The sequence below is a fragment of the Hirundo rustica genome, chromosome 1 (assembly GCF_015227805.2).
Source record: "Hirundo rustica isolate bHirRus1 chromosome 1, bHirRus1.pri.v3, whole genome shotgun sequence".
NCBI classification, from domain to species: domain Eukaryota; kingdom Metazoa; phylum Chordata; class Aves; order Passeriformes; family Hirundinidae; genus Hirundo; species Hirundo rustica.
In genome coordinates, this window is record NC_053450.1 from 31,956,548 (window position 1) to 32,244,905 (window position 288,358).

The following is a 288,358-nucleotide window of genomic DNA, read 5'->3' on the forward strand; positions in this document are numbered from 1 at the left end:
CCATGTAATGAGGAGGAGTTGCAGAGTGAGAACTTTCCAACATAAAATAGTGCAGAGAAACCCAGTCTAGGCAGCAGCTCACAACTTCAAGAACCATCAGCTCCATGGAAGGTCCAAGAACCATGGAAGCTCCTCTGGAAAAGAAAGCCTGCCACAAAACAAAACTGGCACGCTGTAAAGCAGCCTTGGTAAGTACTGAGCCTCTCTGGGAAGGCAGGAAACAAAAGCGTACAAAGTTGTAGAACAGTGGGCAGAGAACGGGTGGCCAAAGTGAGCTAAAAAGGCTGTTGTGTAAGAGTGACCTTTTTTCATGTGGGATATTTTCAAAGATTTGACACACTTTTCAAAGGCACGTATTTCTCTAGAATGCACTGGTAGTGAACATGCTATGCCATTCAGCATTTGAGTAGCTTTCTTCCAAATTTCTGGAGCTTAATTCAGCCAGATTTTTCTGAAATCTCCCTAATTGTATGACAAGGCTTTTATAGTGAAAGTGAGGTCTTTAAAAATATTCATTGCTTGCAAAATAGGCACCTCCTATGGTGTTCTTGGACCAGAAGAAAGAAATGAGATATCCACTGGTAAACATGCATATGTTTTATTTAATCTAAGAAAATACAGAAAAGCTGATATTTTATAAAGTATCTTGAGAATTTTAAGTTTTCACTACAATTACCCCAAGGCCCTATCTAAAGAGTAAGAAAGGGATTATTATTTTGTCTTGTCAGATTTTAAACTGGTGTGATTAAAATGTGACTTGAAGAGAAATGTGGGGTTTTTTTCTTATTTCTGACACCATAAGCCTCTAATTCAGCAAATTTCATAAGCATGTACTTTCTTTGAGGTATATCACTAGTCCCACTACTCACAGGCTTAAAAATAAAGATACATTTAAATTTTATTTTGGCTGAGACATTAAATTAAAGCTGATTCCATTTAAGTGATTGAAATCACACTGAGCTACTAAGAGCAGAGACAGACTCCTGTTTAAGCTTCCTGAGCCCTGCTGAACTGACACTCTGAAGTGTCAGTATTAGATTCAAAGCTGGCATAGAAAATCTAATTTAGTTTTGCTCCTAGCTTCCAGTTCAAAGGCATCATTCTTCTGTCTCTTTTTAAATACTTCAAAAACATGCAGACTCCTCCTAATCAAATTAAAATACAGCTGTGTCACTTAAAGGATATTTTCTGAGAATTGCTCCTGTCATCAAATGTAGCTAACATTACAACACTAGTATTTTAGTCAGTGTTACACAGAGAAATGTGAGTCCTGAAGGGCCAAATTCTATTTACAATCACATTTAACATGGGGCCTGAAGAAAAGTAGTGTTCTGGGATGCCACCAAACAGCTGGATGAAAGAACATTTAGGTTTTATTTTGTCACAGTTTGATATTTAGTGCAACCGGATATTTGGTTCCTGCTGCTAAATTCTGATGGTTCAGGCTCTTCTAACATTAATATTCAAGTTAATTTAATATTAAAGTTTATCTCTGAAGAAGTATAACATAGGAAGCTATAACCGTGTTTAAACAACTAGGTTTTGATGCACGTGAACAACCATGGCGGCCCAACTACATCACTACACACACAAATTCCCGCTTTCCAGATGAAAGCAGAGTAAACACTACGTGCAAATGAACAAAGTGTAATGCAGAGACCACCCACCCAAATTTTTCAAAACATGGCCTCAGAAGACAAATGAAGAAAAATGCAGAAGACAAATGCAGGGAAAAGCTTTCTGTGTGTCTTTTCCAAGTTAAGGGTTCCGTTTACCCAGATTAAGAAAAAGCAGCTAAAAAACCCACAATCCCCAGCATCTTAGTTTATCTGTTTGTCAGGGAATTCCATGTTTGCTTTACAAAAGTTGACAATATTCACAATATTCAACTTGTAACTTTGGGGGAGAAAAAAAAAGCAGTAAAGAAAATCATTTGGTCTGATGGATAAATCCAAGATCCTCACTGGTCTGAACAATATCTCGGTGTTCCTGCAAAACTTTAATGCTTTTCCTCAGTCAGTGTCTACTCAATTCCAAACATTTAAAGACCAGAACTTAAATGTTGTCATCTCAGACCAAGATAAAAGGTGAAATACCAAATTTCTATCAAGCAAAGATTCCCAAGATTTTGTTTAAAAAATTTCTCTATGGCTTATTTTTTTGGCACTGGATTGGTTTAAAAATTTAATTACTACATTTTTGAAATTACCTGATACATTAAATCAGTTTCACAGTGAGCAAATGTCTGGTTTATGATAAATATAGATTTATGATAAATATAGATTTATGATAAATATAAATACCAATCCAGAATCAAGATTCCATCACATTGAACCAATACAGTAATAGCATCTTCCCATCAGAACTTACAGTCAGTATTAAACTGTTAGGTGAAATACACACATAAAAGGAAGCTGGGGCAAGAGAGTGAGGTTGTGGAGGGAAAAAGTGATATAATATAAATTTTTAAAAAGTTCACAAGCCTTGGCCTGTCACATTAGACCCCTCTCCTACACTGAAACCTTTAAAGTGCAAATCTTGTAGTTAATAAGCCTGCAATAAAAGGAGGAGGTTTGGGGGTTTTTAAAAGCAAAAGCAAACATCACCAAACCTCAGTATTTTTACACTGTGGAAAACAAGCTAAAAAACTCCATAGGTTGCAGAAACAGTGCCACTATGTAAACATATTGTTTCACAGCTTTCCTACCCAAAATAAAAAGAAAAAAAAAGGAGATGAACACATAAAGACTTATATAGTAATTGAATACCCTTGCTTACATACTGTGATTGGACTAATTATCCTTTTGTCCCACCTTGTCAACTTGGGTTGTAAGAAGGCACCTCAAAGTCTGCCTCACGGTCAGCTACAAGACCGTTCTTGGTGAAGTGGAGCAACAATATCATTTAGTAAAGATAGATATAGAAAAACTAGATATAGTAGACTAGATATTGTAAAACTATCCAAGATAAGCGAAACCTGAGGTGCTTTACACACCAGCCCCAACATGGTGGTTCAACGCTGCCTACATGTGTGGCCTATGCCAAGAGAAAGTGAGCTGGTATACATCAGTGTTGTAGTATTTTATAATCACATTAGGCTATGGAACAAAATCTTCCTGAATACCCTCTGACAGCACAAAAGAACCATGTTAAGGAAAGGCAATTCCAAGGAGAGGGTAGATGGGGAAAAAAAAAAAAAAAGGTGAAAATTACACCGAGAAATATTAAAATGCTGCCACGGATATGGAGACTTTTCTGAGTAATGCCAGGAAGTCTGGATATGTTCCCATACAGAGTTCCTCAGAGCTGCAAATATTTTAAGTACAACTCCCTAAGGAATAAAACTTGTAAGATAACTGGTAGAATAACAGTGAGAAAAAGAAAAAGAACAATATATTCGTAAGTACTGGGAATGGAATTGACGTTAACATTTGCCATTCTTTTATTGTGTCAAGTTTACACTTTGTTCCCTAATCTTACTAAGAATTTCACGAACAAGTGTGAGACTTGAGTGCAGAATGGTTGTATTGGATCTGTTGACTGCTGCGTAAGACTAAGATAAACAACAGATTATTCAATATGTCCTATTCCTCCTTTAACTTTTGCATGTCTACCCTCTGTGGTGCCCATATAATCTGCACTACAAAGCAACAAATTCAAGATAGGTTACTAAAGGGGGGGGGGGGGGGGAACCAAAACAAAACAAAAACCAAACCAAACCAAACCCAAAACAAAAATAAAGACAAACAAAAAAAACCCACCAATAAAAAGTAGAGCTGAGTTGACTCTTAATTCCAGCAACAGAATGTCAAGGCTTGCCATGAAGGCACAGGTTACCACTAAAGCTGCAACACTCCAGACATATAGGAAATCCTTACAGCTGAAATCAATGCAGTGTGTTCTCCCAAATCCTGTGGGATTAATGTCTTGCCAGGAATTCCCCAGCTGCAGTGAGGCTGAAGGAGTCGATCTGATAATATGAACTCTACCTCCATCAGAACACCAGTGGTCCTGTTCTCAACCATTTGAGATTTGGAAGGAAAATGAGAGCAGAGTAGGAGGGGGAGGATGCTTTACTATTCTATTCTAGTTCTTCCTTTCTTGCTCTTTTTTTCTCTGCTTTTCTCCTTGCAACTTTTGTAACTGTGGTGTAAAACCAACAAGAGAAGCTGAAAATAGGTTCCCAAATCAGTGCTGGCTCTACATTCTTAGCTGTCTTATTAGAACATAGACTGAGCTTGAGGTCTTTTTCTCATGAACATCTGAGTCAGCACCTCAGGCAGATGTTCCATTTTCTGACTTGTTTCTCTTTCCTGACCTCTTCTTTGAACCTTTCCTCCTGTGGTCCACCACGAAACATGATAAGAGTGAATAGCAACAGAAAATCTAGGAAGTCCAAACCAGCTCAATTATCTTCTCTTTTTATCCCAGAAGAACTATTGCTGTTTTTCATATAATCTAACACAGTTGGAGAAGGGAATTTCCCTATAAAAACTCACAACAGATAAAAGAGAGAGGGATAATGGTTAACTGCAAGTTTTACTCAACATTGTAAGCAATTTAACCATTTTCCCTTGGGTCTGTAATCAAAAGATAGATTTCTAATGGCAGTTATAACAATGGGAGTTTGCCAGCAATAACTTGAAACAAAATCCAGACCATGCCTCACTGTTTATGTTGTAACTCTTAACATGAGTTATGTTAACATCTTATCTTTTCTAGGGCCCCAGACACCCTACCTTCAACACAACACTTAGGTGACTAATGCTAAATAAGAGTAGAGCTAGTCTTTGCTTTCTATGGTTAAGTATCACCATATAAGAGCACATCCTGAACTGCTTGTAGGTTTGCTAAGTTTTAACCATTTGCACATTTAAAACATTCTCTGCTGTGTATACCTCAGAGGCTTTTGATGGGGAAAACATCAGCTAAGGCGCTTCAGACACTTCCAAGAAATGGATTTCTAAGAATTTTGATTAAAAAGTGTTGAGACAAGGAGTGAGGCAAGATGTGATACTGAGATGACTGGACAAGAGCCCAAAGGGCATGGATCCCATGCAAAGAAGGGTAAGCGATTACATTATTTATCATAATGCACACTCATAAGGAGATTGAATTAAGGTGGCAAATGGAACTTGCAATTCTTGGACTTCATAATTTATGAATGCTTGACTTGGAATGTTAATATTGTTATTTTAATGTGCTGTTTTGATATATATTATTTTCTAAGACATCGCTGTTACAGAAAGAAACAAAACACTTCTCTTCATTGTGAAAAAGGGCCATTTAGGAGTTCGTGAATCTTGTATATAGAGTTCAATTTTTATCTGAAAATGCCATGTCCACATACCGTGACACATGTTCACTGTATTGAGAATGCATACATGGTTAACAACCTACTGAGGAGTGTAGTGCCACTTGCAAGCAACCGCAGAAGTACAATATTTCTGATATTCTCTCTCCAGAACAGGGGATAACTCTTGGAAACATTTTTAATATATAAAACAATTTGTAAATTATGTCCCTACTTAAGTAAACTTTTGACAGATCTAGGCAATTTGGCATGTCTTTTGTTTATAAAGTAGAATCTTGAAAAGCTCCCCATGTTTTCGGAATTACATGGTTAAACAAAAAGACAATTCCTTTTCCCAGAATGTTTTCTCTCTCATTTATTTCATAATGTACTTACGCTATAGAGAACAAAAAGGGCACGACATTTATGTGTCAAAAACCAAATGGGAACACAGTCCTCATGACTGAGCTTCTCCAATTTCCACTCATTGCAGAGGACTTAGCACCTAAAAAGAATTAACAAAAAAAGAATGTCATGGCATTTTCAAGAACAAAAAATGAAAGCAACATCTTTATTCCCATTCTCCTAAATGGTTCATTTTCACTAGGGACAGAATTTTGCCTCTATACCAGTATGCTTTGTTATTAAAGACAGAAAGATGCAAGTTGTTATTTAATAAATAAAATCAAACTTTTGAGGAAATAGTATTCAATATGTGGATTATCAGTGTAAGGGAGATGGAAAAATCTAGGGCAGTATTTTGTGACAGGAACACTAATGCAAATGCATTTTCCATTCATCCTCATGTCAGTTCCACTGACTTCTATGGGTGATAATTATCACATCTCTGAGATTTTTTTTTTTTTTTTAATCATTTCCACTCAGTAGATATGTTTAACACTCTCAGGCACAGGAGTGCATTATTAAGTAGTTGACCAGGAAGAGGATAAATTAACTTTTAGTGTTTTGGCAAAAAGCAGAGTTAAAAACAGGAAGCCCACCACTGATAAATAACTGGATAGTTGATTTTCACTCTACTACATGCTTTGAGGAGGCTAACGAATAATGAATTTAGTTCAGTATATACACCCTGGAACAGGCACCTGAAATAAATAATATTTGCAGAAATACAGACACAGTGTAGCTATGCTAAGCTTCTGTGTCTGTCCGGAAAGAAATTCTGAAGGTCTGATGTATCTTTTTTCCATATTCCACAGTTTTGTGCATGTCTTTGTCAGAACACAGAAGCTGCTGTCCTGTTGAGCCAACAGCAGCAGCTGCAAGTGTTCTTCGATACATGCATTGGTGAACTGAACAGGAGTCTGGTGTACATCGTACAGGACAGATCCTATTTGTCTTGACTATGTAAGTATTTATTACTCCTTGTGCTACTCTTTTCTCTCTTCTGTCTCCAGGATAAAATAAATCAGAGAAATGCACCCTTGCCAGTCGTCAAAGAAATGAGTCCACAACCAGGTCACATAAATGGGTTTGCCTCACATGCCAGAAAAAGAAAGAGTGTAAGGCTCTCAAGAGTGCCAGGTTCAGGAACTCCTCCGAACTTCCCATGCATGAGTTAAAGCAGTAATGGCCAAAGGAGCACTGGGTGATGAACAACCAGTGAGCCAAATGCAATAAACAGCTGCCAGTAGCATAAGAAATTGTGAAATGAGTAAAAAGAAAACCAAAGAGAAGTAAAGCTTCTGTGGTTTCCAGTGATCACAGTTCATAGTGCTACTGCAAGGAGGAAGTGCTTGCTGTTCTCTTATCTTCTTAAGGACCTTGAGGCCTCACAATTATGCCTTCCACAAAATCTACCTGAACAGGCACCGTTTGCCACTACTTTGGCTAAAGTAGAAATACCATAAACTTCATTATTTTTCCCAAAGTACTTTGGTTTTCAGACCATTAGGATCCTTGCTAGACAGATAGGAACACCAAACCACTGTCTGCTCATGGAAGTTACATTACTGCCACATTTAACACAACACATTATTTCACGGTATATGTGTATAGAAAATCTAAGTGCCATCATGCCTGTAACTCCCTTGCTACACTGAGTGTTTTTTGTTATTCCATGGTATTGAAGAGTGATGTTGTACATGGACTTCATAGAGCCTTTAGTGTTAAATCTATCTCAAAGGCAGATGGTAGTATTTTCCTGTGACCAGTGAAAGATGAAAGATAATTTATGTAGTTCACTCTCAGGTCTCTAGTGTTATCTGAGCTGCTCAGTTCACCCCAGCTTCAGCAGGAAAAGGGTGCATCTCTCCTGTAGGTCCCCTATAGTATCAACCGGTGTCATTTGGATGTCTGAGACACATAGGGAAACTCAAATGTTACACAGGTAGCTAAATTGATTCTTAAATGACTCTTAGAAGTATAACACTGAAATGTTTGTTATTAATTAGATTTTTTTTTTCATTCATTTTGGCCTTACTCCTGTGTTCCACTCTCCCATTAGTCACATCTCTTCAAATGGCTTTTCCCTCATATCTAGATCCTCACCTCCAGCAACTGGCCACCAGCTCAAGTTAATGCGAGCTACTGCTCCTGATCATACAACTGACGTGTGTGTGTCTCTGTTTGGGTACCAGTGAAATGCTGTGAATGTCTGCGGGAGAGTTACACGTTCATGATGCCTTCTGGAGGGCAATGCAGCAGACATGAGCCCAGGGTCTCTGCCCACTCTGTCTGATGGAGTATGACATGAGAACAGGGTGAAGTATAGGTCATACTGGGTACAGCTCACAGATACTGACCCAAAGCCAGCCAGACCTCTGTTGTCTTGATTATGAGCCCTTTTTGCTTTTGATAGTACACTGGAAAGGGCCAACAACTCAAATTTATTGCCTAGTACCACTAGAATAGTTTTTCGGGGTTTTTTTAACGCAGCTTTTATTTTTGTGATATTTTTCTTTCAAAACGAAAAATCTTTTCATTCTTTAATTACATAGTGATCTGTATATTTTAAGGAATGACTGACTGACTTTCAAAAATAAAATGCATCAATTTGGCTAGCTACCTACCCTTATTTTATAGTGTTCATCAGTAAGTTATCCAGCAGACTGACGCAAAGTAGTAGTCTTAAATATGCAGTAAAATAAATGGGAGCAGTATCTTCAGTTGATGAGGGAACGGAAGTGATTTCAAAAGATGTAATTGATGCAACATCTTAGAGCTTCCTGAATTAGCATGTTTTTAGATCTGATTTTTGAGGACTGTATTTAAGAGGTGTTTTCAAGGCACTTGGCTACAAAGCTGTTCCAGATGTTGTCAGTTACACAGTGTGTTTATTAAGTCTTTTTGTAATTTCCATTTCAGTGTGTGCTAAACTGCTGGTTTGTTTTATCTTCTTATTCTGATGTCAAAAGGGTTCAATAGCAACAGAGACAATGGAAATAAAAACAGATTATAAAGACAACCACACATCCAAAAGAGCCTTCAATTTTATTGCAGAAATTTCATCCATTCAGTCAACAAGTCGTAAAGCCTACTGGATCAGATCTTTATAAGATGTACTAGGTATAATGCACTTGCAGATATACCAATTTGGAACAGCAGATAGTCAATTTTCTGTGTTTGCAAAGGGTGTTCACTCAAAAATGTCTATCCCCACAGTCCAGGATATAGGTAGATCTCTTAATAAACTTGGATTTCACAGACAGAGAGCATGCAAGCTGTGAATGTGCAGTTGTGCAGACAGTATAAATTTGGGTTGCCTCTCTGAAGTCACAAAAACATGATGCAGAAGATTGGATGCAGTGTATCTCATTTATATGTGTCACATATGCTCTACAGGTGCAAGTGATTATCCCTACAAAATCATGACTGAATACTCAATGACTGCATTTTGAAATTATAAAGGCTGAATAAATAAAGATGTATTAGTTCTAGTAATATTTAGATGCAAAGAAAGGGGAGCATGATATATCCCTCCTCTAAAAACAAAAATCCCTGAACTTCCATGACTTGGTGAAACAGTGTCCCTTATGGAGCAGCGGCTCCATCCACCCGAGCTAGCCCAACACCACGATCACGCGGGAGACACTCCTCCAGATCCTGGGAACCAGAGGGGCAGCTAAGGGGACTTTCCCCTTGTCACAGGAGAGGACCACGCTGATGGCAGAGGAAGGAGTCTGACTCAACTGGAGGGCAAAGTCCAAGGTCTTTATCAGGTTCCAGCCAGGACATTCGAGTCTCAGGGGCACAGCTCCAGCAGAGCCTCTCAGGCAAGGAGACATGGGCTTAAATGCAGGGGAGGGACTAAGGGAGGGGACAAACCATTGTCCAATGAAAGACAAGGTGGGAGTGGAACAGGGTTGGAGAGACATTCAAAGAAACCAGTGAGAATATCAAGGGAGGAAGTTCCTCTGCTCTTGCCCTATCACTCGATGCCCTTACCCGAACTCTCTAGAAGCTGGGAGGAACAATCAAATGACAGGCAGGGCTCGAAGGAGGGGACTGGGAGGAATAGGGGAGGATTGACAGGGAAGAGGGGTAAGGAAAAACCTTGGAACATAACATTTCTTCAGGAGAAAAGGGAGGTGTGGAACAAACCATTATAATGAAAATAAATAACATAAAATACAATACAAAAATAAATAACATAGAACACAATGCAACAACTTGGGGAATTGCTAGTCTTTTTAGCAGCAGACAGCACCAGTCAATACTTTTTTTTTCTCTCTCTCTCAAAAAAACAAAACAAAACAAAACAAAACAAAAAAACCCTGAAATTTGCAATTTAAAAATTTCATAAATGTTCATAGCCCAGACCACTAAAAGTCAGGATGCTGAACATAGTATCTTCAAACACAGGGAAGGAGTGTGATTATGACCTTTTTTTAAGACCCTCCAGTGACTAAATCAAGTCTGCTGATACTCATGTGCAAATTTCAGGCAACACATACACCATATTACATCATTTTAATATCTTGCATCATTTTTTTCTGTGATGGATTAGGATTCAAACAGTAAAATCCATTTACGGAATTTTCATGTGTGGGAAAGTTGACTTTCTGGATTTCATCCTTTCTGAAGAGATGAGGTAAAGTTTACTCTGGTTTTAATTTCAGAATAATTCAGTTTGAACTCTTTGGACCAAAGTTTTGGCTTAATTTTCATATATTCTGCCCAGCTTTAATCATAGTTTACCAGTGGAAGCAAATCACATGGATATTTTAGGCACTTGATTCCCTTTGAAATTCTGTTATCCTGCACTTCTAAAAAACTATTTTTCTACTCACCCCCAATGACAGAAAATTAGGTGAATAGTTCATGCAAAGTTTGGTGATGGAACATTGTTCTTGAATTTGTTCTTTGTTCTAAAAAATTGAACATTTCCGGAACCTAAAAATAACATAGTCAATTGAATGCACACTGATTGTTGTATAGTTTTACCTATTCTGTCCAAGAAGTTTTGTAGTGTATTTACAATTGATACATGAAGAAATAGGCCTCATATTCATTTTTTGCCTATCATCCAGAGAAAATTATCCATTTTAAATTTTGTTATGAATAATAGAATCTCATAAGTGGATTAAGAGAGAAGACAGCAAAGAGAAATTATTGACTGCAAATATTGTATTGCTTACAGGGGTTAATGAACCATAAAACAGAGAAATACATGCAAATGTGGAGAAAACAAAAATGTGATTGCACAATAGCCACAAGTAAATGTGCCATGTAAAGGAGCCTAGAGCAAAATAACAGAATTGTAATAAACTGTAGGAGTAAGAGAATTTCAGAGCAAAAGTAAATCTTTTTTGCAGGTCACTTTGAGGTTTCTCTATGTTATTTCATTCTTCTACTTATTCTGCGCTACTCTGGGACATGAACCTGTTAAATGTTATGTCAATTTGGCACTGGGAATTACCTGTGTCTAATATTTGGTTTCAAAACATTCTCCATCTGACAGTCACATCTGTAGTAGGTGAACATGTTTGGCATTTTCAATTTTGGTCTGTTGAACAATCCAACTATGTTCTTGCATATTTGTATCACTTTGTGGAATCTGGATTTGTGATGATTATGCAGTTCTCATGCTAGAACTCCCAGCAGCTTAGTTTCCTTCAACAAAGAATCCTTGCAGCATTGCAAATATAAAGCCTTCACTGAAGCATACCTAAATATTTTTCAAAGCCCGCATAAATTCTCTATGAAGAGCAGAACTCATTTCATCCCTGTTGCCTTTGATGCTTCCCACCCAAGTTTTGAAATCTTAGCATTGAAATCTTAGAAAATCTTAGAAATCTTAGAAAAATACATCTGAATGAGAAGTGAAGGACTCATCTAGTACATACCATAGATCTCCTCTCTTTCTTCCATGTACAACTCAGGAGACTACAGCAAAATCACCCCACTGGTTACACATATGAGAAGAATCTGTTCTGTAAAGATCACAAGCCCTGCAATGGGCAGCCTTTAGGAAAAAAGTAGGCACATGACCTGCCCATATGTAGGATTTCAGAAAGTCTCAGCAAACTGTTAGATAGTCACATTTGTCTCTAGCAAGAAGCTACTGACAAAGGGTGCGAATGCCACAGTGAAACAGTGAGTTGACCCATGAGGATGAAGCCTTTAGAGAAGATTGCTTCTCTGCCTGGAAACTGCCCACAGGGAACTTATATAACTGAAGGGAAAGGTAGCCTTAGCATCAGCAAATGTGTGTTTCTTCAAAATATCTCATAGATAAAACTGCTTACAGGAATTTGGAAAAAGCACTTCACGATATTTTCCTATTCAACATTTCCCTCCCTCAGATTTCTCACCAAGAAGTGACTTGGCTTGTTACTCTGAAGCCAAAGGTTTTGACTGCCATTTAAACTGCTTACTGCTCTTAGTCATAAAAATAGTCTTTAAAAGCCTTCTTCAAACGCATACTTCTTCCTCTCCAAACAAAATCCCTGCAAACTGTTGTAACAGTCTCATTATTATTTCCCAGGTCTTCACAGCCAAACTCTTTAATCATATTAGGCATTCACGGAAATAAAGTATTTTAAAGCCCACTTTTAAATATTCTACACCATGATGTTGCTAAATTTCTCCTTCATCACTCTCCCAACACTCTTGTTGCACTGTTACTTAGTTTCTTCTTTACTTGGCCTGCATTTGGACTAAAATCAAACGCTCAGTTATCGCCATATCTGTGGCATCTTACACAAACAATAACAACTGACCCACAAAAGCCTTATTCCTAACTAAAAAATTGTAAAACATAGATGTTATACTCTGTAATTATTTTTTCTTTTTGGAAATATTGCACTTTGAATTTAGTCTTCTGCCTTCTCCCAAATAATTATTCTGTAAACAGAGAAGCAAAGCATCAAAGCATCAAAGTCAGGAACAGCATATCTGCCTTTGTGACCTAAAATCTCCTTACCATTTGTAACCCTTCTACCAACTCTTTCATTTCAAAAAATCTGAGAAAGGCAGGTGTAAAGAACAATATTCTCTTTCTTATTCTCTTAATAGATCAGGATGTTTGAAAGGGGAATCCCATAATTTGCTAAAGGAATATTGAGCTGCATTTATTGCCAGTATAAATTGGAAAATAATCTCTATTGTTAACTAATATAATGAGATAAATGGAACGTTATTACATAATTCAAGCTAGGTTGAACAACTTGGCTATAAATAGTTAGCATTACAGTTTTACTGGCATACTCATACTCCATGACTTCACTATAAATGATTAGAAGGTCATACTGAGTTAAAACCCAGCTCTGGTGTCTCCTTTATTTTTATACTTTTGCAAAGTTTAACCTTGTTTTGGAACCTATCAAAACTTCTCTGTTTATTCCTCATTCAGAAAGAAACATGCCCATCATGATGATTTTACTGTACTGCATGCCATTAATGAGAGAATGTGGATGTGCTGCAAGCAAAAAATGGATTTTACCTTGAAGAAGGCATCACAGATCGGTTGAAGGTTGGAAGAACTGTGTGTAAGCACCCTTCCTCTGTTCACAGACATAAACTTGCTCACATCTCACTAATTTCTGATCTGGGAGACCAGCACATAAGGGGTTTTTTAAGATTCACCCTCAGCTGACAAGTGAAGTGCTAGGGGGCTCTCAAGCTCTCACCTCTGTTAAGAAACCAAAATTCTGAGTCCCTTGTCATGAAGTGTTTAGATTACTAGTATTTTTAAGAAGAGAAAAGGTAACAGCTTGTCAACAAAATATGTTCTCTCTTTTCTACACTTTTTATGGGACTTTTTGCACTTCAAAATGTGGATCCTTAATTACCAAGACACCTTTTTTGTGTATCTTCCTTCTGAAGTGAGAGAGAAACAAAATCGTCTGTAAATATGAAGAAGGAAAAAAAAGCACAAGGAACAATATAGTGTAAGGGAAAAAAACCAGTCATTGGAACTTCCAAGCGCTTTATTCATACTTTATTACAGATTTTCAGCATATCCTTTCCCCTGATTCAATCCTGGACTTATTTTTAAAAATATAACTGAAATGCATTCACCAAACATGAGCATAAATATAGACCATAACAGTGACTAGACTTAGGACCCAGATAAAATTTCATTTGGCTGCTTCCCAAGTTAGTAAGACGAAGATATTTCAAGACTTTAGTACATACAGCCATTTTTACCATATACAGCAGCAAATAATTAAAACTACACATGGATTTGCCTTTAATGATTCCTGTTTTGTGGGTGCATTTGCAAGATGTGCTCAAATGCCCTTTTGAACACACTCAGTAGCCTGTAAGGAAAACAGGAGAAAAAAAATAGAGACAAATACACAAATTTCCCCTTTCTGAATTTTGGAATAAGAGGTTCTGGATTTTGGTTCTGTGTCAGCAACATTTACAAGATGCTTTGGTTTTATGGTACCTCAGTAAAGATTAGTGAAAACCATCTGTTGGAATAACTACTATAATCAGTCTTTAACAACAGCAAGGCTTGCAAATACTAGAATGAGGAGGCTGTGAAGTGAAGCAAAGAAACACATCCCTTCCCCAGACAGACTGCTGACCCCAAATTACCCTAATAACAGTTTCATTGAACTAGATTGTTCCAGAGGGTTTTTATCCTTAGAGTCTCTAACTCTTCTACGTTTCATCTACAATAAATCATAGGGTGGTGTCTTACTAGCTACAGACAGAGAAATGCTCTTAATAGTTTCCAAACAGATGAAAAATTTACTGGCATTCGTGGGTCACAAAATCCAAGCACAAAAAGTAAAATTATTATGATGGGTTTGATTAGTACTCTCACATCACTGATAAACTTTGATGGTCCATACAGACTTATTTGGTTGCATCAACAGAACCACCTTCTTCAGTAAAAGCAGACCATGTGTGACCTTCATTTTAATTTGTATTTGGAGAATTAATTTGCCTTTTCTTATTTCAAAAGCTTTCAACAAATGTTTAGTTTTCAAAAGCTCTGCTTCCAGAATTTCAGAATTCAGGTAGTTTGTGCAAGGGACTAGCATACTGTTTTCTACCAGCATAAACTCAAGCATAGAAATACCACCAGCAACAAAGCTCTTAGTGTGCCATCAGGATCCTTGGTGGGTCTTGGCTGTGTACTATTTGGGCAAGTTTTATCCAAAAATTCTTTGTTTTGTCTCAACAGCACTAGTATAAGAGCAACATCATCAACAAATAAATAGGAGTCCTATTTTTTAATCAACTACATTGGGGTTTGAATAAATTATTATATAACTCTAAGAATGTGTCTTTTCACAAATATTTTTTCTTCTTTAACCACACATATGGCTTGTGCCTTTCCATTTCATAATATTGATTTCACTCTTTCATAATTGAGTACAATTATGGCCCTACCACTATGCCAGAAAGGCAACAACAGCAACAAAAACATATAAAAATCACCCTGTGAAAGAATGTGATTGCAAGCTGTTTCCCTTGGAAATAGATACAACTTTGGGATTTTTTCCAGTTTTCTGTAAAAAGTTCATCTACTAGTAATCTTAGATGAAATATATTTAAAAAGAGAGCTTTCTATACACAAAGACGGACTACTTGTGATGACAAAATTTCTACACAGTGTAATCCATTGTGAGAATATCACATTTGCAAGAGTTTGTCGTCTAAACAATATTTTGCTGAAGGTTTTCCAATATTTTCAATGTGATCCCAGGTGCTTTGCTAATTTTAAACTTATTAATGGAATTTTTAGCCCCTCGTATATTTTTTATTGAAAGGCAATTGATTCCAGTTCTTTTTCTGAAATAAATACATTTTTTTTCCTTTTATTTTCTTTTAAGTTCATTCAGATAACTCTTGTATGAAATCCTATTTCCAGTGCAACATTCATAATTCCAAGGGGTGTCCCTAAGGTTTTGATGATCTCAAGGCCTAAGGCGGAGCCCAAACACCCAATTCTTCATGTTGCATAGCTCCATGCTAGCATTGAGCCCAGCCCATTTACATGATTTTGACTCATGGCAGTACTCTCTCAACCAAGGCTGAAGAATGGTTTGTGGAATACTGCAAAAACCTGTTCCAGTAGGCAGCAGGGGTGAGGGTGTCTTGCTTTCTGGAGGAAGAGTGCACTATGATCTGATGACAGCTTGTGCTATCTCTTGTGCTTCTGGGGTTTTCCCCAATTTATTTACCAAAATATAGCCACTGAATCACCTGAGTTTCTAAACATAGGCAAGCATAGTTATATTTACTGCAGAGGGTACTACGGTCTTGCTCATCTTCTGGAAAATTTGCATAAAGTGAAAAGAAACCTCCAGTCTCTGAAAAGAAATATCTCCCTGGGCAAACGCTAAGTTCCACCATCAAGGAGATGCCTTAGAATATCTCAGCCAATTCTAAACAAGCTGAAGCCACACTCCACTTATGTACTTAAATATACCATCTCCTGTGAAATGTGATTTTCATCCCCATGGGTAGGTATTACTTTGGCCCATACTCTGAAAAGTGCTGGATTCCCAGAGCGATGCACCAGCAGGGGTACAGGAGCCCACGCCACTGTGATTCCCCAGTTCAGACCCACTCAGGGGTGGCTCAGCATACATGATGGAGCTCTCACTTTGGAAGGGCTCTAGAGTTTCTCATGGTGCCTACATCCAAGTAAATATTCCTGCTTGTAACAAAATGCCTGAAAAGGGTCAATGCAGGAGCAAGTTACAAGATGTTTAAAAGATGTGGTTCACACAGTCTAAAAAGCTATGTGCATGCTTTCCCTCCTTAATCTTGTTCCAGACCCTCTGAAACAGAAAATATAGTAAATTAATCCTCTAGAACTAAAATCATGAGCCTCTACACCAAGGTCCACACATTACACAGTAACTTCTAAAAGGCAGAGCAATGTCTCTAGGCTGTTGGGGAAATATGAGTGGTCATCTGGGACAAAACTAAAAGCTTTTTTTTTTTTTTTTTTTTCAAAAGAACAGCAAGTTGGATGGGAATGAAACTCCCACCAAAAGTCAGTGGGAGTTGAGCCTTGAAGTAATTCGGAACCCTTTGAAAATCTCAGTTCAGTTCAGCAACCCAAAACCACCTAATAAATCTCAAGACCAGAGAAGGAAAGGGGAAAAAAGGGAAAACCTATCCCACATAAATCTGTAATTTCTACTAATTTCTGTGTAGGGATATTTACTAATAGTCGTTTCTTCTGTGAAAATAAAAAATCCTTTTATTAGAACAAAAAGAAATCACACCTTTTTGTTTGGTTGTGGGGTTTTTTTGGTTTTTTGGTGGTTTTTTTGGGTTTTTTGTGTTTTTTTTTGTTGTTGTTGTTTTGTTTTGTTTTGTTTGTTTTTTCATTTATAGTTTAAAAAATTGGTAATTCAGTCTCCACATTCTAGTTACAAACAGCATTGCCACTCCTGAAAACAAAGCAGGGAACCAGATTCTCACCAAATGTATTAGGGTTAAAAGTATTCATGCTGGAGCAATGGCAACATGGAAGAGAACAACTAATTCATCTGAGGATTATATTTAGTATTCATTTCTCACTAGCAAGGTAGAAATAAAAGCTACACCACTTTAGAGAGTTGCTTGATTCATTTTATATCATTTTCAAGTGCCAAGCCCTGAGAAGTTACAACCAGCCCTTTTACCACTATCTTTTGTGGCTGACACAAGGAGTCTACTCAAGAAAAAGAATTGTCAGTCTCAAATGTCTTATAAAACAGCCTCTGCTCCAGAAAACTTCATCTAGACATAGAATTGCACTCCTTTTATTGCTGGCATCATAAGAAACCAGGCAGTCACCTAAAAACTAATTGTGGCCTAAGCAGCTGGCCCAGGCAACTAAAAAGACATTCAGAGCAGGGTAAGTTTTGGTATTTCTCCTGCTTGTTGGATGACTCACAGGACAGAGTCATGATGTGACAGGATATTTGAGGGCAATCATGATAAGGTAGAAAGAAAACAATGTCTTCCTTTGCTCCTCTGAACTTAGCAAGATGACTGCTGCTGACTTTTGCTTCTTCTGTCCTAAAGAGAGATGCATACAATATCACATGCAGGTTCTAATGAGATACAAACCTCTTTCTCTGGCCTTTTACCCATCCATGATCAAACTACTTGTCCTCCTCCCTTATATTTCTTTTTCCAGAGGTTTTCCTGTCTGACTCTAACAGCTGTTTGTCCTTTACAGGCTCTGCCTTCCCACATCTCACAGCTGCACTAACAGACTTTTCCAGCTATCTGCCCAGTGTCTGAGTCTTTCTTTTGGCTCTCCAGCAAATCCAGATTCTCCACCTGCATCTCTGGGTTATCCCCAACACTCAGAGTGGGATCTTGCTTTAATTTTACTGGCACCAATTTTTAACAGAAATGCTCACTCTTTTATTTTAGTTTTTTTTCTTCATTGGAACAAATGAAAAGCTAACACAAATATAAGAGGAAACAAGGATGTTTTACTACCAAGCACATGATAAGTCATAGAATCCCAAAAACTGAAGCTGGAAAAGACTGGCTATTTGGTCATCTTGTCTGTCCCTGCCAGTGTAGGAGTGTTCCCCACGGTACTTTTAAAGGCAATAAAGCATATAGAATTAACGATTATTTGACCTTTTACTGTGGTGCACAATGACGTTACTGTATTGCTTTCCAGTCTATTTTTTCCTGTGTAGCTTCAAACTAGCTTCAGCACTTCCCTTTTCACTACCACCCAGAAAGGTTGCCTCCCTCTGTAAAAAAACTGATCTGTAACACCTAAGCCCAGATCTTCTGGAGTGGGAAATTACGATCTTGACTAAATCTGCCTACTAAAAGAAAAGCACATACTTCAAATTCTTGAATCTGAAACATTTTTAAAGAATAGGCGCAACAATGCTAAATCAAAGGAGAACTCCTTGTTCTACTCTTGCTTATCTCTTTGCCCTCTTAGAACCGAGGAGTCAGAGAACAACCGTGGCTGGAAAGGACCTCTGTACATCAACTGACCCAAACTCCCAACCAAGGTAAGCCCAGACATCAAGTTGTTTCAAACTTTGTCCATTTGAGTTCCAAGGACAGAAAGTCAATGAGCCGCTTTAGCAATCTGTTCCATCAAACCACCACCCTCACTGGGGAGAATCGTTTCTTTCTCTCTGACTGCAGTTTCCCACCTAGCAGCTGCAAGACTAGGGCTGTTCCCCAAGAGGCAGAACAGTTTCAGACAAAATAGTCTCTTGTAGGGTCAACAGAAGAATCAACATAAGGTAAAACAAGAGGCAAATTTACCCACAGGGTAGGTCTGGAGCCCATCGTAGCTTCTGGAGAAGCTACCAATAAACTGGGACAGCAGAAGGCAGTGCAGGACCTGCAACCTAGCTCAGGCATAGCCTGACATGTCATTTCCCTTGCTGTTACTAATATCCACTGGTTCTCTTCCAGTCACTATGAATAGCTCAAGGAGCCTGCCTTCACCTTCTCTACAAACGATCGCTCACTAGGTAGGCAAGGGCACTCATTAGTCTTCTTTTGTTAGGAAAAATACATTTCCCTCAGGATTTTGTACCACATCTTCTTCAGACCTCAGCCATCCTGGTGGTCCTCCACTGGGCTTTCTTCTGCGTGTCAGTATCTTTCTCATCTTGTCTTTGTCCAGTTCGAAACTGGACAGAGTACTTCAAGTGTGATCTTCCAAGTACAGCAAAGAAGAAGAATCCCAATTCCTGCTGGATATCCTCTTCCTAATACATTCCAGTATGCACCTGTCCTTCACTCCTGCAAAAACATGTTTTGACTCATCCTTCTCTGCCCAAACCTCCCTTTAACATTTTCCGCAAAGCCATTTTCTACCCAGTCATAACCGAGCCCTTTTTGCGTGAGTTTATCATATTTCAGGATGTTGTTCTTGGCTTTGTTGAACTTCATAAGGTTTTAACACATTTAAACCTTAACACATTTATTGAGCCTCTCAAGATCCATCTGAATGACAATCATGCATTATATTGGTTGCATATACAGCCTCCAGTATATTGGTTACAACACAGTATTGTCAGCAAAGTTGATGAGGATGTATTCCATCCCAGCACCCAGACATTAATGAAGACATTGATCAGTACTGACCCCAGTATTGCACCTTGAAGAATGGCACTTATAACCAGTCCTCAGCCTGATTTCCACTCTACTTTAGGACCAGTGATCCTCTAGCCCCGTAGTCCAACTGTCATGACCACATTTTTCAATTCTGGCTACAAAGATGCTATGAAAGTCAGCAGTGAAGGATTCAGTGAAGTCAAGGAGAAAAATAACCTCTAGTCTTCTTTCATTTTCCAAGTCAGTCATCTCCTTATGAAAGATGACTTCATTGGTCAGGCATGATCCGCTCCTAGGTAATCCATCTGGGCAGTTCCCAAACGGCTCTTGTCCTTCATAGGGCTGGAATCGGCATTGAGGAGACTACAGCCTGTTGTTGGGATGGTCACGACACTCAGAGTGACACCATAAAAGTTCAGAAGGCTCCTTTATTATGGCCACATGCATTTTACAACACGAGTTTTTACAAACCTCGAAGGCAACTTCTAACTGGTTAATAGCTTTCTTGTTAATTATTCTATTGGTTAGTAAAAGACATTTTACTCATCTATCAAATCTATCTACTCTCAGATTGTTTAGGTATTTTCTTTACTGATTCTCATGGACAAATCCCTTGTTATTACAGGTGCACCTTTTTTTTTTAGCTTCAGAATAGATTGTTGTGTTAAAGGAACTTCTCATTCTCAAAACAGCTTCATATGGGAACATACCAATTATTCGTTATAGCTGCACTTAGAAGAAATGACAAGCTAGCTTTTTATCCTATTCCTACAACAGCCCATAACCTTTCCAGGGTCTGAGACACAGCTGACAAGACCCTTCTTGCTCTTCTAAAATGTGTGCATGACATTGCTGTTTTATAGTTGTCAGGAAACTTCTACAATTCCATGACTTTTCAAAGATGATAGGTGAACTTCATTATTTCTGCAAGAAATCAGAATTTAGAACAAAAAGAGATATGTGAATACCAAAATTTAAAAGTCATAGAAGTACAATTTTAAGGGCATCTGTTGGAAGGGACAACATGATCAAGATAATATATATAAAATTCAGGGAAGTTTCAATCTGCAGACTACTACTATAGTGAAAGTATAAAGTCTGAAAAGTAGTTTTTATAAACATCAAGGCTTTTCCCTCAAAAATGGTGAGAAACTACACTGAGAGCTGTCACCCTAGTAAGCTATATGAACATCACAAAAATTAACCTTGGGATTGTTTGCTAAATTGGGTAAATATTGATTTTATGATGTTAACTTTGGAAAAAAATTCTGCCTTCAAAAATAGATGGATTTGTTAACTAATCAAAATAATGAAACAGCAAAGAAAATAAACAAGAAAACACACACTCGCACACACCCCCCCCCAATTTAAACTTTTCAAATCTAAAGGATTTGATAGGCAGGGATATCCCTCAAGGACTTTCAGGTGGCATTTTCATTCAGAAATTGTTGAGACATCTTTTTTTCCAACATTTTGTTTGTGTACAAACTAAATAGAAACTCAACCAGGACCTTAAAATTGGGCTCTGCTGTTTTGGTTTTTTGTGATCCTTTGGAAACATGACATTTTTCCACTGGTTTTGCCAGCAGTGGGAATTCTGTTTCAAGCTCAAACAGTGAAAAATTCTTCCTATTCCAGTTAGGCAAAGTGAGCCTCAAAATTTCAGCAAGTAAATCAAAACTTCTCATTCTAGGCAGTGAACTCAAAGCCTTTCATTGATTTATCCTGGAGCATTTTATTACAACTATTTGCAACCTTTGAAAGGTGCTTAATGCATATTTTTGCCTTGCTAATGCTTTTTTTTTTTTTTTTTTTAACATAGTTTATTAAAAAGAGACATATAGTAGATTTTTATGTTCTACATTTATGTGGGTAAAAAAGGCTGAAAAAATGATTAGTTAAAAATGCTGAATCAAAACACTCACTTTCAAAAACAAAACAAAACAAAAAATTTTTAAAAACAGCACATCTAATGCCAGACATAAATTCATTAGTGCTTCCAAACTATAGTCTTAAAGTCTTTCAATATGTCATTTGTGTGGTAATTTTTTCCACGTTTTTACCTTTCATGTAAAAAAATTCTTGTCCAGTACATATTTTTTCTCTCTTTCTTCTGTTGCTAAAGTGCAGCTTGTAGTATGGCTTCTTTTCATAGCTACTGAGACTTGAGTAGAGCCCTTTTTTACAGTTTTGTAAAAATAGCAAGAAATCCCAGACAGGGTCTTCAGATGGTTCTAATCAGCATCACTCCAAAGAGTTCAAGAAACTGTATTAATATAGACCAGCTGAGAATCTGGCCCCTATATGTTAGAAGAGAAGGAAACCAATTTTCTTTGGTCTTTCCTTGGCTCTTTATTATGTAAAAAAAAAAAAGGATGATATTCACTCTGCGTGAAAATCATCCCCCTGAAAAGCAGATCCTGCCAACCTGTGCACCAGTGGAGCATGTCTTAAAGAATTTATCTTCTTGTATGCAAAGGTTGTTTTATTCTATATCCTAGTGAATCCCCCCACAAGTGTAGAAAGCTGATCTCAAAAGGAAAGACAATATTCCTATGAGTTTTGACAGGGAGTTACAAAAACAATGGCCACTGCCTGTTCTAAATCCGCTCTCTGGCACCACGCTACTAAATAATGTAGAGTGGAGGAAAGTACCTGAATTTAAGCTTTGCACCTGACTGTAAAGCTACCACAGGGGAGATGTCAGTCAGCAGATCGCATCTGGGGCAGGCAGCTGGAAGCTTTGTCCTTGCTTGGAGCAGGTCAAGAATGTGATAGCAGTAGCATGTCCATGTACCTAAACCTCACAGTGAGGTACAGTGTATTCAGCATTACATTAATGAGAGTCACCTTTTCTGGATCAGAGCAAGTTCCTGTCACACCCCTTTGGAGTTCAGGCAAATAAAACTGCTTTTGCCCAAAACATACAAGGACACCTACCCAGTTATCCATGATCCTACCATGTTTTCATGGAACAGGGATGTAAGGCTCCAGCCCAATAAAACATTCAAGCCCTAATTTTCAGAATATGAGAAGTCAGTAAGAACGTGCCTGCTTTCAGCATAATTAAGCATTTTGCTGGCCCATGGTCTCAAATAATCGTGTGTTAGCCATATTCCAGACTGAATCACATTCCGCCTATGTAAAATTCTATTGCCATTCCGTATTTCCCTTACTCTGAACCAGTTGTGGGTTAAGTGATTGGGGCAGAGCAGTTCTGCTGCACAGCTGACTCCATTCTGGTAATTGTAAAAGAATGTCTATGCATCTCAGCTGGAAATCTTCGCATGCATATGTTGCTATATTCAACTGGTAACGTAATGTAGTGAACATATGTGTGAGAAAAGGAAAGTGGGTCTCACAGATGGTAGAACAGATTTGTTTCTTTTTAAGGAACTCGAAGAAGGGTTGCCAAGTTCCAGCCGCAGAGCTGAAGTATCTTCGTTCATTGCAAGAGCAAAAAAAATATTGCACAGCTGAATGTACAGTGGTTGCTTTCTCTGTCCTATTCTGCCCTTCCCTCCCTGTCCACAACTGCTTTGTGACTCGTGCTGAATGAGCAGCAATAACTAGGGAGTAATGCCTTTACAGCCTAATTCCAGTATGATGTACATGGGCAAGGCTGTTGTATATTGAACACAGGCCCCTGATCCACGTTTGTTTTTTTTTTTTACTCATGTCTACCCTGTCATTGGGGTATCCCTTTCCCATTACTGTTTATTTGACAGTAACTGTCAAAGAAGAAACTTTCTCCACTGACAGCAAGAGAAAAATGACCACCTCCTTCTTCTGGTATTGAAATCTCATTATGGTCTACAAATGGAAAAGATTGGGAAGGCTGGTGTAACTATTATTCCTGCAACAGGAACAAATTTGTCCAACACAGAACAGAGCTGGCTGCGAGTCTCACAAATCAGCCTTCCTGGTGGTAGCTGAGTACTAGTCCCATCTGAAAAAAGGACTAAAGAGGCATATGAACAGGAAAAGAAACAAACCAAAAGTTTAACTAAACAATCCAGTACATTTAAAAAAAAAAAAAAAAAAAAAAAAGGACGAAGAGAGTCTTGGTTTGAGTTCAGGGTAAAAGAAGAGAGTCTTGGTTTGAGTTCAGGGTAAAAGTTCATGTAGTTCTTGCTGTAACTGAGCCATTTCACACAGAACATCTGCAACTGTTCTAATGGTCCCTTTACACTTTGTCATTAAAATACCTCCAAGTGAATAAAAATGTGATTTTTCTTTTTTTTTCTTCAGGTAAATTGCACCATTTTGTACAAAAATCTCTTAAATCTTTTCCCACCCAATCATTCCCATTTTTATATCCAAGACACCAAAGCCCCTGGATGGATGTTCAAGAGTTGGACTGACAAAGTAACCTAAGCACTACTAAAGCTCTATAACATAAATCCCTGCTGGTTTCAACCGCAAGCTAAAAGTCTAAGCTTCTTACATAATGACTTGAGTCCTTCCAGATAGTAATGAACAGGCAGCACATGAAGGAAAATATCTCATGCAGCCAGCAATAAATGCCAACATGGTATTGTAGATCAGGAAGAGAAAGGAAGTATATCTATGCCTTCCAGAGCCTAGGGTAAAAAAAAAAAAAAAAAAGAAAAAAAAAGTATTGTATTAAAAAACAAAACAAAAATTGGAAGCAATACTCACTGAATCACTACCACCACCACTGCCTATTTGATGGAGAACCCAATAGCATTTAGTCTGTTTACACTGCACCCAAAATTCTGGTTTTCTTAGGCTACACAGGCAGAAGAACATCTGATCCTTGGATTCTCAAAATGCTTGACTATGAGACAGGCACGCCACTACAGAGGACACTTAAAGTTAAGGCCTTGCTGAGTATGATTCATAAAAAACCATAAATGTATAGGTAATGTAGAAGTTGAAGACAGAGGTGTCTGCAGACTTCAGCTGCCTACAAGATGGAAACTGCCCAAAAGGAAGTTGAGGATCAGGAATTTTCACTTGGGCATCTACTGTTGAGGTGAGTTAAACTCCAGATCTTTGAGCGATTTAGATCTGAGAGCTCTTTCCAGAGGCTTTCAGTCAAGCAGAAGTGTGTAAATACTCTTTCATATCCACACTATCCACTTATTTTTCATCTTCTTTGTTAGCTGTCTGCTTTCTCCATTGTATTTCTCAGGAGATGTAACTATGCACAGTCATTTCTACCCTGTGGTAGAAATGCTGTCAGATTCCACACGGAGCTTATGCCTGCTGTGATTGGCTGCACCAGAGCTGTGCATGGAAATGGTATGTTTTCCAAAGCTGGAAACAGATTTTGCATGCAGATTATTACCCCACAGTTACATTTTTGTGCAAATATTATCGGAAGAGAATTTATTTCATTGGTTTCATTGCCTGGAATCATCATGAAAGTCCCATGTCTAATCCCATTTAATCTGATAATTAGTAAATTAGGCAGATAGTTTGCTATAAGGGAAACAATGTGATTCTGGATATCCCAGCATTAGAATCAATCCAGTCCCCTTGCACTGAAGGCCTTCAACTCCTACTGAAGTAGAGTGTGAAGAATCAAATTAAGTCTTCTCTTTCTTGGAGACATTCTTTGTTTTGCCACTTTTCTTCTAGTTGTGCATAGGTTCAATCAGAAACTTCAAAGGACATGTTTATAATGGCATATTGAAGGTAACACAGTGACTCAAATGGGAAAAAAAAAAAAGAAAAAAAAGTATAGACTATCAAAGGAAGTAAAGAACAGCCAGTTACAGAAAAGAGACAGAAAAGAAACCCAGACAATGGAAGCATGTGCAGTCTCAACATCTTGGTGTTGCCATGAGTACAAGATGATAGACAGAAGGGACTGAATCTATGGGTAGCTCTGAAAGCAAGGGGTGTTCCTCCTCTTTTTAAATCACCATCAACACTAATAAAGCCAGAGAGCTACACATACCTAAAACTGATGTGACAAAAAAAAAGGATCAGCCCTCAGGAATGTAATTTACATTTTAATTTGATGATGGAAGAGAAGCCAGTGAAAGTTGCATGGGACAAAATGATAAAATTCCTGAAGAAAAGGGTAGTCTAGTGACACCATTCTGGATGTCCTGCCCTTAAGATAACAGACATGTAAATGAAGAGATGAAAAATGAAACTATAATAATCAAGAGTGTAAGTGATTAAAGCTTCAATAAAAATTTCAGCTGAGGAATCTGGTACAATCTAGTACAAGTTAGAAGATTATAATGAGTACAATGTGGCAGATTTCCTTTCCTGCACCAAATTATGGTGTCAGTTCGATGCTACTTTTTTTTGCACAACTTTGCGCAGCAGATGAGCAGTTGTCTTCTGGTGGTGGTCATGGCTACAGTTCCAATACAGCTTATGCCTTTAGTAGAAGATTTGCTCCTTTGCCTCCTTCTCCACTTCTCCCTCATGCTCCAAAGACCTTGTCACACCTCAAGCCAATCTGTACAGTCTCTATGGGAACTCCTGTGGCAGAGGTAACTTGCATGCTCCCCCTGTGATCTGCTGTCCTTTGCCAGGACCAGTGGAGAAAGGAAAAGCCATAGGTCTCATATGCATTTGCACTATACTACAGACCTGAGGTCCTGTCAGAAGACACGCTCAATTCAACTCCAAACTTATGCTGTGGCTCATTCTATTAAGTCAGAGAAAGCTTACCAAATATCCAATCCTCCCTCTTATACTGAGTTTCCTATAGTTGCATCTCAAACGACCTTCCAAGTGAGTGTATATAAATACTTTTCTCTGAGCCTATAATAATTTTGGTCCTTATGTACCCCATGTGACACAGCCTTAACTGCTGTCACACCGGTAGCTTCCTTTTTACACTCTTCTGTATTCTGTGTCAACCTATTTTTCTTGAAAGGCTGCAGATCATACATGACACCCTGCAGCATGACATTGCAGAAGTTCCAGTACGAGATATCACAGCCAGCTTTTAACCGTGAGTACTCAGCTGAGTGAATTAGGCCTTTCCTCTTATCCTGCCATCATTGGTACCAGTTTTCCAGTCCAATTAACCCAAATTCCCATTCTTGCCTCCCACTATAAATGTTATTTATTTTTCAAGGGCAGTGACCAAAGAAGCTCCAGCTATCTGCTAAGATGGATCTGTGAGATCTTCACATCTGCCATTATCTGCCACCAGCAGCAACACGCTGATGTGATGTATTTTGGAGGAAGCTTTGTGGATGCTGGCAGACATCATTCAGTGAAGAAAGATGTGAAGTTCTTACTGAAGTTCAGAACACCAAACTGTGGGAGCCACCACATAAATGCAGCCCACTTGCAAGATCCATGACACAATAATCTAATGAATCATAGGATGTTTCAGTGGGTGTTTCTTAATGAAGTACATGAAATACAGAAACAGATGGAAACCATTGTGAGAGACCAACAAAAAGGTCAAGCAAACAGCAAGAAAATTACTTTAAAAATTGGCCCTGGGAAAAAATGAGAAATAGCGTGAGCACTTCTTGGGCAGGATACTCTCAGGAAAGGGTGTTTGAAATTGCACTGCAAGAATTTGATTCTATTGTTTAACTTAAATAAGGTTCCATCTTCAAGGTGGTCATGTACTTATGCCCCTGAAGAACTAGAATAGCAACAAAACATGATGAAGCCTAACTCTTCTTAGGCCTGAGGGTATTCTCTTTTCTGTGGATAAATGTATCACAGAAATTACCTTTACTTTTGCAAGCAGGAATTAAATATCCATTTTGTCAGAATCTGTTCAAAATATCCCCATTTTTAAGGAGGGGCAGTTTGAGTGGTTTTCTGAGTGACTTCTTCCAGTGAAAATCTTTCAGCAGGAAAGAAGATTTACCACAAATCTGACTTTTCCCAAGATATTTTGGATTTTGTCACTCTTTTAAAACAAAAAAATATAATCTGTGCTTTTCAGCTACCAGAAATTAAGTTCTGTAAGATGAAACTCTTTTCCTTAAGAAATTGAAAATGGTGTGACAAGCCACATATACTTCTGACTGTAACCATTCCATTTGAAAGACAAAAGAAAAAAATAGAGGTTGGCTCACCTATTGACATAATTCAAAATACTGCCAGGAGCAGGCTGGCGGTTTCCACTAGCATGATTTTCCATTCCTTTTACCTATCTCTGTATTTAATAGAAAATTTATTTGAATGATAAACTCTACAAACAAGCCAAGTTCTTGTCTCTCCTAAGACACAGTAAATCTGAATTAATTTGTTCAAATTATCACGTATTCCATATTTGAACCAGTAAAAATCTGAGCAGAATTTGGCTGCATGTCTCAGGTATGGTGTGATTATGACTGGTAACACATTCATAACGAAAAAAAAGCCTAATGAAGAATTTCTAGATATGAATTGTGCTGCCCAGCCAGAAAGGGACAAAATGACCTATTTTTTCTCTCATATTTGGCAGTGATAGAATTAGTGATGATGACAAAATATGTTGTTGACTGGAGCAGGGTAGGCTGGGAAAGATTAGCATAATGCCATTTGGAGCAAGGCAGAGGACACCGGTGACACAGAGGGGCTGGGAGATATCTGCAAGGAACTAGACAGAGGTCAAGGCTCTCCCTCTGCACCATTTGCTTCTCCAGCACCCACTGATTTCACTTCATTTCTGCAGTCTGTTGAGGTCCCTGTAAATGACAACCTGATGCTCTGGCATATCAGCTACTCCTCACAGGCCATCTGCAAACTTGCTGAAGAGCACGCTGCTCCATCATCTAGATGATTGATGAAGTTGTTAAACAATCTTGGACCCAGTATTGGCCTCTTGGATAAACTGCTATTTCATGGCCATTGGTAGAGTACACTACTATTTACCCATTTTTTAAAGAGCCTCCCAATCCCAGTAACATGAAAGAAAATAAAATAATGTGGAGAGAGTATATGTATGCACCCTCTTTCCCACCTACACCCTGATCTCAGCACCAACAGAAGGGAAGTGAAATCTGTGCAAACAGAAGAACCAAAGCAGCTAGGGCTGGTCTCAGCTCTAAATGAAACATGAAGTACTCTTAAGCAAATATTCCTATTGGTTTTGCTGATGTTTGGCCATGCTGTCACATTATGCAGTGACGTGAGTAAGAAGTATCTAGCACACTAAACCACAATTGCACTCTTCATCATGCAACTTCATTACATAATCTCTGAGAAATAACTGTTGTCTGCAGCTGTTCTCACACCATTCAAAAACATAACCCCTTGACTGCTGCTGAATGTACTCATATTCCCATGTCAAGCCAAGATGACACATACTGAACACCACAATGACGCATGGAAAGGTCTGGTACAGTGCTTCCTGTCTTTATGGCCATAACAGAGGATTACCAAATGGATTATGTCCATTCCGCTCCAAAACACTGACCTCCAGTGGCCAAACCAGATGTGAAATACAGCCTCTGATTTAGGACAGATGTGTAATCCATACAGGGGTTTCTTTTCCTAGTACTCCAAGCTGTGTGATGCAAGTATTTTCATATATGGGTTGAGAACAGCAAATTTATTCACAGAAATCTTACCTTACACCCAGGGCACCTCAAAGCCCAGTCCTGGCTGGATCACATCTTATAAAATGGCATGGAGGATCCTTTTGTTTACACAGTGAATGCTCATAACCAACAGCTGGACAAAACTGTTCAGAGATCTTGCAGAATGGGCTGCAGTTAAAAGGGGTAGATTTTCAAAGGCACTGATGGTCTGAATTCACACTAGCATTTCTTTTTCTGTCCTGAAGGCACTTGTCCATGGGTTTGAACTGCTTTGCCTCTAGAGCCTTTGATGTTTACCAGAAAAATAACACTGGGACGGTACTGATTTTCAGTGATCTGTCCTACTGGCCCAGTAAAAAAACCAGGGGCCCCTTATAATAGCAAGATTCCAGAAGAAACTGTGATGTTTTTCTCTGTGTGACAACATTTTACAAATAATTCCTACAGCTAGGGGTAGGAATTGAACAAAACCCCAGAAGTGCACCTGTGTCTTCAAACAAACCCAGCTTTGGTTCACTGTACGCTTCTATGATAATTCCACATCAATACTCAGCCAGCACAGGAAAAATCTAGTGGGCTTCTCCCATCACTTCATGTGCCAACAAAAGAACTCACACTCAGCCTTTCAAAAAGACATGTAATGATTAAAGTCCACTTTGCATTCCTGCATTCCTAGTGCTTCCAGGGCTCAAGCTGGGACAGCTTGCAGTGACTTGGTGTGTGTTTCCTACAGACATGTGGCAAACCCAGGGCTGGAGTTCTAGTCTCGAAAGTAATTGTGTAATTTAAATGTCTAACCCCGACCTCCTCTAGGCATCTGTATTTAACTGAAAAACAATTAACTTTAAGCTTTTCTGTGTTTCGGAACTTTCAAAAATGCAGTCTAGACACATTAAAGATTATAAAAATGTTAGTCTTTTCTGATCACAAATAGTCAGCTTGAGGAGAAGTGGCAAAAACCCCAGGAGGCTGTGTTACTGTTCAACTCTTTTTACACACTTTTCATTTAAACATCATAGGTTAGATGGGAAGTTATGGTTCCCAAAAAAACCCCAAAGAATATGATTTTACTTCACCCTAAATTTAAATATTCTGTTCTTCATGTTGAAGAATAGTTCCAAGACACAAAATTCTCCATTTATTCTGTGGTATATGTACACCAAGCAGTTGCACCCAGTGCATAGGCACCTGAGTTAAACAGCCCTCTGTGAAGAGAGGCACCTGTGTCAGAAGCGGTAGAGTAGTACTGGTACTCAGCATCCCCAAAGGTGCCAACCTTGTTTCCAGCTCATGGAAGGCTCAGCAGCCATCCTGTTCTGAGATGTACTCCAAGACTAGGTAGGCTGGAAGGCTCATTGCCCTGCAGGGCTATGTTTGTACACACCAAGGAGAAGACAGAATATGCTGCTAGATGGGTAAAAGTGCAGTTGAAACACTCTCTTCCACACATGCAAACCCCAGGCATGAGAGACTAAGTATATCCTCAGTGATAGTGTGTGCTGTGTGTCTGTCTGTCTGTGTGTGCATGCGTGCAATTACAGGCAAGGATCCCACTTTGGTCATTGCTTCTTCTCCACCTAAAGCCTTTGCATGATGATGTCAGGGATGCCGCTGCATTTGTAGTTGCAAAGGGCAGGTATGGCTGCAGTACTGGAGGAGGCTGCCTACAAGATCTCATTCTGGGATGAGGGATAACTGATTGCGTCAGAGTAGAAATGTCAGATTTTCAAAGGGAACACATGCAGAGGCATGTGCTCTCTCTCCTTCTGTATGGATACATAGATGAGATAGTCACTAAATTTAGTAGTTGCTATAATAGAAAGGGTATTATTGTTTTAAAATCAGGAACTAACACATTCTCTCCATTTCTCAGTATTTACTTTAAGCGTTCTAATGTACATTCAGAAACCAGGTTTCAGACACTAGCATTGTCAATGATTAGAGAGTTTTTCCCCTTTTTCCTAGAATTGTCTTTCATGTAATGTCTTCCAGACCAGCTCAGCTTTTCACAAACAGTGTAGTGAAACTATAATAACATTGCTGCAGGTTTGTTGAGAGTAAAGCCATATTAACTCAGATTGGCTGTTGGCTTGACAAAATTTGCCAGCAGTATGATGCAAGGTTACTCTTTTACTTTCTTTTTTTTCTTTTTCCCCCAGCACCTTCCAATTTTCTTTCTCTTTTCCAGGGCATTATATGATTTGCCAGTGTTTTTTTCCAGTGCACTTAGCATAATGTATCCCTTAAGCAGAGAAACAGCTGTATTTTGACATTCGGAAAAGATGAAGCACAGAAAATAATGACTCAAAATCAGTGTAAGACAATCAGAGTTGTCTTCTGAAAGGTGAACAAAGAATGCATACTTATGACTGTAGGCCAAGCTTTTCAGATCTGGAGGCCTAAAATTAAGCACTGAATGAAGAGTGGGCTTGGTCTGCATCACCATACCGAGCATTTTAAAAGTAAGACAACATTCATGAGGAAGAACTAGAAAGGAGGCATTCAGCTTTACTCTGTGTTTTGTATTTTTTTTTAATAATTCAGTCAAAAGTAAATGGTCTCTTTAGAGGAGGGAATGGATTGCTAGCTGAAGAGTTATTCTTCAAATGTCATATATAATCTCACAAGAAAATGAACTCCTTGGAATTCTTACAGTTTCTTAATACATTCCAAGTGCCATCATAGCCAACAGTAAGGAAAGGTAGAAAGAATCTCAAATAGATTCTGGAAACAAAACCAGAGGGGCAACGCTAAAGCACAGACTTCCAATACAATTAAAGGCTAGGAAATTTTTTGCTGGTAGATGAGGACTTGAATTAATGAGTTCGTAAACAGAGCTGGCCAAGGAGATGAATTTCCATTCTGTGATCAAGAATACTTTTTATCCTACTTTGGGAGGAAAAGCCAAACACTGGAAATTTTTCACAAAACTGAAGTCCAGCCATATTTAGTTTCAGAAAATCTTAAACACAAGGTGTTTCCAAAATGAAATGTGTTTCCTAAGATCGCTGGCAGTCACCGACTGAATTGAACACAATTATCGTTAATAGTAACAGTAACAGCTGTGCATTACTGATTGTTAGTCTAAAATGTATTAGTGTAGGGCTTCTACATAACCACCATGATATTACTGGGCCAATTGCAGTCTGCACAGGATGGAGTTCTTCCAACACCAGCTCCAGCGTAGCTCAAACCAAGCTGTGGAACTTAAACAGCTTGCGACCTTCAACCTGAGGTCATTCGTGCAGTAGAAATGGTTCAAAGACATGACACTTGGAAACTCACCACAGACTTCCCATCCTGAAGCATGGAGATCCCTGCATCCAGGATGGACAGTCTCTCTAGCTAATTGGAAACCTTGGAGCTCCCCAGTCCTCAATTTATCTTTTAGATGTCTTCCAAGGAGGTGGGAAAGGGACTGACTAGGAAAGCTGGCGACTTTCTAACTGAAGCCTGCCCAGCATTTAAAGTTCAACTCCTACCAGTCATCCACCAGCGTGTAAAACAGGTTTGCCCAGCTGCTTCCCCACACTCTGCCACCCTCCCTACATAGGAAGCACTGTACTGAGGCCGTGTACAGTTCACTTGCTCTGGCAGCCTGCTCTGGCTACGTTGGAAAGGATTCTTCCTTGGAGCACCCGCCTGTGCAACCCCGCTCTACAGAAATAAAACCTTAAGTGACCCAGACACTTTGAATTCTACAGCCTGAAACCAGAAACGTCATACATCTTACTTTACAAAATAAGCAGCAGCAAATTCTGTTCTTACCAAAAAGCCTATTCTGTTTCCTTTATTTTAAACTTACCCTACCAATGGGTCAGCTGACATCTACACCATTAGACTCTTCATGCTCTGCCAAGATGATAGTCTCACCACTGCCTGTAAAACCTCATAAAGAAATAAAATCCAAAACCACCGAATTGCTTACAGATCCTTTATCACCCATTTGATACCTGTGGCTCAATCTATTCCAGCCTGCTCGCTTTTTCTCACTCTGTGAAAAGGACGGACTCACTGCTGAATCTCAAATCTGAGCAACTGGTCATCTCTAACAAGATCAGTTTCTGTGAAAGACAGAAGAGGTAATGTGTCAGCTCCATCACAATCTGTGGGGATAAGATGGATGTTTCCTAGGCAGACTCACACAGCATCATTAAAAGGGCTTTCCATATTAGAAGCCTTGAGTTACCCCACAACACCTCTGTCTGTTGATTTGTGATGGATTGACCCTGTCTGGCTGCCAAGTGCCCACCAAAGCTGCTCTATCACTCCCCTCAGCTGGACAGAGGAGAGAAAATAGAAAAAAACCCTCACAGGTCAAGATAAGGACAGGGAAAGATCATTCACCAATTACAGTCTTGGGCAAAGCAGACACCACTTGGAGAAATTCTTCAATCAGTTACCAATCAACTTGGAGTAGGATAATGAAAAAACAAACAAACAAACAAACAAACAAACAAAAACCTTAAAAACATCTCCCTTCCTGCTTTCTGGGCCTAATCTTTCATCATGCTTTAACCCCAGTTGCTAAATAACCACCACAGCCACTCTCACTCCCTCTTGGTGAATGGGGGAGAGAATTGGAAGAGTAAAAGTGAGAAAAATTGACTGTTGACATAAAGACAGTTTAATGGGAAGTCAAAAGCTATGCACACAAGCAAAACAAAACAAGGAATTCATTCACCATTTCCCAAAGAGAAGCAGGTGTTCAGACCTCTCCAGGAAAGCAGCACACATAATGGTTATTTGGAAAGATAAATGGCATCACCCCAATGTGTTCCACTGTGCACCTCCGTGGGTTGCAGCGGTACAGCTGCCTCCCCGTGGTCCTCACCACATGTTGCAGAGGAATCTCAGCTCTGGCGCCTGGAGCATGTCCTCCTTCACCTTCCCCACTGACCAGGGAGTTTTCATGAAGTTGTTTCTGACTAAAGCCACCCCTGCAGCCCCCACTACCTAAACCTTTCCATGCAAAATCAATCCATGACTCTCTATTTTTCCAATAGAGGCACATGGCCTCTCTACCAAAGTGCTGCTTTCCTGGCTCCCTCAAAACGTCTGCATCCTCTTTCAGGCAGAAATTACATTCCCTTAGTGTTTCTTGTACAGCTCTCACTAGGTTGTGCTTAACTTTTGGCAAAGTCGTTTCTTACTTTCTCTTCTATCCAGACCACAAACAATTTAAATATTCTTCCTAGAGACTCCTCCAGCATCACAAAGCTGCAGAAAGATGGCAGAAAGCTCCCTCTCCAGCTATCTTTAAAAATTAAGTATATAACTTTGACTATGGACCACCCTGACAAGGCTTTGTTGCCAGAAGAGCCACACAGTCAGGCATGACTTAGAAGCTTAGGACAAAAGACTGGGAGGAGCATCAAATGCAGTTTCCTTTTACTTAAGGAAACAATTTACTCTAATTCCAGTACTGCAATTATCATATAATTCAATTTCTCCTCAGATTTTATTTTGGTAGGCTAAACAAACAAAACTATCTGGAGTTTGTCTACATCTGAGTCACAGTGCCAGCCTGGGCAGCCACAAGCCAGGCCTGACCCAGGAGCCCTGTCAAACCTTCACACGCACTGTACTGGAGTTAATACGCCCTGCTGAGAGGCTGGGCAGGTGGTCTTGGGTAAAACTCTGGTCTAATGCTGCTCTATGGCTCTGATGAATGTTCCTTGGAAGATTTTTTTATGAGACTAACCCATGAGATGATGCCCTGCCAGGAGCTTCAGATCTGCTAAACACATATCCATTGATGGGCAGGAGAGGAGCCAGCATATCCCAGTGAGATTGAAGATGGCTTCTGCTTCCACTGAAAAACTATGCAATGCCTGTCCTGCATGTGCCGGACTCTTCTTGGGAAAAGCAGTCCCTCAAGACCTGGATGCAAGCCAGATTGGTTCTCCTGAAAGACAATGTGTGGCCCACAAGCATGGAGAACCAAAATTCCAGGTCAACAACAGGTGCTCTTAAAACAATGCTATCTTTCTTAGTCAATGATTTCTACTGAAAATATTAAGTAAGATTGGCCCACATAGATCCTTTATGACTGCCTCCAGTACTTCCTCTTAGCCTCAGAGCTCCCTTTTAAGCAAAACACATGAAATTTTCCTTTTAGCCAGCTCCTTACTCACCTTGCAATTTTTCCTCTAATTCCCATTTATTTCAGTTTAACTAGTAATTTCCTATGTGGCAGCATATCAAACACTTTACTGAAATCCAGATAGATCTACTGTATTTCTCTAGTCTAAAAATCCATTTTTATTAAAGAAAAATATTGGGCTGAACTTCAAGATCAGTCTCTGGTAACCTAATATTGGATTTTATCCTATTTTCCTTTTACCTCCATGTGCTTAATTATTTTTTCTTTAAAATTATTCCTCAGTCTTTTAATATACTTCAGGCTATGCTAATATGTTTGACATTACCCAGGACCTTTTCCCCTTCTTCTCTCCATTTCTACCAATTAGCTCAAACTATTGAATACCATTGTTATTTGGTTTTGAAATGCCAGTGCCTTCACAGTTTAGGTGAAAATTTAAGCTCAGTGAGTTTTGCTTCCAACTTAAGTGCCTTATTTTTGCTTGAGGCCTTACAGACATTAGCTGTGCTGTGTTTGGACCCTTGTGCTGCATCACTGTCTTTATTAAAAGCTGAGGCTCCATGTTTCACAAATTGTGCAAGGGTCTAGCCCCAGGTCTGTGCAACCAGAAAGGCATCTTATGATGTCTCTAATTCAGAGTGGTTTTGTTCTGTGAGGTGACACAGCTTGCTACATGAATGTGCTGTTTATACATGTGTTACTGGGGTCATTCATTCAGATCACTGTACACCTCTGATGTGTAACATATACTGGCTTGGTTGAGAGCATTACATTTCTCACTGCTTTAAAATCTCAAATAATACAGCGTTGTCTGCACTCGTAGAAGTACATAGCATGTAGGAAAAGTTGACATCTTCTGTAGTTGTGTGTAGATCTTGGAATAATCTGCAAAAACATGGTGTTCATTTTGATGTTTCAGATATGACTGATAACAGAGCTCTTAAGAAAGCACAGAACCACAACGTTATGACAGCTATATGACTAAATCACATGTGAACTTGTTGTTCTTGAAAAGGCCAAGGAGCTCTTAAATTCTGGATTTTTTTCAGATTAAGGAACAAAACCAAAACAAATGTTCTTGTTCTTTGTTCCTTATTGACTAGATAATAGGAGGTTACTTTGAAATTACTTCGTATAGTTATTATTGGATGGCTGTTTTCTACAGCACAGACTACGGAGTCTGCAAAACAGCCTAGTAGTCTTCAGTCTTTTATATTGAAAATAGGTTTCCTTGTAAAAGAAACCAAAATGAATGCCAAGATCAAAGAAGCCTTCAGTAACCTTTTGGCTCTTATCTTTCGAAAGCACCTGCAGTGATACAGGAAGAAAAAAAATAAAAATCAACTCCTTACTGAATTCTCAACACAGGCTGTTAGTGAACCTTTGTGGAAAAGTGCAGACACACACAAACCCGTACACAGACACACAGCGAGCAAGAGTGGCCAAAGGAGCAGGTTACCCTGACAATAAAGTTATGTTAGCCAAATGTGACCTAATTTCTCCACAGAACTATCCAGGCAGCATTGCTTCCAAGGGATTTGCTTACACAGAGAAAAATCCTCTTTTTGGTATCTTCATGCTGATTTTTTCAGGGGGAGAGGATGTGTTTGTTTGTTTTAGTTGTTTTTTTTAAAATTAGCACCCCAAATATTAACCCCTTCTTCAGTAAGTTATAATGTAGTTGTCTACTCACTTTTCCAAAGTGCATTAGTTTGACCATAAAAGTCCATATTTAGTCAGCAAAAATGCCCCAAGGCTCTGGTCACATTTAAAGTTCTGTTGTTCTAGGAACCATGCAAGCATATGTGAAGGCATGGACTTTCCCCTAAATCACTTGCAATAAGTAAAGCATCCAGTCAAGATAAATCCAGATTAGAGCATGCAAAGAAACAGTAGAGAACAGGATGTAGTCTTAGCCACATCTGTGTACATTAGAATGATTTATTGGCCTGTTTTCCATTCTAAAATGTTGAAATAAATTAAATATGCAGGACATAGCTAGGAATATATATGGCAAGTTGACAGCCTCCTCAAGCTGTCATTTTATTAGCTTGGCAAATAAGGAAAGTAAAATTCTGGAAAAATTCTTAACTTGTAAGAGGTTGTTTGGATTACTCTAAAGGTGGAAATGTCCCAGCAGTATCTATTTTTTAGATAAAATAGCTGCTGCACTACACCAATGCAAGTGGTGTCCTTTGGTTATAATATTAAAAACATGGATTTCTTTTACATAAGATGATTTTATAAGGGCAAGATAGCAAGGATCTGGGAAACTGTTATCCACTCCTCAGAGTGACCTTCCCTTACCACTCGACAGTGAAACTGTGTATATTTTAAGAGTTTTTGGTAAGCTTTCTTTTCCATCTTAAATTCACTTTGAATTGTTAGATAATTCCATGACAAATATAGCTATTACCATATTCTGAGTGAATTTTGTCCAGTAGAGAGCAAAAATATATCTAAGTCTTCCTAGTATAGATATGTATACATGTGTGCATGCATGCATATAAACAAAGTGGTATAATTCTCTTCAGGGAAAACTCAAATATATAGTTTATAAAACTCTGAAAAAACCCTAATCTCTGCAGGGTTTTTTGTGTATGCCCATGCATGATTTGTCATCATCCTCGACTGCTGATAAGGGAGATTCCATAATCTGAAAGTTGCTTTACTTCTTGAGAACCCATTATCTGCACGGCTTGTTGAGCAGCAGCATCCAAACCCATACAATTACCACGCATGATTTGTTTCAGAAGGGAGTAGAAACAGAGTGCCACAAACCACCTCAGCAACATGCTGGGTTAGGGACAGGTTACTTAGGGGCACCTTCACCTGTGGACTCTGTGGAAAAAGCACGTTTGTGGTTGGACGCTGATGATGAACATGCAGTTCTCTATAAAGTGAGAGGATTTCCAAGTGAAGCAGGATAAAAAAAAACAAGATTAAAAGAAGAAGAAAAAAAAATTTAAAATTTTGAAGACATTTAAGAATGTAATATAAGATTGAGGGTTGGGAGAAATGAGTTCTGAAATTCATAGTTGCTAAACCATGGCAACATGGAGGAGAATGCCACAGAGAGACCAAAATGGGTGTAATAGAGGAAAATAATTCAATTACTTTGCTTAAATAGTTATTTACAACCATTTGTGAATCCCTAAACTATCTGGGACATCCTCAAAAAATGCACCAATTATAACGCATAGAAGAACCAGGAGATATAAACCAACATCTGAGTGCCAGAAAACGTACTCTAAGAGCACTCGATGATTCTGATTGGACAAAAAGCTCAGCCCAAATTTTTTCATAGACTGGAAGTAGAATATGGTTTTGAAGAGCTGCAAGGGTCTTGAGAATTTAACTTGCCTTATTGAGTCTTCTTACTGAAAAAAGTTAGAGTTGATAAAATGAAGAAGGATATATAAAACTGCACTAAAATGAATGTTACGTAATCCTGGGGATGAATAATTTCTCTTCCCAAGGCTATCCACAAATGAGCAAAAATGATCTTTGGTGGAACTGCTCTGTGATGTAGTCACTCAACACCGTTACTCTTCATATATTCCATGCCTTTTTCCCACTCTCTTAGCCCTAGTTCCTCACTAGCAGTGATTCAACCTAGCCTTACCTCACTTTACATTTCAGCATTTTGTCCCTTCCTTTCCTTTCAAAATAAAATATTTGCTTCTACGTATTTTAACTCATCTTGTTAACTGAACTATTTACTTTTCATTCTTTGGTAAATTTTCTTGTCAGTCACTGTCTATTTCACATTTTTTCAAACATTTTAATATGCATTGTGAAGGTGGGTTTTCAAGAGCTTAAATTTGCTTTAAACACTGCTTGTTGTCAGGCTTTCCTTCTCTAGGTTAAGGATTGCCTGTTTGCTGTCTGGCTTTTAGGATCACGGAGAAAGTTCAAGATGATAATCTGTTGTATTACCCCACGAGACTAGACGGCCACCGATGGCAAAAGTAAAAGAGTCTGCTCTCTGGCTTTGGGTGGGATATTACAGCTTTTATTCTCAAGTCCTGCCCTTCTTGGTTGGAGCCCATCCCGATGATTCGCCGATGCCAGGGAGAGCTCGCCACTCCCGTGTCGTGGCTTTTTCCCCAGGGGGCAGGACCCAGAGGCAGGGAAAAGACACCACCCAATAAGGGATACCTGGGAGGGGAAGAGGGCTGGGTTACATTTCAGTGTGGGGGTGGGCACTGCTGGGCAAGGACAGATCATAGGACAGATACGTAGAAAAAACGTTACAAATCCAATGAAATATAAACCCAGTTAATGCATGACAACATTAATCCTTCCTCAAACAGTCCTCCATCATTCAGCACTTGCTTGGGTCTTCAGCCTTCATCTTCTTTCTCATGTCCAGCCAAGCTGTTCAGTTCAATGTCCAAGACACACAGATGCACATCACCTTTGCAGCACTTCAGCTCTGTTACGTGTCAGGAGCTGACTGTGACCCAATTATGTGAGCAGAGGTTTATCCAAACTCTGCTACTTCAAAATCCAAAAAAAAAAAAATTAACAGAACAAGTGTAGCCATGGAGATATTTCCTTCCTTTTTCCATGCTGTCTGACACCAGGAAATCCGTAAAGCTCAGTAGCACTGAAAGATTCTGTCTGTACTGATAAAACTAACAGGGAGTACGATGGATGACAGTGGAGGCCATCGATATCAGTACCTGCTGATATTGGGCCAGATCTCCTACTGTGTTAAGGGCAAAAGACCACACTTTAAATGTTAGACAGACAGGTCATTGATCCATTTTTTTCCTGTGATTTTCTCAGGCTTGATGCCTTCTCCACCCATTTTCTGTTCCAGCAAATGACCTACCACACAGGATGAATTTTTTGCGATATAAGCCTTTAGTGTATCAGACATTTTCCCATAAACATTCAGTTTTCCAATCAAGAATTTCTTATGGGAAATGATTGTTACAAAGCAGAAAAACAGTGAAATTATTATGGGCTCCACATTTCACAATGACTAAGCATTTGCTTGTAAATATTTGAGTTTTACAGAATGAAACTGAGTCTCTTTTGTTTGCCTATTCCTCACTTGCTTGAAATGAGATCTCCTTTTCACAACAAGTCTCAAAAAATGATACTTGTTTCATGCATCTTGCTTCATTTTGGAATACTGGCACTCACCTCTGGTTTATTTGAGAATTTTTGTCTAATTTTGGCATCTATAAAGCAGCATATTGCATCTAACTGCAGATGGCCTAGCTCCAATACATTTCAAGAGCTGTTGTCTTATTTCCAGGTATTTCTGTTAAAATCCCTTTTTGCTCCCTTCTAACACACATAATTCCATATTTTAATATGGAAACAGATATTTTTGCTTCATAAGAATTTTAAACACTGATAGACAAAAGAGGAAAAAACTGACAAGCAACTGGCTTCCTAATAATGAATGTGAGATTCAACTGAACTTTGCATATATTTCAGAGTGATGGTTTCAAATGTTGTATTTTGCCCCTCTTTCCGAATCTATATTCTGCCATCTTCCTTATGTGGCTGTTTCTAAGGTTTTGACCAGACACAAATAGAATTTAAAAGAATTCAGTAATTAACTGACTTTTCATTAGGAATTATTAGAAACCTGGCAGTTTTGGCCAAGACCGAGGGCAGCATTTAGTAGTCTCAGGAGGCTTTGTTTTTTCACAAACAAAGCAGGTCTACAGATATCTGGCCACAGATCAGAAATGAATAGATGAGAACGAAAGCTCAAAGCAACTGCTACTTAAATATTTATTTATAGCACTCTCACGGCAATTGTCAAAGAGGAGAAAGTGCTTAGCCCTCCATTTAGCAAATGCCATGAAACCATCTGCTATAAGCATTCCCTCAAGAAGGGCTATCACACAGACACCTTGGCTGAACTGCCTCGCCTTGAATGCTGTAACAGGCACAGCAGGCTGCAGGGAAGTGCTCTGAGGGGATATCCTATCACACCCATTAGCAATTTTTCTTAAATTGAAAACCTCGTGGAATCCTTGTTGGTCATGGTCAATATAAGTTGACAGGGCTAGTTTGTTTGAAGTTATTTAATATACTAAGCAAGAAGGATCAGCTTTATGGATAAGATCGAGCCCATGAAACTTCATGGGCTTAGGAAGAATTCTCACCACCTCGTTGACCTTTTGCTCAGAAGCTATGGTTACATTTCAAGTATCTCACTCCAAATTATTTCCAGTTTTCTGAATTTATTTATTGAAGCATTGCATTCCAGAAATTCTAGTTCCTTGGCATTTAAGCCATGGGATAACTGGCTTAAAGTGCCTTAATTTGCTTTAGAGAAAAGGTTCCTATAGATTGTATACACCTTTGTCTACAGAATCTCACATTAAAATCAGGGAGAGTGGAAAGAAGCAAAAATATTTTTTCAGATTTAAAGCCCACAGAGTTGACGAAGCTCTTTCATTTCCCAGTTCTGTGGAAATTCCTCTGTCTTACTTGTGCTTATGGAAGGATTTATGTGATAGTGTTTTCTGTGGTAACAAGTGACAACTACAGGCTCAGGGGAGCCCTTGGTATAATCTTCATTACTGGGAGTCCCTATTTCTGTACTTCTTAGCCCTGAAAGAGTGGGACAGTTACAGATATGGAATGACTTTTCGATCACTTTGCTAAGGCTCCTTCTCACTTCCAGCTTTTGACTCGTTCCCTCCTGCACAATTGTGCATGAATAATACGTGCATAGTGAGGGTGTGTTTCAAGGGAAATGCACCACTTGGCAATCAAGAAGGAAGCACACACAGTGCTTAATGATTAGTTGGCATTTCAACACACATAAATCTATTATGGGATTAAAAATCTATCACAACATAAATCCGCTATGGGAATAAAAGTCTATCACAATGCCAGCTGGAGGAAATGAAATGCACAGCTGCAGGGACTATTTGGTGAGTGTTCACAGCCCCATCCACCCGTGTTGAGATTATAAGTACACGATTGATTTCCTGAGGCATTCTCTGGGAAAATGAGTTACAAATGTTTAATTTTGGATTATATTTAAAAACACAGGTTAAGGAAACCCCAAACGTAAAATCTGAAGATAAGTAACAATAAATAGCTTTGTCAATTAGCAGATCAATTGACATCTTACACACACAGAAAAGTGGCTGATGGTTTGTTAGTCTGAGAAACCGAACCACCCTCACTGACTATCTCTTTTATCCTCACTTAAATGTCTTCCTTAGCTTTTATTTCATTTATAAGTTTTCACTTTAGAAATTTACAGTTTCTTTTTAAAACTGACATCTAGGTCACTGTGGAAAGAATCAGAATTATACTTTCTTTTTGGAGTCTTTATTTGGGAGGGGGCAATATTTTATGATATAATAGTTTTTCTCCTGTTCATAAATAATTTCCTGAAGTAAATCTGACCAGCTTGTATGCATCTGTTTGATTATTTATTCATTCACATACATACAGATATATAATTTCGCCATTGTTTGCATTTGTGCTTAAAGGCGCATGAAATATATAAAACGTTACTGTTACAGATGATCTGAATGAATCACAGAATCATTGAGGTTGGCAGGGTTGTTGGCTTTCTTTGCTGCAGAGGCACTTGCAACAAGAAGTGAAAATGTCCCTTGTGCCACTACTTTCCTTCCCTGCAAAAGAAAATAATAACTTCCAGCAACCTTTCTCCAGTCCTTCTTGCTGACTGAGCACTAGAGAAATCAGCTGTAGTACCTGGAATATCATCCCAAGGTGTTCTGCATGCATCATTATCATGGGAATTTCCATCACCACCACCAATACTTTGGAAAAAAAAAAAAACAAACACAAGACAAAAAACCAACATCAGTTATTAATCAATTGCCATTGATATATAATGACATCTTGATGAAAAAACAGGCTACATACATATGTTTTACAGAATTTTTTCTACATTCTTCCACTGGATTCTAGACTATGCAACAGGTAAGCATCAAGACTGACAAGGTCAGAAAGAGAAGAACCCACAGAAAATCCAGTTTTACATGCTTAAGATACCGAGAAGAGAGATGGATTCTCATGTTCTAGGCCCTGCTTACAAATATAACATTTGTAAGCAAGGTTAGGAACACCAGTGGGGAGCAAAGCTATTCCAAAGAAGCAAAATTCCAGTTTCTTTAAATTCTGAATAGTAGGACAGAGAATATATGGTGCACAACAATGAAAACTTTTCCTTAAACAAATGTCACTATACAAACTGCATGCCACTTTTTAAAAAATGCAAATTACCTAAGAGAAATAGGAATGAGATGAAGACATACAACTGAAATATTGATAAAAGTCTCAGCTAAAACTGAATTTACTAAGCCCTAAAGTATTTCTGTATGTATTTGCATTGCTAATTTTTACATTATACAAAAATGTATATTATTTAATGTAACTTTCAACAAAGTACAAGGGAACAAAGCGTTTGAAAGCACCAGCATGCTCATCTTACCTAAAAGAAAGATCTGAAATCGGTCAGAGGAGTCACCAAAAATGATGACTTCTCCCTGTTGTGTGAAAATAAAATGGGAAATCTTACAGGTAACAGGAAGGAGAACAAGCTTTAGCAGAACAAGCTTGTAAAGCTGCAAGACAAGGTAGCATATTCTGTGACAGATGATGCCATTAATTTCTTGAAACTCAACCACTTTCTTGTCACCACGTCCCATAAAGCCAGTCCAATTTCAATTATAATTCTAACTTTTCAGCCCCATCTGCTAAAGATAGATGACTTTACAGAAGATCTTGCAACAGAAACATCTTACAGCCAAAAAAGAATGCATTAGTCCTCAAAAGGAAGCACTATTCAATTATTTTCTTAACATTTTCCACAATGAAGTTTATCATTGTCTCAGCTTTTGCTTTACAGATACAGAAGATCTAAAACACTGTTGCTTGCCTGTGGTAGGCATAAAACCTTAGGGGTGAGAGAAGTATTTCATGACTATAACTACTGAATATAATTCAAATGTCAGCTTGAAAAGTTACTGCAAGTCAGACTTGCCTTAATTAGCAATTTGTATTGTAGCAACTTTGCAACCTGTGAAACAGAAATCTCTAAGGAGATCACAAGCACAAAATCCTGCATATAAAGAAAATGACTGGCCAGTTCATGGATGGATTTTCAATCTGATCATTCTCAAATACTGCATCTGTGTTCTGCACTTTACTGGATAAAACTGCTATTCTGCCAGGAGTAAAATATTTATTTCTCAAGTCCCAGCTAAGACTCCTCAGAAACATCCAACTTCAGCCTCAACCCCAATGTCTATGCCTCCCTCCCAGAGCAGGATTATGCCCCCTCCAGCTCTAGCAGCAGGGCTCAAGATTCCTGCCAGCTTTCATTTCAAGGCATGTTCTTTTTTTTCCTCTCTAGTAGGAAGAGTTTTTCCTCTCTAGTAGGAGCTCTTTCAGGTGAAGGTTTAGGGGGTTGGGGGATTCTATTTTGTTTGAGTTCTTTTTCCACACCTGTGTTATTCTTTGACTTCCTTGTTCAGCTGGCAAGACAGAAAAACAGAAGTCCACTTCCAACCAGCAACGGAAGCCTACAAGTAAAGGTCCTGTTGTGGCTCTGAAAAAAGATTGCAAATTGTCTGTTCAGTGAGCTGCAAGCCTCTCTGAGGGGACTGGCAGATTTATGTCTCAGCAATGAAGACCGAGCAAAATGACTGCAAAGACGAGAGGTTTTGTCCTTCTCACAGCCATTCTGATAGAGTAGAACCAGCATGGGAGGCAGAACACAGAAGTTACCCCGTCTCCTGTGATAAGTTCAGTACAATCTCTTGCCTCATACCAGTATATATTAGAAAAGATTTTATATGGGTACTTTGTTAAAATTCAATGTTATCAAAAATGTATTATTTCCTCAATAATAACGTGACTTACAGCAAGAGTTTCTCCTGTGATATTATAGGGCAAGATTACATTGCAAATGCAATAGACTTACACTGCATTTGGCTTAGCATTCACAATAAATCACGCTGCAGAAAGTTATCTCTCAAGAGACCATTGCTTATTTAACTGAAGTTTTGTAGGTGGGTTCCAAACATATGGTTGGCACACCGAAAGCTGTTGTTGAGGTCCAGAGGATTTGACAGGCTGAATGGGGTGCCCATATGGGGACGCTGGCAGAAATATCTACAGGTTCAAGCTGACAAGAGAATAATAAAATGCAAGCTGAATTGCCAAAAGCATCATTCTCACTCCTTTTTTTGTTTCTTTTTTTTTTTTTACTTTTTTTTTTTTCTGCCTGCAGGTTTCACTATTCTTCCCCAAAATTCTAGAATGTTTGCAGAAAGAATTTTCTGGTTCAGATTCCTGGATAGCAATTCACTTTGATAAAAACTATTTACCTTGGCAAGAGGTTTTCAATTTTCCAACTATCACTAACATATGTAGCCAACATATAAACCAACAGATAATTTATGTTTTAACAGTGGGAAAGAAAAAAAAAAAAAAAAAAAAAAAAGGTACAAATTAGCTTTGCTCCAAATATCAGTTCACGGTCCCATTGATTTTCATCAACAGATACCAGCATAATGTGTCCCATAAGGAGAAGCAAATTCTCTTTTCATCCATCAAATTGAAGCATATTTGGCTGTAATTATTGCAATTTATTTTTCTTTATTTAACATTGCACAGGAGGAACTGGACAGTTTCAAAAAGACAAAAAGTAAAGAGTAAGCAAGCTGCTGCAGTCTTCATAGAAGCCTGTCTTGTCTGTTAATGAAGTCAAATGATTGAATAAAAATAATGTTTCATGAAGAAAAATAAAAGACATCTTAATTGCTAACTCAGGAGCAATAGAGCTCAGATTAGTGCAATAAAAAATGTCTTTGTTAGAGTACTCAGACTTTCTACAATGTGTTCTGCTTACAGAAGACAGTTTTGCACTCACTCCATGGCCATTAACATCAAAAAAGAGCCCTTTAATGTTCAGCAGTTTTGTAGAGTCAGTGAAGTAAAAAAATATTACAAAGAGAAGAAACCATGAAATTAGAGCAAAACAACTCCAGTAATTTATTTTAAATATTTCTTATATTAATCATAGCATTGTTAGGCCGGAAGAGACCTCTGAGATCATCAAGTCCAACTGTTCATCCAGGACTCTGGATCCATCACTAAAACATGTCCCTAAGTGCCATATCTACACTTCTTTTAAATACCTCCCAGGATAATGACTCAATCACCTCGCTGCTCAGCCTGTTCCAATACTTGACCACTCTTTCCATAGAGAAGTATTTCCTAATATCCAATCTAAAACTCCCCTGGCAGAACCTGAGGCCATTTTCTCTTGTCCTATGACTTGTTACTCAGAAAAAAGACCAATCCCATCCTGCTACATCCTCCCTTCAGTCAGTTTTAGAAAGCAATAAGGTCCTCCCTGAGACTCCTTTTCTCCAGGCTAAACAACTCAGGATCCCTCAGCAGCTCCTCATAAGAGTTGTGCTCCAGAGTCTTCACCAGATTCATTGACCTTTTTTGGATGTGCTCCAGCATTTCAAAGCCTTTCTTGTCATGAAGGCCCCCAAATGAAGCATAGATGGAAAGATGAATGTGGATCTTCAGCACCATAATTGTGAGATAACGGTTTATTACAACTTCGGTTACTAATACTACATTTTGAGATGAAAATGTTTCAATTTTTTTTTTTTTCCTACCTGAAAGTAACAGACAGTTGTCAAGCAAATGAAAAAAGACTTTTTTTTTTTTTTTTTTTTAATGCTTTTTAATGTAAGAAGTTGTAGAATCATAGAATCATAGAATCACAGAAACTTAAAATAGTTTGTGTTGGAAGGAACCTTAAAATGTCATTTACCCTGCGATGAGCAGGGACACCTTCAACTAGATCCTGTTGCTCAGAGTGTCATCCAACCTAACCTGAGGATTTCCAGGGCAGGGCATCCACCATCTCTCTGAGCAACCTCTCTGGGTTCCAGCATTACACCAGACTCATTGTAAAAACTACTTCTGTGTATCTAATCTAAGTCCACTCTCCCTCAGGTATAATACTTTAAATCAGAGGATGCGAAGACTTCTTGTTGCAGTTACCTCTGTTTAATGAGACTCATTTCAAAACAGCCCTTTTTTCTTGCGGACATCTGTCCTGGCTTGAATTCTTCGTTGCACTGGAGCAGTGAAGCACCAGAGGGAGCTCCGAGACAGGAGCTCTAAGCCAGAACTCCCCAAAAAGCAGAGGTTCAGGTGGGACATAACTGAGCACGAACTGCTGTGGTTGTGAGGCTTGTGTTTTCCTTCAGTGCTGTCTTTCACTGTTATTAGTGGTGTAATCTTCTGATGTTGATAATACTGCAATTTGCAGGAGCCACTAGATTTCCTAGTGATAACACAACTGTGCTGTGCTGCTCTCCAGTTCTTTGTCAGAAGAGAGCTAAGAGCTGCTGTAGAACCAGGACAGGGCCTCCTGGTTGGGACTTCAGAAAACTCAATTAAAGATTATTTGTGCATATGCACAAGAGGCAAATTAAGGCTGAACAGTGTTTTAATTCATGGGGGGTTGCTGGGGCTTTTTAGCTTGTTTATTTCTTTTTTTGCTTCGAAAGACTTGACTATGTGATATTAATGCTATCATACCCCAAAGAGTCTAAGAGATGTATTTCATTTTAGGAAATGAGCAGATATTTTGTCGGCCAAAACTGATGTTGAATGCCCAGAGAGATATTGCAAAATGTTAGCGACAACTAGACTGTTTCAGCAATATACCACCTGACAAAAGTAAGCATATAAACAGAGAGGCTTGGTTTGGTTGTTCTGAAAATTATGAGGTGCAATGCATGTGTGGAAAGTCCCGTTCTTGGAATTCAGTCTCTCTGGAGGTGTTCCTAGGACCTTTCAGGAAAAAGAACCAGGATTCTTTCCTTTTTTGCTATGCTTTGTGAGGTTCTTTGTATGAAGACTTTGTCTCATTTGTACTGCAAATAAAAATGTAATAGCAGTTGGAGCCCATGGGGAGATGCTCTACAGCAAAGTGAAAGAAATAATTCATCTGCAGATGTAATAGCTGCAGAAATGTATCCTTAGAGACTACTGCATCTAGTAATATGATTCTGCAGGAAAGTAGCAACTAGCAAACTTTTCAGGCAAAGAGAATTACTGCAAGCAGTCTTGAAAACCTTGGGGTGAGATTGACACCATTCACAGAAGGAACTACTTTAGTCCAGTTTATCTCTGTTGGTTGCCAGTGCTACATACTACAATGTAAAGGATCCTAAAAAACATTCATGACATAGAACCTCCCCTAGAGAATTCTTTCCACAGGTTAACAGTTGCTTCCCTATACCATGAGAATTTATAGCATTTAGCCTATAGAATTTTAGCTCAGCAATAAGCATGGAAGCTAACGTCAGCAAATCCTGAATTCTTTTCAGGTCTTTTATGTAAATAGAATTTTATCAATAACATCGGGGGGATCGGAGAGAGACATTTATCATTATTTTCAATTTTCAACCAATCACCTTTCAATTCTGTTAGATCATATTAGGGGGAAAGAACTTAACAAAAAGACTAGAGAAGAAACTCAACAGTTCACCATTCTGCCTTCTAATGGTTCCCCGCATAAACTTAACAGTTCTGAATTTACTCTTGCAGCCTTCAGAGACAAATATCGAACAACATTTTAATCCCTGCCCCTTTTGTCTTTGTCCAGGTTTTTAGACCCTTCCTCAGAAAATAAACTCCCCTTTCAAATTTCCTTCTGATCTTTTCACTATACATTTTGCCTGAGAAGTTCCTCCTCACCTAAACTTCTGTGTAAAAGTTTCTTGCTCTGTAATAGCCATTCATTGGATAATGGCACCCTCCCAGTTTTATGAATAACACTTTCAACCAAGCTCTTGGCACAAAATCAACATTCCATATTCAAAGTTTCCATTTGCAATCAAATCTTTAAAATAAAATGACATTCACATCTAGACAGACCTCCAAGCTAAACAAGCAGTTGTCCCCTTCTTATAATCTCTCCCAGGTGGTTTTGCCTTTTTTCCACTCTCTACCCCTCTCCAGGAGTACCACAATGTTCTCCTACACTTCTTCATCTTATTTGGCATTCTCTGTAGGCAGTGCGGTGTGACCCTATCAGCCCTGCCTCCATCCAGGTTTTTCTGGAGATGACTGCTCAACTACAGGGCTGTACAGGCATACCTAACACAGTGGATACATAATGTGAATTCCAACAGCCTTTTCTTCAGGAAATTCACATGAAACTCATAAAAGCACTGAGTTCTGTAGACACTAGAATACTAGCATTATCATAATAATAATCATCATAAAAAATCTTATTTTTGCTCAGATTGGCTATCTCAGAGTTTCAATTAAGTTTGAGAGCATCACCTCATTCCTTCAGACACAATCAATACTCAAAAAATACATTATCAATCTATATTTAATTTTGGGGTCCTTTCCAAGTGCCATTTTGAGGTTTCTACTCCCAAATGACTGCTGATGCTACCGCATGCTATTTGAATATTACTAGTCCTTGCAAGAACTAAGAATAAAAATTAAATATCTTACATAACAAAAGTGTTCTCAGTAGTAAGACCCAGGATTTCATTACCTACAAAATTTAAAAAATTATAAAGAAATATTTCAGGATGAGTTAAAATTTTGAAACAAATTCTGATCAGTTGACTTCCCAGGCATACAGCAAACACTCCAGACAGGGCATATTGTTATTATGATTACTGCATGCCTCTAAAACTTAGTCAGTTTCAAACTTGAACTACTCAAGGAGAATTACTCCATCAGCATTGCCTGGGAAGTCAGCATGATTTTGTGGAGAAACTAAAACATACCTATTGTATGCATTCAGTTATAAGCAGCTTAGGAAACATGACTCTTTTTTTTTTTTTTTTTTTTTTTTTTGTGAAGGGATGTCATAAACCCCACATTTTTGTAAAACTAGACATCGGTAAAGCATGGTGGTTTGAAATTGCCTGTTTAAAGAAATAAAGAATAAATCAGGAGGACATTGAATGTCTAGGAGGGGACTTCACTAATGTACTCCAACTGTGAGCTAATTGCAATCTCCGACTGAACAAGCCTGAGCTGTTGTCAGTTCAGGAAAGGAGAGCTCTCGCACAAGTGTACCTGAACTCCTGCTTAGTCTTGTGTCACAAGTGTACCTGAATTCCTGCTTAGTCTTGTGTAGAAAAACAGGTCTCCAATCTTTCCAAGAATAAAATTTAAAGCTCTGTTACCCGACAGGATTTCAAATGGCAATAAATATTTGTGTTTGTGGTATTAGGCCGTAGTTGCCTTCAGAGCCTTTACTCTCAACACTTTAAAGTTTAGATTTGAGATTTGTATCCATATTCATTCTCCCTTTGATCTTAGGATACAAAATTAACGGGTATATCAGAGAATAGGCAGCAACTTGAATTAACCAGCAACATACAAAAGAATTAAATTCAAAGCTGTCACAAATACGCCAATTACGATAAAATATCACACAACGAGTTAAGGTCAAGCACAAATAAATAAGGAACCATCCTCAACTGTCCACAAGCATTATCATCTGGGAAAGGACAACAGCCATGTTATGGATGAGTTCAAATGAATATTTATATGTGTGCCCTGTAAAACCATGTTCTTTAGAGGCATTCACATGCATGAACCACAAAAAGACTGATGTAAGTGCAGTGGTGGTGTATCCAAATTGCATTTCCTCCTGGGAGACTGCAATCTGATGATCTGTTGAGAAAATCTGCCATCACCAGCATGGTAGTTTCATCAGAGGACAGGACACAAAGGGACATGCATTGCATGTATTGCAGAACACTGCATTACATGAGAAGAAAATAACAGCAGTTCCAAGGTGTTCTTGAAAAGGATAAATAAGTGGAAATTCTGATGCAAACAATGTGTGGATTGACAAATGCACTAGTCAAAAACATCCTCAGCCCACCCCTCATCATATTAGGTACTCTGGTTTGACAAGTAAGAAAGCCAGTTGGAGAAACAGCTGGTCTGTTCTTATTCCATCTGACTCTCACTTTCTTTATCATAAGACTCCAACACCAGGTTCAGTTACCACATTTCAGTGAAATACAGTGCTTCAGATAAGCTGCAGGAACAGGCCAGGAGCAACTTTCAAACTCCATCTTTCAGCAGTTAATTTTGTTCACTTGAACATCTTTCACAGACTCAAAGAACATTCTGAGTTGGAAGGGACCCATGAGATCCATCTCTCAAGTGAATGGTCCATATGGGGATTGAATTCACAGCCTTGGCACTATTAACACCATGCTCTGACCAGCTGTGTAGACCTCCATCACAGTTTGAGAGCATTTTTCAGTTTTCATTTACGATGGGCTGGGAACACCCCAAAATGGGTACTACCGTTCAGTTGATGTGATAAGCAAGCACTGTAACGCCATTCATCTTGAGTCCTGGAAGCTCTAGGACATGACCATCACTCAGCTGGTTGCAAAAACCCCAGCAATTAGTGACTAATGAACTCAAAGGTTACAGGAAAAGATTATAAATGGAAAACAAAAACAGTGGACATCTCAATGTATATGTAAAGTAAGTACTACAAGTAAAAAGAAGTGTATTCAGACCATATAGATTTCACCAGCAGCATCCCAAGGAGATTCCCACTTCCACATCTCAGATTAAGGACACTGCACTTGTTGCAATGCCAGCAAAATAGAGAATAAAGAGAAGAGTGCTTTTCTCAGGGGTAAAGCAAACCTTTTGTGCAGTAGATATATATTTTAAATGAAACAATGAGGTCTTAGACAGGATTATAGTGGCCTAGGTGTTAAAAAAGCTGAGTTACACATTGGTTCTTCTAGGGAGAGATTTTAGGAAAGTGCTATCTCCAGCACATAGTCCCCTAGTCGGTATGCATGCAGGTACAAACCGTAAACATGTCAACAATTAATTAAGGAACTGACTGAGAAAATCCCTCAGCTGTTGTTTCTTTTTTCTTCACCATTGTTTCCTTACATGCTGCAAGATTATAAAGTTGCAAGTCTTTTGCCATAAGGAATTTAATTAAAATGCTGTTTTGAAATAATTTAGCTGCACTATCATCATCTTGCAATTACTTTGTTTAATCCGTACTATGTTAACTAACCACAGATGTTTCCCTTGGCTCATCAGTGATTCTTTCTGAACTTATGTTCCTCTTCAGAGGAGCTGAACCCTTCCTGGAAGGCAGTGCAGAATTTTCATTTATCATGTTTCCCTCCAAGAAAGTGTTGCTGTTGATAAGTATCAGAAAACTTGACTGCTTTCAAACACCACATGTTCCTGCTCTTTGCTCTGAAATTATGTGTTTTTCTAAACCAAAGCTTGGTTTCATTGATGATAACTTCAACTCAAAAAGATGATCTAAACTGGCAAAGATTGCATGGCAAAGATAAGTATTTTATAGCTTCTCTTGGCATCTTTCAGGTCAGGATCTCAGACCTTAGAACATTTACTCTTACTTAAACTTTACCCTTCTGTGAGGGAACAAACATCTTAAAGATGAATAAGTGAAGAAAGAAAAGAATTACTATCCATGGAATATGTGAAGCTTGAAAAGAAAACAAGTGAGGTTTTGAAAACTTGGGGAAAAATATCTCTTTTTAAATGTGTAATCCTGACCTTGCAGCATTTAGCAAGACAATTTAATTCCTGACATTTTTTTTTTTTTAATCACACACTGGTTTCAACCCATAAATAGTCAATGCCCAGCTTGAGAAAAAGATTCCTTAAAAAGCATTATTAAAAAATTGTACCACTTGCAGTCTCACTTTTTTGCCTCATTCTTTGGTTAATCAGAGTGAGACAAAGTATTCTTCATAGTAAAAAGGAACAAAATGGAAGACAATAGGTTGAAGAATTCTTTGCAGTCACCCACATCAATTCCAAACTGGCTTTTTCCCATGTCACCTTAAACTTTTGAGATAATTGATATATATATTGATATACTGCTTATAAATTTACATATCCCCACAAAAGGAACAGAAAGTACAGGTGAAGTAATTTTTCAATTCAACAGCAACATACGATCATTAATGAGCCTCACTCTCAGGAGCAGTCAAGTCTATCATTAACTATCCCCAAGGAAATAGAAATACTCTGTTGCCAGCTGTTGGTATTACTTGCTATCAAGTTGACTAATGAGAACCAATTGCAAATAAATTCACCCCAGTATTGGAAAAGAACAAGAACTATACCTTTCTTTTCCTTTAAATAAGATATGTCTATGAGGGAAAAAAAAAAAAAAATCCATATCATCCATTTGAGAAAAGGAGAAAAGTTTGAAGTATAAGCAAAGGTTATTCTCACATATCATTAAATAATTACTACAGCACTACAATTATATTTTCTTATACCAGAATACAGTGGGAGAGCATGTCAGTAATTAGTGATAGGGTATGCATTCTTAAATTTCTACTTAAAATCAGAATGTCATTCCATTCATAAACACTGGTGGGAAAATGGTATAAAGGCATACATGCTGACAAAAAAAGTCATGCCACACTAGTGTATTTTCCAAAGGAGAGAGGGAGTTGTACTTTATAATAAAGTATATCTTGTTTTTTATTAGTTATTTGTTAGTTATAATGTTAACATTCAGACATGGAGAAATACAATGCAGTGAAATTATTATGGGTTACATTTGCTTGTTGAAGCTGTCATAGGAAAAGAGAACATGTATAGGATTTTTTGAAAGGACTTTAGGTGTCACCTTAAGTATCACCACAAAATAAAGAAGGAACCATTTTCTTATAAATAACATAGGACTTGATTGCTTCAGCTGGCAGCTGCAGGTGGGATTAGAGAGAATTTTTCCTCAAACTAGCGTAGAGGGATGTCAGATCTTTACTGAGAACAGAACTTGTAACTACTGTTTGAACACCGGATTAATCAGCCTGTTAAATGATTCTAAAATTTGCAAAAAGCTCTTAGAAAATTCTGTCTCTAATGAAAGAGTAAGATGAGGTGATGCCTTGACACTAGAGTAAAAGAATGTGAGTGAATTCAACTGGCCATATCAATTCAGTTTTCCTAGTGAAAATCTGGGCTAACTTCACTGAGCTTTGGAAAGTGATAGTCACATAACCAAGAGATTCTGGCTGCCTACCTATGACTTAGGAGGTGTGTCATAAGAAGGAAAGCAGTCCATTATTTTTATCGGTCACTGACATCACAAACCATTGGCTTCAACTTTCAGCAGAGACTAGTTTAAAATTGTACCTTATTAATAGAAACAAATGACAAATACTCTACTGCCAATATTAATGTGGATTTTATTTTTATCTACAAGTGATGATCTCAAAATAGGGATTCACTAAAGAACCCATTTTCAGGTTTCTCCAGTCCAAATGTTTCTTAGAAGAATGGTCCTCAGAGCTTCTGTTTCTTCAGGGTCTCTCAAGGGGTATGTATTCATGTACCATGTACCAGGTTTTTACTGCTTCTGAAAAAAGAATTTTCAGTTTTGTGATAAGTAGCCCAAGATTCCATTCTTATCTATATATATTTATCGATTAAGGCCTACCTATGAGTAGGACTCACTTGATATGAAACTTGCAGATCCATCTTTTGGCTGAGTACCTGCTTAGACCCTGAAGGCCCTCAAAAGGACAGAAATACTTCTTTGAAGAAATTTTCAGCGTTTGAAGTTGCTGTCAACAGATGTTGAAGTACTTTTTTCACTGCTTTTTCCCTGGCAAGTGTGAAGGGCCTTAAAGCCATCAAGTGGAAGACTCAAAACAAACAAAAAGAGAGTGTTTTTACACAAAATGTGTTAGTTACAAAACTCCTTGACACAGGATCGTGACAGCCAGAAGTGCACATAGGTATAAGAAGATACTGACATGTACATTGACAAGAAATTCACAAGGGGTATTCAATGAAATTAATTAAAAGAAACCATTTCTGCCTCAGGAAGTCCCTGTGCCACAAGCTGTTGTCAGCTGGGACTTTTCTCAGAGCAATTTTCATTGTATCATTCCTCTAATCTTATCTTTTTTTCCTAGACATTTGTTTGAGACCATTGTTCAAGACAAGAGTGTGACCTAATACAGCCTCAGTTCTCTGATATCTATTGGCTTGCTTTCATATACAAAGCATAAAATGGCCTTTAAAACAACAAATACTGCAGCAGATGCTCATGTCATGGCCTGGTTCTTCTCTCTTCCCAAGACTTATCTGTTCTGTAGATCAAGTGAGGTACCTTCTAAGTCCAGATTTTTTTCAGTTTCTGGCATTTCTTTCCTTAGAAGGAGTTAAGAGGGAGGACAAGCCCTCTTTTCTCTTGGTTGTGTAACTGTCTTTAAATGTTTACCAAGATATAGCTTATCTCTGGCAGTTTTTCTCTTCATTTGCTTTTCTTACAGCCCAGTGTTTAACTAAACAAACAGCCCAACAGTCATCCCAACGGTCATGTCAACACAGTGTATTCATTAACTACTTTTGCAGCTCCTCATCCATCACTGTGGATATTAGAGCTTGACCTGGACATGGAAGTCATTGTCTTTAAGGACAAGCATCTGTGTGCTTTCACGCTCATTCAGCTGAGTGGGTTTGAAGTGATGATAAGCGCAGCTGGGTTTATTTAAATGTGGGAGATTATAATCTAAAACACACTTCAAATACATAGATTCAGATCTTCATTTTTAAGAAGTGCAATTAACTACTGAAAATGAGCTAGCAAAGGGAGTAGGGGACTGTCTGTTTCCTGGAAAATTTATGGCTAGTTAGATGGGAATGCTTTAGTCAAACACGTGAGATACAAGTATCGCTTTTATCACAGGAGGAAAGGGATGAAGGGGGTAAGAAGATTGACGTTTTATGCTTTACCACAAGTGACATTAAAATAATTTATTCTGGCCTATATAAGATATCTCAATTTCAAAATCATGTTCTAGTGGTGCAATCATCCCTTTAGTGTTACACTTTAAGCCTGATGACTTGGATCATTTGCAGAACTTGTTAAATCTTCCATCAGATTACCAATTTATATTGGTAAGACCAAATATGAAATAAGAGAGAAGGGAGGATAGTCTTTTCATTTTGCTTTTATTTATCTCTTCTATAGTTCTTTTTACCCCCTGTTAAATCACTCACCAGATAATAAATTTATCATTTAAAAAGTAGTATCTGGTTTACCTTTTATACCTAAGTCCAAGGATTTGTCTTTTTGAGCTGCCACAATATAATTTTAAAATATTTTCTAGTGATTTGTTATTTGCTTGCCCTACTGTTCTTTATTCAAACACTGCAGTGTTTATGAATTTTCAAGCAACAGCTGTAACCATACTTGACATCAGAAAAATACATGTAATTACAGATGTATTTTTACCAATAAATCCCTCTTCACTTCCTGGTAAGTTCAATAAAATAACAGCAATTCTGAAGATAATTCGGCATGTAACAATGTGAGGTTTCTACCTGTGTTTTTCTTGCGTTTTGGAGTTGTGTAGGATGAAACAGAATGAAAAAGCACATTTTTAAAAAATTCTGCTGTAAGAGAAAAGTGCCTGCACCTGCAACACTGCTCAATACTTGTCCTTTAAACCTTCACATGAGGAGGGAGATCATCCTTCTTCAGCTGAGTGCTCCAGGTATAACCCAGCTGGAACTAACTCCACTGGATTGAGCAGGAGCAGGGACACAGCTCCATATCCCAGTGTCTGGTGTCTCCCAGGCACCCAGGAATGGGGAAGTGGCAAGTCATGTGCCAATTAGCAGAAAAATTTGATGAGAAAGAGTTAGAAATCCACAGAAACTGAAAATAGCACCATGTACACAATAAATAAGGCACATGGAAATAGAGGTGTAAGTTAGGTTTTAATAGCAGGTTATGAGATTTATTAATATTTCCCTAGAATGAAATATTTTTTCGTTTGGAGAGACGGATTATATGTATGTTTGTTTGACAAACCAAAAAGGGAACGCAATTTACACACTTGTCAAAGCATGGTATCCAAAGGAATCCCAACCCAAATACTGTTTTCTTCCTTTCTACTGTAAAATATATTGTATTTTTTCTAAAACTGTGAAAAAACAAATATTTCATAATGTCCATAATGGAAAATACTTAATGCGAATAGGTCCTTGAAGTGTAATTCAATTACATGGCAGATATTCCAAAACAGTCACATACTGAAAAATACATATTTACTTACTCTGTAATGATGTACAGATAATAAATGTGCTTTACTTCTGTATTTTATTAAATCTTAAGTATTCATAGATGAAGCCATGCTGTGCAGATTTCTCATTACAAAAATACCTTTTGGGGAAAAGCATTTTTCCTTTGTACAGCCAAGAGGGAACGGCTTGGCACAGCAAAAGAACTGGAGAAGCTATAGTTTGCTCTTCGTCCATACACTTAACGGTGATAACTGTTTTCTGACAATGAGCTCCTTGCCAGACGTGCAAGGACTCTTCTTGTGAGTCTGACCAGTGCTTTCTAACCCAATGCACTAAATTCAATCCTGAGCAAAGCTCAGCGCATTGACATGTTGAGGTTTGGTTTGCTTGCTCTAAGGGCAGAATTTCTGATCCATTGGCCAAAACAGTGTTCTCCCCTGAAGTGAGAAACTCAGCCTGGTGTGCTCTGGCCAGTTCCCAGTCAGCACACATGACACCAGGGCAATGGAGACTGGGACAAGGTGTTGGATCCTTGGCTAGTGTGTCACTGCATCTGCTGTGCCACTGACTGCAGGGATCCAGCACATGAGTCTCCAGACAGTGTCTGCAAGGCTGTGGAAAGACAAAGCCCTGGCCAGAAACACATCTATAGCCTTCTCCTGTAGAGCTCTGTTGCGCTGATGGCAGTCACTCAGGAGTGTCCCTGCCCCAGCATTGGTGGCCTGCTGCCACAGTCCTTTAGGGGTGCACATGGGCTCCCCCACAACAGCACTCCAGTCTGATTCCAAAATACACCTACTGGGGGGCCCATGGGCTCCTCCAACTCCTCAAAGTTGTGGCACATGCCAGGCTGTTCATGCCAGTCCCAGAACCACCTCTGGCTGACACAGGGCAGTTCATGGTCCCCACAGCCTCCTGCTGCCCACACCCTGCCACACATGGCCAGCAAAGCATCTGTGAAGTGGCCAAATTGAAGAGCAAAAGGAAAATGGCACTTTCTTAATGGCAGGATCAAGCAAAGGAATGTGGTTTTCCCATGATCACCCAGCTCAGGGACATGGTTCTCCCATGGTCACCCAGCTCCTGCTGTGTTTTTGGAGGAACTCTCCATAGCCTGTGCTTCAACACTCTTGAGCAGTTCAGGCTTATTCAGTGGTCCCAGCTGATGCCTCATGGCCTCAGGAGGGGTTACTGAGAAGAAGTATTAATGGTTTTTGATAATCTGGAAATTAATTACATAGTAGTATAATTTATTGCTAAACTAGGACTGAAACTATTTTGTCATGGCTGGTGTACAGTACTTCGAAGCTGCCAATGTCACTGACACATGATGTCATCTTCTGGGCCGGAGAGAAGCTTTCAAAAGTAGACTCTGAAATTACAATTTTTATTTTAATAATTCATCACAGTTTTCTTCATGGTCAAGAATGCCTTTTGTGAATGATCACATCATGGGGATAATTAGAACAATATGAAATAGATGGGATGAGTAAATGTGTTTTTCTAACAAAAAATCAGAATTGAACAAGGAACACTCTTTTGTGACTGAGTTTCTATATACAGCAAGGGTGTTTATAGCAGTGCGGATGGATTGTGATTCAACCTTAATTTAAGTTTCTGGTTGGATTACACTCTGTATCAACAGGAATTATAACTTTAATACCAGTCCTGTATTTAATTCCAAAACTGGTGGAGCTGTGTGTTTGTTTACATATTTTGATCCAAGACAAAATCTCAATGACAGTAAATAAACAGTGTCATGAAATCACTATTTATTTACCACTGCTAAGAGAATTCATTTGTGTTGAACTGTTTTTCTAAAAGGGTTTTTAAGGGTTTTGTGGGTTGGTTTTAGTTTGTTTTCTGGGGTTTTTTTTGTTTTTTTTTACAAGTATTTTAACTTTATTACCATGTTACTGAAAATACTGGCTTTGCACTGAATACTGCTCCTCTCATTTGTGTCCTCCTGTGTAACAGATTTTTAGTTAGTAAACACACTTTGAAAATAAGGGTTCCAAGTACTGCTATTTGCTTACAATCTCACCTTTGGGGAAAATATTTATTGAGGTAGGGCATCCTGTGGAAATTTTTTTTTCTCCTTCTGTAAAATATATCAGTTTAATAGTCTTACTCTACTATTTAGTTCTGCTATTTTTATAGGGCAATTATTACATATAGATACATATTGAGAATACATACCAGGAAGAAGGAAAGCTTGCTTAAACTGTAACATTAGTGGTACCCAAGGACAACTGGGTATGATTGAGCTATGAAATTTGGAAATAACGTTAGTTTCAAAATTTTAACCATCAGAAAACCAAGATAGTGCTTATTTTTGCAATAAATGATGGGGGGCAAAAAGCCAAACTTATTTTAAGACACAAACTGGCAGAAAATTTTGACAACAGATGAGTTTTTCTTGGAGGAGGAGGAGACAGGATTTCATGTGATAAATGAAATGGGTTTCTTCCATGGTAGCAGTTTTCAAACTAACCTGTGCAAAGAGCCAAAACTTTTCTGAGTATGAACTAGGAGTCTATGTTTTCAAACCCTTTGATCTCCACAACTAAATAAGGACTTGGATATGAACGGCCATAGAGTCTGGGCTCATCTACCTCCACACTTGGGTACAGCATGAAATGGACTTTTACAAAGGTTTGTGAAAAGGAGGGTGGAAGATGGAAGTTTCACAAGGACACAAAGATGGGAATTTAAGGAAGGACATTTCAGTATTTTCATAGTCTATGCTATGTCTTCCCTGGATATGAATGTGGGAAAAAGAGGAGCTCAGAAGAGCTGACAATGTCCTAAGCAGTCTGTGCTAAGGATGTAAACTATTGTATTGAGGAAGGAGAAAAAAAAATGTGTCAAGGCAGATTAAAAGCTCTCTAGCATCTTCAAAATACAAGGAAGCATCCAAATAAGGCCAAATTGCAACAAATATTAACTAATAGCTTAAGGATTTAGGCCCAATTCACCAAATAAAATATCTCTTGCTCTTGTTAGTTATGCCAAAGGTTATCAGAAGATAGTTTTAGTTTAAATTATCAAGCAGAGACTATTCATTCATCCTTCTCTGTTGTGTGTTTCTGTTAAAGGTCTGGAAAAAAGGTTTTTCAGGAATCATACCTTTTCTTCTTCCATGTATGCCAAATCATTCAGACTCCAGAGATTAAAGGAAAAATAGTTTATCATATACAAAAACTCCCTGTTTTAAATATGGCCATTAAGGTTCATATTCAAACAGAGAGACTACAAATTTGAAAATCATCTAGTGTTTTCTTAAAGCTACTTAGGGAAACAGTGTGGAGTCACTGACACTTAAGAAAATTATGCCAATGACTTACCCAAACACTGTTGACCATAAGCCATGTACTTGTACTGAGCTCCTTTCGATGCAGAACAGTGACCACATTTCATCAGCAAAAGTTCAAGTGTAGGCAAGTAAACTCCCTAAAAATTTGGCGCATCTGAGCTAGAAAGGAAAATTCCACCCCTTGCACTTATCTGAAATTTAGCTGTCTCACATGAAACACAAAGAAAAATAAATAGTACATGTAGGAGCTTGAGGAAGGAGTCAATTTATGTTATAAAACAGCTAACTAGCTCTTCTGGTGTTTCAGATTTTTTTAATCCATTGTTTATTCAATATTTCTTTGCAAGTGCAGAATCGTAAATTTTTTACAGTACAAACTAGAGAAGTAAGCATTTGCACTTCTGTAGAGACTTCCACCAGGTGATGTTCTGGAAGACAAGAGAAAATGGCCTCAAGTTGTACCAGGGGAGCTTCAGATTGGCTGTTGGGAAAAACTTCATGGAAAGAGTGGTCAAGCACTGGAACAGACTGCCCAGGGAAGCAATTAAGCCACCAGCCCTGGGAATATTTAAAGATGTGTAGATGTGACACTAGGGGACATGGCCTAGTGGTGGACTTGCCCGTGCTGGCTTAACAGTTGGACTTGATGATCTTAAAAGTCTTTTCCAATCTAAACGATTCTAGGATTCCAAGATGAAACATTACACAAAGTGCCCACAGCCAGCAGGAGCCTGGGGAGCTGCAGGTTATACAGCAAACATCCCAGGTTAAAACCAGTCCTGTACAAACAAACATGAGATGAAGGACTGCAGTGTAGGAGAACAAAACTACTTTTGAGGCAAGGTCATGTGGTAAGATTAATTATGATACATGCAAAACCATAAAATTTGGTAATACCTAATAAATTGTTAATGGAGGCAAGCAGGGAAATTACTGCTATCTTGAATTAGTGTTTTCAGCTGTGACAGAAGTACAGAATCTCTCGTTAAACAGAATCATTATTGAATAAGTCAATGAACTATGTAATAACAATGCTTGTCCCTTCACATATTTCATCCCCAGCAGAGGTGTTCAGATAAACTCTCATGCATAGAAAGCAAAGGCTCTACTCTTTCATCAACAAACAACATCTTTGTGATGCGGCTGCATTTCCCTCTTGACAGCAGTGTATACATCACAGTGTAGCACTTTCACAGGTGTAGGTTTTTTCTTATTAAAAGGCCAACAAACTTACAAAACCAAACTAAGCATAAACCTTAGATATCAGTCTGTCAATATGACTTATATTTCAGATTCTCTTTCTGAGTCTCCATTACTATCTTCCCTGCCCCCCTTCTCTCCCATAACGTCATGGTGCTGAAGATTGTCAGTGTAAAGTGTGAGGCTAAAGACCACATTTCAGAACAAATCCTTGCTGAGAGCAGGGTATGAATATGCTTTTCTTCACAAATACATCTTCAGTTCATTTTCTATACAAATTTAAGCAAAATTTTTCCTGATTCCAGAACTCCATGTGTAAGTTTTCTCAATATATTACCCCTGGACTGACAACTGGTACAGTCATTGACAATGTGTAAACACCAAGGTAATTCATTCCAAGCTAGACAGAGATGCTAGGAACACATTTTACATCCATCTGCAACCAGCTTGAGGGACTACTGACTTCAAGCACAGCCACTTCTCACGTTGGGTTTGAAGCTTGGTTTGCTTCTCCTCCCACTTGTCACAAAAGGCCATTGGGTTGCAATGAGCCTCTTTCAGTTGCTGCTGGAGTTCCATTTCTGTGGGTTGCTATGGGTGTGGAAGTGCAGCTTCAGCCAGTGTTGCCAATGTTGCTGTTCTGCCAGCCATTTCAGAGATATTTCCTCTCTTACTTTGCACAAAAAAAGATGCTGTTAATTTCTTATAACACACAAGAGGCAGAACTCTTATCCAATATGCTTTACCTAAGAAAATTAAGTAAGCACTGTTGTTTTTTGTATATTATATATATATATATATATATATATATATATATATATATATACACACACATTAAAAAGAAATCTGTTGTCTTTTTATTTGCTGGAGCTTCCTTGTATCACAGTTACAATTGGCAGTTAACAACAGAAAAATTAAGTCAGCTATAGATTTTTGGTTCTTTTTCAAATCCAAAGAACAAAAAATTTATGATGCTGTTCTGGAATCAGTCCTAAACATACATTCTTGGACTTGTTTTAAAAGAATTCTTCATTCCAAAAATAACTTCATATTCCAAAAGTTTTGACTCAGTTTGTACTGCCCATATTAAAAGCTTACACAGCTTTTAAAAACTTAAGTTATGCATATTTCCTTTGTTTCAGAAAGATACTGTACAGCTTTCATTGTCTCTGTAACAAATAGGTTGATTAAAATAAAACTTGTCAAGGCAAAGTTGTGAAATGTGATTCATGGCATAATGACTTTAAAATCAAATTCAGACCCCTTGTAAGTAGATGCACCACTACGTTTTTCGTAGCAATGACTCATACCAGATCTGAATTTGGCTCTCTGTTAGAAACTGAAATCTTGATACCTCCATTACTGCAACATCAGCCAATTTTGTTTCCTCTGTAAATTTTAGTGGATTCCATGTTTTAGAGCTGTCTTTAATTCAGCACAATAGGAGGGTGCACAAATTCTTAAGGCACAAAATTTGGACAAAGAGCATCTGGCACAGACTTCCTGTAAGATGTCTGGAAGTATTTCTGTTTGAAGACCTAAAAATTCAAACAATAGGTCTTTCTATTTTTACTGCCTCTGACTCTGGGGTGCAATCCAGACCTCTAATTGGAATTTTTCTAGTTTGGTGTCTAGGCTTGTGTAAAGGTGTTTGAGGAGAGTTACACAGTTCAAAATATATGTCTTCACAGTACCTGTCTGAACAGTGATCCAACTTAAATATCTGTATCAGGAAACTGGCTTCACTGTGTATTCAACAGAGACAGATATTTCTTCTTCCTTTCATTGACTTCAGTTAAATAGTTGAAGTGAGTTACAAGAAATTGGTCAGAAGCAGCAATCCAAAAGCCTCTCTTCACCTGCAGAAAAGCCACACAGAGCTAGACCACAAGTTACAGTGATGGAACTTCTCTGGACAGTTTTTCCTTGGTTTCATTTAGGCTCCAGAATCTGGAATTCCTTCCCTTTCCTCAAATCTGTTATGTACTTAAAGACGTCCTTACCAAGAGCTTTGCCAACTGCTGCTGGCTTTTAAACATAGCTAGCAGAGGAAGCTGTGTGGCAGGCCCTGCTCTCCATCAAGATGCTGAGTGACTGACAGTCTCAGCATCCACATGTCTGAACTACCTTTTGTCAAAGGAATGGCCTCTGATTTCTGTAGACAGATGTGTGTTGTGCTGAGAAAGCAGGGAGGAAGGAGCCTGACCCTACTGCATAGGGCCTGTATCTATGAGGGAGGAGGTTTTGTCTCTACGGCTGAGTTCTACCTATTTCAATACAAAGTGGGGAAGAACTCCCCTTTCTGTAAGATGAATGCCTCAGTCAGCAAGTGACAGAACCAGAGGTCCCCTCACATCTGGCCTGGCCCTATGAATGCTCTGTTTTCTGCTGCCTGCAGAAACACAGGCATCGTCTGCTTAAATACCTGGAGTTAGGTAACCTCTCCGAAACAAGACTTAAATGAGTAATTTTCAGGATGGTAACTGTTTCTCAATAGCTAAAGCTTTCTATTCAGTCCAAATGCAGTAGCTTTCAGATTCTGATCTGGATGATCAGTTAAACATGAAGCACTAAATATGTTAGTCCCTACAGTCATGATGCAACCAATGTTTTCAAATACTGTTATAATGCTATCAGAGTATATAAGGAAAGAGAAACACATCTCCCCATGGCAGGGGAGTTGGAACTAGATACTCTTTAAAGTTCCTTCCAACCCAAAACTTTGTATGATTCTGCAATTACATTAAATTTTCATAATTTTACCTTTAAAAATGCAAATTTATTTTATAAAGGCAAGCAATACAGTAAAATACGTGATTGTCAATTAGCAATATTTAGCAAATGAAATATGAAAGGGATAAATGGGATACTATAGTGTATATGTATATAGAATATCAATATATTTTAGGCATATATATGAAGTATATTAATACTGATTTATGCTATTATGTGTTAGTTTACACAATACACTTTTATATAATTATTTATGAGTATTTAAAACTCTAATAAATACTAATGCTGATGTAAAGCACAGAAATTGTTAGGCCTTCAGCTCTGCAAATTCCAACAGATTCTTCCCACAACACTAAGCTTATCCACAGCCTAACTATTTTACGGTGCAAAATTTTTAACTTCACATTAAATTAAATACCATGATTGTAACTTAGAAATAAAAACAGAAATAAAAAAGATATTGAAGTATTGTATGAGTGAGTTAACAGTGTTATAAGAACTCTGGCTTCTGGAATTTCCTGAGTTTTGAGTGCCTGACTTTATGACTTGGTACTGCACCAAAAATAAAATTTCTTCATAAAGAAAAGAGGGAACAAAACACAGCATATTTTCTTTGGGATTTTTCTACATGCTTTTGACTTCCTCAGTACATCATAGAAATTGCCGAAGCACAACCTTACACCTCTTTGTCTAACATTGGCTAAACAGAGAGATAATAAGGAGGCCTCAGCTAACAATTACGTCATTCACCATATTGCAGAGCACAGTGTGCTCCAGCTAGCTAGACCCACTACTTTTCACCTACTTTCCATCTGCTTCTCTCTCTAATCCTCATGCATTAGGGCATGCCAATCTGTTCTCTAAATCTTAGTAGCTCCTTGCTCCCATAGAATTCAGATTTAAGTAAAAAATGCCTTTAAGAATGTGATGTGGATGCATGGCTTTGTGAATTTGGACACAGCAATTTATACTTGCCATACTTACCTTTGCATTCACTCTTGCCTCTTGTCTGTTTAGACATAAGCTTTCCACTGCAAGAGCTCTGTGCACACTTCTGACTAATGCTAAAGCATCAAAGCTACCTCAAAGTTGGTGCACAGACTACAGGTGTCATAATCTCCAGAAGCTCAAACTCTACCAGCTGTCTACCTGATCCTAGCAACTTCAAAGGTACTGAGAGGCAATGCACGAGAGCCTCACATACTGTTACTTCCTCCTCTGTTTAACAAGGAAGGAGGCCCAATACAGATTCCTACACTGCAAGAAAAAAAAAAAAAAAAAAGAGGGGGCTTAGTTTATGGGCAGACTAACACTCATTTAATGGGGCACACCATTTAGTCTTCCCAAGAACAATGTCACTGTGGACACATTATGTGCTTGTCATGCACCTTACAGAAAGGAGTCCCAGCTGCTGTACATCAACAAGGAATCAGGAACACACTCAGAAGTGAAGTGGGGTTGGATTTTTTGGTTTTTTTAATGGATTAATTGAATGTACAAAACCCGCTTGCTCTCCTTTTCTTCTTCTTCTTTTTTTTTTTTTTTTTTTTTACTTTATCAAATAGCTTCTGTTGGACCTCATACATATACAGCTCAGACAGATGACCAAAGTAAACATCACTGTTACTGCTGTTTCCATATACATGCAAGACAGTCTTTAGTGGTTTAAAGTGGTTTAAAATCTGTTCAAGGGCTTCTCTCCTTGAATAGCATCAGAGTCCTTACAGCAATACTGTGTAATCCTCAAATATGCTTTGTTTTACTGACACAGAAGATATAAACCAGACTAAAAAATGGTCTTAGAATTTATGTTTATTGTGTGGGCCCCACATAAAGATATGAAATATATCTGATGCATGATATGAGAGCAAATAGTAAATGAAAGCTAGAAGTTTGCTTTTCCACCCAATCGAGATAGTATACAGAGCTACCAGAAAGAAAATAAGCCAGGCTGAAAAGAAACTTTACAAGCACAATGCTGTCCTGCACAAAGAGCCAAATGCAGCATATGTTCTTCTAAATCTCATCCTATTTTGGGGAATTTAAGCATGGATTAGCCTTTTGCTGCCACCTGTACAGAAATCAATGTACAGAGGTACTTCAGGGCAGTGAAAATAAGTAGGATACTGAATAGTTGAACTAACAGACATGAATCAAACCAGTGATCCAAACTTTTCCACAGTAAAATTTTATCCACGCTCATCCTTGCAGATGGCAAGTTTAATTTTTGTTCAGTAACATTCGTTTTCATGTGAAGTATTATTTCAACTTTGGCCTCTCATTTACGCAGTATAGAAACCACACAAGCATAAGTAGCAGGTGTCAGAGAACAAACCTGTGGTAGAACCATGGAGTTATTTCCAGAGCTCTGGAGAGACTGGTGGTGTGATGAGAGTGCTCACAACCCTCTTATGCTGAGATCACAAACTTTTTCTCTGAAAAGTACTGTTTTCCTGCCTCAGAGGCACGCCAGAGCAGTGTCCTGGAGGACCACTGACATCTGGTGGTCACTTCACTCCAAAGAAGGTTAAGTCCTATATATTCAATTTTACTCTGACTTGATCAAATTACACTTCACAGGTGGTCTGACAGAAATACATGCCTTGGAAGCATTAAGTTAAAGGTCTTACCCTATGTTTATTAACTTAGTGGAATTTGATAGCTACAAGTAAATGCAGACGAACTCCAACACAAACAACAAACTCAGTTGAAGCTGCCAGTACATTAATAGTATTGTTGGATTAAACCCACTCTAGAGATAATAAAGGCTTTCTAAATAGAGCATATTTAAGTCAACAAGTTCTTGAGACCCACTGGATCATGAAATAGAATTATATAAAACTGTTTTTTTGACAAATAAAAATGTGCATTGTTTCCTATGCAAGATGTTTCTAATTACTGAAAATGAGTAAAGAGATTTAGGTCTACTTTTGCTACACAACTAGCACAATATTAAATAATGAGCAGGCTTATTAAATAATTTTATCCATATTGATATGTGTTAGATGATGAGACTGTCCAAACAGAAACTGCCTCAGTTCTCTCCTCCAAACTTGAGATGACCTTGGCACCTAAATGCAATTGCACAGAGAGACCACATCCACCAGCACTAGATCTAAAATGTACTTAGGCCTGTTAGCGCTGATTGTGGATAGGCAAACAATTAAAGCTATGTTTTGTTTGTTGCGGCTATGTGCAACTTGTAAACAAAACTCTGAGGCTTTCAAAGATTCATCAAGCATACAAAATTCTTACTAAACTCCCATGAGAATTCTCAGCCCTTCCCAAATGCTTTTTTTTGCTGCAAAATGATTTAAAGTCTACTTTCAGGTAAATGTACATTTCTTGTTGAAACAGGAGCTAATTATTAATTAGCTAAAACTAATAAAACTCACAGCATCTGTTGAATTGTAGGAAGTAATCAAAATGTTTTTCTACACCTGTCCTCCATGCTACAAGAGTGAAGTTTTGCAAAAAATCAGCAGCACAAACCATCTCCAAACTTACTGTATTTTTCACTTACCATCAACACTATCCCTTATCCATAAGTAAACACAGGCATCATCAGCTGAATGATTGCTAAATTTCAGCTTTACCTTCAATCTAGGCTACCTAACCAGACTGATAGATAGTGACCTCTTTTTAATTACTTATACTAAAAGGCATTGATCTGCATGTGTTTCCTAGTCAGCTGTGGCACGTTGTGAGCAAGCATTTTACAGAGACATGTGCCAAGTGTGCAAAAACTAGCCAGCACTGAGAGTGAAACACCATAGGGTACACGGGACACTCATAGGGAGGCAACTGTATCAAGCCACCCCAAAGAAAGCAGCAAATGTGCACGAAGATAGTTTGATTTGATTCCTCCAGAGTTTGTGGCTGTCGAAAGACAAGTGTCCGGTGTTTCGCCCCCATTTGTATTTCAGCAAAATTCTGTTATCTGTTGTCCAGTGGATGCCTCTGGAGAATTTCACTTGTGTGGTACACAAGTGTTCTTACCTGTTTCAGGTCTTGTTCCTGTACTGCTGCATGAGCATACACTGACAGAAGTGGCTTCACAAGACTACTTTTTAACACATTTTTAAAGGTCCAACTGCAAATCAACAGACAATGATCAGTACAGAGAAACTCGCTCCTGTACACAACAGGCACAATGTTCCAAATAAATCTTACTCTGAGCATTTAATGTAAGAGCTATTTTCCATGTTTTAACAATGCTGGTTTCTGCACAATAATTAATTTAATCTACAGTGAAAAGCTGCCACATTGCTGCATATCTAATAAATAAAAGCATTTTAGTTAGGTCAGCTACTGAGTAAAGGAGACAATAATCATGTTTTAACAAAGCACTATCACAGTTATAGGCCCTTGGCTGAAAAGAAAGGATCTTCCTTCGTCATCCCCCCAATACATATTTTTGAAAAATATCTCAGCATTGCCAACCCAACTCTACAGCAGCAGGAGACGATTACTCTGTGAAAATGTTCTAATTCACAGACATAATCATTCTTCAACGTTTATATTTTATTGGAGATATTTTCCTGGGGGGTAGAGATGCCCTTCACTCACCACCAGGGATAGACAAGGTCTAAAAATAGTTTTGCCTGGTTCTAATCGATAGCACCATGTTGGCAAATCTCTTCCGAAGACACAGGAAAGCAAGATAGCCCACCCCTGCCAGCATGCTGACCAGCAGGGTGGTGCCAAGAACCCTGGGAGCCCTTTTCTTGGCCACACGGAATGCTGTTGGCAGGACAGCCGAGATTAATATATTGTTGACATGTCCCAAAACTTTGTAAAATGCTTTTCTCTTCACAACACGCTCATAATAAGCTTCCAAGTTGGGCCGCTTTCCATTTCCCCAGTTTCTTCTTGCTAATCCCAGGAACTTCAGGCGATGTAATGTGACAGCAAGTGACACATCTGCCAGACTGAAGAAATCACCACAGAGCCAAGGCTGATTTCCATCTTCTAAGCAGAGATAAAACATAAAGTGTTAGGAACTAATGGAACATAAGCACATTTAGTTTAGTGCTACTTCAAAGTACCGTCTAATAAAGAGCAACAACACTTCAGCTGAAATATGACTTTAATCAATGAACGTTTTACTAATCCCTGTCCACTCTTTGCACAATATTGTAGTTTTAGGCTCAGCAGCCTGGCCTACATTAGTTAAGGAAAAAAGATCCACATTCCAGGTTCATAAATTAAAACCCACAGTAAACACTCATTTTCCTCAAGTACATTTCTGAAATCTGGATTAAATTAAAAGGACTGGAAAGGAGGAAGGCAGTTTAGCTTTTACTGAAAAGCTTTCACTTGTCTGAAGAATTTATCATCTTGCCTGTGTCACTCAGCTCTATGGCATTCACTCAAGAACTAACTCTAGCTAATTGTTGGAGGCTTTCAAGTCAAAAAGAAATGGATCACATTACTGACTTGCACCAAACATATCAGCCCAGTGAGATGAGAGAATTCGTCTACCTGTCCCTCTTTTGTGTCTCTCAGACCCCAAATCATGAGGGTTTTACACAGAGATGTTTGAGAAGTGACAAATATTCACACTGCTTACCACTAGTCAGGAGCACAGATGGAGACTCCAGGTACCCTCTCCAGTTAAAAGAAAGAGGTGAATCTTCCTGGGATGGCTCAGAGAAGGCACTGGCAGGCAGAGTCACACTTAGCTGTCAGGGATCTGAACCACCACCACCTGAAAGGGCTGACATGTACTGACTATACCAAGAGCTTTTGAAACCCAGGATATGAAACTTGATAGCCAGTACAGCTATCACAGCTGCCAGCATAAGAACTCTGTTGCAGCCTAGATCTCAAACAGGGAGGACTATGCTGTTCCCATCTCATTTGTAACTTTTGCAGTTCATCCCACACAGCAGGCAGGCAAAAGTGCTGGCACGAACACTCAGCAGCACCCCTCTGGAAACAGAAATTTTGCTATCTCCTTTCCTACACATTTTCCACCAGAGAAAAGCAACAGCAAAGCTGGTACCAGCCCATTTCAACTGGTTACACAGGTCTGGAAAAAAAGGCTTCTGTAGAAAAGGAGTGTATCCTAGGCTGCTGGAAGGATACCTGGGAATTCATCCAGTGGATTAAATAAGATGATGGAAAAGACCAAAGAATCTATCCTGTGCGAAAGAAAGATGCCTGCAGTGGCAGCAGTAGTAGTTGAGGGATTCAAGCAGTTGCAAAAGAAGCAGGAGCTCTGACTTTGACCAGGACTTGGAGAAGCACAGATCACAAACCTCCAAAGGGGGAATACCTCAGATAAAATTTCAAGAGGCAATAGCCCCATGTTTTACAAAATCCTGTAAATTGTGATCCCAGCAGTTTTCATAAGCTCATCAATACTGTATCCTTGGAAAGCCTACTTAGCAGAGAGAAGAAAGGGGCTGCTGCAAATGGTGGCAGATGTAGTTTGCTGAACAAAATCCTTCTGTCCTTTATTGAGTTAAAATATTTTCTGTGACTCTTCCACTGTTGAGTCAGTAGAAAATTTAATCTAGAATTTCAACTGCTGGTTCAAACCTACAGTCGTGATAGTAACCAGTAATTATTACAACAGCTATTTATAGAGATAAATGCAAAAAGTTATTGATTTGAGCAGATGCAGTTGATATTGACTGGTGCCTCACACTGCTCCCAGTGAAATCAGGGAAAGGACTCCTATTAGCACCACTGGGAGTTGAACCACTCAGTGAATAAGCAGAAGGCTAATCCCATTTAAACAGAATTTAGGATGCTGACATGGTTAAATGGCTGTGGGTATGGATTGGGGGAAGGTCAGCATTGCAGATGTCCTTTAGGAATGTGTTGCAGACCTGCTAGCTACCATGAAGAGGGAGATGATGCATTCTACAGAAGGCTAGCAGAAGTCTCTCAATTTCCAGACCTTGTACTTGTGGGGGACTTCAGCCTCCCAGATGTCTGCTGAAAATACAACACAGTGGAGAGGAGACAGTCTAGAAGATTCCTGGAGTGTGTAGAAGAAAACTTACTCCCAGCTGGAGAAGGAGTCATGGGTAATGTGGTGGGAAGTGGCCACTTTGGGCACAGCAACCATGAAATTATGGAGTTTTCAGTTCTGGGTGCAGTAAGGAGAGGCACCAGTAGAACTGCCACCTTGGACCTCTGCCAGACAGACTTTGGACTGCTTAGGAGGTTGACTGACAGAATTCCTTGGGAGTCAGTCCTTTGAATCCTAGCGAAGTAGTACAGGAAAGACAGGCAAAATTTAAGGAGGAGTTCTTAAAGGTACAGGAACAGGTTGTTCCCATATGCTGTCAGGGAAAAAGACCAGGCTGGTTAAACAGGGAACTTAGGCTGGCACTCAAGATAAAAAAGAGTGTGTCTCACCTCTGGAAGGAGGGGGGTAACTACAAGGAAATCATGAGGTCATGCAGGAGAAAATCAGAAAGAAAGCCAAACTGGAAGTTAATTTGGGCACTGCAGTTAAGGCCAACAAAAATAATTTCAGTAAATACATTGGCAGTAAAAGGAGGGCTAAGGAGTCTTGATCCTCTGCTGGATGAAGGGGGAAACATAGTGGGGGATGAGGAAGAGGCTGAAGTACTTAACGCCTTCTTTGTCTCAGTCTTTAACATCCAAAACCTGTGGTCCTCAGGATATTCTTCTCCCAGAGCTGAAAGTTGCTGATGGGGAGCTGAGTGAAGCCCCTGCTACCCAGGAGAAAATGGTTATTGACCTATCAAGCCAGTTAGACACCCACAAGTCTATGGGTCAAGATGGGACGTGCCCCAGAGTAAGAAGGGAGCTGCCAAAAACTTGCCAATTATTTCAATCATTTACCAGCAATCCTGTTTAATCACACAAGTCTCTTGCCTGGAAATTAACTAATATAATACCATCTACTTGAAGGGTCAGAAGGAAGATCCAGGAATCTACAGAGGTGTCATCCTGACCTTGACTGGGAAACATCATGGAGCAGATTGTCCTGAGCGCAGGACTACATGGCATGTGCAGGACAACCAGGGGAGAAGGCCCAGCCAGCATGAGTTTACAAAGGCAGGTCTTGTTTGGCCAACCTGACCTCCTTCCATGACCAGTGACCCACTTACTGGATGAGGGAAAGGCTGTGGATATTTCCTAGACATCTGTAAAGATTTTGACCTGTCTCCCAGAGCATTCTCCTGGGTAAACTGGCTTGGGTGGGTACATTCTTCATTGAGTGAAAAACTGGCTGGATGTCCAGGCCCAGGCAGTGGTGGTGAATGGAGTTATATCCAGTTGGTGGCTGATCACAAGTGGGGTTCCCCAGGGCTCAGTATTTGGGCCAGTCCTTTCTAACAGGATGAGAGGAAACGGCCTTAAGTTGCACCAGTCAGGGTTCAGATTAGCTATTAGAAATGTTTTTCACTGAAAGAGTGGTCAGGCATTGGAATAAGCTGCCCAGGGCAGCAGACAGCAGGATATGGTTTAGGTATGGTTATGATGGTGCTGGGTTGACAGGCAGACTAGATCACCCTGAGAGTCTCTTTCAACATTGATGATTCTGTGATTCTGCGAAAAAATTGACTTTCATTTGGGTGGAGGCAGGTAAGCAGGACTGCTTTCCAAGAGGGTGAGGGAAGGGGGTTGTTTAATGATTGGAGCAATTATTCAGATTGCTTATTCTGCATATACCACAAATATCAGCAGAGTATCTGCACAAGATTATAATAAACCTGTGTTATACATTAAGGTTATGATCATTATAGTGAACTGAAGCCTCTGCCTACATCAACATTCTTGTAGTTACTTTTTTTTCTGATTTTGTTGATAAAAATACTAAAAAATTGTGCAGCTAAGTATACTCATTTTGCTGAAAATGTGATCAAGCACTCTCATAAGACAGTGAGAACTCACTGACTGGAACAGTAAAGTAAGCTAGTATTTAAAACAGTATTGATCCCTTCTCTGATGTAGTGATCAATATATAGTAAAAGAATCAAATCTGACACAGTAAAAATTGTTTTATAATGGTGTTGCCAACAAGTTTACTCAGTACCCTCAAACAGAAATATAAACAGGATTTAACAAGAAAAATTCCTTACCTGGTGTTTCCTCATTTCGCCGCTGCAATTCAGTCTCAACCTGATCCAAAACTTTTTCCAGTTCATCCAATATTTTCTTTAGATATTTTATATTATCATGATCCAGCAGTTTAGACTAAATAGACATACAGGTTAGTGTTTTAATAATTGTACAGTTTATACTTTTATCAGAGAAGCTTATACTTAGGATACTACAGTGTTTATTCATAAAATGTGATCATTTTCTCCACACAGTCAGCTGGATACTACATGGATGCTGGTGGCAATTCAGAAAACAGAAGAAAACTTTAGAGATCCAGATACTAAGGTATGCCTACCCCTGCAGAGTGCTCAACATCCCAACATCGGCACTGATGCGTATTTACCTTTGAGGTCAGTGGGACCAGTCCAGTACTTCAGCACACACTTGAAATGTGTAGCTGATCTGAAGACAGACTGTTTCATGCCTTGAAGGGTTAAACCACTGCATGACATTACTGGTAATGACAAGTGAAACAAATGATTATATTGTGACCAAAAAGTCTAACACTGACAAGCTCATAATAAAGGGTCCACACAAAGGGCTTTCTTACCTTAAGGCGCTTCTGTTTTGCTATATAGGCATCTTGAAGGTCTGGATTTTCTTCTGCAAGCTTCTTCAGTTCAGATTCTGTGTTACTTATTTGGCCTGATTAAAAAAACCAAACAAGCAAAACAAAAACAAACAAACAAAAAAGGCAAACGAAAAAAAGAATGACAAATATTAGATATCCAAACATACTCATAATGCAATCCACAGAACTGATCAATCGCCTGTGTACGAATATCACACCGAAGAAATTGGAAGTGCTGCTTCAATACAGCATCTGCACCAGGTTAAGATTTAAATACATCACGTTTTGGAAAACTTAAATGCTTTTGAAATTGACCCACCATACCTTCAGCTCATCAGTTTGCAATGTGAAAGTGCTGGTAGGCCTGCACTAAGATTTTGTCACTGTACGTCATAAGCACAATTTTACAGCAAAAGCCTAAATTCCACTGAATATGGAGCCAAGGTGTTTTCATTTAGCTAAAATGAGATGCCAAAGTCTGTGATCCTTTTGGAAATGTTCTTTAGGAACTGTGTGCATGTCCTAGAAAAACATTCATTATATTATTTAAAGAAGGAATGATGTGAACAGTTTAAGTTGATTTTACTGATTTCTACCAACATGTACAGCCTTTTCCTTAAAATTGGGCTTTGCTTTAAAATGCCATACTTACAAATCTAGAATACCAAAAGACAGATTTATAAATCTTCTAAAAATAAGTATTTCTAATCATAAATCGAGAACAAAAGAATAATTATAGAGCATGAATCACCTCTCACTTGTACTTGATAATAAAAATTAGTTACAATTAAGTCTGATAAATTAAACTGATAAAATTTTTTTCTAGAGAATAATAAACTCACTTTTTTATATATTCATTTCAACATGACTTCAATATAGTGCATGAATAAATTGAAGGATGTACTCATACAACTAAAATCTTACATATGCAATTAATTACTTACTTGGATTTTGTATCTATAAACATGATACACAACTGGTGCATGACTTATCATATCTAGCACTCTGAAAAAAAAGCGTTTCAAGCTGAAAACTAAACCATCCAGGAGAAGTTTGAACATGCAAAAGAATTGTTAAAAAACATCCACAGCCTTTAAAAAAAAAAATGCTTCAAATAAAAAAAAGTAGGCTATGCTTTAAACATAAAAAAGATAAGAAAACATCCAAATTTACATGAGCAATAATGTTAGCTCTACCAGTATGAACATGTGCAAACTGAGAACAATTTATACCAACTACAACCTAGAGTGGAAGAATACATACAGCAAGAAAAGCAGAAGACAATATTGTAAAGTAAACTATAACAAAAGCACTGATTATTACCATGTGAAAACAGAAGAACTATCCACAATGCCTATGAGCAAAGTAGAATTGTTCAATAAACATTTAGCACCCACATTTGGGAAGAAAAAACAAAACAAAATGAAACAAAAAAAAATTAAAAAAAAAAAAAAAAATAAAAAAAAATTTAAAAAAAAAAAAAAAAAAAAAAAAAAAAAAAAAAAAAAACACAACAACCACACACCAGACAACACACTTCTGTAAGAGAATAATTCATGTTCTTGGACAAGGAGGAGTGGCTTTAAACTGAAGGAGGTAGATTTAGATTGGATATGAAGAAGAAATTCTTTCCTGTGAGGGTAGTGAGGCACTGGAACAGATTGCCCAGAGAAGCTATCTGGGAGGGAGTGGACTTCCCTATCCCTGGAAGTCCCCAAGGCCAGGCTGGATGGGGCTTGGCACAGCCTTATCTAGAAGAAGTTGTCCTGCAGGGACATTGAAACTAGATGATCTTTAAGGTCCCTTCTAACCTAGGACATTCTATGACCTTATGATCCTATGATTCTATGTTATTTCAGTAACATCAATCATGCAACTGTATGGAAAATTAACTGCCTGCCTTCACTTGTGGCTAGTGAGAGAACTGATTTACCAAAAATTTTAAGGAGGAGGATAAGACACTTTGTTGGCAATATGATTTCTCAAACTAACACAATATCACCTTTTATGGTATCATGGACTTACTAAGAGTATAGTTGTATTACATTTCAAAGAATCTACTGTATCTGAGTTTGTTCTACAGAGCATTCTAAAACATAACACACACACACAAAAAAAATCAGCACTATATAAATCACTGACATTGACAAAAAAATCAGAGATCTCAGAATTTAATTGTAAACAGGGAATCAGCATCCAGCCATGCTGTCAGGAGTTGATACTCGTCCTAGAACTACTTAGTTCTTTTGTAATGCACAGAAGGAAACATAAAGGCATCAGTTAAAAGATTGCCTTTTAAATGGTACAAAAATTATCACCAAAGACACCTCAAAAATAACACTTCCTCTTTCCCATTTTCAAATCACAACAAAATACACAAGCAATAAAAGTATATGCACAAATCATCAAGGACTGCAACTAAAATTCATAAGCTATGCTCGGTATTTTGTGTTTAAGGTGGACTTAAGAAAGAAGATGAATGTAATGCAGCAACCTACTAAGTTATAGACATTCAGAGCTACACCAGTACATACTGCGGATTCTGCTGGTAGCATAGGCTGGAATCATGGAGTCCACTGTTAACTCGGGGTGCAGGATGCAGCCATGTGTGTAGGCATCCATAGGCAAGGAGTCTAAAAGCTCTCTGTAGTGTTGCACCCTTGGATAATACATGCTCCCCTCCTCCGGCATTAATCTTGGTACTTCCTCTGCAAAACAAAGTTAAAAATTAAGTTATGAAAAGAATCTTCTAATTGACAAAAGCTCATTCAGTTATGTCCAGCTGACAGGGGCAGGTGACACAGCCACAGGTAAGAAAGCTTCACTTGTTCCCCAGCATAACTCAGTGGTGTGACTGCAGCACAGAGAAATGTATATTTGTAGTTAATTTTAAAATGTTTTATAATTCCAATTCCTATGCAGCAGCCCACCACATAAACACATATTTAGGAGGCTTTCAAATCAGAAAACCACACTCAGCTCTGTTACATCTAGAAATGAGCGACTGTGACATACAACCCTGGGCACAGCTGAGACTCCAGGAAATTGTTATGGCTGAAAAGTAACTGCTCCTGCAATGATGTAAAAATTACAGTGCAGGAATCCTGCACAAAGCATGATTAGAAGTATTCCTGCACATCAATGAGTATTACCCTACCCTCGATGTACCTGGGCCCCAACTCCCCAACAGCACAAATTATGTTCACTCAACAATGAAGTTTTGTTCATGCCTCAGAAATTGCAGCACTAAATCCCTGAAATACAAAATGTTGCCATCTTCACACCTATACAGAATACAGATCTGCATTTCTTTCAAAAATTGAGGCAGTTTTTTTGGTGGTGTTTGGTTGGTTTTTTAAACAGTACAAGCACAAAGAACTTCAAAACCCTGCAAGTGATTACTTCCAAGGCTTCTCTTCCTGCTCTTTTACCTCTTCATTCCATTTTGGATCCAAAAATAATTTGCTCATTCTACTTCCATTGTTCTACAGAGGATTATTCTGAAATTAAGCACGTTTCTTCTTATCTCACAGGGAATCTGGACCTGCTTGACAAAGGCAGTCATGCAGGCAGTCATGCAGTCAAGAGTCAGGCAGCTCTGTTCAGTGTTATTTTTCATGGCAGTGTCACACCAGGGTTAGTGCAGCACAGTGCTGCTGCCGTTCCAGGCCTCTCCATCCTTCCTGAAGCGCTAAGGAGGATAGTGGTAGGTTTTACTTATAAAGGTTTACTCATGGAAAGCCTTCAGTTCATTTTAGAGGAATATGTTTTCAACCCAAACTGCTAACTATTAGAAAAGCCTGCTCACTTGTGAGACTATAAACATTTTCTGCCCTGAAGGACGAGTCCTGCAGCGACACTGCTGCCTGCGGCATTGCTGTAGGCCTACAGGGCGAGGGGGAGAACCACATATTGAAATGTCTGTGGGATTACCATCTACAAACGTCGCTTCAAGGTAATCAATAATCTGCGTTGCCTCACAAATGATGTTTTCCCCATGGATCAGGACGGGTACTTCTCCAGAGGAGCTCAAGCGCATGAACCACGGCTCGTTGTGCTCGCTCAGCGGCAGGTTCACATCGTGCTCCTCGCACTTCAGCGCCTTCTCGGCGATTGCCAACCGCACCTGGAACGGCACCGCTGGGGTCACCCGGGAGGCATTCCCGCCCGGCCGCTCTCCCGGCCCCGCCTCGGCGCACCCACGGCCGCTCCCCTCCATCCCCATCCCTCCACCCCTCCATCCCTCCATCCCCCATTCCTCCACCCCTCCATCCCCCATTCCTCCACCCCTCCATCCCTCCATCCCCCATTCCTCCATCCCTCCATCCCTCCATCCCCACCCCTCCATCCCCGTCCCTCCATCCGCCCTGCCGCGGGCGCGCAGGGGCTGTGGGCACGGCGGGAGGCGGCGATCCGGGGCCCCGCGCCCCCGCCCACCCCTCACCTTCTGCGAGGAGAAGGACTGCGTCCAGTGGTACAGCACCAGCGGCGCCATGCCCGGCTCGGCTCGGCTCGGCTCGGCTCGGCTCGGCCCGGCTCGGCTCGGCCCGGCTCGGCTCGGCTCGGCTCGGCTCGGCTCGGCTCGGCTCGGCTGGGCCCGGCCCGGCTCGGCTCGGCTCGGCTGAGCCCGGCTCGGCTCGGCTCGGCTCGGCCCGACTCGGCTCGGCTCGGCTCGGCTGGGCCCGGCCCGCGGCGCCGGGCGCGGAGCGGCGGCCGTGCCGGCCCCGCGCCGATCCGCTCTTGGAAATTACCCGAAGGGGATGCCCGGGGGATGCGGGGGACACCCCCGTCTTCTCCCCAGCCTCACTGCTCCGAGGACAGCCCTTCGGAAGGGGAGAGCGCCTGCAAAGCCGTCTGCAGCATCCCCCAAGAAAGCGCAGGAAGATGGATGCGCAAGTAGGGAAGGTCACATGGCAGGATTTAGCCTTTTATATTTATTTGAGGTTGCTTTGGTTTTGTTTTTGTGGGGGTTTTTTTGTTTGTTTGTTTGTTTGTCTTTTTTTTTTTTTTTTTTTTTTTTTTTTAAACCACCGCTTCCAGTATGAATTTCAGAGACATCGGCAACACGCACTTGGGGGGGGGGGGGGGGGGGGGGGGGAATAAAAAAAAATTACCATAAGTCTTCCAAATTGGATCTTGTGGGAATAGATCCTCTATTGCCGAATGAGTCAGCAAGAAGGAACAAAGCTTTAAAATAACTTCCTTTGCCTCCAGATGTGTTCTTTCAGTCTCAAGAGAGAAAGTTTCTTCTTAATTATTTTTTTTTTCTAGACAAAATTAGAAAATCTAACAGTTTTGCAGGGCTTTTTTTTTTTTTTTTCATTTTCCCTGTGTGAAACAAGGTCCTTTCTGAAAAGCATTTGATACAAACAATGGCTTACATCATCAGGAAATGCCTCTTCTGTATCTTACACTGGAGGTAGTTTAGAAGATGTGATTGCTGACAGTACATTAGACACTCAGCAACAGCAGGCAGATTTTAGCAAAGTAAAAAAAAAAAACACAGTGAGATTACAGAGCCCAGAGTATTGCTCCCTTCATTCTGACTGCTCAATTCCCAGTAAAGGCTACTACTTCAGGTAAGCCTGATAACTCAGTCCTACGTGCCATTTTTATGTAACAGATGAAGCCCACAATCAGTATCTGAAAGACCTGAACGCAGTATGTTGAGAGCTGTATCCCAATTACAAGAACATTTGAGGGAAATTTTGACTAATGTTAAGCAAAGGAATGGATTTAAGTCACTGAGACAAGGTAATGGACAAATCTCATAAATAAAAAAGGAAGAAACAAAAAAAGCCAGCTTCCAGCCCTGTATTGGTCATGGGAGTGGGCACAAGGGCAGTGCCATGCCTTCCTCAGAGACCACTCCCTGCTAGAGTCACAAGCCAAAATAATCTCTTCAGAAGGTCATGCATGATGAGAGGCTTCTCACAAATCCCAGCTGAGAGCCATCAGTGTTAGTGATGGTAAATCCCACATTTAGGGGAATGTAATTGTTATGCTTCAAAAAGTTGGAGAATGTGCTTAGAACTGACAAGAAGGATGCAGTTGATGGCATTACAGCTGGATTTACTTCTCTTTAAGATACATGTCTTAGGTTAGAGTGCCGGAATATCCTCTCATGCACAAGGGCTTTAATCTGTGACTCACCAATACATGGATATTCTCACAGGTCCCTGCCTAGGCTGCTGTACAGCTGTTTCTCACACCTAGATCTTACAGTAGTTCAAGGAAAAGAACTGGGAACTGGTGGGGTTTTTGTTTATTTTTTGGTGCTTGTGTTTTTTTTTTTTTTTTAATTTACACAAATTAAGCACTCTTTCAGATTTCTGTTTTGCTTTTTTTTCCTTCATTTTGCCTTTAAATCAAAATGTTGTCATTTTGTCAATTACCACATAGATCACTACTCTGTTTCTCTTGGTACAGCTAGTTAATTTAATATCACACACGGACTTCTGTGTTTGAGTTATATTTTGTTACCTGGTTTAGTTGTCTCAAAAGGCAAGGAAATGTATCTATCGTATAACACATTAAAGAAAGAAGGACCAGCAAGAACAGTATTCCAGGCTTGTTCAGACAGAGCAGCTGCAATCATATACAAGTGTTTCTTCTTCCTAACCTAGTCATCCATATTGCTATGAAATACAGAAAAGACACTGACTTGTTGGAGCAGGCCTGGAGGACCAAGTGATTAGGGGGATGGAGCACCTCTCCTCTGAGGAAAGGCTGGGAGGATTGGGATTGCTCACCCTGGAATAAAGAAGGCTTACAGGTTACCAAATTGTGGCTTTCAGTACCTCAATGGAGCCTACAGGAAAGACTAAGAGGGACTTTTTACAAGAGCATATAGTGACAGGACAAGGGGGAATGGCTACAGACTGAAAGACAGTAGGCTTAAATTAGAGATTAGGAAGAGATTCTTTACTGTGAGGGTGGCAAGGCACTGAAACATGTTGCCCAGAGGAGCTGTGGACTCCCCACCCCAAGAAATGTCCACGGCCAGATTGGAAGTGGCTCTGGACCAACCTCGTCTGGTGGAAGGTGTCCCTGCCCATGGCAGAGGTGTTGGAAGTGGATGTTCTTTAAGGTCCCTTCCCCCCTAGGCCGTTCTATGATTCTCTGATAAATACCACGCCCGTGTCCGTGTTTACAGTCCGGTTCCGCTGAAGAGGGAGTGCCCGCGGCCGGGATCCCTCCGGCCCGACAGGGCTGCTCCCACGCCTGACCACACGAGGCCTCCCTTCTCCAAAACACCGTGCATGGGACCTGCCTTCTTCCAGAGAGGACGACACAGAGACGATGCCTTTCTCTTCGGAAAAAAAAAAAGGAATCCATCCGTCCTATGTTTGGCCCTCTACCTTCTCATACCCACAGAAATGCAAGCAAAAGGGCCAGATTATGAAAAAGCTCACCACATCCTGGAACACCTTGTTCCACAAGCATTTGCACAACCGAAATAAAAGTCTCTTTAAAGGCATGTTTAATGTGTAGGTGCCATGAAAACACAAGCAGCACAAATGGGAATCTGACTGGCATCTTGCCATCTTCAAGCACACCCCTAGCTCTGTGTGATAAATCATTTTTCCTACCACACTGATGTTCTTGCCCTGTTTCTCTACATGGCCTCTCTTGGGCCTTTTTTAGCATCCTATACGCATTTAAAAATATATATGTATATATGCACACCCCTCAACAAGTTTTTTTTTAATGCACATATTTTTACATAATGGAAAGAAAATAACATTTACAGCTAATGCTAAAAATAATAATAAAAATTGATAAACAGTTATATAAATTGGGTCAAAGATCTGGAAATCAGTATTCTGGTAATCAATTTTCTTCTTTACTTCACCTTTCACTCCATGTTATTAACAAGAAACACATAGGTCAGATGTGTCATTAAAGTAACTGATGCAAGTTAAAAAAACCTAATTTTTTTCCTTATCAGATCAATTCATTGTGCATACTGAAACCCAAATTTATTAGACTACAGGAGCCTTTTTTTTTTTTTTCTATGCAGCCAGAGCCATTATAGCTGAAAATTAGCTGGATTCTGTGTATGAATCATTAACAGATGCATTGGTTCAATTCCAAGTGCAGAAGTGGCCTAATTGACAGTGCTGCAGAAGTTAATACTCATTATAAAAGTAAAATTCTGTTCTGGACCTTCTGTCATCAACGGTTATTGACTAAATTCCACTGGCAGATGCTGCTTTACTGGTGATGATATGAGCCAAAACAACATAGCATTGAACTCAGGTACATGGCTGAGATTTAACAGTGTCACAAGAACTTTAATATGACTGAAAAATTAGATATGCAGCTATACAGAAAGTGTGAGAGCAGCGTTATGACTTGATAGTCACAGCTGAGACTATCTGTGCCCTAATTTAACTGCATATAAAACCATGCAGTGATGGCAATTCTAGATAGCTGATTCATGTTCTCAGGAAGTATAATTAGTCAGTTACCATTTTACATCCAACAAAATCAACCTAGAATTTATTTAGTCCCTTTCAAAGTTACTTAATATATCATACTAGGCTTTCTTCAGGGATTTCACCACAGAATTCTGCCAAATTTTCACTAAATACTATAGTATTCCTGTTAGATACAAGAGTTTCATACGTAAATACTTCAGCAGTACTGCTTAATAACTAATTTTTATATAAAATTCTTAGTTTTATAGTAAGCCCATTTCAAAATAGTTATTAATAATTTTGATGGAACAAAAAATATTAGTTGTTCTAATGATATATAAATCTCAACAGTTTTGATGATTTGGATTAATTTTCCTGAAATATTAGGCTTTTAAGGCACTCACAGAAAGAGATTTAATATATTTTCATCAGGTGAAAAAAGTGCAATTTCTCAGCTGTAAAGCTTAAAATCTGGGTATTAACATTAAAGCATTATCGAGTCTATCCCTCCTCAAGCTTTTATGTAAACAGCTTCTTTACTATAAAATCTAATATATCAGCCGAATTCAAAAGATTTAAAACTGTTTTTATACTTGCCCATGTTTGTTGTGTCTGTGCACATGTGTAATATGCTGGCTCACAAGCTTGGACCATTACCAAGCTTTTCGGAACAATTCTCTATCGTCACTTCACATGCCTCATCTTCCCTCACATTAACTTAGATGAGTAAGCCACAACAGTGAAAACTTTGTACCTCTGTGCAGAGCATCCAGGTGTTGATTTTCATACCGGTTTTAATCTGACAGTGATCCCACTTTGTTTGCACAGCACTCTCTGGCACACTGGCTTTTGGCTGCCCATTAAAACTCAAGTATTATCAAAACACAAACAATGATTGTAAGAAATAGTACCTCCCAGCTATTGCCTGTGGCCAAAACCAGAGTGCACAACTTTGACCTTGTAAAACAGATGGGACAGATACTGAAACAAAGTCCACCAAAGTTAGGGGGGTGATCTGTACTGACTTCAGTGGGTCCTGTACCAGCTCTTAGGCCAGTTCAAACTTTATTACAATCACAATGCAAAATATAAATATCCAGTAACGGGATGACACCCAAACACAGAAAGCCTTAAAACAATCTAAGGAGTTAAATACAATTTTGTAAAATGTCCTTTGAAGTCTCCTGTGGTATTTTCTTCGACTGGAAAACAGTTTTAAAAATCTTTCCTGAAAAGTTATAGATATCAGATTCTTTCCATCCCAGAAACAAAGCCAAAGTTTAACAATTTTCAAAATTTTTGTTCTAAAAATCTTGTTACACTTTCTATTGGAAACATCAACATTTTGAAAAGTAAATTTGTAAATAAGTTTAAGCATTTTATCGTTTTCTGAGTAGCAAACTGCTCAGAAAAACAGCTTTAAGATGCTTTAAAGCATAATTGTGTACTTCCACACCTTGTTATTAACGAGTAAAAAATACAGGCCACTAAGGAAGATCCATTTCTTTTAACAACATTAATCACTGGGACAACGTAGAAATACAGCTCTTATTTAAATAAGGAAATTCTTGTTTCCTCAGCCTTAGTTCTTGCTGTTTGCTCACTACATTTGTGCAAGCTTGACTAAAACAGTAACAGGCAAAGTATTTGACTCCTTGAAATCTCATTTCACAAGATAGTCATACATCCATGTTAGACAAAAGTTAAAATAGATATATATATAGATATATATATAGATATATATAAAAATTTTGAAAAGCTTAGGTCATCACTTGTCCCAGAGCATGCTGCACCAGCACAGCAGCAGTGATGGAAGCTGTTCTGTCCTGGGCCACGATGGGCTCCACACCACCACAGGACAATCATGGTTGCTGTCTGGGCAACACAGCTCACATGTGCTCATGGCGAGATGGGAGACATAGGTAGAATATTTTCTCTTGCTAAGGCTTTTTTTCCCCCAGTCTAAATCACATTATTTATACATCACTATTGCATTGTCTTTTCAAATTATAGAACAGCAGAAACAACAAGAAAATTGTAGTGGTCAATTATGATACATCAATTAACTGTATATTTACTGAATTTTGAAAACTAATTAATTCTTATTGCTTGAAATAAAAGAACAGCAGACTATAAAACAGCTGATTAAATTCACTATCAGATAGCATGCAAACATAACATTCACCTAACTCCTCTCAATGAGACCCTCATTTGTGAAAGTAAAAATAGGACAAGATACAGTTTTGGGCAGCAATAGATCTGGGCACCGAATCACTGCCTATGTTCTTTTGGCACTGACTGAAACATGCTGGCATGATTTTTTTTCTCAACTGCATAACGTCACTCACAAATAGAGAACAAATACCAGAGCTACTGCTCTGAAAACACACTTCCCCTATCACATTTAAAGAAATCCCAACGAGATTTTCTTAAGAAAAACAGAGGTAGGATATTAGTGCCAGCTGAAGGCAGGAATATTTGCTATTTAGCATTCACTTAGTTATCTGGAGAGAGGGGGGGAAAAAAAAAAAAGCACTATACAGAGAGAGGGATGAATTTAAATCCTGTGTGTGTAACTGATACAAATGAAAGTATGAAGTTGTCTCTGTGCCCTGTGCGAGCTCAGGGGAGAAGTGAGGGCAGCAGGCGATGGTATGTGTCTGAAATAACAAACCCTCTCCACTAACGCCCGAGCTAATGCACCGGTGCGGGGGCAAAGCCAGAGGAGACAAGCTGCAGGAGCTGAAACAAGCTTTTCAAACTTTACAGAGATGTGCAAACTGATGGGGGGGAGGAGGAAGACGTGGTGCCTTGGCTAAATTTCTGTAGTGTCCTGTCAAGTCCATCGGGCAGAACACAAAGGCAGAAGTTGACCTGTACATTATGGTCCTCAGAGCAAAATACAAACATTATATTAACAGAGCTTTGGGACAAGGAAATAAGAATATTCTTTTGGCCCAGGGGGATAATCTATCTTTTCAACATGAATAAATTGACATGGCTAATTCTTGCCCTTGAATAATTAAAACTTCCCCTCTAACGTGCTAGACAGGCCACTGCCACAGACCTTCATGGCTATCTTACTTCATTTCAGTATATTGCACAAAGTGAGAAATAACTGAAACTGGAAAAAAATAATAAATCTCAGCTTCTCTCTGATTTCACTTTACAATATATTTTAAGTTTTGACATTGTGTGTGACCCAAGACAGTTGAACAAAGAGCTATTTTTTAGTTCACCTTTCCTCCTCTTCAAAAGCTTCATGCGTTAGCATTTCTAAGTCAGTGGAAAACATAAACTAACATAAAACAGGAGTCTAACAAGTACAGGATTTATATCTTGGAGCAGGTCTTAATACTGTGATTAAATTTGTATTCCCCCTAAACTGCATTTTGTTTGAACTCCACGGCTTGTGATCCCGTTTCCTCCCGTTTTCTTGATGTCAGCTACTTCAGCGCTGGCAGAAGATCCCTCTGAACTGCAGCTGCATTTGTAAATGTTTCATCAAAGGCCTGAACGTCTGGTAAGCAGCAGACCCGGTGGGTGCTACGAATGTGATCCGGGTCTATCTCGGGGAGGAACAGCATGACCGTATTTACTGCCGATGCTATTCTGGGGGCTGGATGACGTGCTTCTCCCCTCTGGCTGTGCAACACTTGCCCGTTCATCTTTCAACACTCACTCCCAGTGTGACAGGATGAAATGAAACAAAATTTACTGGTAGCAAGCGTACTTGCATATTGAAGACTTCCATTCTAACAACTTCATGCACACACGCACACACAGTTTTATTTCAATAATCATGTCAAACATTTTGTACTCTAGGTAGATATGATTTTAGGTTCCATTTGAAAAGAATAAAACCATAGGATAAAGAAAAGTATTACCTCATAAAATAATTCAAATTATAATGGGGGCACAAGCTTATTTGTCCCCATAAATGAACTCTTAACTCAGGACAGTGGCAACAAAGTAGGTCCAGCTCTGCACAACACTTCCAAATGTGGACAGCAGCTGCGTCTCCCAAAAACTGTGAAAGCAGGGAGAAAATACTGTATTTGTTAAAGCAATTGTGCACGTAGAATCACCTCTTCCAAAATTAGGCAAGTAGTTTGCAAACTGAAACTCACCCAAAAGCCAGCAGAATGAGCCAGGCACTTCCAGTCATTGATTAAACCCAACCTAGTGCAAGATCTGTGCTAGACTTTCCAAGAGAAAGGAGGAAAAAATTTTGAAAACCAGAACAAATGAAAAACTGAACAAAGTTTCAGATTCAAAGAACATGCTCATTTTTCACACTTCAGAGGTAATAAATTTTGCCTTTTTTTTTTTTTTTTTTTTTTTTAATCTAGAAATATGCCACTGACACGAAATGGCTCAGAAAAGATCACTTTTGTTTTGTTTTTGTCTCTTAAGACTATACAAATAACATTCAGCACTAGAACTGGAGAATCATAAAGCTGCATAATGCCCGATTCATTCCCTTTCTGGATACTGAAATTTAAGGTAGGAACATCCTGACATCATACATTTTCAGAATCGGCTGACATTTTTTAAATATTTCATTTGGCTCAATTTTGTAAATATGCAACCAGCTGGTAAAAATAAAATCTAATTTAAAGTTTCATTAGACAAAAACTACAGTCTCAAACATACATAAAACCAAAACTATATCCCTTTACATTTGAAGACAACACTGCAACCCCCAGCTTCTAACTTTAGCGTGTTTTATCACAGAAACAGTCCTCCAGCTCTATTAAAGTTTTGTTTTCATAGCAGAACATCTCACAAGCAAAAATAGCAGATAGATAACTGTGGGTGAATTAACAAAATTTTTGCAATGTTGTCACACTAAATAAGGGAACTTCAAACCCAATTTTACTTCTCAAATCGGCTGGAAAAAATACTTTGTATCTAACATAACAAGATACTTTGTACCTAACATAACCAAATACCACGCAGGCTAATGACAAATTTTCAAATAAATAACCTAAAACAGAAGCTAAGGTGATCTCCACAATGGACTTACCAGCACAGGTGATTTTAGGCATACATACAAGTGAACAATTTAGTGATAAATACATGCCAAACCAAACACAAATTATTATTCTGTAAGACAATTACATTTATTATGCATTCAGGCATAAGAAAATATCATATAATTGTTTTTCAAATACATTATTATTAGGAAGACATGCATTCCATGGTTAGAGCAGACACTGTCAGAGAAGAGATATTTTTATATTCTGCAGAAATCTTAGATTAAATTCCACCATTACATACTTAATAAAAAGTATAGGTGGTTTAGAAAAACTCAAATAATGGATAATTTTTCATAAGGTTATGATCTTTTGTAAAAGATCATAAACTTCTACATAAAATTATTTTATTTAATATGACTACTGCAGTTTCTAGAGGATGATACTTTGATAAAAAGCACTACAAAACCAAACAAAAGGCTTAAAACTCTCCAAATCATAGTTTGTTTTTAGGAAAAAAATAGTGCAAATACTAATTTATCAATGTCTATCTTGTACTTGCCAGAAACACTTAACACAGATACGCATAACTTATTCACATGCAGAGCTGCAAACACAAACTCATGTGAATTCACCAAAACGAGCGTAAAAACCGTTCTGCACCTGCATAACACAGAGACAGACATTCTAAATTCTGCATTGTTGGTTGTGTCTTCCAAAGTGCAGAATCTAAGCTTTAAGTGAAATTTCAGTGGACAAATGGAAAACCATTTTGCAGCAATGTGGTATTACAGTAAGTGCATTTGCTAAGAAAACCAGTTTTCAAGATGCAGAGCGGGCTGGATACTGTAATCCACACAGTGAAGCAGTTTCTCCAGCATATAAAAACATCATGAAAATTTGTTACGAGCATTGAAAAGGCCAACAGAAGAGAAGTAAATGAAGAATGAATGAAATCTCATACCAGCTGGGTGGTTTAATTCATTGGTTAGGCTGATTATGATGCACTAACCCTGCTATAGTCTTTTATATAAATTTAAATATCAAAATACATTAAGGTGTTTGACTTGCATGTTAGCTGTGGTGAGAAAAATTTACTTCCTCGGGACAAATATTCCTGAATAAACTTATCAATAGGGTGCACTTCTCAACTCAGTCATAACCAGCATCTGTTTGTCTTTTACTGTTTTATCAAAAATCAGTTAGAGTAAGCCGCATTATCCTCACCAAAGTTTAAGCAGATTGAGGGAGTGGCTTTCTATTAATGGTCTTTGGAGCACAGCCTGCTTAGCCCTATGGTAATGTCCTCTATAGCTCAATTCCTCTATTGCAGACTTTGTTAATGGAAACATATCTCAAAAGTTACTATACCGTGCATAAAATACATATTTACATTCAGTATCAAACAGCAAAACCCTCAGCTTTTGCATCTCTGGCAGCGTTTGCCTTGTTTTCTCCATCATAAACTGAAAAAAAAAAAAAAAAAAAAAAAAAAAACCACACCAAAACCACCAAAAAACCAGTAATATTTAGAATGACAGTGATTTTCAATTAATTTCACAAATGGATTCACTCAGAAAAAACAATTATCTGAGGTATAAGAAGCACCAACACTAATTCATTGGTGAAATGCAACAGTTTGTTCAGATCTAATACAGCAAAACAGGAGTGTAACATTAGCCAAGGCCCTCCAAATGTACTTCAAATTAGAAATATTAGATATAATTGCTATGTTAACATTAATTATCACCACTCAATTAAAAAAAATATATATATATTTCCATTTTTACCAGAAAAAACCCAAAGAAATTCATAAGACATCCCGTATTAAGACAAAATTAGGTATGAATGCAGACAGACATATGGCCTTATCCCTATGTCTGATAAAATCAAGGTAGATCATAAAGAAGCTTCAGAGAGTAGCTGAAGATCTGTGATCCCTATGGAAGTTGGGATGGGTGCCTTCTTTGAGGTGCACTCACCATTGCAAAGGTCTCCTGGTGTGACCTGCAGAGCTCTGGTCTCCTTCACTGGAGTCACATGAGACAGAAACACTGCAGAGCTGTCTGTCTGATGAAGGAATTCTCGTTACCAGAGCTCTGTGAAGGTCTGTAATCACTGGTGATGAAAATGCTAACTAATAAAGGAGGATTTTCAATTAATAAGTGGCCTAAAGCATGGCAAAAAGCCTAGATTTCTAGGAAGATAAAAGTGGTACATACCTCTCAATAGAAGCATTCTGAAAAGTAGCACCATGGTGAGCAGGAAGGCCATTGAACTCTTTTTTTCCTATGGTATTAAAGCAGCATGTATGAAAATTATTTCATTCACTTGCTAATTTACATGAAAATTACTAGAGAAATTAAGATCTCAAAAGAATGTTCTTCATACAACTTAAAAATAGCAAAGCCACAAGGTACACAACCAAGCAGAAGAGATACACTTTGCACATCACTAACAAATAAATATTAAACAACCTCAATCCTTACCCGATGTGAGAATTAATATGAATCCTCCAAACAATTTGAAAAGCTTCAAACAGGTTTTGGTCTTCCCCAGGAAAACCTGTAGGGCGTGGCAATGCAGGACTTAAGAGCTTTGGGTGCTGCTGCTAGTTCTTCAAAGCACAGAACAGGCTGAACACGGGGGACTTGCTTTAGTACCTTCCTAAGGGACCTGTTGGGAATATTCTAAAGGATCATTACAGTACAGAGTCATAGAATGGCCTGGGTTGGAAGGGTCCTTAAAAGACTGTCCAGTTCCAACCTCCCTGCCATGAGCAGGGACAACTTCCATTAGACCAGGTTGCCCAGAGCCACTTCCAACCTGGCCTTGAACATTTCTCAGGGTGGGGAGTCCACAGCTCCTCTGAGCAACCTGTTTCAGTGCCTCACCAACCTCACAGTAAAGATTTTTTTCCTTGATCTAATCTAAACCTGCTTCCTTCCAATTTGAAGCCATTCCCCCTTGTCCTGTCACTACATTCTCTTTTAGAGTCTGTGTGTTTCTTGTAGTCTTCCCTCAGGTACTAGAAGGCTGTTGTACAGGGAAAAGTTTTGCTATTGAGCAGATAAGTGACTACATCAAATCTGGAATATCTCTTCTTTTTTAATCAACAGTGGGCAAACTGACTGAAAGTGCAAGACTGAGGGCAACTTGGGTGAAAGATTATGGGGAAAATGTTATTTTTAATTCCTAGAAAAAGAGAATGGAATTACAAACAAACAAAGAGAACAGTAAAGCTGACAGCTTTCCTGTACGCTCTCAATTGCATTAGGGCAATTGTTTGCATAGATGTTCTGCAAACAGAGCAAAAGGATTCAGCTTTAAGAGCAAAACAAAAATAAATCTTTTTGCTGGATTATTTTTAAGCTGGATTGGTTTCCTGATCCAAATCACAGCTCACTGAAGAAACAGTTGTGTTGGCAGCACAGAGGGTTGGGGACATGAGAATATCTCAAGCTAGTGTCTGCCAAGACTGCCCTGTAAAAACCACAAACTTAAGATTTGCTCTCTACTAGGTTTTATTTCATTATAAAGTCCAAAGACAGAAATCTGTAAATATAATGTGAATATAGTGTGAAGGGCATAAATTAACTACCTCGATGAAAAGGGAAAATAACATGAATATCATGAGATAAACTTGACTAAATTGAGAGCTCTTCAAGGATCCTGAAACACTAGAAGGAAGCATACGCAAGTAAAAAGTAGGTCAGATTACTAAAGGATGAATTTTAGGGAAGAGTGCAAGTGTGTAGGGGCAAAATCAGAAAGGCCAAATCACAGAATGAGTCTTAGTTAGGAACAGACAAGGAAACTGAGACAGCCCTAGAGGTGGAAGAGAATGGCAAAGGGAAGGGCTGTGCCGCTGCTATAGGGAGAAAAAGCTTTCAGCCACACCAGTGAGATAAACCAAAGTGCTAAAAGCTTTTCTGTTTCAGCCTTCAGCCTCAAAGAGATATGCATTTCAGCAAAGCTGCCGATGTTTATTAAATGTGATCTAAGTAAAGTTGTAAAATACTACACAATGTGTACAGCTTTTAAGTAATGGTTATTAAGTCCCAAGCCTGAAGGATGTATGAAATGCTAAATCTGTACCAAATGCTTTAATATTCAATAAGTTCATGAATAACTTTAATCTTGGAAGAGTTCAGTTATTGCACATGCAAATGTGGAAACTCTTAAAAACCTGTGAGGAACGGCAATGTGGAATTAAAACTGAAGATTAACTTAACTTGGGATAATAATCCCAAAGTGGGGGGGAAAGAGTGTGCTAGTGAAAGCCTGCTAAGTGAAACTTACCTTCATTAATACAAAGTGGGAAGCAACTAGTTAACAGTATTCTACGGGAAAAGATTAGGACAACAGCAAATCACAACCTGAAGATGAGTTTTAACACATCATCTTGTGTGGAGGAGAACAGAATCATCATACTTCCAATTCCTGGTGCCAGTGTAAAAAGTATAATGTCATTTGGGAGTCGCACAGAATTATGCCACTTTAATACAACACAATATTAGCCAAAGAACGTGGTTTGTATTTGAAATCAGACTTTAGCAACCAATAACATAATTAGATAAAGTCCAGAAACAGCAACTGTGACAATCATGAGGTCGACAAGAAAATAATGCATCACAGAGGCTCCTTAGGTTAAAGAAAAATGCTCAAGCAAGACTATGCAAGCCATCTTTGGAAGTGGGAATTTGCTCCAAAGACGAAATCCATAAACTTTTCCCATCTTCCCCAAGGAAGCAAGACTTGAACTACAGCAGTTGCACAATTCCTATCACCATTTAGGAAAAAATTACTGGGGATAAATTTGATTTTCTAGATATCTTCCACCTATATAATCTGAATGCTAATTTAGGGTAATCACTGATATGACAATTTTATTCAAATCAAGTGTTATAAAATAAACCACATTTGTGGTTAGTTCTTTTTTCTTTGTAAATGGATTAAGGTATAGTGATCCACTCAGTTTTGTTATATATTTATATATATATATAAAAAAACCCAAAACAATCAATGACACAATGCCAAATGTTGACAAGACCCAGGAACAATTTATCATATTTTTTCCACTATTATAAAATATTGTAATATCTTTTGACATTTTAAAAATCATTTCAACACACTGTATCTTATTTGTATAGAGAGTTCTTATAGTCTTAAAATCACTTCAGAGACAAAAGTGTTCAACATAAATGCTGCATTTCCTTAAAAAAAATAAATTGCATTTTTATTTCAAATCTAATTCAGTTGCTTGGAACAATTCTGAAAATAGAAGTCTGGGTACAGAACATACTCATCTTGTTTTCAAGTTAGAAGAGGATCTGTATTTTTGTTTTTTATAAGCTTTATCAGCACTTTTGCAAAGAAAATAATAACTGTACTCACTGAGTAAGCACAATATCTTTGGAATTAAATATACTGTCTTACTGGCTAGGTCCCAGCTTCAGCTGTGAGGTAGAACTGACACTGATACACCTACGAGAGCAGATTCATAACACAACATTGTTCAAATATTAAGCAGATTTTTTTGAAAAAAAAAAAAATCCTCTAGAATTACTGCTTCAGTATTTACTCTAACTTACATGGATTTACAGTGTATAAGGAAAAAGTGTTATGTTCCTGTTCTAGAAGTCAGACAAAATTATTTGTGTTAAAGTTTTATGTTATTATGTTTAAAAACTTTAACACAGACTCCGGACACAAAACTTGGCATAAAAGTTGTGGCTGTTCTACAGAGCCAGAAAAGACCTATTTGCCTTTGAAATTTCTACACCGTGTGATTTTTGCTACCTTTATATCTGTATTTCTGCCTCCTGCAGTCCTGTGTGTGAACTCCTCCAATACAACGTGTGAGGCGTGGAGCTCATCAGTGAAACATCCTGCCTCCATTCTGCAAAACACTTGAGAACAGTCTTCGGAGCTTTGCTGTATTTGAGCACAGATATCTTGCAGATGTTTAATTTAAAGCTCATGTGTAGTCCCACTGAAGTAAATGGGATTACTAAAGTACTTAAAGTAATTCCCTTCTGAATTAGGCTTTTAAGAGTAAGAATAAATGTGCCTAATTTTTATTCACGCATCAGATATCTATAGACTAATAGTTTAAACTCAGCAGTTTTGTATCCAGTTAATATTAAATGTCTGGAGTTAGTGTATCTTCACCTGCTACATCTACCATCCCTATAGCAATGACCTTTTTAAATATAACCCTGCAGTGCAGTTTTTGCATATATAGTGTGTCATCAGGCACTCATGTTTTGCATACATATAGTGTCATCAGACCTAGTGCTGTGATGACTTTTTTGTAAATAATAAATAAACTGCACCTGGCCCTTGTTATTTTCTGAGCGTTGCATGAAAGGTTTCAGAAAAGAACTCTTGTAATATAGATTTTAAAAGCAGTGGAAGTAATTCCATTTACTCTGGACAAAAGAGAAACTCATTCATATACCTGTAACTGCTTATTGCATCTATGGAATTGTAGATAATTTTTAATTTAATTGTGGGAAGAAGAAAAGAAAAGAAGAAGAAAAAAAATATCTGTGAATCTAAGGTATTTAACACAGACATTCTAAATGTTGAATATAAGCATTACTTACACTGTGGTCAGAAGCAATTATGATGTGGCTTGAACGCAAGCAGAGACTTGTCAATACAAAATATGTCAGCAAAAAAGAAAACACAACCAAAAATCCAAATAATAAATCTACAACTTGATCAGCAATGAGACACCTGTGGCTTCTTACATCAAGACCTGGCTAAGTGATGCTGAGAGTTCTCTGCAAAGCACTTCTATTCTCACATCTATTAAAATTTATCCCCTGCTGAAAATATAAGAGAAGGCTGGCAGTGATGAACTCATCTTCTCATCAAGTTCATTAAAACTGATTTCCTCATTTAAATGACTACACCTGGAAATATCAACCACATGCAAAATTACCACTGATTTTAGCATCATTTGCAGGTCACTAAAAAAGGACCCGCTGACACACATGTGATAACAAAAGAAAAATAAAATTATTCCTTCCTGAATTTTTTACTGTTCATCTCTGGCCCACCTGATCTTATTCGTTCAGCTAATCTAGTATTAAAACCTGGAAAATTTAAATCAAGGGGGTAAAACAAAGGACTAATAGACAGATGCCTATTTAATTTTTGCAATGGTACAACATCATCTACTGTGCAGATGTAAGAACTTGAGGCAGCCCCAATTAGCTATAGGTTTGGGATACCGTAAGAGACAGTACATCAACAGCTTTAGGGATAAACAATTCATCACTAAATAACAGTACAGTAACACATCAGGGGTGCAATTGCCCAAGTCTTCACAACAACAAATCCAATTATTCACCAATACCGAGCCAAAAGCAATATCCAGCTTGGCAAAGGACTTTCAGCCATTGGGCAGAGGGACACACCTGGTCCGTCAAAGAAACAGCTCAGATCCACAGAGGAGCTGGATGAATTTCCCATTCCCTCATCAGACCCACCTCTTCCCTGCCGAGTCGCAGCAGCACCGTCTGGATTTGCTAACCCGTTTTCACAGCCCACCTCTGCTCCACTCCGTGCTGGTTGTGTTGTGCTGTGCACAGAAGTGTTGTCCAAGGCAATTCTGGCTTTACACCTCATTTCTGCACACAGCACCTAGAAACACCATGCAAAGCAACAGTAGCCCCATAACAGGTTCACCCAATGCTCAGCAGCTCCAGCTCAATCGTGACAACTTCAAAAAAGTCTGCTCATATAACAGCATGCAGTTATGAACAGGCGACGTCAATGACTAGTTAATTGTACACCAGTATCAGCTATTATGCATGCTGTCTTCCATAACCATATAAAGTGTTTCAACCTTCTGTAACTGTTCAAACACGACAGAGCTTTTAGCTTCCATCAGAAGAAAGAAAACAGGAAAAAGTTTAACAGAGTGAAAACAGTAAACTCCTCGAAGCACATGTGTTGTCACCATGATTGTTTCCAGTCTTTGTCTTGAGGAAGAAATGCAAGACATGTAGGGCACAAAACCCAGTAAGCTCAAGCAATACTCAGAGAATACTGCACTGTATCTTCTTCAGCAATCCCACCCACTACAAATTTTCAGACTTCCCCTCCATTCTCAATAACAGCTTTCCAAAAATACCATATTGCAGTGAAGATCTCAGTCCTTTAACTTCAGCACACTTCGTAGTCTTGTCCAATGATGCATGGAAGACTGCATGTCTGTGCTACAGAAACAACATTTTTGCCTACACTCCAAAACAATGGAACAAAATTTTCTGCGTTCAAAGAGGCATTGAAAGCTTCTTCATCTTCTTATGAAAAGCCACAAGTCTTTGACTGTGTCTTTTTTGTCTTACTCTCTTTGTAAGTCTGTGTCCAAATGTGTGTGCTTTCTTCTATCTCCACATGTTCAAGCAGAACTAGAAATTCTCTTACTGGCACAGAAAGAAGGCTTTGAAGCACACACTTCTTATGATAACAGGAGACAACAGTATCAGCTATGGCGCCCAACTCACCCCTAGAAAGAGCAGAAATACTTTGGCACTAAACTGTATAAGCATGGCATAAAAATGTACACAGAAGAGTGTGTTGTGAAGCACAAAGTTTGAAAATTTATTCAAGTTACATGGGTATGTTTAATATGTGCAATCCTTTAATTTCGTTTAGGTTTAAGTCAAAACTGCTTACATTTGGGCTGAATTTGACAGATTTCTGAAGTTTAACTGTTTCAATTTCCAATATTTTGAATTCAAGTCTTCCACTTGCAATTATATTTCTGTTTTTATTCATCACTACTAACATAGCCACTGTTACTTCTCCACTTTTCCAAATCATCTGCGTCCAGATAGTACCACAAGCCATGATTAACAAATACGACTCATGCTTCTAACGAAATCCCAATTGAAGAAAACCCTTTTTTTTTTTTTTTTTTTTTTTTTTTTTTTTTTAACCCCCCAGTTCTGGTCTGTAACTGTGAAAGAACAAAAAGTTAGGATACCATGACAGGAGCTTTCAATCCCTTCCCTGCTATTCTCTCTGCAGTTTCTATGCTTACGTATTTCTCCTGTCATTTGTCCTTAAAAATTTTTATCTGATTATCAAATATCTGGCAAAGAAGTACTTGGCAGGATTTAGAGCTCTTCAGTTGCCTGATGACCGCAGAGCTGATGGCATAATGAGAGGCTCCTAATGAAGTTCCCAGCAGTGCTGTCCCCGAAAACCCTCGATGCGGCTCACTTTTTGCCCCGTATTTCTCCACCCGTGGAACCTGGTGGGCTCCACACAAGATTTGGAAAAGGCGCAAAACACAGCTAGGCTGTGCTCTTCAAGCACAGTTTCGGCGTACACCTCGTCTTCTAGCTCAGGACAAGTAAGAAATTTAAATAAAAATAAAACCAAAACCAAAACTAAGAACCACAAGTAGCACTCGGAAGCCTTCTCTTTTCGCCTACTTGTTGCAGGTGCTAGCAGGTGCAGCACCAACCTGCTCCGGCGCCGAGGGGCGGGCAGCGCCGAGCCGGGGCAGGGCACGGACGGACGCACCGCCGCCCCCCGGGCATCGCGGGGGCCCCGGCCCGGCTTGCGCGCTCCCGGCTCGGGCCGCCCCAGGCCGCGCGCGCCCCCGACCAGCGGGGGGCACCTTTTCCCGGGAGCAAAAGGCGCACGGGAGCGAGCGGGCGAAGGCGGCCGCTCCCGGAGAACGAGCCCGCCCCAGGGGCGCGCACCTGCCCCGCGGCAGCGGCGCGGCCACAGCGGGGGCGGGCCCGGGCGGGAGCGGAGGGGCGGGCGGGGAGGAGCGGGGGGCGGGCGCCGCTCGCCGCCGCGGGGCTGCGGCTGGGCTGGGCGCGGGCTGCCGGCCGGCGGAGCGCTCGCAGTCGCGGGGAGCGCCGGGGCTCTCGGTCGGGCGGCGGGCGGGAAGGGAAAGGCGAGGCAGGCGGAGCAGGGAAGGGAGCGGAAGGCGGGCGGGAGGCGGCGGCGGCGCCGCGCTCGCACCGCTGCCCTGGATGACGGGCGGCCGGTTCGACTTCGACGATGGCGGCACCTACTGCGGCGGCTGGGAGGACGGGAAAGCCCACGGGCACGGCATTTGCACCGGGCCCAAGGGGCAGGGCGAGTATGCCGGCTCCTGGTCCCACGGCTTCGAGGTGGCGGGCGGCTACACCTGGCCCAGCGGCAATACCTACCTGGGCTACTGGGCGCAGGGCAAGCGCCACGGGCTGGGCGTGGAGACGAAGGGCAGGTGGATGTACCGCGGCGAGTGGTCCCACGGTTTCAAGGGGCGCTACGGGGTGCGGCAGAGCCTCAGCACGCCGGCCCGCTACGAGGGCACCTGGAGCAACGGGCTGCAGGACGGATACGGCGTGGAGACCTACGGGGACGGAGGTGGGCGCCGGCGGGGGGCGCCCCGCGCGCGGCGGCGCCGGGGGGCGGGCGGGAATGGGGGCGGGGGGGCGCGCCTGCGTGGGCGCGCCGCGGGAAGGGCCCCTCCTTCCGCCCCCGCGCCCTCACCGCCCTCCGCGCCGGGGTCTCTGCTCCTTCCCCTGCCCGCGGCCCTGCGCCTTTCCCCGGCCCTCGGCGCCCCCGAGGCCCCGCTGGCGGCAGGGGAGCGCCACAGGTGCCTGGCGCCCGCCCCGCCCCGCTCTGTGAGGAGCCGCCTGGCCCCGGCTGTGCTCCGAGCGCGCTGAGCTGTCCGGGCTCAGCGCTTTCTCCCGGCCGGCTGGTAGAAATCCGCATTACGGCCGCCTGCAGACGGCTTTCCTTTCTCTCCGCCGAGGCGGCTCACGGGCTCCCTGCCCGGGGCAGCGATGGCCAGGTGGCCGCGCCTGGCTCGGGGAGCGAGCGGGGCGGGCGAGCCCCGGCGCCTCGCCCCTTGCGCCCCGCGTTGGTGCGGGAACGGCAAGAACTTGTTGTAATAGAGCCTGTGTGTCGCGCTGATGTGCAGGCAGGATTGGCTTTGTGCGCTCGGCTTGTAAACAGAAGGCTGGAGCTAATGGAGTGGGGACGCAGCTTGCACCGTAAAATCAATGAAACTTGGGTCCACCCTCATGTAATAGCTCCTGTATTTACCGGGATACGGGATAGTTTCAAGCATCCTGACCGAAGCACGGGCAGTGCAGTGCGGTGGCACAGACCTGCCTCTCGCACTCTTCCCCACGACAGAGCCCGCGTCCCAGGGCTGAGCTCGCGGTGGGCGTGCGGAGGGGCCGCCGCCATCCGCCCTCTGCTGAAGGCGGGAGCGGTCGAGAAGTCGGGGTTCGCTGAGGTCAGTGAGGACTGGAGCGTACTTGAGTCCTCACTTACAGTTCTTGTACTTCTGTCACTTCATGCTCTGCACGATAAATAAGCCTGATACACTAATTCAGCCTTTGCTGCTGTAATGGCCTTGGCCTCGGTGGGAGTGCCACCTGCAACTTCGGCGGAGTTGCTCTTCAACTAGGAACAAGGGAACAGGTTTGTTCTGTTGTAACAGGAGGCAAAACGGGTCTCAGTTTTAGGACTAGAGGGTTGCTGGGATTTATTCTACAGAAATACAGCTTCAGCGTTCAGCAGCGTGTTCAGTTAAGAGGCAGGTAATGAAATTTACCGAAATCAGAGGTGCTGTTCACGTGATGTGACTATAGGACTAATCTATGTATCAGCTCTCAACTGATACTTTTACTATTTTTTTCAAGGAATTTTGTCCGATCGTCTCTGGTCAAACTTTCAGGAGAATGAGTATTTTTGTATTAAGCAGAAGATGAGGTATTTGCAGCCGAGTTCCTATTTTTTTCTTTTCCGAAATACAAAATGTAGCAAGTTGGTAAGATTCAGTTCCTTGAGACAATGAAATGTGCAGGGGTTTGTACCTTTCTATCCCCTTGTTTGGAGATATTTGTAGCTGTCCAAAAATTGTTTCCTGGTGTGGAAAGTTTTGATATTCAAAGGAAGCTATGTGTTTGTGGATTAAAAAAAAAAGAAGAGACAGCACCACCAAAATCTAAGTATGAAAGAGAACAGAATTTCAAATTCACTTTCACCACACAATGTACTTTTCAAATTTTTTTTTTTTTTTTTTTTTTTTTTTTTTTTTTTTTTTTTTAGGCTTCTTGAGGCTTTTTTTTTGAAAAACCCTCAATATAAGGTAAATTCTCTTAATATTTAGACTTGGAACAACATGAAGGATCCAGGTCACACTGTTAGCTGAAATCTGTTGTCATGACTCCAGTCTTTTGCATCTTGCAGTTCATATGAACAGAGGGTGTGAAGTCCCATTGATTTTAATGAAAGTACTCATGAATGAAGCAGAGCAGTACGTCATAGATGTTTGCAGATGTGTTTTTATGCTCTGGGAACAACAGATGTATTTGCACACCAGAACAACATCTGAAATGGGTTTATAAGGAAACCAGATTTACACATGTATCTCTAACATAATTTGAAACAGTTGCAGGAAAGCTCTCTCTTGATGAATACTGGAGAGTACCAGTGTATATAAAGAACTCTTTAGACTATGCCAATTGCTAGTTTATTTTCAAACTCACTGTAATCAAGGCCTCTTTCTGCTAGCTAGCTCTTTGGTTTTGTTTTTTTTCTTTAGTATATCCCCAGTACATTTCTTTACAGTGTATTGGTGGTATTACGGGATATCATTGAAGGATGGAAAAGGAAAATAAGCATTGACAGTGTTCCTCAGTTTCTGCACACAAAACTTTTCATTATGTGAGTAATGTATGTCATGCTGTGTTTAGATGCTTAAAACTGTCATTCAGTCAAATCTCTGAGGAAAACACTGTGAATTATAAACCATGATACTTCATACATTGCATGTGATTACAGTGGGCCTTCATGTAGCCCATCAATCTGTCCCCTGCAGCAATCTGGATTTTTGTGCCTCCTTTAAACTCTCTAGGTTTTGTTAATCTGTGTGAAGATGCAAAACATACTGGTGGAGGGACTGTGGCCTAATTTGAAACTTCAATATGTCTAAATTAGTTATTTATGGTCCTTCCAACAACAGCAAAAAACAACTGCATGTTGTCATTCCACAGAGAGATCAGCAAAGCACCCTGAGTAAAGGTTGCATATATTCATTGATTTCTGAGAGATCTTCTTTCTAGGTCTACACTTATTTGACATTTGAGTCAGAAAAGCATGCAAAAATCTTGATGTAACAACAAATTTTTTAAACCACAGAATATCTAAGTAAAAGATAGGAGCAAGTAGAGTGGTTAAATGCATCCTTGGCCTCTCTGTTTTTTTCACAGTGTAGTTTTAAATTTTAGCTGCAAGTGGGCAATGACATTTGCAGCTGTAAGATGCACCAAGGATGTTTTAGAAGGGATGGCACGCTGTAACTAAGGAAACGGATTATGAAATTATATCTTACAGCAACTTGCCAACAAAAAGAAAAGGAAAATAATATACTTTCTAATAGCTCTCAGGCTCAAAATACTAGCACCTTTTCAAGAGAACCAATTAAACAACACATGGATGGTCAGTAGTTGTGGCTGAATGTTTCTTCAGTTACAAAGGATAGGAAGCCTAACTTTTGACAAATTAGTGCTAAAAAAATACTATTTTATGGTCAAACACAATTTTAAATTATGATGGTAATTACAACATTAATTAAAATGTTAATAGTTGTACTTTACAGGAACTGCTTTGAACAGTCACCTCTGGTATAAGTTGAAACAGAATATAATGTGTTTGTTGATATGTTGTTCATATTTATCTCCATCTAGAGAGATAGGTAAATACTGCATATGTTTTCATCTTCATATATGGGAAAAGCTTTTTCATCATATCTTATATCGCACGTTGTATTTAATTATAGTGCAATATTGACATACCTTGTCTTGCTTGTTTAAAGATTTCTAAAATTTGTTGAATAAGATGATGCAGTTAAAGTATGATATGGTCTGTCAAATAGACTGATATAGTAGGTCAAATTACTGTACAAGGTTCTCATATCTGCATTCTGGACACTGCTCTATGTATGTCATCAACATACTTTTCCTTTAAAATGTGAGGTGAAAAACCAAGGAAAATTAGTTGGCTTTTTAGCATTAGTATCAGAAGCCTTTCCATTGATGGATTTGTAATGATAGGAGTGATAGTAGTTACCTAATACACTGCATAAAATTCAACCTAAATATCTCATACTTTTTAAGGATGAAATGTGTATGACTCTTCCATTTTCTCTTTTTACTGTTTTCTCTTTAGAAGAAGCTGGCATTGATTTTATTTCCCAAATAGGAAGGAAAATTGGACTAGTGGTTAGCAGCACATTAATTGTTCTTGTTTTAATGCCCTTAGGGGCAGCAGCAACCGCTTCTCTTCTTTCTAGAGTAGTGAAAAATACAAGTCCTAAATTAATTAAGTATTTTTGAGCTTTCCATTAAACACTTGTTTATTAATTAAAGTATTAGTAAGAAAAAAAGGCTGACCTTTTATACTTCTTTAAAATTCTGCACTGAAATAAGTTGATTGTGCTTTAAGTGTCTGACATTGTAAGCAGCATGGAGAGCAATAATTATTAGATGCTGCTCTAATGTAATATTGTGGTATAATCAAAATTAGACTTAAATTTATTATTTCAAAGTTAAATTAACTGGTGGAGAACACTAAAGGGGTTATAATACGTAGCAATAAGTGCATGTAGCCAGATTCTTAGTTCCAGCATATCATTACAGATCCCAGAAATAATTAGGGACAAAATGAAGTAATTTATGCTTATAAAATATTAATGTATTTCCAGGAAATTTCTGTTTAATAAAACAACAACAACAACAAAAAAACCCTAGAATCTGGCTGTATATTTGCAGTATTTACAGAACATGTCATACCAGTGCTTTGTGCTCATGTTTCTATTTGTTCTTCCCCATATGCTGAGTTTTTTAAAATAATCATGTTCCTAGATTCAGCACCCTTAAAACCAGTACAGCAGTAGGTATCCAGGATACAGAGAACGAGAAAGAAACTAAGAAAGTTGTTTGTTTGTGTCAGCAGCCATCTGTTAAAACCTTCCACTTGGTAGAATTTTCTACCAACACAAAACAGTTACATTTCAGAACCTATCTAGTATTATATAATGAAGAAAACAGACTTAGCAAATTTGATTGCGTGTTAACACTGAAATATGTTACCAGAAGAGGTAAAGAGTAAGGCAGCACTTGATAGATGGTGGACACATACACAACCAAAACAGTATGCATATGTGGAAGAGATTGAATCCCAAAGCAAATGAATCTTGGAGCTACATCTTCATCTGCAGATACTTTGCAAATATTTTCACAAAAATTTTATCAATCACTGAATTTGACATTTGATACTTACTTCTCTGAATAGTTAATGGGTGTTCCAATTGAAGTAGAATAAAATTTTAAAAAAATTTGCTTTTTAATCCTTCTGTGAAAATATTCAAAGTACCTTAAAAAAAATAGCACTAAGTGGGTGAGCAACTTCATTCTGAGTAGCTTAAAGTAGTTTAATGGGAATTAGAGTGAAATTACATCAGAAAACAGGTTATCTTCTATTTGCTAGTGATGGCATTCATGCCACCTTCCTTTGGAGCCTCTGTTAGAAATGGCCTTCAGAGAGCAGACCCTGGCAAGTGTCAAAAGGAAAATGCCTTTCAAGAATACAAGAAAAAAAAATTCAGCTACTACTGCTGTAGTAATCTGATGAAGGTGGGGTTTGGCTCGAGTGCAGCTTTGCATGGACATCCATGACTTTTTGTATTGCATACGATACTCCCTCCTTACATTGCTGTTTAAATTTTTTTACAAGAGTAGTTGTGATTAAACATTTACTAGAATGTTGTGCAATATTGTATTACTGGCTTGCCTTTCTTACGTACTGCAGAACAAATGAAAGGCAAAAAAAGGGCTAAAGAAATCATGCTTTTGATTCCTCTGTCACAACATAATGCAGAATGCAGTGCATGTTTATGTACTGGGGATACCAGAAAGTGTTAGTATGAAGAGTTCATAAAGAGAAGGGAGTCCTAAGGTCTTGTTCTTTAATTCAAATCCACACAAAAATTTTAAAATTCTATTGTAAAATCAATTCTTTTATGACAGTGGATCCAAAAGCCTATCTGAAAGCAATCTAGTGCCTTGTCAAATAGCTCCTGACAAGGAGAGGTCTGTAGTCACCATAAACGCCCAGTAACAGAATGGTTACTTCTGCTGGCTCTTTCAGTGAGCAGCTGGGCACAAGAGCTTAAGTGTCCTGCTCTCTCCCTTCTCTCCAGCCCTCTCTCCCTCCTCAGCTGACTGCATATTATAATATATCTCTGTTTCTGCTGGCCCCCTTCCTATCAGTCCACCTTAAAAAATGTTGAGGGAGACTTGCTTTAAAAATTCTCTCATTTCTTTTTCCCCCGGACAGATCCATTAAGAAAGTCTTTATGTGATTATAGTTACTATGTCTTAGTTGCCAAAATAAATCAGCTGTGAAAGTGAAGTATTTTCTAAGTGGAAAAATAATTTATAAGAAAAATAAGTAACAAAAGTAGTTTATCTATCTGTATCATGTGCATCTCACCAAAATCAGAGTTGACAGCGTATTGTTGCCTGTAACATACATATTGGATGGAAAGGGCTAGGTCTTCTACAGCTTCCTAAATTTAATTTCTTATTACTTTAAAAGGTACTTACCAGGGGCAGTGGACAGGAGGGATGAGGCATGGATATGGTGTACGTCAGAGTGTACCCTACGGCATGGCCACTGTGATCCGTTCACCTCTCCGAACATCTCTGGCGTCCCTTCGAAGTGAGCAGAGCAATGGCACTGTTCTGCATGACGTCACTTCAGACAGTCCGGCTGGAACAAGAGGAGGATTTGTGCTCAATTTTCACAGTGATGTAGAAGCCATGGGCATTAAGAAAAAAGGAGGCTTATTCAGAAGAGGATCCCTTCTTGGTAGTATAAAACTTAGAAAATCGGAATCTAGGTCATCGATATCTAGCAAACGGAGCTCTGTCAGGAGCGATGCTACTATGAGCAGAATTAGTTCTAGTGACGCCAACTCTACGATTAGTTTTGGAGATGGTGACTGTGATTATAGCCCTCTGGAAGACCATGTTGATGCTACCACTACAGAAGCCTATATGGGTGAATGGAAGAATGACAAGCGCAGCGGTTTTGGTATCAGTGAGCGTTCAAACGGTATGAAATACGAAGGAGAGTGGTTGAATAACAGGAGGCATGGATATGGATGTACCATGTTTCCAGATGGCACCAAAGAAGAGGGAAAGTACAAAAATAACATTTTGGTCCGTGGAATAAGAAAGCAACTTATACCAATACGAAACACAAAAACGAGAGAAAAGGTGGATAGAGCAATAGAGGGTGCGCAGCGAGCAGCTGCCATGGCAAGAACCAAAGTGGAAATTGCAACCTCAAGGTAAGTTATCAAATGGAAAGTTGTAAACCTTTGTGTTAGTGAGCACTTGCTCACCTTTCAGTTTCATGTGTGTAGCTCCATTGACTTTAGTAGCATTACGCATGTGAAACTTAGAACTTCAACTCATTTGTGTAAAGAGTTTGTGTGTTCCATAATATACTGTAAAAGTACATTTTTGTTCTTGATACATTTCTGTTTTCTCTCAAGCGCTGTTGCATTATGCCTTTAAACCTGTTTGGAAAATAAAACTGGTGAGGAAAGAAGTGAATGATTTGGGGGATATGAAGTGAAGTTTGAATATTTTTCCATAAGCATACTCAGTTGTGCTTACTGTATTGCTGAATTTTTTTGGTAGCATCTGAAACTCACTGAAGTTGCCCATTTGACCATAGGCATCTTAAGATGCATCTCTTTTTCTGAGAAACTATGGTATGAACAGCGTAAGAATAATGGTTGAGGATGTGCTTGGAGGATGTTGATTTGATTGCCAGGGCAGTATCTGCCGGAAGAGTTCTGTATGAGGACTCTTCCGTTTGGGAGCATGCTTCTCCTCAGCTCATCTGATCACATAACCACCACATCAAATAGTGGTGGTCATCTTCTCCCTGTGCCTCTGTCAAGTATTTGAGATGGGAGAAGTGTATAGGTATTGATAGTGGAGAAAAGTGTCATTTTCACTTCAAACTCCTAACCAACAACCAAGCAAAGTTTCTTGAAATGGAATTGTTACAAATTAAATCAATATAGACAATTTAACCGTCTATAAAATAACTGGCTTTATTTTAAGTTTGAGAACTCTTTAAAAAGCTATTTAATTTTTATTTCCGTCCAATGAATTTCTGTGGCAGTTTCTCTATTGATGGCCTTAGTTTGTTTCCTCAGGCAGGTTTTTCTTGAAATATGCTTTGAATAAAAAAAAAAAGAATCCAGAATGTGCGTGAAAGAAAATCTTCATGCTATTTTAGAAAGAGAATGTCACATTACTCTTAGAGCTGATCAACTGATTCCTAGTTTAGTGTGGTTTCTAGTGTGTCCCCAGTGACTACCCTTTTCCTGGCAGTCCTAAGAAATAAAGAAAATAGGAAAACCTGTATAAGTGGTAGAGCTTGAATATATAAAATGTCATAGCAAGAAGTCGTTGAGACACTAAGATGAAGAACGTAGCATACTGTTAAATGACTTTTCAGAGAACTGGTCACGTAGGTAACTAAAGGGTAGCATATACTCGGTTACTTCTATAAATATATGTAAGGCATTGTATGACAGCATACCATATTAGTAAAGCAGATCAGTAATACCTAACTTTAAGAAAGTACTGGATCCCATTCATGTTCTCTCAGTACATAATTTTAAAAAACAGGGTGGTGGGATGTATGGAAAGAGGGAGTCACCACTTTGAATATATATAAAGCTTTTACAAAGCTGTCATCTGAGCCCATTATGTTCCAAGGCATGGTGCTTGCACTTCCTCTTCAAGAAGTGTCTCTGAAGTGTTTTGTTTGCTTTTCCTTCCCTTGGATTTTTAGGTAGAGGACAGAGTTCAAATTGCTTCTTTTGGAACAATTCATCAAAACAATGTTTATTCCTTGAAAATATGTTTTTGAAAGTGCATCAGAAAGACTCAGTTATAGTGCAGCTGTTACCAGGGGCAATCTTTCCATTTAGTTTCTCAGCTAAAAATCTCTCTGGAGTACTCCCATAACTACCAGGATAGACAGCAAGATTGCAGAATCAGGTCTTCTCTCTTTTTAATAGCCACTGCACCAACTGTACTGGCACCGATTCAAAGGCCAAGAGACCTGACACCAAGCTGGGCAACATCAGGCATGACATGACGATAATATTAACTTCACTTCTGAGGGCATGCTGGCCTCCCCTAGTAAGATCGGCAAGACCTTTCCTGTCTCTCAAGTTTTCAGAGTTGTTTTGAGTATCAACCGGTAGGAGCAAGGTGATGGGCACTAGTGAACTAAGGAACTGTCATACTTGCAGGGTCAGCAGCCATATCATCTGGAATAGATTGTAGAGCAGCATTGAGTGAAAAAAACTTCCATTTCAAATAGTTGTTAAAATCTAGGCTGACCGGATCGGTATGGTTTCAAGATGGAAGTGTTTCTATCTCACAGAAGGCTGATGACTAGTATTGGTTTGTGAGTCTATTTTTTACCAAACTGATATAGTAATAATGCAATAATTCTTTAGACGGTAGCATTCTTGCAGTGTCTTCCTAGATGAATATGAAGATGGTGCTCTTGTCTGTTTCCCAACAATTACTAGTGCACAAAAAAGTCTAGGAGAGGTGCCTTCTATAATTTCTCTAATATTTAATACAAAGGTCGTTCTGCCCATATGGCATAACCTCACTGCACAATGGCCTTCTGTGTTTCAGACTGATGTCACCAGCACTGTGTGCTTGCTGTAGATTTCCATTCCATTAGGTGAAGAACTCATTAGATAGACCTTTTCTCACCCCAAAAAGCATTGAAGCAAAGAGCTAGAAATCCTTACTCATATCCAGGTATCTTCCTTTTCAATGCAGCTTGGAGTTGTATGTTATTCTTCCTGCCCTGTTTATTCCTAAAATGTTTGTTCAGCCAAATGGAAACAGACCATACTCCTCATCATAGCTCCCTGCTGGTCATGACAGGTTTGGCTGGTAGTTTGACCTGTGACAGATGTCCAAACAGTCTTCAATGAGACCAACCACTGTTTTGCTCTATATTCCTGAGGTCTTTTTATGTCTACAAGTCCGCTTTAGTAATCTGTGTAAATCTTCCTTTGTCTAAAGTAGCAGTTCTGTGGCTACAGAAGAATATAAAAATTGGGATAAATAGTGCTTCTCTGAACCTGAATTTGCATTGGCTCTCCTGATTTAGCTCTTGTGTTTTCGAGGCATTTGTACTAAGGTGTTTTGACGATGACGGCAGCATTTCTCAAGAGATAGCAGATTGCAACATTGTGTCATGTATAAAAAAGCTGCTGTATCAGGGAAGTAATTACTAGCTTCTGCTACACAGATGTGTATTGCAAACAGATTAGAAATTAGCAATGAATAAAAATTCTTTTAAAATTACAGTGCAGCTTAATAGATTTGATTGTGTGGTAGAGTTTTACTAGCTGTAATTAAGGAAAAATATTTTGGCAAAAATATAAAATTCCCAGAATTTGAGAAACTTGTTCAAAAGTTATGTCCAATACATTCCCTTTTCAAAACTTTATAAGATGTATTTTTAAAAATATCATTATTGTGGGGATTAATTAATTCAAATTCATTTACAGAGTTTGAACATAAATTTTTCTTATAATACTCAATGTCACTGGGTGTTTTTAAAATACATGAGTCCTGTAAGTAAACATGAAGCAGCGGAAGTGGAAGGAATGATGTTTATTTACTAATAACCATTCACATTCTATATTCTTTCAGAAAAGTAAATTTTATACATTCAGAATTGAGAGTTCAGAGCCAGGCCTTTTTCTTTTTATTCTCCTTTCAAATATTTTCTAGGTAATTGTCCCCTTAAAAGGTCTTCTCCTTTAAGCATCAACTCTCTGAGGAAAAACAAACTTTGCAAGGACACAGAGGGACACGATAAAAATACAGTAAGGGTAAGAAATATGAACCAGAAGACAGTGTATGAAGGAAAAGGGAGAAAGAAACCAAAAGAGAAAAATACTCCTTGTTGATACTTTCCATACATTTCATTGATCTTTCAGGTCATAAAACAAGCAGATTAAAGAATTAAAACTTTTTTATTTTCTTTTTCACAGAAGCTAAATACTTTTAATTAAGTTAAAGTTTTGAGCAAGTTTTAAGTGAAGTGTATGTATTGTCATAATATGCCATGACCACCTTAAAAGCAATATTGTAATGGGCTCTCATTACATGAGCACCTGAAATTTGGTGAAGCATAATGGTTCCTTTGTGTTAGGCACTGCACAAACAAATTATGCTGTCTGGGGACCTTGCAGTCTGGGAAAACGGCAGTGTCCAACAGATGAAAAGAAGCTGGCAAAAGACTGGATCAGAGAACAAGATAACAGTAAAATCAATATCTTGCTACTAATAATATGGAGCAGTTCCTCCTTGTTAATTAGCTGTCTATGCTCAGACAGCCGTGACTAGCAAGCCTCCAGTCAGGAAGACCTTTTAAGTGGAGTACTGAAGGGGGATTAACTGGCATCTTCTGCAGTGATTTCTTTTTCAGAGCAGCTTTTTTAGACAGCTCGATTTTATTTTTAACATGTTTGTGTCCAAGTCCACAGATGCTAGAGCTCAATTTCAGCTTTTATTTTTTAATAGAAACTACTGGAACTCTGGTTTTGATCCAGTCTCACAAGCAGGCTGCTTTGTTCTGCATGGCTCCAAAGGAGTTTTGGGTTGTTAGAAGTGGATATAGGAGGACAGTGCAGCAGGATTGACTTGGTAGTGGAGACCCAGAATAACAATTTTGTTTGGGAGTGAACCCACCTTCACAACATGGACTTTCTTGGGTCCCTTCTCTCCCCTGCAGTCATTGTGGCCTGGAGCCAGTAGCTTGTGTAATGTCCAGTGCTGAGGATAAGTCAGAGAACTCCAGTTTACCCTGAGTCCTGGCGGGGTGCTGCACCAGCCTCGGCTTGGGCACTTAGCATTGGCTTCAAGTTGCTGGGCAGCACCTCTAGCGCAGTTGGCCACCCCAGAGCACCCATGTCCGCAGTACAGCACCTAAGAACCCACTGCTTATATTTTTCGTAACCTTGATTCAGAGTCAGTAACCTTGTGGTGCATGATGGGGTCATACGAAGCATGTGAAGTCTCTGGAAGCAGTACTAGATGGTTTATTAGGCAGCTCCTTTGCTGTGTTCATTGCCTTGTGTAACGAGTGTGCTCAGCCTGACCTGAACAAACTGTGATTTCTAGGGAGAGCTGAAGTTACATGCATGTGATAGTACGGTTTGTGTCCACACTAGAAGGCAGCTGCTAATCGTTCCAAACAGCATTGAATTATTTGTGCCACACACAGCTTTCCGTGATGGATTTAGCTGACTCTACCACTCTCACTTTACTCAAGGAACTAAACTGGACACTTGCAAGCCTGGTGCCTCACACGCCTTGGAGATGCTTTACTTATTATAGCTGAAATATGAACATTGTGTTTAGGAATAGGATCCAACAAATACCAAAGGTATTTATCTAAGACTGCTTGCTTCGGTGCAGAAAGCTGCCTGAGGTTCAAGATGAAATCATTCTTAATCATTTTGCTACATATTTTATTTGAAGATAACAAATGCTGTGGTAAAACTTAAAATAGGTCTTGAGCTACTATAGATAGTAATTTTAAAGTTAATTCTGCATTCTCTGTAGAAAACCATATTCTTTGAATCCTGTGGGAGTTTTACCACTAACTTCATTGGGGCACATATTCCTTCAGATTTCACAAACAACTTGTTGGTAAAAGAATATAATCTTGGTCTGTTCCTCAGTTATTTCCTGGGGAATTAATAGTACACCTGTTTGAAACAAACAAATCTTATAAACATTGCTACACAGATTTTTTTACTTTCTTAGTGTTTAATGCACCAAGATTACATGGCTGAAAATATGCAAAATTAGTCCTATGTCATCCCTCAGCTTGAAATTTTAAAAAGCCTCAAGTATGTAATTTTTTATCAAATCGCCTATGTCCAAATATACCTACCTACAGCCATAAGCTTGATAGGGATTTTGGTTTTTTTAAAGCAGTTCTGATGTGTATCCAGTCTTACCATGTGTTTGTATTAGACATGGAATTGTTACTTAAGAGTTGCTTTTCTAAATTGTTTAAAATCAGGAGATTGCTAGTAAAAGATGGGAAATATTCAGTGCTTTCATAACATAAATGAAACAATGCTGCCCCATTACTTCTAAAATAATTTTCTAAGAATGCCTTTTTCTACTGTAAAAACATTCTTGAAATATTTCTTTATTCAGATGATAAGGATTTTTTTTTCCCAATTTCCAGAACATTTAATTCAGAAGCAGAGAGGATTTTTGCAGTAGTGGCCCAGCAGATGCATGTGACAACATTAAGGCTTTTTTTTTTAAATGATACTGGGATACACAAAGAGACTAATATTTTTTGTGGCCATAGAAGATGAGCTGTTATGCAGATTCTCCCCTTAGTTTTCACACAGCATGTCAGTTTGGCCTGTATTACAACAATTGTTCAAATGCTAAGCTGCAAATAGCATCTGTCTCTACTGACTTGCAGGAGTGTTTCTGTGATGGAAATAAATCCCATTTAAAAAACAAAATCTGGATCGTTTGAACTGGTTAGTCATGTATGAATTGTAGAGTTAAGTAATTTGATTTGTGTTATTGATTGCTATAAAAATACTCTCAAAACTAAAAAGATATTTTGTATTTCCACTGTATCTAGTACAACTGCATACATATGTCTAGTAGTATTAGTTGGAGCATGAGTAATTTACTCAATGTTTTGCTTAAAGACGAAATCAACTCATGTAGAACATTCACAGCTTATTTCTTCAAAGAGATAAGAAAACTTGCTATCATCTAACTGTAACTTTGTCACTCAGTATTCTATAGAGTAAGATGTTTCTCACTGAACAACTACAGCAGAAAAATATCCATTAAAATTATTAATTCATGCCCCCTATGTTGATCTTATTCTCTATTTCCCAAATAACAATTGATTCATTTTCTCAAAACTGGTGTAGTTCAGTGAGTAGTACTGTTTGAGTATTAATGGTCAGTGATACATATTATGACTTCCTTTCATGTATCTGGCGATTAATAGATTTTTCTGCTTTATGTATTCAACAGATTTCGGTGTATACTTGAGTACACTGACCTGCATTCTTTTGCCTATCTCACTATGATCTTTCTCTTTCAATACTCCTCTATTTGCACTTTGTTTTCTGCTTTTTCATTCTTCTGCAGTTCTTTGCTCCCATTGTCTGTGGTGGTAGAGGCACAATCTCTTTGTGGCTAGTGTCCAGGAATAAATTTCTCCATAAAAGTTTGCCTCCCTCAAGCCTGTTTAAGTGTTTAACATCTGAAGCAACCTATTGATTATTCCTGTTGTCCTCTCAGGATTTAGTATTCCCAGATCTGCTGAGTAGAGGTAGTCTCCCAAGAGCTCATATCCAAGGTCATCTTAAAGCCACTTATAAATAAAGTTAGGGTTATTCTTCTTTGCACATCACTCTTACACTTAAATTGAACTTTATTCGCCATTAAGAGTGATCAGTGAGTTTTGTGCAGCCCTTCATTGCAGTTGCGCCTCAGACTTTTCTGACACTGCCATTCACAAATTCACTCAGCTGTTAAAGCTTTTCCTCGTCATTTAAGAACGGCATGGGTTCTCAGCCCTGAGCCCTATGAGTATCCAGCGTTAAACCCCAGTTCAAGAACCAGTCATTTAGTCTGTCCCATTATGTTCAGTTTCTGAATTAATTTTTTATTCGCTTTAGCACTTCTTCTTTTTTTTTTAATCTTTATTTCCAGACTTTTCAGTGACAAATGCTATACTTTGGTCCTACTAAATTAAAAGTAGGGATTGAAGAGAAATGATGATATTACTGTTTTGTATTTAAAAGCCAGAAACTTCATTCTAGCGTCCGACTAAAATGAAATCAGTTAAATGTGAATTTTCAGGCTTTTTGTCCTAGGAGGTTAAGAAGACAAGTATCTACACCTCTCTTTTCTTACCACTCTGAATCAGGTGGGTAAGGCTTGTTTAGTTACCTTACTGCTATAATGCGACATCTCCACTTTGTGCTTGCCTCAGTTGTTATTGGCACATATGAGAAGAGGGAGAGGTCATTTTGCTGCTGCTTTAGCTTTCTTTTATGGCTTTGGGGTGAATAATTTCAAAGATATTTCTTCTCTGAATTTTCAGATTAGTTCATAAATAAAGGTATTGGATCATCTCACTCTTAGTTTTGCAAAAGAACTTAAAATACAAATGTGGGAACAAGCAAGACTCCAAAGTTGAGGTGGCCTGTGGGTAGATGCAGGCATGCATCACAGCCCTATTATGTTCTTATCTGGAGCTAGGGTTTCATACCTGTTGCTGGTTAAAAACTTGACATTATGGGAAAAAGAAGAGGAAGAAATGTTGGTGATAACTGAAGTGACTTCCTAGGATCTGGCTCTGTTTGTGCACTTATGTGTGCCTGTTCAGCCCAAGTTCACTTTTTAAGCTCTTTCACTTGCAGGAATTTGTGATGTCAGTTGTATAAGCATCTTAGGAATATCCTAAAAACAAATAATATACTGCCAAGCACTAAGATACAAAATGTATTTCAGGAAAAATAAGGGAACCATCCATGAAGAGATGGTTCCCTTATTTTTCCTGGCATACATTTTCAGGACATGTAGATGTGATAACATAGGGACTTGGTTTAGTGGTGGACTTGGCAGGGGTGGATTAACTGTTAGAGTGGATGATCTTAAAGGTCTTTTGCCTCCTGAATAATTCTGTGGTTCTATAAACAAAAGTTGACTGTAACCAGACAGGTGGCAGTTGTCAGAATGCTTTGTGAAGATGCAGTGGTGAACCACGTTAAGCACAGGAGTGTATTTTCCATGTGTCCATGTAGGGAGTCCTTCCTTTACTTTCATGTATCTTGATGAGGGACTTATTTTCAGTTTTACTGAAAATCTAATGATTTTTCATATTTTAAATAATTTTCTAAACTTATTACCATTCATAACATAATTTTCTGCTTCAGAGAAGAGTTCCATTTTGGTAGTCGCAGATTACCAATAAAGGTGGGAACGGTATTTATAATTTCCATAAGAATCAATGGAGCAGATAAGTTGGTGACTTATTGTGATATTCAGAAATGTTTAATTTGTACAGATGTGTTGAAGTATTAGTGGTTTCTGGTGAAGAGACTTTTATCTTTCTACCGGTGGTGACTAGATTCCTTGAGCAAAACTCAATTCATCTTGGGAGGTCGAATGTTGCCCAGCATTCACAATTTCTTAATGGTGCAATGTACAGGTATAAATATTGGTTTATATACTCAGTGGATAATGAAATATGAGGAAAAAAATCATAATACTGTGTTACAATCCCAAGTACTGTTTGATAGTATATGCCATATCGGTGAAGAGTGTGTAGTTTTATTTCTTAATGCAGAGTTTATACCTGTTCCAGAAATTGATTTTAATACAGAAATGGGACAGATAAAAATGAGCGTATATTTTGTATGCTTAAAATTTAGACCACCTGCATGAGATGTAGTTACATTACTTGCTCATAATTGAGCTTTATACAGCTACTTGTTATCAGGAAAAGACACTAAGTATTTTCACCTCAAAGTCTGTGTCTGTGACGTGCACAGATACAATGCATTTCTGATGGAAAAATTGTTGATGGAGCTCTGGGGGTTAACCTTTTTTAGCAGAAGGATTTAAGTACATAGCATTTAGCTTTGAGCTTTGCTGGATTGGTGAACAATAAATGCAGAGATCAATTAGTCAGAATTACAGTTCTGAATAAATTTGCCAAGGAGTTTAGGCTAAATCTGATTTGATGTTTTCTTCACATTTTAGTTGATCAGGATATGTTTTAAGTGGCTTTTAACAGTTCACTTGTTAGTTCCATCTTTGTAATGTGACAGATACTTGATTGGAATTCACTTGCTTCTTACCACTTGTGGTTAGATCATTATAAAAGTGACCATGAAGTCTGTATAGCAGTTAAGTTGTGAGTTACCTGCTGAGAGATGACATGCTGCATACATAACATGGTGAACTTTGGCTGTGGACCTTCATGGTGAGTGAGCAATATGAAGGAGCTGGTGTCTCTTTCAGGAAGGTCTCCATACAGTACAGGTAGACCATCAGAGGTCTCACACACTTGTTTGCACACCTAGATTTTTGCTGTTTCCAGCAAGCATGAAGCCAGACTGGAATCTTTTCAGTACAGAATACTATTAAATTTTGGATCATTATTAAAAGTCCGCAGAAATGTTGAATTGTGCCCTGGTATTTGAGTACGGGTTGCACAAGACTTGGGTCTGTGAAATGTGTGAGCTCATTTCCTCATAACAAAAGTTGTCCCATTTATTTGCTATTTCACAACATATTTAATCAGCTCTTTGTAATAATAACGTAATAATTAAGGCATTTTTGGTTGATGGTTCAAAGAACACAGTGCCTGTGTCTTCATAGGTCAGTCTGAGAAAACTCAGCTTAAACTATCTTCAGAAACTCTGCCTGCTTTTTCAAGGTCCCTGAAATTTTAAGAAACGCTGTTCTGCTTTTAGTGTAGCTAATGTGATACTTTAAAAGATACTTTTCTTTAAAAAGATGACTAATTTCTCTGGAATTTGCTGGTACATGAAAATGTGATTTTGGACAGATGTATAACCTAGGACTGCTTAATCTATTCAAGAAAATAGTTCCGATTTTGCATAGAAATTCACTTTGCAGAATTAGGGTGACAGTTTCCTCTTGGATTTTCTGCTTTTATGTGCTCACTGTTAAACTTAAAACTATTTCCTCTCTGTCTGACTCTGAAACCATTTATTGTCTTTTCATTAGTAAAACTAATTCACACCTTTCAATATTTTTCTCTGTTCTTTGACACTGAGTTGTCTCATTTTGCAAGTAGAGGTTTCAAGGGACGCAGAACTTGAGCCTGCTGAGGTGCAAGTCAGCTGAGGAAACATTTTGTACATAACTTTGATACTTCCATCTATTAATAAATGAAACTTTAAAGTAGATTGAGACCTTTTAACATTAGGTCCACTGTAGTTTGTTTCAGATTACACTAAGAAGTGGTTTAACTCATCCTTTTCCAAGAATATTTACTGTTTATAAAAATATTTTCATTGTCCTTTGGTGGTCCTATTCCCATACTTTCAGTTTAAATATGCTCTGTTCTTCTCGAGATTAATATGAAATAGAATGTAAGAGGATATGGTTTCTTTACTGTAATTTTTGAAAAAAATACTCTTTCAGAAAAAGTAGAAGTTGCTTCAGGCTTCCCAAATAGCATAAACTGTGTGCCACTCAGAATTTGCCTACACACCTTTCTATAGTTTTCTATTTGTTTGATTCTCTTGAGGTGTTACCAGCTTGTTTTGCACTATGAGATTCCTATTTGAAGTGTTTCTGTGAAAGTTTTCCATCTTTGTTTTGGTTCTTCTCTTCGCATTCTACATTGCTTATGTGTAAGTGTCACCCATTCCCAATCCCTGATAAACCTTCCTTAGGAAAGGATGCTGTTAAAAATAATTTGAGATATTTTTGTTTATTTTCTCGAAGATATAAGGTCCTTGTCAATATCCTCATGTTTTGACCCTGTTATTGCTATCAGTGTAATCCATTTTCTTCTCTCAGAAAGAAATGCATTAGATGGATTAGCAAAGTACTAAAAATATCTTTGCTTAACCACCAAATTATATAACTCTCCGATTTCTGTTGTCTGCTGGTCTCATGCTGTAGTACAATTTAGAAATATACATTTTACAATCCATATCAAGTGAAAAAAGTTTTTTATTAACATCAGATCTTCTTTCAGACTATCAAATATATTTTCTTTTTAGACATCATTCTTTATTCCAAAGGTTAAAAGTAGGGTTTACTGAAAGCTTTCGATAACTCTGCTCACTTCAAAATTTGACAATGATGCTACTTTTTATACCATATAATTCTTCTATTTTTTCATCACTCTGGGGTGTATGTTTGATACTTGCTTTGGGTCTGTTGCTTGTTTTGGCAGAGGGGTATTTTTAAATGAATAGTAATTTAGATCAGATGCTTTGCAGAGGGCCATGGTACTCTGAAATAGGATGTGTAGCTTTTCTAGAAAGTTCTTTATGTATGTGATAGAAGATTTGATCACCATGACACAGTTTAAAACTAAACGTCACCTTTTTCTGCGCTTGCTGTATCGTGTGTAATAAAGGGTTTTCCAGAGCTAATCTATCCCATAAACTCCTGTAAGGAGAGAACAAGACTGAAATTATTAATCTTCCCTTACATTAATTAATTTTTTGTGATATTTCCAGTATTATCCTCTAAATTTAGTGTGGGGACCTAAAGTGATTTGTCTCCTACTTTGCTATTGCAGTATTTGACTGTACAAGTAGGACTAGTAGTAAGTTAACACTGTAACTCAGATTGCAGCAGTGAAGAAAAAAGAGGCTCAATTTAAGCATGTAGATAACTGACTGAAATGCTCATCATAAATATTTGTGATGAGATAACTTTGTTTGATGGCAGTATTTTATATTTCTGTGTCCGAAAGATCATGTTGTATTGTAGTGGAGCTGTTGCCTGTGATTGGGTTCCCTGCCAAAGGAATGTGACAAGACGAGTCCGCTTGTATCCTAAGGTCAACCAAGTGTCACCTTGGTCTGCAGTTACATCCTTTCCTGCTGTTTGTTTTTCTATTGTGTAGCTTTAATTGAAAAGAAAAAGAAAAAAACTTGAATGCATAAAAAAAGGAAATGATGCCATCAGAGCAATCCCTTTGGATCTAAGAGAAAAGTCCCCACATATAATCAGCTGGCTAAAGGGCATGAGAACATCCTGAAAGGTAATTGGGCATCTTTTGTTGAAATACTCTGATATATCCCATTAACTTCTTCAGTGTTGCTCAGAAACAATGCCTCTAGACAGAGGCACAGTACTGGCCCTTTGTTCAGTGCCAAAAGCTGCAGTTATCACATTGTACAGCATCATCTTAAAGCTGGTACTGTTCGTGTACTGCTTCTGGAGGAGTATGTACACAACAGATTCAAACTTTTCATGACCTGTTTTTTTGTGCTCTCACCCATGATGTTCTTTACAAGTGAATAGGAGAAAGGTATGGCTTTTTCAGATCCTTCTCTGAATGACTTCCTATCTGCAGTAATTTTTCTTGCAGTGTATGAGTAGAGACCTGAAGATGGTACCAATTGTTTCTGATGGGACAGCTTCATAGTGCTTTTCTATTTGCTTTTGCTTCATTCTGTCTGGAATATTTGTCTCCACATGTTTTATCTCATCTTTTGAGTTGCATAGACTCTTGGGCCTTTTCATCATGCATGTTTCAAATCACTGAAATGATGGAAATTACTTTATGTGTGATCATGCAATTATTAGCAAAATGTGTTCACTAATAATATAAGGAGCAATGAAAAGATGATTTCTTGTAGAGGTTTTTTGGAATACTGTTGTTCTGTTTCACTTCAGTAATACTGTCTTTATAAGAATTGTGCTGGTAAGAACAAACAAGGTGAGGATTTTTTTTCTCCCACTTCCCTCCCCCCACTCTACCAGGAAAGAAATTACAGATTTCTAGTCTTCACGTCTCTAGTTTCTTCTCAAAAGGAAATTAGCCATAGCCCATGGATGTTGTGATGTATGCAATTGCTTCTAGCCGCCGGAGAGAATGGTATGGAGGCATTGTTTTGGTCTCTTCTGTCTTTTTGCTGCTGAAATATGGTTTAATATTTATGCCAAAGAAATTAGGCACAGATTTTATAAACTCCCCACCTAAATTTAGATGAGAGCATTATGTTGAATGTAGTGAATAAAGCAGGGTCTTCAAGAGTGAGCATATTACAGTGAAAGCTCTACATTCTTCAGTAGCAAGAACATGGAAAGACTGACATGATTCACATTATGGTATCTCTAAGTGAAAGCAGGAGGGTTTTAATAGGGGGATCCTTGCAAACATAGGAGTGTATTCGTAACATTGATATGATAAAATAATTTTGTTATTAAATTGACCTGAAATAGACAACCAGTAGGGCGATAATAGTGTGGGATTTTAATATGAAAATATGCAAATGCTTTCATATTATAATTTGAAATCATCCACCCTTTCATGACCCGGAAGGATACTTTAAAGTGTACTTTATTAATCTTAGAAGGTAGTTATGAAATAAAATTCTAGTGAGACTATAGCAGTAATGTAAGGTGTTTGTTTTTTATTGCGCCTGTCATTCTCAAGGAATGAGGTGACATTTCATGCTCTGATCAGCAACTCCTCACAGCTGTTACTTGGCAGATTCTGAAATGAAGCTGGCAAGGAGCATGCAGCTTGCTGCTCAGTAGATAGATGGAGAAAACTGGTCAAGACTTGAAAACATTCAACTTACTACTAAAATACTTCCTGTGATGTTTCTTTAGAACCAGAGAAAACATCTCTTTCTGATCAAAGAGAAGACAAATGGCATGTAGTCCATTTGCTTTGGACTTTTACTTCTGTTACTTTACTTACTCCTGTTGCTTTGGAGGATGAAAGTGTGAGCTGATCGTGGCTTTTAATGTATCCTTTACACAGGCTGCTGATGAAATAGGAAAGGTTTGCCATGCTGACAACAGAACTGGTTGCAGTGATAGCAGGATATCACTGATGGAACAGTGCTCTTTGTGAGCTGTGTTTCGTGGGAGTCACAGGCAGTTGTGAGGCCTAAGTCAAGATACTAGAAGTTCCCAGCTGGATCAGGAAGGGATAATCAAATACAGAGACACTTCAGTTACCACTGAATGGAACTTTTAGGTTTTTAGTGTGCTGTCCACTTCTCCTACTATCCAGAAAAACTAAAATTCAATTCTTTTATGAATTCTAGAGGAATTAATGGTATCTTCTTAGATTCAGTCTTTTTCCTTTGCAAATAATGAAGCTTCTGTAATGAATCCGTAGGTCACACATTCCGTCTGCTGTTACTCCTGCTGAATGCTATGCTGTTCTCCATACTGTCCTCAAAATCTGAGATTAGAGTATGGTACAGCTCAATATGAATAGGGGTGACAGAATTTATTTTAGAAAGACATGTCAGCTCACTTGCTGAGGAAATCCATATTTCTGGAAAGCAGTTATTTTGCTCTAAAAAGTAACTGGAAATATAGCTTTGTGCTTTATTGCTCTACTAGTGAATCTGGTTTCTGCATTTACATACATGTAAGAATTACCACTTGCAGATTACATGGTTTGCAATGGAAACAGCTGATTATAGAGATTCTTCTTGCAGTATGGCTTCTTGTGTGTTGTAAAGATCCTCAGTGTACTAGCTAACCAGGGTAAAAGCATCTTATGTGAGTGAGGTTTAACAGAGTTTTAATCATGATTTGTTTTCCTCAGCTTTATTTGTTCAGCCCCCTTTCTGGAAGGTCATTTAGGCACAGGTGCCGAACTTCCCTGGCTAGATGCATGTGTCATTTACCTAGTGGCAGGGAAAGCTGGGTGGCTTATTGCATGTGCAGTACATCAGAGGCTTCCAAGGAGAAGAGGGTGTTGAAGCCATTCAGACAGCTGGCTCCCGGCTGTGCTTTTCCCCAAAGGATCTTTAGAAGCGGGTGTGGAATGTGCTGTGAAATTCTGATAGAGGCAGCCAGACAGCCTTGTGGTAGAGGCAGCAGCTCTGGGAAGGATAATGATCAGGAGTGGGCTGCTATTACTTCCAGAGTAATTTAGCTGGCAGTCCACCTGTGCTGCTCCTCCTCAGGTGTTTGTGCAGTCAAAACCCAGCCCTGGCTTTGGTCAATTGGCCGAGTGAGCTGCATATGCTCCCAGGCCACAGGCAGGGTGTTCATCCAGTGGGTCTGATGCACAACAGGACTTGGTTATGTAGGTTTGCTTTCCAAGCATGACATAACCTTTAGTGAGACCTTTCAGCAAGAGTCACAGTGGGATGCCATGTTAGAAATACCTGGGAACAAGTACTCCTTTAGGTCTGTATGAAAGAGAGCGAGAGAGATGTGGTGAGTGTATAAGCACAGTTTTTTGTTGTATGTCAAGCTTGTGCACCAACTCTCTGTGTGTACCAAGAAAAGTGCAGCCTAGTCTAGATGACCTTCTCTAAGGATAAAATCTGATGAAGACTGGTGTTCATCTGCAGCATTGAAAGCCATATTGCCTTCTCTAAACAAAGCAAGGTATTAACTGAGTGCTTTAGCTAACATGGCATTGTACAATACAGAGTGAGTTTTAATAAAATATATTGTCATTGTTCCAAAGGAAGTTAAATATGTGACATTGACTGGATCTCCTGTATTCAAGAGCTGATACCTTTTGGCAGTAGCAGTGAAATAATATACAGCAGAATCTTGTTAATTCACGCTAATGACTTAAAAGACCTATCACAGATTACTTGATTTTACAACTTAGCAAGTAAGTGAAACATGATGACAAAACTTCAGGGATGCACACTTTAACAGTATGTGCTCTGCTAATTTACCTCTATAGTAGCAGTTATGCTGTAAATATATTTGTAATAGATGAGTTAATGGACAGTAGTATAATAACTTAAAGCAGTGATGATTTCCTGAAGTGACACTGTAGTACAGCAGCCTATTATTAAATAGTTTCAGTGAAACATGACTAATCTACTAGTTCTGTGAGTGTGGGGACACTGACATCCTTCTGAAAGTAACAGATGTTGGCTTTTAATATTAATAAAAATGTTCTCTCATCATGTTTTTTATCTTCAGGTGAATTACTTCTAGAGACCTAAGCCTATGCTAGCCTATGCTCATTCTTAAAACAGTAATTCCCAAACGACAAGCTCATGGAACATCACATATGTTCCAGTAAATTTCTTAGTCTTCAAAATAGAGAGTAACTGTCTCCATTATGAAAAAGTCTGCAATTTTTTCTGACTATTCTATATCAGTCTCAATCGTGTTCCACATTAAGTACTATTAAGAATGCAGTTTTGTTACTGGCATGTATTCTCAAATGAGAAAATTAGACTTCTCCAGTATGCCTTAGAAAACTACACTAAACCATTTAATATTTGTTATGCTTGGAGTAAAAGAAGGAGCTGAAGTCTGTACTGGAATCATCATATGCACTTGTTACTGTGCAGTGGTGTCAGCAGAGAAGTCTGACTAAATAAGGCAATGCATGAGTAGAGCTTATCAGCCTTTGACAGGAATATAGTCCACTAACAGCTGATACAGTAGCCCATCTTTTCTGTGCTATCATCGTCTTTCTACATGGCACACAGAGGTACATTTATCATCTGCTCGGTTGCTGATAGTGCTCAAAACAGCCCTCCACCTTTTCTTTTTAGTGTATGCTCAAAGTAATACAAGTGATCTGAAACCCTTAGAAAGCCAAATATTTTTTATTTACATAAAAGTATATGTGAAGTTGTCAGCTTTCAAACTTTAGAGTAAAGTACACTGTGCCTTCTGCTTCTTCTCCCACCAGATTGTGTATTGTGAATATTGTTTGATAATATAAATAAAAAATAGGAAACTTCATGCATTTTTGTGCCCTTATGGTATGACTGTGCACTAAGCAATGTTTGTATAAAGTATCCATAACTCCATGAAAGCAAGTCCTGACCTATGGTGCCTTCTTCACTCTGAGGGTCTGATACTGCTCAAATGAGTGTCTAAGATCCCAGTGATCTTTCCAGGAATAGTACTGCACACCGAATGTTCATAGGTGCTTTTAAAAAATATCCAGAGTAAAATATCCTTGAGATTGTTTCAAGATCATTTTTTCTGTTAAGCTGAGCTTGGTTGTCTGACTTTGTCCCTGTGTTGTGCAAGAGTTTGGGATCTGACAATTTAATCCATAAAGTTATTAGGCCAATACATACATTCTAAGATTTGTCAGCACCTGGCCTGCTGCAGAACGTCCCAGAACAGTCAAACTGGTGACGTGAAAAAGTGTTTTGATACTGGGAGTGGATGTAAATGTGTTTGCATGTGTGGCCTTTTTCTAAGGGATTTCTGAAAATTATCACACATTAAATTCTTATTCCTTACTATGAAGACAGGTCAGTGATTTGAGTATTCCTCCTTTTCTTGCAAATTCAAGTCATTAAACTGCAAGGCCAAAGCTGTTGAATTTCTGGGAAAAGTTTGTTAAAAAGGTGATCCATACCTTTTTTATCAAGCATGAATTTAAGGCAATAGTGAAAAACTCTCTTGATTTCTCTATAGCACACTTTTTATTTTGTGTTCCCACTGACAGTCATTCTGTTCTATCTTCTCAAGTCAAGCAAAAAGGTAGAAAGGCATGGATGGATGGACTCTCATCTTTATTTGTGGCCCTGAGTCTTTTCACATTAATCTTTTTACACCTGCCTATCAAATTGCTTTTTTGCACATTCAGCTACAAGTAGTCTTGATAAATTATAGTTATTCTGATTTTACTGTAAATGCCAGACAGGATTTATAAATTTCTCCATATAAAATCAGATCCAGTGTACTTCTACCTTTTTACCATATATTTGTATATTCTGTCACACAGTACTCTACTTTGGCAACTGAGTGTCTTGCTTATTTGTTCTTCCATATTCCTCCATGACTGTTTTCCTGTTTTCACAACAGCATCACCATTGTTCACCCCCTCCTTGTCCTCCTCTGTATAGGAGGCTTGCTGAGGAGTGGAGAGTGCTTGGCATCATTCTGAGAGCATACTGAAGGCTCCAGGTTTGTTTTGTGGGAACCTCACATTCTGTTTAAGTGTTCAACATACTGTATGAAAAATGATCAGAGAAAGACTAAAATTCCCACAACAGTTTAGGGAAGAGTTTTCTGGTAACAGTCCTGGGAAAGCATAACAGATAAATCTGAAAAGAAAAACTGTGAGGCTTTTTGTTTTGGTTTGTTCTTCCTGCTATCTCTTCCCTAAGCTTGGAATGAAGAATTGGGTTTATTTCCTTCAAAATTTACTTTCCAGTCATGACAAAGAAAGGACTTGCAACTCTGCTGTGGGAAGAATTCTTACCTCTTGTACTCTCTAGCAGGGTGTGTGCTCAAAGTATTAGTTTCTTGCACACCACTTAGTGCCACAAAAATAAAACACGCCATTTCCTAATCAGGAGCTGTGCTTGTAAATCCTACTGGCACAGCGAGCACTCTTCCAAAGCTGGTTGTTTTCAAAGTGTCTTTTCTTCTTGCCCAATGCGATGCTTTAAAAAACCAAACGCTGCAGTTTTAGCTGAGATCCATCTTCTTCAGTTCAGTAAGCTGCCTTAAATGCCCTGATGCGAGTTCACACATCAGTAGCATTGTTGTATGCAATATGTGTAACAGAGATGTCCTTCTGTGCTCTGAGTCCATCTCTGATAATGGTCCTGAGAGAATAAGCAGTTCACTGGGATGTTTGCCATTAGAGCACGTTGGATGGTTCACGGGAGATGCACAGTGTAATGGACTGTTTGCCATGTGTGTAATAGCTCCCTTCCAAAATAAGAGTACTTCTACAGTGCAAGTAAGGACACTTTTAGGCTGCCTTTTTGACACTTCCCTGCTGTGCCCAAAATACTCCATTAGTTTTCTGGAGTGTGTCTATCATACACCTGTGTGATCTGCATGGAAAGAAATATGATGTGTCCAGAGAAACAGATGCTGTACAGCCCTGAATTTAAGTGCCATGACTATGCAGACAGGCATAATAAAGCGATTAAAATTCTTTAGTCATTCAGGGCTACTTCATGTTGAGGAATTTTATTAATCACTGTTCATCTTTTTCATTTCTGAAAATACATTTTAATTGTTGTAATCGTACTAATTACACAGACTTAAAAATTCATGTTTTCTAGTTCTTTTAAACATACTCTACTCTTTATAAATATTTTGTTATGGTTCCATAGCACACAAATTTAATGAAGTATGTGTCAGTTAAAAAAAGCTTGAAGCAGTCCAGGGCTCTACAAAATGGACCTTGTAGCACCTGAATATGCTTCTATATAACAGCAAGTGTTTGGCAAGCTATACTACTGTATCATGTATTATTAATTATACATTATTGTGGAAACAAAAGTTGATAAATAATGAACTTAAACTTTTAAGGAATAACCCATTCAATAGCAGCCTTTTAAATTGCTAAAGAAAACAACATGGTCAGCCTTTGTAGAAGTTTAGTTAATGTCTACACTGAAGTTAAGAAATGCATCAGCTTGGGCTATGGGCTGGTTACAGATTTTTAGCCTGTGTCAACTTCCAGTGCATTTCATGGTAGGTGTGTTTGGCATACATCAAGAACTCTTTATGAAGGGTTTAAATTTTGTGTATTTTAGAGATGTATTCTCTCTAGTTTTATGTTGAACAGTTACTCAAAAAAAAAGTGCCCCTGAGAAGGGAGTTTAGTCATCAGAGATGGTCAACCAGACCCCACCCACACTATCATATTTTTATTGTAATAATTGCTTAAGGTTTAAATTTAAATATTTTGATTAAAAAGCCAAATGCATATATTGGAAAATAACCATGAATTATTTAATCTTTAAAAAAAACCCAAACTTTCAGGCCTTCTGCTGGGCAGTTTAGAATTTGAAAGTTAGTAGCAGAGAATGATATCCATAAAATTACAGTTTTTAACTGTGGAAAGACATATTTATGCTGAGATGATACACTTAACTTTGCTATAATGAGACTCTATTTTCAACATCCCATTAAAGTTTATTCTCTACTTTTATATGGTTACTGTATAACTATGTAACTTGCAGTGAGCTATAAATTTCAGCTTTCTTAGGAGATATTAATGTTATTGTTCATTAACTATGATTTATCTTTTGGATCGCATTATATGTTAACAAAGTGAAGTCCCACATGTGTAATAGATAATCCATTCAGAATTTCCGTCATTACGTTGTAGTGTTTACTGCTTATCCTGCAATTCCAGAAGCAGAGAGTCTGTGATATATAGATGTGACTTCATCTTCTTAAAATGAGAGTTTTGAAGGCTTTCATTCTGAAATCTTCTTTAAAAAATCGATTTGAAACTTTTGAAACATTAGTTCACATTCCTTTATGGTTTTGGATAGAACAAATAAAGAAGTTTTATGGGAAATAAATCTCTTTCAATACACTTTCCCAGCTGCTCATGGACAATATTAGAATCATAGAATGTTTTGTAGTTCTCTGTAGTTCCAACTCACCTGCCATAGGCAGGGAGACCCTCCACTAGACCAGGTTGCTCAGAGCCCCCTTCAGCCTGTTCTTGAACACTTTCAGGGATTGGGGCATCGACAGCTTCCCTGGGCAACCTGTTCAGTGCTTCGCTGAACACTGAATTCTCTGAGTAGGGAATGTCTTCTTGGTAGCTAATCTAAATCTGCCCTCTTTCTATTCAAAGCCATTCCTCCTTGTCCTGTTTCTATCTGCCAGTATATAAAGTCCCTCTTTCTCCTTGTTATAAGCCTCCTTAAAGGTACTGGGAGGCCACAGTGAGGTCTCCTCAAAGCCTTCTCCTGGCTGAACAGCCACAGCTCTCTCAGCCTGTCTTTGTAGGAAAGGTGCTCCAGCCCTCTGATGGTCTTTGTGGACCATTATTGTCTCTAATGAAACTTCTGAGCTTTTGATGGAAGTTTTCAGGTTGTAAGCACAAATTCTTTTTTGGGGCACCAAAGGATTTCTCGCAGGTGCCCCAAGTGCTACTTTGTCTAACTAGACCTGGGACCTGACATGTCCTGTTTCATGTACTGAAAGCTATAGTAAAGGAGAGGGACGGGTCCTGAGTGTATAGTGTAGGAGAGAGTGGGGGCGACGATGAGAGATCTCTGGAGTGTAGGACAGCTCTTGAAACATGTAGTTTGATGCATAGTTCATTGTTGCAAGAGCTTTGCTTAAGCTGCCAGCCACAGCTAAAAGTGTGCCCAAACAAAGAGGCCTCAGTTCTTGTTACAATACATTATATCTCCTTCCTTTACACTAACCAACCAGTACAAGACACAAATGCTACAGAATTTACATACAGCCTATAGGAACTACTACATTACCATACTGCGCCACATTCCAAACCCTAAAAGCTAGTTTCTAGACTCCTTTTCCCCTGCCACCTTGGCAGGACCCCTCCCCCTTGGACCCTTGCATCCTTTTGTCTGTTAGGGATGTTGCTCAATCAACAGGGATCTTGCCTTCAGCTAATTCAAGCACTATATTCTGGCTTGGCACCCTACATCTCAAAGCTTGCTTTCATTTCTATTTCACTCATAGGTTTCATGCTGTTAGAATCTTTTGCCAAGCAATCATATTTGTAAGGTTTTCCTGTTTCATCCTCTCCAGCATATAGTCTGTGTAATAAGGAGGCTGAGGTCTGTTGTCTCTGTGTAAATGTGTACTTTCCTAAACATGCAATTACTCCAAATTTATGGTGACTTGTTACTATTTTCTCCTACAAACTTGCTTAATTTGAAATATTTAGTCTCTTTCTGCTAAAGCTGAAATTACCAGAAGAAATCCTATTGCTTTTGTGATAAAAATATCAAACTTCTGTAATTATTTGTCTTCCTTTGTATAGTTTATACTGAGGGGTGAACATTCCAGTATTTTCTGTAAGGACTTTAAAGGAAGTTTATTAATAAACTTGGGTGGTTCTTTGAAATGTATGTGGGAGAGGTAATCTCTGTGAAGAGCCTACTCCTCCTAAGAGAAAGGGCAACCTTCTCCTGTATGTATGTGAGGTTTGTAAGGGCTGTCTGTAGTGTGCTAATATGAACTTTTTCTTTCCTATGCTCAAGTTACAATATGCTAAGCAAATATTTATTAACAGACCTTTCAGAGGCTGTGCAATGTCAGCAACTGCACATCCTGGGTAACTAGGAAGCTCAGTTGCTTCCTGCCTCTCACAAATACCACCTTAGTTGCCTCATTGTATCCTGACACCGTACGTTAGCTGTTTGCCTCTACTCACAACAAATAACCATAATTACAGATACTGATATTCATAATCTGCTCCTTGTCTTAATTTCTTTCTGTGTGTCTCTGGGAATTTTTTTAGCACTTTAACAGCCACAGCACCATCTTGTAGTTAGGCTTCACAGAAGCGCAGAACACGCTGGGTTGGAAGACACCCAGAAAGATCATCGAGTCCAACTCCTGGCCCTGCACTGGGCAGCCCCAAGAGTCCTGCCAGCATTTTCCAAACACTTCTTGAACTCTTGTCTAGTTCAGTGCTAAATCACTTCCATGGGGAGCCTGTTCCAGTGCCCAGGCCCCCTCTGGGGGAGGAAAGTTTTTTCTAACATCCAACCTAAAACTTCCCTTACACAGCTTCAGGCCATTCCCTTGGGTCCTGTCCCTGGTCACCACAGAGAAGAGATCAGTGCCTGCCCCTTCTCTTCCCCTCACAAGGAACTTGTAGTCTGCAGTGAGGTCTCTCCCTCATTCTCCTCTTCACCAGGCTGAACAGACCAAGTGACTTGTGACTGTGTTAGTTGCTGCTGGGTTTTGGCTAATCATATAACAACTTATTGCAGGGTTTTTGCTTCTCTGCCCTGGCATTTCACACAAATGCAACAGTTTATTTATTTCTTTTCCATGGTTTAATGCAATGCTTTTTCTATGATGTAGCATGTTTGAGAATGACCTTTCCTTTCTGGAGCCTTATTGCCTTACCTGTCTTTTGTAGTCCCTTCAAGTCTTGGTGTGTTGTGGTTGGTTATTTTGCAAGCTGTCTTCAGTTGCAGAGGTTTTAAATAACCAGGGTAACTGGGGAGATGATTGTTTGTGTTTTCCTGAATATTTTAATTTTTAGGGATTCATTGCATTGTCATTCTAAGTTTCTGTCACTATTTCTGTTAGCTTATTTGTAGACCTTGGTAAGATGGGTACTGCAGTGTGCACCTGTTCCTCTAAATCTTTCTCCTCTTTTGCATCTTGTCCTTTCTTGAAAATGCAGGGTGAGAAGGGGTGAGGGAAAGAAGATCTGCCAAAGGAATTTCTCTTTCAGTGTTGTATTTCACTTTCAAGTTTTTACCTTTGTCGCTGTAAGATCATGTGCCAAAGTCCTGGCGATGCAAAAGCTAGAAGTTGTTAAGAATATACTTGGGAGCAGGGGTGACCATTCAGCTTGTCTGCAGCTGCCTCCTCAGTGTCCTTGAACAAGAGGGCTTAGGTGTAGGCTGAAGGGATTTTCTTGCTGATAGCAGCCCACTCCTGACTTCCAAGGGTTCTCAAACACAGCTGATAGTGGGTAGGGACTTACTGGGTGGAAATAATGTAGATGGGAAACATCAGCTGGATGATATATATATTTTGCAGTGACAATCTCTGTCTAATGAGGAGGTGCCAGCTGCCTTGGTGACATGGTCCCTGCCCTGCCACGGTGGGGCACTTAGATGCCGTTACTCCATGGCAGACACAGTTATTTAGCAACAACAGGAGAGCAGGGAAAAGCATTTTTCTCCACTTTTCCATTCTCTGATTTCCTGAGTATCAAGTGGTGGGCAGCAGGTTGTTGCCAAGCAGGAAGGAGTTGCATCTGCACACCCAGAGGAAGCCCTGCTGTGTCCTTAGGCCAGTGCCATGTCATGCCTGAACTGTGCCTACCTATGCTGATCTTCCCAAAACCAATAATGGGCGTCAGGTATAAGTAATGTGGCTGTGTTTATTCTGGAAGATCTCAGCTATTATTCTGCAGCCATATCTATAGCTGCAGTTCTGAATATTTGAGTGCTGTGGCAGATAATGAATTATTTGCATGAGGTTTTTGTGTGACAGTGTGAGCACTGTTATCCCTTTTCCCTGGGGGTGCTTTTATGCAGCCATGCTACTGACACTCATCAGTGCTTTACGTTGACTCTTTTATGTGGTGTTTTACGTGGTGTTTTCTTTAGCTTTTGAAAGTGATTAAACCCTTTGTACATTAATATCTCCTTTATGTTTCTGCTAGCTAGCTTTTTTTTTCTGCTTTCTCTTAAGGCACTTTGATCATCAGGACTAGTCTGGCACCTCCTTCTTGTAGGGAGAGCGCTTTAAGATATCCTTTACAATTTTTGCCATTCTTGGCTGCGTCATTTCTGACTCCTCTGTGCTGCCTTCAGAGTAATTAACCAACTCTGCACAGATTTGCATTCTTCCATAACTGAATTTAGACTTCTACATCCTGTGTTGTAGGTAAAGTTTAAAGACCTGTTTTTCCACTTTTGGATCGTTTCTAGGTAGAGCTTTTTCTGTCAAAAGTTTTAGTGTCCTGCACACACACTCTGGTATGTAGGTAGTACAGATACTGGAAGCAGGCACCCACAATTAATGTTTTACACTTCCTGAGTTGCTGTCCTAATTATCAGCAGAGACACAAAGGATGTGCGGGACTACAAACTCTGCCTTTGGCAATGTTTTCTGAATGCTGACCATAAGCCATTCATCTGTATTTAAATGCATGAATTTAGAGCTTAAATTCTTGAAAATTTTTATGGCCTGAAACTCGTTATCACAGAGCTGCATAAGTGCAGATGAGAGAATGTATTTTGAAAATGTCTCTGAGAATTTCCTTTAGGCGAGTTGAATTTTCCTATTGTTTAAAGTGCTGCCCAGCTCCTAATCTGTACGTCAGATTCTCCTCCACTGTGAGAGGATATAAGTATTATTTCTAAGCATTAGGATTTTTACTCCTCATATCTAAAGACAGCGTTGTTGAGCTTCATAATGCTTTGCTTCTGATCCCCGTGCAGTGTAAAATGAGAGCAGTTGAAATATCCGTTTTACCAAGGCACTCTGAGGATAAAGTGTGCATGCTGCGGAGACGGGGTAAAAGTACCCAGTTAAAATAATGAGTGGGTGAATGAATTTAGTGCCTGCTTCAAAGGCTGAGTACTCAACACAGCTAATGAAGACTCCAGTGTCATTCAGTTTGCTTCAGTGGCTGCTGAAAAGTTCATTGCTCGCTGTGCTGTTTCTGAACAGTATGGACAATACTGAAGATCACTGAGGTAAACTTCAAGGTGATGCAAGTTACAGGTGTGGAGGGATTCTTGTGTACATGGAGTGGAGTGGTGGAGCAGACACAGGAAACACAGTTAAAGTGTATTTCATTTATACACATTCTTTCTATAGCACATGACAAATAACTCCAGAGAAGGCTAGGAAAGCACATTTAAATCATATTTTTAAAGTTATCCAGAGCAGCATTAGATAATGTTATGCTGGTACATATGCATTCTGTATTTCTTTTACCCAAAATATTTATTTTAGAATAAATTGATAATACAATTCAGGTTTTCTTTTAATACAGGAATGACATTGCTAAAATCAAGCAATTTATATTTTTGATTCACTGCTTCACTGGAATGTTTTATTCCTCAGTGAAACAAGCTTTTCTATGACAGCTTATGTTACTAAGGAGAATTTTTAATTAAAACCATCATTATATTTTTTACTGGTACTGAATTTCTTGTCTTTGCCAATAGGATTGACATATGATGTTGAATGTAATGCTGTAGGACTATATAATGCAATTTTCATTGCATTTTTTACTGAAAGAACAGAATAAGTCACTGAACTTGAGAATTCTGAACGAATCCTGTTTACATGTGCAAGTAGGAAGAAATGATGCACCCTTCCCCCTTCATTGTTAAGTGGTAAATTGTTGCTATGGTGATCATTCTTTCCATCTCATCAGCTATAACCTGGTTTTCCACATCAACTGAATAGCTTCAAGCAACGCATGATCTTTATTTTTTATATATGTATCAGTTAATATTGTTTTGCTACATAGTTACTGTCTTGGGACTTACTGTCAGCATCAAGATGCAGTGAATGTAAGCAAGATAGTCCTAATTTTGTTGTATATAAATCTGTGTACTCATTAAAACAATCTTCATGTAGCTGCCAAGAACTTTTAACTAGATTTATTAAGGGAAGCTTATTTTTGGTGTGTACAGTTGATTGTTTTCCTTTCATTATTTCAGACTCTATAAGCTTCTATAGTAAGTATGTGGAAAATTTGGTAAATCTGAATAGTGTCTCAGTTAAGCAATATCTTGTTTGTTATCGAAGGTGATGGAAACAGCATAGTTGTAGTAAAATTTCACAGAGCAGTTTTATTTTCTTGCAGTGAGAGCTGGTACATATGGGTTAAATGCAGAGAGATGCCAGCACTGTGGTGAGAGTAAGCCAGGTGACCTGTTGCAGGTCACCAAAGGTAAAAATGGATTAATATGGCCTGTATGGGGTCTTGTGTCAAGAGAAAGGGCAGGATGAACATGTGAGCCATCACAATATTGCCTTGAAGCCAGATATGCCTTCCCTTATCACCAGCACCAGGTTTTTTTTGAGAAATGGGCAAGCTTTATGTTATGGCAAGCTTTGAAGCCATAAGTTGGGCACTAGTGTATAGAATGATAAATGTGGATCTTGGAATAACCTCTTTGAACTTAGGTTAATGCTTCTAAAAGACTGTCTAAACTTACTCATTTATTGTTCATTACAGTCATTCTTTCCTTTTATTCTAAGATATCAAGCTCTTAAAAATGTAACCGTATTGTGTCCTGCATTGGTGTATGAACAACTCTTGTGTTTCTGATTTTACTCAAGTTTCAGTTTCTGGTGGGGTGTTTTTTGGTTTTGTTTTGGGGTTTTTTTGGGTTTTTTTGGTGCAGATCTTTTCCTCTGCTTTTCATCTGCTTCTCTTGTGCCTGTTTTAAGTTGTGTGTCATGATCAATAAAGCAGGAAGATCATATCTTGTCTCAGATGAAATTTTACATTTATAACTGGGTTTAAGGTCCACAAGAGGACCTGAATAACAGAGAAGTATTTGAGTATGTAATAACATCTAAAATTATTATTAATTATCTTATATGAAAATGCAAGTAGAATCTTAGTTTCTGTCCTAGTGTTCTTTTTGGATTCTCTATAGGAAAGAGTGTTTTTCATGTCTCAAAATATTGTGCTGCTATACGCAAACTTCTATTGGATGTTCCTGACCTATATTTGCAGTGAGGGGTGTTTTGCTAAAGCATGTCAAAGATCATCTCTCAGTAGATCAGTCTCATGGTAAGAGTTACAGTTTAAACATAAATGCACTACCTATTGAGGCAAACTAGGAACTGGATTGATATTTCAAGTAAACAGGGTATCTGTGCACACTCTAAGTCTAGAGGACAGTGTCTTGAATTACTGAATTGCTTAGATCTTTTGGAAATATTTACTGCGTAACTCCCAAAGAATGAAACCTTACGGCCAAAACGCAGTTCACTAAGTAGCCTGAGAGAAAATGTGCCATGGAAGTGAGGAATGCCGTATTTCCTTCCAGCTGCAGAGGGTGAGAACTAAGTTACTGAGAAAGCATATTGTACAGTTGCCTGAGCCAAAACAGCCATTACAGGGTTCTTGCAGTTATTGTTTTGCTTTGCTGATTCTATTAAGTAGTATCATATTTTTGTTTGTGAATCTGCTCATCTTCGTTTCATGAGCTACCTCATTCCTTTATTTTCCCCCACCAAATCTGTATAATAGTACAGACTGAACACCTGCAAAAGAATATACCCTGTGAGGTACAAAGTCCTTTCACATATTTCACAATCACACAGATAGACCAGAGAAAGTCTTTGTTGTCGTGTACTGATCCTTTTTTGTTGTTGTTGACAGAGAGATACAAACAAATCTAGCACTTGGAGCAGAAGCTGGTGAAAGAGAAGCAGCTGCTTTATGTTTTGTTGTTGCATTTTCCAGGGTAGTGTCTCCTACAAAACCAGAAATAATTCTTTTCTAAACAGGAGCTGAACGACCCAAGACTCAGTAGCTCCCAGAGCCAAAAAAATAGCTGAGTATTCTTTATACCAAGCCCTTTTATTTGCTTAAGCTTCTCACTTCCTTCTTTCTTTCTTGAAGCCTGTGGTTTCAAGTATGTTTTAGCCTGCAGTACCAGAAACCAGTACCAGGAATCAGCTGCAGACATGAGACACGGACTGATCCGAGTTCAGGAGTGACTGTCTGAGACTGGGGGAAGAGAAGATGGTTCCTTTCAGCTGTGCTTTTCCTTAGATTTATGCGTACATGCAAACTGGAGCCTTGTTTTACCCGATGTTTTTTCCTACACAGTCCCTTAAAGGGATCTAGTGTGTTCCTTTGTTGTATGAGTGTAATCTGGAATTTGATGACCTGGAAAAAATGTATTCAGGCAAAATGCCAGCCAGAGAAGAGAATCCTCTGAACAGTAGGACCATGCACATGGGACCTCGTATTTCTTTCTGTATTATTTCTGTTAAAGTAATAGCAAGGGGTGTTTTAATGCTTCAGTTGCAATTGTTTCTGAAACCATGTACGCATTTTTGTAGCAAAAGATTTGTTCAATAAAAGACAAATACAATTTAAAATCAAAATAAACTCATATTTCCCACATCAAAGGCCATAAGATAACTGTACGTCATTCCACTCAAATTGTGAAAGTGAGCACAGATTGCCCTGTTTAATCTTGGTAAATTCTATTTATTTTCTGTAGCCAATATTCTGCTTAACTTGCCTTTTATTAATTCAAATTCAGAGTCTCATGGATATAGTGGTAAATAGACTTTGTGACTATGATATGTAAAGATGATTTCTAACCTATTTCTTGGCGGTATTGAAATAGATGTGAGAATGCAGCTACAATAGTAAATAAGTTCCATATTAATTTATTATCCATATAATCATATAATATATGTAATCCATATATTAATTTAATATCCATGTAAAAAAAAGTACAAATTTTAAAAATTACCAATTTTATCATCTTAAGGATAAATGTGCTCACAAGGAGAAAGTGTTCTCTCATTGCCACTCGTAAGTAAAGACAGAGAAGCTGTTGATACTTGACAGAGAAGTCTATTTCTATAGGTTGAAATGTATAGCTTCAAACAGTTTAAGCTAGAAATTTTGGTGCTTAAAAACAAAGGTGAACAGCAACACAAAGAACAACCACCACTACCACCCAAAAAACCCCCAAACATATACCCCAAAAACCTCTTTCCCTCTGGAGCCTTGTCAAGAATTGAATTTTTTCTTTTGCCCCAAGTGTCAAGGACACAGTGTTCTGTTCGGGTGGATGTAGCTCAACTCCAGAATTCAGAGACTGTCCTTAATGCTTTTCTTGCCTCCATAATTCACAAGGATAAATACAAGAATGGCCCATATCAAAGATCATATGTGTACCAAGGAATTTTCTAAGCTCTATTACTTATTTTTTAGATTTATTGGTAAAATTTATCTATGGCTACATTTCTCTGATTTGAAGATTTTATTTGCTTCATGTTGACACAGTTTCTTTCTCAAATACTTTAATGCTGTTTGCCCCCATGAGTAGCAGTTGGCTGCTTTCACAGTTTAATTGTTGCTGGGAATGTTTTGTTTCCTTACTAACCTGTTTGTCTTCTTGCCTTTTAACATTTCTGATCTCTGACACAAGCCTGACACTGTTAAGAGTCAATACCATTGTTCAGGGAACTTGCTTAAACAATGTATGCTTTGTTCCTTTTAAGCGCTCTAAAAAAATGTTGTCTGAGGGATAACAGAGAGAAAAATTGTCAGATCATTCATAAATATTTTTATCTGAAATGAGTGGTACTGCTTCTGTATTCCACAGCCTTTCATCCCAGCAAATTATAAGAGAAACATGATTTTCTCCATGCAAAAATCATTATTATAAAGGAAAGAAAAAAAGTGTTTTAATTTTAAAAAAAAGTTATTTGGAGTAGGTAAATCAGCAGACAACACCAATGCAGATATTGTTTTCCTTAGCTATATTTTTTTTTGGCTGTGTAAATTTCCCATATATAAAATATTCTGGATTAACTATGTATAGTTCATTCACGCACTTTCAGAATAACAGTGCCTTTTCCTTTTCCTAGTGTGTTTTGAATATACTTGATGCAGAGATGATGCTTGATGCAGCTGGCTTCATGATTTACTCAAACTAATTGTTGCATTTTTCAGTGAAAACAAACCCTATTCTGAAATAATTTTCAGATATAGGAAAGAAGGCCACTGAAGAGAATAGAAGGATAGCATTAGTGCTGATTATTAGGCATTATGTCAAGTTAATTCACCCAAATAACATACCTTTTTATTCAGTTTAATTCAAGGACAGACGGATACCAAATATCTCTTAAAAAAAAAAATTAAAGAAGAAAAAAAAAAAAAAAGAAAATAAGTAAGGATATTTAGGTTTCTGGATTCCAAAGTTCACTTTGTCGAAGTTTCTAAAGCTTGTGTTAGGTGTAATTCATACTCTTTAATTCAGATATATTGTAGGAGGAAAAAAAATAGCTGGAGGTGGACTCTTCTTTGCTTAATTATCCTATCTCCAACTGGGCTAAATTCAGCTCTGACATACGCTGGCAAAAATCTCATTCACACAGCAGCAACACTGCAGTACATCATGCTCCAGTCTCACCAGATGGCACTTCTTCTTCAGGTGTGTGTCACTGTAGGCAAATATGCACCTCAGGCAGGTTTGACAATGGGAGCTGTTCAGTTAGGTTTTTTAGTAACATATTTTCTGGACCTACACCCAGCTTAGCCCTTTCATATTTCCATGTAGAATAGCAAAGTACAAGATGTGTAAAGCTTCCAAGTAGAAGGATAGCACAGAAGGGACCTTATTTCCCCTCTCACTGAGAGAGAATGTGTTGAATATTGAAAATACTTGTTATCAACCAAACATTCCCAAAGTCTTCCAGAACATACAGAATCATGACTCTGCCCTGATCCCTGGTTCAGATGCCCCTAGCTAGATAATCACAAACTTTAAATTTAGTCTACCTTTCAATTAACATATACTTCCTGCACAAGATAAAGAATTCAACAGTTCTTCTGCTAGGGAAACTGCATGTTCAAATGTTTTCTGTGTCTGCCCTTATCTGCTGTAATTCACAGAGTGTTAGATGACTGAAACTGTCTTCTGCAGCAGCTCATAGCCTCATCAAACCTTAAGCAAGCTCCAGCATTTCAATTGCAAGCAATTACTGTCCATTAAGTACACCACTGAGAGGACTAATACCCTACTGCCAGAGCAAAATGTCACAGAATAATGAAGAGTTAGCAACATACTGATGCTCTTACACCCTGCTGAGGTATAAAAATTTCAGAATGACAGCACCACTGATTCTCCCAACATGGACATCAGTAGCCATGGTTACTGCAGCATGGATCTCATCATTGATCCCAGTTATAGAGAGATAGATCCACTTAACCTGGTCCATCACTGAATTTGAGACAGCAGCTAGTCCAAATAAAAATTGTAGTACCAAATGCACTTTATAGCTATACAATATTCCTGGAAGGGATTTGGTTCTCTGGTCTTTGCCCTTCCCACTGAACAGGAAGCTGTTCCTCTGTGCTGAGTTTTCTACCCAATCCCAGCTTATTTGGCATCTTATGAGACTGTCTTGTGAGTGTTTCTCAGGATTGATTGAAAGTGGTCAATTCAGCCGTCAACTGCTGTTTTACCTTTTTCAGGCACTGTCTTTTGAGAACTGGTTTGCACAAGTGAGAGACAATAGTCTTACCCTCTGAGGGTTTTACCATTGAGGAATGTGTATGCAGAGGAATTGAGTCTCATGACATATCATTAATGAGTGTGGAGATTCAGAAGTCTGAGGCACATAATGGTGGTTAGCATCAGGGAAGTCATGTCAACTTCTTATTCATGCACGGTTATCTTCCATATTAATGGGTGACTGCTAGATTCAGCAAAAATAGTGTTGTAAGCACGAGCCAAAGAGATGAGATTTGTAGAGCAAGGCAAAAAACAAAACAACAAAAAAAAAAAGCTTGAATATTTTTAGGGTGACTCTGGTTGAGCCTCTTAAGTGGTGTTGGAGGCATTCTGACAAGCAGAAGCATCTAAGGACAAGGACCCCAAATAACTTGACCTTTCTGTGTAGAAACTGTACTTCATCTTTGCTCTTTGGCTGACTCCTAAGTCTTGCAGGCAAGAAATCATTTCATGTAGGATGGGAAGACACCTTGTTCACATGACGGCAAAGAGCTCAGTTTTGGTGAAACAAAAGGGTCCAGCATTAGCCAAGTAGCTTTGCAGGAAGAAATGGACACATTTGATATCCTGACCATTTATCATATAACTGTGTAGCTTCAGGTGCTCTGGAGTAAGTGGGACCCTTTTAGAGCATGGAGATTTGGTAACACAGACTCACTAAAAGAGCTGGGATCCCTTAGATGGGGCAGTGGGGTAGCAACGCACATGCTACCTAACATAGACTGTATAATTACCAAAACAATTGTCTCAGGATTGCAGAGTCTTACTACAAATGTTTCTGCATTGCTCCTGTGGGAGTCAGCCTTCCTTGTTCTTTGGCACTATTCTTGTTTCTGGGGTAACCTGATAGATATAATAAAAAAATCAGGTAATTATTTAACCAACACTAGAAAATACAGTCTCTCAGACCCCATCTTTTCCTGTTCCCTCCTGTTCCTTCAAGACTAATTGTTAGGATCTCAGATGGCTGGGTCTTTAAATGCCATTTTTCCTGACTAGTCCATTCCATTTCAATTTTCCATGCCAGAGACAGTTTTATTTCTTTTCCTTCTCCAGACTTTTTTTTCCTCTGTGAAGTCTTTTTCAAACAAAATTGACCCTCTTGTTTCATATAAGATCTTTAGATGAGGGTCCTGCTTTCTTGACACTGGAATCTGTATGTTTTCCCAAGGTAGATGAGAAAGGCAATTTCTCTCCTCTCAAAAAAAAAAAAAAAAAAAAAAAAAATTCTCCCCATGCTGTATCACATGTAGGCTGGTATAACTTAATTTTATCATACTGTGTTTAAAGTGTAAGATCCATGCATTGTTTCTGGCATTTTTACAGAGATAGTGCTGGATATATCTGAAATTATCAATAAAGGATGCTGCGCCTGGAGCTTTCCCATGATGCTCTCACACTCTATAAAACATATGATGTATTTAAAATAAGGAACTCATGTGTGGTTTTGCCCAGTCAGCTAGGTGATAAAAGAGAAATACAGTGCAGTGATACATGATACAGTGTGACCTGTATGCTTTCTTTCCAGATATTACGGAGTGGCACTGCCATTTGAATCGTTACTCAAATCTATTCAACATGAATAAAAGATACTGTTTTTCTCTGCAGTGGGGGCTTTCCTAACAAACTTACAGAGAGGTTGAGTTTCTGCACATGTAAACTCTGATCAAAGTACATGAAGATCCTACACCTAAGAACTCCTAAAAGCTTTCTTTGTATGTCTGCCCATTCTGTGGAATGCCAAGCTTGATTGTAAGGTAGAAATCTAGCTCCCATGCTGACCCTTCAAAAAGAGATCATTTGTATCTTATTTTCTCAGGATTTGAATACCCAAAACAGGGCTCTGCTACTAAATCGGTCAATCATTAAAGCAAAAGTTGTTTGCAGGATTTTGTAGCTGGACTCACTTGCATAAGAGGTAGAAAAAGAAACTGCCGAAAGTAAATTTCAACCTCTGCTGAAGGATGTCTTCATAATTGCTGGCCAATTAACCCCTTGCAGTAGTTCAGCAGGTCTTCTAAGCACTGGAGTTTGTAGCAGAAGTTTGGTTCATTTCAGGAGGACTTCCACTGCACATCTATCTCACGGAGAGTGAAAATGTTATTTATTTGATAAGATTGCAGAGTAAGCCTCTACTTGTTACAAAATTATTTCACCTTTCCGATGAGAAATCATATTCCATGCGCACCCACTTGCTGCTGGCGCACGCTCGTGCCCGAGCAGCAAGACTGCTCCATGGAACAGACCCTTGCATTTTATTAAATAGTGTCAGCTGAGTATAGTATGAGGTCATATTCCATGTTCAGTAGACATGCACTGCATCAGTAGATCTAGCTGGAATTCTGTCATTTGTTCAGGGACAGATTTTTATTACTGTTCTTATTTTGCTCATTACATAAAAGGGATTAATCTTTGAATTGCCTCGTACTGGTCATATTGAATTATCAAATTCCCAAGAAAGCGTATGTTCACTTTCCCTACCCTTCCAGTGGCTCTTCAAGTATGTCCTCCATTCCTCCTTCAAGGCCCCAGCAATGCAGGCTTCAGGAGAAGAACTGAGGCATGACTGAAGCCTTCCCAGTTGATGACCTTCATATTTCCCTGTGGGATTCATAAAATAAGATATATATATATTCAGATGAAGGTGGACCAGTACAGACTCTAGAAAGGACCCTCTTGGTATACAACCTGACAAAATAAGTTGTTGTTTGGTGATTTAGCCCAGGAAAAACAAGGGTTCAGGAAAATCTTAAAGCAGGTTTCCAGTACCCAGAAGGGGCCTACAGGTCAGGTGGGGAAGAACTCTTTTATCAGTGAGTATAGTGGTAAGGCAGAGGGTTTCAAACAGAAGATTGATACAGGGTATTTTTAGGGTAGATTTAGATTACATATTAAAAAGAAATTCTTTACTATGAGTCTGGTCAGATGATGGAACAGGTGGTTCAGAGAAATTATGGATGCCCCATCCCTGGAAGTGTCCAAGGCCAGGCTGGATGGGGCTTTGAGCAAACTGGTCTGGTGGAAGGTGACCCTGGCCATGGCAGGGGAGTTGAAGCTGGATGATTTTTAAGGTCTCTTCCAATGCAAACCACTCCACGATTCTGTGATCGTGGGATAATTCATCCGGCCCGCAGGGTTATTCCAGGACACTGGTTTCCCAGGATTTATCAGCCCTTTCCCTGCCAAGATGCATGCCCTTGACGTGGTGAGGCTTCTTTAATGTCCTCAAGAAAAGTAGCAGGTGCAAATATTTTCCTGTCACTCCCTGGTGTTCAGACCCTTGCAGTTACCACTGGCTGTCAGCAGCATGAATTGCTGTAGTGGCAGCACTTACTCCCGTAGTGTTACTTATTGAAGCCACGACAAGTGCAGGACTTAGCTGGGTGTGTAGTCATGCCCAGCACTTCTGGAAAACACTGCCGTGTGCATGAAGCACCGTTATTCAGTGCAGATAGAGCAGATCCAGTGCTTCTGGCAAGCATTGGTAGCCCTGCTGTGCAAAAGAGAGCAACGTGTGGCCCTTCTCTGATATTCTTATAAAAGCTCAAATACCTGCAATTTGGAGAGGTAACTTTACTAGGAGACTCATTTTTGAGGCTCAGGAATTGCTTGCCGCCAGTCCTGATCTCAAGCACCATATCTCAAGATGGGGCCTCAGTAGGAACAGCTTTTTGGTGGGGAAGGGAACGCACAGTATCACCTAATAGAAGATTCTTGTCTTACCAGCTGCTCCAGTGTCACATTGTGTCAGTAAAACCCCTCAACCTTTAGTTGGAAAGTCTGATAAATCCCTGTTTGTGTGGAGAGAGGGCGAGGAGACATTGGGACGGATTATTTGGGGATTTGCTTTCTTTTTCATGGTATGCGGTAGTGTTTACACTAAAGTTCTGCTATTAGTGACTCAGAAAAAAAAGTGCTTGCTTTTTAGAGGAGACTGGGAGAGAATGTCAGGACTCCAGACAAGGCCTGTAGTGAGAAGACAAAAAAAAAAAAGGAAGCAAATAGACCATGACCAGCTCTGTTCAGAGAGTCCAAAACAGACTTTCATGAGTCTGCAGTAAGTTGTTGCTCTCATGAATGGTTACTGCTAAATATGTAATACAAGAACAATTCCTCAACTTTACTCTGCAGATCTGCACGGCTTCAGCTGAACAAAGCAGTCAAGGACTGCCCTAAGCAGGGACAAATAAGTTGCTGTGAACTCTCTCTCAGCAGTCTCTGGATGCCACAAAAGCCTTCTGGGCAACGAGGCAAGATCATCAGTCCTATGTGAACCAGAACAGAGCAACATTCCTGGGTTTTCATTTTTCCTGGTAGCTGATAGGACATGGTGGATGTTTTTTCAAAGCTATATTGGCAGCATTACAGATAACTACAGAGCGTAAACATATGCATAGATGTTTGTTGGAGGGGAGTATGTATATGAGAGAAGATTATTTTAAAGCTGTTAACTTCATTTGTCATAAACTCAGGTTTTGCATTTCCTCCATGCTGGAGATAGCAAAACCTGTGAAATAGCTGTCAGCTGCCCTATGTCTGAAATGATCTGGTGTTATTTTCAATCCGCAGTGCTCTTTAGTTAAGAGGAGTTACATGTTTACAGATGGAAGGATCATCAAAGTCTTTCCTCTGCTTGTTTAACCTGTTTGGTTTCTTGATGTTTAATATATAATGTGAACAGCCTGATTCATATCTGTCAGCCTGGAGAAAAGGCAAATTACTTACAACCATCACTACACTTGAGTCCTTGTCTTTCATGGAGAGCTTAGGCCCTTTTTAATTAAGCTGCTCAATTCTAATATGTGTTTTCTGTTATTCACATATTCCTGTGAATTTTGTAACAGTTACCTTTAAATAGCCGAAAAAGGAAGAATTTATTCCAGAGTGGTCTGCTAGACATTTTTCTGTCAATACTTCTTTTCTGGACATCTGGCACCTAATCAGGGAACAGAAATGAACCATGCAAAGAAAGATAAGCCAATTTAGTTTTGGCTCTTAGATTGCTAAGGACACAAAAAGTAAATTTAAACAAGTTAATGCCTTTAAAAGGCTAAGAGTATTGCACTAGATTTTAATTCCCAAAGATTTTAAAAGGCTGTTAGGAAAACCCTGTAACATTGCTACAGATTATTTGAATTCATGGCAATATGTTTGTAATTTAAATAGTTTAATTACTCCACTTTTTTTATTTTTCAGTTACAAGTGCATAAATGCCACTGTTATATCTCATAAAAATTTATTTTGTTCATCACTATGTTCTAGGCATTATTTTCATTTAGTATTATTTTGTAGACAATTTTGCACAATGCACAAAGCCCTTCTATGTTTATTCTGTGATTGGTGTATCCTTTCTCTTCTCATTTGTTATGAAAATTTTAATATCATGATACTACTTTATTTTGAGAAAATATAAGCAGATGTGTGTGCTAAAGCTGTTGTAATAGATAAAACCAAATAAGCACCAAGACACTAAGCATGTACTGAAACTGCAATATAGTAAGTACAGACTGCCAAAGTCGCTTAGAAAAAGCATGAAATGTGCTCCTAGAAGTACTCATGATTGGGGAATTTATCCTGAACTTTTTGAAGCCAGAAAAACCCACAGAATTTTAACTAATTTTTCACATTTATGGGAATGTAGTTTTCATTCAACCAGTATGTTGCGAGTTACATATATTTTGATTTTCAGAGAGATCTGATGTTGGTCTTATATTACACATAATACTCTCCAAAAGCTTTGGTATTCTTTGCTAAAATAGCTCTAACACTACGGACTTCTTTTTCCTCGATTTTTTTTTTAAAAATGTTAAAAGAAACACATCAACTCTGTATGAGGGAGAGATTAAGGAATACAGACATTGTCATGGATGACATTTGACATGGTTTTTCTGAATTAGTTTACTGATTAATAGAGCTCCCAAAAGTTTTCTAACTAGAACTATTCTAACAAAAACATAAACAAAAAACAAAACAAAACACTTCTAAATAATGACATTTCATATTATATTTTCTGTTACTTTTAAAGTAATTTAAAGTGGTAAAAAATAGTAGAACACTGAAGAAGATAATGTTTTGAATAATAATAAAAAAAAACAAACAGTCCATTTGGATGAAAAAAAAAAAAAAAAAAAAAAAAAAAAAAGACCTGATCTCTTCTTATAAGCTTTTCTTATTTTTAATCTAGCTGTATCCCTGGAACAGTGTTACGGCTTTAAGAGTCTAGAATAGCTTCCAGATATTAGTGCTGATGATAGCAGTCATCAAACCTACCATTTTATTTTATTTGTCCCAGATGGAGAACAGTTTTGTAAAAAAAAAAAATCTGTGGTGGGGGGAGGTGCAATGTGCTTAAACATACCTTACAAATTATCTAAGCAAATGATCACAGTGGTCCATGCAGTCCTATTTCCTTGAGTAGGATTGCCTTCACTGTGCAGAATCATTATTACAGTAAGTTCTTCTTTTCATGAAGCTTGTATGCTATGATGAAGGGAGGAGAAACATATTTATCTCCTTTTTGTTTTTCTTCACTTAACTATGTCATCAGGAGAAGCTGAAGCTCAAGTGTGCATCTTTTTTCATGCTTCCAGCTAGATTCAGAAGCTCTCTTCAGCCCAACAATATAATTTGCTTTAGTGATTGGAAACAACAAATTGTGTGCAGCTATTCCCTTATCCTTTTCAAAAAAAGTCCCTTCCTGTCTGCAGGAATTAATATTATGGGGTCAGGGAACTGGAAGAAAATACTGCTCACTAAGGAGTCTTGGAAATAAAATAGAATAGACTACAGTCTGTCTATAAAGTAGGATAGAGAAATACACATCAATATTTATGTGACAGAAAAAATACTGTGAGTGACTCACCATTGGCAAAAATGGGGGAAAACCCCCAATGAGCATAGTATACAAAAGTGTATTTTGTCCAAAGTGTAAATTTTCCCACAGGAAGACTTGCATTCTGCTTGAAATGATGGTGCTGATCTTGATGAAATTGATGACTGTGCCATCTTTTAACACATAGTGAGGTGAGTGTTGATCTTTTCTTACAGGCAACCAACAAGACAAGAGGAAGACAACCTCAGGATGTGACAGGGGAGATTTAGATTGGATATTAGGAAAAATTTCCTTATCTAGAAGTTGCCAATCATTGGAACAGGCTGCTCAGGGAAGTGGTTGAGTCACCATCCCTGGTGGTATTTAAGAGACTTGTGGATGTGTGGCACTCAGAGATGTGGTTTAGTGGCAGACTTGGAAGTCCTTGGTCAGTGGTTGGAGTTGATGATCTTAAGTGTCTTTTCCAGCCCAAATGATTCTATGATTTCTGTGCCAGTGCTACAGTCAAGTAAATCAATATGAAAGCAGAACTCATTCATTCAAACTACTGACAGAGTGTTAGTTAATAAAATTGAGTACCATCACATGAAGAGCCAGCTCCTTTATACAGGGGTAGAGTATCTGGCATGTGTATAAGTAATGCTAGGCTAGTGGGACACCTAAAGTTAAGGAGTTGCCATGTAAAGCAGCCTCTCTGGTGATGCTAACACGAATTAAAAAAAAACTTTGTAAATTTAGACATCTGCGTGTGAGTCTTTTTCCAGACACATGAGCAAGAGTGAGGGCCAGAAAGACTGACTAGGGAGATTGAACTAATTTATGTCAATTGTTGAAAGTGGATTTTCAGAAATATAATCTTTTGAGGTTGATGTCCTTTGTTCAGCTAAAATCTTTCTGAATCTTTCTTTCTGTGTGTATGTGGCTGGTATTACAGAAATGAGTACCTTGGCACTCCTGAGTTGCTGAGGTGTTCTGGGTTTATTGATGTGGACCCTAGAGGTCTGAAGGAGAATACAAACATCCTCTCAGTCTTGACATAAGAAGGCAGCTGATTCCTCAACAAGCACATAGGTTGGTGTTTGCCATATTCGTAGGCACAGCAGGGCAGGTTTCATGCTGCCCACTGCACGAGTCTGACATTTGTACAGTTCAGAGCTCCAAACTGAAAAAAGGTTCTTATTTTAATGGAGTAAGATGGGCATCTCCAATGAGATGATCAGAGCCCTTATATCATCTCTCTGAAATACCTAATGTAAACAGTCCCAAAATCAACCAGTCTCACTTCCTGTAAACAAAAGACTATGTAATTCTTTTCTCAGAAAATGGATTAAAGAGCACTTTTATTACAATGCCTAATATCATTGCAAAGGCTTAGAAATATCCACCTTTTTCTCTCTAAAATGCACCCATAAGATTTCAAGGTCGATTGTGCCCAAGTACACCTTTTAGTAGTTGGAGCAGTTATGTCTTTATCTGGAACACTTCTCTTCCCCGTTATGTCTTCCTTCTATTCCACTGTCAGATACCTGTGTGTACACATTGATAAGTGGCTTCTCAGAGTTGGTTTTTTTCAATAACAAGTAGATAGAAGGCATAAGAAGTATAAGTCAAAAAGCTTGTCTTTTTAGATCCACAGTTATTCTGTGGTTCTGATATTACTTTTTCCTTCTTGGGATGTGGTTGAGCTGGGCATTTTTCCTTTAGTGGTTTTATGGGTGCTGGATTATGTAGTACAGCAAAAACAAATTCCTTAGTTTATACTTGATTTTTGTCTCTAAGTATATCAAGAACACATTAACCCTTCTTTTTGTGGCAGCTTGTGGGACTAGCCAGCAGGGAGTCATCTGCCTTTGTGCTGCTTTCCATGACCATCTCCAATACTGGCTAGATTTTGGTTTCCCAGTGTTTTGTTTTAGTACACTTAAACACAGTGGGGTTTGGATTGCTGTGATTGAACTTCATGTTGCAGTAAACTGTAGATTACAGCAACTTTAGGTTACAGTAAATTGTCCTTGGGGTTTTTCAGAATACAGAAGTTGTGTAACTTGCCATCTCTACCACAGTGTTTTAGCTTGTATTGAGACATTCTAAAAGTGAAATATTAGACAACTCTGGGACAAAAAGCTAACTCCTAAGGTAAAATGCTCATGTCAACCGTTTTCTTTGATGTCTTCTTCATTAAGCTTTGAAATGTGTCAGTGTTAGCTTTGAATCCATTTTTATGTACTTTATTAATTCCATGTAAATTATGCTATTGTTTAAATACATTGCCATAGGGTACAAAATCAGAAACCTTTTAAAAAATAGTCCAAGTATGTTAAATAAAGGCACACAAGATAAGGTACAGGACCCATAATCTTTACATGTCTGTGAAGTGTTTGGCAAATACTTTGTTAAAGTATGATGTCTGGCACAGTACACTGTTATCCTATAAATCTCTGCATAAATTTATTTATGCTGTTATTTATGCCTAAAACTGACATCTGGTTTACCAGTCATTAGCCCCAGGTTATGTTTTCAAGTACTGAAACCAGATTGGCTCTTTGCCAAGTGTAAGGAATTTCCTCAGTTTTTCAGGTGTTATTAACTAAAGATTGGTATTTTTTAAGTTCCCTTAATATGAGTAAGGACTGAAAAATATGAGAAATTAATTTAGGCTGGGAAGGAGGAGTTTTCAGAAGCAAAATCCATTAGGTAAGATGATACAGATTGATGTGCCAGCAGTGTTTGCATAATAGACCTGCTCGTGCTTTACGACATCAGACTTCACTGCTGGTACCAAACCAGTCCAGTTACTGAGTGAAGTTAGTTCTTAAAGAAGGAGTGTCTGATTGAGATTAAAATTTAGTAAAGCACAATTGATAAAGTTTGGCTGTGGGCATATATCTCATTTTGTTAATTCAACCTGGAGTTTAGGATTGCTTTAAGTTTCTTATTGATGTGAAGCTCTTGTATTGCATTATCTATTAGTCAGTCTTTTTTCTCTTTCTGTTTCTCTCAGAGACCCCTGTTTCTTGCTGGTATTCAATGACCTACCCTCACTTCTAAGCTATTACAGCAATGAGTTGCTGAGAGTTATGAAGCCAAAGAGTTCTTAGTTAGCTCAGGCAAGTATGTATTCTTAATTCTTCTTTGGCAGAATACTGGTTTTCACCCAGTATTATCACTGAAAGAAGATGAGAAGAATGACTAGCACACTTGATAAATGCCAGTCTCTCACTTGCAGTGTTAAAAAATGCATGGATGTTCTATATATATTAAGCATTCATTACTGATATATAATATCAGGAGAATATAGAAATAAAATGAGGGCAAGGAAAAAAATTGTCTATCAGAGAACTTCCCTTAAAGCTTTTCTCTCCAGCTCATTTTACCTGGAAATGCTACGGGTCTCTGTACCAATTTTACCAGAACTTTGTTTTACAGATTGCCAAGTTTTTCTCTGACAGATAGAAACAAATGTGAAAATGTTGGAAAGTTTTATGCCTGAAAAAAAGCCTCAGCACAATACTCGCTGCTTCCTTGAACAATCACTGTATTTGAGAATTTAGGAAGGAAGGGTTGTTTTTAGAGAATTCCAGTTTCAAGAAGCATGGTAATGGGTAACATTATATACACAATATATAATGGTCCACAGATAAACCTGATAGCTGTGATTAATAAAAATATCTCTTGAGAACTTCATGTAGGTTTGGCCATTGCTGATATTTTTGTTCTTACAGTACAGAAATCTGTTAATTTAACATTGTAAATATTAATAGTTTAGGATAATGTGATAAGAGCATAATTTTGTGTCATATATATGGCAAATGGAAAGCAAAATTATTTTTATAATTTTAAGAAATAGAAAGCAAGCTCCTGGAAAGCTTTATGCTGGATTCACTGTGTTTAATAAAATCTGAAAAATTAAACAAAGTAAACATACGCTGCTTACATTTTTAGTTGACTCTGAGTGAGGCAGCATTACAAATGTGTTGAAGGATACCATGGAAATCCAAAATAATCTGGAGGGTAATGGATAGTTCTAAATAGGTTTTAAATTTAGATAAACGTTACATAATGCATTCCAGGCACACGGCATTATATGTAAGCATTGTTGCTGCAGAAAGGGAGATAATATTGTTAAAGCTCTTCAAGCCTCAGAGCTCCTCCTTCAAGTTATTTTTCATACATAAATAGATAGAAATCTGACCACAGTATTGCTGAAAGAAAGAGGAGCTGCTTGTAAGAAGCCTCCGGCTCTGTGTTTATAATTTTTGAGTGTAGTTAATATGATGTGTTCCTGTTTACCTACCCAGTGAAACACACACACACACACACACACAAAACCAAAAAAAAAAAAAAAAAAAAAAAAAAAAAAAAAATCAGTAGTGATACCAGATGTCCCACAGTCTAGAAAACAACTTAGGCTGTTCTAAATACCAGACCCTGGTATGCAGTTTCTCAGGTTTTCAGTCGGGCATTGGTCCCCCAGCCCTCACTCACTGCTCACAAAGACTGGTGTCTACCAGGTATCTATAGGGATTCCATATGCTGCCATGTGGTACCAGGGCTCCCCATGACCTATAGCTACAAATTCCTTTTTAATGTGAGTACAGTTTGATTCCTGCCACAGATACAACCTAATCTGAAGCCCCTGCCTTCATTGAATGTACCACCTCTGTATTCATTGGTGAAATGGTAGATTTTCCCTCTAAATAAGAATTGATTTTGGTAAATACTTTAATTTTTATATTCATTTGAATGCTTTCAAGGGTGTGTTTTACACATCATATGGATTATTAATGGTAGTCCTGATACTTTCCAGGAGAAATACATAATTAACCACACAGTAATTCAAAAGTTACTAGTGTGTATTAGGTATTACAATTGCTGAGAAATAATTTTTACAAAGAACTGCCTATTAACTGAAAATAAATCATTAAAGGTCCTTTGCTATGGATTAGAACATTAATGCAGCATTGCAGAGCTGGTCACTTATCTTTCTGTACTGTTTTGCAGTCTGTGGATTGCTGCTTTCTTTCCCATATAATTTCTATTTTGCTGCTGAAACATGAGATTGATCCTTCCTGGAAAAAACCTACCACAGTCTTTTTCTTGGCTGAGGAGAGGAAAGGAGACTTTTTTTCTAGTTTTGCTTTCAAGAGTTCTCATAAAGATCTCTTGTCATAGCAAGAACATAAAGTTCCCTGGAGAAAAAAAAAAAACAGCTCTCAAGTAGATGGTGGTCATTCAGATGTGGGTCATTTTGACGTGATATATCATAGACTTAAATTTCTATGAATATTTGCTGATAGCAAACAAAACTTGGAGACCTTACAGTGACAAATGTACCACTGAAATGAAAGGTAAGAAAAGCTTTTCAAAACTCTGTGAAGCATAAACGGAGCAAATGGATTCTATTTCTGTTTGGATAATTCTCCTTTACAAACATTGTCATTCAAAACGAAAATATTTCTCCATAGTTTCTGATAATATTAGTCTGATAGTGTGTGGGTCCGTTCAAGGCAGAATAAAACAAGTACAGACAAAATGTAGTATCAAGCAGCCGTAATTGTAAGCAAGTCATCTGGAAAACATACAGGCATATCAAATGTCGAAGTCAGAATAAAAAAAAAAAAAAACAGGAAAATAAATAGCAACAGAAAAATTATTTGAGTCCGACACTTAGAATTAAGTGTGCAAGAAATTAAAAAATTATCTAAGTATGCAGTTGCAAATGGAGATGATAAAATACACATTGCTGAAGTTAGCCAGTGAAGCATCCAAATGCCAAGGTGATGTAGCAAACGATTGCACATAGCGAAGAGCCTGCGTTCCCAGGCAGGGCACAGAGCTGCTGTTCTGTACAGAAGGATCAGCTCTACCACTTTCTCTTATCCTTGTCACTTTTGTCATCGCTCGTCGGCAGTGAAGAGGCTGTCAGGAAAGTGTCTCAGCACACGCCTCGGTCTGGCTGTCGAAGGCCTGCTCAGGAGCATAAACATCTTCTTGTGCCTTGCCCTCCGGGGCTGGTGAGCTCCTCTTGCTGCATCGCCTCTCAGCACTGAGGCTCTGCTCCTTTGTGTCACTGCTAGGACATGCCTTGGCAGCACTCGCTCCTGTTCTGGTCTGCTGGAACTCCTCACCGAGAGTGCAAAAGGGGCAGAATAGCAGGAAGTATGAGTTGAAAAAAGAGGTATGAGCTAAGGCAGCCAAGGAAAGCTGTGCTCATTTACCTTCTGTTCCTTTGGCTTCTTCCTGTTGTGACCTGCTCTGCCCAGCTTCATGTGACAAAGTTACATGGCTTCTTACTCATATCACCATTTAATTCCTTAACTAATTGATACTGTACTTTTCAACAGAATGTCTGTTTTGCTTCTTGTATATAATAACACAGAAAATTCATTGGCCTCAATAAATAAATGTATTATCCTGGCAGTATGTTTTTCTGGTGCTGGTTATTTAGTATACTAGCTTTTAAAATGTATGTCGTAGCAGAAGCAATAGCATTAGACTATTTTTATGTGGGAATAGTCTGGTTGTTCTTTCATCACAAAAAGATGACCAGTGTCTAGTTTATCTATGAGCAGACTACATTATTGTCTCACAAAACAATGTCCCAGTGCTAGGATTGCTTCATTAAGTTTATGCTACATAGACATAATTATGCAGGAGCTAAGAATAGCTCATCTGATTGAAAATAATGATTATAGAGAAAGAACGGGTTTGATTACTGTTACTAAGCAAACACACACCATCCACCCATTCATGAACTGCACAGAACACATATGGGATTATACGGTGTATTTGTTTTTATTAACAGTTTCTTTCCTCCATCCTGAGTGAAGGTGTTGCAACTCATTCGCTCATTATCTTTTTTCTCACAGACCTAGGACGACCTGCAAGAAGGCAGCATAAGCTAATATTTATCCAGTAAATTATGACAAGCTAAGCTTTGAAAGAACATTCAACATTTATCCCCACACGCATTTTAGGGAGGATGTAACTTAAATAAATCTTCTCCAGGCACCACAGATGAAACTGTCTATGTGGGTTTTTTTATGTCTGTGTTTATACTAGTACCCTACGGGATTAAACATCCTTTTTAGAAATGCAAAGTCTGCCATACTGTTAATCTCTTGATGCTCATTCTGTTTAATAGTAACATTTAATTCTTTTGTCTAAAACACGTAGAACCCTTCTTCACGTCTTGAAGATAAAACTGAATTTTTACAGTGAAGTTGTTAGAAATTTTCATTTATTTAATTGCTATTCATTACTATTACCAGGCACATGGGATAAAATTTGGTGTTACTGTTGTCCATCAGCAGTTGTCCTGTTAATTAATTCTTTTCTTATTTCTTTGTCAGTTTTCCACTAGAATGTTATGAGCAAAGTATTGTATTTGGTTTAGAAATGTTAGTAATGTCTTTAGAGTCTCAAAATATTCTGCTGGTTTGCCATGTTTAGCTTCCCCTCTATTCTAACGAGCCATTTCATAGCTCTAGGCTATGTGCTAATGCTGTAGAGGCACAGAGAGATCACTGCCATCAGGAATTTTCAAATAGATGACTGTTTGGAAAATGAAGTGGTGAGGGAAGATGGGACAAGCAGTGATGCAAACCTGCAGTAATACAACTATCAGTTTGCAGTCTGGAATCAGAGGCCTTTGCACAAGCTGTTCTTGGGGGTTTTTGAGAAATAGCAAGAGGAAAAAATGTGGAAGCAGAGTGCAGATTACCAAAGTATTGTTGTCTTGACTTCAGAAAAGTTGCTTTTTCAGATTGTTTTTGGATTTGAAATTCAGTGAGTTATAAGAATTTAGGACAGTTAAATCCCCATTTCTGCAAATGCCTATTGAAGTGTTAAACACATTTTCCAGGCTATTCCTTACCAACATGATCTGATTGTGGAAGGAAATTTCCTATTTATTGGGCCAATATATTTGAATTTTGCCCTTCATAAATTTTTACATGGCACCCAGCATTGACCCAGTATTAACTTTGAAATGTGGTAAAGGTAGTAACATTCCTCAGTCCCTTTGAGCACCATGTGTCCTGAAATCCCAGAACCCTATATAGGAGTCAGTGTGGTGGCAAAATCTGACCTTCTGTACACTTTCTGGTAACATGTAAATAAATCCTAAGCCTGTGTTTCCATCAGATAATATTCTTTCCTTCTATTTAGAAATTCTAATTACAAGCTTGGGCTGTAAATTGTGTTCCTGCAAGTAAATATGATCGAAGGATGAACAGGACTGAAGAGCTGAGAGGAATAGTGATTTGATCCTGAAATACTTTGCTGATTTGCAGTTCCTCACAATTTGTCCTAGGAGTGCACTGTAGAGGATAGTGTATGATGGCCGAGGTCCTTTGCTCTCACATGCTTGATGCAACTGATAAAAGACTCCTCTGCATATAAACTGTTTTCTGCTTTGCACAGAACCGCACACGCAAGAGCTAAAGCTGATGCTGCGGATCAGGCTGCTCAGGCTGCTCGCCAGGAATGTGATATTGCAAGAGCAGTTGCCAGAGAACTTTCACCAAATTTCTACCAACCAGGTAATTGTAGATTGGGGTTTTATGTGGCTATTTGCTTTATTGCAGTGAAAAGATTTTGTGTTAAGAGTGTTGATTCCATCCTGAATGTTGTCTTTTATACAGAAATAAGTTGTGTGTGTGTCATGAAGAGTGAACATTGCTCAAGGAGATTTCATTTTCCATTTTTAATCATTTGGTGACTATTTCTTTGTATGAAAACAGTTGAGTGTTGAAAAGTCAGTGTCAAGCATATAACTTTGCCTCAGATTAAGTTTATTCAGGATAGAATCAAAGACAGACTTTGGCAATCATAAATCAGAAATTTGGATTAATTCTATAACATGTTTATTAGTGGGAAGATCTATACCTTTTTTACTGTCCAATGGAATTCCTTACAGTCTTGGTTAGCTAAGGTCTGAATTTTGGAGAATGCTTTACCATTAGACATATATAACCTGTAAGGGAATCTTCCTCTGTTACGCCTGGGGTGCTCTGCAGAACATTGGTCCCATATTCACAATGGCATAGAATTAAATCTGTCTCACATCAGCATTGCAGCCCATTTTTGTCTGTCACAGCGTTTGGAAAGTTTCTATAGGAAGAAGCAAAATTGGTTTTGCTTTGTTTTTCTGCTGTCTTTGTTTTTCTGCTGAAATATGAGGTTTATATTTCTGTGTACTGCTCTTTTGCTTAAAATTGGATAGATAAAATGGAGCTCCATTTGCCAATTTAATGTCTTTTCATTCTGCCCCTTCTTTCACCTTTCTTTCTTTCAAATTGAGTTGAGTCATATCTTGTTATTACTTTTCAAGGATCTGCCTGTACTCGCATGCTAATACAGATTATAATTCTGAGATTCATTTTCACTTACAGTCATTTTCTGCTCATCCTTGTTTCAGACACAAACTTATCTTAAATGCAACCAACTTATAATGATCCACAAAAACAAAGAACAACACTCTGCAACATTTTCTAAAAACACAACTATTTACTTCAATTTTTAGTTCAAGTGGTCACTGTATATAACTAGTTACTAAATCTCCACTGTCAGTTACCTTATAGAATACTTGTGTTTTTCTTTATTCCTAAGTATTCAGTTGTAAAGAGAGAATGTGTTTGGGGGTTGGGGGAATCGGGGATCTCTTTTTGCCTTCATTTAGTGCCTAAGTCAAAGATTGTTCATCTGATTGGAATTTTTATTCCCTTTACCAGTCTTGAAGACTTTCTTTGTACACAGCCTGATATAAATCTGTTTTGAACATGGCAGTCCAGAGCTACTGGTAAAACTCAACAGAATTATTTCAAGTAGTAAGACTGTACTAACTTTAAGACAGTATAAATATGTACTTTCACTGTTGGGAATTACCTCAGTGCTACCTCTCCTGTGGATTTATATTATTGGCCCATACTTACTGCTATTGTACTCAAGTATTTTTCATTATTTCATTATTTCATTCTCCACCAGATGAAGAAATCCCAGTTTACAGCAGCAGACCATCTTGCCGTTCATGAGTTAACAAGTGATAACCTTAGCCATGCAAAGGATTGCTGCATTTGGAAAGATACTATTTGAAAGCTGCCAAACCCTTCAAATAAAGAAATTACTAGAGTACTCGAGTGAAAATGCCAACATCTGACAGTGTGACATTTGACACCAAGAAATCACCCAGATCAAAAATTTCTCAGGTGTCTTTTTACTCCCTGCCGCAGGAACTGAAGTAGCACTGCTGACAAATCAGTTGAGACATGGGAGAGGTGTGGGATCTTATTATCCTCTCATTTGAAACTTTTTTTCTATTTGCAGAAGAGGAGAGTTTGTATCGCTTCACCAAGTGCAGCTGGTTATGTGTGGAATGACACAGCAAAGCGTTTCTCAAAGTTTACTTACTCTGTTCTCTGTGTGGAAATATCTCTCAGTTAGCTAGTTCCTCGCAAAAGATAAATACCTTTTCTGGACTCTAAATTTTGAATTCTCTAATTGTTTACAAGATAGTCAAATACAGCATATTTGTATGCATTGGAAAAAAAAAAAATCTGTTCCCATTACATAAACAGCTTCTAAATGCCAAGATGTTAACCAAATAAACTCCTGCAAACCACAAGGTTCACACATCACTGTGATGATTTCAAGTACTATCATGTCTAAGATGCTTTCCAGGCTCGGTGTATGTGATGCCTTCTTCAGATACAGTTTTTCTGTGTGGTACCAGTTAACCCACTCACTTGTACACATACTTGTTTGTTTAAGCATTTCCCAAGAGTCATGCCAAGAGTAACTGGACAGTGTTACTGCTAGCTTTTGTCATTTATGGTAATAAAATAGATCAATATTTCTAAGTATTTACATTCAGTCACACAAACAGAAGTAAATACCTGCTTTTCAAATAGTTTTTTTCATGTATTTGGATGAAAAGAAGGTAACTGTTACTGCTTCCTTATAGCAAATTCTTAATTTTCTTCTGTTGCTTGAGCTTTTTATTTTTACAGTATCTGTAAGTGCTGCTAAAAGGTATCAGTAAGTGTTCTGTCTCATTCTCTGAAACTATAGTTAAGTGAAAGCTTTCCATTGTACTAAATTGTCTTGAAAATAGGTTGTGATGAGAAAGTGTAATTTTTCTCTTATTTCCTTAACTGCTTAGTACGGTAGGCAAGCATGCTGTCAGCAGTAAATGTATGTAGCATATCAACAAGCCTCTTGAAACAGAGGCAATAAGAAGTGAAATACCTCTCTCTAAATAACAAGCATTCTCTTCTGTCTTAATAAGTGATCTCTGAATTACTTGTAGCCTAAAATAATCTCAATATTTGAAAACGTTTTGATAAAGCTCTTAAATTTCAGGTTCCTAAAAAAGCAACTTTCTGGGCCATATAGCTTGGTATTACACACAAATTATAATTACAGTGAATATTCATTGTTCATTGTACCATGGCAGTTCATACCCCAAGTACTGTCATGTTTCACCTTTATGTTCATTAGGGCATTTATCAGAAACCGCCAAGAGGTTCTGCCTTTGGTAATGTAGTTTAAAAGGAGACTAAAAGGAGAGCAAAGTAGTAGTAAGTAAAGTAGCATTCAGCAGGTAAGAATAATAATGAGGTACCATAGAAATCTTGAGATTCAGGTCTCCCAGTGACTGATTGCCTTAGTATTTGCATATATGAAAAGCCAAGTATGATTGAAAAGGTCAGAGCCATAGTGTAAGGACGTAAAAGGTTGCAGAGAGCTGTTTTCCCTGAGTTTGCCCTATTCTCAGGTAAGACCCTGCTTCTACTTTTCCTGTAGCAGATATTTGGCTAGTAATTAATAATTATGAGGATGTGTGTCTTTGCAGAGCCCTACCCACAAAGCTCTACATTTTGTAGATTTAACAAATGTTGTACTCTTAGTGCCCTTTTTATCAATGAATAAAACAAATTTTGAGAAATCCCAGCTCTGACCTGTTTGTTTCCTCCAGGCATCACTAAACTTGCGGATGTGTCAAAAGAGAGCACACCAGGACAGGAAACAAATGAAATCTGAGTCATAGCCTCATTCAAGGGAGTCATCCAGGGACAGTTTGAGATTTGTCTTTGCTTAGAGAAAAAAATAAGAGCTGTTTTATGTCTCTTGTTAAAACCTAGAGAAGAACAAATTACTGATGGGAGTACTGTATCAAAGGTGTAACAGAAAAGAAAGGTTTTTGACACTCAGTAAAAAGGGGAATATTGTTCTAGTCTTGCACAAGGTTAGTGAATGCTTTGACTGACACATTCATTCTAAATTCACAGACCATCTTTAGGATGTGGTCATGTAAACACACTATCAGGAGGTAAATTGAAGTATGGACTTGCACAGACTGGACAGCTAAGCCATAATTGTCTGTGTGCATACATATCCTGCAGCAAATGGATACTGCTCTTTCATTCAGTTTGAATGAATTACATTTGATTAAATGAAAAAGTACAACTACTTTGCTTCAGGGTAAGAGCAGTCTGGGCAGTTTAATATAAGCAGTTAAGGTCTGGAAATTCAGATCTGAATTGTTTTCTGGCAGATTATTGTCAGGCCAACCAGCTGCCAGATGAACATATATGGATTACCAAAACAATTCATCCAGCCTTTGACCTAAACAAGGCGTGAGAGAAACCAAGGAGCAGTTTATAAATTAAAGCTGTTCAAGTTTGGAGATGGACAGTATTTCTTTAGGTGAAATATATGAGAAAAGACTTTCTAAGGATAGGAGTAAGAATTTGGCAGGGTTTATTAGTATTTTTTACTATAATATTTGGTTACTCTTGAAGCTTCAGTATTAACATGCTGAACATTTCTGAACTTTGGAAATAAGCATTTTAAACTTACTACAAGGCAATTTGTAATGGCCTCTAATGCCTTAAAGAGGAACTGTGGTTTACATTCTCATTTGACCACTGGTAGATGTCTGTAGCTTAAGAAAAAAAAAAAAAAACCATCCTTCCCATCTTCCTCTTCTCTGGCATCACCACCTCCTCGAGTTCTCAAAATGCAAACTCCATATGGACAGGAAAGAGAGCTCTCTGGCTGATGCTAATTAACTGGAATGTCCTGGCTAAATGCATGTGGGCCAGACCAGATAGTTTTATTTAAAAAGCCAATTACAATGAGCATTTCTCCTGATTAAAGTTACCAGCCATGCCATCACTTTGTGCCTTAAAGCATATGGAAGCTAGCTCATTATTCTTAGTCATACAAGAGCCTGTTCATTTTCTGAATTTATTCTACATATGGCTTCATCATCCTCACAGATTTGTTATTGGGGTTTTTGCTATGCCATTTTTTCTCTACAGTTTATTGCTTCTATCCTCTTCCTACAGAACTCTGGAGAAGCCAGAGCCTATAGACATATCCTAATGCACTTCTGTTGTATCCAGTAATCAAAGAAATAAGGTGCATTAAAAGAAAATGTGTCCGTTTCAAGCTTTATTCTTGTTCTCCCCTTTATTTTTATAAGTCATGTCATACCAATCTTCACAACATGACTTCCAGATTTACCACCTGTCTTCACCAAGCCCTAGGTACAGCTGCCCCCGCCCTTCCGCATCTTTCCTCTTGCCCGGTGTGAGAGCATCCAGCTTTCTGGGAGTCTGCATCCATCCTGCTGCACTGCCTAACACACCTGCTGTCTCAACCCACTCCTCAGTGTTCCTGCAGTGCATCTGGGACAGGAGAGCATGCTTGGGAGAAGGCAAAGCAAAGAGAGTTTGCAAAGGCATAGCCTTAACTCACCAGGATTCTTTCTCAATCTCTTCAAGATACTTTTGAGTCACATAATCGAATTATTTGCCTAGGATAAAATATGCCTAATTAGTTTTGAGCAAATTAACTTTTAAAACTAATAACAGAGAACCAGTTTCCTATAGAGAGATAAAGCTGTTACAATCACTGTAATTTTCACAGACTTGCATAAGTAGTGAGCTAGTTAATTTGCATCCAGATGAAATATGTGGTTGGTTAGTAAAGGCTGTAGGATCTGGCCATGAAACTTGTTAGAAGCCTGGAATAACTTCAGTGCTATCTTGCTCAGCAGTGTTGCTATCTTGAAGTAACTTTTCAAATTCTAGCCTAGGTGTACATATCTAATCTGTCACTATGAGAGTGCTAATTGCAGCTGTGGTCTGAGAGAAAGAGGTCAGTGTTTCCTCTCTCCTCTTAAAAACTATTCATTTGCTCTGAAAAAGTTCCATTCCTTCCAGGACACTGTTGGCTTGCTCCAGTGGATTTCTATATTGGTCTGTCATGGTGTCCAGCCAAGGACAAGATGAAGTAGGGTCTATCACATGGGAGTATTATCACAGTGTCAAAATTTCCATTATAAATCCTATTTATAACCGCATCATAAATATTTGTTCCATGTTGAAATTCAGCTAACAAAGAACTGAGAACTTTCCTTACAGTGCTACTTTTCAGTCAAATGTGGTGAACTATTTTGAAAGGATTTTATTATACTAGTGGAGATTTAAATTATGTTTAAAAGGTTAGGTTTCTCCTGTTACACTTTTAACATGTGATGTGGACCATTAGAGAAAAATAATCTTTGCAGCTGCATTCGGTGTTTGTCAAGGCCACAGAAATAGATGGCTAATATACATGACCTTTTATTCCAAGAAAGTGTGCAAAGTTTAAGACTTACTTAAAATTAGAGAGACTCTAGGGAGATACCGAAAAGAGAAAATTCTAATTCATATTACGGACCTGAGTAATGTAAAGTAATGTTCAGTGTGATGTGGAAGGCCATGTTGAGAATTTGGAGAAGATGAAGATTTCTGCCTGTTAAATCAGTAATAGTTATTAATTCAGATCATTTTCTGATCAGGAGTAAAACCTGGAACTTAAACACAGCCAGCATAGAATTGGTCATTTTTGTATGGTGAAATTAAACAGGATGAAGATTGTAAAAGAAAGGTAGAGAGTCCAAGAACAGAGTAATTGGAGTTATTTTCCTTGAAAGCCTATTTAAAGGTGAAAAAAATTATGGGTAAATTAAAAGGATAAATCATAGATGTTAACAGTTGAGAATTGTTCCAGAAGAGAATGGCCATCTGTGTCAAAGGAGGGTAAGACTGGAGTACTGATACTGAAATGTGACTACGAAAATCGAAGCGGCTCCTCAAAAAGTATCAGATGAAGAGCAGAAAGTATTTTGTCAGAGGCAGTTGCCAAACTGAAGAGTGTGGGATAGATTTGGAGGAGAAGAGCAGTAAATGGATGTTGCAAACTTAGACTTTAGAAATGAAAACTTAGAGCACTGATGTGAAAGGGAAGAAATGACACTGTGTGAGGTCAGAATGGTAAGTGGCATTGTGAGTGGGGTTTCTCTTAAAATACGACAGAGCAAGAACCTATTGGAAAGAGGCCAGATTTGGGTGGAAGACTAAGCAGCTCACATACCCTAGTTTTACCAGAATTAAATTGATTGTCGTATTTCTCCAGTTCTGGCATTTGCAGTACAGCAGTCACTTCAGGCTCTTATGCTTTATAATTAATTTCAATGCTAGGTACAGTAAATTAATTTTGCTGGAAGTGTGGTAGAGCTTAATGAGTACTGTTTTTGAAAAATATTGGATTAACCCTCAACCCTCTGAGAAAATTCATAAAGCCATATATTTCAAAAGCAGTAAATTTCAAGTCTCTTTATTTTTCTCCTCCTTTTGCATCTTTCAAGTTCACAATTTCAAGTGCATTTTCTATAAACAGAAGGCAACAAAAGAGACTTCTGAAAAAATGAAGTCTGACATCGTATCATGTAATCATTAATCCCTTAGAAATATCTGGAATTTTAATTAAAGGCAGTATCTGTAGAATTCTAAATCTGTAGAATCACTGGAGTCTGAAACTGTCTCGTTATTTCCATGTTATTTTGCCTGCCTGTACCTACGCCTATATATTCAAAAGTAATGTTGGTTGTTTGCTGACATGCATGTATTTACTCTCTTCCTGGTTTTGAGCCTTTTTGGAACATATCCACAGGCATAAGAAGTGCTGACATCTACAACCCAAGCCCTGAGTGCATATCCTAGGATCTGCTTTTTTCTGTAGTGGAAGAACAGAAGGGTGTTCTCAGAAAAACACGCTCTGTCTCTTTATGTAATAAGGATTTTAAAAGAGGCAAAAGTTGGAAGGGTTTTGGCAAAAAAAATCACTTGGTTATTGAATTTACTAAAAATCACTTCTTAAGACAGGCTGACAGACTTGGCCAGTTGGAGAGCAGATATGAACCTGCTTCTGTGGAGGTCAGTTGTCAAACTCCCATGGAGCAGGATGATAGCCATGCACTTGAAACGTGATAAGGGAAGTAAGAGAAGTAGCTAATACCCTTCCAGGCTGTATATACAGAAGCACGTCATGGGGAATGGTCCCTCCTCTGCATGATCCCAGTGCCACTGAGTCTGGAATACTCTGTAGAACTTTGGGGATCATCACTTCAGAAAGATCAGGACACACTGGGAGAAATATAAAGAAGTGTGAATTCTAATGAGTAAAGACAGCTATTATGTCACATTTACAGTCTCTTGCTATATTTAAAATTCATCTTCTCAGAGAATATTTTAGTTGCAGTGAGAATAGTATTACAGCCTTTCACTTCTGCCCATCCTTTAGGAGCTTAGAAAACACTACTTTTGCAGTTAATAGCTGTCCCACTGCAGTTCAGATGAAGTAGTCTCTAGGTTATCTCTGAAAAAGCTAAAAATTTACCTTCTCAGTTATCGCCTCTTAAGCAGCCTGCAGGCTTAGAAGCATTCAAGTAGATTATAGTGCATGTGTTATTTAGCTGGGATAATTCACATTAAATACAATGTGTGTGTGTTATCTACCCTGGAAAAATGAAGCTTGTCCTAGATACAGGAGTCATATGCATCACCATGTAATCTTGACAGATATTTTTTGAAGTTCTGTCAGTATTCATCAACAGAAAGGTAGGGTAAGCAAAGCAAGCCATGATTAAGGTTGCTGGTCACAAGCAATTTTTATGTCCATAAGTTGATGTGCCAGTGAGGTGTTAGAGATAGCTGTGCACAGCTCATAGTGCCCTCTACCAGGTAAGAGAAATTTGTTAGATTTTTCTGATGGTATTGAATCCAGAAGTATAAAGGCTTACATACTGCTATGCAGATACAGTTAGGAAATGTTGCCATGTTTTGCAAATACCACAGCTACTTCAGTCACCTGCTAAAGCATTTACAGGAATGGAGCAGAGATTGGATACATAGTTAGAATAAATTCATTGTTCTTGGTGCTGACCCCAGGAATTTTTTGAAATTCATTAGTGTAGTCTTTCCTGACTTCAGATCGTTCTATATGTCTGCACTTTAATGATGCATTTATAAAACTTTAGAGGAAGAAAATCTTATTTTTAGGGATTCTTTTATACTTAATGACTCTTTAGTTGTTAGACAATACAAAAATGCAAATTACAAAAATACTGTTTAGGTTTTGTATGCAGGTGTGTTAATGGTAGGGTAACTCAAATTAATTTCAGATTTGGAGGAACTGACAGGAAGAGAAGAGGCAGTCTGGTTTTTGTACCAGTAGAAATTGCATTAAAATATGTTTCATCATCCTACTGCTAGACTCACACATTGGTGATGTTACCTATGATGTGAATTGTTTGGCTGAAGTCCATTTCCTTTTCTGTTGCCATTGCTGTTGCTGGCAGCTCAAGTGTGCTTGAGTAGACGTTTTGACATTTTCCAAAAGCATTGTGAGATAACATGGTGTCATATGCTTTTCAACAAATACCTGTCGAAATGCAGAGACGCTAGCGGTAGTGAGGTCACGCCAAGAATTGTATTGTGCTGTGTAAATATCACAATAGAGTAAACACAGTGGCATAAAAACTAGCCTTGGATTTGACCAAAGTGTGTGTGTGAGTGTCTGTGTGTGGGGTTAGTAAATAAGTAACTAACTCAAGGCTTTTGATCCCAGTCAAGTCCGTGTCAGTAAGCATTTGATGGGGGTTTTAAGAAGGCTGCGTTGCTTTCATTGATGTCAAGGTCAGAAAAATAAAGCATTGACAGATGTTTTAAATATGGTAGATACATATCTGAGCAAAACTATGCAGGAGTTGTTTAGGATACTGCACAAAACTGTTTCCTGAGCAGGTATAAAATAGCAACCTTGATATGCAAGAATTCATGTGTTTAGGGTTCTTATGAACAAGACACATTTTAATAAGCAATTTCTACCAGTGAATACTTTCTGTAGGTCCTTATCTTTCCTTAGCAATAACGGAAGGTTGCATTTCAAGTTGCTTTGAAGCCTGCTTGTATTCAGTGATGCTACCTTTTAAAGTTCGTCCTAGGTGGACTAGGACTCCTTGGGGAGATACGTGTATTCCGACTTTTACATCGCTGAATGATGATGTGGCTTGGTCAGGTTGTGGCAATAGTAAAATATCGTCTTATATTCATTCTGTCTCTCTGTCGTATTTTCCAGTCATGCTGGTAGTATACGGTTTCAAAGACAACGGGCTGCCAGATCAAAGCAGAACAGTTCCGTAAACGAAACACATGTAGGCATCAATCTCCACGACACTCATGGATTTAGTGAGCAGCACATGCTAGTTTCAGTCTTGCCTCCAGTCCAGCGTGAGAAATAAGACTACCAGGAGTACTGCTTAAGGTAGCAGCAATGCTAACAACAGATTGAGAAGCCCTGAAAGTGTAAGCTGGAGAAAACCTCTGCCAAGGGAAGATATCTTCAAAGAGGGAGGAGTAGGAAATGAGAATTTGCAATTAAAAGTGAATTGAGAAAGATTCTAAATAATAAACATTATATTTTGGAGTATTTTTTTGATTGTTAAAAAAAAAAAAAAAAATTTACTCCTCCCCCTCTTGTTTACTCTGTAGTTTGCTTTCATGGGCAGCCATGGTACTCCCATGCTGCTGGTATTAAATTCAGAGGGTAAAAAAAAAAGGCATTTTAAGGCAGCCAAATGGAATTTTAAAATTGATCCAGGAAAGATGTTTTATTTGCCCTTAACTAGGGAAGCTGCTTAATAGCGTTTAAATGCTGATCATACCTCACCAAAATGCAGTTGCCATCAGAGGCTAAATCAGCCATCCAGACTTGAGTTTCTTCTACCTCTCACAAGACAGTGTCAACAATCCCTTCCATTTCAATTTTTTTTTTCTCTTTGGTGGCATGCTTTATTTTTAAGCCGTAGCTAAGGTGGTTTTTAAATCTCTAAAGCATTCTCAAGTACAGTAAAAGGAAGCCAGTATTCCAGGTGGCATAACCAACTTCAGATGCAGCTGAAACATGGCAGCCAGGCCTACATATGTGTTTTTGAAGTAAGACATTTCTTACTTCACATTGATCTAACCATGAAGGAGCTGCACTATTTCATGCCCTATTGCTAGATATCTGCATCTGTCAGAGGGTTCTGCAGACACCTGAGGTGATAACCTCTTAAAATATCGTTAGGAAGTCTTTCTCTACCAGGAGGGTGGTCAAATACTGGAACATGGCTTTCTAGAGAGGTGATTGATGCCTCAGGATTGTCAGTGTTCTAGAGGCATTTGGACAATGCCCTTAATAACAGGCTTTAACTTCTGCTCAGCTCTGAATTAGTCAGTGACTTGGACAAGATGTCTGCTGGACAAGAGGTTTGTTCTAAGTCCCTTTCGACTGAAATGTCTTGTTCTATTCTACTCATACCTAACTCAGGCAGAAGCGTTCTCTCAGAGCCCTTTGGCTCTTTAGGCACCTTGCCTTATATCCTTTTCTTTTCCCTGTGGCAATGATCTTTAGCCTTAATTTCCTAACCCATTCATTCCCAGTTCAGTCTGCCAAACATTACTAAAACCGTAACCATATCTCTGTTTCAGTGAGTTCATCAACACATTTTGCACATGGCATTGCACATTGCACATCCATTCAGTTGAGCTGAATTCAAGCCAGCAGCTTAGCGCTTAAGAGGGGGGTTTTTTTTGTTACCAGTATAACCGTCAGAAAATTAAGAACAAAGCAGAGGAAGTACTAATGCTATTAATTATAGTTCTTCCCCCTCCCTTCATATCTCCACAATGAAGAAATAATAATAAACCCTATCTTTCTGAAATTTACTGAATATAGTTATTTGCACTTCCATAATGACTCACTGAATCACTTCTTTTAAGAGACTGATAATTGATTATTTATATTTCTTCACCTACAGTTACCGTCCTGAGGAATTATTCTATACTGGATGTTCTATCCTGAGAAATCCTAACATAAGGAAGAAAGATCCTATATTAATTGCTCCTCTGATCAATCACTTGACTTTTCAAAGTTTTTTTTAGTTCACCAGAATAGCAAAGAAATCTTATTGTTGAGAGCGTACATATTGGTCCCACAGGGACACATTAGAAAACCATCAAAAACATCAGAAGATAAACCAGATTGTTTTCACAGGCTTATTTTATTAACAGTATATATCAACCTGCAGTACCAACACTAAAGTATACATTTTCCTTTTTAGTACAGTTTGTTTAAATACAAAAGTCTTAAGCTTGTGCTTCAACCATATCATGTTCTGGATTTGTATCAAGGTATAATCTGCAGTAAGAAACTTACTCATCATTTACTATTTCCTTCTCTCTTTGAATTCAGGGTTGGTAGATCAGCTCTTGCGTTTTTTTGCAAGAAGACATTTATGGTAGGCAACAAACTTATGCCCAAAGTGCTGTGTGGAGTTTTGATTACTCAAGAGACTTACACTCTATTGCTCATTTTGACAAAGTCTTTCTCTGCGTCTCTAGGTTTGTCAAAGATTATCAAAGCTTTGAGCATGTTGCTACTTTATTCACAGCTGAGCACTAAATTCAGAAAGGTTATTCAGATGAAACATGTGCTTTGGGTCATTATTTCCTTTGGGGTTAGCTTCCCCATCACTAAAATGGGCAATTGGTATAAGCTTTAGTTTTTTACTTACAGATTCTGAACTTTTCAGGATTGGGAATTCTCCCTTTTTTTTTTTTTTTTTTTTGTAGAAGTGTTGAGTAATTCAGTACAGAGAAGCCTCTAATTTTGGAAGGTTTGCATATAGACTGCAGTGTTGTGCTTGAGCAAGTAACTTTGATTGTGTCACCTTTACCCCACAGACAGTTGTTAAACATTACAGTGAAAATGGAGCATCCTTCCACTAACAGTTCATATATGTAAGCAAAATTAGGAAGTGAAGTATGTGATTCACTTTGGAATTTATCTATGAGCACAACATAAATTTTCTCATAATGATAAAATCATAATGCTGTTTCTTATTTTCTGTTTATAGCCCTGTCGTTTTGTTAACTCTCAATGTAGCACTAAAGATAGGTTACATCACATAATGTGTACTTTAGTTTAAAAAGCAGAAATAAGCATATGTTTATCTAATAAGTACTTCTAATATACCTTGAAATTGAAGCACATCAGCATCAATAGTACTTTAAATATTATATTCTTAAAAGATTATGTTCTGGAGCCTGCATTAGTGGCATTACAATCTTTTTTTGCTTTCAGACAAAAAATTTGTAAGATGAAATGCTTATTTTTCCTGAATTGTAAAAATGGTAAGATGTTTATAAAATCACTGATGCAATTGCATGTGTGCCTTTTCCCTCACTATCCTAGATGTATTCTACCAGCCCTCTCAAGCTTCAAATTTCATTCTGATCTGATGAGGCGTGAGGTCTCTTCTTAGCCTTCTTGGGAAACAGTGGCTACATTTACAGTGTCTTGCAAGACGACATTTTCAGATGCTCCTTGAGCCGCAGTCCTGCAGCAGCTCTATGCTGCCAGTACGTGTGCCTCACTAGGACATGGGGGAAAGCGTGTGGCTGTCACCTCTTTAAAAATGGTGTGGCAGAACCAGGGCATCCTTCTCTTCTCATTTACAGGGCTGGCCGTGCTGTCACATCGCTTACTGGAGCCCTTCCAGGAGGAAGGACATATTACACAAGAACTTCACAAGAAAATCTAGATTTATAGCAACTGTGAGTGTGTCTTCAACCAAATCAAAGCTTCCTTCACCCCACAGCCATCAATGAAATGCTGTTCAAGCTGACCATCAGACTTTTTGAGACTCTGTGTGCATATCTTGCACACATTCACACAGTCCTTTGGCTTTCAGAGGCTATTCTCCCTGAATACTGGCCAACTCACACTTCAATGGTGCCATCCAGTTGCTGGCATCACAACAGGTGTGTGAGCCAAAACCACCCCATGGCTGACCTTTATCAAGTAAAGATGCATCACTCTTGATCCAGTGGTAGCACAGCCAGCACGTCACCATAAGAAAACACACAGGTTCATCTAAGATAAAATTTCTTGGTACTACTTTCTCGACCAGGTTCTCCTTAGGCCCTCAGATGTACCATGTCTAGATCTACTGCTTGCTTGAACTGCAAACTGAAGAAGCAGAGCGCTGTTTATTTCCTGGTCAGATAATCCCACTTCACCCTCTCCCCACCCTCAAATTCTATTCTCTTACTCATTACGATCAGCCAGCTGAGAAATGTTACAGGAAAGAAAGTTAATGACTCTTTGCAAATTCCCTTGGCCTTTGTTTCTTTAAACTTGTGCTGTAGATTGCTCTTAGGATGAAGGACTTCCTTTACCATGTCTTCATGTCTTTAACAAAGGGGTCATGGTAAAATCCTGACAGCTCCTGGTCCTTAGATGGGAGTGGGAGCTGAGTTCTTGCTGCTTGTAGTCAGTGGTTTGGATAGGTGCATAATCTGATTGTATTGGATACAGTGAACAGACATTTAAAAAGCATTTGGACAATCTCCAAAGCTAATTTAGGCATAAGGCCTAGAATTTCAGTGTTGGAAAGATTTGCCTGACAAGATTGGAGGCAAGGGATGTATCTCTAATATCCATATGTGATGTACTGGGGCTGGGAGGGAGGGCTGCTGTGCTGTATTAAGGCAAAGGCTGAATGCCTGGTCAGACACCCTCAGATGTTACTTGGATGCAGCATTCTCTGGTGGAGCTCAGTGTCACATAGCATCAAATATTGCCAAGTATCCAGTAAAAGCATGGCTTTGTTAGCCTGTTGAAACTTAACTTCTTCAGGAAGCTCCAGATTATATTTTTTACTTTCCACTCTACCAGTCTCTTGGGGAGACATGGGCAGCTGAGATCATGGGTTCCCTTCTATTTTCAGAAATTCCAACAGCTTGGATGTCTCTTGATGAGAGGGATTTTCCCTGGCCAACTTTAGGAGGCTTTTAGTTGATTGTAGGAAAGGGTGGAGAGGGATGACATTTCTGAGGTCATTTCTGAGGTAATTTTCTGACGTTTTCCTTATGAAAGTGTCTTCAGTTTGTCAAGTGCTGTCAGATATTAGTAAAAGTCAAATCTTTACATACGTAAGGCAGTCCAGAGCTGTCACGGTAAGTGAATTTTCAGAATTTGGGCAGCATTGTGAGACTGAAGAGATAGTGTTCCAATTGGATGCTTTAACCACAGCAGTCATAAAGAGCAAGCTAATGTGAATATGGATCTGTCCGTGATAAATAATCACAGCAATTTGACAGCTCTGTGGCTTGGGCTTAAAGATTAGTCAGAGCTCTTTAATCTATCCTTTTCTCTTTACACCCCTAATTATATCTAATGTGAAAAGATATGAAAAAGAAAGTTTATGCATGTTAAACCCCTCAGCATTACCTTATGTATCTCAGCAAAGGTGGAAGAAAATCCCCGACATGACTGTGAATTTTTTGAATGGCGATCATACCTGTAACTTTATATATGGAAACTCTTAATTTGCATCGTACTGCCTTTCCCTTCTACCAGGACTGTGAATCAAGCCTCTAGATCTCTCCTTCTGTGCAGGCTTAACTCCTCAAAGCTTCCTCCTCAATGTCATTTGAGAACAAATCCTGGCTTGTCTGTGTCTAGCCTTCTTTCTTAACAGCTCCCTATTTCCACCCATGGTTTTCCGAGATGCCAAAAATGTTGTGATTTTCCTGCTCAAAAGACCTTGCATGCCGAGTAATTCTTCTTCTCAGCAATGCTTCCTTACCAGATGACTCAATAACTTCCAAAAGCTTCATGCTGCTCTTCCTTCCTCTCATCTTCTCACTGTGTAGAGATGCATATGCTTCTGGCATCTGTAGAAACACTGTATCTCCCTAGCACAGTTAGAGCCTCCTTTAAACTCAAAAGCAGAAAAGTGTGTGCAGACATTCTTCTTTGGGCACAGAATTTCTCTAGGACTTAGAGCACAGATAGGCCTCACTTAGAGAAGGGTAAAAAAATCTCAAAGGAAAGTTGTGGTGCTAGCAAGGATGGAAGTGGAGAAACAGTTGCAATGTATTTTTCATAAGCCATTTTAGAATATACAGGAAGATTGTTGGCAGTTTTTTGTTCAGAGAGCTCCCCAACTTCTGACTTCTTAGGGAAACTGATCCTGGAATCTGAGATGTGATCTCTAGGAAGTAAAACAGAAAATATTGCCTACAATGCATACAGATTTAGAGCAATTTTGTTTCTTCAGCAGTGTTTGTTCAAGTATTACCATTAAAAAATTTAATCTGAGAACCAAAACTTGGAGCAGAGCATGTCAGCCAGCTTCTGTTTATGTTAACAGCTGTATAGACATGTAGTTTGATAAGTGAATCCTAGTAGTGAGTGTGCAGGTGGGTGCTTAACTAGAATTTGGGGAGAGGATATTTTTCACACTTGCTGTTCTCTAAGTATTTTCCTGGTGAATGTAAGAGATTTTGTGTTCCTGCTTTCTAAGCAGTAATTGTATTAGCAACTAGAATGGTTAACCGGGGTCTTTAGATGGGAGTGGCTGGTTCTGGCAGACAAAGCCAGCATGTGATAGTTCAAGGCATATATATGTGTATATAAGACAAGGTGACATTCACCCAAAGGGGAGAAAAAGTGATTCAAGCCCTTTTTCCTGTAGCTTATAAGAAGAGAAGAGACATTTCGTTCTGATGGTTAGCTATCTACACATCAAACAGGTACTCTGATCATTAGAAGGTAAATCTCTTAGGGTACTCAAAAGCAAAACATACCTCAAAGATGCCTCTCACTAAAGGAATGATAGGTGATGTAAGGTTAGTCAATCTTCAGTCGCTCAGACTTCACTCAGGAGCAATTTATATACCATGGGCCTTTGAAAAGCTGAAGATGTAGAGTAACTGAGCCAAGATAATAAGTAGTTCCAACAATTATTAAAAAAACTACAATAACTCTAGTGCCTGAGCAATTTGGATCAAATCACTATGGATGTCAATGAATTGTTGCGTTTTAGCAAGGCAGTGCAGTCTGACATCCCAATGCAATAGTTTTACTGTGAACTTTGTTTTGATCTTAATATTTCTATTACACTATTTTTTCAGGCCCTGATTATATCAAACAAAAATTTCAAGAAGGAATGGATGCAAAAGAAAAATCTGAAGAAAAAGGTCAGGAGAAACCACCCACCCCAAAAGAGTCACCTCACTTTTATCGAAAAGGTACTACACCCCCTCGGACCCCAGAAGCGAGCCCAAGAAATAGTCCTCCTCTTTCTTCTGAGACTTCTCCTTCAAAACAACTGAAAAGGCAAAGCTCCACTTCTGGGGCAAGACTCAGTCAAGAAAAAAAGCTTTTAGCCGCTGAGAATATAACACCCACAACTAACAAGCCTTTATATTCAAAAGCGCCAGCGAAGGAGGAAGTAGCTGGGAAACACCAGCCAAAGTTTTCAGCCCAGCACAATCCCAGCAGCACAGAGAATGGGGAGCTGCATGGTCACTACCATGGCTATTATGTAAAAATGAATCCAACAGTGCTTCCACAGGAGCTCAGGGAAGAAGATGAATATTCCAACCCTTCACCATCAACACTTGCACGGATCCCGCCCTCTCAGAAGCCAAGTCCTGCTAGATCTGGGGGTAAGCCAGATGCCAAAGAAAACAAGCCTGACATAAAAATTAAGAAACCAGAATTTGCTGCACCAAAGAACCCAGCTAATAATGAGTCACATTCAACAATGGAGAAAGAAGTAGGAAACAGCTCGGTAAGTACTGCAAGAAACATTTTCACTTTCACTGCCTTTTTGCCTCCGATTGCTGAGCTTTGAAACCTAAACACAGGCAAAGCTCACTTCTGTCAAATCTTCATCTGGATACAGTCCGCTAGCTAAAAGCCTCTACTCTTGGAGTGAAGAAGAATTTCAGTCTGGCATGAGCAAAGGAGTTTTAAAACTCCCTTTTCAGATCAGTGTGAATCTTAATTTCATTATTATTTAAAAATAATAAAATTATCAATACCTATGCAGAAAAGGAGTGATGACTAGTAGCATTTCTATTTCATGTTAGAAGAAAAAGCCAGGGTATGAAATTCAAAATCTCTGATGATGATTCTCTGACTTTTGGGCCAAGAGAAACTCAGGAAAGCATTAGTTTTACATCCTAAAGTTAACCTTCAGTGAATGAAGAGTTCTAGATAATTGTCATAATGTTTCTCTTTTATAAGCATTGTTTCTTTGAGTCATTTTTGGTGGTACTCTACAAAACAAACAGTGTGTCATTATTGACGGGATAAACAGAATGGCCCATTTAAAGAGATCCAATTAGCCTTGTACTGATTGCAGGCAAAACACTTGAATAATCGACAGCAGACTTTGTTAATAAAGAACTTAGCAATAAAGAGGGGGAGTAATTTCCAACCAACATGAATTGTAAGGAGTCTTGACAAACAAGTTTAACATCTTCAGTTGTGACAGAAGAATCATAATCTCATTCAAGAAGATCACTTGATTTGCTTTTACATGGTCATGTATTCTGGCAAGGAAACAAGAGTAATGCAAAGGCTAAATGTCACATTAAAAGAATTTTTAAAAAAACTGACTGACGGTTCTCAAAAAGTAATTAAAAAACCATCAGTTATTTGATATTATTCTGGTGAGGTCATTCTTACATTAATTGTTATTCTAATCACATTCTTGTTAAAGACATACAAGAGGACATGAGAATATTGTCCCTGAGGTTTATAGAAGACACAGAGACCAGGAGAGTGGTCTATAATAAAGGCAAATACAAGCTCATGCAAATCAACTGCTAAGAAGGCTGAAAGTATAATTATCCATGGCAGCACAGCAAAATATAATATTGTGTATGAAAGACAATTCATAGAGCCTGGCCATGCAGGATCAGAACTGGAAAAGGTTGGTGGATCAGGAGCAAGAGAGGCAGCTGAACATGAGCTCCCAGTCTGCTGCTGTTGTTGAGAGATGTTAATATAATCCTTAGATTTATCAACAGAAAAGATTAAGCAAGAGTACATGGGAGTCTGTTCTGTCTGCTTTTGGCACGGGTGCAACCACTTCTGGGATAAAATAATGTCTGTAAATCGGGGATTTAAAATGAAAAAAAAAAACCTTGAGGGGGAGTCACACAAAGAGCTGCAAGAATAATTGAAATATATCTTACAATGAAAGATTCAAGGTATTAAAACCCCTGACATACTAAATCACTTTCTGTAAGTGTGCTTTATAGAACAGTTTCCCAGGCTAACAAGCAAATGTGCAAGAAGATCCAAGAGCTAGAAAGATTCAGATAAAAATCTTATTTTAAGTTGATTATAATGATCTTAATTAAATGTGCCATCAGTTTTCAGATGCCAGGGTTTTGGAGCCATCACTGAGTAGTTTGATAATGAGCATTTTGCCAAGATGATATTCTCTAGTGCTGCAGGAAGCTTTTATTCTGTTTTGTGCAGATCAAAGTAGACGTTCACAGAGGTTTTATAATCTGCAAATCTGTATTACAGCTGATATCAGCCCTTTACCGTTTCAAATCTCACAGATATTACTCCTATGTAGGGTAACACAAAGCTGACAGGCTTGTAAATGTTGAGTGAGCGTGTACAAATTTTAGGCTGAATTGGAATTGGTTTTTAGCTCTGGTGAAAATAAGTCACTAGAAATAGTCCTTATTTTTCCTTCATTCCAAATGATATTTTGGAGCTGAGGGAGGTTTCATCTTAACAAGTAGGGTACCTGAGCAGCAGTTTATTGACCTTCTAGAATAATCATGATAAGAACCGTGAACCTAGAGCCTGTTACCACAAAAGGTGTAAAAATGATGAGTTATTGTGCATTAGCTACTGTTTGTTCACTGATACTGCAGTGATATCTGGGAGCTCTACTCTAGGTCCCTCTACTTAATTTGAAGCATTCCAATCATATTACCAGCATTCCAATACGAAATGAGGAAGGTAGATTTTGGGAATTCATTTTTACTATAACATTATCTTAAGATGCATGTGGATAGACGTGGGTGTTTTTCAAAGATTCTAGTCTTCTATATGTGTCAGTAAATTTGCCCTTACAGACTAAATTTCCTACACGCTTATTTCTTCAAAGTGCTGAAAGTAAAAAGCTAAACTAATTAAAGCAAAAAAGAGTAGCCTACTGGCCTAGCAGTCTGAGGGAGAAACAGTACAGAATGGCTCTTAGCTTTGTTGGAGACTTCTAATTTTCAGTATCACCTTTCAGCTTCAGAAAAGCAGTAGCACCTTCTGCAGTGCTCCTGGGCTGAGCTCAGCAATGTGTTGGAATTAAGCAGTGGCTAAAGCTTAAGCTAAGACAGCACAATTACCGAGGAGAAGCCAGATTCACGGAATCATAGAATAGTTTGGGTTGGAAGGGACCTTAGAAGATCATCTAGTTACAACTCTCCTGCCATGGGCAGGGGCACCTTCCACTAGACCAGGTTGCCCAGAGCCCCATCCAGCCTGGTCTTGCACATTTTCAGGGATGAGGCATCCACAGCTTCTCTGGGCAGCCTGTGCCAATGCCTCACCACTGTCACAGTAAACAAATTCTTCATAATATTTAAACTTAATCTCTTCTAGTTTAAATCCATTTTCCCTTTTCCTAATTAATGTACTTCTCCTTATCCCAGATGTTATTCTGCATGTTAGACTTCAGAATTCTATAGTTGCATTGGGGAATTATTTTATTTCAGTAAGAAACAGCAATTGCTTTTTAGTCATTATGACAAATGGTTTTGTAATGCTTTAAGCGTGCCTTAGATCCTCCATAACAGTTCTAAAATATATTTGTTAAGGAATATAAAGAGAAAAGAACTTGCACTCTCATGAAAAGAAAATGATAAAACATGGTTTTGGAATGCAAAATAATGAATCTATTAACCTTTATTGAGCACTTTTGTTAGATTATCTGAAAGTGCTGTATAAAATTGTGCTGTGCTTTTTCCAGGTTTCCAGTCATAATGCATTAAGAACACAGATACAGAGAGGAAGATTTTAAGTTCTTCCTTCTATGTGTCTAAAGCAAAGCCATTTCTCATACCTGAATGAAACATCAGCTTTAATTTGGATTAATAATTTTAAATTACTTTATTTGCAACAAAGCTTGTAGCAGCTGTTTTAGTTATCACACTAATGTTTCATATTTTCTGTGAATGTTACGTCCTTAAGAACGTCTTCCGAGTATCATCTGTGTGATGTTAGTTGTAAGAACAATCTTGATTCTCTAAATATCCCCATTTCTGGCATTATACTTGAAAAATATCAGCACATACTTCTTATGCCACACATATAAGTGTGCTTCTCTGTGAACTTACTCCCTGATGTTCAAAAATCAAAATTCAAAATCACTGCAGAACTCATAAGGAAGAGTCACAGTTTTATCTAACTGGTCATTAGCAGCCTCTAGCCCCAGTTTCAGCTTGCACGCTGCTGTCCCACCTTGAATATGATCTGATTGGAGATTCTTTTGGATTTGAGTGAAAAATAGGATTGAATTTCACAAAACACTATAGTAGTGTATATTCGTGAATACCCTTTTTTTTTTTTTTGCCCGGTATGTGTCCATGTGTGCCCAGATAACAAGCCCAGGCACAAGTGTTTTACTAAATTGTAATTTTTTTTTTTTTTCATTTGGCAGGCAAAGATTTTTAAACACACATTGTTTAGCCTGGTTTTTACCTGAATGTAGCACAGTGATTCTACTCCCATCATTTTGTACAATTTTCATCTTTTTGTTCACCTAACATCTGTTTCGTAAGGGCCGTAAATACCATGATGTTTGAAAAATAGATTAGAATTTGCTGGATCCTAAAAAAAAACCTCTGAGCAAGAACTTTAGGATAAATTTAATGGACATTCCTAATTCAATGGAATTACAAGCTTACTCTTTTATTTCCTGGCACCACATTTTAGGAAAATAACTCTTTATTCCCCAAATGGAAACTAATCATATGGCTGTATTTTGAACTACATAAATGTCTTACTTATAAGAAGCTGAAAGGGTAAATTTAAGCAGGACTGAAGGTTTTCTACCACAGCTTCTTTAGTGCACCTGTTCTAGTCACTCTAGGACTGTTCAAACTAATTTTGGCTTTTGCTATTTTAAGCCCTTGCGGGACGCTGAAGCCTTACTTGTGGCATTTGTCTTAAAGCATTAAATGCTTATTTTATAGGTGTCTACAAAACAGTAGGTGGTAGTTCATTGCATAATAACTGTGTGCTCCATAAATGTTGTTTTATCATTTTTCACTGTATCAGGAAATCCTGCTTTGGGCTGAAAGGTATAGTTATCAGAAGGTAAAACACAATACACATAGCAGGCCAAAGAATATGAGCTTTACTTCTTTTGTATAAAGAGGTATCTTTATGATATTTCATTATCATAAAGAGATAACATATTTTTCTGTGATCTTCATGTGAAGTCAACAGCCCAGTTCTTAAGGTGTCACTTGCTTCTGTCTTTGTAGATGAGACTTCTTGATTCAGAGCATAGCCCCTGGGGTTTTTAGCCTAATTTATCTAATGTTACTGTGGTGAGATTTTTATACCTAACCTGACTGACAGATGCATCCAAAGAGAAGTCCCCTTTCCCTCCAACAAGCTTAATTACCTGAGGCTGTGCACTAATGATACCGAGCTGCCATTAGTGCTGCAGTCCCAATTTGGCAATCAGAAAAACTCTGTCTTGCAGCTACCAGGATGCTGTTCCATGATGTATTTCAGGTAATTAACAAGTTCTTGGCTCCTGTGAAGACACCATAGGTTCAATTTTTTTTTTTTTTTTCAGTTGCAATAAATCAATGTGATTTTCATAGATATTCTTTTCAAATGTGCAAAGTACTAGATGGCCAACTCCCGAAAAATTTTAATGGTACTTGGCAAGGATCTTCACAGTTCCTTGCAATTCCTGGTGCAGTATAAATATATAGTGTGGCATAACTGTAAAATCTTCAGGTGGGATTCCAGCCTTTAAAGGAACTATTGACCTGGTTTGAATCATATGAGTAGTCCCTATTGGAATCATAGGATTATGGAAGTCATAGAGTGTTTGGGTTGGAAAGGAAGTTTAAAGACCATCTGGTTCCAACCCCTGTGCCACGAGCAGAGACACCTTCCACTAGACCAGGTTGCTCAAAACCCCATCCAACACTTCCAGTCATGGGGCATCCACAGCTTCTCTAGGCAACCTGTTCCAGTGCCTAACACCAGAAAGAAAGACGTTGAACCCACATCTGACTGGAAATTAATAGTGTAATCAAATCACACTTCTGCAGAGAGCAAGGCTGCTCACAGTGCTGTGGTACCCATATCTGGAGCTGTGCTTTCCTCTTATGCCTGTTCTCTGCCTCCAAGTGTCTCATATGCTTTGGCACATGGTGAGTCACTTCCACTAAGGAGGAAAGAACATGGTTCCACTTCTGTTCTGTGATCTGATGGTTGAAGCATACCACTGGTAAGTGGGAGCTTGTTACTCGAAATCACTTTGACTAAGGTGTCATTAAACCTGGTCTTCAGTTTCCTAGTGAATATTTTAGACATTCCGCCGTTAAGCAAAATGTGGGTGCTACTGCCACTACCATTACCCTACAGCATCATTTAATTGGCATTGTGATAATCTCAATCATTGTTTGAACTTGAACACATGCTTCTCAGCAGAGGTGAGCCGACACCTCTGAGTTGGTGCAAAGGGAACTTGATGGCTGTTATGGATAGAGGTGCTGATGAGGTTTAGACTCACCAGAGATTTAAGCAGTACCTGATATAATGTATTTTGTAACTTACTGAAAAACTTAGCAGCCCACATCTGGCCTGCCATCTGAACTACTGTGTGAGGATGTGGTCTGATGAAGGTGTTTAATGAGACTGTTTCAGGAGAGCATGTGATGATAATAATAAAGACACAAGTACTATTCCATAGCTTCGCAGTTACACTGTTGCTACCAATTACTAATAGCAAGTTCTTACACCTTAGTGTTCCAGAAATTATATAGCTGATAGTATTATGTTGTCATGAAGCATAACGAACTTCTCCAAGGCATGCCTCATGTGAAAAGTAAAAACACTGTATTGTTTCTCCTTCAATATATACTTTCTTATGCAAGCCAGTGGTTCTTGTGTAGCTCAGAAGATAGTTTTCTGAACAGGTTTTCTGGTGGGCTTTCTGATTTGTTTTAGCTTACAGTGCAACTGTAAAGAGTATAAAAATCATTGTAAAATTATGTTGTAATAAACCAAATATGTTAACAGTGGAAGAGAACTGAGAATTTTCATCTGTTGGGACATTTTTTCAAGGTGATTTTTGGAAAACATCCATTAAAAAAAAAATCTAAAGTTGCTAAAAAGAAATAAAAACTGTTCTCTGGCTTCACAGAAATACTAAAATTTTCTAACAAACTTTAAATTTTCTAACAAACTTTAGCTCTAGCTAGGAATGGAAGGATTTTTTTGACTTTTCTTCAATGCGTAGGTCTTTAAGATAAGTGTCTGAGTAAATCAAAACAGGATTAATTTTGCAGCTGTAAAATGCACTTTAATCTGTAATGGAAACAGGTTTGTTAGTGCAAGGGTAAGTAAATTTTCTTCTCTATTTGGATTATCAAAAAAGTGTATTCTTTTCATAAAGCATCTTTGTTATGTCTGTTTTGAAATGGGTTGGAACTGGAAGAGGAACCCTCTGTAAGGATAAGGAGCAGCACCCTGACTTCCGTAAAGTAGTTTACATTCTTTGTTTGGCTTTATTTTAAGCTGACATTGTTTTTGTGTTGATGGGTTTGTTTTCATTTGTTGACGCAGTTGTATTTGTCAGGTGGCTTAATCTCTCTGTGATTAAGAACAGTGGACTAATATACTCTCACCTGTATTTATCTAGTTCGTTTTCACATAGATGATATTTATCTCACCTGAATATCAAGGGTAGTGGCTGTGTTCCAGCAGCAGGGTCTGTTTCCTTCACAGCAAGGTCAAAACCTATAGAAATTGTGAAGTCGGGTCTCGTTCATTGCTGTGCATATATGTGGGGGGTTGCATTAATTCTGATATCTTTATTTTATTTTCAGGGCCCTAACTCAGTCATGATCGCCCTGGTAATGCTGTTGAATATTGGTTTAGCCATTCTTTTTGTCCATTTTCTAACTTGATTGGAATTAGGAAAGGTAAGAAAGGTCTTGCTTTCGTATAAAATCACCTTATCCACCCCACCTTAAATGTTAATGATTTAATTTCTTCACATACTTTTAATGTTCCCCACTTTAATTTTAGCTATGCCTGAATGTGATTCAACATAGTTATTTAATATTGTAACTGTTTTGACCCTTCAGTGAAGTCATGACAACTAGTGGTGTTAGCCCACAATTCTCTGCAGTTGTGTCATCAGCCTTTTAAATGGCACCTGTCATACTCAGACACAGGGAAGGAGGCTTGGAATTAGGATGGGACGCAAGAGAGATGAAACTTGGAAAATTCAGCCAGGGGCCCAGATCAGTTTCTCTGCTGGTGGCTCGTGGCTTTGGGGTCCTCTGAAAGCTGAAGCAAGCAGCCATGTTGGAAAGCAAACAAAATAATCTGCTGAAGCAGCCCCGCCAGTGAAGTGCGTTGGCTTCTCCATCTGTTCCAGCAGAGTGTAACTAAACTGGAAATGCACGGAGCTGCACTTTTTGCTGATGGAAGTTAACAGCTGCCTTACTATTTTACCGTCTGATGTTTTTAGTGGGGAGATGGGAAAACGACTGCCAGAGGAATGTGGTCAGAGGATTCTGTTGCTGTGGAAGTGATTCCAGCGTTCACTCCTATCTCATTAGAAGAAATAGTTAGCAACATCAGTCACCAGTCTTATTCCATTACCTGCTGCTTTTAACATCTCCTGCAGTGTTCTGGGAGATCGAATTTCATTTGCCTGTGCATGATTCTGTTCATTTGTTGTTTATGAAATTTGATGTATAGCCATAAGTAGTGCTTAGTCCAACCTGGAGAAAACACAAGTTCTGCCTAGCAGCAGAAGCAGAAAATTAAATATATTTTTCCTAGTCCAGGGATAAAATTCTTAAATTCATTTTCTTAAACCTGAAGAGTCATTTTGCATTAAGGTTCAGTAAATAATACGCCATTACTGCAAAACTTAAAAGATACCTCTATCTTCCTTAAAATGCTCAAATACTTATGCCAATACCAAGCAAAAATTTTCATAGTAAAAAAAAGAGAATCTTACATTGGTACAAGCACATTCTAAACAGGAGATAGAGTATCAAGATAAACCAAGAAAGGTGAGATATAGGGTTTGCATGTTGACTTTCTTTTTCTTTTTTTTCTTAATTCTGGTACTGTGGTAATTGGTGATTTGAATTATTATGTTGCAACACTGAGGTATTTTGACATCAGTTAAAATAAAGTTTTGTCTGGGTGCACATTGATGCCAATGACAGTAAAGCTAGCTAATGTTCATAATAAATCATAATTTTAAAATGTTAGATTTGTGTTGAATACATTCAGGTAGAGCATTTAAAAATGTTAAGTGATTGCTTATCAATTTGATGCCTTCAGTGTCTTTAAAGTCCATGTATAATTTTACCTCAACATTAAAAAAGCCTCAAATTTGGAAAAAAAAAAAAAAGCCTCATTTGGAAAGTTTGTCTTAAGTAGTTTCATAGCCCTTTGTTCAAACCATGTGATCACATTTCTTTTTATGTGCCATTATACTGTAATTATTGTACCCTATATTAATCAAATGCATGCTTATTTAGTGAAGATATGTGGTGTGATCATTTGGCAAGCAAACATTTTAATTTAAAGCTGCAAAAAGCAAAGGGCTTGTATTACGGTTTATTTTACCTCTATTAGAAAATCTTCCATACGGTATAGTTTTTGAACCTGTTTGTAAACTTTCTAAGTTTTTTGCATGGTTTAATGGGCAGCATTCTTACAAAATACATTAGCTATTTTTTGATGCAGCGTAGTAAAGTGCCGTAGGTATGGACTGAATATTGTGCAGCGAAGCAGCTCCGAGCAGGGCAGTAACACCATGGTGTTTTTTACAGAAGTATGTTGAGAATCCTGTGTTTTGACCAGTGTGGATAAAGAAGAAAGCAGAAAGAGAGCAAATGAAAATAAAACTTGTATATTTATTTTTAAGGGGAAAAAAAAAAAAAAGTTTAAATTGTGTTTTAAATTTAGGAAAGTAATTTTTAAATAAGAACAAAATTTAAAAGTTACTGTGTAAGCCTTGAATTAATGGATGAAATGTTCCATCCCACTATTAAATCACCCCGTCTCCTTACATGGAGAGGTAATTTTGTAACTGACATATTTAATTCCTATTAAATGTTTATTTAAAATACTTTATGCTCTGGAAATAATGGGTAACAAAGCTTATGAAAAATGTTTATAAATTTAAGTAAGCATGTTAGTACCATTTATAAATATGTATGATTTATAAGCTTTTTTAAAACAAAGCTCAAACAAATTGTTGGTATTTTTCTAAAATGTGCACAGTTGTATTTTACATGAAAGGCTATTTATAATTGGTTGTTATACTGTACACTACATTTTGGACAGCACAATTAAGCCTGCCAATGTACTTAAAAATGTCATTTTGTCTATTTAAAGTTTCTTGCTGTCAAAGAATGAACTCTTTACCTATGAGTTTCTCTATTTATAATTCTTGACCCAAAATGTACAATGTACAGTTTTCACAACTGTATTTGCTCTAATAAAAATAAATTGGTTATTAATAGAGTTTCAGACTGCTTTTTCCTGTTTATGAGTTACTTTGTTCACTCTTTGGAAGCATTTTTTTCTAACTAATCAAACAGGAGTGAAGCAGGAAAATGGGTGAAATTCTAGTCCCTTTGGAATAATTGTGAGTTACTGTTTTCAACAAAAGTGATTCTGGAGAACAATTTAAAATAAATTAAAAAAAAAAAAAGTCAAGCTTCCCTTTGTGTCTTCTTTTATTTTCTGATACAGGATTTAGTGTCTTTATAAATTTAGTATCTTATTACTTATTAATCTATATTACCCTCCCGCTACAAGATGGTTTGATCAATTTTGTTTTAATTGGTGGGTGACTGGTCCATTAACAGCTGCTCTTGTAGGGGAATTAATTTTTTGGGTTCTTCGGGATCTTCATAGGTTCAAAATCAACATGAAGTTTGTGAGCCAATATTTACACAGAGAAAATTGGCCTTTACAGCTATCTTAAAACCACCATATTTGCTGAACTACTCAATCAGCTGAAAATATAATTTTCCATTATTCCAGTTCATACTAGAGTCAACTGTACTGAAATCCTAATGTGTAGTTCAAAAGAAGAGCAATTTTTATTAGTAGTTCCTATTTAATGGAAATATATTTTTAGGAAGCAGTCATTACTGTCTTGTTCTTTAAAATAATTCTATGAGCATGAAGCTTATCTTTAAGAATTTTTATTTTCTGCACAATACCTGGTCTCTAAAGAAAATCTTTGGCTCTTTAAGGAGAGAAAAATGCATTCTCAAGAAAAATCAACAGAAATAACTTTAATGCCAAAAAATTTTAAAGTCAACTTCAGTGAGATGATTCTGCTGACATTTGTGATCCAGAGTGTATATGTTCAGAAATGAAAATAAACTGTCTATTAAATATTTCTTAGGGTGTATGAATGTGATAATATACTCAGGCATATAAAGATGTGAACAGCAGCAAGCAAAAGATGTGCACAGAGATAGAAGAAAAAGGTTCTCGTAATTTTCAAGTCATTTCTCATCTGAGATGTTTCTACCAGTGGTTTGTATTACAAATGCTGTTACGTGGCCATGCGTCTGCTGTGCCTAAAGGAAAAAAAACATGGACACAGAGTACAATGTAATGCTTCAAGATCTGCTCCAGCATGAAAAATTTCACCCACTTCCAGAAAGGAAAGCTTTTCTCAGGCAAAGTAGTTTCTCCTGGCACAGTTGTGTGTTTGCCCGCAGGTGCCACTAAGCAGTGAGCTCTCTCAACCTTGAATCTCAGGCCTGGTTTCTTGGACAGCTCCATTTATCCGGTTAAACCATATGTACAGTGTACACAGACAGCAAGGGAATGAGGGTGAGGTGCTATAGGCTGAAGAAAAAAGGAGAATAATCTGTCATAGCTTTTAGGGCATTTCTTTATGTAGTGTATATACATACATACATACATATATATATATATATAAATTTGCCTTTCCATCAGAAAAGCAATAAGGAACATGAGGAGCAAGGAATTGTTGGCATTTGCTTTCCAGAATGAGGGGTTCACTTTGAAAGTAGAAATTTTGAGACATATGGCTACAACTTGCCTCTCAGATTCAGACGTACATTAAAAAAATATTAAATATAGGCTACTGCTGACTTTAAAAGAAGTAGACACCTCTTTAAAAGAAGTAGACACCTCTTTATGAGAGTAAAATTAAAAGCCTTGAAATAGTTATTTACGTAACTTTTAATGATGTTCTGTGATTACATATTTATTAAATTCCCTGTTAAGGTACACAGTATGAAAAGATTCTGACAATAGCATAGATGCAAGGATAAAAGCCTGGAGAATTCAGCACATGCTGAGCCTCACTAACGTTCTTAGTTGTTATTAATAAAACATGGTTGTGAATTGTATCTAAATGGTTTTACTCATAGCTCATTTGGACTGTTTAGTCAGGGGAGACGGTTCTACAGGCCGTTCTCCAATGGAAATGTAATTCAGTAAACAAAGCATATTAAGAGAATGGAGATTAAATAAGCCTTTCAAATGAAGCAGTCTTCTCATTCTCTCATTTAATATTCACAGAAACAGCCAAAAATAGTCTGAGCAAGTAGCTGTGTATGCCAGCATGTTCTAGCTGAGCCATCTACGGTATCCGTCCCCATTTTTTGACTCCACACAGAAATTGCAAACTAAGAGACAGAAAAACAGTCTATAATGTCTGTGGCTATAAACTAGAAGGAAAAAAGCCACTTTGTCTATCTGAACAGTTTGTTTTGACCATGTCTGTAACAGCAGAACAAATCCCTTATCCGCCTAAAACCAATAGCAAAAATAAGGAGAATTTGATAACACTCTCTCATGTTTCTTCCTTTTATTTGCTACAAAGAGGGGATGGGGGGGGAGGACAGGGAACAACTTTTTTTAAGCGGATAATCTAAATTTCATCATGTCAGTATGTGCTTGCTTCAGCTAATGCTTTTCACAATCCCTTGGGGGTGGTTATCTAGGAGATTTTAGGTGCAAACTGGCAGTATATTGGATGTCATTTCTACAAGAGGGTTTTGAATTTTTCTCAGTAATGAAAAAAAAAAAAAAAGAAAAAAAGAAAGAAGAAAAAAAAAAAAAAACCACACCACAACAGGATTTCCCTTACCACCAGCAAAAGTGGGTTTGGTGGTACTTTTGCTGTACCATCAGTCTTTTTCTAATTATCTTCTGTCTTTCACTGCCCACCCACATCCCAGTTCTGACAAATTCAACTTAAGCAGTTTTGCCCTGTGTGTGGACATTGACCCTAGAATCAGCCACTCACTCCAGAAACGTGTGTTTTCTGTGGGCCACTTGTTGAGTGTTTTCAGCTCTCTGTGGCTGTGGAGCCTGTCTCTACTGCAGTTTGCCCCACAGCAAACTGCACGTGTCATATCACAGGTTTCATTGGGTCCATTCTCTGCACAGTGTCAACGCTGGTTTATGCAACTGTATTATAATTTCAAATCTACTCTCTTTGTCTCCAGTGTCAGGACAGTGATTTAAATACAGTGTGTGGGAACTGAAAAGAAAAATACTGAAAGTGGTGCCATACACAGAGATTACTGATGGCACTTGGAATTCTTCATTTCCTAATAATGTCAGGTAATGCTGACATTATTAGGAAAAAAACCTTGTATCAGCTGGGTTAGGAAATCCTCTAAAAATTCCAGCACTAAGACTGGGAAAAAGATTGGTCATGCAGCTGAAGCTGATTCTCAAATCAGAAGAGCAAGGAATCTGAGGATTGTGATTTACTGGGACGGTGCAGGAGGATGATTTCTGGACCTGATATAGATTAATGTGGATTGTTGGACAAAATAAAATGCATCCTGTGTTGGAAATCTGGGGTTGTTCTCCTGCCTGAGCTTACATGTGTCTTCCTCCATGTCTTACACTGATAAATCAGGCAGCTCTGGGGAAGCTGGGTCATATACATTTAGACAAGGACTAGATTTTACATTTATAAGTGCCTTAAATACTAATTAAGTAAAGAGCAATAAATGATAAGTGAATCATAGGCTTTAAGCCATGGGCTTTGAATTTTGCTTTTTTTTATGTTGATTTCACCAAACTGGAAGAAAATACAGAACACAAAGAGTAGAATTTCAGATGCTGTCTTTCACAATAATAGGTATGTTAATCCATGAGAGTACCTGAATTCCTTTGAGATCATACATTAATTTGAGAAAGAGACATGTCTTTCTCAGCTTTATAGTCAGGTTCACTGGATAGCAGCTTGACAGAGACGCTGTGTTAGACCACAAAACACACATACTGACCAAGAGTTTTGAGAATGGCTGCCTGTATTTACATTTCTTCATCTACACATAATGATCTAAATTTAAAAATTTCCCAACTTCTGAACATGCCATGTTTAATATTCAGACACATTTCAGGAAAGGGGTAAGAGGAAAGTCAGATATTACACTGGAAACTGCGGTCTATGAAAATGTTAAATCTGGCCTACGAAATACACCAAAGGTTGAAAGCATTTAGATCTGGGGTTTGCATCAGTCATTGGAGCTACAGGCTCTGATTTTGGGATTTCAGTCAAAATCCAAACCTGGATCTGATTCCAAAGGCATACAAGTGAAATACTTGAACCAGGAGTGCTGTTGAGAAAGGGGCAGGAGGGAAGGGGAGCTACTTAAAATCAGGCTGCTGTAGCTCTGGGTAAATTAAACCATTATACTCTGTACTTTTGGAACGGTGTCATTAACTTTATTTAACGTAGCAATTTACTATATTCAGGACACGTTCCACAGAATACCTCAGAAAGTATCATCCTTCAAGGTAATGGTGCTTAATTACTTACCCAGTTTTAGCTGCAAAGTACTTTTATCATATAATACCACCAAGTCTTCAAAAATACTGTAAACTGCCTTCCATTTAACTATGACAGCTCAGCGCTAGATACTGTTTAGGCCACTGATGAGAAAGTCACTAAAGGATGGGATCGGCTACCATGGAAACGGTGAAGACAGAAGAGCACCAGCAGCATTTCACAGGGGCTAGGACTAAAAAAGACATTCTGCATAGAGAAGTTATTTCAAAGACATTTACATCATAGCCGATGGCTTCCATGCATTCCTGCCATTCCAAGACAACACATTCCTGGCATAGGCTGCAACAAGCCTCCACATGTACCAATGAAACACAGCAGAACAGGCATTGTCAGAAAGATTGGAAATGAATCTTAAGGAACTAGGAGGTACAGACATGTTGAAATCTAAAGCGGAAGCAAGAGGAAAGCATGAGAGAAAGGAAGAAAGGCAAAAGGAGAAGCTGTGAGGAACCTATATGTGTTAAAAGGGAGGCGAGGAGATTGCTTATAGGGAAAAAACACTAAGGAAATGGTCAATACTGGACCCAGAAGAAAGTGGCATTTGTTAGCTAGGAATATGAATGGGATAGAAGACTAAAAAGTCACTATCCTCAGCACTCAAACAGCTGCTCTAGAAAGCTGCTTTCCAAGCCCACGGGGATTAAGAAAAAAACAGATGGACTTAAATTGCATGAAAATTGCGATCCAAGTTAGGCATAAAGAAAAATTCTCTAATTGTAAGAATAATATCTTTGAATTAGATTACCACAGGATTGAGAATATTTAATATTTATTCTGAACAGACTGATTACAAATTGAAAGATTGCTGAACGTCCATTAATGGCCTGTTTTCTGTGATTCTACAATGATTATTATAGAATGTGAAAATCGGACAGAGGTGTGGTGAGAAGGAACTGGGGGACAAGAGAATGAGTTCTTTACTTACAGAAGAAACTTAAAGGAGAGTGTACTACAGGCATAAAGTAGTAGGATGCTTGAACAAGGCAGGTGACAGGAACAAGAAAACGTGAGCCATAGAGAGTGAAGAAGAGTGTTGGGGTTAACAGAAGGCACACAGAGCAAAGGGAATAAATGGGCAAAGCCCACAAATGCAGGGTTGCAATGGAGGAAGGAATACAGATAAGAAGTGGGCCAGGAAGCCTTAGGCAGTTCTGCAAGAGCAGCACACTGGAGCACAGCAAAGACAGCTTACGAGACAAAGACACAAAGCAACACCGAGGAGGCATCAGATGTTCAGCAATACCACAGGTGTCCATCTTGGTCATTTTCTCAGCTGAAGATACTCAGTGGACTTTGGTACAATTTTTTTAAATTGTGGGAATAATTGAAGTTATCAGGAGACCTCCTTTTAACAGCTCAGTTCAGGGAAACATCTGTGTCCAAAATCTGCAAAAAAACAACAGCTTGCTGTTACAGCAGGCTGGCTTGAGTTCCACAGAAAAGAGTCAGTAATGCAGACGTGGTAGCAGTGCATTTTATTAACTCCTTGTGTAAAATTTCTCCAAGAAGAATACTTTATATAATGGGAGTTTCCTGCTGTTCATAAAGATGTGATAAACCAAACAAGCAAAAAATTTAACCACTACATAATCAAATGGGAGCTAGTAAACTCCCTATTTGAAAAGAACCTCAATGCAAATTTGCAGGTTTTATGTCTCTGAACATCTCAGACTACTGAAGTGTTGTTGGTATTTACAGTGATTCTCTGCTGTACCAAATGTTGCATATGTTTTATAGACTGTGATGTTGTGAGTCACACAAATTACGTAACATTTGGAAATGCATTCAGTCATCTGCTTGACACAGAAATATTGCTAACAGATTCTTCACTCTCTTTTATCTTTACAGTCCTTATAACCCTTGTTAAATGTTATTTTCATGCAGCTTCCTCAAGGGGAGATGACTCGGCAAGAAAGTAAACTATAATGCTCCATTGACACCAGTGGCCATATGTGCTGGTAATCAGGTGCTGCCATCCCCTCCTCCTTGACACAGCTAGCAGTTGCATTGGAGTTTAATTGTATCCAGAGTGCTATTCCATACTACATGCTAGTGCAGATGTCACCAGGAACAGGGTGAGAACATAACCAATGAAAGGCACAATCAGTTATGCAGCCCTTCTTCCAAACAAATAACAGTTCTCTGAAGCATTGCATCCTGATCACAAACCTTTTGGCCTGTCTGCTGCCTGACCACGCTGAGAGGAAAGATGGACTTTTCCCTAAAGGTGAATAAATGTAGGACCAAGGACAACTTTTAGCCACAGAGCTGTTCTAGTAAACCAGACTTCACTCCATCTCCTCTGATTTTCCTGAATGTTAATCAGTTTATGCCAGGTCCTCAGAAGTCTGTGTGGGCATCAGCACACCTTTGAGGATTTAGGGCTTCATCCAAGCCCCAGTGGCTTCATGGAAGATGGGGTCAGGTGGCAGGAGTTGGAGTTTTTTGAGTTTTTTTCACACATGCACGTGCATGCACTTCTTGTTGTCTGATGTCCATCCTTCTCAGGCAACAAGAAGCAGCAGTTCTACTGTTTTCTTCCAGTAATTGGTCATCTCTCCCTGTCAAGCAGCCTGAAGGCAGCAGAGACATTTCAGAAACTCAGCGTGGACACCTGAACTTCATCCTTTTCCCTGGAGACTGAGCACTTCTGTAGTCCATTGCTGCCAGATAGGTAAAAATACAGGATGCATAGAGCATATAAACAGCTGTAAAGTCTATCATTAATGCTTCTGGCCACTTGTACAAACTTCTTTTTAAATTATTTTAAGCATCGGGGCAGTTTTCTTTGGTTGCATAAATTGCAGGTGTTTAGTGATTGGCATAAAAAACGTCAATCACAGGCTTTGGCTGCCAGAAATAGGGGCTGCTAAGTGTTCAGATAGGTGAGATGTCACATTGAGAAGAAAAAAAGCAGAAAGAAAAATATTTTCAATTCACCTTATGACTAGTAGCTAATTGGCTGACATTTCAAAACCCTGTGTTCACACATCTCACATTCTTCACACTAAATGAGAGAGACTGAAAACACTGAAGAAAATGTATTTTCAGGCATAGGAAGAAGCATCACTTGAGTTTATTTTGGATGGAAATGAAAAGTGCTTTTTGGTCATATTTATGAGTCAGAGAAGCTCAAAGCCCGTTTGTGTACAGTGGTATTGTGTACACAGGGGCCAAGCCTGCGTCTCAAAGGCCGTCGAGACGGGCTGCACACAAACACGCTGCTGAGGACACCCTCTGTGTGGGCACAAGGCTTCTTTCAGTTCCCTCTTTGGACAGCATTCCAGCTGCCAGCCAGCTGTAGGTACAAGCTGTAGGGCAGAGGATGGGTGATGTGACCTGGGGCTGGGAAGCTGGAGCACCCTGGGCTGGGAGGCAGAGGCTTCCTGACGCCCCCCCTTGCCCCACCAGCCCCGGGTCTGGAGCATGCCCTGTGTCCTGGAGAGGGCAGTGATGAAATGGTGCCACAGGAGACCTGCACACGTGCCTGGTGGCTCCTACAGCCCCCCAGAGCTTGGTGCTTGCAGCGTGCCATTAATGGTTTGAATGTCACAGCAGGAACCAGTTGTTGCATCTCGGCACCTACGAGGCATTTTCAGTATTCCAGATATGCCTCTGTCAAAGCCCTGTCGAACTACTGTGAAAATACCGGTGGCAGAGTAAAATAAATTGGAAGGAGAGCTTAAAAATATGCCACTTGCAAGACAAAAACAGAAACAAGAGGCGCTTCCGTCCTTACAGTTCGTGCACGTGACTCAGGAATAAGGCTGGCAGCCAAAACTGCCCGATTGTGCCTATCAAGTGTCCCTGTGTTGGGAGGGAATGTCCTGAGGAGCTGGCTGGCCACTGACATTTGGAAAATGAATGAATTGTACTTGCCAGGTGCTTCAGAGCGACATTTGGCATGAAATAGCTGGCATGACACGAGTTTGCAGGCAGTGTTTTATTTCCTATTCTTCTAAACATTCCCATTGTATCAAGGGACTAAACAGGAACCAGTTTCAGAGGGCATCAAATATTCCAAGGGGATGGTTACAGATATGGTTGCAATATATTAATTTTATTAAGATGTTTAACTAGAGTAGGATTGCATATAGGGTATTATCCCAAATAACAGCAGTGGAGACCTGAGATCGATCTGGAATGCTCACTGTGGAGACGTAGAAAATCTGGGAAAAGTCAAGGTAAGGAAATGTAAAAATAACCCTGTTATTTCCAGAATTTATGAAAAAGGGGAATGAATTTTGCAGACCTGAGCTACCACTGTTGTTTATAGACCTGCTTTAACTAGGAACAGGGTAAGCCCTGCCCTCTGCCACCCTTAATTTTTCCCTTTTGTGGTTTTTTTGTTTTGTTTTGTTTTGTTGTGTTTTGTTGGTTTTTTTAAAGCCACTCCAACTAACTTTAATACTTACCATAGCAGAGGTAATTGAAGTCAAGCATAGATCAGATCTGATAGAGCAGTCTGTCACATGCTGCTGCAGAAAAACCTTTGAGTCCTTAGTGATCTTTGTGTCTTAAAGAAGACACTTTGTTCGTGAACGCCACAGGTGCTGCCCGTGGCACATCTAGAGTAGAGAGAACATTTTAACCCACCTTTGTTGCATTACTCAAGTCACATAAGGCAGAAAGTTAATATAGTGGTAATGGTGACTAATCTGCATCTTTCATAAACTGTAGAAAATTCTGTGGGAATTAACAAAGTTAATTCCAGCTGTGTAGCTGGAGAGGAGCTCTTAGAAGCTGATTTGCTTTCTTACAAGAAAAATTACTTGGTTTTGAAAGAATTTTGACTGGCTGCTTTAGATGGATGATGGAGGTAGAAAAGTCAGGCCAGAAACATGAGCTACCTATTTCCTCCTGACAGGCTAAGGTCTGCCTGCCTTACCAGAGTTTTTCCATGTTCTTCAGAGATTCACACAATTTGGCCCTTTGGTCTTTAAAGCAAAGGCAAATCAGCAATCTAAATTGTAACATTTTAATAATGAATATATAAGAGTTTACACTGATTTTTCTTTTTAGTACTGAGAAGTAAATTTCAGTCAGGACATGGGTGCAAAAGGTGCCGCGCTGTCACAGCTCCAAAGAGAGGCAGCAGAAGGGTTCAGTAGTGAACATTCACACCATTCAGCCCAGGAGACTTCAAAGGTCTAAAATGTCATCCTGCTTTAAAATTAGTGATTTTAAATTTACAAATGGTAGTCTTAACCTTAGTCTTTCCTTCTTCTCCCTCTGGCTCACCAGTAAATCTCTGATATTTACTGAAATGTCTGTTTGTTTACTGTTTGATTAAGGACAGAGAGGTGCTGCACGTTGTTTCTCTTTGGCTTCACATACACAATTCTTGTCAGGATTGCATGACTTCAAAATGAATACCACCCACTGGAAAAGTTCAGGCAGACCAACACATTAGGTGATTTACCTTCTCATGCTGACAATTTACTGTTTTCACCAGGAAGAACAGTAAATTTAGGAAGCTTTTATATCATGTAAACAACATCAGAATATCATAAGAACATAAATAATTACTTAGACTCTTATAAAAAGATAGTTGATCATTTATTACATTAATTTAATTGCATTAAGGATCCAATTAACATCTGCTTAATTACAGAGTTACTGTTACGAGTGAATAACTAAACATTCATCCAAATGCAGGAACACTGTTTTTTCAGGAGGAAGAGACATTTGCAGGACAATCTGCAGCTTCTTCTCAATCAAGGTGAAACAATGAAATAAAATTAATCTATCTTTTATTTAATTTTTTACCACCTCTGTAAAATAAATCCTTAATAAATCTGCTTCTGAACATTCAGCAACATTTATCAAAGCTTTGCAGAACCTGAGACTCTCGCTGTATCACAGAACCTTTAGGGTCAGAAGGCCTCTCTAGAGGTCATCTAGTCCAACCCCTCTGCCAAGGCAGGGTTACCTAAAACAGGTGACACAGAAACGTGTCCAGGTGGGTTTTGAACGTCTTCAGACAGTTCCAGTGCTCTGCCACCGTCAATGTAAAGCTCTCCCTCATGTTGAGGTGGAATTTGTTGTATTTTAGTTTATGGCCATTGCTCCTCATCCTGTCACTGGGCAGCACTGAAAAGAGTCTGACACCATCCTCTTCTCACCCACCTTTGAGGTATTTATAGGTATTGATGAGATCCCCTCTCAGTCTTCTCCTGACTAAGCATGCCCAGCTCCTGCAGTCTCTCCTCAGAAGAGAGATGCTCCAGCTTCCTTTTGGTCCCTGCTGGACCCCCTCCAGTAGCTCCTTGTCTTTCTCATACTGAGGAGCCCATACACTCGTGTAAATTTGGGGATGTTCATCCTTGACATAGAAACTGAAGCTTTCTGCTAACAAATTTGAGACAGCATTTGGAAAGGGACCTGCACTTCACTGAGAGGAGGGAGATGTGAGCTGTTACATGACCTGTGCCAAACCTGCAGTAATTGGTAGTCAAGGTGCAATACTGCGCCAGCGCCTCAAAGCACTGGAGTTTGTGCAGCATATCCCACACTCTGGAGCCGTCTCTGCTTGCAGCTTCCTTTCTTGGCACTTTAAATCACTTTGTGAGCCCTGCCACCTGCCCTGACGCTGAGCCAAGAGGCTCCTGCTTCCAGCACTCAGAGCACAGTAACAGAACAAGCCGGCCCGAGCAACGGAACCCAAGGGTTCCATACCCTCCATGGAGGGAAGGGGGCACAATGGGCAGCTTTGGCCAGCTGTGTCAGAGGCCAGCTAACATCAGCAGCTGTGACAGCAACCAAAACTGCATTAAATCCCTGCCCAAAAGGTCTCACACCACAACTACTCTGCCTCCATCCTACGAGGGGTTATCCCTGCCATCCATGGCAGTCAAAGTGGAGAACCCATCACACACACCTCTGCTTCAGCCTTTGAATGGAGACTTCATGCTGAGACTCCCTCCAGCTGAGACAAGCTAAAGCCACCAAAACCAAACTGCAGACCCTTCAGTTTAGTCACTCTTAGGACATCCTGACCAGAGCTCCCTGACAGCATGGCCAGAGGGCACTGGGGGTGTCTGCTTTGTGGTTCCATTCACTGACTGTTGTGCGCTTCCATGGTCACGGTGCTGAGGCTTTCAAGTTTATTTCATCCAGCCAGAGCTCATCTATTTTCCACAGTATTTTGAAACTGCCTGGCATCAGAATTCTTGCTATTTATAGTTTTACGTGCAATTTAATATTTACTTCAACCTCCAATAGGGATGCTTATTGTAAATGTCAGCAAATTATGTACTATGGCAAATTAATTAGTTATGTAATTATTCTCTTTTTAGGGAGGAGAGACTGTTAATACGTGTTGGATTACTTGAGCATTATGAACCCTTTGAAGTTCTTCAGCATTTTTGAATCTTTAGTTCAGGACATGCAGCTTTAAAGCAACAGTGCAAATAATATCCCAAAGCTCAGGCATAAAGAGAATTACTTTGTTTAACTCAGGTATTAAGAGTACTTTGTCTCAAATGAACATTTCAGTCGCAATAAATTACAATGAAATTCCGGATGAAGCATATAAGATGGGAACATGTAATGAATTTATTGATGGATGTTATTATGGTGGCTATCTGCTATGATAATGATAAGACTGAAATAAAGTATCACCAGCTGTTACCAAACAGCTAAACAACAGTAATTTTTTCACTGTGTGCCCTAAAATAAATTTTAAAAAGAGAAGGATGAATACTGAAGTATAGAAATCCACATTGGTTTGTACTTTGACTCCCTTTGATGTTCTGGAGTATAGTTACTTTTATTAATTTGAACAGGACAAATACATATGCAAACTAATGACTGCTAGAAAATGCAAGACTTATAAAATGGTGCAGTTCCCTTGAAATATGAGAAGCTACTTTCTCACAGCTGTACCACAATTTAAAAAAAAAAAATATTCAACACTAACAACAAAACCTGGGCGCTTGCTAAGTAGGTACAAACACAATGGATTTTCAGGTACAGAGTGCTGAGGTGGTTTTATATTTGACAATGGAGAGACCTCACTGACAATTTTGTCACCATTGGAGGCCCTGCTAAGCAGCCATATGTGCAGAGCAATAATAGAGGCAAGTTCTCTAGGATGGGACAAGATGGGACCCACTCAATGCTTTTATTTTGTACGGTGTATACTTCACTTGTAGAGCTGACAAGTAAAAATAATGTCTGCTTCTTTGTTGTCATCATTAATATCTATTAGGAGATGCAGATTTCTTTTTCTTTCCAGTGTAATTTTACTTTAGACTGAAATTTACTTTACATTTAGAAAATTTACTTTAGTAATTTTACTCTCAACTTTCCAGTTGAGAAACACGGGATCTGTGTTTTTATTACCAGACTGCCAGTCCACCCTACTTGTGAAAACACCTCAGGATCAAGAAGGCTGGGCAGCTGTCAGGAAAGAGCCCCAAACTGCAAAGCGAGGCTGAGCGGGAGCAGACAGATCTCTGTCCCCAGTGGGGTGTCTGGGGCAGGCCCAAGGCCCAGCCCAGAAGAGCAGGCGAGCAGGAAATCAGGGAAACAGATGGAGCCGTGAGACAGGGACAGGGCAGGGTGTAAATCTGGTGAGCTAAGCAAACGGGCACCATTGTTCCCAAACCCAAGAAGTTCTTCTACCGGAAAGATTACAGAGGGAAATTAGCGTCCAAGCTCTTTGGTGTCCCTAAATCACTGCACTCAGGGGTCCCATTGAGGAATCTGGAAGCACAGCTTCCCTTCCTAGAAATAATGGAGTCAGGAGGGTATTTTTGCCGTTAGATTTATCTGTCTGAAAAAAGATATACTTAGTATACACAAAACACCCTACAGGAGCTCCTGGCTGGGGCCAGCCTTGTCTCCCTGATGGATCCCCCGCCTGCAGCTCCACGGGTTCCCCATGAAGGTGCTTGTGCTGGCTTGAAGGCAAAACCAGCGAGAGACTCCAAGTCAGAAAAAACAATTTAATAGGAGAGAAAAAAAGTAAAATAAAATAAAATAAAACACATGCAATGGCACAAAATATCACTGACAGAGTCAGAATACAACCTGACACCGTGGTGGAAGCAGTCCAGATGAAGCAGTCTTGTTGAAGCAGCGTTCCCACAGAAAGGTCTGGTAGCTCTTGTCCTCTGGGAATCCAGTGGGTAAGGCTGCCTGTGCTGTCCTAAATCCCAGATTATATCCAGGTGGGAATGCTTGGCTCCTCCCCCTGGGCAGAGCATCTCACAATGTGCTGATATCATTTTATCAGTCTTGCAATGGGTCCTTGATTGCCCATTAAACAGAGATAGCTCCTGGAGGGAGTTACATATGAGTCATGCAGCAGGGCATTGATGGGCCACTAACAGAAGATGGTCTGGAGGGAGGGGGCAAGGGAAACACTGCCCAACCTAGATTCAACAGCTAATGAAGATGGTGATAGAATACATACTTTGGGCACATTTTACATTGTAACCTAGGACAGTGCTGTACCGCAAACATCCAGCTCAGAAACACTCTGCTCCCATTTGAGGGCTTGTTTGATTTGAATTTGGCTCTTCTGTGGACAGAGAAGAAACATGAAGATTATCTTCTAGCTGAAGCCTTACAGGATGACACAGTTTCCATTCCAGAGCTGTAACTTCACTGCTTGTTGGTTCTGCTTGTTCAGAGTCATCCCTGCACAGAGTTACATCAGCATCAAGACAGCTATAGTAGGGAGGAAAAAAATAATTGGCGCTGTCTGGTTACATTCTGGCTTGCATATATTCAGCAAACTAGCTGTCTAGGACTGGGAATAATTAGTGAATTTAAATCACTATTTCAATTATCATAACTTCATTGATACTCTTTGTTAACTTCAAGGCACCCTGAGGGTCGGGCACAGTGTAGCACTGTTCAGGAAAATGAGCAAACCACAGGCAGCTCTGTTAAGCCAATTTTTCATCTCAAGGCTATTAAAGACTTCAGAGAGGCGGCATCCCCATTACTGAGATGAGAAGTTGGATCATCAGCTGATCTGGATGATGGGATTGGACGTGGTCTCTCCTTCTCATAGCAAGTCTGCATTTAGCTATAAAAAGAGAATCCTAAGAGATCTTCAAATTAACAATAAAAGCTTAAGTGTCTATAGCAGCACTGTAAGTACTTGGACAAAGTTTATCATTAAAAAAAAAAAAAAAAAAAAAAAAGAAAAAAGAAAAAAGAAAGAAAAGAAAAAAAAAGGCCAAATTTTTCATTCGAAGACCAAATTATGAGTTCTACATTCTGGATTTTTAAGTATACCTGAATAGGTTTGAGTAGTCCTGCCAATGACTATACAAGTGTTAAAGAATAGTCTCTTTTCTGGTGTCTCTATCTTATATGGTTCTGACACAATTTAAAAAGAGATATGCAAAAACCATGTCACTTATATATTCAGCAGGAAGGAAGCACATAACTCATGCTGCTAGCAGAAGAGAGAAAGGATATCAGCCCATTTTAAATATAATACTTAGCAAATTGTTTCTCATGAAAGCCAAAATTACAAGGAATCTCTTTCCAAAAGCTGCATACATTTTCAGTCCCTTCAAGACTTACAGTACCATTCCTCTTGATTGTATGGATGGTAATTGACATCCTAAAACCAGAAGAATGTAAAAACTCTTATAATTTTGACCATTTAATCAAGCATATATTTACATTTAAGTTACCATCTATTTGATCTCCTCCTAAATGATTGTCAACTAATCAATTTGAACATAATTTAGAAAGCTCTTCACTATCATCTCAAAAACTACAATCTTTCTACACATTTAATTATTTTATAAGCCGTGTGTATTGGCCTGAAGTAAATAAAAGAAATGCTATATGAATAAAATAGAAAATTTTAATTCTAGCCATCGAAATAACTGGGTCCTAAGTGAACTCTCCCTGGTTATATGGTTCACCCATGGCAGATGGTATTGTCACAAAGAATTATGAGTTTTGTAGTTTGAACTCTCCTGCAATCACTCTAGGATGGAACATAATTAGACTTCCAGCCAGCACAGGTGCCTTTACCCTCAGCTCCCACTTACAAACATGGAGATTAGTGCTGGGAACCCAGCACAGGTTCAGCTGAAAGCTATCTCTAAGCTCATCAAAGTGCTGCCATCAGGGTGCCTCACAGAAAATCAGTTTGTGAAGGATCTCTTGGAGTAAGCTCAGGAGGTTCATGCCCATTTCTCACAGCTACAACCACAGTGCACCAGCAGCGCCTACACTGATTCCAGGGCATCTGCTCAGCCTGGTCCCAAACCTCCCCAAGGACACAAATTCCCCTACTTCACTGGCAGGCTGTGCAGAAAGTCCACATGGGGGAAAAAAAAGAAAAAGTTTGTAATGTCTAAACTCATTAATGTTCACACATTTCAGATGAGATTGCTTTAAATTCACTGAAATGAGCACTCAAGCAGAGTAAGTTTCAGAAAACTCATGAATCCAAGAAAAAGATTGATTAAATACATACTCTTAAGCAGGGCTGTGCTAAAGATGGGTTAAAAAGCTCTGTCTTATGATGATGCTTTTTAGCAGGTCTAGTGAGCAGGAGGTCCTTATTAAAATGTCACTTGTCCTACCTCTTTTGTACCTTGTGACAGAGCCTGTGATAAAGAAGTCTTGCAAACCATTGATCAAGATTTATTCTGGGCTTGTGATTTGAGAATTTTAGTTCCCTCAAAGGGGTTCAACTTCTGAACTTCTGAATTTTCTTTCTATATTCCTCCTATATAATGCAAAAATCCAGCTACTTAATAAAATATTTCAGATCTTCATGTCTTTCTTTGAATGAAAGTACTGCTTAGGAAGAAAGCAGAACAGATGCTGAAGATAAGAAATCTCAATCACTCTGAGCTGAAGTCTGGCTGTTGTCATCAATAGAGATCTCATGACGCTGTTCCCAAAAATGGAGAATACACGTTAGCCAAATTTTTCTGTACTTAACGGTACGGTTATTCTTGCAGAAGTTTTGACTTAATGTGCTATTTGGTACTTTCTGACAAAGATTGTTATGTAGGATGCTGTGAGCTTTCAATCTGTTGATGCATTACTTTCTGGAAGTGGGTGTATTTTGGTGGTAAGTGTAAGGGATAGACAAACAGAGGCAGAAATCTGAATAAATCCATCTCATAATTGGGTACTGCTGCACGCCCAGTGGGGAGTCTTTTTGTACCCCTGAATCACAGGTATGCTCTTCCCACAAAATGTGGCACGTTGTTTAAATACATTTAAATGTTAAAACGTGGCATTGTTGTTTGACCCCAGCCAACAACTAAGCCTCATGCTGCCACTTGTTCACACCCCCACCAGTGGGATCAGGGAGAGGATCAGTGGAGTAAAAATAGAAAACATCTTGTGGGTTGAGATGAAGACAGTTTAATAGGTAAAGCAAAAGCCTCGCACGCAAGCAAAGAAAAACAAGGAATTAATTTACGTCTTCCCACAGGCAGGCAGGTGTTCAACCACCTCCAGGAAAGCAGAGCTCCATCACATATAATGGTGACTTAGGAAGACAAATGCCATCACTCCCAATCTCTCTTCCCTTCCTTCTTCCTCCATCTCTGTATGGTGAGCATGATGCCGTACGGTCTGGAAGATCCCTTTGGTCAGGGTCAGCTGTTCTGGCTGTGCTCTGACCCAGCTCCTTGTGCACCTCCACCTCCTTGCTGGTGGGATGGGGTGAGGAGCAGAAAAGGCCTTGGCTATGTGTAAGCCCTGCTCAGCGATAACAAAAACATCCTACTGGTATCAACACTGTTTCCAGCACAAATCTAAAACAGCCCCATACCAGCTACTGTGAAGAAAATTAACTCTACCTCAGCCAAAATCAGCTGTATCTCTTTATAAGTGTCCTGGAATAAAATGTGCAGTCCTCGTTGTTAAGTTTTCCTATAGTATTTTTCCCCCCATAAGTTGCTAAGAGACTAAATACTGATGCTTAAAGGGTACTTGACCCACACAAAATATCATTTAGTTTGAGGGGGAGGAAAAGGCTCAGGGGCTCCAGGAGCTGAGGGTGCTCTCTTCTGCCCTCGGTCTCCGGGAGGTTGGTTGGGCGACTGCTGGCTGCGTGAGGATTCCACTGTTAACAGAGGGTCCGGTCCTGGGAATTCTATCATCTGCCAGAGCACCCAGGAATTCGGGGCCCCTCGCCTGTCCTGCTGGAGCTGGGCCAGCCTTGTCCAGCCATCACAGCTTCTTCAGCATTGCTCACTTTGCCTGCCAGGACAACCCAACGTTTCCAGCCATCAGCCCCACAGTTTCCACCGTTTCGGTTTGGTGCTCTTGGGGTCCCAAGAGATCAGACTGCCCGGGACTTGTGAGACAAAGGCCCTCGAAGTTCTTGTTTCTGTATTATTATTATTATTGTTGTTGTTGTTGTTGTTGTTTGTCTGTCCTGTTATATTTACTGGTAAAGGACTGTTATTCCTTTCCCCATAGCTCTGACTGAAAAAGTTCTTTTAGTCTTTCAAATTACAATAACTTGGAGGGAAAGGATTGGAATTCCCCATTCCTAGAGAGGCCCACGTCTCCCTAGCAGATACCCGTCTTTTCAAACCCAGACCTTGTTCAGCAACAGACTTGGGGGCACAACCAGTTATCACCAAACATCCACAAGGAATCAAAATCCTGGTATTGCCATCCTTTGAAAGTTGTGTTGCTGAGCCAAGTTAGCAACCTGAATTGGGCAGCACATGAATATGCTCTTGCTTTAGAGCACTGTGATCAGAGCTACAGGTCACTTCAGTGCTTAGGGACATTGGCTCCTGTGGGGGCATGTGGGATCATATAATGGGATTTTCATAGCTCTTGTGAAATAACCCAAAGGTAATACCCACCAAACAAAAAGGAATAGAGAATGAATGTTTTTTGGGAAGGTAAATCAATGTCAGATTGATTTCCCAGTGCACACTGCCAGCTTCCTACGGAAGTGTACATTACTGGCTTTCTGGAAGCTAACAGGAATGGGAAATTTTCCTCAAACTTATTTCCATAAGGCACAATCTCCCAGAGGTAGCACAATGCGCTTATCTTTGAATCCCAAAAACTACAGAAGAGAAGGGACCAGCTTTATTTTAGGCTTGGGGGAAAGTATGAGGAATTAGGGGGAAAACCAGTACCTAACTTCTCAAGGTCTGGTCAGCTGCCTGCAACACCACACCCGGAGCAGCTGAGGCCAAGTGAGGTGTCAGTTGTCCTTCCACAGGCACAAAGAAGAGAGAGGATTCTCCATCAGGCATCTCATTCTAAGAATTCAAATAATGTTTTTCTGGATGTGGTGAAACATTTTTTGGATGCATGTTTGTACTTAAATGCACCTAATCTCTCTAAAAATGTCCATCCACAGTGAAATATAAACCATGGTTTTCTCCTGACTTCAGAAGCTGAAAAAACTACAGCATTTAGAATCACAGAATCACAGAATAAGTTGAGTTGGAAGGGACCCATCTGGATCATGGAGTCCAACTCCTGGCCCCACATGGATGCCTCAAGAGTCACACCATGTACCTGAGGGTGTTGTCCAAACACTTATCGAACTCTGTCAGGCTTAGTGCTTGACTACTTTCCTGAGGAGCCTGTTTCATTGCCCAAACACCCCCTGGTGAAGAACTTTTTCCAGATATCCAATCCTCCCCCAGCTCATCTTCATGCCCTCTCCTCAAGCCTTGTCACTGGTAACCAGAGTGACGTGATTGTACTTGAGGATACAAATCCTCATCTTTAATTACTATTGTAGGCACGTTTTTCTGGAGTTAAATATGAACTTTGAGAAGTTTGTAGCAGAACCCCTTGTTGTTGGGAGCTACCTGAGCCTTGCCTGGAGACGGCTGGAGAAGTCCAGCTGTCAAACCCCACATCAGCCTCTCAGGCTTTGGATTCCTTCTTTCTTTTTACACTGCCTATATGTCAACCATCCAGCTGTCAGATCTCATTCTCCTCGTGCAAGTCTTGGGTTATTTCATATTCACAGCTATTTCATACATATCTGCTAGGAGACCAGACAGTGAGACTTAACTCCTGAAGCCTCTCAATTGCACTTTGTTTAAAAAAAAAAAAAAAAAAAAAAAAAAAAAAAAAAAAAAAAAAAAAAAAAAAGTGTTGCTGTCCTGTGCTTACAAAGACAAGACAGAAAGTATGGTATTTTTAAGCTAAAAATCCAGAAAATAAAAGAGAACCAGGACTGTAGTCTATTTCAAAATATCATCATTTAAATGTTCTGATTCATGCATTTTGAATGTCTAGGGCTGGCAACTCTATAATATAAACACAGAGTTTTAGCTCACAAGATGTACATCTAAAAGGAAACCAGTTTAATCAGCTTAAGGAACACTTAATATGCTTCTTTAATAAATGTGGAAACAGTGTCACAAATCATATTTTGCTGTCAGACTAACTCTGACATAAACAGCAAGGAGGATACCCTGAGTTCAGCTTTTGCTTCTTTATGCATTATGCTCATGTCTCATTAACGTCTCACCAATAATTAAAATGCCAAATATTGTATTTATTTCTTTTTCCCACTGGTTTATTGATTTTGAGGCTGAAGTAGAACTCCCATGGATGTCAGTAAGACCAGCAAAAACCAAAATGGTTTTCCAACTGGGCTCAAGTGTTTAAATTCCCCTTTTGCCTTTTTTTTTCTTTTAAAGAGGGCTGCAATCTGTCTTGAGAAAGATTATGATCCAGTTCAGACACTAAAAGGCCCTACATCTTTATCCCCAAAAGAGATATATTTTCCTGTAACAATTTTCCCAATAATTTAACTAAATTTGTTTTTAGTCTGGAGATTTCAGAGTCAATATGCTAACAAAATCAGATTTCTAATAACATTTCAAAGGGCTTTATTTTGGTTTTCTCGCTTCAGAACTCGTGAGCTTCAGAGTGCACAAATGTCCTGCACTTTATTTGCACCCCCAGCACTACAAAACAGAGTTCTGCAGCCTAGCAATAATAGTAATGAAAACAAGCCTGTCTCTCAATAGTGCTTCCAAGGCCCTTGATAATCTGTGTCTTTTGCATCACCACTGAGTCCTGAACTGGCATTCTGCAAGATCACAGCAGCTTCCCAAAAATCTCTTTCTAGCAGAGTAAGAAAGAGATTTTTGATGCATGGATATAATTGAACTTCCTTTCCCCCGTGTGCATGTTTTGTCCTTGTCAGCACTGAATATCATTTGCCTTTCTTGACATGTTACTGTGAGGTCTGGAGTTCTCATTGTGGCTCTTCACAATCAATTCCTTTTAGAATATTCTGGATACTTTTGTATATTTTGCAAAAAAATTCAGTCATTTTCTCCATTTTCTTGTAAATATAAGAGTATACTAAGATCCTAGTAATGTTCCACTGGTTATCAGCCTTCACTGTTTAAACTGGTTGTGTACATAATCTTGGCATCCCAATTCACACGAATTCCATAAAAATAAACTGCTGAAGCTGTGGTGCTCTCTTTGGTGTGCTTGTCAATTTCCCAAATCCATGGTAACTGGCATATTGGGTTTCCATGGCAAGGTTTTGATGGGGGGGAGCCACAGGGATGGCTGCTGTGAAAAGCTGCCAGCAGCTTCCCCAGTATCCAACAGTGCCAAGGCCAGCTGGCTCCAGGACAGATCTGCTGCCAGCCAAGATGAGCCCCCCAGCAACTGTGTTAGCACCACTGGGGTACAAACTGAAGGTGAGGAGAAAGCTATTGCACAGAAGCAGTTGCAGCAAGAGAAGAGAGGAGTGAGAACACGTGAGAGGAGCAGCAGCTCTGCAGACACCAAGGTCAGTGCAGAAGGAGGGACAGGAGGTGCTCTGGGCACCAGAGCTGGGATTCCACTGCAGGCCCTGGTGCAGCCCATGGTGAAGCAGCTCTGCCCCTGCAGCCCACGGAGCACCACAGTGGAGCAGAGATCCTCCTGCAGCTCAGGAAGATTCCACACTGGAGCAGGTGGATGCTGTGGAGGAGGCTGTGACCCTGTGGGAAGCCCACTCCTGGCAGGATCTGTGGCCCATGAAGAGAGCACTCCACTCAGAAATAGTTTTGCTAGTGGGACTTGTCACCGCACGGGAAGGACCCATGCTGCAGAAATTGGTGGGGGACTGTCTGCTTTGGGAGGAACCCCTCACTGTAACAGAGGGACAGTATGAGGAGTCCTTCTCAAGCAGCAGCAGAAACAACATGGGATGAGCTGCGTCCGTAACCTCTGTTCCCCATCCCCCTGCAACACTGGGGGAGACACTGTAGAGGTTTTGTAAGAAAAGTAAAGCCTGTGAAGAAGGGGTTGAGGTGTTTTAAGATTTGGGTTTATTTCTCAGATTCCTACTCTGATTTCATTGGCAATAAATTAAATTAATTTCCACATGTTAAGTGTTATGCCCATTTCAGTGGTTGGTGAGTGATCTCTCTCTGTCCTGATCTTGACATTTTCATTTTCTCTCCCCTGCCCAGCTGAGGAGGGGAGTGAAAGGGTGGCTGTGGTGGACACATGCTGCCGAGCCATGGTCAACCCACTACAGCTGGTGAGTTTTTGAAACTCAGAAGAACATAGGGCCAGAAAGCAGATGGTGGTGTTGCTCAAAATTTCAGGATTTTTCCTGTTCACAAAAAGATACTTTCCTAATCTGTCTCACTTATGTGAATGAACTAGCAAATACTTCTGTTTAGATACTATCACCAGTATACAGGGTTTGCAAGGAGACGTGAGACAGCTCTCTCCTCCCTGTATTTATGACAAGATTTAAAGAGAAATATGTTGGAATTTCCTTCACCACCGGGCTCATAACATTACCAAGCCCAAGATCTCACTGAGCATATGTGGGTTTTTTAACTTGTTGTCCACAGAGAGCTCAAAGACTGTTGCCAAGGAATCTGAAAGGTTTATTTTCAGTAGTATGTACTCTATGGAGCCTGAAGTCAACACTGGGAAATTTCAAAGGGATACAAACCTAAAAACTATAGACCTACGTACAGGCCCTTGTAGAGAATAAATCAGAAGACAGCCAGAATAAAGGCCTGGGGTTTCTATTTGCCCCTAGAATAATTAGAGGTAGCACTGAGCAGATAGGTATAATGTGGATAAGGAGAAACCTGTGGACTTCATTCTGCTGAAGACTCAGCTCTGGTGCTGCACTGCTCGAGCTGTCAGAAGCAGCACTAGAGACAAGTAAACCTACATGAGAGATACAACTCTGCAGCAAGTGGCAGAAGCTCAGAAGGTCAGCAACAGAACTGAGAGGAGACATCACTCTTCCAATCTCCCTCTCATGACTTTTCCAGTCCCTCATTTCCTGGGTTTTCCTGCAGCCTGGGAGTCTTGTTTTGCAAGGCAGCAGGTAGGAACCCAACACACAGGAACTCAGGAGGCATCACTCTTGGAGTAAACCATTCCTGAGCTTCAGCTGCTGCCTCATACCTCTGCTGGGAACTTACCTGGTCTGTTCACCAGCACCCTACCTGTCAACCAGAGAGAGAACAAAGCAAAGATGAAAAACAGCTCTAAGGAAGGAAGTTGAGATGGAGAGGAGAACTAAGAGATAGATATATAGATATATAGATATATAGATATATAGATATATAGATATATAGAGATATAGAGATATAGAGATATAGAGATATAGAGATATAGAGATATAGATATAGATATAGATATAGATATAGATATAGATATAGATATAGATAGATATATATTTTTCCCTTGGGTAAGACAGCTACTCTTCTTTACAATGAGCCAACTGTTCTTTACAACCCATGAAAAACATAAAGTCACATGTAAGATGCAAAGGATTTCTAAAGTCACATTATGAGAAAGGACACTTCATTTATGCTGTGTCAGTTGGAATTGGAGCTCTTGAGCTGTGAAAGCAAGAAAACCCAACCCCTAATTACCACATACTGCCTCTACTACAAGAAATACCATGTGTTTAAAAAAAAAATAATAATTGATGGTTTTGTCATTCATGTAACTTTAGACTTCATCCAGTTGATGAATCAAGTAAGTTGTCTCTTGACTTCCCAGGCTTGTCAGCTGAGCTTGGTTTCTCCCATGTTCATAGTAGGGGCTTACATATATTTTTGTTTCAGTACGAGGACATTTCTAATGCCTGGAGACACATGTTGTAAGAAGAAGGCTATGCTTTGCAGTTCACTTGCTCCAGCAGAATTTGATTCTCTCATATGAATCAGAGAACTGGAAATCGTTGATGAACTGTGTTAAATTAACATTATAATAAGCACATTTCTGTGTGAAAAAAATAAGCCAATGGTCTTTAGTTAGGTTTAGAACATAGGAGAAAATGTGTTTCTCAGAATTGGACTCTATAGATTTGAGAAGAAAAACAAAAACTCTTTAGAAGAGAAGACAAATTGACCTTTCAGTCACTTCTGAATGTTACCACTCTTTTACAAAGTAAACACTGTAATTTAACAGTTATCAGAAGGTTTGGCTCATGGCCCACCAATCACAAGAACCCAGCTGTGAAGTGGGACGGGCACATGGGACAGGCACAGAGCAGGCAGGAAAGTTGTGACCAGGGAATGTGAGGCCAGAGCAGGTCCCAGGCACCTCTGTGTGCAAGAATCCTCCCTCTCCCCTCCAGCCCTGGCAGGACAAGTGCCTGGCATCTGTGCCCACCAGGCTGCTGGTTTGACCTCCTCAAAAGAGCTGGGGGACCAGTGGGTCCCCAAAATTTGATGCCCCTTGTTCACATGTGCTGGCACTGAACTGAGTATGTACACAGAGAACATCTTGTGGGTCAAGACCCTTCTCTCCTTCTGCCCATTTTCTCAGCAGAGAATCAAGCAGCCATTTGTCTTTGTGGTAGGTTATTTCTGCAAGAAGGAAGAGCTGAGCTGGGGTATATGTGCCTGCTAACACCAGCCCAGGATCTAGCTTGCAGCATCTAATATTTTCTATCAGTCAGAAAAGAGGAGCTTTTTGTACTCATCACTTCCCAGCACGAGAGAAGTAATATTTAAACCAATGCTGGTGTGCTGCTGGGCACTGGAGATGCCAAGAGCAGGAGGAATGTTCCTTAGGGCAGAAAAGCTTGGATAAAGTCCTGCTCACCCTCCTGCCAGAGTGGCAGAGATTCTTAACTATTTTTTGTAATTGCTGTTTTCAAACTGTTGGAGGGACATCCTAAACAAATTCATAAGGGTACAAGGTACAACAGAAGCCAGTGCCTTATATAGGATAGACTAAGCACTGCCCATTTTCTCTCCTCCTTCTGCATGCATGGATCACGCTCCATGCAAATTAGAAACAAAGGGAGAACAAAAAATACATTCAATATCAAGTTCTGTGCATCAAAGCAACTCTATTTTAAGTTTTTTCCAAATATCAAAAGATGCCCATATGGCACAACAACAACCTAAAAATGGTACAGAAAAAGGAGAATCATATTCACTGCAGCAAAATAATGGTAGCAGTTGAGAAACTAACAGATGTCTATGGCTCAGAATTTTGAAATTTGTTGCTCTGTCACAGTGACATTTACAGTATGGTAACAATAATTCTATAATTTGATCAACTTGAATTACTTTTATTTTTAGCATTTGAATTGTATACAATCATACCAAAACAGTTTTGATACGTACCTGCTAAATACTTTTTTATCAAATTCCAAATTACGTATCTTTTTAAAAAGCACCAAAAACTCAGTATATGTGATTCAAAAACACATGGTGAAACTTTTCTAGAAAGAAAATATAGGAAGCCAGTGATTCATCACCGAGATTATGAGTCTGCCATAACAGCAGTACCATGGCAGCATTGCCAGATTTTCTCTGTATGTGAAGATTTTGGGCTCTCTCTCTCTCTTTTTTGCTCCTAGGACACCAACATTCCCACTGACAATTTCAGATACGCATTTCTGAATAGCGCTGCTTGTCTCTGCAGCCATTTACCAGAGAAAGATTCTAAAAACATATAAAATAAGTATTGCTAGTGTTGTGCTTTAAACAATGAACTAATTAGATACATACCTTTCTCTAGCCAAAACTCTTTAATCTACAATTATTTTTTTTTTCAATTATTTATAAAGTCCTGCTTTCAATGTGGTCACTAACATAGTAAGTCATTTTAAAACAAAGTCAAGCATTAGATAGATCTGTTCAGTAATTGTAATTGATGAATGATTTTTCTAAGATATCTAAGGTAATCTTTTTACATACACAAATCATTCTAACCTAGACTATTCCATCTGTACATTTGTCTCCTAGACTAGCCACCCTCTAATCGCATATTATTATTCCATTTTTCTGTCACTTCAGGCTTTCAAAATCATCAGCTCAGATTCTCTTGCAGAGATTAAGGCCTGTGGGATTTGGGGTTGATCACTTCATGCAAAACAGGGACTTCTGAACAGCAAAGGTACTCAGAACACATCAAAGGATGTAAATCATCATTACACACTGAACTTATATTTTCTATAACCATGCAGATCTGTTTCCAAAAGCACCGAACACCTCCCTCTTTCACCAATTTTACCAACACCTGTGAAAAAATTCTTTCTAAAACTAGACTATTTTTTGAAGGAATTGTGGATATGAAGAGATGTTGGTTTTGTATAACATTTTCCAAACAGACACCATTTTGGCTGCAGATTTAATTCATATTGGCTTCTTATTTGCATTCAAATAAATGCATTTAGATCACTAAATTCAATCTCCTTGATTTAAGAGCCATTTTAGCATGGCCTGAACTCCCAGACCCCTTCATTCACAGGTGTATTCTTGAGCAGAAGTTGTGGCAAGTGCAAAAGCAGCAGCAACCCAAGTTCCCTGGCAGAACAGCAGCACAAGGACAAAAGGTTTCATATCTCACTCCTCTCCAATGCTCCTTTTCACTGCTCCCAAATGCTGCCAAGCCCCAGGCAGTGTCAAACACCCCAGCTACAGCCAGAACATCACATTTTCCATCTAGCCACTAAAAATCTGACCTGACAATAACTTGTTGTGCCCATGCACCTTTCTCTATCCACCTGCTTTCTGCACAACAGGAAATTGTTTGAACCCCAATTCCCCTTTTTGCAAAAGGAGTTGTTGCCCATCATGCTGAGACTTGAATTGGTGGTGGGTTTCCTATACAGACTTCATAAAAGTTTTCTCTAGGTACCTGCATGCGTATTACCAATCTATTATAGAAACACAACAGAGACCTTTCAGTACCCTATGGTCTTCCTGCTCCGATGAAAAAACCCACACTGTGTACCGTGCTTTTATTAACTGTCCTTATGCATAATTATTCCTGCAAAGGAATATTATTAAAAGGAAGATAAAATATTCTCTGCTACTTCCTCCTCTTCTTCATTAAGCTCACACATCCTTCTTTTCTCTAAGTTATGCTGGCAGGCTCATGAAAGGTCAGCTTTGCACTGCCATCAAAGCATCCTGGTGCAGAAGGGAACCTGAGGTCACTCCCGCCTTCAAGAAGCGCCGCTAGCTTCCTGGCCACTCACAGCAGGAATTGCATCACCCACAGCGACATATTATTGTTATTATCGTCCTTTTACCACCGTTGTTTGCAGATTGAACTGTGAGCCTGGCCAGGGCTCTCGGTGTGTAAAACCTGGCTACTTTATTGCTCGTGCTCAAGTCCGGCTCATCCTGCTTCCCACCACCTCCAGTTCCGTGGGTTCTCACGGTGCCAAAGCAAGGATCCCCCTCCTTGGGACAGCATAATCACATCTGACAACCCGAGAAGAAAGAGTGGGCAGGGGAGAAAGCAAAGGGAAAGCTCAGTCTTCTCTTCCCAGCTGGCAATCTCAGGCATTCAAAGCAAAGCAGGACAAAGAGCCTAGAAAGTGTGGGCAGCATCTGATGAAGAAGTTGTTAATTCAGAAGAAGGTAATATAAATGGTAATGGTCCATTTATGGCATTATAGTTTCTTTTTGAGAAACAGTATAAAGAGAGAGAAAAAATGTGTCAGAAGGGATATCAAGGGCCAGTCAGAGGAAAAGCTAGGGAAATACAGCAGGGGATGATAAAAAAATAACCACCTTAAAAAAATACAACACATGCAACAAGAGGGAAGTTTCCCCAATTTCAGCCCCTTCTAGCAAGCAGTGTCGCTTCCCTGTACGTCCAAATACAAATCCCTTCTGTCTGCACATTTGTTATTTAATTGCCTTAATTTTATATATATATATATATATATATATATATATATATATATATATATATATATATAAATTATTTTCAATCCAGATTTTTGCCTTTGAAATATGCAGGAACTCGATCACAGAATTTTTCCACACTCATTAGTGGCAGCACACATTTTCTCTTGCAGAGAGGGAATACTGAGAGCTCCTCCCGACCCGGGCTGCCTTCCACAGGCTCCCGTGAAACAACAGGAGGCGAAGGGCCCCCGGGCGCTGCCATCCCCTTGCAAGGGCTATCAGTTTGCATTAGTCACAACAAACCTCCTCCCATCACCCAGCTTTCTCAGGGCCCTTTGCTTGGGAACAGTTGCTGGGCTGAGGCTGCTCTGCTGTTATCTTTTTAGGTTGCCAACAAAGGAAATTACAGGTGACTGACAGGCAGTACCACACTGTAGGGTTTGGGGTTTTTTTTTCTAAGAGATTGTTTGTCCTCTAGAACAGCAGCCATCAAGCTTTAACCCGCAAATCCCAGACACATGGAGGGCAATTTCTAAATCTGAAAGGCAGGCATAAAAGCTTCATTATGAGAAGTGGAGTAGTTTTTTTAATTTCCCGAACTTGAAAGCTGTTTCTTAAGAGTCTGCAGGGAGTATAGCTTAAATCTTCACGTCCAATACTTTAAAATTGACATTTTAAAAAACGGTGGGTGTTGGGTTGGTTTGGGTTTGTTTGTTTTTGTGGTTTGGGGGGGGGGGGGGGGGTGGTGGGGGTGGTGGTTGTTTTTTTTGTTTGGTTTGGTTTTTTTCATTTAAAAATAATAATAATTTAAAAAAAGAGATAAGGGGGAAAAGAATAGTAAGGAAAAGATCCCTACATATTTTCTAGGAGGTGCCTCTTCCAAAAGTAAATTTTACTGCTTTTATGTTCAAAAACCACTAATTTGAGCCATTTTGAGATCTTCCCAGAGCGCAGAGCTTCTAGAGCTGGTTCCTGAGCACAGCATCTCTGCCCACATTCTCAGGCCTGTGCTTCCTATTGAGTTTATTTCAAAGCCTGTTATTTCCAAGAGCAAAAATCTTTTGCTAGGGTGAATGCAGTCTCACTGAGAGGGCTGGTCATATGTCAGCACATGTTAGTTAGCACCCATTCCTGAAAATTCTAACTTAGACCAGATACTAACATCTGTTATTGATTGTATTTAAATTTAAAATAAAGAAAATGGTGCTACATAATACATCAGGATTTGTTATATAATTTATAAAGTGATCACCAGTAAAACCAAAACGTATTCCTAACAGTGGTTTAAGAAAAAGTACAGGAACAAGAAAGACAAAATGTGAGGTTTGTTTGAGGTGTGATTATTTTGTGGTTTTTAACCAAAGAAGAAGCTCTAAGAAGATGATATCTCCTTCTCCAGGACAGTAGTAGAGTTTCAGTCTATTCTGAGATATCACCTTATCAACTCCCAAGTGTGTATATTTGTGTATATGTGTCAAAAGAAATACCTTAAAATCCATATATAGTGTATTCTCATATGGATTCAAAGCACTTACATTTTGATGGGTTTGCATCTTGCCATGGATAGAAGAAGCCTGGACAACTACATTAATGATAGCCAGGAAAACACAAAGCAGGAAAAAAACCACAACAGAGACCCCACAAACAGCACAGGGCAAGGGGGAGGGGTATGGGCTGAGAAATAAGGGGTTAAACACAACAAGTTCATGGTAATTTCTGTTGAGTAGAATCACAGAATGGTTTGGGCTAGAACGGACCCTAAAGTTCATCCAGTTCCAACCCCTCTGCCATGGGCAGGGACACCTTTCACTAAACCAGGCTGCTCAGAGCCCCATCCAGCCTGCCCTTGAACACTCCCAGGGATGGGGCAGCCACAACAGCTCTGGGCAGCCTGTGCCAGTGCTTCACCAACCTCGCAGTAAAGAATTTCCTGCTACTATCTATGCTGTCCTCCTTTGTCCTGTCACTGCACTGCCTGAAAAAGAGCAACTCCACACATTTCTTGTAGGTCCGCTTTAAGTAATGGAAGGCTGCCACAAGACTGCCCTGGAATATATAAAATACATATTAATATATATATCTAATATATAAAATATTTATTTACTTTATAACATACTTTATAAAGTAACTATTTTATAAAACAATTACCTTCACATAGCTAGCCAAGTCAGGAAAAGACACTGAAGAAAAGGCAGAGAAAAAGGTAGAGGAAGCACATTATAAAACCAGTCTAGGCTCCATTTCACAATATTTGCAGATTCAAGCGAGTGAAGCCAACCCACAGCACAGGAGGGCAAAATCTGATCAACAGAGCCTTGGCAGCATCAAATCACCACCGACAGCTGTGGTTAACATTTGTTCCTGTGCCTACCTGAGTGGTTATTTCAATTTGCAGCAGCAGGGATCGAGCTGTTTTGATTTGCAAGGTGCTTCTATGTGCCCAGGGGGTTGGTTATGGTTTCTAGTCTGACAGACTTAACCTTCCCACACCAGCCTCACTCCTGACAGTTGCCTTTGGCTGACCTCTTGGAGAGAGACCAGCCAGGGACCACAGGATGAGGCCTGGGTAAGTCTCCAGACACAGAGAAGGATAGGATAGGCATCTGTTAGGCAGCGGCAAAACCACACTAGTTCCAACATAATGTTGCTAAATTGCTCATTCCTACCATGCAAATAGGCATGTTTCCTGCACTGATTTTAGTGGAGGAAGGCCTCAATTCCTACAAAGCTAACATTTCTAGCTAACTGTGATTTAACCCAGTAATCAGACTTGTTCCCAAAACTCCTTGCCCTAACAAAGGGACTGTCATGACGAGAATGTGTCTGTTGGCCATCTCTCTCACAATTAATGAGCCATTACAGTCTATGTGACTCATGGTGAGAAGGATCACATGAGCTGGGACTAATATGATCTATTTTGCCCTATTTCCTACTTCTGTCGTGTTACTTTATGCTTGCTGTATTACCTTTATTTACACCTTAAGGAAGATAAATTAATCAGGGCACTACAGTGACAACTCCTGAGGAAATACAGGCTGTTTTTATGTGAGTGGATGGTTTAACTGCTGATTTAAATGTCATCCAAATACTCCATTTTTTATTCTCTGGATAGGAAATATAAGAATACTGTGTAAGGAAAAATCACTGATATGGTCAGACCACAACATATGAAGTTGTCTGCCTCTTCCCTGTCCTCCTTCACCTGAAGCCACTCATTTTCTCTTTGTCCAGGCTGGGTGGAAACTCCCCTCCCAACAGGTGTAGAGCCCAGCACAGCCCAGTCCTGCAGCTCCTGGTCAATAACAGAAACAATACACTTGCCCTCACAGCCCATCAAAAAATATAGTTCTATTTACTTTATATAAAAATACCTTCTTTTGAATATCTGTAAGCACACAAAGCAGCTGCCTGCAGAGAGATAGCCAGAAAACCTCGACACACTTATCCAGCTCTTGCAGCAGGAGGTTTGCGCCTCCTAAGCTCCAGGGGAGGGGGGGGGGGGGGGGGGGGGGTGCACAGCAATATCGAGTCTTGCTTTTGAAATCCCTCACCCAAACCTCCACATACTCTGGGAGCTGTGGTATTGTAATACTGACAGTGGGAAAAAACTGTGGGCTTGCACTTTGGAAGCTCATCTTACTGACAATTTAGCCCCTCTGTTAAGCCAAGTGAGATGAATTTGCTGAACTCCTCATGAACAGTCTCTTCTACCACCTCCTCCTGCTGCAGAGGAGATGTTACCTGTTGCAGCAGCCCGCTTGTTAGAGAGTAGAAATGAGCCAAGACATAGACTTCTTTTTTATCACAGTATGAAAAGGCTCCTGTTTTTTTCCTCCTTTCAGCTTAGCCACCCTGACTCCAACTATTCACTGATTCCGACTGCATCAAACTCCTGCTGTAGGTTTCCCTTACAGCCTCTGACTGCTGGTTATTCCCACCTAAACTATGACTGAGGTATTAGTTTGCAGACTCTGAACGCAGGCTTTCACCTAGCTAGACTGTGACTGCATGTTCCAACACCAGGCTCTCACTGCAGACCCAGACTGACCTCACAGCAGGGATTCTTCCTCCACTATCCTGAACCTTCATGCTTCATCCCTCATCAGCTAACCCACTTCCTTTTATCATACTTGCCTTTATTGGCTACAGCTGTGACTCAGGGACGAGGCTGAATTGGCTAATTGACACAGCAGTTATTTGTCAGGGACGAGGTCACCCGTATTCCCTTCTCCTACAGAGACCAGCCTTTCTTTTCTGTTCCATTACCATTATATTCTTTCTGTCCAAGAAAAGTGGACAAACTGGTTAAAACCATTTTGGGTTTTTTTTTTCCCATGCCTTGACTAAGTCTATGATTGTGGAAGCCTAAGACCTCACTGAATCATATTGCTCAGTTCTTCAGCATGGAACTTTCTCTGTCTGTAACTCAGTAGCAATGATGGAAATGATCTGCTGTCAGTCTCAAAAGTTAGTACAAAAGTAATTGCCTGTCTCACTTGCAAAGAAATTTCTCTAAGACCCAGGGCTTCCACGTTTTATGAGGTCCATTTTTAATTCCTGTTAGCCACCTGACAGTTCTGGACCATAGAGAAATGGCTTTGCATTATGACACCAGGTACACAAATAACTTATTTTCTACGTGTGAAAATTGTCACTCACCTAAACAGGACAAACTGCAGCAAAGAAGACTTTGGTATCTGAGTCTCTTGTGCACTTCCATCAACTTTCCCTTCAGTGCAGTGTCTGGTTCTGAGATCCCCTGTGACAGAGCCCATGCACCCAGCACCCATCTCCCCACAGCAAAGCCAGTCTTCAGAGCATATCAGAGCCCATGAACACCCGGGGTACAGGGGATTCTCTATTCCAGCTGCTCCACAGATCCTCAAAAAGGGGCTCTGGCAGCCTGCTAGCCGTCAGTCCTGCACTGCTTCTCTTTCACTCACAGAGCCCCACTTACTGCAGTGTGGTTTCTCCTAATCATTGGTAATAACCAGCTTTCAAAAACATGTATGTGCAAAATACTGAGAAGACTGTTTTACACTGATTCTGTCTTCAACTGGCCAGATTGAATTTAACCTTAAGGAGAAGGAGACCCAAGTAATCAAGGTCTCGTGGTCAATGGCCACTTCTGCGTATTTTCTCACATAAGTCTTGTGTGACTTGCTGTGGTCCAAGTGAGTCTGTGGATGTGTGAGTGTGGAAGGTGTGGACGGGCTGCGATGTCAGCCCTGGAGTAACAGATGGCCTGCTCCGCTAGAGGGGGCATCTCAGTAAGACCATCATTTATTTTAGAAAGGGAAATTAGTATGACACTCAATTAAAAGTCTACAGGAGCACCACAGAGAGTCGTATCAAGTAGCAAAAAGCTTGTTAAAGTATGCTGACCTCTCTAGCTAAGCCCATTTTGTCAGGGCTGGACAATGCATATTCTATGCCATCACGGTTCCCACACAACAAACCCTGCCCTTGAGATATCCTATCCCCAAATCAATATCCACTGGCACCAGCTTGCTCTGGCTCCTCCAAAGCTGCTTTGCAGGATTCCATTCCTGATGCAGTAGCACATATTGCTGCCTTCATTACTTTCTCCCACCACATAAATCTGCACTGCCTTAATTAGCTTCGTCTGGGACCTGATATTAAAGGGATGCACAAGAGGCCACCAAATTCCCTGGGCTTGGCAGCACCAGAGGGAGCAAGACATTCACCCTCTCAAGGTATCTGGCTCCTGAGAATCTGATGAAGTTATCGGAATGAAAGAGTGGGTTTGCTTTTCAGGAAGCTTTTCAAAAGCTCTCCTTTCTCTGTTGTGCATCAAAATCTCTTTCTCCTCTTTCTTTTCTTATGAGAGATAAACATTGCATCTCCTTTGGGTCAGTTTTTGCTATTGCTCTGCCCACTTCCAGCTTATACTACTGGTATTCCTCAAACAAATAGCATGCCAAGGCTTTCCTAATTCACTTGGAACTGCATTTAAGCCCTTATTCTTCTATACACTGGAGATATTTTTCAAACAAAATCTAGCACTAAGTACCTTGATTCTATGATGCAACAATTTGATAAATATAAATCTTAAATATACTTTTTTTTTTCCCCCCCAGGAACTAGACAATAATTTATGAGACTATTTTTAGTGTTTTTAAAGGTTTGTGGGGTTTTGTGGGGTTTTGTTTGTTTGTTTGTTTGTTTGTTTTTAATCTGGATGCTTCCCTGAATGTTCTAATCACTGTGGGGTTTTTTATCCTTATTGAAAAAACATTTTCACTTCTAGATTTTTTTTCCCAGTGCATAACATTTTCTTTATATATTTATAGTTTTGTATTTATACAAATATATTTATGTTATTGTTCATGTGCTCATTTTATACTCAGCTTAATCTTTTTCATATAAGTTCTTTGTTACCTTGAGATCAAAAAGGAAGAACTTTCTATGCCTTCTCTGGGTTATGAAGACTAAGAAAAATCTATTCTTTAATTATTACATTTTTTCCACATCTTTGCAGGAATTTTGCAATATTTCAAAGATTTTATTACCTGATTATCATTTTTGTGTGTTTTAAAAGGTTCTTAAATACTGTTGGAATTTCAGGAATTATGAGACCAACTCTGAAACAGTGAGAACAGTGATATTTTAACTGCCACTTTAAATTGCTTCCAACACACAGAATCAAATCTAACACTTGTAAATTAAAATAATCTTTCTAAAGTAAAAGATTTTTTTCTTGTTCTGAAAATACATTGCTTTCTTTATACATCTAGAATTAATATATAAACATATTCCTGGAAGAATTTTAATATTGCCTCTGTCCTTTCTGTATGATTTATTGCAGTTTATACACTACAAGATGCACATATACCCAGCGAATTGTATTTTGAATTATCTGCAGGCCAATTACTCTGTGGGCTTACATTCTCAGAGACTCAGATCAAATTCCGCTTTACCATTGGATTTGCTTCCCTGGTTGAGCTGTTGGTCAGGTTTAATAATCCTATTAATAAAGAATTAAGGAGCTAAGGATTAAAAACACTAGGGGTTTTTTGGGGAAAAAAAAAAAACCTTAGAAATAAGAAAAATAAAATAATTTTAAAGACCAGAAAAGCTGATCTATTTCTCTAGACTTAAAGGCAATCACTGACTCCATATGGTATCAAAATTTCTGAGACTTTTCAATACTGCTTAAAAATACACCATGCAAATGCTCATTTGTACACTACTGATGCAAGGACAGATGGAAATCACAGTCCCTGTCCTACCCTTTCCTCTGCAGGGCCTAGGAGATGCTTACATTTCACTCCCAAGTTTTGCTTGGATCTCATGCCAAAGGGTAAGGCATGGTGAGGAGGAGAGTTCTGTTCCAGAACACCCATATCAGGAACATCCCCCTAAGGCTGGCAGAGGGCACAGAGACCTCTCGAGGCTCTCACGGGGCAGGGTGAGGGCTGGCACCTGAGCATCTGACACCAGCACCTCTCCTTCTGCCCCCGGGAAGTGTTCACAGCTGGCCCACAGGGGGAAGGTCTGGGACTGCAGAACTGCATGTTTTTGCCTTCAAGCCTGGGCACAGCCACCCTCTGAGCTTTGCACACCTGGATGTCAAGAAATTCCTCAAGCCAACCAAGGCCCCTCATGTTTCCTTCACTTATACAGGGGTGATTCCTTCTGACCTGACTGAGCCCTCAGGCTTTGGTTGTGTTACATTGAACTTCAGTGTTTTTGGACTGATTTTTCTAAAGCAATCACTGTATATTCCTGCATAAAATAAACTCCTTTTGAAGGTGTCTATATATGTCAGTCAATCACAACTAAAGGCATTGTTTCTTTTCCTGTTCACTAAATACAATAGTAGAAAGGATCTGTTCAGTCCCAGGATATCACAGACAACCACATCAGCTGAGAGAACTCCATGCTAGCATTCATATTTCAATTCCTGAACTGTTTGGAAGACTATTACAGAACCTAATTTCTCCAACAGTGTGGAGTGTGGAGAAAATACTGAAAAACAAAGTTTATCAAGAAGGAGTGCAAGCATTGGTTATAGTCACCAGAAACAGACTGCACGCTTTAGGAGCAGGAACACTGAGGGAACTTGATGTACTGCCCTGAGAGAAACATGGAACAAAGCATGGGGTGGCACAGAGGTGTTGTGGTCATGCTCTGTTTAAAACAATGCAGCTAACAGGAGCTAAACCAAAGAAATAACCCAAATGGTGACTGAAAGCTGAACTTTGCTCCATCGACTTAAAAACACATATTACTTTTCATACTCTGGCATGTGCTAATTAATTAAAACTTGTACATGCTTTACATGTATGACTAAAGTCATTCAAACTCCACCTAAACATGAAATCACATCAACTGTAATATTACATTTTCCTCTCCCTTAAAAACAAACAATATAAATGTAGTTTTAATGCAAAGTGAGGTCAGAGACTTCATCTTGGTATCCTGGGATGGTTAACTGTGGCTGCACCCATCTCCTCCCTCATAAGGACACCCATTGGGTATAACTCAAGCAGTCACCTATACTGAATGCTTCCTTGGGAAATTCAGAAAGGAACCCTGTGGTTGTGATCATGCCTTTATCACTATGCAGTCATCTCTCAATTTACAGCATTTTCTGCTGGCTGTATTATTCATATTCACACATGTTTCTGCAGACAGTGTCTTTATCACTGACAATCCAATAAAAACCTTCATTTCTGTTGCTCAATAAGCTATTTTGCACCTGCCCATGAAAGGTGTTAACCATAACCAGACTTCTAAGACCTTCTGTGGATGGCCCTATTTGTGAATCTGTAATCATGGGAGTATTGGAGAATGTAACTGGACACACAGAACCAGTTGACTTTGCACTTCTGTTACTTTAAGCCCAGCCACCCCCAGCCCCTCTGATATCTGAGGACCAGATGGAATGCAAAGGGGTTTATTGTCTGCCAAATCCTTGTCTTAATGCAACAGAAAATTTGCCTTACTCTTAGTATGGCAAGTAGCCTTATCGTTTCAAGCCTAGTCTTGACACACTTATTTTTAAAATTTATTATTTATTTTTAAAAAATAAATATTAGGGAGCTCTCTTTAAATCTTTGAATAATGCCAAAACAACCAAACACAAGATGAGAGTATAACCCTTGTACCAGTGGCTGATGCAAAGGCAGGCACTAGACCCAGGCCCTGAATTAACAAACAAGCCTGAATATTTAGGTCTGGTACTATGGGAACTGTTTATACATAGGAAGAAAGACCTGTCATTAGGGAACTCGACTGAACTGATTCACTTTGATAACAAAGGTGTTTTTCATTCATGAATTAAGGATGACAAAAGAATGCTAGAAAATTTTGGTCCTATATAAAGCTAATAGGGAAATGTCACGTGATGAATTTTCATGGCTGTGAAGTCTCCCAGTTAGTTCCTTTACAGCAATTGTGGAAGCACCAAGGAACTAGAAAAGTCCAATATACATCAAAGGTTTCATACATGAGTCTTTGGAGAGCCACAGTGTTTCACTGCTAAGCACGGTTGGCTGTGGAGGACATTGGCACAGGGAAAATTGGTCACTCAAGTGCCAAAGCAGAGTTTTTCCTTTGGTACTCACCATAAGAACAGTGTGTGCTACTGTCCACTGAGCCCCAGAGAGGAAGAAAACCTAGATAACATGGGAACTGAAGATGTGCTAATGTTTCAGCTCCCCCAAATTCCTTGGAGTGTCGTGTCTGAATGCCTGGATAATCAGGGTACCCATCAACCTGCCTCACTTCCTGAATCTGAGTGACACAGAGATACCGAGAACATCCACACAAATACTTGAATTTGATTTTGGCACAAAGCTTTGGCAATGTAAAATCAACAGTCTGACAAAGGGAGAGCAAGTGGATAGGAAAAGATAAAATAAATTCCCTACCTCAGAAGCATCGCTGTTTTTTGTTAATATCTTTAAAGGGTCATTTGAGTGACCAAGCCAGGTGAACCTATGGCCATACTTGGAAGAAACACAGTGGCAACCAGTGATCCCATGGGAGGAGAAGGGGAAGAAAGGAAGAAAAGCAGCAGAACAGTGTGTTCCATCTGACCCAGAGGCTGGGGTAAGAGGTCTGCCTTTCTCAATAAGCTTCTGTCAAAAAAAGAGTAGATTTAAATGAGACAAAGTGTAATAATAAGCTTCCCTTTGATGCTGACTCAGGTGGGTCTGAGCCACTTTCAGCACCTTCAAAAATCTCCAGGTGTGAAGCTGCATGTGCCTGTTTAATAACACAGCTATAAAATCACTACAAAACCAACCAATGAGTCTGCCTTACTGGACAGATTATGAACTTCCACCAGAGGTGGAACAGAGGAGCAGAGATGTCACCTGAGAGACGACCAAAAGGGCTATGAAATGTACTTCTCTGCATAAAAGCAGGAATCTCTCTTACTTCCAATACGATACAAATCAGCATGTGCAGCCCAGATGGTGCAATGCAGAGGGCTGCAATGCCTGAGAACAAATGAGAAAGGGAAGGAGGTATTTATCAGGAAGGAGGAAACCACAGCCTAGAAGATCCAAGGCTTGTTCTTGGTAAAAGAGCCATCCAGCTCCCTGGCTAATGAGAACAGTCTTTTCCGCTTCCTGAGAAGGTGCAGTTATTTTGGATTCTTAACAGAGCAAAATAAAACCACAAAGCCACAAAATATTGCAAATAGAAATGCCTCTTCAGCATCAGGGTTTACTGATTTTTTTTTACATTCCTACTAACTTAATAATTCCTGAGAGGGGAGGGAAAAAAAAAAAAAATGGAATCAAAGCAAACTCTTCCTTTCCCAAAATAGGAGCCCTGTCTGATGATGCAGTATCTCATCTGCATGTTATTACTGCTAACAGCAAAATTAATGAGCAGATATGGTGTATGAGAGAAAAGCTAAACCAGCAAAAGCAGGAACATTCATTCTACTTTATCCTGGTACTGAGACACAGAATGAGAATGAAGCTAGCAGAAAGAAAATGGTAGGAAAGGAATGGAAGAAGTTTTAATGAAGTCTTTATTTGGTCCTGTCCATTTTTTCAAGCTTGTCTGTCGTGAAAAAGATATTTTTCAAAACTTCATAACACAATACTGCAAAGCATGTCTGCTTTGCACTCTGTCTACAGGACACCATCCTAGCCTCCAATGCTCTCACAGCAGGATATGGTAAACCAGTGCCTCAGCCTCTCAGGCATTTGAAATAATACTCAGGTCATCACAGAGCACGTTTCCCTGTAGAGTTTTACAATCACTTGGAGGTCTCAGGGAAAAATAAAATAATAACATAAACCAGCTGCCCTATTACTGGGTCAGCACATATTCCTTGCTCCACCTTTCACCTGAACATCCTGTGCCTCTTCTGGAAGTTCCTTAATTAACCCTTACTTTATCTTACAACTACCAAATGTAAATTAATAGTCATGTGGGGTCATCTTTCCAAGGTTACACTTCATGGCATACACCTGCTCCTGCCTGTCAGAATTAAATCTGGAGACTGCTGAGTTGCTCTGTAATCTGCGTCATTTGAAGATACAGCTTTTCACCTATACAGCAAAGTGCAATCTTAATTTGGGCTCTATGATGGGAGCAACAAAGACCTAGGAGGGAAATAATCTCTTTTAAAAATTTGAGGTTTTTAATTTAGGGTGAAAAATAGGATGAATATCCATTTTGAGATTTTATAGCCTTTCTTAACTTTTTTTTTTTTTTTTTTTTTTTTTTTTTTTTTTTTTTTTTTTTTTTTTTACACATGGTAGGTTTATTTTAAAACAGCTTTCATTAATAAGGAACAGAATTCCCTTAGCTGACCTTAGACATATGCAGCCTCACAGATGGGAAGGGAGGGTGCTTTAGGCTAAGCCAGCAAGTGATGTATAGGGTATAAACCGAGGAGGATTCTTCTCCTGTTCCCCGGCAGCTCAGCAGCGAGTGGTAGCAGAGAGCGAGCGACCAGCACTCAGCAGCATCACGGCTCTGCCAGGGAGGGTTGATCCCCTGGAGTCACTGCACGTGGCCAGCACAGCCATCCACATGGAGAGCGTTCCCAAGCCCATCAGAATTGGCCTGATGATTCCCTTGCAATAGATATGCCCTCTGTTTGCTTGGGCAAATTCCGAGGGCTAAATTTGCTGTTTGGAAATAGTGAAATTCGAGGCAGCTGTGGGTTTTTATTAACTGACTTCTTAGCCAGAAACTGTGAAACAGATTCAGTGTTATTACACAGTGGTAGATGGAAAAAACAGTATTTAGACCATCACCCCAACAGTAATCACTGTTAACAATTGAGGAAAATAAATACTTTAGAGTAAATAATTTTAGTAAATACAACATTTCCCAGTATACAATTCTACCCTTTGGTCCTGTAAAAAGTATAGTAATTGAAATGAAATTGCTTTATATCTTCTCTTTTGCTCTATTCAATTTAATGAAATATAAAAGAAGGAGCAAGGAAGAGAAGAGAAGAGAAGAGAAGAGAAGAGAAGAGAAGAGAAGAGAAGAGAAGAGAAGAGAAGAGAAGAGAAGAGAAGAGAAGAGAAGAGAAGCCATGGAAAAGGCTTAAAAGAAATCCTGTAATTTCAAAGAGCTTATAATTGTATTTTGTTTTCCACTTCCAGAATAAATTCTCTGTTAAAACACGAGTATCCAATATCTTTATAACTGTCTTGCAGTAGTTCCATAAGACATATCCCTACACATAACAGTTTTATAATCTGCAACAATAACACAGAGTTAAGATTTCATGAATCATCCAGTAAATCTGTGCCATTGGGCTACATAAATTAATGCTTCCCAAAGCCCTTGATCTCGATGCCATCTGTCTTAGGATCCTAGAATGATTTGGTTTGGAAGGGACCTTAAATGTCATGTAGTTCCAATCCCTCTGCCATGAGCAGGGACATCTTCCACAATGCCAGGTTGTTCAGAGCCCCTTCCAACCCGGCCTTACCTTGTACATGCTATTTATTTTAATCTGAATAATAATTATTCATCCTAACCTGTAAAATCAGCTATGTACCTGTTACCTCATTATAATATTCAAAATTGATGGTATTTTGATTACTTCTTCCAGGTAACACTCTTAATAAAGGTGAAGTTGCTTAAACTTTTTCTATCAAAATAAAAAAGTAAGACAAATATATTGAAGAGAGTATTTGTAAGAACTACTTGAAGTCACGCAGGTCAAACCTCAAAACAACCCAAAACAGTGTAATTCCTACTCCATAATAACTTCCCTTTTCTTTCCAATACACCCACATAGCAAGCAAGTACCCCTTCAGTCACATTGAATACGCTACATCTGACTCAGGTAAACTGAGCAATACTGGAGAAGGTATTTGTTTCTGCTGCCCCTTAATAGCTCCTCATTAGAACTGAAGTTGTCTTTAGCAGGTAGATTAATATGCTTGTTGGGCAGAAATGGGGCATTCGGTGAATCCACTGACCCAAAAGACATCAGAGTGTATGGCATTTTTACCTTTCCATTGTTTTTTTAAGGCCGCTTATTTAGCTGAATTCAGCTACTGGTATATAGTCATGTAATTAATTACCAGTAAAGTCTTTGTAAATCAAACAAAATTGTTAAAAAGGCCAGTGTGCACACACACCCACTCACGCTCAGGTGCATACACAAAAATAAAGGATAATACATTTTTGTGCTTTGGGTTACACCCGCACCATGTGTAACAGGATCTGGAGAAGATAAACTTCCTTCATTGGGATACAACAAGAGTTATTTTAAGACAGGATGTCTAGAGGGGTCAGACCTTGGACAAAGAGGTCCTTTCTGCTTCTTTTCTTAGGGAAGAGGAGACAAATTGTCTAGATTAAAAAAACCTATGTTCTGTTGCAAGCTGGAAGATGGCTCACAGCTCACACTTAAGCTTGCAGTGAGGTGGCACTGATAACACTTCTGTGGGGCATGGTGGGCTGTGTGTCTCCACCAAGGCCCCTTACTGGGCAGAATCACATCCAGTATGCTCCATATCCTGGGCATTGCACTGCTAACAGCTAACTGGTGTTACCAGCTTGTTTGAGTGAGTGTAGCTTCATCAGCTCATTGGAATTGTGTCCATTTACATCAATTGTGGGTGTAATTGAGTGCTGCAATCGAGTTATTGGCATATTAATATGACTCCTGTCCCCATTCTCACCATGACAATCCAGTAGACTGCATTATTGGGCAGGGAACCCTTCTTAGACCTCTCCAAGACTTCCCATTGGGGTGGTATTTCACTCACAAAACCTGTCATGAACTGTCAGGGCAGCTGTTACAATAGAACTGTAATGAAATAATGTTTGGTATTTCATGACTAAGTCTTTGTTCTGTGCATCTTTTACAGCTTCTAAAACATTGCAGCTCTTTGCCCATCATTATCAAACACTGGTATCGGGGAGGAGGGGGTAGGAATTTGGGCCATACTACTCTGACTAAAGGATCCAAACCCTCATTTCTCTGTTAGGGACTTCTTTCTGTTCTATGCATTTAGTGTAATGACAGCATTGTTCTTTCTTTTAAGTATTTCCTTCCCTCCCTGTCCTTTGTACCCTTGAGGCATTACTAGAAAGCAATTCATTTTGCTGGGCAAAGTAACATATTTTTAATGTGTTCTAAAACACATTGATGTAATGGCAATTCTGTTTTCTGCAATTATTATAATGTGAGTTTATAATACTTGATTATGTGTGACCACGGCAACAATGAGTCTGCAGGAGAGGTCTCACTCACCAGTGCCTTGCAGAGGGGTGTATATAGTGGAATGTACCCCTGTGGAGCTAATCCCTATGTAAAGCTCTGCTGGAACAGAAATACTTGATGTATTTTGGTGTCCTTTTTTTTCTGTGACTTTTTTTTCTCCATTATTATTATAGATCCTTCTGACTATTTTTTAATCTGTAATTTTCAACAGATGAACTCCTGCCATATTGCAAGAAAGTGCTGTTATTGTTCCCTAAGCACATGAGTTACCACTTCATAGTGTTAAATCCAATCCTATTTCTATAATTTATTTATCACAATCATCCCTTTATTTTCTTGTAGGACTCCTCTCTGTCCTAAAACCATGTCATCAGCAAATTCCATTAACAGACAAGTGCTCTCTGGGACAAGGTCATTAATGAACACATAGAACAGGACTGGTGCCAGAGCTACAATCATCACCTCTTCCCAGTCTGACAGGGACCCTTCCAATACAGTCCACAGCTGCCTCCCTGTACCTGGTCCTTCAGCCCTTTTCCCCAGCTCAAACAACTTCTCCCGTGGTCCTGTACCTAAGGTGGCAGAGCAGGCAACAGAGGTTAGGTAGTGCCCTATTTACCCAAGGTTATCAAAGGTAGATAGCTGGCTAAATTTTTCCATGCCTCTCACACTGAATTTCAAACATTTAGAATTTGCTTTCTACTCTTTAAAGATTTCCCTCAAAACGTCTTTTAAATTCTTGCATATGCTGAAGTCAGAGTAGCATACTCAGAGTAATCTAGGAGAGATTTATGAAAGAAAAAGTGTGGGGTTTCTGCTGGACTGCGTCTGCAGCCCCTTTGCAGGTCTGTTTCAAAGAGGCCTTTTACCAAGAGTAAAGGCTTCAGCTGTTTTCCAGTGACTTGGTGGAAAAACTGCCTGGACAGATTTATCAAACCTGCCTCATGGCTGCAACTACCATCTCAAGCACATTGTGACTAGAAAAGTCACTTCTTGCTTCCTATCCTGTCCCAGGGAGGTCAGTGGGGCTCCTTGTGCCCTTTCTCCCTCCCCTTCAGAAGGGCTAACATGGCACAGGTCCTCCCAAAGTTTTTCTCAAGTCCACTGTTGCTGTAATGAAATTCCAAGTCTCCTCCATGCTGAAGTCTCTGAATTCCTTTCCCCAGCTGACATCAAGGCTTGTCGGTTCAGCAAAAGTGTATTTCTCTGTCATGTCCTTGTTTTCACTGCAAACCAGTGAAAATTTGGTTGAGGGGGTTTTGGGGGTATTTTTGGTGTTGTGGGGGTTTTTTGATTTTGTTTGTTTGTTTTGGTTTTTTTGGTTTTTTGCTTTGTTTTGTTTTGTTGTTGTTGTTGTTTTGGGGTTTTGGGGGTTTTTTGTTTGGTTTGGTTTGGTTTTGGGGTTTTTTGGGGTTTTTTTTTTATCAAAGTCATATTGGTGAATAAAGTCGGCATTATATAAAAACTAAGCCATGTCATTGCTAGTAATGTGTACTCTGGTTCATAGCTCAGAAGTGAAAGATTTTAATCGTAATTCCTAAAAATCTGTATCTGCTATCATGATACACAGCTCCTCATATACACTAAGGTCAGAGTAGCAGCTCTGTAGTTACCCAGATATTTTCTTTGTTCCTCAACTACTCCTAGGACTATGACAACTGCTTCTCACATCCCTTCTGTAGTCCTTCATCTTCTGTCATTTAGATTGGCGTGGTATTCCCAAAGTTATAGCTTTATCAATTTGTGGTTCGTGTATGAGTGATGATTTCCACAGTACATCAAGCTGCAAGCACTGCCCGAAGAGCTCAATGTCCTCTGGTATAGCACAAAGGAAAACGTTGGAGCTGTTGCTATTATCACCATCCCTACTCTCAACAGCAGAAACCAAAAGTAAGTTTAAGAGAAACTGTGCTCAGGAGCGACATAAATGCAGGCTCAAGGGGTTTTTTTAAAGATAAGGAACAAATATGTAAAGATGGAGTACTGTCCTGGGTTACAATGTAAGATGTGCCCAAAGTATGTATTCTATCACCATCTACATGAGCTGTTGAAACTAGGTTGGGCAGTGTTTCCCTCGTCCCCTCCCTCCAGACCATCTTCTGTTAATGGCCCTCAATGCCCTGCTGCATGACTCAGAGATAACTCCCTCCAGGAGTTATCTCTGTTTAATAGGCAATCAAGGACCCATTACAAGACTGATAAAATGATATCAGTCCATTGTGAGATGCTCCGCCCAGGAGGAGGAGCCAAGCATTCCCACCTGGATATAATCTGGGATTTGGGACAGCACAGGCAGCCTTACCCACTGGATTCCCAGAGGGCAAGAGCTACCAGACCTTTCTGTGGGAACACTGCTTCAACAAGACCGCTTCATCTGGACTGCTACCACCACGGTGTCAGGTTGTGTTCTGACTCTGTCAGTGATCTTTTGTACTATTGTATGTGTTTTATTTTATTTTACTTTTTTTTTTCTCTCCTATTAATTTTTTTTTTTCTGACTTGGAGTCTCTCGCTGGTTTTGCCTTCAAGCCAGCAAAAGTACACAAGGTGCTGTGAACTGCCTGCATTAACATCTTATGTTAACAATAACAGAGCTGCTTTAAAAGCTACGCCAGTTTTCATCATTCATGTCATTTGTTTCCTTTTTATGTTCCACTTAACTTGAATAGTGACAGCTTCATTTGTATTTCAATCAGTTCTGTTGTCAGGCAGCAAACCTATGTTGCAGTTCTTGTGTTGGAAATACTTTGAGAGGGAACAATTTGAAATAAACTATTTAAACAAAAATTGAAAGAAAATCTTGAAAACACCTTATCTTGAGGACTTTACAGACTAAATAAGTAAATTTTGCTTCAAAAACTGACACAATGAAACTTCCCTTGGATATTTAACAGATCTATAATGCTTGGATGCCTTTCTGCCTTTGCATAAAACACAAGCATGTGACTAAATTAACTTTTAATTTTTATTCATATTCCACTCTACACACAACTGCCAATTATAAAAGTAAAAACTGTAAAAGACTGTTTGTCAGAGAACAGTTAGATTTGATTTTCTTCTCAAAACTGGAAGACAATGCACAGAGAGTAGCATAAGATGTTAACCCTCACTTTTTTGTTTGTTTGTTTGTTTTGCTTTGTTTTGCTGTGCTGCAACTCCACAATAAAAACAACAGCCAGGTAGAAGCCACGTTGTTTTCCAAAATTCACTGTAATCACAAGTTAACTTCAATGATTTGCATTTTGTGCCACTCCAAGCATTAACATCCCCAAAATCACTTTGGAAGAGAACAAGCATTGTCATCAAATTGCAAGTCATTTTACTAATGATCAAAAATGTAACATGGAGATCAAATATTTCTGGACCTTTAAACAAATGACTTCTTGGATTAGCTCAAGACTCAGAATTTTAGGTGTAATAATCCAGAATCTCTGCTCCTAAACGGACAAAAAGAAAAGGAGAAGGTTAACACATAGTTCCTTGTCCTTTGCAAGAGCAGGGCTGGTAGATCATTTTAGAAAGGGGGCAAATATTCTGATACCTCCCGAAAAACAGACTATTTCTTCAAGTGCAATAGAAGAGCTGTATGAGAGCTCTTGCCTCAACTAATTATTTCATGTTATTTCCCTTAAAAAAAAAAATAGAAGATATAAAGACAAGGAAGTAGTCAGAGCTCCCGTACTCTTTGCTTGGGAAATGTCTGCAGCTGCAGGAGAGCTGATTCAGGATATCTCACCAAGTAACATTACCAAAACCCTGACTGCCAGGGAAAGGCACTCAGAGCAGTTTCCTCTTGGTGACCTTTGTGACTGAGATTGTGGAAATGGTTATCCAAGATCCTCTTATGCCAGCATTGTGTTCCCTGGGAATTCATCACGGTATTAATTGCATAGAGCAGAAATGGGTCCAAAACATATGATTCAGATTCAAAATTTGAGTGTCTCACAGTGTGAAGAAGCTTAAATTAATGAATCTGAACTCCCCCATCACTGTAAAATTACAGAAATAATTGCTGCCTAATGTCACCAAGGAAGTTTAAAAAGGTGAGCACGTCAGATCAAAATATATGTAGCTTAAATTTAATGCAAGCCTTCTTTTTGCCATGCTATATAATCAGACCTGTAAAATGGCAACAGAGCACATTTATCTCTGAATCTGTCCTCATCTTCAGCCAAGTTTCTGTACAAGGTCTCTCCAAAGCTGCAGCTTCAGAGAGAAGATATCCAGAGCAGCATGCTTTGTATGGCTCAAGAATTAAATTTCTGATCCAAGTTCCTGTGATTATCAAATCCAGTCTCCATACTGTAGGGTATTCAGTTTGTACTGTTGTTAGAACTTTCTTTTCTGACAGTTCAAGAACACTTGCCTAAGTGAATATTTCTACTTTCAAATACAAGATGTGTACCATAATATCACAGCAGTGTTCAGGATGAGGGAGCGCAAAAGGGAACACAAATTGGACAATAGAAAAAAATTACAATTATAACTTAAAAATTACAACAAATCTCCATTAAGATTAGTTCTGCTACTCCCTTTAAATATCATTTAAATTTCAATTTAACAAATGGCAATAAAATTGTTGCTGTAATAAAACCATTTTCATCCTTACAAAAAAAAAAAAAAGTTTTCCAAGGTTGGATCTACCCTGAAAAGAGATTTTCACCATCAACCCCAGAAAGGACACTTGACTCCTATGAAAAGCTGGGGAAGTATAATCAGAGTAGCTTTGCTAGGCATAGGTGTAGAATGCCACGCATCAGATGTTTACTCAGTTAATCTGCAGTGTGAAACTAGGAAGAGGAGGGGGAAGAGAGAGAGGCCATGACACAGTATTGTCAGCTCTTGTTTCTGAAATCCCTCTCATTTCCTCAGAGCTGTAGGCCATGTCTACATGCAGAAGTCACAACAGCTTTACCGAAACTAAGATACTTAAGCCAGCGACTTGCATGTGTGCAATGCTGTTTCAAATTAATTACTGGCCCAACCCAAAGTGATGTAAATCAGTTTTAAAACCCAAAGAAAGCTCTTCCTGTCTTAATTGAAACATAATTACAGCATTATTTAAACAGCAAAAATATTTCAAAACCTCAATCCAGCTATCTCTGAGAGGCAGGGCAGGCTCTTTGCTTGGGTCAGGCAGTGCATGCCCAAAGGCAAAAAGCACAGGTGGAAGGGTTCAGAGAAGTTAGATGTACTAAGCCAGTGGACCTGCTACAGCAGATGTTTATTTACAGCGCAGTAGTAGTGCACATGCATTCCCTGAAATATAAATCCAGCTTGCATGAAGCAGGCGTGTTTCCAAAGGTCTTTGGGAGAACGACAGACATGCTACGGTTGGGGCTTAGCTGCAACTCAGCTATTTGTCCTTTTCTATAACATATTTCCTAGCTTCATATTAATTTTTTTCTTAATAACTAGCTTCCTACTTATTTGAGCTTGGAGAGGGAGGGGGCCTGGGGAAACAAAGGTTTTCCTGGTGGCTGGAGGTTTGTGCAGAGAGTACAACCATTTTCTCTAGATGATGAAAATAACTGTACAGTGTGAACTAATACAGAGGTACTAGCAGAGAATCTGCTTTCCTTAATTCAGAATGTAGCAAGGTAGATCAAATTTAAGTTGGTGTAGGTGGCCTCAGGCAGGCCAGCTTTGGGGTTGCCTATGTCAGCTGCTGCTTCCAGGCTGGGATCAGCCCACATATTGCCAGTGGCTGGAGGTCACAGCCCCTGCTGCAACCCTGGCTGCTTTTCTGTCTGTGTCTCTTCTCTGCAGGTCCCTTGTCTGCATACTGAGACATTTTTATACTCAATGGCACCGACTCTGTGAGATATTGGACCAGAACAGACAGTGTGAATGCCTTGCAAAACTGCAGCAGGCTGTGGGTGGGTTCTAGCCAAGGAGTGAGGATGGGGAGGGTACAAATTCCCGATGATTAGCTGTGGCATTTGGACACACAGGGCACTGGCTGCTGGTCTCACAGACCAAAGTTTATCTCCTAATTTGCTGCCTGCCTTTTGTCTTCATCTGGACTATTTATGCACTTGAGGCGGCAGACGCTGTTACCTTGAACTCCCAGCTCTCCCACACTGCCCCACAAACAAAGCTCTCAGAAAGATGTGTGATCTCGCCAAAAGCCTTTAAGCTTTTGTGTGGGCCAGCCCTGGGGATTTATACAGCTCAGCAGGTGCCTAAAGAGAGCATGGCACTGGCTGAAATCAATGGTCACAAGGGTGGCAGGCACTTCTCTGCCACTGGGTCCTGGCAGCCCCAGACAAGAGGTAGCTCACCTGAAATCTGTGTAGCATTTCCTTCTCTCACCTGTTAGGAGGCAGTCAGTGATTTCACAAGGCACCATCTCACTAAATAATTTTCTGGTTAAAGCCTAGGCACACTATAGATGCAAAATAATGAATGTAAAAAATCAATGGGTGAGTTATTGATCCTGTCAGAACTCTTTGTAGCTAATTATAGCACTGAATGCTAACTGAAGTGGTTATTGGCTACCTACCAGTCAAAATAAGGTCACTAGTATGTTTACAGAAAACTCCCCAACCACTTAAATCTGGAACTGTAATAGTGTTCCACCTCATTTATTCCAAAGACAATTCACACCACCTGGATTGTTTGAAGTGAGACAATTCTTAAGTACGAGGTCCTGCACCTGGTAGGGAGGATCCCAAGCATGAGCTCAAGCTGGGTGTGTTGGTTGCTGAGAAGTACAAAATGACCCAACAATGTGTGCTGGAAACCCAGAAAGCCAACCAAAACTGAGTGGCCAGCAGGTTGAGGGAGGTGGTTCTGCCTCTCTACTCTGCCCTCATGAGAGTGATGCATCCAGCTCTGGGGTCCTCAATGTAAAAAGGGTGTGAGCCTCCTGGAAGGAGTCCAGAGGAAGCCACAAAAATGATCAGAGGGCTGGGGCACTTCTCCTGTGAAGACAGACTGAGAGACTCGAGGTTGTTCAGCCTGGAGAGGACCCCAGGAAGACCTTAGAGAAACCTTCCAGTACCTAATGGAGGCCTACAAGAAAGCCAGAGAAGGTCTTTGGACAAGGGCATGTAATGACAGGAAAAGGGGGAATGGATCCAAACTGAAAGAGAGTAGGTTTAGATTAGATAATAGAAAGAATTTTTTTTCCTATGGAGGTGGTGAGACACTGAGACAGGCTGTGCAGAGAAGCTGTGGGTGCCCCATCCCTGGAAGTGTTCATAGCCAGGCTGGGTAGAACTCTGAGCAAACTGGTCTAGTGTAAAGTTTCTGTGGCTGGGGTATTGGAATAGGATGATCTTGAAGATCTCTTCCAACCCAAACTATTTTGTGATTTTATGAAGTACAAACAGTTGTCCTTGTCCTCTCTAGAAACAAAAAGCATTGCCAGCATTTGTGTGCATCTCCAGCTAGGCAGGAATTCACTGCAAAGCTCTGTGCAGATACAGAACTTGTTCCCACCTTGGAAAATAAAAGAGCTTTGAAATAATTTCAGAGCGTCTCCTTTACTTTTCCAGGGTAATTTCTCTTGAATTCATTAAGACTTTCTGAGAAATAATTGAGGAACACGTTTTCTTGCAGCAAGGAAAGTAACAGTGGAAACTGTGTTTCACCTATAACTGAACCTATCTGGATCCTACAATGATTTTTATTACCATCTGGATTTTTTAAAAGCAACTGGTTTACAGAAGTCAAAGTTAAAACCCTACTACTTATCTATCTTTCATTAACAAGCATGAAGTGCATTTAAATGTTTAAATTTGAGGTATCCTGGGCAGGAACAGTTTTCTCTTTCATATTTTTACAGGGAACAGTTGTATTTATTTCAGATACAAATTATGCTGACACCCCTCAAAGTTTTACATAAGACGTTTCTCTTTTCTACTCTCTATAGAGTGGATTCTTCTTCCATGGAAGAGCTAAATTCAGCCTCCAGATCTAACCAGAGGTCTCTCAGGACATGAGCCAGGGCTATTCCTAGTAGCTGAAAAGCTCACTCTGTCTCTCAGGATCACAAACCAAAACTCTCCACTGGGAAAAATTGTCTGGAACCACTATGCTCCCAGTCCTTTTTTACTTCTGTGAGCTGTTGTTTTCTAATAACAAACATTCATCCAAAAATCCCAACCAGCTGCTCTGTCATGCCATTTATCAACATCCAGTATATTGAGATTTAACTACAGAACTCACCTTGCTGTTTGTTGGACCTGCAGTTTAGGAGGCTGCTGTACTGCTGGGTACTATTCAAGGGGCATTCTGCTGTCTGCACCTGCAGGTAGGATGAGAGAAAAAATTTGAAAAAAGGTGATGGTGCTTTGGGGAAAAGGAGGAACTTGAGTAGAAAACTGAGAATCTGTCACGGACGATGTAAAAAGAAAAGCTGGGAAGGCAGGATTTGGATGCCTTGTGGCTATCCAGATAACCTGAGCTAACCTTTTTAAAATGATGCAAACTTTCATGCTGGGATTCATTTCCCCTAACTTTACAGTAGATATCTAAAGGCACGTCTACTGTCAAGAGAAAGAAGATGGCACTCTTCAGGCACAAATCACCTTTGATTGCATGGATATCCAAAACACTTTAGAAGTCACAGTCTCATGTAGTTGTTTATTTTTCTCCATTGATTATTGTAGGGTGGGCTGAGAGAGAGTTCAGATTAAGACATTGCAGATATCTGCAGTTTGACAAGAGGAATCTCATTCTGCTTGTGGCTGAATCACACACCATGTACCCATGAAAGAGTCTTTCAAACACAGGACAATCCAGAAAGCTCTGTTTCAAAAATACTTCATGGATGAATATGATTTTGGCTTCCTTACACTTTCTCTCCACTGAATTGGTCAGCAATCCAAAAGAGGACAAAAATACTTCTCAAGAATCAGACCCTTGATATGAAAAGCAAACATTCTGGCAGGACACAGAGTGCCTAATATTCATGAACTGCCTTCTTTTCTTCTTTTTTTTTTTCCCCCTTTTTATTTAAATAGAGATTTCCTTGTAACTTGCTCAGATGGCATCCTCAATGCCTCAGGCAAGACTGTGCAGCTGCCTCTACAGCTTGCAAAGGACTTGGCTACATTACAAGTGTCATATTTTCTCACAGATAAATTGTTCTTGAATAACATTGCCTAAGTAATAGGGTTTCCATCAGTATTAGCTTTGCATACCTCCTTCCTTCTTTTCACTCTCTTTTTATCATAAGGACATGTTAACTGTGACCACTGCAAAGAAGCCCTTTTTATGCTTTAGTTCCCCCCGAGTCCCTCTTGTCATCACCAAGGGAAGGGATGGCATATGGGATCATGTTCCATATTCCACCCTGGTGCCTTTTTTTTAGCACCTGCTTTAAAAATCCAGGGCCACAGTGCAATGGACAAAGTTTAGTTAGAGGCCAGAGCAGTTGTTATACAGTAGGCTAGTGACTGAAAGGGACTGTCCTCGCCCAGTTTTACCACTTCCAGGAGCCACTCTTGCAACACCCAGGTCTTCTGAGGACTCGCTGAAGGCAAGGGGGTGGTTTTTGTGCATGTGTGAGTTAGAGAAGTGTGGGCTTGCGGATTCTAGGAAAGGAACTGTCTTCAGTGCACCAACAGAAATGCACCTGTTTTTGTTTATCTAAATAAAATCTCTTAATTTGCATTAAATATTCAATTTATATCCTCTCTTTGCAGTGTTGAGAAGGGAAAATACAATACAATAGGCTAATATTTTATCCTGAAGAAATTCTATTCCCCTAATTAAACTCTTTTCCTCTGTCCAAACAATTCCCCTGATGACAAAAATTACACATGATGAGTGGCAGGAGATCAGTGTAACCTCCTGAAGACCACGGGAGTGGCACAGAGCAGGTTGTTTCTACACTTACAGACCATGCACCCAGCTCCCTGTCCCTAAAACTGGCTAAACAAAAGATTTCCAGCTTGCATTATGTAAACAAGACTTAGAATCTGCCACATCCTTGGTCTGCAGGTTGGCAGCCCCTCTCTGTCTCTGCAGCTGTTCTTCGCCCCACGTGCACCCAGGCTGAGCTACCCTGTTCAGAGCTGTGCCAGCTAAAGCTGCAGCTTCTATTAAACCAGACAATCTTCCTCACTGGCTCTCAAAACCGAGTACTGAAAATCCTAAGGAACCCTGACAGTGTGTTTTGTCTCTTTTTAAAGTTAAATTTTGAATAAATGGAGTTGTCTGCTGCTGAATGGGAGCAGAAGGGTTTGTTGTCTTACCCACCCCTACAAGAAAAATTAATTTCTTAATCTAAAAATAAATTATTTACAATATTTGCAGCACCATGTCATCCAGCTGAAGACAGCAAGGTGACAGAGTGGATAAAATGCCATAATTTTCTGCAGATCTTTCCGTGTTACTGCCCCCAGCATTGCTCCCACTGATGGGGGATAAAGTGAGGGCAACAACCAGGGAAACTTTTAGCCAATGTTTAGTAACATGGCTGCAGCCCAAGTCACTATCCAGAATGTAATTCCACTCCTCGGAAGACTCAGCAGGGCTCATTGCAGCAGATAAACAAGTCGCTCTGTTACCCTGAGGCGTGACAAATACCCCCGTGAAGCTGCCTGGAGGGAGAAGAAGGGATCCAGTGCAAGATCCAAGCCCACATTCCTACCTGAGAAGGCTGAAGAAAAAAAAAACTATCTCAGCTTTCTACTAGATGCTGTCTTATCACAGGCAGAGCACGTATCCCATATCTGACCCCAGGGTGCCAAGGCAGGGCTTGAAACTGAATTCACTGTCACCAGCGATGTCTTTCTCTCTTCTTGCCTAGGCAGAATACATTGAGGGTGCAAGCGGGGCGCTTTGGGGTCACTTCTCTGCAGCGCCATGGAAATTTTAGACAAACCATTTTGGGTATGTTTGTATTAACAGGGCTGAGAAACACCAACCCTTTCTACTTTCTCTGGGGCCCCTCAAGGCCAGGAAGGAAAGTCAATGGAAAAGCAAAGCAAATACTATCTGCCCTGCTAAAGTCCACGAGCAGATATCCCTTGGACATAACAGCTCTGCACAGTTCTGCATCAGTACTTTTGTGTTTTTTCTAGCCCCAGGTTGTTATATGTCATATACCTGCAGCACCATTCAAATTTTAGTACTTGGGAAAAAAAAAAAAAAAAAAAAAAAAAATAAAAAGAAAGAAAAAGAAAGAAAGAAAGAAAAAGAAAGAAAAAAAAAAAAAAAAAAAAAAAAGCAAAACCACACCCAAGCTAGTAAAAAAAATAAACCCTTTGAAGTGCTTTAGGTGTTTTGGTAGGAAAGAATATTAAAGTCCCAGAGAAATATCTTGTTTGGCATGGTAACTGGTGAACTCTGCCTGAGTGTGTGACATATGTCTCCCCTTAATGTTTTCAGAAAATCAATGGAACTTTTACTCCTTAGCAACTTAAATTTTTTCCACACAGTAGAGAGACAAAATCTCCCAACAGGTATCAACAGCATACCAGTACAGAAGAAATGTAATTTGTCAGACAACAGTACACTGAGATACTTCACAGCTGAAACTATATGGACTTGACAGAAAATGTGGCCGGTTAACTCCTCATTTTAGAATTTTACTCAAGAATAATTGATTGACAGAATGTCCTTAGCCCCAAAAAAAGCATATTTAACATTTCCTAAACTATCATAAATTTCACCATCTGCCATCTTGCCCTAACATGCTCCCTGCCTCTTGAGAAGGCACAAAATCATGAGTGAAGATTTGAGTGTCTCTCTGGCTACCAGAATTCAAAGCATCTGTCAGCTACACCATGTACCAGAACACAACACACATGGACAACTTGAAGTCATACACTCAGTAGTCAATGCTTCTCTCAGGCTATTTATAATTCCATCTCTTGGGAAGAGAAAACAATAAATAAATTAAAGCAGGGTCAGGTTCTGCCACGGAAATTCTTTGTCATGCCCCTAGTTCTATCCTAAGTTAAGGCCCTACTTGATTAAAACTGAATAACAAATAATGTAGAGAAAGATGCACATTACTTGTAAGAAGCTCATGAGCTGAAGTAGCAGCTAAATTCACAGCAAATCTCAATCTTTGTGAATCATTCATTCAGAATTAGAATTCGAATGTCCATTACATGTTCTCCCCAAACACTCACTTGCTGAAAAATCAAGCCTGTACACTCAGTTAAGATACAGTTGATTTGGGTGCTATAGATGTGAAATGGGAGCTGATACTCAATGACTAGTCTGGGATTTCTGTGTGTAAAACAGCCCAGGTGTAGTTACTCTTACAGCACCTCTGGACACACCAAAGGAAATCTGCTCCTCCTGAGCCCTGGGGATACCTCAAAATGACACTCTCTCTCCTGATAATGAATTGCACTCTAGTACTTCCCACTTGCTCACTGGTGATTATTATTCAAAATATTTCTGATACGAGCAACAGGACAAAACCCAAAACCATTGTCACTTAAACCTGTGACAAACCACAGCCACAGTTCTGAACAGCCTCAGGTCACCCCAGCCCACAGGGAAGGTTGTGCAGGGATGGCTTGCAGCAACACAAACCGGATGTCGGAACACATCTCCCCCACGCCTTTTGTTATTCCTTGCTGAGACCACAAGGACTACTTCCCATTTCTTCTTTGCAAGCAGCTGAGAGCTGTTGTATCTACACACCACTTTTCCATTGTCAGGCTGCTAATTGGAACTTAAAGACCTTCATTAGCCCCTTCCCATGGACCTGCATGGTGGGTTCATGCCACAGGAAAGCAAGGACATTGATAAATGAAACCTGACAAGTCTCCCTGAGAAATCCACCAGGGTTTCTGACCTCAGCAGCTTGCTCTGTCAGGGATAACCAACCCATGGCAGAGTCAGCTAGAGAGATGTGCCTCAGCTTCTGCAGGGCTGCCAGGCCTCAGACAGACAGACCCTTAGGACCTCCGCAAAGCAAGGATATTCCTTTACCACCTTTCTGCAGAATGCTTTTACTTCTTTATCTACTTGTTTGCCCTTAAAATTGCCATTTTCTCATTGGACTGTGCATTGCTGCCTCTTTTTTTATGCTGTTTACTCATGTGCAAGGAATCCAAAGGTAATAGCCGGCCTTCAGTTTATTGTCTGCTTTTGCTGCCAGCCTCTCTGGCAAATGACTACTGAATTTCTAAAGAAACAGGCAATAATAAAACATACGAGGAAAATGCAGGGGAATTCCACAATCACTTCGCCTCAACAGTGATGTTTCTAAGAGCAAGATAAAGGTGCCAGACACAAAAGAGGCGTGGGCTCAACACGTCTTTGACTTAAACCTGCAGTCCTGCGTAACAAGGGTTACTAACCCCATTTGCAGCTGAGGCTCCCTGAGTTGCCCATCACAGCACACTTTAGCCCCTTGCCTGGTCTGCCCCACACACCCAGGCTCGCTGCGGAGGGAGCGCGGATGCCCGCGCCTCCCGACGCACTGCAGTGAACCTCTCTTCTTCTCCAGGAGCGACACTTGGCCTCGCACACAGAAGGCAAGAGGCCGTCCCAGCGAGATGTAATGTTTGGGTAATTGCTGTTTTTCTCAGCCGCATCAGGTGAAGGGGAACATTTGTCTCTTCTTTGAGCAATCCCCAGCAATCGAAGGCGCTGACTGGCAGTGCTCGAGGGGCTGCGGTGGAGTCACTGCTCGCCAGTGGCTCCGACTAATGAGCAAACACTGGCTGTAGGATGGCTGGGAAGCAGCTTTTCCAGAGCACTTTCAGACAGCCTGCTTTCTTATCAAACACCAAATAACTGTAGAGCTTCTTTTTAAGAAAGGAAAGGAAGCGTTCCACTGAAATCAGCCGAGCGGCTTTAGAATTAGCGCAATGGCTCGGTAACTAGGTAGTGGTGTGGCTTTTTCCTTCGAAAACCCAACCCCTTCCATCTTCCCTTTTGCTCGTATAAAGCAAGCAAAGTCAGGCAAGGCAGCCAGGACTCGTGTTGTGATTCGTAATCGTGGGACTGAGAATCTATTTTCATTGACTGGACAACAGACAGAAATGGTGACTCTGCAGCTGACTCCCAGGACAGCATGTAAGATATGCATGGCATGCTGTAAGCTTTGTAGTCTCCTTTGCAGAGGAAAATTCCCTAGATAAGGACAACGGTAGGGAAGCAAAGGAGGACAGAATGACAAATCTCACAGCAGTACAAGTCCTCAGAAAATGCTAGGATCTCTTTTATAGTTAGAAATAATTTTCATAAGCTGAAACAAGAAAAAGAGCAAATGTTTAAACATCTGAACTTGAATAATTTGTTTAAAGTAAACCCTCACAAAGCACAAATGCAAATAACCTTACTTCACCGCAGCCTTTCTGGATCAAGACATGTCTCAAAGCAGATCTCCTAACACCTACAGAAATAGTGACAGGCAAAGAAAAGGGAGAAACTTAACCTCTTATCTGGCTTAGGTGTCTTGGCAAAGATTTTTCTTATCCTCAAAGGCCAGAACAGAGCTGCCTTCCTTTAAAAACAAATAGAATCATTTACTAGAATTGTTTGCAGTGATTTACAGGTAATTTATGGTGTATTGATCTCACATTTAACAGAATAATCCTTAGTAATCAGAGAGACTCATAAGTTGAAGGAAAGAAAAGGATGGTTTTCTCTTCCTCTTTCATTTTTTTACTTCTACCACACACTGAAATGTCATGTACTATTTGGATATCTCAGTTTACACAATGACATACTCAAAAAATTAAACTTTATATCAGGACTACATTATATTAAAAAAAAAAAAAAACTAAAATTAAATGGATCTCAATGCTCTTTATTCAACCTGAATTCTCTAATTCATCACTTTATTAATTCACTAATTCCCCAGCTCACAAACTCTCTAACTTACATGTTGCTCTCTCTCTGCCTCAGTGGTTGTGCCAGTACATGTTGGGGTGTGGCATCAGCTGTATGTTGGGCCAAAACCAGAGCTGAATGGGCTGTCACCCTTGTCTCTTGCCAAAGACCAAACTGTGAGAAAAACCAGAGCCTAGGGGAGGAGTGGAACTGTTAGTCCTCTTGCCTCACTCAGGGGAAGATTTGGGCACTCGCTGAAGCCCAAATCAGGTAACATCTGGTGATTCATTTTTCCAACAGAGGGAGATATTTGGTAAACATAGATATAAAAATATATTATCAGCAAAACTAATAAAATACAGCACAATACTACAATGATCATAGGATGTAATATAAGATGCAATAGGCCATTTGCAGATGGCACATATAAAATGATATTCAGAAGTTTGTTCTATTTCTGTTGCAATTCTGACAATGCAGCCAGTATCGTGTTTGATAGCACTGGTCACCTGTTTTGGACAAATAATAGCCATTTCATATTTGGCGATTAAAGTTTTCAGCTCGTCAGCTTGAGGGCACACTGTGTCCTGTGCTGGCCCTAAGGCACCGACGGGGTCCATGTTGTTGGGCAGTCTGACACCAGCACTGCTGTGAAGTTTGCGTTATGGTCTCTGCTGAGCTGTCTATGGGTCTTTAATGACATGAGGTGTTTAAAGATTCAAATTTTACTTCTCTTTACCCAACTCCAATTTGATTGCCAGTAAATTGAATTAATTTAGTCCAAGTTGTCTGTTTTGCCCACAGCTGTAATTGCTGAGTGATCTCTTCCTGTTCTTTTCTCAGCCCATGATCTTTCCATTATATTTTCTCTAGCTGAGGAGGGTAGTGACAGAGTGACTTTGGTGGGCACCCGGTGTCCAGCCAGGGTCAACTCACACAGCTGCATAGCAAGGAATTAATTTAATTCTCACACAGGATTAAACCAACCCTGGATGTGGTGTGTGTAGCATTACCCAAAATGCTCACTATTTCAACCCCAATCACAGGGAATTTCCACCCTTCAGAAGCACATGCCACGGGTTTCACAGTCTATATTTGCTGAGTAGCCCAAAGAACTTTTTCTTCCCTAAGATCTGCTTGAATATGGACAATACAGTCCTTTATTCTATTATAAAATCTATGGGTGACCACTCTCTGTACTACTCCATGACAAATAAACTCCTTAAGTTACCAATGTTATTTCCTGCAGAGGAGATTGCTTGGTGTCTCCTGAGGGAGCTGCAAAATTTTCTAGCTGGTAATGGCTGGGCAGGGAGATTTGGATTTGAGTTCACCCTCAGGCTGTAGATTTCACTACATTCTCCTTTCTTCCTTAAGGTTTCTTTAGTCATCAAATGCCCTACAAAAGTAGAAAACCTTCTCACGTCTGTGTATAAACCCAAAAAAATGGTTTTATCCGTAAGTGATGACAGAATATTATTGTTCAGAACTTCATTCTTCAGGTTAGACTTAAATTCACATTTCATGGAGTAGCCAGAAAAAGGCAAAATACTTCAATAAGATATAAAATCAGGAGTGTCATCATTGTCTGCTATTAAATAGATAGGACAGTGTTCTGTAAATTAAGTGCTTACCCGGTAAGTCTAATAAACCATCTCTTTATTTTATTTTGCTGGCATCAACATTTCCATCATTAAACACTTAGATTTTTGTCACTAAGACCACTGTACAGTATATTTTGAACACAGTGTAAAAGCAGCTTTACATTTTGTAGACTATGGATTTCCTATTTGCTGAACAGTCTGTAAATTTGAAGACACATACAACCCACAAACATAGAACTCTTTCTTTCTTGGCACATAAGTTAGACTAAATATTGCATTCAGTATTAACTGACCCATGGAGAAGTAAAAACTCAGTTAAAAGAATGCTGCTCAGGGATTCCTTTCAAGAAGACACACATACAGAAGTCTGGGTGGATTACAAGCTACTGAAGTCTCTATGTTTAAATAAACATCCAGTCCTCCTTGGTTACCTCATAGTCTGCTGCTATGAGGAGATTCAACCACACATCCTTTTGTCTAAATGTTCAGGGGCAGAATTCATTTTCTGTGCTGGTTCAGGATGCTCTCCCAGCTTTCTGGTCTGTCAACAGTTCTCAAGCTTGGTGTCTCCCCAGTTCAGCCACCTGGACAATGAAATCAGGATGCCCAGGCTCTGCATCTCTCTCATTAAGTAGACAGATTTCCAGTCTTTCAGGACAAAATGATTGGAGACTCAGCAGCATAATTCTTCATTAATGGACACTTCAGCTCCAGAAGGAACATCAGGCTTCTGTTCTCCTGCCACCTCTTAAAGCAGGCTCACACTTGGTCACCCCATTCCCCCAGTAGTGCAGGGTGCCTTTATCTGCAAATCCAAAGGACCACTCACAGTCATGACTGACAGCAGCAGCAGCAGAAAGTCATCACCTTTAGGAAATTGCTTCTTGAGTTTTATAGATCTTCTTTTTTCAGATTCTTTGAATGAAAAACTAGCTATTCTTGGAATTCCAGTGAAAATATGGGAATGGTTCCTTCTCATTGCATGGAGCATAACAGACACTACAGCTGTAATAGGAATATCCTTGAGGTCCCATATCTGCTCATTAGCAATTACTTAGCTTATTAGCAAGCAGATGCCTGTCACATTTCAAAGCTAGGAAATGAAAGGTCTTATTGCCATGGAACTGCTGTTGGAATAATTTCTGCAGAAACATAAGTTTAGATTAATTTTCAATACTTATAAAAACCTATCCAAACCGTATTGAGTCACATGATCTCACCATAACCATTGCAAAGTCTTTCTGGCTCTGAATAAAATTTATGTATTTGTATCAACTTTCACCATGTGCAATTTGTCCAATAGTTGTAAAACTATACAAAAAGGTTTTCTTTCTTCAGTTTTGAACAGGCCATGACTGATAAAACCAAAAACAGGAGGCAATTCTGAGAACACCTGTTGCCATATTATGTGAGCTTCTGTGAGATGTTTACAACTCTGACTGAATTTTCCCACGATTTCCTAATGTAAACATCTCGTTTTTCCACATTCCTTTCTGATGATAGCCAACTGATGGGCTTCTAGCCTGGCCAGTGGGATGGAGAGGAGGTAGCTTTATTCTTCAATCCCTGGTCATTCTTCAAAACCTATAAAGTGAGGTCTTTGTAAAAAACGTCTCTTTCCTTCTTCAGCCTTCATTTTGTGTGGAGTCAAATTTGTGAGTATTTACTTGTGTCCACTAGCGACACAAACATCTAGCATGTAGGCTTAAATGAACTGTTTCATATTAGCACTGGATTTTTCAGCACTCTGAATGTTGTAGTACTCTAAGCTGTGGCTGCATAACACCTCTTAACACAAGGTACAGCTTGCAAGGAGAAACAACTTGCATATATTTTCCACAGGTTAGTAGTGTTTTGTTGGTCATTTGGTTTGGTTTTTTAAATTTTTTTGTTAATTTGTGTGAGGGTTTGGTGTCTGCTTTTTATGATGTTCAGAAAAGATTCAGATGACCATTTATCTTTAAGGATGAGATCTGTATGTGTACAGAAAGGACATAGAAAGACCTAGTGAGGGTCTTTAGCAGAGAAATGGCTTCCATCCCAATAAACTCAACATATTCATGCTGTAACAGTATTCAGAGCCCTGACCCAAGTGGGGAGTGTGATGGGAACACCTCTATCAGGCTAAGTAGGAGCTTGGACTGCATCAGCCAGTGCTTAAAGGAGCCCCAGACCCTTTGCTGTGTCTGCTGCTAAAGCTTTTATATACAGATGGATTTATACAGATGAATATACTCATATACATACATTCATTCATTTAATCAGCTATTGTCTTTTTTTCTGTATTTTGCTATGAATAAACATTATTAGAATCTGCTGATTAAAAAAAAATACTATCATTTTGTGGCCATGGGTATCATATAGAAAAGCCATATGAAGAATAAATTTAGTTTAGTAGTCAAATAAATTTTTAAAAATATTTTTGTATAGAAGAGGTGGAACTTGTCTTGAAAAGAAAATGGAAAGAATGCAGAAGAGCATGGGGCTGATATGGGGGTGGTAACTGAAGATAACAACAGAAGAAGAAAAAATATTTTAAATTAATACCATGCCTGTAAAAAAGAATGGCAAAGCTGTATCTAAAAATAATATCCACAAACATGTCATTGCAGGATATAGTCACAGCAGTATTCTGGACTTCAACAGCACTACCAGCAAAAGAACCCCACAACACAAAAAAAAAAAAAAAAAAAAAAAAAAAAAAAAAAAAAAAAAAAAAAGCAGAAGACGTGTTTTCAGTTTTCACCAGAACAGTAGCTTTCTGCCAAATGCCAATATAGCAGTTACTTTGCACTATAAAATATCTTTGTTGCAGCAGACACCATACAACTTAATGAACACGTTCACTTTTTTCAAGACAGGCTTTGGATTGTCTTCTATTATCCCTTGCTTTCTCACAGCGTAAGCACACTAGGCTGGCACATAACATTAATCATGGTTTTTAATTTGGATCCCTATTAATTTCTTTAATATTCAAAGCAGCCCTGCTACAGAGAAAAACAATAGCTCCAAGGCAACGGGAGCTGTTCTCTTCCCTGGCTGACAATATTTCCCAGCCTTCCTTTCAGGCTGACGCTGAGTTACAGAGGTGCTTGCTAGGTGCTTCCCAGACTCTCCCTTTCCCTTCCCTCTCCTCCAGCGCACACAGGGGCATGGGGAGAAGGGGGGAGGTGGTGGCTGCAGGAGCAGCCCAGGTGTGCCAGGGGACACCAGCACAGGCCTCTGACCTCGGGCCAGGACAGAGCACTGCAGCCTTCTCCTCTTCCAGGATGCTCGAGCAGTCAGCCAAAATTACCGTGCACACCAAGGAATCCCAGCGGACCAGGGATCCTTGACAGCACCCTGCTATGTGCTTCCCCAGTGCCTCAGCATTTCTTACAACTGTACCTGAGTGATGTCAATCACTCACCGAGTTAATTAGTCTGCTTTCAATTATTAGGATAATTAACACCTCATTTAAAGCAGAAAATAGTTCTCTTAATTTCAGTACTGTATGACTAAATCTGAGTTTGCCTCCAGCCCAACAGCTCCCAAAAGCCTTGACCTGATAGTGCTGATTGGGATCATTATCCCAAACAAATTGCAATACTACCAAGACTTTCCAGCTCTGTTTGTTCCAAGCTTTGCAGGATTTTTCAGGACTCTCAACACATATTTTCCTCAAAGAATACCCAGGGCATTGCAGAAGATTCCCTACACAGCCATACAGAAATAAACTCTGCTGGCTGCAACAGCAGCAAAGCTAGTGACCACCACGTAAGATACCATCTTCATTTAGTTATTTTTTTATTTTCATATGGAGCATAGAAAGGTGCCAGTGATCAATCCTTCAACAAAACCATCTTCAAAACTGAACCTGTACCTGGAGAGGGGTGAACCTGAGTCACTTGCCTAGCCAAAAGCCCTCTGTTTTGTGGGAGATTTTTGTGCAACAAAAATAGGTGTTATAGTAAGGAGAAGTGAGCAAGTTTGCTAATATGTGGAGAGATCTGAAGAAGACCTTCCAAAGCAGCTTCTTCAAGAAATCAAGGTAACAGAACCTGCCTTTTGGAGAGATTCTTATTCAGTTTAAAGCTGAACGGAGTCTGGTTTTCCTGTGGAAAGGCTGAACGGCTAAACGAGCATTTAGATCTCTTGTATTTCATTTGATGAAAGCAAACACCCCAGGAGGCAAAAGCTATTTAATCTACAACTAGCAGTAACTAATATTTCCGATTATATAAGGGACCCATTTTCACATAGTTCAAACACATTTCTCCTTTCTGCTTTGGTGTTTTAACTCAATCAATTTTCAGGAGAGACATTTTCAATACAACTAAACTTTAATCATGACAGTGACTATGATATACAGTGTCATTCAAATATGTGCTTATTTCTGTGTTTCTTCACTTAGACTGGGATAAGCTTACGGGGTGCTCAGAAGCTGAAGAAAGATTTGTCTTCATTGAAGCAAAGATTTCTGCAGATTTGGGGAAAATGCCTGTACCACACTGCTTGAAGGGTGCTATGTGATTGAGTTATTAAGGATGGAATCGTCATGCTGTAGCCGAAAGGGGGATGTTGAAAATGAATGACAGTCCTGCCTGAAATGAGTATATAACTATACATGCAGCCTTAATATTCTTCTGGCATTGCTTGGAGTTTTTGCATAAAATTCCTTGCAGCCAGAACTTTTGGTTGCTTGACAGATTCAAGCTGACAGACTACAGGTGAAAAGCTTTCTGCCACATTACAACTCGTTTGAGTCATTCGGGACCATGGTGACAAGGACACACTGTGTATAAGCACTCACCTTATCGGGGCCAAGCTGCAAAATCCTCCTAACTAATGGCTCCACTGACTTAAGAAAGTCTGTGTCATGCTTAAGGATGTGTAGAATTTGATTCTTTGCACACGGCTTCCTTTCATGTTTGATTGCTCATTTTTTATTCAGCAAGAAAATAGCCTGTCAATTGTCAGCAAGGATAAACTCTCCAGCACTGTAATTCTGAGAGCTGTTGTTGATTTTACAGAGAGAGGTGCTAACTTGCAGCCAACCACCTCCTTTTATTCTGGGCTTGATACAACTTTTGGAAGTGTTATTAAGAATTTAAGCCCTAAACAGAGTATATTCCATTTCCTTCCTGAACATTTAGGCATTCATCTTACCTGTTTAAAGTCAAAGATTACTTTTTTCTTTTCTTTTCTTTTTCCCCCAACAGAAATAAAGAGAGCTAAACTAAGGCAACATTGTGCATCGAGGAGTCATCCAGGCCCAGCAAGAGACGCCAGAGAGAAAGATTTCCATCTGACTACAGTGTACACTAGGACAATGCACTTCAAAATATACTGGTTTTTTTCTTAGTTTCTCAGCCTTCAGATAGAACATAAAAATAGAGAATATCACTGAAAGACTCAGTGATTTGGTCTAAAGATTGCACCAATGTACTTCTTGTGTTAGGACCTTTTTGATAACACAGTCACATTCTTTATTGTGGTCAAAAATGAGATAGTTTAATTTGCCTACTATCTTATATTTCCCAGAATTGTGATCATTGTGAAACCCATCCCTTGGAAACATGCTAGAACATTAAAAAAAAAAAAAAAAAAAAAAAAAAAAAAAAAAAAAAAAAAAAAAAAAAAAAAAGGCTAAATTTTATGGCAAACACACATGACACCAATTTAAACATCCAAAAAAGGCATAGTCCAGCAAAATCTTTATGTTATGGCATATGCTCTACTGTGTCATGCTATGTGCTTTTCACACTCTTAATTCCTTAAAATACAAATTATAGTGGAAATTGCATTGGAAAATAAGAATTATTTCAGTCTGCCATGCTCTGCAGAAAGTTATCTTGTGTGGCACAGAACCAGTCCCCCGTTGTGTAGGATTTGTGGGTTGCTCTTTGGAGATGTCAAACAATCTTCACTGTAAAATTAAGGGATTCCAGGTCACTCTCTTGGTGTTAGATGCTTAGCAGGTGCTCTGGATTTGGCTATGATTCACATTTCAAAGAACCCTTAAAATATTATTTTACTAATTTCATAAATATTTATATGGTATGCAGCAGGGAAGCAAAAATCCTGATTACAAGCTACTCTCAGGAGGCATCACTGCAATCCAAGTGCTAAAAACCCAGGTTGTTATAATTGTAATTGCTGAATACCTCCAGCTTATGGAGAATTTTAGCACTTGTCATAGAATTATGGTGTCTTAGTCATCCTTGTATTGACAGAATGTTTGAAAAACTTCACCTCCTTCAAATAAACCTAATATTAATGCTTGACTTATGGATATGGATATTTGTTGATCAATACTTCAAACACTTTGCATTTAAATGTATCTTTTAGGTAACTGTTTATACCACGTATACTCCTCTCTTTAATTACTTCTATGTTTTCAAAACTGAAACGATATTTATCATTTTATTCCACATTTTCTCCCAGAACATCATGATTTTTGGGTGAAGAAGTGGACTGTCACAGCGACTGATGGTACCTGTCAAAGAAGCAAGAGTAAAACAGCGAGCAGCCGTGTTCCCACTCCCATCACAGCAGTGGCAGTGACTCTGGTCTCTGCAGAGTGTTGTCCCTTCAGCAAGGCTAGAAGAAGACACTTCCTCCTGTGCTGCTCCCCGTTCTGCTCACAGACATCCAGGCTTGGCATCTTGAACAACATAGTTTTTGTATAAAATATTTGCTGTAGAACCAATATTGGTCTGGAAGGAGATACCATTTCATTATTTTACTTCTCATCTACGCTTAAATAGAATGGCTTGCATTATGACTGCGCAAAGATTGGGATATATAAAATTATATAGATTGCTGAATATTTCCAACTCGCAGCCTCAAGGAGATTTGGAGACATTCAAGACCTCTAGTAGAGTTTATCAGAAGTTGGCATCAATAAAATATGCTTTAGCTTTTGATCCACGCTTAAGTCAGATAGTTGGATGAGGTGATCACTGGGGTCCCTTCCAACTGAACTATTTTATTTTTTTCTAAATTTTGGTTATTCTGTCCATATACTCCTAAAGGTGTATACAGAGGAGGCATACCAGTCTGTCTAGCTGTTCTATTTCCTGGGGCGTTTACTTTTTATAAAACAGAAGTACTAAAAGAAAATTATAATTTACAAAGTTAAAATACATGGTTTGATCTGCTCCCCCTGACAACTTGCTTCTTTTGTATTTTGCAAAATTCTAATGTTGCCCTTTGCTCATCAATTCCAGTAAAAGGCATATAAAGTAATTTAGAAGTGGGCTGTGCATCTGTACCCAAAAGCAGATACTAACATGAGTAAAACCATCACAGCTTGAGTTCTGGCTTATCAGCAAAATCACAGTGATTTTATGGCACAATGATCTTTGCTTGAATAATACCTTGAACAAAAGCAGAAAAAATATTTATTATTTGCTGAAGTGCCTCAAATTTAAAGAAATTGAAGCCTCCTTTTTTTAAAGTTATTTGGTCAAAATAAATACACGACATCCTGCAATAATCAAAATTATTACCCACAACCATTTTTTTCCCTACTACTCAAATGACAATACTGTTTCTTTGTTTTAATATTTTAGATTGTTCTAGAAAACATATTACTTTAGATTTGGTGTTTTTAGGATCCCCTTTCCTCCTTAATTAGAATATTAAAATCACCAAAACTTTCACAGGTTAGAGAAACTGTACAATTAGCCATCAGGATGACCAGAATGTAGCTTGGGGAATCATCAAAAAAAGAATACTCCTGCTGACAGTCTATTTTCTGACAGTCATCTGTGAAACTTTCATTAATGATGTCCATTGTTCTGTCTACATTACATCTGTGTCATGAAAGTATCTATAATGCTTTAAAGATACTGGGATAATTCCACTACATGCAATATTCACTGAGATGGAGCACATCACTTCAGTGTAATATATGACTAGAAAAGATAACTACCAGCCTGTTCAGCTGAAAATCAGACGTGAAATAAAGTCATGTCATTCTAAAACAGGGTCAATTTAATTCATAATGAACAATTATTCACTCTCATACGCACTATGTTTTTTATTATTTCCTCCTTTAGGCATCTTGTAAGTGAAGGACTCATATTTCAATTCTATTGCTTTCAGAGGACTAAAGCTATTATTTTATTTTCTGTGTTTATCTTTATTTATTATATGGCTTTTTTTTTTTTTTAAATCTGTATTACTGAAATTGTTAAACTGCACTGCTATGCTAAAAGTACAAAAATTGTGGGTGATATAGTGAAAATTCCAAATGGCATGTGACTGAACAGAATGTATTTAAGAACAAAATCAACTTCATAATCAGTATGGAGGTACTTCTTCAGTAGAGAGGCCAAATCTCTCAGAGAACGAAACACTCAGTAGATGTCCGCAGCTAGCAGAAGTTACAAGTGAAGGAAAAAAATATAATCTACTTTTTGGTTCTCAAAGGTTTTGTGCATCATGGGGAAATGGGCAGACGGGAATCTTAGTACTTAAAATGAGTGACTGTTCCCTCCTGTGAGCAAACAGCCAGGCTCGCTATTAAAAATTATGCTTTTAGTTACGTCAGCAAGAAATTATTTTAGCAAGAACTTTGTATTTAAAAACACAATACCTGTAGCTAAGACAGCTGTTTAAGCTAAAACTCAAGGAAAAAATATGTTGTGGGTTTGGTATTTTTTCCTCATACAGAACCTTTGGGAAGCTGTTGTATCTGGCCAAATATATGTATGCATGTATATATGTGTATATGTATATATGTATATATGCATATACACTAAATATATGTATTTTATATACTTGTCTTTCTCTTTTTACCAGTATTAAAATGTATCTTGAAGAAAAGAGGTTATGGACATACCCATCTACTGCAGCCAAGGTATGTACAAGGATGCCTGGGATTCACAAGACAAGTACTTCTACATAGCGACTATTATCCCAGATTTCCAAAGTCCAGTAATTTCTATTACTGACAAGAAGACTTTTCAAACATCCTTTCTCCTGTCCTCTCTCCCCTAAGCTCTGCAGGCAGGAACCCCCTCCCTCCCCTCCCTCCCTCCTGTCTCTTCCATTAGAAATGTCACTACTCCATCTGCCGCCCCTGAACTCACTCGTGCTGGCAGGGACTCAGGGCAGAACGAGGGAGCTGAAGTCATTCAGCACAATGTGCTACACAGACCAATTTTCTAAGGCAACTGCTAGCATTTTCCATCAAGAAAGAATGTTGTGCAGAAGGGATTAATGCTGCTATGTCTCTCTTTTGATGCCTGTAAGAGAGAACAAGACACAGCTCCTGTGTCATTAAATCCAGCTCCTTGCTGCAGGGACTGTGTAGTTCATTTGTTCCATTTGAGTGTGTGTGCTTTGTGCCATCCAAGCTAAGTGGTGACCAAGGGAATTGCTTCCCTGGACACAGGAGATGCTATTGTAACACTTGAATTACGTGAAATTATATTTGTGTACCTATCTCAAACGGTGTTACAATTTCAGCCAGCAAACGTACATGTTATTGTGGTCAGCAGGCCTTCACTCACTTGAAATTAAGAATACTTTATGGCTTTTATCAAATAAAACAGTAATAACACAGCTCAAAAAGTGTGCACTCTTATTGGAAACCACATTGTACAGGAACTGCTTCTTCTCATAATTACATATTTGGCAACAGAGGGTGAGGGGGTGAAGAAAAGCTATTTTTCCATCTGCAGAAAATCCTGACAGCCTCTGAAAAACAACAGTAATGAGGGAGAGAAAAAGGTATTTGTGAAGGCTTTAGATATTAATTTCACATAAATATGCCAAGCCCAAAACCTTCCTTGATTTACTTTTGTTTGCACGGAACGAGGCTTTGCACTGTTCACTGGAACTCCTGGCAAAATACAAGGATCACAGGGCAAATAGCCCTCACAGAATATTTTAAGAAAGACATTCTTAGTTGATGTTTTATTTCACAGTATTCACACCATACCAACTCTAGACAGAGGCAAAAAAATGAAGCAAAAAATCTATCAAAGTTTACTGAACGAATGAAGTGAAGAAAAGGGAAACACTCAGATTAGACTTTACAGAGTCCAAGCAGCTGACTTCATCCAAGTAAATTCTTCTTTGCTGTGGAGCCCTGAATATGGGCTCAGGGAAGTTTGGAAAGGAAATAAATGATAACTGTTGTCAGCTCTGGAGAAGAAAGGAAGGAAGGAAGGAAGGAAGGAAGGAAGGAAGGAAGGAAGGAAGGAAGGAAGGAAAGGAAGAAGGAATAGGAAGGCAATAAGGAAGGAACCTCCCAGGAAGGAAGGAAGCGAGTAGGAAGGAAGGAATGAAAGGCACGGATGACATAGGCGACTTGAGGAAGGGGGAAGAATTATGATCCTTCCCCTTCCTTACTTCATTCAGGAAGGTTCATTCCTTTTGACCTAGCCCTCGAATTCCCGGAACGGACTAGTCCTTCAGGAAATCAGTGAAGGTAAGGCTGGACCCAACCCTGGAGGACCTTCCGGAATTTGGGTTAGTTGGAAGGATAGGACCAGGAATGGACACGAAGGAGAAGGAAGCGATAGGATTATCGGTTTAAAGGAAGGTCATAATCCACCTGGTATGGAAGGTTCCTTTTAGGAGCAGGATAAGCGGCACTACGTTAACGGTACGCGAAGGTGACTGACCCAGGACATCCATGGAAGGAAGGACCCAACCTATGCTTCCTTCAGGACATTAAGGAAGGAGGAAGGAGAGGACCAGAGGACCCCTTATTCGGACGTAATTTACGATGGTAAGGCAGGAAGGTTAAAGAATAAGGTCTTTTAGCCCGGCCAAGGAAGAGGACAAAGGACCGAAGAACCGAGGAAGGAAGAAGGAAGGAAGGATAGATAGGAAGGCACAATGGATGGGAAGGAAGGAAAAAGGAAGTTGAAGGATACATAGGAATTGAAGAAGGCAGTAACCAAGATAGGAAAGGAAGAAGGAGGAAGGATGAAGGAAGGAAGGAAGGAACAGCTGATAAGGAAGAACGGAAGGAAGGAAGGAAGGAAGAGGAAGGAAAAGGAGAAGGAAGGAAAGGAGGAAAAGGAGAAGGAGGAAAGGGAAGGAAGGAAGGACTAAGGAGAGGATAAGGAGTTCGAATGGATAGGAAGGATGCAGGAAGGGAGAAAGGAGAGGAAAGGAGAGGAAGGAAGGAAAAAGGAGAGGAAAGGAGAGGAAGGAAGAAGGAAGGAGGAAAGGAAGGGAAGGGAGGAAAGAAAGGAAAGGAAAGGAAAGGAAAGGAAAGGAAAGGAAAGAAAGGAAAGACAAAAAGGAAAGACCTCAAAAGGAAAAGGAAAGGAAAGGAAAGGAAAGGAAAGAAAGAAGGAAGGCTTTCCAAGACCTTTGTCCCAGGAACCAGACATGAAGAGCAAAGCTCTGCCTTCAGCTCAGCCCTTCACCCTACAGTATCACAGCAATTTTGGGGTAAGTTGTTTGCATTATCTGACACTTTACAAAATCTGTACCCTCTTGTCCAGTGAACAATGTGTGTGGCAGTCACCAGCATGTGAATAGATGGAAACTGCCAGTCATAGACAGGAGAAAGCTTGAGGCCTTTGAAAAGTCGTTGCGTTATAAAGTGTGGCTCCTGCACTCTGCCTTGCAGTATTGTCTGCTGGCATGTACAATTATAACCCTTCAGCTGAAGATCTATATTATAAGAGTCTGCAAGGCAAGATACTCTGTGCATATGTTTATCTGTAAATGTCTCTATTCAGAGACAGAAATTCTACGTATACCTTTACATGTACTGTAAATTTTCCGTAACATCCATAAAGCATTAAAACATGCTTATGTAAAATAGAGCACATGAATATCTTTGATCTCCAGGAGCGTTAACCTCTCCTACTTGTGTTACTTGTTGCTTAATAAATGAAATGTTTTTTCTAACACCTCAGATAATTCAGGCCAGCAAAAATCTCGGGTCACCTTGTCACTGAAGATGGTTTTGAGACTTGTGGTTTCTGGATGCTGTGAAATGCATACACAAGGACATCATAAGGTAAGACTGTTTCGTAGGCCAATCATTTGAAACAGACACTGTTTGAAATAAGCAAAACAGAAGAAGAAAGGTAGGTATTATCATTTTCTCAGCCTGCTTTTTGGTTGATATTTCAGGTTAGGAATAAATTGATCACAACTGTAGTAAATCAGCTCAAACATAAGCAGAACATGCTGCGATACTCCATCTTGGACTACCCCTGGAATGGTCCGTGGACTGAATGAAAGCACAGATACTTTGCCATCACTTAGATGCAATCACAACTTCTGATCTCCAGTCGTTATGCAGTTCTACTTCTGTTTTTATTGACTCCTAAAGATTTTGCTTTATTTAGCCAAACCCTGCATTAAACCCAAGTTTAAAAGGAGTATCTACAAACTCGGGCATGGGGTTTTTCCTTGAGTTTTCTGATACCAAGTTTGAAAAATATCCTTCTTTATGTGTAAAGTGAGAGCAAAAGCTTCACTTTTCCTAATTTGCATGCTTGGTATTTAGCAGTCTGAAGGAGGGTTGGTTTGTTCTGGGTTTTAATTTTTTCCAGGCATTTGGAAGCAATCTGCTAGACAGAGCACAAACTAGTAGCCAGCACAAAGTGCAGCTTCAACAGTGTCCTGTTAGTTGGGGAGAAGTCTCTGAACTCAGTAAGTTCATCAGCCCTTCTCTCTGGGGGCTGAGGATGAAAACAGGACAGCACTTTTCCTAAGGACCAAACCTTGTCCTCCACCAAAGTCTCACTGAAGGTCTTGGGTGCAGAGGAGCAACAGAGAGGGCAGGTGGGTACTCAGTGTCAGCTGCCCAAGGGGCAAAAGCTACAGGAGAACTTTAGAAATGCTATAGAGGAATAACTGAGGAATAGATCAGCCTGTTGGGTGACACCATCCTCCTCCTTCTGAAGGACACAACTCGTGTGGCCTCTTCCCCTCAGACTATGAGCAAGAGCTAAAAACATTCTAAGGGATTGCAGTTGCAGCTCTGGATGGATAAATTCAGCTGTACGGTATCAGTGTAACTGGAAACGTGTTTCACTTTGGAGTTTTTTCACATAAGCTACTACCACATAAAATATTATTACTCCTCTGTTTCATCTTGGTGCAAACAGAGCAGAACAAAATGAAACATCTGAAGAAACATCAGAAAATAACATGAGAATAAATAAAAACTCTTAAATTGATCGTACAAACAAGTTTTATTGTTATGAGAAAAGAGAAAAAGGAAAAAAAAAAAAAACCAACCAAACAACAACAACAACAACAACAAAACACAACCAAGTCCACCACCTCACAGCAGAGTTCCCAAATCAATTGTGTTATTTTAAATTGAATATTGATGAACTTCTGATCCTTGCACGTTAAAACTTCAAAACCTCTTGATTACTTTAGCTCAGCCTGAAAGACTCAACTTTATTGTAACTCAAGGCACAGCACCAAAATGCAGGACCAGCATGACATCCAGTCAGGATAATCCTGTGGATTAATCAGGATGCCTGATTCCCAGAGATTTTGTGCACATTGGCTGAGCAACTAATTATGGCTGTGCTACAAATGAGTAAGAATACACTTCATACAGCTTCCCAAACAGCTCACAATGTATTCTGCCTCAGGAAATTTAGTGTGCAGATTACTTCACAGCTTGGATTGCCGTTGCTCACGGAAGTGACCTCCATGTTCTGGAGTTATTTGAGAAGTCTGTTGCACTCAGAAAGCATCTTGTTTTACTATCATGGTGAAATTCAAGCACATAAGCATATTATTCTCAGAATCATCAGAGAATCCTTGCACAACAATACTATAATTGCCCTAAAACAAACAAGAAAAAAAAAAGACAATTAGTGCACAATACTGCCTGACCTTGTCTAATTGGCTTCTTGGAATGGTTCTGATGATTTTTGTTAGAACTGAAAAAGACAGATTCCCATCAGGGACTGTTCTCATGGGTACAGTCAGGTATATGAGTGCATAAAAATAAAACAGTGTTCAGCCTTCTTCTCATGGCCAGCGCACTCAGGATTTCCTGGTCTTGCAGAGTCCCATCAGGAAGTGTCAGGTCCGCTGACACAAGTTCCTCATCTATAGGAGGACAGCTGATGGCAGAGGATGTTCCTGTCCATTACTAGCTCTGGGGCTGCAAGAGGTGTTAGACTGGATGGAGTCCAACACTATTGGAGGCCCATGAGCTAAGGGGGACGGTGGAGATTTTGGACCTGTAGGAGCTCCTTAGTGACATTTTTAGAGATTAATAGGGATAAGGGTCTTGGAAAAGCTCAGACAACTGATGGGGCAGTTGTCGGATGAGAATGGCTTAACCTGAGGACTGGTGCTGCACCTGTTTAATAGTGGAGCACTGCTTTTACTTTTTGGATATTTTTATCCCTCTTCAAATCTTTGAAAATGGTTTCATGGAGTAAGAGAGCAGCATGTGAAGACAATGTAAAATAAAGAATGAAATGGGTAGAAGGAATATGAATTGATTTACTCAGGTAAAGGAAAAGGAGAATAATTTACCAAACAAAATGGAATAATTAAAGTGATAACTGATTACTTTGGTCTTTTATAAAATAAAGAAGGAATGGTAGAGGAATAATAACCTTAGAACATCTAGTATTTCAGAGATGCTACCATTTTACCGTCATCACTTCTATCATAAGAAAGTTTTCTGACATTTCCTCTTCGGTTTTCTACAGTTTGGGTGAACATCTCTCTTCAGAAAAAAATATACCTGTAAGTGTGTGATTTTTCTATTATTATTTCTTTATACAAAATGTTGAAAAGTACCTTTGGAAACTTTATTCTTGAGCCTTTAATGTCAAATGCTGATACAAGTGTTTCTGAAAAACAGAGATAATTATAATACAAAGAATTACTTAACCATAAAGCCATCAATCAGAGTGCCTAAATAACTTCAAAGCAATATGGCATATCTCTCAGCAGCAGTTGCCAATGTCATTTACTCTTTCACTGATAAAGCCCTTACCTGGTTCTTTTCTCAGAGTTCTGATTATTTGTTGAAACCACATTAGAAAATAGAAATTAGCCACAGCGCTCCTGCAACATCTCATCCAGACACATCCTACTCTGATAACTCCAGTAATTTAACCATTTTAATGGTAACTGAAGAGAGCTGATACTGAATTTTAATGAAAGGTAAACAGACTGTATTTTGACCTCCCTACAGATCTTTTTGGCCTTTAGTCTGACATCCTGCCTGAATTCTCTGAATCTGAGCCTGTGTCATGTTAATACTTGTCAGCCCCTACCAAAGGACTGACTCTACCAAAAAACAAACAAACAAAAGGCATCATACCTGGGTGTAGAAAACCTCTTTAAAACCCCACCCAGACAGGTATCTAAATATCTAAATAAACTTTGTTCTGGATATTAGTAGTGCCCATAGGATCTCTCAAGTTTCCTGTTCAGTGCAGTCAAGTGCAATCTTTCCATGTCATTTTAGAGATGCTAACCATCAGGGTCATAATAAGATGAAGGACATTAGTAATCCTCATTTATGGAGATGGAAACTGCCAAACAAGGATGTTACAACAGAGAATTTGGACATTTTCTACTTCAATGGGGTTCTGGTGCTGGAGGACTGCCCGCTCTGACGTCTGCTGCCTGCCAAGCAAGGTCTAGATTGTGGAGGTAAAAAATCTGTTTGCATGGGTTGATTGCACCATGTATTTTCACACCAACCTCCTTTCAGCGTTCCGCACACTGAGTATTCATCGTCAGCTCCGCTGCAGAGCAGTTCTTTCCAGAGGAGTGCTTTGGCACCATCATACCAGACATTGAAGACAATCTTCAAAAAGTGAATGTCACTTCCTAATTAAAGCATTGCAAATAAGAAAATGGTAAGTGGTGGGAGACAAAAACATATATGGAGACAAAAACATATATGGAGACATGCTGTTTAGATAAAAACCAGATTTTGCCAAAATACTGTATTTTTGTAAGACTCCTCCGAAACCAAAAAGGTATATATATCTTGAAAACTGCTACTTCCAGAAAAACAAACAAACAAACAAAAAAAAAACACACCGGAAAGAAAGGAAAAAAAAGCTATTTTTGTTTTTAACAACAACAGAAAAATTAATCTTAAAAATATTAGTCATTTTTAATTTCTTCAGTAAAGAAAATAGAGTTCACTCAGCTCCACAGCTAACCCAAACATGCTCAAATGAAGACCTTACTTTTAAGCAGGTGTTGCAAACTAACCATCATAAATGCATCATAAAAATGTCTTCCTAGGCAAGCAAACCTAGTGCAGAAGGTGAAGCTTACGATACAGCCAGGTCTTAAATATTTCACTAGCTGAGCTTGCTGACTTAAAGCTGGGTTTAAAGATCACAGTTAGGTTTGCACACAAAATCCAGTACCATTTCCAGCTTCTGGGACATGCATATTCTTTGTAGAAGTCTTGCCATAGTTGGATGGCCTGATGGTACCCTCTCTCATCTAAAAGACTTGGATCTTCTCCAGGACAGAAGCCCAAAATGCACAAACACTTAAAGTGTCACAGATTTGCATATACAGTGACAGTCTGTGTACAGGGCTCTGGTAACTGCTCCAAGTAAAACTCAAACACATTTTCACAAATCGTCATTTCTGTCCATCTCTACGGTTTATCCATTCCATTTTTAATCCCAGAAACCGATTTCCTAAATCACTCAGCATCTAAGACGAAGTGTCAGTTTTTCAGTTGTGTTTCATTTTCAGTATTTCCAGAATATAATTGACTAGTTAAGAGAGACTCACGTGGAATCCAGGTGAGAGCAGCCTTCCAGACAGGTTTGTTCATCGTGCTGCAAGGTGTCAGATTAAACGTGAATGAATGAGCTGTAGAATCTACAGAAAAAAAACATTTCACATTGATAGTGTGAATAGGCTTCTCCATAAAAATAATAAGAATATACAGCTATACGCACAAAAGCCACATACATATTTTAAAATGCATTTAATATAAGGTATATGCAATAAAATTATTCAATATATGTGGTAAATATTAAATATGCATTTTAAATTATATTATTAATTATTTTTGCATTTAGAGAGCGCAACCTCTGTCATATTTCTTTAAGTAAAAAGAGAAGTCAATTTTTGGTTGATTATGTTTTGCACACAAAAAAATAGATTTAAAAAGTACCTTTTTTTTTTTCTTTTGAAGATATACAAACTTTTTATTAGCACTATACCAGCATGGTCTGCTACTGAAAATATCCCTACTTATGCTAATCATGCTGACAACAGCTAAAAATATTTTTAATGCACCAGCATATTTTCCAGGATAATGTAAATGAACCTTTGAGTAGATTTGCTCTGAGTGACCCACCTTGCATTTTTAAAATGCACAAAATATCAGCCCATGACAGAGACAAGGCAAGAAGGGACACATTAGGCTGTCTCAGAGCCTGATTGGCCCCACCTCGACAGATTATCACATTCCCTCTTTTTTTGCACATACTTCAAGCTTTTCATGGTACTGGTTAACTCAATAGGCAGAATTTATACAACAGAGTACTTGTGAAACAAGTTTAAATCCATTATCTTCTAGCATTTCCTGGATGAAAACATGCCTACTTTACTTGAGAATAAAATTCTGTCTCTCCTGGCTGCTGGAGGATTGTGTTTAGGTTTACATCTATGAAGTAAAATTCTTATAACAGTGTGATTAATTACAGAAATATACCTATTTTTATTTTTCTGTATTCCCCAAAGAAATAAATTTGAAAGAAAATTCACAATGCCTCAGACTAGAGTAATTATCCTGCAGATTTAACAAAAGGATTACCTATTTTTTACTTACCACAAAACGTGTATGACATTTCAAGATCTGATGATGTACAAATGAATTCACTGATTCCAGGGGTGAATAAAATGAAAAAAAATAATCCAAACATAGTTACGGTTTTTTTTCTCAGTATTTGCTGGTATAAAACTTCGCTTGGGAGAAAGAGGAAGAAAATTCAGCACAGTCATCATCAGTCACATGTCTTCGGGTAAAGTTCCGATATTTATGAAATTCTCTGCAATCTTTGTAAATCCTACTGCAGCACTGTCAGTTATCATCACACTAAATTTTGTTTAGAAAAAGAATTCCTGCTTTTGTTGTTACATTTTCCCCAGACAATACAGCTCAAACCAAGAGTGAAAAATGAAAGAGAAAACTGTGTGAAATGGGGAAGTGAAATGACATTAGGACTATCAGAAGCACGTAAAGAGCAAGTTTAGTTGACTCATCAGGTGTAAGATTTTTAAAGGCATAATTTCAAACACAGTTTCCTGCACATATTAAAGAAGAGAAAAATCCACAGCTGATGAAAACCAACTCCATTCTTTTATTTTTATGGTAGTCAGTATCTCCCACTGGTTTTCATAATAACTTACTTACAAAGCTCAGAGTGCTTTAAGAATGCACCTGAAATCTGGAGGAATGTAATTAGATGATGTATTTCAAAAGGAGCTGAACACAACCATCCGACATTATTGAGTAGAACCACTCATGTCCTGCATGATGCCAGACACCACTTTCAAAGCTGTATCCACCCCAGTTACACTTGGTGGGACCAAACTCAAAAATCAACAAAATTACAACTGATAATTCCCATAACTGACTCCCAGAGTCCCTCTGCCACCTTCTCCCAGCCTTTTCCCCACAGTCTCTGCTGGAGAAGCAGCACTGCATGGTTTGCCCAGAGCACAGAGCCATGCACAGGCCTGGGGCCCTGGGGACACCAAACAAGAGTCAATTACTGGCTGTCCAGTTTTGACTGGCAATTTTCTTTAAGAACACAGAATCTACCTCTCACAACTGAAGGTAGCTTACAACCTGACTTTATCCTGCGATGCTGAAAACACTCCAGGTCACAGATCTTGATACTCAAGTCTGAAACACCAAAACAAAAAACTTCTTAAAGCACTTTTAGTATTAGATACACACCATTATTCCTGTCTGTTAGTGAATTACACAAAGAATAACTTATTTGCCTGTGTTGGCTATATCAATCCTGTGGAATAAACAGAATCAGCTCCTACTGCACAAACCTAGCAGTACTAAGCAGGTAGTCCCAACTACAGGAACAAATCAAATTAAGCTTAATAACTCATTCAAGCGAGCACAACCCCCTCTAACTGACAGGAAACATAATTAATTTTTTTTTTTCTCAAGATAATAAATTATGGAAATCTACTGAATTTAATGGAAGAATGACTTACAGAAATTAAGCAAATCATTTTCTCACAAGCTACCTTCTTGGTTTGTGTATATGTCTGCTGACTTTTCTTAGATCAGAAACTGTATTCATTTTTTTTAAAAAAGAAAAAAATACATAAAATAGACAGGTATTTGAGTTTGTTTCCTGCTAAGCAGGAAACTCGATAAAAATTACAACAAATATAGCTTAATCGATTGTTCTGACCCTCCATAACCTATTACAATGCCTAAAAGTTTTTATTCTCACAAATTCTGTGCATACCAGGATAGTATTTTACATATTATAAAGTGGAAAAATATTAAGAAATTGTTTTTCAGGAGTCTGAAGATGTAATAAAAAAGATAATTTAGGAATAACAATGTGCACAAACCCATGACCGATTGTGCCCAGAGATGGGGGTTCCTAGATTAATCCCTAGATTAATTAAGGAAGGTGAAATTGAATTAAAGGTGCCTGAAAGTACCAACTAAGGAGCTACTACATGCAATAATTCAAACAATAAGGTAGAATTTTAAAAAGTTAATGCAGGTAGAGAATTCTCTTCAGTATTTCCAAATCTTTCTGTAGACCACAAGAAGAGTCCCATTGGCCTAACAGAGTTCAAAATTTTAAGTATTTTCCTGTATTTGGCTTTTAAGTGGAAATTTAAAATTATATCACTTTACTGACAGATCTCCAGAGTAGATACATCACACAGAGATTTTTGCTGGTTTTTTAACAGGATGCTATAAAACACATAAGCTCTTTGTGATCACAGCGATAACACAGTTCTGTTTCAAGATGGACAAACGTTGCTTAAAAATTTGTAAGACATGCAGTGAAATCGAAATAAATCAGGAAGGCTGTAATAGTTGGGAAAAAGAAATGGAGTAGTGAGACCATCACAAAGGAGCAACGAAACAGCTACGAAAGAAGAGCTACCTTTTGCACGTACAGCCAAAAAAATACTCCTTTCAACCACAAAGCCATGACCCGTGGTGTGAAGGAGTTTAATCCGTGAGAAGCCAAGGCGGGCTCTCTGCTGAGTCTTCTGTCAGTCCAATAGGTTTAGCACAAGTCCCAGGCCAGTCTGAAGCAGGCAGGAGGTGGCACTGACCGTACCCCACTGATATACAAGATCACAGAATCACAGAATTTTTAGGTTGGAAGAGACCTTCAAGATCATCGAGTCCAACCCATCTCCAATACCTCAGCTAGACCACGACACCGAGTGCCACATCCAGTCTTTTTTAAACACTTCTAGGGATGGTGACTCCACCACCTCCCCAGGCAAGCCATTCCAGTACTTTACCACTCTTTCAGTGAAAAACTTTTTCCTAATATCCAGCCTGTATCTCCCTTGTCGCAACTTGAGACTGTGTCCTTCCGTTCTGTCAGCTGCTGCCTGGAGAAAGAGACCAACTCCCAGCTGACTACAGCCACCCTTCAGGAAGTTGTGGAGAGTGATGAGGTCACCTCTGAGTCTCCTTTTCTCCAGGCTCCAAGATGCCCCGGCTGAAGGCGCTGTGTCCCTCGGTGGCCGGACTTGGCCCGGCGTTGATGCCCCATGCATCGGGTGCCTGATGCACTCACGGGCAGAGTGGAAAGAGCCCTGCAGACTGACAAGATTTTACATAAAGCTCTCTTAATATAAAGGAAGACAAACTCTCTGCTGAATTGACTTTCTAGACCTGGTTCAAGCATGGGTGGTTTTGGTTTTTTCCCCCAGATACTTGCTGCAGAAAAGTTATAGATGAGGAATGAGTCCCCCCTGGTGGCTCAGACAGACAGACACATGCAGAAACCTCCTGCTCCTTCCTTATTGTACTTTTACTGCACAAGTCAAGACTATTCCAATGCTTTTAAAAAAAACAGCATAAGAAAGGTCAATTTAAAAGGATCTGGATGGTTAAATGGGAAAATAGGAACAATAAGTACTACCGGTATCACAGCTAAAATATCCTTTATGACCATGATTATAAAGCCTACAACCTTGACAGGTGTGTTTGGCCAAATTGCCATTAAATCAAAATAACCTAAATTATTTTTTAAATATTTTCAGCAGATTTTTGTGGCTTTTCATGCCAATATCGATGCTATTCATAGGAGTGATCTCTTGTGATGATCACAGAAGTCCCAGACTAGTGCACTAGTGGTGTGAAGAGTCTGTTCTGTTCCTTTCAAGTCAGTATGAAGATCACTGCAGAAGATGGTAAAGTTCTATAAACTTTATTTTACTAAATCCTCTTTCTTTTCTATAATCTTTTTCTTATATATTCCGATCCAGAAGGAAGGTGAAAAGGAAAGAGAAGTGGAAAGAGCTACACAATAAAGTTACTTCACTGAGGTTTTGTCAGTGAAATTCTTCACTTATTTCAAAACATTTTGCAAGTATATTCAGTAAGAATCAGCTCTCATATCTAATTAACAGTACATAAATTCAAGTCTAAAGAATTTAGAACTTCATTCCTATGACTTTTAATTTCTTTACATCTGAGATGCTGAGAACAGAAATTTATTCTGAGTTTCCTCACTGATTTGTGGTTAAAATCCCTAAAACAATTCATTATATTTTTATCTTCTTTCTCAATGCGTCCAAAAAATGCTTAACTTACTTGTGATTGCTTTCCAAAATAATCACTTAGGATTTGGATTGTTAGCTGCAGGTGAGTGTTTTGACCAGATAAGCACTAATAAGTCACTAAAATCTCCCTCAGGAAAGATTTGTAACTTACATGATCATAATATCCCATCACAGAAAAATAAATAGTACACCAGTATAGCAGGGGAATGTACTCCATTTTGGTCTTAGTCAGACAGAATTAAAGATTATGTCCTAGCGTTTGGCATGTGACAAAACTTCACTTAAATGGGAAACTCTTTTAAGATGTCAACCACATTTATTAAATAAAGAAAGAGGCAATAATAATTTTCCTTGCAGGACCATTTGTGAGTTTTTGAAGTAGATAATTTTGCACCTGGAAGCAGACCTTTCTTCCTTCTGATGCTGGGTTTAGGGTTGATGCTGAAGGGGCTTTATATAAGACATAAGACTGCGTTCACAAAATAAAAACACACTCAGCTATCAGCACGAAGAATAGAAAACCGTAGACTCTTCTCAGATCTCCTTGCCCTATCTTTGACGATGTTAATAGTGGAAGTAGAAAGTCATGCCCAGGGATACAATAAAGAGGTAGAGGATTCATTCCCCCTACAGGCAACTGATGGAGTGCTTGAGCATGCCATGGGAGTCCAAACGAAGAGCGGTGCACTGGCACATATCCAGGGGTGAGTTGGTAGCATTTGAGTGAAAAAACAGAGTTTTTGAAATACAGAAAAAGTGCTGTGCATTACTCTGAATACGCTTTGTTAAAAGCTGTATGAACTTTGGCTTAGTGGTTTGATTTGAATATATCACATTAAACCACTGGAGACTATTAAAATGTAGCAAATACATACCAGGTGGTATGGTTTTCCTGTGCAAACAATTATGTTGGAAACAACTCCCTGCCTCTTGCCTTATGGCTTATTCTCTGCAAGCCAAGTTTAAGACTAAAACTTAAAATGGTGCTCTTAAGTATCCATTTAACTATTAAAATTGTCAAAAAGAAGAGAAAGCAGAGAATAAAGGGATAAGAAAGGGATGTGTCCTACCCAAGGCTCACAGTAAGCACACCACAGCAACGCTGTTCACCCTGGAATTCTAGAAAGGGAGACAGCTGGACGTGTTTTGCGGCTCTTTGCTCTTGTTCTCTGTTATTCCCTGCTTAAAATAGCTGCTTGCTGAGGTCCGTGTAGCTCTGGGATAATCTTATTAGAGTGGATCCAACTCATAGCTAAGCACACTTGTCCCATTTCTCATGCAGGCTGCAGCAGGTTATGCTGTACATGGGGGAATGAAGAAATCCATGGTATGAGGCATGAAGAAATTTATGATATGGCCACAGAACACCAGAGCAACCAAATTACAGCAGTTTACCAAGTTTCCACTCTATTAAGTTATACTGAGCAGCTGTAATAATTCACATGTCTGCTTTTAATTTTTACAGCACAAAGAGACTTCCATTAAGTTTTGATCATCTAAACTAAGCCCTCACAGTACCATGCAAAAATTTACAGATTTTCTTCATCGTTGCCAATGTGATGACTTTGGTTTGTAATAAAGCAAGCTCCAGTCAAATTAGTTACCTTTTAATTCTACAGGGAGTGGTTAAGAGTGTGAAGTACCTTGGAGCTTCAAAAATTTTTCTTTGAAGTATCAAAAAGGGATAATTTTCTCTTTTTTTTTTTTTTACATTTGCAAGAAAAGTATGAGGCTTGTGGGATAACTTAATTTAAAAAAATAACTTTAAAGAATGACAAGGCGCTTTGTATTTTATAATTAAGAACAGATAGGGACTAATGAATAATAATGTGGACAAAGCCAAAAACTTGAGAAAGGGAGAGGGTCACTAGGAAAAAAATAGCACATAGTCAAAGACTGAAAAGAAAAATTTGCACATAACTTGACTGTTCCTCAAAGGGAAAAGAAAAAAAGGAAAAATCCAGTCATGTATGACCTTTTGTGGAAGCTTTTAAGGCTGGAAGGGGATAGAAAGAATGTGTCTAGGAAGGAGGTTTTAGTAATTCCATACAGAATCACAGAATTAACTAGGTTGCAAAAGACCTCTGAAATCACTGAGTCCAACCTGTGACCAAACACCACTGTGTCAACTAGACCAGGGCACTGACTGCAACTTCCAGAGACAGTGACTCCACCAGTTCCCTGGACAGCCTGCCCCAAGGTCTAATCACCCTTTCAATGAAAACATTCCACCTGTTGTCCAATCTGAACCTCCCCTGACACAGTTTTCTCTCATCCTGTCACTGGCTGCCTGCAAGATCCTCTCTACAACCTCCTCTCAGATAAGATCCCCCTGAGCCTCCTTTTCTCCAGCCTCAACAATCCCAGCTCCTTCAGCTGCTCCTCACAGGACCTACCCTCTACACTCTTTACCATCTTCATTGCTCTTCTCTGGACACGGTCCAGCACCTCAATGTTCTCCCTGAAGTAAAAGGCCCAGAAATGAACACAGTACAGGAGGTGTGGCCTCACCAGCACAGAGTAAAGGGGAGCAATCACTGCCCTGGTCCTGCTGGCCACGCTATTGCTGACACACACTGATACATTCCTGCACTTCACACCAGATTGAGTGAAACTGGGAGCAGAGTAAGATACATCCAGCTGCTACGGACAAGTGATTGGTCCTGAAAAGGCTGCTGGAGCTATCAGCCTTCACTGTAGGCATTGCCTTGTTTCTAAATCACTGATTTCAGAAAATTGGTCTCCTACATCAGTATTTCCTTCAGAAGCTCCACGTGTACAAGCACATTCTCTAGATCTCATAAATTGTTTCTTCCATATCATGTACAAGTTACCTACACCCAAGGAAACATCATCAACTTCCAGGGATGAAAATGCTAGCAGGCAGTAATACTTCTGCACTTAGTACTGGTTTTCACCAAGTGTATGAAACTTGGTGAGAAAAATACACTAGAAGAAAATAGTAGTTCAAGTCATTAATAGGGCTGTTAAACAAGGAGCTAACAGACTTTGGGAATTACATGGGAGTACTTTGTTTGTTGAAACACTCACATCACAGCTGATTCTCTTGCAGGATTTGTTAGTAGCAAGAGGGCCTGTTCTGATTTACAAACATTTTCTACCATAGGACATCAAATATTTGAGCTTCCCACCTGGAAATGCACACAATGTGCTATAAAAATAAAGACTGCTCAGGACCCTGAGCAAAGAAGAAACACATCTTGAAGTCTCTTTGGATTACAATTCCCTTTGTTTGATTCTAATGTGAGTAACTGTTTTCAACAACTCCAGGGATCTAAACCAGTCACGTATGTGCAAGTACACTCAAATCCTGTGTTCATTGTGGGGCCCCTCACTACACAAAGGACATTGAGGTGCTGAGTGCCCAGAGAACGGCAGTGAAGCTGGACAAGGGTCTGGAGCACAAGTCTTATGAGGAACAGCTCAGGGAACTGGGGTTGCTCAGTCTGGAGAAAAGGAGCCTCAGGGGTGATCTTATAGTGATAAGATACAACCTGAAACCAGGTTGTAGCACAGTGGGGACCTGTCTCTTCTCCCAAGTAACAAGCAATAGGACAAGAGGAAACAGCCTCAAGTTGCACCAGGGAATGTTTTGCCTGGATATTAGGAAATATGTCTTCACTGAAAGGGCTGTCAAGCACAGGCACAGGCTCCCTGGGGAAGTGGTTGAGTCACCATGCCAGAAGGTATTTAAAGATATATAAATATGGCACTGAAGGACATGGTTTTGTGGTGGACTTGTCTGTGCTGGGTTAATGGTTGGAGTCAATGATCTTGGAGGTTTTTTCCAATCTAAGCGTTCTTAAAATTCCCTGTACACAATCTAAGCGTAGCAGCAAACAAAGTAGAAGCATGTAGAATACTGAGCATCTTCAATAAGTCTGGTCTTCTCTTTTCCTAATATAAAACTACTATCCTATTATTTTCAAGTTGCACATTGGAAGTATTAAATGGTTTTTTTTGAGACTACAACCCAGCCAAAATCATCACCTATTTTCTGGCAGAATTCTGGATTAATTAATATCATTTTAATCATCAGTGTGTCAGAAAGCCACCTACTAACTTCACTTGCTTTTTACTACCAGAACATGAGCAGAAGAAAAAAATATTTATCTTCCATAGATAGAAACATAGCCACTGGCAGAGGTATCTTACTCTTGCTGCTTAATTCTGAATTGGCCATATCTCAAATTTAGAAATGAAAACTTGCAGTCAGAAGAGAAAGATGAGGATTTTGATATTGCCTATGGAGTACATAAATATAATTTTGGGGCCTTTCCTTTACCTTCTCCAGCAAACTGTTCCCTGGTCTCCCTGTATTTGTCACTGGAAGACCAAGTCAACTTCGTCTCTCAATGCAAGCACCAAAAGAAGAGAGTGAATGCATCAGACATGGAAAGATTACTTTTAACTAAGTGTAAAAAATCATTTCAATGAGGACAAGTAGTACAACCAGGTGATCAGAATTGCTTGTTCAATACAATTTGAACCTCACATGTTCAATATAATTTCATGAAAAGATTATTTCTATATTACTGCTGCCCATGGAATGATACTGGCTTAATGAGACTCTATTAGGCTTTTAAAATTATAGTTGTGCCAACACAAAAAAAAAAAAAAAAAAAAAAAAAAAAAAAAAAAAAAAAAAAAAAAAAAAAAAAAAAACACCTCAAAAATATTGGGATGACACGATTTGCTTTTTAATTACTAAGCAAGTACATTGAGGGCAGTCAGAAAAGCAACATGCAAAACCCTGGTTTAACATCTATGATGTCATCCTACAAAGGGAAATTGAAATAATAGTACTGGAAGACATTTAAACTTTTAAATTCAGTTTTTCTTCCTCTAAATCCTACAACTTAGGAAACAGCTTGAAAGTTAGCTAAATTTTTTTATTTGCAAGATCAGGATGACTAGTAGCAAGCATCAGATTTTCTTATTACAAAGGGCACTGCTAACACAAAAGGATTCATTTTAATTTGGGGTTTTTTTTTTCAATTTGGTAGTTTTTATGTCTCAAAGTATTTAGGCCCTTCATGCTTTGAAAACAAGTATCTGTCAGTTTATGTGCCTTGGGCTACAAAATTTAAATCCAACCTCTACACACTCAATAGCACAAAAAGACCAGACCCCTTTTTTGTTGAGTGAAAGGTGGCTTTTTCCGCAGTGCTGAAAACCAAGAGGTGTGTTCTTTAAAGGCACAATTGCTTCCCCACCATACAAAAACGCTGACAGAATGCATTTTAACCACTAGCTGCTAGAATTTTCTTTGTCGAGTCAAATACAGCACCTCGTGCCAGTGGGAAGCTCACTGAGCAAATATTATGCCAGCGCTTTCCTGTGCCCAAGAAGAGAGGCTTCTTGCTCTCCACCTTTGGGGACAGGGCTGCTCAGAGTGGACTTCAATAGCTGGAACTTACTGTTCTATAGATATATATACTGCCATTCTCCTCATGTTCTTTGCTCCTTTGGGAAGAGGTAGGAGCAGGAATTCATAGGAATACCTGTCTGCTTCCCAGAGACTCCCCTTGGCGACTGATGGTCTCACAAAGGGAAGGGAAAGGCATGTTCACTTCCTTTTTACCATCACCAGCAGTGACAAAAGCCCAGTATTTTCAGATTACGTACAATTAATACTTAAGGATAAACATCTTTTACATATTTGATAGGTAATGAACGTTGATGATTTGTCTATCATGAATGGTTTCTTTTGACATGGAGATGGTGAGACTGCCACACAGCTCATGCATTTTACAGTTCTCTGGAGAGCTAACAACAAAAATCAAACCAACAATAAACAAGCAAACGACAGAGCTAAGGATCTCTTTTTTTACTGTATTTTATATCATTAACTCTAAAGAAATCCTCACACTGTTTGCAATATTTTTAAAAAAGTGTCTCTTTTTATACATTCCAAAATGCATACAGAAAACTCCAGCTACCTGATACTTAAGCAAGTGTAATAGATTTTTACATTCTTTCACGTATATAGGTACTGCATTATAGACAATGACGCTGACATCTTCAAATTATTTTCTTTCATCAGCTTCCTTAACCTCCTCTAAATCCTCAAATTTAAAAAATGAGGATTTGTCATAGCCCATGAGATGGTTATAATCCTGAGGATTTGGGAAAAGCGTAGGATTAACAAGCATTGACTTCGTTTTAGCGTAAAATGTTGTAAACATCTTGGTGATGTCTGGAATCTTTACATCTTTCTGATGGAAAACAGTCACTTTTTCTGCCAAGATGGCATTGTAGGTAATGGCTGTGTAGGTGTCCGCTTCATCTTTGTAATAGAGCCGGATCACGTAACCTTTCGTAAGGATATGCAAAGTAACCGGAGTTACAAACGTAAAAATCCCGATCAACCCATAAAAGGCAGCTTGGACAAGCAGACTTTCCACTCCAATACCACTTTTGAGCATGATGTAGGGCATCATGAACAGGTTGAATACGCTGGTGGAGTAAGAGAAGAACTTCACACCTACACAAAAGAAATCAAAGAAAATGAAGGTTAACACTTATGAGCAAAGTTTTCTCTAGAACTACATATATTTTTCCACCACATACCAATGCAATTATTTGAACAGATGAAGTTACTGAAAACCCCTTTCCTTTTGTTCTTAAAGCTCATGGAGAAACCCTGAAAGCTCAACCCTGTCTCGTCGCCACTGTTCTGATTTGTTTGTACCTTCATGCTGGGTTTATCGAAGCTGGCTCTCTTTCTGTGATGCAGCCAGCTATTAGCTGCTATGCACACATATGAAGTTTTTACTTCACCAGCAGAAAAACTGATTTATAGCGACACTTGACTCCATTTATGGACACATATAATGGTGCCCATTGAAGAGATGGCAGACAGGGAATTCGTCTCTTCACCAATACCTAATGTTGACACTCAGTGTGTATTACAAAGAAGCCACCTTGGCCACCATCCATAAACCCTGGATTACTAAATATTAACAAGTACTCCCCACCCACTTTGTGTGTGGCTTGAAAGACAGTAGCCAGTGCTGTGGACTACCCACAGTCCTTAAGTCACCAAGAAAACCAGGAGCCCAAGACGCTGAGACAAATAAATATGTTAGGACACATTACAAAGACGAGTATCAGAAAACATCCAATGGCTTTACTTTTCACTAGGTAACGTTAGCTGGCCAAAGAAAGATTTGTGAAGTCTCATTACAGATGGAGAGTTTCATCATAATTCCTGACTGCCTGGGAAGCATTTCAGGAACACTTCCAAGCACACAGAATGTAAACAGCAGTTATAGCTCATCTTTGTTGCTTACTGGGTCGGATAAGTCACCCCAAGTGCTGCAAGGGAAGCCAAAGAAGGCTGAGGGGTTACAGAGATGAACAGAGGTCCCTGCACACCCAAGCAGAGAAGCAGAAACCTAGCAACACCACTACCACCTTTTTTTCTGTTTGTTCTGATGTACATACAATCCAGATTTTGGCAAACTTGGAAAGGAGAACACACACTTTTAATGTTCCATTTTAAAGTTACTAAATACTGTGAAAACTACAACAACAAAAAAAGGCAATATAAACTACTTCAGGTCACATACCCAACACTGCCTTTGCCAAATTTCCTTTGTAAACTAATCTTCCATGTTCTGGGTGATCGTGAGGGGAGGATGTGCTGAGGCTGCGAACAGCCACTCCTTGAAAAGATGTAACCTGAAAGACAAAACCAGTACAGGGCTAAGGAACATCAGTACTACACTTTATATCTACCTATCCATTCATATCCACATACACACCTATATATACACGTATGTTTCTCCTTGCCCTGAACCCACACCCAGCATTTCAAACTAGGGATTAAAGTTAGGTTACACACCAAAGCAAGCCAATAACTCCAACTAATGTGCTGCCTGACTGTTTAATAACTTTCCATGTAAATATCCAAAATTAGCATTAAATATTTGCAACCCCATTACTGATAATTGAGGCAATAATCGATTCGCACACAGTTTTGCAGGGAGACATTTATGGCACCCATGCTCAAGTCTCTGTTCACAGAATAACAGAACGGCCTGGGTTGAACTGTGCCTTAGAGATCACCCAGTTCCAACAGCCCTGTTGTGGGTAGGGACACCTTTCACTATACCATTTTGCTCCAAGCTCCATCCAGGCTGGCCTTAAATACTTTGAGAGTTGGGGCATCCACAGCTTCTCAGGGCAACCCATTCCAGTGCCTCACCACCCTCACAGAACAACAACAACAAAAAATTAAAAAAAAAAAAAAAATCCCAGCATTTTAGATTATCTAAATAGCTTCCTTCAGATTAAATAAACCTATTCTCAATTTCAATCCGTTTCCCATTGTCCTGGCACTTCATGTCCTTGTAAAACGTCCCTCAGGTACTGGGAGGTCATCCCGAAGTCTTCTCTTCTCCAGGCTGAATAAACCCAATTCTCGCAGTCTTTCATCGTAGGAGAGGCGCTATATGCCTCCAGTTATTTTGGTGGCCCCTCTGGATTCGCTCCGGCACGTCGATGGGGGCCCCAGAGCTGGACAAAGCACTCCAGGTGGGGTCTCACCTGAGCGTAAAAGAGGAGGTACGCCCCCAGGAGCACCTCGCTTTCCTCACCAAAATCCCCTAACGGCAAAACCGCGAATGCCAGGGCGGGCGCCCTTTCCCGGGGAGAGGGAACGCTCCCCCCGCTCCCACACAGTCCCCACAGCCCCCACACTGAACCTGTTGGGGCCTGGCGGCGGCAGCGGCCAGAGCGGCCCGGTGGCGGCAGGCGGGCTGCGCGGCGCCCCGCAGCCATGCGGAGGCGGAGGCGCGGCGGCAGGCGGCGGGGAGCAGCAGCAGCGGCAGCATGGCGGGGCCGGGGCCGCGGCCGCACCGGGGACACGGCGGGCGGTGCCGCACCGATAGCCACCGCCGCGCCGCCGCCGCGCCGCGCTTTGGTTCCGCCCGCGGGAAGGCTCCGGCCGGCTCCGCGGCGCCCCCCTCGGCATCTCCCGTACGCCGCTCAGCCGCAGAATCCGAGAATCAAGGGGGCTGGAAAACACGTCTGAGGCCAACGAGTCCAGCCAACACCACCACGTCAACTAGACCTTGGTATTAACTGTCACATCCAATCATCCCTTAAACACCCCCCAGAGATGGTGACTCCACCACCTCTCTAGGCAGTCCATTCCAATGTCTAACACTCTTTCTGTGAAGAAATTCCTCCTGATGTCCAACCTGAACCTCCCCTGGCGCAGCTTGAAGCCATTGCCTCGTGTCCTCTCACCAGCTGCCTGGGCTAAGAGGCAGATCCTAGCTATTAATCTCATTTCAGATAGTTGTAGAGAGCCATAAAGTTTTCACTGAGCCTTCTCTTCTCTTCTCTAGGCTAAATTAGCCCAGCTCCTTCAGGTGCTCCTCATAAGACTCGTGCTCTAGAACCTTTACCCAGCTTCGTTACCCTCCTCTGGAGAGACTTCAGCACCTCGATGTGCACTAACTGGAGGCCCAGAACTGAACACAGGACTCGAGGTCCGGCCACCTCAGTGCTGAGCACGTCACTGCCCTGTTCCTGCTGGCCACACTATTCTGCATACAAGCCAGGATATCACTGGCCTTCCTGGCCAGCCGGGCATGCGCTCGCTCATGTTCATCGGCTGTCGGCCCACACCCCGAACCCTGACATGGCGGGCCTGCAGATGCCCCCGGGGAACTACGCGCCCCAGCATGCACCGCGCCGGGCGCGCAGCATGCCGGGAGCAGGGGCGCCGCACGGGCTGCGCGCGGAGGGGCCGGAAGGGGCCCGTGACCCGGGCGGAAGCGCTCGGAGGCAGCTGGGCCGACACCGCGGCCCTTCGAGCGGGGCGGAGGGAGCGGCGCCCACGGGTGAGGGGCGGCCGCGGGAGGGAGACCCCGCCGGGGCCGCGAGGGACACCCCGGAGGCGGGGCGCCCCGACGGGCGGGGAGCGGGGAGCTCCGCAGCCGGCCCCGCGGAGGGTAGCGGGCCTCGCCCCGCGCCTGGCGGGGGCTGGGGGGGGGCGCAGAACGGGGGCCGGGCGGAAGGGCCGGAGCGGCACCGGGGGCCGTCGGGGTGCCTGGGGCGCGGCGCCAGGCCGGGGTTCTCCCACCGACGTGGTGGCGATGGTGGCGAAAGGCGCGTTCCTGCCCCAAAACGCTCTCTTTGGAATCCCGGCGCCGCCGGAAAAGGGGTTCTCTGGAGCAGTGCTGGGTTTGAGCATCGCTCCCAAACTCCTGCCATAAGTGACATTCGCCCTTTTCTTAAGCCAAACTGTAAAAAGAGGGGGAAAGGCCGAAAGAATTTAGGATACGCCCCCAGGGGTTGTTTTGCCAAGGTGAGAAGTGCTGGTTAAAGTGATTTGGCTGTAATGGTCGGCGAATGTAAGCAAAGGAAAGGGTGATCCCCCTACATGTAGCAACAGAAATGCAGAGTTTTTGAGTGCTGCTTGTTCCTCAGAGGGAGGTTCTGCTTTAATACAAGGTAATCTGAGCATTGGTAAGTTGTTAAAGGCTTCACATTTGTGCGTGAAAAGGTGGTGGTGCTGCTGGCAGTTTGCTTTGACAGCCAATTTGGTCTTCCACCAGGTATCTTTTATTAAATATTTCTAAATGTGTTTCGTAGTGTGGATTGTAAGTTAAGCTTTGCGTTCTGAGGAGACCTAGATAGTCACAGGCTATTTGTTTACTTGGCTTTGATGGCTTTTGGAAGCAAACCAGAAAAACGTAGATAAACAAGCACATGAGAGATCTTTAGGGTAAGAACCACTTTGTGTACTAATTTCTGAGTAACCCCCTACATGCTCCCAGTTTTCTCCTTTTGCTATAACGGGGACCAAAATAACTGTTGGGGGAGTGTTCAATTAACTGAAGAGTTACTTTGAAGGGGAATAAGTGTTTATTAGTTTTCCTGTGATACATTGGCCACATCTTTGCACAGATGGCATACACCTTATGCCTTGAGGTCAGACTGTAATGAGCTTAAGTTATATCAAAAAAATGTTTACGTCAGTAAAAATTTGTGCTAATGTTTCCACTGGGAGCTTTAAGATAATTTTTAGAAACTTTTAGTACTGCAGCTTTTTTTTTTCTTCCTTGTTGTGTCAGAGAAAAGCCATTTGAGAATTTCTTTTTTTTTTTTCTGTACCCGAGTGGGTGATGGACAGATTTAGATAATTTCACATAGTCTTAATGTGAAGAATTTTAATACTGCTAATTGTTTTAATATTGTTGTAGGAAGACAAATGAGTATCACACTCAAGAATACTCAGCTTCAGGTGTTTTACTGTGCTTTTACAATTCTCATGTATGTTACAAGAAATCCTTAAGTTATGTCATGAAAGTATGGGGTTTGTCAGATTATTTTAAGGAATTTTGATGTATTTTGAGAAGTCTCTTAGCACCTAAAAAGGTTCAGGATTTAGTTAGCTTCATTGTGGGGTAGTTTGCATAACAGCAGCTTTTGGTGAATGCCTATAACAAGCGGGCAGAAGTCCATGCCCTGTAAAATTTTGCAGTATGCCATCAGCCTCTCTTCCCCTGATGGCAAGAGCTGTACAGTACAGCTTGGAAGTACTCTTTGGAAGACAACAGTAGCACCGCCCTGTCCAGGTTTTTGTAGTTTTTTTTCTGTGAAGCTTTCTGGAAATTACTGAAAAGGCAAGTTTCCTTAGACAGGAAGAGAAATCTTAATTAAGATTTTTGGTATTCTGTACATGCTATCCTACCCCATCTCCTGTTTATCTCAACTAGCACTCACGTTTAGTGTGCTTTCCCGTCACATTCTAGTTTGTCCCAGAAAATTTGAATTTTAGAGCCCAAGAGTATTGGAGTGGTGAATTAGCTGATTTGGAAATCGGGCTCTACCAGTTTCTCCTCATGTTTTTTCTACATATGCTTCAATCCCTTAATTAATTTTGATGTGTGCTGAGCAATGGATATTAAACTGAAGAGTGGTGCTTTTCAGCAAGTTATTATACAAGGTAAGGTAGAATTTAGGAGTAGGAGGCTGCAGTTGTAACACACAGCAGCCTTTGGTAATTGATGAGCTATTACTGATACATAAATGACATCAAAAAGTGTCACATTTGGCTTTTAAACAAACAATTCAAGCTATTTGAATTTCCTTAAACCAGAAGCTGAGTTTTTAAAGGATTTTCCTGTGGGATCAAAGAATCTGAATGCTTGAAATGTTTGCATAGATTCAGTGTTCTTGGGCTAGTGAGAACAGAGCAGTGAGGTTCTGGGAGCTGTGCAGTGGTCCAGTGTGTTCAGCTACATTAGCGTATGTCCTTCGAATCTATTCCACTCATTGGCGTACAAAGCATACCAAGAAATGATATTCTGGAAATTCTGGCAAACTTGGGAGATGAGCATGCAGCTTTGGGAGTGAGCTGGGATAGTTGTGAACATGTTTCGGTTTTGTTCTTGCATTTGATGGTCACGAGAAGCAGGAAGGAGATCAGATGAAACTCACTATACTGTCCTGTTTCTTCTCAGAGGTGTAAGAAGATGTTGAAGTAGGGAAATAAGAGCACTTGCCTTGTGTGGGTTAATTGCCATGGTTTAGAGGCTTGTGATATTTTGCAATATTGTACCTTGGAGGTGTAAATATTCTGGCAGCTTGTGGCAATTTTCAGTTCTCTAATATCTAATGACAGTCCTATGTTTTCTGCAGCAGGAAACCTTTTTAGACTGGTTGGAAAGTTTCTATGCCAAATACACTGGGTTTAGTTGTATTTTACTCTCCTGATTAAAACGTGGCACATCCCTTTTATGTAAACTTTCTCTTAATAAATGCAGGGCGGTGTTGTTTTTGTTTTAAAGAGGCAAAGCAGGAGAACAGTAATACCTAATGTATGTGCTTTTTTGAGATTTAAGTCAGGGAGCTGAGCTACCTTGTGGTAATGCCACATAAGCTTCTTGAAGGGCAAATGGAATTGTGAATGTACTTCAACATAAATTACTGGTTCTTTGAAGGAGTCTGAAATAGTCAAGTCAAAAATATATAGAAAGTACATGTTAACAAAACTTGGATTGTTCTTATCCTGACTGCTGCATTGGTGGAGTCTTGGTGAAGTCAAACAAGGGCAACTATAAAATGTGGAAAAGTAATTAAAATATCGGTAGTTATCAGCCATGTTCAGAAAAATGTCTCTTTCTTCCTATTGTCTTGTTTATGCTGCTTTCATTATATAGAAGGAAAATATAGTGATATGTTTTGTAATAAACATTACACTGGAAATACACTGAGAGAAAATAATTTCTTAGAAGACAACATATAAGGTTGTTTAACTCTCCTTGACCTATTATTTAAAACCTAAGGCCATGCCATTGTCAATTAAAAAAAAGGTACAGAAAATTTCTCTCCATGTTCCTTTTGTACTCCCTGTATGAGAATTTGTGGGAGGTATTTCTATATTCCTTTGATTTATTTTCTGTGTGCATTTTTTTCTGGCTTTGAAAATGTTCTGATCTTCATACAGTGTCATGATACACTGAACAGTTCTTGATCCAGAAGAGGAACCATTACTGGGGTTTTTATAGGTTTTTCAGGGTTTCTGAACTTCTTGTTTTTCTTTTCTCATTTGTTGCATTGGCTCTCTAATTTTTCTGGGCTCTCTGCTGTTGGCTGTGTCAGAAGTAATACTGCTAATAGTATTAATGATTTTTTTTTTCTTTTAATGACACATCATTGCATCAGAATGGAAAGTGAGTGAAGCTCAGTGTGTCCTTTGCTAACATGTCAAATGCATCATATATTGGAACTTATTATGTCTTTTTCTTAAAAGCAGGTTGGCTTTTCTGCATCTTTTACTTTTGGCAGTAAAATGTTTGGGGTTTTCCATATCCAGAACCACACCTGGATTCTGGAATAGCACTATATTTGTTTGTTTGTTTATATACATTAGTTGAACTTAAACTGAGGTATTATGTTCGCATAGTTTTCCCGCTGATGTTTATCCCTTTAATGAATTTTTATATTTATCTTCATTCCAGTTTTGCTAAACTGAATAAGGAAGATTAATTTTTCTTTTAGAAATGGGCTTTTTGGTCATATCAGTAGGTCCTCTCAGTAGTTCTTGGGATTCAAACTTCTTTTTCTTGAAAAAAGTAATTCAGAATTGTGTGTGGTAGTCCAGACAAGCTGTTGCTCATATTCCTTATCTTTATTGAAAAGGGATTCTCAATGTGCACTTGCCTGTGTCCCTGACCTGCTTTTTTTCTTTTGCCCCTGCAGAGCTGTATCAGTTTATAGCTGACCACAGAATGACTATAGCCCCAAATAGCAAGCCCTGATGACATGAAAGAAGATAGTCTTGGTCCTTTCATGCAGGAGTCTTGATTTCGTATGACTTAATTTCATGTGTCTTCTAGTACACTGCTATTCAAGACTGGTCGCTTGTCTGTGTTAACGTTTTGTCCCACTTTTGTTGCAGTCCTTTCCTCTTGTGTTTCATCCAAATCTGCCTATTCTTTTCTGGCAGCATTGTTTAAAAAAAAATCAGCATATGTTTTTGGAGGAACTCCTAGTTCTTTTCTAGTCCAGTTCTACGTTTGCAACACAGTACAATATTCTTGTAGTCTTGTAGAAAGGTTCTTTCTCATTTTAAGACTACCTCTCATCACATTTCTTTAACCCCAGATGATATACTGAGCCCAGATTGCATCTTGTTTGAGTTTCCTTTTTCCCAAAGAAAATGACTGATTAATTTTTAAAATACTAGATTAGTTCAGTGTGCCCTAAAACTACAAAGCTTACTGCATTTTTATTCTGCTTTACTGTTTAGTACAGTTGAATTCAGACCAATGAGCCTGAATTTTTTTTCTTCTTTCTTAATTACTGTATTTTTTTCCTCTCTAATCCTGTGATAGCACATTTGATTTATTAAAATGCTCTTTGTCTATTTTTTTGACATCTAACTTTCATTGTGTGGTCTTTCTCAGTTCTCTGTTTTAAATCTTTCAATCTATTAGCTTCCTCAAGTTATGCTTTTACCTTGCAAGGTCTTAATATATCTGCATTCCCACTACCTAGCCTTTATTTCTGTGTTTAGTGGCATAATTTGTATTGTAAACCAAGGCACATTTTATCATCACTAACACTTCCAATGAGTGGTATCACTTCTGTGTTGTTTTTATTTTTTTTCCAAGTATTATTAGTTGTAAATAATAGGTGGTTTCACTACTCCTTTGGAATACAGCAAATGGTTTTGTGGCTAGAAAAAGAGGTAGTGCAAGTGATCCTCTTCTGCAAAGTAGAAGTAATAATGTGAGGTATTTCTTCAGTTCCTGAGCAACAGATACTCTGCAATAAGATGACTGATTTCCATTTGCTAAAACTGTTTAAGTAGGGCGAAAGATCCCATCAGTTTTGGGCCCTAACTGTCCCAGCACCCAAATGTCGTTTCCTTAGATGAGTTCCTGGAATTACTGAATGTGATGAAGGCATTTAACGCTCCATTTTAGGGAATCTCTCTTACAGGATACACAAATTAACTCTCAAATAACATTCTTCAATGTGCCTTATATTCAGGAACTTCTCACCTGCAAGAGTAAAGTTAAGTTAAGATGTTCCTTATCCCAGTAGCAAGGAAAATATTTTTTAGAGAGAGTTCTGTAAAGTCAGGATAATTTTCAAAGGAAGCAGCAATGTAAGTGGAGGATTATTTTTGCTCATTTCTCTTCAGACAACTAAAAACTATTGGCTATGTGTGCATAGTTTCATTAGGTGCACATAACAAAGTGCCTTCTTATGAAAGCTTGAGGAAACGTTTGGACTATTTTATTTTTGTACCTATGAAAAAAGATAGATGGAATAAACCAGCATCAAAGTGCTGTGCAGAAGTGAAGTGATCAGCAGTAGCAAAGAGGTGTCTGTAGTATTCTTCCAAATCATGCAGCTTCCTCAGCTTGCTTACATTTTTTGCTAAACTTTTACCAGAAACTTAGGAGAGAGCAAATGTGAAGTGTGGTCTCTGTTCTGATCTCTTTACTGCCCTCAACCCTGAATATCAGCTGGGAGACCACCTAGAATCACTGGTGCTATTTACCCAAATCTGTGGGCACACAGCAGTATCATTGATTGGTACTGGGTTAATGTTTGCAAAATGGCTGTTGGTATGAAAGGAGTTTTAGGACAGCAGGTGGGTGGGTAGAATTTCTCTTCCAAAGTTTTCTTTTAGACAGCAGAGATGCAGGTTGGGGTAAAGAAGTAAAAGTTGTATCTGAACATACCAGATTTGTTTTGCAAATAAGTACTTCCGTTTCTCTCTTTAATTTCCTTTCCATGGAGAAATACACGTGTAGCAAGCTGGATATCAGCATATAACGTATGGAATCTCCTGGTTAACTCTACCTGCATTATATGTCTGAAGTAGATTATCTAGGTGATATTGGTGGTGATAGTGGGAACTGTCAATCTTCTGTGAAGGACAGGTTGAAGGCCAGGTATTTAGTGAATACTGATTAGACTGATCCCTGAGCCTTCTCTTCTCTGGCCTAAACAACCCCAGTTCTCTCAGCCTGTACAACAAGTGCTTCAATCCCTCGGTCATCTTTGTGACCTTTTGCAGGACTCGCTTCAGTCTGTCATACTGAACCCAGCACGCCAGATGTGTCCCACCAGTGCTGAATGGAGGGGCAGGATCACCTGCCTCAGCCTGCTGGCAGTGCTCTTAAATAAAGTCCAGGCTGCTCTTGGCCATCTTTGCTGCGAGGGCACGCTGCTGGCTTGCGTTCAGCTTATCCACCAGCACCTCCAGGTCTATTTGTGTGAAGCTGCTTTCCAGCAGGCTGGCCTCCACATAGTACTGGAGGTGCTGAGGTCAAGGGTTTGCATTTCCCGTGGATGAACTTCGTAGGTTTCCTGTTTGCAAAACATACTGCTCATCAACACTGCATGTTGTCTATTATCATATTCTTTTCGGAGGAGTGGTTATGGTAACTTAAAGACTAATAAGTAAAGGAGAGTTTAAAAATTGTACTGCTGACTCAAAATATTGCCACTTCTGTTTTTTCAGATGCTCCTATTGTAAAATCTGCAGTTGAAAAGAAACAATTTTTTATAAGAAGAGAATGGGTAAGTCCACAATCTTAGTGTGTCTTGTTTTTGTATGATTTGAAGCGTTTTCTCTCTCATATTGGTAGAGGAGGTGGATTCTAAGACTTTAAATGTTGATCTTGACACTTTCTTGTAGCCTCACACTTCTTACAAATGTTTTGTTGGAGAATTTTCTCAAGTTCATATATTGGAAGACAAAAAAATTCACTTGCTTAACATGCGCAGTCCTGAAAATGTACATGCTAAAATAGGCATGCCTTTAAGGCTTTTATAGCTCCAAACTTGTATATAGCGGCCAAGAAAATTTCACTGTGTACTTTTTAAAATCATTCTTTGTTTGTTTGTTAACTAAAGTCAACCTGTTGAATTTTGGCTCAGAGATCATAATACAGACTGATTTCTGATAAATTACATTGTATGTGATATGACTACATTTCTGAAACTGTTGTTTCTGCCTCAACAAATGACTGGTAAATGAAGCAGGATTGGACTGCAGGATTGGACAAACAGGATTCTGGGTTTGTCTATACTTTCATGTCTATACTTTTGGCACAGGCAGTACTTTATTAGAATTGTCAATAACTACATAATAATTCAATTTTAACTTCAAATTCACAAAGCAATGTGATTGTGGGAATGTTTTATTTGCTATACTGGCAACAGTAATTCAATTTTTAAAAGTAACACTGTCAGGATACAATAAAAGAGGGCACAAAAAGGGAAGGGAGATAAAGCCTTCAGGAGAAACAGAGCAGAGAGCAGGTATTCAGTGAAACAGAAGGGAGAAGGGAAACAGGAGAAGCACAGACTGCTGTGGGGAGGATTTTCAAATCTCCCTGGGTTTAGTGCTTTGGCACTTTCCATGCTTTCTGCCAAAGGCCACAACACAGGTATGCAGTGATGCTGCATGGTTCTGGGTCTGCTTGGGCGGTCAGGCAGGATGAATCTTATTTCATGTCATTTCTTCAGTGCAGGAATATTGACTGCTTTTGTTCTTAACCAGTGCTTCAGAAAGCATTTTTTCCTCACCGTCTGTATTTTTCAATATCAGATATGTGTTTAGTTAACTTTTAGCAGGTATTAGTATAATAAACATGACTGTAGATTTAATGGAAGGAAGTAGTAGTATGTTCAATTGACTTGAGAATGTCTAAAGGAAAATTTCATTCCTATGTAGATTTTAAAAATCATGCCAGAATTTGATGAAGGAGGGGTGTTAATAAAAAAATTCCAAATTTTGCAAAATTAGTTTGAAACAGATTGCTGGTTACTTCAGAAAAGTTATCTTCAGATATGCAAAATGCTTCTGTCTCATATCTGGTTGTATTGGGTTCTTCAGTCTGCAAACATAGTCATAGAAAAGACTGCAACTTGCATTTTTAGTAATGTGAATCAGTATACTGTGTTCTGAAACTGTTACTTTTTTTCCATTACAGATGGAGAAGAGAAAACATACGGTGGGTGTGAGGGCCCAGATGCTATGTATGTGAAGTTAATATCCTCTGATGGCCATGAGTTCATTGTAAAAAGAGAGCATGCATTAACATCAGGAACAATAAAAGCTATGTTGAGTGGACCAGGTAGGTACAGAAGACTTAGTACCTTTACCTTCTGTGTTTTCATTTTTGGACAGTCTGAATTTTTGTCATGCAGTAAGTGAAAGTTTGAAAAAATTATAACTTTTCCACATCTTGCCTAGTTCCTGTTTCCAGCAGAACAGTCCATCTCTGTTGGGATATTGTGGTACCAGACTTAAAACTGGACTCCGCATTTTGGGCAGTTAGGGATCTTACACAGTCTTACATTGCTGCTAGTTTCCCACAGTATGAGACCTTGAGGGTATTATATGAAACGCGGAGCTGCCAAGTTCAGAATGAGCAAGGGCTGGTAGTTCTTCATTGCCACATCCATGGCAGAACTTCTGGTATTCCGTATGTCTTCATAGCAGGTCACAGCGTTCTGTGCTTTAGATTTGTGACTAAAACAGAGCCAGTAACACACCTGTTTTAGCTGTTACTGAAAGGTGTTTGCTCACTGCTCTCTGTTTCTCACTCTTTGCCCACTCAATAACCAGACAGGAGGGCGTGCAAGAGGCTGGGAGGGGGGAACACAACCAGACACATGACCTGAACTACTGAAGGAGATATTACATTCCATATGTCTTGCTCCAAAGTAAAAAAGGGAGAGGTGTAAAAAAGGGGGGTGAGCCATCTTTTGCTTGAGAACTGGCTGGTCATCATTCTGCCCATGGGAGGTGGTGATTACCACTGCATTGCTTATTTTGTTCCCTTTCTCTTATCTTCTCTCAACTTACAGGTTTTCTTGCTTTTACTGTTCCTTTCCTCTTTCCTTGTCCACCCACAGCAGGGGCAAATGAGCAAGCAGCTGTGTGGTGCTTTACTGCCTAGTGAGGTTAAGGCCATATGTTGACAACATCCTATGACAAGGAGTTCCTGGTCTTAATGACAGAAGCTTAAGATTGAGGCAAGGGTAGATAAACTTACAGGAGGGAAGGACCTCAAGTTACTGAATATATGAGACTGTGTCTGGTTTAAGAACTGTCTGAACTAAGTTTTGAAGACCAGAAGGGTGGGGGAGAGAGCAGGGAGAAGTTAACACAAGTGCTTTCTCTCTTCCGTACCCTTACCCTGTGTGTTTACCTTCAGCCACTTGAGTGGTTGGGCAGTAGGCTACATGGAGCTGAATATGGTCATTCTTAAGTTCTCTTTTTAGATTCTATTGAGGGGGATTACTGGAGAGATCTATTGGTTAATATATTTTTTAATTACTTAGTAATACTTGGGCAAACTGAGCAATTAAAATTCTCAGTGTCATTTTAATGGTTGCATTTGAAAATATGTAGTAAGTGTTTTGTGTCCATGTCAGCCTCCCAGACATCTAAGAAGAATAGTTACAAGACCTGCTCTGAATTGATTCAGTGTAAAGGAATAAAAGGCAAGGTAGCCTGCTTAGAGGGCTAGAAACTGACTCTGTAGAGGACTCAGCAGTTCAAGAATATTTTGTGTAAATACCAAAAACATAAATGGGTCACAAGGAAAAGTACTGTTGCTGTCTAGTTCAGTAGGTCATAATTTCACTGATGTGTCTTTTGTTTCAGTACTGTGACTTGGCCCATACGCTAACATTTCTTCTTTTGCTTCCAGCTGTTCCTGTACTAAAATTCAAGCCACAGTAGCTTCAGTGCATGCAGATATTTCTACACAAATCTGTGTAGACATTAGTAAATAGCTCTACTTTGTAGCTAGAAGGAGATGCCCACAGAAACAGTGGGAGCTAAACATTGCTAGTCTCCCATAAACATGGAGTTAATGTTAGTATTATTTTATTATCCTTCAGTTTAATGAATTCGAAGTCCAAAGATGTGAGGGGAAGAGACAAAAAAAATAAATCCTGTGGGACTAACCATAGTATCCTAACTTTCGTATCATCCAGATTTCATGGTTATAGGCACTGTAGAAAGTGAATTGCAAATATACTTGTGTTTTGAGATTTGAATTCTGCATAAATTCTTTCATATCTAGTAGGGATAAACTTGTACTGCATGTAAGCTTCCCACCAGTACAACTAGAGTTTCCCTGTCCCTGCTGTCTATCTGTTTCCACAGCTTATCAAGTTAATGCATCTTTGAGGTTTCAACCCTCTTGTCAAATCTGCCTGAAACTGAGGAATTCAAACCTACTGGGTCATAGGAGGGACTACTGATGCACATATACGCGTGCATATGCAGATACAAAACATCTAGAAACCCCTTTTTTCCCTCGGCTAAGACAGCTAGAAATTTGGATTGATGCCTGTTAGCATCAATTGATGAGCTTAGCACACAGCTAAGTACCTATCAACTGTATTGGAAGTAAAGCTAAATTTCTGGTGTAGTTGTTCAGAATAATGGTGATAGGCTGCGCCCTAAATAAACATGTCATAATGCTGGTTGTCTTAATATTCTTGAGGGCTCTGAATGTGGCACATCCTGCTTTACAGTGAAGAATCTAATACCCCGGAAGATGAGACTTAGACAGGTCTGTTTAGAATGCATTGTATTAATATGGTAAGCTGTTTCATTTTGCAGTGAATGGAGACTTCTGGTTTGGTGTACTTTTGTGTTTTTTTCTTTCTACAGGTCAGTTTGCAGAAAATGAAACAAATGAGGTGAATTTTAGAGAGATCCCATCCCATGTCCTATCCAAAGTATGCATGTATTTCACCTACAAGGTCCGCTATACTAACAGCTCTACGGAGATTCCTGAATTCCCAATTGCACCTGAAATTGCACTGGAACTTCTGATGGCTGCAAACTTCTTAGATTGTTAAATAAAATAAATTATAATAAAAATGTAAAACTTTTTTCAGTATTTAATACATGTAGTTCAGTTAGTAACTTTTTTCAGATAGCATGTTGCGTGTGTGCTGTTGAGAACTGTAAAGTTCACTGCAGAGGCAATTGCCTTCAGTTCTTTTGCATATAGCAGTCATTCAGTTGGAGTTTGTTTTGCTGCTTACACAAATAAGGACCTTTTCACAAACTGAGACAAATAAACAAATATGCCAATTAGTAGATGGCTATGCCTTATCCTTTAGGTGTGGTAGAACTTTCTTTTAATACAATGACCATAGCAAATACTGGAGTTTAGTCTAACACTCTCTAAAAGATAATTATAGTTACATTCAAGTAGCTGTTTAGGGTTTCTAGCTTTCTCTTATATTTTTGACGTTTCTAAACATCTGAACTTAATCTCCTTTGTAAGATAGCTGTTCTGTAGCATAGTTACACTAACTAGATTAGAAGTGCCCTCTTTGTATACTGTCAGTGATAGTCCATTTGGGTTGAAAGTGGAGTACGTAGGAGAATGCTTAAGGCTTTTCATTTAAGTCATAGTATAGACATGTGCAAAGGTGTACTTGATAGCATTTTGTTTCTATAACCTCAATTTACCCCAATAGTAATTTCAAATATTCCAGTCACTTGTCTGTGCAGTAAGACTCTGATACTACTGACAGTGACTTTTAAGGGGGAAAATGGCTGTTAAAATCTGTGTATATTATCTTCTATATAACATATATGGTTTTTCTTAATACACTATCACTTGACCTGATAAGGATTTTGTATGGCTTCAGTTATGGTTTATTTCCATTGTTTTGATTGTTTATGTAAAGTCTGTATTTAATCTCTAGAGTAGTAGTCATTTAAATTTTGTAACATAGCAACTAAAAAGACAGAAGTTGTCCTACCTTTTACCTCTTTTCAACCTCTCCCTTGTACCCATAGCAAAAGACCCTGAAATGTGGAGGTCTTTTATGTTTGAAGGAAAGGACATTAAGCAGATGTTTTAGGAGCTGTTTTATAAATTTCATAGATATTTCCAGTGTTTTTACAAATGTTTTAGGGGAAAAGGATTGGCAAGCCACTGACATAATACTAGAGTGGTACACATTGTCTCTTGATCCTGCTGGCAGTTGCCTGTAGTATAAGTTCTTTGTTCAAAACAAGTTTCCATAAAGAAAACAAACAACTTGAGACAAGAAGTTGCTTTTTGTTCAGCTGTAGCCTGAAGAACCCTTCTGCTAAAATCATCTGTAAATGAGAATAAAATTAAAGCATCTTGAGAAATGATGCAAGAACATGTAATAAGCATTTCCATCAGCTGCCACTGCTTCAGCTTTGTTTTGATCAAGAAGTGATTGTGGTCTATCATGGAAAAATCCCACCAGCTGATGGTGGAACCTCTTTCTTGATGTTTTAATTCACAGCTAATTTAGAAGGCTGAAGCTGTCCTCTAAACATGTTTGTCAGCATAAATACAACTTGGAAGAGATTTTCCTGGATGAAAACTAGTAACTTAGATAGACTATGCAGTCTGCCCATGGAGGAGGTCAGTTCTGAGAAATGAAATTTTATTCTGGGCTTAAACAATGCTGACGTTTGTCAGTGTATCAGTAGATTAGCTGACATTTATTCACGTCACATACTTTGGCACAATTTAATGTGTTTAATGTGGGGATGTTTGTGACTAGATTGGCTTTGCACGGTAAAGCTGAAGTGCATTGTAGGGTAATTGTCTGAAATTCCATGCGTAAGCACTGTGTTCAGTGCTGTTAGTAACTCATTTTCAAGAGCACTAGAATGATAAACCAGAGATACCCTGTTATGCTGCTTTTGTTAGAGCCGCTAGGAATACCCTAAAAGGTCAAGGAATACCAACATGGATATTTTAGTCACAACTACATATCAGTCTGAGTGAGTCTTAAGTTCACTGGCCATTTTTAATAGTCTTGAGGCTAATGACTTGAGGCTAAATAATATTTAGTTTTAAACTAAGGGAAAAAGGATGTCATTTTTTAAAACAGTGGGATTATTTTTTTTTTCTCTTCCCCTTTTTAAGCATTCTAGAACAATTTCCTTAATTTTGTTAATATACATTGCATTTTATGATTCTGTACTTCAGCAGTGAGGTAAAATAGCTGGTTTAGCTCTGAATGATAATTTTGTTGGTTTTCTTTTAGCTTAATGTATTATACAGTAGCTTTGAACACTCAGGAATTGCAGTAGTGTCCTAGAGCGCACTATTTGCAAAACCACCGGCTGTTAAAATGAACCAGATTTCTAAGGGGGAGGCGGGCAGGGGGAATTAGTGCAATTTCCATGATAGTTAAATGGGTATGCTATTCTCAGACAATTGGAAACTTACCACGCTTAACCCCTGAGTTCTAAATAAATTTCAAAGTTGAAAATTTTTAAACCTGTGTTTCTGTTGATTTATGACATCTCAGAGGACATGTTCATATGCAGAATCTTCATTTTCGGCTATACCATATAGTGAGCAAAATGCTTATGTAGTTAGTATTTGGATACTAAGTTGTGAAGCTGCATCTATAAAATAAAAGGTGGTGGTTTTTTTCATAGTTCTGAAGAGTTTCATAGAGTTCCAGTGTAAAGATATCTTTGTGCTGCTCTGAATTACAAGTATCCACAGTTCTCAGCAGCAAGTACTAAAAAGGTATGGTATTCCTGAACAGGCTTGAAGAGGATACTTTCAAGGATACTTTAGGGATATCCTGCTGGGGATATTTTGAAACCTTCAAGAGTCCCACAGTACTTCTTTCACTTAGAAAGGCAGGCTTGTGTTTGAGGTCCAAATTTTAAGCTGAACTGCTGCTTTAGTCATAAAAACTTTCAGATTCTTTATTAACTGTAAACAATGAGTAGAGTCACACTGCGTTATGTATGGTTTATCATCATTTGACCGTGTATAAGCTGCTGAAGTCGTCTCTGATGGTCTGCAACGTGAAATAATCTGTGCATCTGGAATGATCAGAACTCCCTTCCACAAGACATGAAATATCTTTCTGGTTTTGAACTTTAAGAGAGTATTCACCATGAAGATTCTCTGCACCATTACTTTCAACAGATGTTGAACATGGTATCCGAAAGGCATTTCTCAATTAATGGTAGGAAGTTTGGAAAATTGGTTGTTTCTGTGTTTTATCACTGTCTATTTTATTTCACAGGCTTAAGTTGCAGTAGTGACTTTGTTTTTTTACCCCTTTCTTCTTTTCACTTTGCCCATTGAAAGGGTGCTCCCCAAACTTGCCTAAATCCATTGGTTTATGTGATGAAGTGGACAAGAAACACAGTGGGGCAGGAAAGTTAACTTCTCAGTCCATGTTTTGAATTCCTAGTTTAATTTTGTCAGTTCTCATGCTGCAGTGTAATTTAAGGAAGTAACAGTTACTTCATAGTAAACAAAAGCACAAGGAAAAGTAGCAATATTCCTACCTAAAAACTAAGGGTTGAAGCTGTGGTATAAACTTAATTTCAGTGCCCTGAGTAAGACAAAAAGTGCAGGAGTAAGAGAAAAATAGCAAGAACTTAAAAGATTGAGTAGCTTTGGAAATAAACTAGGATGCTTGTTTTTAAAGACAGACTAAAGCTTTAGGGAAAAAAAAAAAAAAAAAAAAAAAAAAAAAAAAAAAGGCTTTAGGGATTGTTTCCCATAGAAAAAGTTCAACTTTTTAAGGCTTTTGACAAATAATGAACTGGATTATGTTGGAGTTGGATTTCTTTTTAAATGTAGCTATTAGATGGCAATTTTACAGGAAGATACCAATGCTGTGAAATGCAGGTGTGGCTGAATGTTTGGATGAGCTAGGAAAGAGGACAAAGTAGATTCTGTGTTTATTATTAGTTACCTGTGAAGCTTGAATGTCATCACTAAGGCAGCACAGAGAAGAGGGAGTTTTTATCGAGTTTTAACAAGTGTTATGTGTCATGAAATAAAGCTTTGCATATGCTTCATCTGAAATGTAGGTTGTGCAATTTCTCTTCTATGGGAGAAAGGTCACTGAGATTAAAAAAAAAAAAAAAAAGCAACAAGCCCCAAAAATGATCTGTCTCTGTGTCATTACCATGTTACTGTTTTATGTTTACAGAATACAAGATTTTCCTCCCACACTAAATGGGAGGAGATCAGAATTGAAAGATCATGATTTTTCTTTGACAAATGAAATGCTTCAACATTTTATCCTTTTGAACTTTTGTAATCAGACAGTTTTCAAGATCTCAGTCACGAAATGTTTTGTTGTCTCACATGTTGAGGGTAGAATTGGAAAACTAAATTGAAATTGCCCCTGAAATATGTACTGCCTTTCAGATAGTGAAAGTAACAACATGAGAGCTTTTAGAAAAATTAAAATCTACAGTTCAGTGCTAAAGTTGCTCATTTTCAGGATAGTTTTGTGGAATTAGTTTTTTGTGAATACATGCATGGATTAATGCTATTCCATATTTATTTGTAGTTCATTTCTTCAACCAGAAGTTACTTTGAAGTTCAAAAAAACCAAATACTGTTAATTCTATTAATGTTAATTCACATTTAAAACTGCCTTTTCAGGTGAGAATTCATAGCTAAGGCTTTCCTTCCCATGGAAAAAAAACACTACTGGTATCCTATTTACAGTAATAGAAAACTTTTTTCTACTAAATCACCACTACACGAAACTATAAATAATACATAATCCATATCTTATGTTGCTGTGAATTCTCACTCTGTCTAGCAAAACAATGGGATGCCTGTTGTGCAGGTTAAAAAGTTGTCAGTTTTGGTTGGTATCACCGAACTTGAAAAATATCTAGAATTTTAATGCATTTGGCACAAAGGATTTATTTTCTCTTTCTATACAGGGAAAAGCTTCCAGCATTATCATAGTAAGCTAACATATAATGTTTTCCAGGAGAGACATTCCATTTGAGTCAGAATTATTTGTAGTTTGCTACAAACGAAACATGAAAATTGTATGTCAATAATTAACATTTAAGCTGCTTTGATTGTTGTCATAGATATTTGACTTGTAATAAACAACTACGACTTAAGGAGAGAATGCCTGAAAATACTCGGCTGAAATAGTCAACTGCTCACCCCTTCTTGTTTTTATATCATGGGTCTGGTTCACAGTAATCATATCCCATATGAAGTTTTGTCTTTCCCAAGGGACATTAAATAAACCAACAGGCTGCACCAGTGTCATCTTGGTGTCCAGGCCTGTGAAATTAAGTTCTTCAAGCTTTGTAAATAGTGTGCAGGGTCCAGTGAGGGTAGTGTGCAGTCTGATGTGCACAGTTGGAATTGCTTCTCAGACCTTGGAAACAGTGGTAGTTTATCACACATCTGTAGAGGTTACCTAAGATGCCCCTTCAGTAGTTTTATCTTGCTTCTAGGCTGGCAAAACCAAACAGCTATTTAATTTTGAAAATGCTTTATCAATATCTTCTTTGTTGTTTGTGAAGTCAGAGTCAATTCTGTGCATTCCTAACAACAACATGAACTAGGTATTCATGTAACTCTTGGAGTCACCTAGTCTCCAGTTCACAGGTTTTAGAGATAAAATAAAATTACTAAATTATAATTAGGTTTGCATCTTGGGAGTGTTATCATTGAACAGCTTCTGAACACTTGGATTTGACAGACACGGTAATCAACCTGCTCACATGGGTTATGGATGCTTTTGATGTGGAAGAACTTCTAATAATTATGTAACATTACACTTCTAAATGCATTCATCTACTTAATTGCGTATAGATCCTACACAGTCCTCATTAAATTTTTACAGCTTTTGCCTTTATAAGTGTTTATTTTTACAGCATTTAAAAGAGTTAGAGGACTCCTGCCTAAAAACATGGCCTGACAATTACTACGAATTGGTAATTACAGCACATGGTTCCAAACAATAGGACAAGAGACAATGGGCAGAAACTGATGCACAGGAAGTTCCACCTGGACATAAGGAAGAACTTTTTACTGTGCAGGTGACTGTGCATTGGAACTGGCTGCCCAGGGAGGTTGTGGGGTCCTTCGCTTGAGATATTCAAGAACCTCCTGGAAGTAACCCTGAGCAATGTGCTCTGCAATGCCCCTGCTTGAGCAGGGAGGTTGGCCCAAGCGACCCACTGTGGTCCCTTCCAACCTAACCCGTTCTGTGATTCTGCATATTACTAAAGCAGGCAATTCCATCCCTTTCCCTAGCCCCATGTCCTCCTTCCTTGCCCTGCAGTAATTACAACTGTATTTCCACACAATATGACAATTTTTTTTCTGATCTGATGGAAATTGCTTTGGTCGTTTAGTCTTCCTGTGAATAAGAAGAAAGCCACAGATCACCTAGTCGCTTCAAAATCATCAGATCCAAAACAAGAGAAGAAATGGAGGCATATGTCATCTGGGAAGAAGATTACCCTCCCCTGCAGGAACTGCCCTTGTAGCAAATAAGGTGAGACTTTTCTTTTTCATAGCCTCTTTTCATCCCTTTGAAAGTCCTGGGATGGAAATGACGTTGGGCCAGTTACTATGAAGAACTA

The 288,358-nt window shown here is 39.2% G+C and overlaps 5 protein-coding genes and 1 long non-coding RNA gene across 10 annotated transcripts; 2 read left to right on the forward strand and 4 right to left on the reverse strand.

The window, feature by feature from the left end:
- Positions 1-66,524: 66,524 nt before the first annotated feature.
- On the reverse strand, positions 66,525-78,945 carry GDAP1 (ganglioside induced differentiation associated protein 1). Of its 2 annotated transcripts, none has more exons than XM_040083898.2 (6): positions 78,839-78,945; positions 78,328-78,520; positions 76,929-77,102; positions 74,374-74,468; positions 73,802-73,916; positions 66,525-69,701 (listed from the first exon to the last, which is right to left on the reverse strand). In XM_040083898.2, exons 1-6 carry the CDS (start codon positions 78,887-78,889, stop codon positions 69,319-69,321), a joined length of 1,011 nt encoding a protein of 336 aa, XP_039939832.1. In that variant the 5' UTR covers positions 78,890-78,945; the 3' UTR covers positions 66,525-69,318. The 2 variants fall into 2 exon arrangements, with proteins under 2 accessions (XP_039939832.1, XP_039939841.1); XM_040083907.2 differs by lacking the exon at positions 78,839-78,945 and adding an exon at positions 78,735-78,768.
- Positions 78,946-89,793: 10,848 nt separating this feature from the next.
- On the reverse strand, positions 89,794-95,169 carry LOC120757456 (uncharacterized). The gene is made up of 3 exons (XR_005702514.2): positions 94,408-95,169; positions 90,019-90,085; positions 89,794-89,933 (listed from the first exon to the last, which is right to left on the reverse strand). It is a non-coding gene; the product is annotated as an uncharacterized LOC120757456 (long non-coding RNA).
- Positions 95,170-97,737: 2,568 nt separating this feature from the next.
- JPH1 (junctophilin 1) lies at positions 97,738-180,361 on the forward strand. Of its 4 annotated transcripts, none has more exons than XM_040062202.2 (6): positions 97,738-98,188; positions 104,438-105,194; positions 152,605-152,723; positions 169,539-170,200; positions 177,516-177,611; positions 177,718-180,361. In XM_040062202.2, the coding sequence occupies exons 1-5, from the start codon at positions 97,810-97,812 to the stop codon at positions 177,594-177,596; spliced, it is 1,998 nt and encodes a 665-aa protein (XP_039918136.1). In that variant the 5' UTR covers positions 97,738-97,809; the 3' UTR covers positions 177,597-177,611; positions 177,718-180,361. The 4 variants fall into 4 exon arrangements, with proteins under 4 accessions (XP_039918136.1, XP_039918127.1, XP_039918145.1 ...); XM_040062193.2 differs by having other exon boundaries at positions 177,777-180,361; XM_040062211.2 differs by having other exon boundaries at positions 178,166-180,361.
- A 71,569-nt stretch (positions 180,362-251,930) lies between these two features.
- LY96 (lymphocyte antigen 96) lies at positions 251,931-256,577 on the reverse strand. The gene is made up of 5 exons (XM_040077552.2): positions 256,451-256,577; positions 255,403-255,492; positions 254,341-254,469; positions 253,426-253,478; positions 251,931-252,450 (listed from the first exon to the last, which is right to left on the reverse strand). Exons 1-5 carry the CDS (start codon positions 256,542-256,544, stop codon positions 252,349-252,351), a joined length of 468 nt encoding a protein of 155 aa, XP_039933486.1. The 5' UTR covers positions 256,545-256,577; the 3' UTR covers positions 251,931-252,348.
- Positions 256,578-265,120: 8,543 nt separating this feature from the next.
- On the reverse strand, positions 265,121-269,229 carry TMEM70 (transmembrane protein 70). Its single transcript, XM_040085380.1, has 3 exons — positions 268,996-269,229; positions 268,017-268,128; positions 265,121-266,929 (listed from the first exon to the last, which is right to left on the reverse strand). Exons 1-3 carry the CDS (start codon positions 269,227-269,229, stop codon positions 266,472-266,474), a joined length of 804 nt encoding a protein of 267 aa, XP_039941314.1. The 3' UTR covers positions 265,121-266,471.
- A 971-nt stretch (positions 269,230-270,200) lies between these two features.
- Positions 270,201-284,246, forward strand: ELOC (elongin C). The gene is made up of 4 exons (XM_040067764.1): positions 270,201-270,299; positions 277,451-277,509; positions 278,928-279,071; positions 281,630-284,246. Exons 2-4 carry the CDS (start codon positions 277,506-277,508, stop codon positions 281,818-281,820), a joined length of 339 nt encoding a protein of 112 aa, XP_039923698.1. The 5' UTR covers positions 270,201-270,299; positions 277,451-277,505; the 3' UTR covers positions 281,821-284,246.
- The last annotated feature ends 4,112 nt before the right edge of the window (positions 284,247-288,358 follow it).

Coding starts and splice junctions, on each gene's coding strand:
- GDAP1 (XM_040083898.2), bottom strand. CDS start 78,889: ATGGCGCCGCTGGTGCTGTACCACTGGACGCAGTCCTTCTCCTCGCAG. Junction 78,521..78,838: donor AGTCCTTCTCCTCGCAGAAG/GTGAGGGGTGGG, acceptor GTGCCGTTCCAG/GTGCGGTTGGCAATCGCCGA. Junction 74,469..76,928: donor TGCTACCAGCAGAATCCGCA/GTATGTACTGGT, acceptor TTTTTTAATCAG/GCCAAATAAGTAACACAGAA.
- JPH1 (XM_040062202.2), top strand. CDS start 97,810: ATGACGGGCGGCCGGTTCGACTTCGACGATGGCGGCACCTACTGCGGC. Junction 98,189..104,437: donor GGAGACCTACGGGGACGGAG/GTGGGCGCCGGC, acceptor TTACTTTAAAAG/GTACTTACCAGGGGCAGTGG. Junction 170,201..177,515: donor AAGAAGTAGGAAACAGCTCG/GTAAGTACTGCA, acceptor TTTTATTTTCAG/GGCCCTAACTCAGTCATGAT.
- LY96 (XM_040077552.2), bottom strand. CDS start 256,544: ATGTTTGGATTATTTTTTTTCATTTTATTCACCCCTGGAATCAGTGAA. Junction 255,493..256,450: donor AATGTCATACACGTTTTGTG/GTAAGTAAAAAA, acceptor TTTTTTCTGTAG/ATTCTACAGCTCATTCATTC. Junction 253,479..254,340: donor GTGCGGAACGCTGAAAGGAG/GTTGGTGTGAAA, acceptor TCTGTTTTTCAG/AAACACTTGTATCAGCATTT.
- TMEM70 (XM_040085380.1), bottom strand. CDS start 269,229: ATGGCTGCGGGGCGCCGCGCAGCCCGCCTGCCGCCACCGGGCCGCTCT. Junction 268,129..268,995: donor ACCTCCTCTTTTACGCTCAG/GTGAGACCCCAC, acceptor TTTGTCTTTCAG/GTTACATCTTTTCAAGGAGT. Junction 266,930..268,016: donor TTTGGCAAAGGCAGTGTTGG/GTATGTGACCTG, acceptor TCTTTTGTGTAG/GTGTGAAGTTCTTCTCTTAC.
- ELOC (XM_040067764.1), top strand. Junction 279,072..281,629: donor AGCTATGTTGAGTGGACCAG/GTAGGTACAGAA, acceptor TTCTTTCTACAG/GTCAGTTTGCAGAAAATGAA.